Below are 288358 nucleotides of genomic sequence, written 5' to 3'. Positions count from 1 at the left end.
CGGCAGGCCCGGATGGGCTCCATCCGAGGGTGCTGAAGGCACTGGCCGACATCATTGCAGAGCCACTGGTGGGAATATTCGAATGCTCGTGGCACACGGGCCAAGTCCCGGAGGACTGGAAAAGGGCTAACGTGGTCCCCATTTTCAAAAAGGGGAGGAAGGAGGACCCGGGCAACTATAGGCCAGTCAGTCTCACCTCCATCCTTGGCAAAGTCTTTGAAAAAATTATCAAGGCTCACATTTGTGAGAGCCCGGCAGGGCAAATTATGCTGAGGGGAAACCAGCACGGGTTTGTGGCGGGCAGATCGTGCCTGACCAACCTGGTCTCTTTCTATGACCAGGTTACGAAACGCCTGGACACAGGAGGAGGGGTGGATGTCGTATACTTAGACTTCAGGAAGGCCTTCGATATGGTATCCCACCCCATACTGGTGAACAAGTTAAGAGGCTGTGATGTGGATGACTGCACGGTCCGGTGGGTGGCAAATTGGCTAGAGGGTCGCACCCAAAGAGTCGTGGTAGATGGGTCGGTCTCGACCTGGAAGGGTGTGGGCAGTGGGGTCCCGCAGGGTTCGGTCCTTGGACCGATACTCTTTAATGTCTTCATCAGCGACTTGGACGTGGGAGTGAAATGTACTCTGTCCAAGTTTGCAGATGACACAAAGCTATGGGGAGAAGTGGACACGCCGGAGGGCAGGGAACAGCTGCAGGCAGACCTGGATAGGTTGGACAAGTGGGCAGAAAACAACAGGATGCAGTTCAACAAGGAGAAATGCAAAGTGCTGCACCTAGGGAGGAAAAATGTCCAGCACACCTACAGCCTAGGGAATGACCTGCTGGGTGGCACAGAGGTGGAAAGGGATCTTGGAGTCCTAGTGGACTCCAAGATGAACATGAGCCGGCAGTGTGACGAAGCCATCAGAAAAGCCAATGGCACTTTATCGTGCATCAGCAGATGCATGACAAATAGGTCCAGAGAGGTGATACTTCCCCTCTATAGGGCGTTGGTCAGACCGCAGTTGGAGTACTGCGTGCAATTCTGGGCGCCACACTTCAAGAAGGATGCGGATAACCTGGAGAGGGTACAGCGAAGGGCAACTCGTATGGTCAAGGGCCTGCAGACCAAGCCCTACGAGGAGAGACTAGAGAAACTGGACCTTTTCAGCCTCCGCAAGAGAAGGTTGAGAGGCGACCTTGTAGCTGCCTATAAGTTCATCACGGGGGCACAGAAGGGAATTGGTGAGTATTTATTCACCAAGGCGCCCCCAGGGGTTACAAGAAACAATGGCCACAAGCTAGCAGAGAGCAGATTTAGACTGGACATTAGGAAGAACTTCTTCACAGTTCGAGTGGCCAGGGTCTGGAACGGGCTCCCAAGGGAGGTGATGCTCTCCCCTACCCTGGGGGTCTTCAAGAGGAGGTTAGACGAGTATCTAGCTGGGGTCATCTAGACCCAGCACTCTTTCCTGCTTATGCAGGGGGTCGGACTTGATGATCTATTGAGGTCCCTTCCGACCCTAACATCTATGAATCTATGAATCTATAAGTTGGCAGAATCAAGACCTTTTGTTTTCTATACCGAATGGTGTCTGGAGACAGATATTAAAGCAAATTTAGTCAATTGAAATAGGGGCCAAGGTTTGTTATGTGTTGGACTTTAATAAAGATTTCTATGCCCTAATCACTTCCTTGCAGAATGTAGTCTCTGACTTGAATTATTTGAAACAGCTGATCTTTCATCTACATCTAGTGACTTGCCTGGTTATATTTATACTACTGAATCCACTTTGTAGAACTTCCTTTGGTGCCACCCAGTCTCAAACCTGATTCCCAATAGAGGCAAATAATTAAATAAAAAATAAAAGCACATTTGACAGTCCACAACAAAGGGAAGTTTCAGTGGCTTCTGCATGTGTTTGCATACTGAATTGGTTTCCCATCCCCATGGTGCTGAGTGATGGATCACCAGAATGATAAAAATCATAATAATACTTTGCAACATGTTGTATTTCTTGTCAGGAATCTCAAAGAACGTTATATTCATTAAATATAATGCATATATATATATATATATATATATATATATATATAAATGAAATATATTTAATGAATACTATATTCATTAAATATAATGAACATCAAGTCACCTGCTCTTGACAGCTTGAACCCCAGTGTACTTAAGGACCTGTCAGGTGTCATAGCCCAGCCACTGGCAAGGATATATGAGAACTCATGGCACTCAGGTGAAGTACCCAGAGATAAAAAGAAGGCCAATGTGGTGCCTATCTTGAAGAAAGGGGGGAAAGTAGATCTGGGGAACTACAGGCCAATCAGCTTGACCTCAATCCCTGGAAAGATTTTGGAAAAAATTATCAAAGAGACCATTCTACACAAGCTAGCTGATGGCAACATCCTGAGGGACAACCAGCACAGGTTTGTTGTGGGTAGGTCTTACCTGACCAATATAATTTCCTTCTATGACAAGGTGACGTATCACCTGGACAAGGGAGAAGAGATTGACATCATATATCTGGACTTTAAAAAAAGCCATTGATCTGGTGTCCCATGATCTCTTAATGGAAAAACTGGCCAACTGTGGCCTCGGCTACATCACAGTCAGATGGCTGGGGAATTGACTCCGAGGTTGGACCCAGAGAGTAGTAGTCAATGGAAGTGAATCATTGTGATGCTCCATGACCCGTAGTGTCCCCCAATACTCTGTCCTTGGACCTGTACTCTTTAATGTCTTTATTAACAATGTGGACACTGGTGTCAGAAGCAGACAGGCCAAGTTTGCCAATGACACCAAACTTTGGGGAAGAGCGTCCACACCCAAGGATAGGCTGGTGATCCAGGCTGACCTTGATAGGCGCCAAAAGAGACTTTGGGGTCATAATTGACCACAAGATGAACATGAGCCACCAATGCAGTCACAGCTAGTAAAGCAAACAAAACTCTGGCTTGCATCCATAGATGCTTCTTAAGCAAATCTCAGGTTTTCATCCTTCCACTGTACTTGTCCTTGGTGAGGCCGCAGCTGGAGTACTGCATCCAGTTCTGGGCTCCACAATTCAAGAAGGATGTGGAGAAGCTTGAGAGAGTCCAGAGGAGAGCATCACACATGATCAAAGGGTAAGAGAACAGGCCTTATGAAGAGAGGCTGAGAGCCATGGGACTCTTCAGCTTGGAAAAGCGCAGGCTCAGGGGTGACCTGGTGAAAACCTGTAAGTATATATGGGGTGTACATCAGGATCTGGGGGAATGCCTGTTCACCAGAGCACCCCAAAGAGATGACAAGGTCCAATGGTTGTAAACTTCTCCAAGACTGTTTTAGGCTGGACATTAGGAAAAACTTTGTTACTGTCTGAGCTCCCAAGGCCTGGAATAGACTCCCTCCAGAAGTAGTACAAACATTTACTCTGGACTCTTTTAAGAATTGTTTGGACGCTTATCTTGCTGGGATCCTTTGACTCTAGCTGACTTCCTGCCCCTGGGCAGAGGGCTGGACTTGATGATCCTCCAAGGTCCCTTCCAGCCCTAATGTCTGTGAAATCTATGAAATAATTCTTTCAGTATTCCTGTATGTAACTGTTAGCCCTGTTTTAACAGGTAGGTAAATTAATGGATAAAAAGGTGGTGACTTGCCTTCTGGGAATATTATACTGTTTGTAGAGTCCGATGCTTAGGTGTTCTAGGCCTTTTCTAGAAGAACTATTGTAGAAAATAATTAGGCAATAGATAATTGCCCTTTATTTAGAATAAATTATGCCCATATCCTCTCTATTCATATTTGAAATATGAGTGAATATTTTATTGTATTGAGATCAGTAGCAAGACTCTTATTGAGTTCAGTGTATCTGAGACTTGATGAGTACAAGCCCAAACCAATGGTGGAAGGGAGAAGATTACTGCGTATTTATGTAAGGGAAGGTTATAACCACCAGTATTAATTACAAACATTTTCTTGGATAAATTACAAGTGTCCAGACTACCAGAAATCCTTTTCTATATGAAAATAACATCCTTCCAGAGTTAAAGGCAGGTGATAACCATCTGTAAATGACATAATAAGTGCTACGACTCCTGTTACATACTAGTGGAAATTGCAAACTGTTACCAGGTTTACAGACTTTTCCACACCAATAGACTTTCCAACTAATCAGTAGATAATGGCCATGCCACATACTGTACTTTCTGCCCAAAGTCTGAAAGCTTCAGTAAGTAACGCACCTGATTTCAAAAACCATATCCCAGCAGTTTTCTGTTCAGTCACAAGTGTACAGGGAAAAGCCAGAACCAATAAAGCTGTATCCCCTTAATCAAACAAATTAGTAAGGTAGATAAAGGAGGTTTTATTTCCTTTGAGTGCCAAAATACTGAGGACGTTGGCACTTCCCTTCTCCTTCTGTTGCCTTTTTGGCTCATTTTCTTCTGCCCAGTGTTGTTTGAAGGCAGATGCCAATTTGAGCTAACAGCTTCCTGGACAGGGTTGAGGATATATTAACACAAGGAAGTTAGGAGAAGGGGAGCTGCTTGCATGTTATTGTGTTGCCCTCCATCCTCCAGGGAGTGGCTCTCATTTTATTGTGGACCTGAGTTGCTGCCTTTTCACTCAGTTGATTTAATTTAATTAGCATCATTGAGGCAGAGCCTTAATTTTGGTAGCTCACAAGAATCCAATTGACAAAAAAGTAAGGTACAAAAAGAAAAGTTACTTGAAAAAAGAATCACTTGTGGACCAGCATAAAATGCATGAAAAAAATAAAAAAAGCCTCAGAAATTGGGTAAAAAAATATGAGGCTTCAAAAACAGAAGAATTTGGCTTCGTTCTGAAGAGCGATAGCAGGGCCATAATAAAGAACTTTTGTAAGAGTTTCAGTAAGTATAACTGATATTCAACAAAATACCATATATTATGCTAAAGCAAAATAGAAATTCTCCTTGGCTTTTTGTCCAAATGTTTATTCCCAATTATCTTTTGTTTCTTCTTCTGATGATGAATTTTCAGTTATGGAATGTTTACAGTGTTTGTGCTCCTTCCATTGTGGAAATTGTTGTATCTAATGGTATTCCCCATTACCCTTTAATGATTTCCTGTTGGCTCTTCTGCTTCTGATGTTACTTGCCTGAATCTTGCTTCTGTTAGCAGTAGAAATGCTGCCTTACCTTTTGGCACACTCATCTTCTTGGCATCTTCTAAAGTTTGCAATGGACATTCAGCATCAACTAAGAAGTCATCTTCCTCATCACCTCTTCCACATCTTTAGTATATATCAAATACTGGCGTTGTCTACTATCTTTACCTTCCCCCTAGACACTCTTTCTACAGCATTGTCTATAATTTTAGGATTCCTACAATCTCAGTCATCCCCTACCTACATAACTTCAACAGGGATAAAGGGCTATCTGCCAGCCTCCTCGATTGATCATCCTTTGGTACTTCCTGTTACCTCACAACCTGTATTCCATGGATTTGTTAGTAAATAAATAAATGCATTTGTCAATGTATTTCAGCACTTATCTTGTTCGGACTAATTTCAATTTAAGCTGTGCTCTTTATATGAAATTTTAAACAGAATCAAAGAGAAAAAAACCTCTCAGGGCCAGATGTCAAGTGCATTTAAGCATCTAACCCTGTTCAGGACCCTAACTTTCACTGATTTCAAGGGCCAAAGGTATATAGGTGACCAAATACCATTCTTAGGATCTGGAGGGCAGAAAAGTGACACCAGAGCCCATTTACTTCTCTGATGTACATGCAGAACTCTGGTGTGAAGAACCCCCAAAAGATCTTGTCCCAAGACCCTGACGTGTCTAAGTAAAGCGTATCTTCATAGGATCTCACCATTATCTACAAACATTTTTATAATGTAAACTTCACGAAAAGGAAAAGTATTAAGAGATGCCTGGAAAAGCACCTTACCATTCTATAATCACTTTCAAATTTTCAAAAAAAACCCCGAATTCCCAAATTAGGATAAAAGTTAATAAAAACCCTTAAAATTTTGTGGAACTGAAATTCTCCCATATTTCATTTTAGAAGCATTTTGCTTTCAACAAATTAACATCTTCTGATGGAAAAAAGCTCCACTTCAATATTTCCAATCAGCACTAGTGTTATTTATTCTCATTTTAAAGCATGACTAAGTAGGACACTTAACAATTCAATTAACTTCCTTGGGCTAACAAGTAGCCTTAGCCAGTAGCCTTACTGAAGAGCTATCAGGATTCATAGAAACCGTCCTCAAACTGCTTGTCGTTCAAAGGGTAAGCTTTCCACAAGACCCAACACACTTCTTCAACAAGATCTGGAACATTAACCACCTCCCTTTCAATCATGGTGTCACTTGCCTATACGTTAGCAATCCTGCACCATAAATGCATTACTGCCTGCCTGAAATTGCTGCAAGAACCTGGGCTACACTTGGATTTACAACTTTAACATACTGCCCAACTAATCAATTTCAATAAAATATATTACCAAATAAATCCTGCTTCTCACATATCCACTGAGCCATCATGACTAGAAGAGCACTATGACTCTACTGGGCTAACCTGTTAGTCCATACCAGAGGTGGGAAGAAAGCCAAGAGCCTCAAATTAATAAGAAGCCTATTTCCTTCCATATAGCATGAGTTATGCCTTTTGATTTGCTTGTGTTACAAATTTATTTATCTATCTCTCCATAAACATTCTTATATCACACTATCCCTGTGGAATTGAGTACACTCTGCTCTCCTCTGACAATGGATATAGAAGTGACCGTTAAAGGGTAGCAGATTAGGACAATATAGCAAATCTGTCTATCCCTGATCTTCTATAAGACTCAGTTGCTCAGCTATCCTCTTCTCACATTTGTCCCATTTGTACTGACTTACTTCATGGTCATCTGTACTCTATACAACTCATTTTGTGACAGTGATAAATGACTGTTTTAGAGTGACTTCATTTAGTAGACATTCCCACATGTGCAGAATTGTACTTACCAGGGTCTGTGCCTGGGGTAGCAGTGGCAGTGGCCAGGCCACCTGCAGCAGCAGCAGTGATTCAAACAGCATGGGTGGCACCTGCCATTCTTGGTCTCCTTAAAGGAGCACGACTAAGGCTGGTGCGCAGGTTGCTCACTTCTTGTTATGCTACTGCTTATGTGCTCCCTGCACCTTGCTGCCCCTCATTTCTCCATATAAGATCTTGGATTGTATTTCTTCATATGTGTGTGATCAAAATTATGTTTTTATTCCATCCCAAACTTTTTTATTCAATTCTCCCCACCCCCTTTTCCCTGTGGCTACTTGGAAACTCTACAATTCATTTCTTTCTTTCTGTTTCACCAGTAGCAACTGACTGCTGGAGATATTTTCTATAATTCTGGTTGCATTTTAAGTTTGTGTTTCCTTTCTGCTGACACATGCTCCTTTCTCTCTCTCTCTCTCTTTCCCCCTCCCCACTAGACCTCTTTTTGGCTTTTTGATTTTTTCTAAGTCTGAAACTAATATTACAACCACCTCAGCCCACTGCCTGCCAGCTTCTCTCAGTCATTATTCATATATACAGATTGGGAAAATTCAGTCACTTAGGCTAAGTGCATACAGTCAAAAAGCCTGAGGCTGAATCAATTCAATCTTTGCAGGTTAGTCTAAACTGCGTAAATTGAACCGATTAGCAAGTGAATGTAAACTTTTGATTCTGGAAATGCAGCCATGTGCCTGCCATGGCTCAGGCCAGAAGCTGGAGGATGCTAGAGCACATCTCCCTGCTGGGCTGGAGCAGACAGCTTGGGCAAAGGCTAGTCTGCCCACCCTGTGAGGGGAGGTTTCTGGGGGAGATGCAATGCATCCTGGGATGTCAGGGGACTGTGAGTTAACTTGAATCTGTAGAGATTTTGGACAGGAGTTCAATAAACTGGTTTAACCTAAATCAGTTAAGTCTGATACTACATCCATCCAAGTTTATCTTAAACCAGTTTTGGCCATTTTAAAAGCAGTTTATGTGCAGCGAACTTCTGTTATGTTGCAGATTTGAATCAGTTTCCAGTCACTTATACCAATTTATGTGTAATTTCTGTCCCTAGCCTTAAACACTGAGAAGAATAGCCATTACATCTTTGCGTCTCTCCATTCTCTATGCATTTTGAGCTAAATTCTCAGTTGGTGTAAGCTGACATCATTTCACTGAAGACAGTGGAGCTTTACAAATTTATGTCACCTGAGGATCTGATCTGGTGCTGTTTTTTTCAACTATTGCCACACTAAGTTTGTCCAATAATTTTTCTAACGGTACCTTTGAATTCCATCTCAGCACTACTCTTACATTACAATGAGTTAGAGCAGGGGTCGGCAACCCCCAGCACACGTGCCATTACTGACACGCAGAGACATTTTTCCTGGCATGCCAGGAGGCATGTAAAGAAATTGTGGGGTTTTTTTTTTTAAGTTGCTGTTCCATGCTGTGCAGCCACAAGTCCCAGTGCCATGGCAGGCACCAGGGCGGAGCCAGGAGAACACAGGCAGGGAGACTGTCTGTGCGCTACTGCCCCTGCCCCTTGCTCCCAGGCTGCACCCTCCAGCCCAGCTGGCCCCTGGAGGGAGCTGCCCAGGCAGGCAAACACCCTGTCTCACCTGGGGCAGCACTGAGATGCCGAGTGCTGGGGCTGGACGGTCAGGACAGGGTCTGCGAGGCATGGAGGGAGATGTCGCAGGCAAGCCAGCCCAGTTGGGCCCTTAGGAAGGGGGGGGGGCTGGGCAGGAAGTGGGGGCTGCCCTGGGGCTCTACAGGCTCAAGCTGTGGTGGGCAGGCAGGCAGGGGTGCCCAGCAGCACCTGTGGTGGGGCCTGGCTCAACCTGCACAGCTCCTCAGGGATGGTCTGCAGTCACCGTGCACGTGTGGGGATGTTGCCTGGCTGGGGCAGGATGCCGGGATCGCGGGGCTTCCCTCTCCATGATTGACCTCCCTACACTCTGGGCACAGTGCAGGCAGGGCAGAGTCATCCCCGGTGCAGGAGCCTGGCTGCAGAAGCCCGGCTGCAGGAGCCCCCTGGAGCCTGGGAACAGCCACTGTGGCTGCCTCAGCCTGCCCGGGTCCTGGCTTTGCCCACCCACAGCTCCTCTCAAGGGGCCAGGGCTGGGGCAGGCACTGCACAGAGCCACTGTACTGCAGGCTCCTGGCTGGCTCGGCCCTGAGCACCAGCTGTGGCGGCTGTTCCCAGAGCCCAGGGAACAACTTGTGGCTGCAGCTCCCACTCCCACTGTACTCAGCTGGCACAGAGACCAAGCAGGGAGCTCCCTGGGCCCAGGCAGGCAGCATTCCTTTGTGGGCAGGGTGGCTGCGCCCCATCCCCGTGGAGCTGTTCAGGCCGGCCTGGCCCCACATTCGGTGCTGCTGGGCCTCCACTGTGGCCCGAGTAGCAAAGCCCTGGGGCAGCCCCTGCTCCCCGCCTGACACCACCTCTCTATTTACTGTCTAAAAAAAACCCAACAACATTAATGATTATTAATTGTATTAAATATACAGTGCATCCTTCCATGTACCCTCTACACCCCAGTTTTGTTTCTGTGGCATGCCGGCACCTTAGTAGGTAGACATTGTGGGTTTTTTGACACTTCGGCCAAAAAACATTGCCTACCCCTGGATTAGAGCCTACCCAGCGCAGAATTTATTGTCTTGCTGGTAGATGATAACTGTGCACTTCTGCTCCTAATAACTTGTGGATAAAGTAATGTATATAGCCAATTTGATGAGGTGCTTTCCCACATAATATTCATGCTATATTTAAAAAAAAGTATTTTTATGCTTGTTGAAAGGCAGCCATCTCTGTTGTGAAATACATGTAACAACACTACAAAGTATTTTAAGATGCAAACTGGTATCCAATTGAAACTACAAGAGATATTTAATGTAGGAAGAATATAATTACCCAAGCTGGATTTAAGCCAGGGCCCAGGGAACACCCTAGTTCTTGGAAAAAGTGCCAGTGGGAGATGGAGATGTTACTACAGGCATATATGCCCTTCTTTGATCAAGTCCGTCCAAGTGGATAACTTGTTGTCTTTAATTCTTCTTTAATGGTTATCTTTTTTTATCTGCTGCTCTTTCTGTAGCTTTATCATGTGTCATGTTCTGATTTTTCTCTTCTTACATTTATTCTCCTATATTTCACAAAGCTCAAAATTTTCCTCCCCTCCTAGCGAAAACACTCTTAGTGAAAAGCATATCACCTGTGGCAATCGTGCTGAATAATAAACTTCATGTATAGAGTTACACCTGTACTTTACATATACAGTATACCCATACATAATTAGCAGGATCTAAAATTTGTCATTTTTTTTCTGAAATATATGCAAGTATTCCCTACCCCCTCCTGCCCTGGGACCAAAATCATATGTTCCTAGAACGACAGCTGATGCTGAGGTGCTGAGTGCACTGAGGTGAATTTCCCCCCCAAATGAATGCTAACAATCATAAAAATGACACTAGCAATTGCTGTATATATTGTATCATAGATCAACTCTTCCCTCAGCTACTTTTTCAGAGGCAGATCTGTTCTGCTAAGGATTAGCATAGCGCAGGGGAACTCTCCATTGATGCATAACTGGTCCAAGTGGCAATCTCATTCTCCCATGGTACATTCTGGTCTGTTAGAGGACCACAAGATACTTATTACAGTATGTTCTCAATTTATTCACTTGGACTACAGTTTTTTAGGGACCATATCCATTCAGCAGAATTTGGAGCAGCCTCTAGACTTTTCTAAACTGGGGCTCAGGGTGCTACAAATCTTCCCAGAGAATTACTAATTGGTTCTCTGAGAATACTCTAGTGGCCTCTTTTGCCTGGATCAGAAGCTTACCCAGAGACTTGTGGTCCCATCTCTTCAATCTTTAACTGCTGCACATGGGAAACCGTCTGAGCACAATATGTTGTCTGGTCCTTATCTTTCCCTTTCTCTACTATAATGCACTATTCCATTTTATTTGGCAAAATTAAATGGCAAAGTTCACAGAACTGCACCAGGTGAAAAATGATTTTTTTCCCACCTGGTTGCAACATTGTCTCACTTATGTTATGTGTGAAATGTTCTACTCAGCTTTACTCCATAATCAAAGGCTGATGAAATATCAAGGCTCAATTAATTATTACAGTGCCTCGCAGCACTGCTAATGTTAGTGGGTGGAGAAACTCATTGCTTTTAATTTTGCATTGAGTTTTATCCTGACACACAAGTTCTCAGTTCAGAAGCTGAGTATATATTTTGTGCACACTTTCATTCAAACTCACTGCAGTGGGAAACGTATATTTACATTTTAGATACAGTGCTAAAATTAATGTTTACTTGTTTTTATTTCTAATACCATCATTTTTTTCTGACCTGCGCACCTTGAATCTGTTTGAAGTTTTAGTATCATTCACAAATAGTGACACTGTCCCCTTCATTTCACTGATTTTATTTATGTCATATGGTTTTCAATATTCATGATGTGTTCCTAGTAAACTGTCAATTAAATATGCAAATTTGAGTTTAAGTATGCTAGCATGGAATGGATTAATGTAATTCCAAATTTCCTTCCTTCCTTCCTTTTAACTTTCTTCTTTCTTTCCTTCTTTCTCATGCACATTATTGAAATATCTGAGCTCTCTTTAAGGCTTGACTTTTTACATATGTTCACTGTTGTGTGTTTAACACTTTTGGCTACATTGATACCCAGATGAAAATGTGCTACAGGAGACTGAAAATATTAATACAAAAAATAGAAATGGAGTCTAACAATAATTTACACATAGTCAGTATAAGCAGTATTAATGGAAAGGTGCCAGCCTTATTTTCATGGATAACATATTGGAAATAATAATCAAATTATCATTATTACTACTATTATTATTGTCTCAGATTGACAGCACATGTTGGTGCATATATACAACAGTGAGTTGTGAACAGCCTGACCATACTTGCTTGCTAACAAATAGAGATTCTTTTGGATAATCTTTGTCATCCATAAGAATACAGTTGAATGAGGGCTCAAGAACCAGAACATCACTGTGTTCAGCACTGAACAAACACAGAACAAAAAATAAAGTCTTTCCCCCACAAAAACTTGAGGAATGAATATGTTATACAGTTTTCAGAGAAAAAGCCATTTTTCAGTAGCTTCAATGACAGCTTCATATTCCTCTAAAAATACTAAATATTATATATTAGTAAATGATCTGTATATTATATACTATATTAAATATAGTACAAATTAGTAAATGACAGATATAGTATAGATATAGAGCATGGTTTTGCAAACCATGGGCCTCTTCTAAAGCATTGAACTCAATAGAAAGGCATGCTTATGATTGTTTAGCTGCTCTCACATGGAATCACATTCATTCATATGCTAATTGTAAGTGTAAATGTATATATTTCATACAGCATCGAAACACAGCTACGTCTGGTGCAGAATAAATCAGACATTGCACAAGCAAAGTTCACACTAACAAATTATATTAATTGCTAATGAGGACATTTTACTGACAGGAAATAAAGAATAATTTATTTTATTGAAACTCTGAGACTGTATCTGTCCTAATGCAATTATTACTTTCATTAGAATTTGCCAAAGATATTGGCATGATATCTCCACTCATTCAAAGAGCTCTCTGTTGACCATAAGTGTTCAAGGCTTTCATTTTGTCTGATTTAAGAGATTGCAACTCAAGCACTGCAGTGTCCCTAAGCACCATGCTGGGACATTGGCTCAGCACTGACTCGGAGGGAGCATTCCTATCTGACTGACTCACTTGCACGCAAATATACTGCCAGCAATCCAGATATTGAATGGATGCTCCATCAGCACACAGAAAAAAATGATGAGTTCTCAGAAACAAAACACATGGCACTGAGTATAGGAATTGTACTATTTCAACTTATGTAGTAGACAAAACAAAACACCTTGAAATGCCCAAGTTAAGTTAGAAAAGTAACTTCTGCACAAGCTTCTGTTTTTCAGAATTTTTTATTGTACATTGTATCCAGACAAATTCACATTTATGACCATACAATTTGAAAATGAATCTAGTAATTTCATTTCTTCCCCAGTCCATAACTATCAATCTCATTAACCTGTGTGGGAAGGTCCAATTGTGGAAATTAGAGGGATTACCTTGCTGTCCACCACAGGAAAGATCATTGCAAGCCTGGAAAAGCACAGGCTCAGAGGCCATCTGGTGGCCACCTACAAGTTTATCAGGGGTTCACCAGGATCTGGGGGAACGTCTGTTCACCAGAGCACCCCAAGGGATGACAAGATCGAACGGTCACAAACTCCACCGCGACCAATTGAGGCTGGACATAAGGAAGAACTTCTTTATTGTCCGAGCCCCCAAGGTTTGGAATAGACTGCTGCCGGAGATGGTTCAAGCACCCACTTTGAAAGCCTTCAAGACACATTTGGATGTTTATCTTGCTGGGATCCTATTATCCCTGCTGACTTTCTGCCCCTGGGGGAGGGGGCTGGACTCAATGATCCTTCGGGGTCCCTTCCAGCCCGAATGTCTATGAAATCTATGAAGAACTCTCCTGAACCACCTCCTTCCACTTGCTGAAGAGCTCCTCCTGGAATCTCAGTGTGAGTTTAGGTCATCATGAGGCACAACTGATATGATCTTCACTGTTCATCACAGAAAGTAATGCCAGGAACAACATAAACCTCTCTGCACAGCCTTCTTTGACCTCATGAAATCCTTCAGCTCTGTCAAAGAATAAGCAATGTGGAGGATCCTCCTGAAGTATGGATACCCACTGAAATTTATCACCATTCTTTGCCTGCTCCATGACAGTATGCGAGCGGTGGTTCTCAGTAACAGGTCTATCACAGATCCCTTTGAGGTTAAGATGGAAGTTAAGCAAGAGTGCATCATTGCTCTAACACTTTTCTTGATATTCCTTACACTGATGCTACATGTGACCACGAACACGCTTCCAGCAGGAGTGGAGCTAAACTACTAAATAGATGGTAAACTGTTTAATCTCAGCCAACTCCAAGCCAAAACCAAGACTACCCAGACCTCAAGCATTGAGCTCTAGTATGCTGATGATGCTGTAGTATGTGCTCACTTGGAAGAAGATCTTCAGGCAATTGTCAACATCTTTACCAAGGCAAACAAGAAAATGGGACTGATGCTTAACATTCAGAAGGCTAGGATCCTCTATCAAAAAGCTCTTAATGAACAGTCCCCAGTTCCGGTAATTCAGATTAATGGTGAGACTCTGGAGAATATTATTCCCTATACCTTGGAAGCTAAATCTCACAGTAGGCTGACATTGATGAGGAAATCCAATATCACCTGAAAAGTGCAAGCACAGCCTTTGGATACCTGAGGAAACAGATGTTTGAAGCTCACAACATCAGATCTAAAACCAAGATGATGGTATCAGGCAGTCATGATTCCCACCTTACTTTATGGAGCTGAGATAGACAAATATGGGCCTCAAGTCTCTGGAGAAGTACTAACAATGCTGCTTGTGGAAGATTCTTTGAATCCAATGGGAAGACAGATGCACCAACATTAGCATCCTCTCATAAGCAAACACCACAAGCATTGAAGCAATGATCATCTGCAATCAGCCTTGTGGGGCCATCCACATCATCAGGCTATCTGACTCCAGACTCCTGAAGTAAGTTTTATTTTCCCACCTCAAACAAGGCATACTGTCAGGAGGAGGGCAGAGAAAGTACTTCATGGTTGTCTTCAGGGCCAATTTGAAAAAAAATTAGCATTGACATAAACTCATGGAAAACTATTGCCCAGGACTGCCCCAAATGGAGGAAGAGTCTCTGGCAAGGATGTCAGTATTTTGAAATCTTACAACAACGACAAGAGACGGAAAAGTGGAAGTGGCAGAAACAGCATGTTGCAGAACAAAACAAGAATCCAGAGCTACCCACCCTTCATGGAAACACACAACCGAGGTGCAACAGAATCTGTCAATCCAAGATTATCCTTGTCAGCCATTTTCAGATCCACAGATAAAGCAATTATGAAAGACAATCATGCTTGACTTCAAGGGATTCCCAACAGTGGGCATGGAGTTACAATGATGATATAATATTTTTGCGTTAAGTACAGATAGTCAAAAAGCCTGAGGCTGAATCAATTCAATTTTTGCAGGTTAATTTTAGCTGCATAACTTGAACTGATAATCAAATGCGCAGACATTTTCTTTTGATTTTGGAAATGCAGCAACATGCCTGCAGTGGCTTAGGCCAGAAGTTGAGGGGTGCTAGAGCATCCCTTTCTGCTTGTCTGGAGCAGACAGCTTGGGCCATGGCTAGCCTGTCAACCCTGTGAGGTGGGGGGAGGGGTTCTAGGGGAGATGCAAAGCATCCTGGGATGCTGCGGGACTATGAGTTAACTTGAATCTGTCAGGGATCTGGGGCAGAAGTTCAATAAACTGATTTAACCTAAATCATTTAAGTCTGGTACTACATCCATCCAGGTTTATCTTAAACCAATTTCAGCCATTTTGAAAGCAGTTTATGTGCTGCTTCTGTTGTGTTACAGATTTGAACCAGTTTCTGATCACTTTTTCCAGTTTATGTGTTATTTCTGTCCCTAGCCTTGATAGTTTTTAAAAATAATATTAAAATAGACTTATTTAAGTATAAAGCCAGTAAATAGCCTAATTGCACTAAACATACTTTTTTGCAAAATGGGAAAACTATTTCCCTCCTGTCTGCTTTCATAATTTTTCTCATGCCAAGTCAGGACTGGAAGTCAATAACTTAAATATTTTCCTGAATAAAAAATGTGAACAAATTGGTGATGGTCAATCCAAACATTTCATTTTTAAAATTACAAACTGTTTCATTTCATATTCAGACATACACATTTTTAGAAATGTTTTTAATAGACATGCTTACATTTCAAAACATTTTTTTTTCCATTTGAAAATATCATAGCTACCAGATTTAAACATTAAAAACCTTTCCCCCTCAAGTGTTTTGAGTTGAAAACTTTGTCAGAACTGGTCATTTTATTAAAGCTTGCTTTTGACAATTCTGTATTTTTTTGTGGGAAAAATATTTCACTGAGAAATTCTCAACCACTTATAATATAACACAGAGCTGTTAAAGGACCCACTTTTAGATGAGGTTTTGAACCAGGTGTGTGTTTCTTCATTTGCAGAATTCTGGCAACTGGAATATTACATTAGTGCTTGTCAAGAAGAATTTGAAGTATTGTTATGATTAACTATTTGTCTTATGGCAGCAGTTGGAAGACCTCAGTTCTATTGTGTTTGGTACTCCACAAGCAAATAATGCTGAAATGGTTCATGACCTGTAGAGTTTGCATTCTAAGCTATTCCTTTTTTGGTTGTATTTCAACAGATAGGAGGATGTGGTTGGATGTTATTCTGAAATAAACCTGATTAGCTGTCTTCTAGGATAAGGAGACCTTATATAGCTACTGTGGGATCCTCATTTGGTGTTTAGAACCAAGTATTTTTTGAGGATCTGAGCCTGAATGTTCTGCTGTCCTCTAGTGGATGGTCTGTCCTATTTGTATGTTTGTGAGTATAGCGCAACCCCCCCAAGTATGTACAGCAAAAACATCACTATCAATGATAGTTTGTATAAATTATCCTTTCGGTAAAGAGGAAAAGAATTATTGTGGCAGGGCCACCTGTAAGGGGCTTGAGCAGGTGAGGAGCAGCCAGCGGGTGCAGTTAGGCCCAATCAGATGGTTCACATGACTGCAAGGGTGGTCACCGGATTGGAGGAGGGCTGGGCAGCCTCAGTATAAGCCCAGGCTCTAGGAGCAGATCTGGCACTTACATCTAGGGAGCCAGTGGAGCAATATTGCACAGCCTGAGGAGAGCAGCTCCTGGAACACCTGGAGGTCAGGGTAGGAACTATGGGGATGGAGGAGGTTCCCGGTGCTGCATAAGACCTGAAACTGCACCCTGCTGGGGTTGGATGGTGTGCTGGGGCTGCCTGGGGCAGGGCAGTCTCCAGGAAATGCCACACGTGCCTCCCCAGTGAAAGGCAAGGATGGGGCACCATAAAGCCTTAACCCCCACTGCCTTGTGGGTAACCTGTGGAGGGGAAAGGCTAGGGGAGCATACACTGATAAAAAGCACAGGGCCAGGCCCATAGATTGGGGCCTGAGGCCCAAGGGGCATAAGACCCAGTGGCCCCAGTGAGGGGGCAGAGAGGCCAAGGTATGTTGACAGCCTGATCCCCATGCGCAAATTTGCTCATCGCTGAAGCTCAAGCAGGGTCCCAAGGATGGCTGGCTCTGGAGCTCCTCTCCCCTCGCTGTCCCTCATCGTCTCTCCCCAGCATGCTGAGCACACTCCCCTTTTACACTCTTCAGGGGCTCCACCCCCAAAATTCTCCGGACCTGTCTGGCTCAGTTCTGATTCAGGTCCACCTGCTTCTTGCCCCTCCCTTCGGAAAGGGGTGGGGCATTGCTTCCCTTGTGCTGCCTCCAGATTGGTGGGTAGTTTCCACCAATCAAACAGCAGACCCTCGAGCCTGGGACTCAACCCAAGTCCCGAAAAGGTAAGCCTGCTACACCCCTAATCAAGGCAGGAGAATCTGTATTTAATCCACCCCAGGCAATGTTAAGGCCTTGTTGCATGATCATTTTAGGCAGCTCCTAGAGCTCTTAACCTCTGGATTATCTAGATATTAACACATGCGAGTAGTTTTAAGCACCCTTTAGGTGGCTGAAAACCAATCAGGCCACCATCCCCTGCCACCTGACCAACCTTCCCTGCCCCTGCCATCCCCGATTGGACCCATTATCCCCTGCCCATGTCCCTCACCAACCCAAATCAGACCACTCCCCACCCTCACCACCTCTAACCCACTGGATTGGGCCTGACAACCCTTGCTCCCCCCAGCACAGAGTTTAGCATCTCATCAAGAAAACAAAAGCCTCTCTTATTAGTTTAAGCTCCTCTTAAACAACTATTTTCCAGGAAGGAATGGAGGGACATTACCAGCTGGCTTGCTGACTAGCTCCAAAAAGTCCTAAGTGGATACTGTCCTGTCTGCCTTTGTCCTGTCTGCCTGACACAGACAGCTTTCAGCATTAGTTAGGATACCACATGCTGGCTACAGTCTGTGATGTGTGTGTGGGGGGGATCCCTGAGCAGCAAGTTGTGGGGGTGAAGGCAGTGGGAGGCAGTGGGAAGCCAGGCAGACACTGCTGTGCCTGCAGTCACTGCTGGAGCTCCAGCAAGGGAATAGAGGAGTGGGGCTGGCCCTGCTCTCGAGTAGAGAGCCCAGTCCAGGGCTGCAAAGCATCTGGGATACTGGGGGACTCTAGTTTAATTTAAACCAGGAAGGAGTCTGGACATACATTGTATAAACCAGTTTGACCAAAATCAGTTAAGTCTGATACTACATTTAACCAGGTTTACCTCAAACTGGTTTCAGCCATTTTCAAACTGGTTTATGTGCACTGAACATCTGTTCTGTTACAGGTTTAAATCAGTTTCTGATCACTTAAACTAGTGTATTTGTAATGTCTGTCCCTAGCTCTAATGGGTATCTGATTCACTGCAGGAAAAGTTTAATGAAGTAGCTGAGTGCAACAAAATTAGAAACAAAATAATTCCAGGATGTATAAGTGGATGACAGCAGCCAGAGAAGATCATTTGAACTGAACTATTCCTGCCTCTGCTCAAAAAACATCCATGCTAGATTGTGCATTAAAGCATATGTATTTTGATTGGAAAAGTAGCTCAGTCTTTTAACAACAGACCATAAGCAGCTGTGGATTTTGTGCTAAATATTATTACTAGAATAAATGGTTTAACCTTTACTTGGGGGGAGAGAGGGAAATGGCATTGAAAAATGAAGAAAATGTTTGAGTTATTAATACCTGAGTGTACATTGGAATACAATTCTTCCTTCTGTAATAACACATGAATTGCAGTGCACTAGATTGTAATGAATACTCTTCAAAAAAACCCAAACAATTTTCCTGTGTTTTATTGGCTGAGTTAACACAACAAATACTATAAACTCAGTAATTACTAATTGCCTCCTCCATTATAATGTAAGAAATGAATCATAAACCTTTTATTACTTTAACGGTGGACTACAGGAAGGATTAATCTTCCAGTGAAGCATTATTCTTATTTACCTGGTTCCTTCTGTTAGACTGTACTAATTTTTCTCTTCCCAGACACCCTGTTTAATGCTCTTTAGTAGCCCCTACTGGGAAAGGCATGCCTGGAACTTACCAGCGGATTTTGCAACTGGTGATAAATATATTTAGCTGTTGGTGGTTTGACAAGTAACTTCCTGGTGGGAAAAGGAAAGAAAATAGGTGGCAACTCTATGCAACCTTTTACCATAGAGCTGTATACCCTTCTGTAGTTGTGGGCTTACTTGAGGTTTCAGGTTACATGATAACATGTACAAATGTGAGTTGGCCAAAAGGATAATAATGTTGAAAAAAAATGGAATTTTTATGGTATTAGGAGAAACATACAATCATCAGATATATAATCAAATTACACAATTTCCACATGCCCACCAACTGACATTTGATACAAATGATTTAATAGATTTCATAGACATTAGAGGCTGGAAGGGTCCTTGTGAGATCATCGAGTCCAGTCCTTCTGCCGTAGGCAGGAAGTCAGCTGGGATCACATGATCCCAGCAAGAAAAATATCCATATGTTTTTTGAAAGAGTCCAGAGTAGGTGCTTGCACCACCTCTGGGGGGAGTGTGTTCTAGACCCTAGGCACATGCACAGTAAAAAACATTTTTCTTATGTCTAGTCTAAATCAGCCTTCCTGGAGTTTATGGCTGTTAGACCTTGTTATCCCTTGGGGAGCTCTGGTGAACAGCTCTTCTCCCAGGTCCTGATGTACCCCTCTTATATAACTGTAGGCTGCCAACAAGTCCCCCCTGAGCCTTCTTTTTTTCAGACTGAAGAGTCCCAGATCCTTCAGCCTCTCCTTGTACGGCCTGAATCATATGAGTGGCTCTCCTCTGGACTCTCCCAAGCTTTTCCACATCCCTCCTGAAGTGGAGGGCCCAAAATTGGATGCAGTACTCCAGTTGCGTCCTCACCAAGGTTGAGTAAAGTGGGAGAATAACATCCCTGGTTTTGCTTGAGATGCATCGATAGATGTGCGCCAGAGCTTGGTTTGCTTTGCCAGCCACAGCATTGCTTTGGTGATTCTTATCCATCTTGTGGTCAATCAGGACCCCCAAGTCTCTTTCAGTCATGGTGCTAGCGAGCATAGCACTGCCAAGCTTGTAAGTATGTTGAGGGTTCTTTCTACCGAGATGCATCACCCTACACTTCCCTACATTGAAGTCCATCCAGTTTTGGTCAGCCTACCTTGAAAGCATGTCCAAGTTTGCCTTCATCTCCAGCCTGTCCTCTGGTGTGACTGCCCTCCCCCATAATTTGGTGTCATCTGCAAACTTTGCCAGTTCACATCTGACTCCTGACTCCTGATTGTTAATGAAGATGTTAAAGAATACTGGTCCAAGTACTGAGACCTGAGGGATTCCACTGGTCACGCTCTGTCACGTTGATTTGCTTCCATCAACAAGTACTGTTGGGTCCAACCCCATAGCCAGATACCTAGCTATCGGACCATAAGATGACCAAGGCCACGGTTCCCTAGCTTAGCCATGAGGACATCATGGGGAACTAGGTCAAAGGCTTTCTTGAAATCCAGATATATGACATACACATCATCTCCCTTGTCCAGGGCACGTGTCACCTGGTCATAGAAGGAGATGAGTTTGGTCAGGTAAGACCTACCAGTCACATAGCCATGTTGGCTGGCCTTCAGAAGCTTGCCTTCCGTTAGTCAGGTGTTGATGGAGTCCTTGACAATTTTCTCCAGGATTTTTCCAGGGACGGACATCAGACTGATTGGTCTATAATTCCCCAGGTCATCTCTCCTCCCTTTCTTGAAGATAGGGACCATGTTGGCTCTTTTCCAGTCTTCTGGGACCTCATTTGAGCACCATGAATTTTCAAATATCTTTGCCAAGGGAGGTGCATTGATGTCTGCCAGCTTCTTCAAGACTCTCAGGCCTGTGAACTTTTGAATGTCCAGTTTCTCAAGGTGTTCCCACACCTGATCCACATCAGTTTTGGGCCCATCACCCACTCCCAGGATGGTTTGCATCCTTTCTGACAGTGTGATCCCCTTGGGAGGATGAAAAACCAATGTGAAAAAGTCATTTAGGAGATTGGCCTTTTCTTGGGAGTAGGTCAGCTGCCCAGTTTGATTTCGTAGGGGCCCAATGCTACCTTTGTTCTTTTTTTGACTTCCCAAATATTTGAAAGACTTTTTGTTGTCCTTGATGCCCATAGCTAGCCTGAGTTTAATTTTTGCTTTGGCTTTTCTGGACCACTCCCTACAGGTGCAGGCGAGTGCTGAGTAGTCCTTTTTGGTGATGCTTTCCATTTTCCAACTGGTGTAGGCTTCTCTTTTGAGTTTAATGAGGTCCAACACTTCCTTGTTCAGCCAAGGGGGCTTCTTTGCCCATTGATCACATTTCTTGTGGGATGGAATGGCTTTCCCCTGTGCCTCAAGGATTATGTTTTTGAGAGATGACCATTCCTCATGTACTCCCTTATCTAGGGGGGTATAGCCTCTAATTGCCTGACATACCAAGTCTCTGAGTTTGAGTCAGACTTCCCAAAGTTAAGGATTTCTGTTTTACTGAGGAATTTGCCTGCTCTTTGTCGGGGCCAAGGAGCTGTGGCCAGCAGCCCGGGCACGTGGGCCGGGGAAAAGGTCGGCACGGTGAACTAGAATTAGGCATTGACGCGTAGAGGTTGATTAAAGATTGTTTTACTTACACCGTCGTGGTGCAGGCAGGAACAACTTTCTTGAGTTACAGTTACAAAAAGACACGTGGAGTTTGCTAGGCTCCACAAAACAAACACGAACAGAGCTCTGGATACACACTCACGGAGTTTGCTAGGCTCCGTGGAACGACCGAAATGAGAGTCCGAAAGGTGACTCTCGATGAGCGCGCAGGGTAGGGTACGTCGAGGGATCATGTGGCAATGGGGAGAGAGTCTTGGTAGCTGATCAAACCACTGGTCGGCTCCGAGACACGCGCAGAGTTTGTTAGGCTCTACCACGTGGCTTAGAGTTCTCCATGAGATGGATGCAGAGTACCCCTAAATGAGGTCCACCCCGGAGATCTCCGACTTGGGTGGAAACTGCTCAAGCCTCTTATATGGCTAGCGAGCCAATTGCTAGCCGCCACGTAGGAATAATTTAGAAACAGCCAATAGTAGGGTACGAATTTGCATGCAAGCAGCAGGAACTCCTTTGCACCGGGGTTTTTCTCTCTGCAGCTGAGAATTGCACCGTGCAAAGAAAGCTCCTTGTGGCGGGAAATAATTCTTCAGTGCCGAAGCACACACAAAAGCATTGGGTCATGACACTCTTCAGTGAACTGAGAAGGTGAAGCTGTCACCAAGCTTCCTCAGATTAGTCACCAGGTCCTCCCCTTTAGCCAGAACCAGTTTTAAATGAGTTATTTTTCTTTTCTTAAAATATTACTTATCAAATCAGAAGCTTTTATTGAACCTAAGCTGCTTCCAAAAGGGTAGAGAATGGCTTTTTCCTTTGTCATTTACTCTCTGCTGATGATTCTTTATTATTTTGCATTACAATAGTACCTTAGAGACCCCAGATCATATCAGAGATACGTTGTGCTAAGGAGCATACAGGCATATTAAGAGACAGTTCCTTCCCTTAAATATTACAAAAAGTAGGAAGATGGAATGAAAGAAGAGGTGAAGTCATTTGCCAGGTGTTTCACATTAAGTCAGTAGCTAAGCCACACATAACCTGGGTCTTCTGAGTCCCAGTTGAGATCACACTGCTTTCAAGCTTACCTTTCCATTTAAGATATTCTGCAAATTGACATCAAAAGCACAAAGGGTGATACTGAGCAGATGCTGTGGTAGTATGGGTACCAGTGTTCAGTATAGCATGACTGGGAATTTGTAAAGAAACCTTCAAGGGAGGAGCGACTGCTCCAACAATATGATAGAACAGTTGCTTAACCTACCTCAAGACTATAAGTTTCTTTAGATGTGTAGTTATGACAATCTAAGTGCCTGTAATGAGAAACAAAGTCTTGAGACCTTTAACTTTCTTGCCCAGATAACCATGTTTTAGAAGGACTTTAATACAATCATTGGATCCAACCTGAAGCAAAGTGTAAAAAGTAAAAGGTGATTTGCGGAAGAAGAACACATCGTTCACTCTTTGGGACCTGATTATCACTCACAGGAAGAGCTGCTTTTTCTTTGTCTCTTAGTATAAAGTGTCCTTAAGATGAGTATATATTATACCACAATCCATTAGGCCTGTGTGAAGCGGCTAATATTTATTTTGGATTTGGATTCAGCCGATACGGGGGACAGTGATTTGAATCAATGATTCAAATCACTGTCCCAAATTGATTCGGCCACCACCAGATATGTTGAATCTCTGAATTGGCCCCATCCCCCACCTGCTCTCAATGGCTGCCCCACCTGCTCTCCCAGCTCCTGGCTCTTAAAAAAAGCTCGCACTCACCGGCTGCTGCCTGGCGGGGGTGGGGGGGGCAGTGATCCCCACTGCCCCCTGCTGCCCCATGCCATGTGGGGGGCTCTGCCATGAGTCCCACAACTCCCGCCCACTTTCCCAGGCCCCCATGGCTGCCCTACCCACCCCCAGGTCCTGGCCCTTTAAAAAAAAAAAAAAGTCCAGTCTAATTGGCTCCTGCCTGGTTGGGGGCAGGGGTGATCCCTGCTGCCCCATGTTGCATAGGGTGCTCTGCCAGAAGCTCTGAGGCTACTGTAGCATCCAGTGAGTTGGAGCTTTTTTTTTTTTAAGGGCTGGGAGCTGGGGCAGGCAGGGCAGCCATGTGGGGGCTGGGAGAGCAGGCAGGGATCAGGGGGCTCATGACAGAGCCCTGCATGCAGCGTGGGCCAGTGGGAGGCAGCAGGGATTGCACCCCCCCCGCCTCCAGCAGCCAGTAACTGGGGCCTTTTTTTAAAGAGCCAGAAGCTGGGGCAGGTGGGGCAGCGATGGCGGAGCTGGGACAGCAGGTGCCCTTTCAGCTCCCCCTCCCCCGCCCCCTACTTACTGGTATGGAGTCTGGGTCCTGCTCCCTGCTGCAGTGAGGACTGCCCTAATCACTGAAGCTCTCCTAATCTTTTCTGAATTGATTCAGAGAGCTTTGAATCACTTTGTACCTTTTAATTGGCCTCCTGACCTGATTTGGATTCAGAGATTTGGCCGCTGAATCTGACTGAATCTCCTCTGAATTGAATCAGCACTCGAAGCTTTGCACAGCAGTAGTATCCACCATATGGTTTCTTTATACAGTCAATGTGATGTTAATGGACATAATGTAACTGACACTCAGTTACTTTACCTGCAGACTGGGCCCATCTAGATGTGCACTTTAATGTGCAGTAGGTTATTTAACTGTGCATTGAAGTGTCATGTAAAAGAAGTGCAATTAAACTAATGAACAGTAAAGTAGGTGACTGCACATTAAGCATCACTTAAAAATTGTGCACCTTCATTACTGCACATTAGGGCAACCTAATGCACTTTTCCTTAGTACCTCACTTTGGAGGTACTAAATTTAATGTGCATTAGAAAAAAATGCCTTAATGCCTGTGTAAATGCACCCATTGGGCTTGTCTACATGTGCATTTATGCCAGTTTAAATTTACTGCACAGTAAGTTACTGTGCAGTAAGCAGAAATAGGCCAGCATCTATACATGCAGCAAGGGGCACAAATCTGCACCACCACCCTCTCTGCTGCCAGGTGGGCAGTGGATGCCTCACCAGGCAGCATGGGGCTTGCAGTGGCAAGGAGTTTCCCTGTCCAGCCCCACTTTTCCCTGCTGTGCCAGGTCCTTCCCACTGGGCCCCAGAGGCCCCAGGGGGAGGGCAGCAGGGTGGGAAGCCCAAGCCCGTGATGGGCAGTACCCCCCAGCCCATGCACAATTCAGGGGGGCACTCTGGGAGTGCATGCAGCAACAGGGAGTCAGTTCCATTCCCTACTCCCCCCCCCCCAAGACCTGGCCATGGCTCCATCCCACTCCCTGCTTAGGCCCTGTGGCTGTGCATGGCCCCAGGCCACAAGCCCTATGCTGGGCAGTAGCCCCAGCCCTGCCTAATTCCCTCTCTCTTTCACTCCCTATGGGGGCATCCACCCTCCCCACCCCTGGCCAGACTTACCTGTGGGAGCTTCTCTCCAGGCTGCCTAGGGGCCATGTACATGTACATGTACATGTACATGCTTATGGCACCTCCTGCCTGCCTGCCCTCCTCCCATTCCCCCCATCCTTTTTCAGACAGAAACTCTGCCAGCCTGCAGGGAGCTCTTTGTAAAAGTGGAAAATCTATGTGCTTCTCTGTTAAAAAGAGAAATCAATGTTTTTCTCAGGTAAAAGGGAAAATCCATGGTTTTTTTTCCATTTTTTTGTGAGAAACGGAAAAAACCCAGATCCCTGGTGATACAGTTGTGATGGGCCCTGCAGAATTATAAGACAAGGATATAACCTATGCAGTCCCTAATTCCTGCAGACATTTATTCATGTTTTACTTGAATCATGTGAATAGGCCCACTGAAATCAGAGGATTTACCCACATGTTTAAGGGTAAGTATATATGCGAAAATTTTGCAGCTTTGAAGCCCTGGAGTAAGATAGGACACAGTGGCTGGAAAGAGCAGTGATACTGGGTGTGTCTACACATTTGGTCTGGCCTAAATTTACTCTGGTATAAGCTACTCTTGTGTAAGTGCTTTCAGGCAGATGTCCATACATGTGGGGATTAGCAGATTTGCTGCTCTTTGCACCAAGTTTCCTGCAATGGGCCATTGCTGCCACCGGGGGACCTGTAGGCTAAAGCTGCCAGCACCTGCATCCCTCTTTAAAAGCCAGCCCTGCTTGTTGCTCTCTGGTGAGCCTCTTCCTTGCTCAGGACCAGCATGCCAAGTGAAGGGACAGCATGTGGCAGCTCTCTCCTTGGCCACTCTGACTTCCTGTACTATGGCTGCTCCAGCCCCTGACCCTGGCAGCAATGACCTGCACCCCAGGCTCCTGTTAGCCTCTGTGCTGACCCTGCTGGCCCACCACACCAGCCGCTGCCTGGCCCATGACCAGTGGCGATGTGTAGGGAGTGCACAGGGGTGCATGTGCACCCCCTGAAAGTGCTGGTTCACCCCCCAACAGTGGCATTCCCTGCTTAGGCTAGAGGCAGGGGGGGCAGGTGAGAGCACTGGTGCCCCCCTCCCTCCAAGAATGCTGGCTGGGAAGTGGGGGCACCAGGAGAAGCAGTCCCTGAGGTCCCCCCAGAATTGCCAACATTGGTGTGATTGGCTTTAGAGGGACCCCCACCCACCCCTAGTCTCTGACTGGCCATTGAGGGGGAAAGCACCCCCCCAACTCAGAAGGCACCAGTTGCCTATGTCCATGGCCATCTCATCCCTCCCAGCTCCCCCCAGCTGCTTGGCCACAGCACATTGTCCCCGGGCTGCTGCTGCCAGGCAGCTGCCATCAGCAGGAACACTGGTGGCGGACTCCAGGATGCTACAGCTGGGGCTGCTGTTGCCCTCCTGGGCCTCCAGTCCAGGAGGGCAATGGCCTCTGGGTCCACAGTGCCAGCCAGGACTGGTGGCAGGAGACCTGGGACAACAAGCAGTGGCTGGATGCCATCCTTCTGACCTGGCACCACTCCTCCAGCAGCTCTGGCCCCACTTGGAACAGCAGGACACCGACATGCACCCAGTCTTCCTCATGGACATCTAGCTGACCCTTGCCCTTCTCAAATTGGCCATGACAGTTTGACAGATTGGCTGATCTCCTCCAAAGGGCTTTAAATTACGTTCATTAGGGGACCCACTGGGGAGCTTAAATGTCTCTACGTTAATGCTAGGAGCATGGGGAACAAGCAGGACGAACTTGCACTCCTGCTTACAAGCAACAACTTAGACCTGGTTGGACTAACTGAACCCTGGTGGGACCCTACTCACAATTGGGTGGTAAGCATTGAAGGTTATAGGTTATACAGATAGGCTAGAGTAGGGAAAAGGTGAGGGAAGGGGTGTTGCTTTCTATGTTAAGGAGTAATATACATCTTCTATAATCAAGATGGGATCAGAGGAGGGCCAAACTGTTAGGATAAAAGGGGGGCGGGGGGAAAAGGAATTGGCAGTGTGGGTTTACTATAGGCCACCACACCAGGAGAATGAGCAAGACCTGGACTTCTCCAGGCAGCTCTCAGAGGCCATACGGTCAAGAGATATGGTTGTCATAGGTGACTTAAATTACCCTGACACCAGCAGGGAGGATCAGTCAGCCAGAACTAACTGCTCACATAGGTTCTTAATCTGTACACAAGACCTCCACCTAATGCAGGACATATACAGTCCCACTAAGGGGAACACCTTGCTGGACTTGCTGTTGGCTATGGGGGATGACATAGATTCATAGATTCATAGATGTTAGGGTCGGAAGGGACCTCAATAGATCATCGAGTCCGACCCCTTGCATAAGCAGGAAAGAGTGCTGGGTCTAGATGACCCCAGCTAGATGCCTATTTAACCTCCTCTTGAAGACCCCCAGGGTAGGGGAGAGCACCACCTCCCTTGGGAGCCCGTTCCAGACCTTGGCCACTCGAACGGTGAAGAAGTTCTTCCTAATGTCCAGTCTAAATCTGCTCTCTGCTAGCTTGTGGCCATTGTTTCTTGTAACCCCCGGGGACGCCTTGGTGAATAAATACTCACCAATTCCCTTCTGTGCCCCCGTGATGAACTTATAGGCAGCCACAAGGTCGCCTCTCAACCTTCTCTTGCGGAGGCTGAAAAGGTCCAGTTTCTCTAGTCTCTCCTCGTAGGGCTTGGTCTGCAGGCCCTTGACCATACGAGTTGCCCTTCTCTGGACCCTCTCCAGGTTATCTGCATCCTTTTTGAAGTGTGGCGCCCAGAATTGCACGCAGTACTCCAACTGCGGTCTGACCAACGCCCTATAGAGGGGAAGTATCACCTCTCTGGACCTATTTGTCATGCATCTGCTGATGCACGATAAAGTGCCATTGGCTTTTCTGATGGCTTCGTCACACTGCCGGCTCATGTTCATCTTGGAGTCCACTAGGACTCCAAGATCCCTTTCCACCTCTGTGCCACCCAGCAGGTCATTCCCTAGGCTGTAGGTGTGCTGGACATTTTTCCTCCCTAGGTGCAGCACTTTGCATTTCTCCTTGTTGAACTGCATCCTGTTGTTATCTGCCCACTTGTGCAACCTATCCAGGTCTGCCTGCAGCTGTTCCCTGCCCTCCGGCATGTCCACTTCTCCCCATAGCTTTGTGTCATCTGCAAACTTGGACAGAGTACATTTCACTCCCTCGTCCAAGTCGCTGATGAAGACATTAAAGAGTATCGGTCCAAGGACTGAGCCCTGCGGGACCCCACTGCCCACACCCTTCCAGGTCGAGACCGACCCATCTACCACGACTCTTTGGGTGTGACCCTCTAGCCAATTCGCCACCCACCGGACTGTGTAGTCATCCACGTCACAGCCTCTTAACTTGTTCACCAGTATGGGGTGGGATACCGTATCGAAGGCCTTCCTGAAGTCTAAGTATACGACATCCACCCCTCCTCCTGTGTCCAGCCGTTTCGTAACCTGGTCATAGAAAGAGACTAGGTTGGTCAGGCACGATCTGCCCGCCACAAACCCGTGCTGGTTTCCCCTCAGCATAATTTGCCCTGCCAGGCTCTCACAAATGTGAGCCTGGATAATTTTTTCAAAGACTTTACCAAGGATGGAGGTGAGACTGACTGGCCTATAGTTGCCCTGGTCCTCCTTCCTCCCCTTTTTGAAAATGGGGACCACGTTAACCCTTTTCCAGTCCTCTGGGACTTGGCCCGTGCGCCATGAGCATTCAAATTTTCCTGCCAGTGGCTCTGCAATGATGTCGGCCAGTGCCTTCAGCACCCTCGGATGGAGCCCATCCGGGCCTGCCGATTTAAAGGCATCCAGTTCTTCCAAATGACTCTGCACCACCTCAGGATCTACGTATGGAAGTCTGGCGCCTTGCTGCTGCCTCTCTACAACCCCAGTGAGTGACTTGTCGTGCCCCTCACTTGGGAACATTAAGGCAAAGAACTCGTTGAGGAGTTCAGCCTTGTCCCCCCTATCTGCCACCAATTGTTTCTGCCCATTTAGCAGTGGTCCTATTCCTCCCTGGTGGAGGACATGGTGGTAGATCTGCAGGTACAAGGTAACCTAAGGGATAACGACCATCAATTGATTGAATTCAGTATTCGGTGAAGGGTGGGAAAAATAACCAACAGGGCAGAAGTGCTAGACTTCAGAAAGGCTCACTTCAGGGTGCTTAGGAGCTTAGTTAGTGGGGCATTAAAGCTGAAGAGGATTGACAAAATGGGGGTCCAGGAAGAGTGGTCATTCCTCAAGGAAGCAGGTGTAGAAGGAGACAATCCCACTGCATAGAAAAAGGGGCAAAGGGGCCAAGAAGCCCTCTTGGCTAAACAGGAAAATCCAGGAAAACCTAAGGGCAAAAAAGGGGCATACAGGCTGTGGGAGGAGGAGGTAGCTACCGAGGAGGAGTATACCTCCTTGGCTCACACTTGGAGGGAATCAGTTAGGAAGGCCAAAACAGCATTAGAACTTAAGCTGGCGACAAAAATTAAGGACAACAAAAAGTCCTTCAGGTACATAGGGAGCAAAAAGAAGGTGCAGGGCAGCATAGGACCCCTGCAAGATAGACTAGGGCAGTTGGTGACAGATAGGAGGGACAAAGCAGAGCTCTTCAATGAGTTTTTTGCCTCTGCATTCTTGAGCATGGATCTAGACAAATCTCTCAAATACACAACAGGTAAAAGCAGGAGGAACAACAGCCCACCTACTGTCAGCACTGACCTGGTAAAGAGACACTTGGAGCGGCTGGACGTGTTTAAGTCAGTGGGACTGGATGAGCTCCATCCAAGGGTGCTGAAAGAATTAGCCAGTGTCATAGCAGAGCCACTGGCACAGCTGTTTGAGCACTCATGGTGCTCAGAGGACTGGAAAAGAGCCAATGTGTGGTCCCTATTTTCAAGAAGGGGAGGAAGGAGGATCTGGGCATCTATAGACTGGTTAGTCTCACCTCTATCCTTAGGAAAACCCTTGAAAAAATTATCAAAGAACACATTTGTAGGAGTCCAGTGGATAATATAATGCTGAAGGGCAACCAGCATGGGTTCACAGCAGGTAGATCCTGCCTGACTAACATTGTTTCTTTCTATGACCAAGTCACTAAATGCTTAGATGCAGGAGTCGAGGTAGATGTCATCTATTTGGACATTAAGAAGGCCTTTGACATGGTATCCCATCCTATTCTCATAAACAAACTAACGGCTGTGCCATAGACGATTACACAGTGATGTGGGTGGCAAATTGGCTTAAGGGTTGTAACCAGAGAGTGATGATGAACAGGTTGGTATTGACATGGAAAGATGTGGGCAGTGGGGTTCCCCAAAGCTTGGTCCTTGGGCCGGTGCTGTTCAATATCTTCATCAGCGACCTGAATGAGGGTGTGGAAAGCATTCTGTCCAAATTCGCTGACAACACAAAACTCTGGGGTGAAGCAAACACACTGCTGGGAAGAAACTGAATCCAGGTGGATCTGGACAGGTTAGAGAAGTGGGCAGGGATGTAGTTCAACAGGGACAAATGCAAGGTGCTGCATCTAGGGAGAGGGAATCACCAGCACACCTGTAGGCTGTGGGATGACCTTCTTAGCAGCACAGCGGTGGAAAGAGATCTCAGAGTTGTTGTCAAAGATGAATATGAGTTGTCAATGTGATGAAGCAATTAGCAGAGCTAGCTGCACTTTGTCATGCATCAGTAGGTACATCACAAACAGGTCCAGGGAAGTGATGTTTCCCCTCTATGTGACAGTGGTCAGGCTGCAGCCGGAGTACTGCATTCAGTTCTGGGCACCAGAATTCAAGAGGGATGTGGACAACATTGAGGGGGTCCAGAGGAGGGCCACTCATTTGGTTAGAGGCCTGCAGGGAAGACCCTCTGAAGAAAGACTGAGGGACCTGGACCTTTTCAGCCTCCACAAGAGAAGGCTGAGGGGGGATCTTGTGGCAGTATACAAACTCACCAGGTGGGGGCAGCTGGGAATAGGAGATGTTCTGTTTACCAGGGCACCCCTTAGAATAACCAGGAACAACGGCCACAAGCTGATAGAGAGTAGATTTAGGTTGGACATCAGAAAGAACTTCTTCACCGGTAGGGTTGCCAGAATCTGGAACAGGCTTCCAAGGGAGGTGTTGCTCTCCCCTACCTTGGGGGTCTTCAAGAGGAGACTGGAGAAGCCCCTGGCTTGGGTCACATGACCCCAGCACTTTTGTCTGCCATGGGCAGGGTGTCAGACTCAATGATTCATTGAGGTCCCTTCTGACCCTAGCATCTATGAATCTATTCCTGCCATCCTTTGGTATGTTGAACACCTGTTCATTGTGGCAAGACGACTGATGGGTAGGCCATCCTGGAGGTGCGCAGTGCCCTCCATGACATGCTGAGGGATACCGCACTCTGTGTCCACAACCCTCTGGTGGTGGTGGTAGGGTTCTGTGCCCTGGGATTCCTTCAGTCCATCGGGGCCCTGGATGGGACCCACATTCCTGTCACCTGTCTGCCCCATGGAGACCACCCCTACTACAGCCACAGAGGATTTAACTCCATGTTTCTGCAGCTGTTGTGGACATCCATGGCACTGGATGGGCAGTGCCCATGATGCCCATGTGTTTTGGAACTCTGGCCTGGTGGAGAGTGGCCCACTTTAGCCAATGCCCGAGCTGAACCCGTGCCCTTGTGGAGGGTGCCTTCAGCTGCCTCAAGGGCAACTGGTACCCTCTCACTGATGGCCTAAGTTTCACTGAGGACAATCTTCCCTGGGGTTATCATCACAGCCTGCCTGCTACATAACGTCTGCAAGGCCTGGGGGAACTTTTCCGCAAGGCTTGGATGGAGGAGGTGTGATGGGATTTCAAAGATTTCATAGATTTCATAGACATTAGGGCTGGAAGGGACCTTGTGAGATCATCAGGTCCAGCCCCCTGCCCCAGGGGCAGGAAGTCAGCTGGGGTCAGATCATCCCAGCAAGATAGGATGCCTGGCTGGGATGAGGATGCCTGGCAGTGGGAACACCACCTGTGGCGGGAGTGACAGTGGTGGGCTCCCCCTACTGAGATAGGAGAGCCACGCACATGCCACTGGGGGTCAGGGCACCAGGTGCAGGAGGCTCTAACCAACCACCTCCTCCAACACTCCCCACTCTAGCCCACTTGCACTGCCACCCAGGGACCCCCCTCAACCCCCAGTACCATGCAAAATACAGATACATGTCAGAAGAACAAGTCTTTATTTCCCTCACATGAAACAGAGCCCCCTTTCTCCCTCCCTCCCCAACACACAGAGCCTTTCTCGCCCCTCCTTCCCCAACAAACAGATCCGCTCCACCACCCACCCCACCCACCATCTATAAAAAATCCTCTTCCTTGTGCAAACTATGTACAAAGTTCTTTTTGTGGTATTCCAGAGTGGGGTGGGGTGGGGTTGTCTAGGGGGCAGAGCCCAGGGACAGGTGGTCAGGACTGCGGCCTCTGGCTGTTACCCTGCAGGTCCAGATGCCATGATGAGTGCAGTGGGCAGAGGGCTCGCCCGGGGGTGGTGGTGGCCAGTGCTCTTCTGGCAATGGTGGCTCCCCCTCTGGCAGGTGGAGTCCAGGCCCAGTAGGGCTGGTGTGTGGTCCTGGCACCACTCCAGGCAGCTCTAGCTCTGTGCCCACATGGAGCTGAGGTGAGTGGTGGGCTGGGTCCAGGTGGGGGGCTGGGTGGTGGGGCAGCTGGGGTGGGGGCTGGACACATCTACATGTTTGTTACTAATTGCTTAAATTTGCTAATCACTTAATCTCTTAAACTAATCATTTAAATTTGCTACTTGCATTTGCTGGTAGCAAATTTAAGCGGGATTAAGGGTTTTTACTACGCAGTAGGTGCAGTAAACTATGCTAATGCTGAGTAATGTGTCTTGTGTGGATGTGCCCACTGAGTGTAGGCAGGCAGGGAGGATATGAGATAATGTTGAACAGAAAAATGGAAATCTCCTTGCTATTCCCCCTTGTTGCACAGCACTAGTGTTCAGAGTTGTACAGATGTATACGGCAAATATCTTGATCCCTGTTGACCTTTTTAGTCTACAGAAACATTACCCTTTTCCAAATTACATTCCAATTCCAGCTTGTTCTCTCTTTGGATAGCTTGGTATTTCTGATTACCTGAGCCGAACGATTATAGAACTAGAACAGCAGCACTGTATGCATTAACGAGGGGCTGATTTTTCACCTGCATGATGCTGTTTTGACTTAAAGTCAACCCCTATTCCCTTTTGTATTTCAGCAGCTGAGCTTCAGTGGACAGCTTAATTTATCTTGATCCTTATTTATATCTAAGTTAAACAATGGAATATGTATCAGTGGGGGTATTCTTCATCATCTAACAGCTACAGTATGCTAGAATAATATATTCCCGATATGTCATTTATTTCTAAACTTTACCGTATCCATTTGAAAATGATTAATGCTTTGCAATTCTATATAACTTTTCACCTGAGGAGCTGAAAATATGCTACAGACCAATTTATCAAGCTTCTGAACAGCTTCATAATATCTACCTGAAAAATTACTGTGCCCATTTTACAGAGGGTTAAATGTTTGGCCAAGTCTGAAAGTGGAAGTGTATGATTCCTACTGCTGCTCTCTTTCTATTCCACTTCATGCTGCCCTCTGCCCTGGGGGTGTGTCTCACTTCTTGTGCAGCCAATATTCTATCACCATTTCTCCCAATGCTGCTGTGCAATACATTTATTCCATGAATCCCACCTACTAGCAGTTTCTTCATAACAGCCTCACCAAGCCCTGGCTCCTTAGAATCTTGCCCTGTGTTTTACCTGGTCTGCGTTACACAGTCTTGCCAACCCTAAGCACACAAAATCATGAATCAGGCTGTGCAGAAATCACAAGAGTGGATTAAAATCATGAGATTTTTAGAAGCAATAACCCCGGGTTCATTATATTATGCTTATGGTCACTGAGCTTTTTGGGGTGTCACCTTTACAATTTTTTTCTGAATGATTGTAAGGGTTAAAAACATTCATTTAAAAACACATAAATAAATAAAAGCTGAGCATCTCCCATGACTCCAGAAACTGGAGGTTTAAGGAAAAACACCAAATAGTGTGACTCGCAATAAAATCTTTACAGCTAGTAGTACTGGAAATGTTATTCAGGGCACTGAGTGGAATGAAAGGCTAAATTCTCTTTTGGTTTAGCTCAGCTGAACTGAATGGCTTTACTCCAGAAGGCAATCTAACCTTCACTTTGTTTTGTAAAGTACAGTGTTATCTACAATTACAGCTCTATAAGGAAGCTTTGTGTAATGATCACTCCCAGTCCTGCCACTCAACACACTATAACTGTCTTTAATAGCCAGACTGACCATTTATTACACAGACTTCAATTTCTTGGGCAAATACATGGGTGATACATGGGAGTCTCAGGAAATGTGGGCAAAACAAAACAAACTGCTTGCAAGCAGCACTGGGTGGAAATTTTATGCATGTCTATCTAAGATTTTAATGACAGCTCCAGTGCTGTTGTGAGGTTAAGGTTCATGAACAAAACAGTTATAAAGGACTATCAACTGTCACAGCTTTAAAAAAAAAGTTTTTGTTAATTAAAAAGATTTTGCCTTAGAATCAAAGAGGCTATGGATGAAGAAATCTGCAGAAATTATCTAAGGCCGCTTCAACCTTAGCATTTATTATTCAACACCTCACTCATTGCCCTGATTATAAATATTTAATCACTCAACAACTGTAAGTGCTTGTGTCTTCCTAGAGGACCTGCAAGCATTAGGAAATAAAGGGATGGGAGGGAGGGGGGTGGAAAGGCAGAGAGCCTAAAAGATGTGTCGAGATTATGCAGGGACAAGTGAAAAGGTGTGAAGGACGCCACTGAATTGGGCTTTTGTAATCAGGTTGCACAAACACCTGAACGCTAATTCATTTTGTTTCTATTCACTGGACTTCAAAGCCATAGTTTTTTTATTGCGTGGCAGTCTCTGACAGAGGGTGCCCTTGGAGAACAGGCAGAAAATGTTCTTAATGAAAGCAGAGCCCCGAGCAGTGAGAGGTGCCATCCGTGTACCCTCCTTTGTCTGTCACAAAAAAAGCAGGCTAGCTTGGCAGGCTTTTGGGCCTATCAATAATGCATGAGAAGAATTACATCCACCCTGATGCCAGGAGAAGGGAATAGCAGAGAAGAGGGTTGAGTTACACTACCCTGAACACAAATTCCCTTCCAACAAATTGTGTATATATAGGAAATGAATGTAATTTTTAGTTGTTCTGAAGGTGCAGGCACTGGTTGTGTGGTTTACATAGTGTGTGAGAGGACTGTGTTACTTTCTGTATTTCAGAGGATATTTTGTTTTCAGTTCAAGACAGTCGGACATTCAGCATATACTGCTTCTGGTTGAAACTCTATAGGTTTGGTTATAGGAGTTTATTTTTGTGTTTTAATATTTTTAAAAGGCTTTAAAAATAATGAGGGGAAAAACTTTGCTTTTTAATATATGCCTTTGTTTGGAACGTCCTCAATGCTAGTGTGGATTTGAATGTATTTCTTGTCTTTTTTCATTTTTTTTTATTCCCCCACCTTGAGCTCTTCAGAAAGAAAAATAAATATCTAAAGAAGAGTATGGTTTGAATATATTTTCCTATCAGAGAATGAAACTTCTAAAACTTCAAATTATTCAAAGGTATAGCATAAAATTAAAAGTTTATTCTACAACCTACCATTCTTATTTAGCTTTTCTTTTGTAACAAGAGCTGCATCCTAGAGAGTTTATTTTTTCCAGGCAATATTGGGCACTTTTTATGATTTCCCGTATAAACATGTCCTACATAACCACAGGTACTAGTGATTTGGTAAAGTACTCAGAGGCCTGTATTTTCTCCTGGTGGGCTTCAGAATACAATATGGGTGCTCTACTTGAGTGGGATTCTCATTTTCAGTCTGTTCAAATTTTCTAAAGGTTTTCCCCAAGCATAGTTGAGAGGCAAGTACCTATTCACCTTTAAGTCCAAGTCAGACAAAATATTACAAAACTGGAAACATGCAGAAGACTTTGGGAAGATTTCACCATTTGGTACTCAACTCAAGCTCTTATATGCCCTGGACCCCAAAGTGATTTAAATTAGGGATGTGCAAAATTTTGCCGGCTTTTTTGTTTTGACGGTGTTTCAACATGTTTTGAGCTTGAAACAGCAAAATCAAAATGAAACGAAGGGCAGTTGAAATGTTTTGAAAGTTTCAAAATGCTTTGAGTTTCAAAGCTGAAGCTGGGCTTGCCTGAAGGGAAACAGAAAGTAAGGAGAGGGAGGGGGAGGAGGGGGGAAGGACTGCTCTGATATTGACTGTGTAGCTGGCCAGTGACTGTGATCCTTCCCTGAGGTCCCTTCCAATCCCAGTGCTCTGGGGGAGGGATGGAAAAACAGCATAAAAAGCAGCATTATTTGAACTGGCCTGCTTTCTGCCTTGGGGACTGACAGTTACTGAGCTGTGTCTTCCAGCAGCTCAGGAGCGTTACACAATGAAGGCTACTACTAGCATTGATTTGAATGATTTCCTACTTGCTAGCCTAACCTAGCAAGAGGGATTCCAGAATACCCTTTTCTTTCTTCTAGACATTTAAATTTTATTATTATTATATTTATTGATTTATTCTTTTCAATTTTATAATTACATTGGATATTACACTATAGAATGTAATATATATAGGAAGGGAGATACAATTATATTTTATTTCTATACATTTATACCTTGTGGCATAGAAGACTACACACTTTAGAGAATTTATATAGGAACGTGGATACATTTATACCTTGTGGCATATACTACACACCTTACAAAATTCATTTAGGAATGCAGATACATTTATATATTTGTATAAAACCACTTTTCACAGCTGGGCCTATGAACTTCACTTCATTAGCCTCCTAGGTAGTAGGTACAGAAACTCATGGACTCAATATAGACATTGGAATTCTGACACACTACAACCTGACAGACATCTGACTCCCCAGGTACATCTCCACTTTTACTTGCGCTGCTACATCCCCCTTTCTTTCCCCCCTCCCCACCCAGCCTGTCCCTCACCCCCTGATGCCTCTATTTCCATTTTCACTGACTGGCTTTCTTGCTTGCATTGCATGCCTCCCTCTGGCTTCTTTACTATTCCTTGCATCCAGGAACAGCACACATACCAACTGCTGGTGCTTCCTCAGCCTGACAAAGGGTTTTTCAACCCGAAAGCTTGCTAAGATATAATTCTGTAACTATTTAATTTGTCTGCTAAAACATGCCAGATTAGATTGACCCAAAGGAGAGGACCTTGTCTGCCAGTGCCATGTCCTTAGACCAACACACCTAGCATCTGACTAGAAGGATGCAGGGCCCTGAGCACATCTAAGCTCCAGGATTGGAAGGGAGAGTTATCTGGCAGTTGCTGGAGAAGCAGCTCCTGCAGGAAAGGAAAGAAAGGCTCTAGTCTGTGACAGTTTGGCTGCCTGAGATGTTGCTGGTGCTACTGTGCTGCTCACTAAGTTATTACTTATTGTCATTTAAAGTGGTGGACTGGGATGAGGCTGTAGGGGAGGAGAACACCTCATTGGGGCACACTACCATGTCGTGTAGCGACCCCAGCGCCAGTGAGAGTGAACTTTAACACACACAGTGTCACACATGTCATGAGTTTTGCTTGTCAGCAGCATGAGATATAGTTTCCCAGAAATCCCTGCACCTATCTCCTTGAAAGCTGGCAGGCTCCATGGCCTCAGCAGGTGCTACCATTCCTGCAAGTTTCATCCAAATCAGGCAAGACATGACAAAGTTAGAGGCAGTTTTGTGCTTTCCCATTATAGCCTATGGATGAAACGTCGAAAGAGCATTGAAACAGCAAAACAGTTTCGACAAAATGAAACAGAACAGTGATTTTGAAATTAAATGAAACTTGAAATGAAACACTGTCCCACTGAAACTTCAAAACGGAAGCTGAAATGGAGCGGTGCTGTTTCACATAGCCCTAGTTTAAATGTCTAGATATCTTGTAGTCCTCTTCCTTTTCCCTGCTTATAGAATGGCTCCCCTGAGCGAATGAACTGACCTAGCATGTTTGCAACTTTGGACCAAGGGATGGATTTGGAAACATAATTCTACATGGCTTTTCTGGGCAGGCAGGAGTGTATAGACTAGAGCACGTCATTCATAAGGACGCTGGCTTACTTCCAACCACTTCAATTCCTCTTGTATCATCCATACTGCACAACACCAGGAACTTGTGGTTGTGTTAGATTCTGCCACATTTGTCATAATGGCACCTGATGACCAGGCAAAAGCCTCAGGGGAAGAAAACACATCTGAGGTATCCAAATGCAAATATTCACCACTCTTCATTTTAGTGCAGATGGATGCTGGCCAGAATTTCCAGAAGCTGCGAGTGGCCTTATGATCGCTAACAATGTCCTCAGGAAAAGAGAGATGCCAGGGCAGTAAAAAACTGACTTTCTTTACCGAGTGAAATACATTCTGTTGGCATGGTGTGCAACATTATGACTTTTCTCTGAGGGACCGTGAAGGTTTAGAATGGCAGACAGGAGCCATGATTTTAAGGCATTAATAAAGTCTCCAGCAAATATAAAAATATTTTTGTTAGAGAAGTAGCATCCAAATGGTGCAATGTTGTAAAAGCACCCAGGTACTTAGCTAGTAGCTATCCAATGAAGTTTTTTAATGTGCAGGCCAATTCCTGATCACCTTAAAATGGAAGAATCGCAGCAAGCCCCTGCCTGGTCTGTCACTGTATCTGTGATGTGGAGTTTAGGGTGAAAGACTACCTGCATGATGATATAGAATGGAATCTCTTCCTGTTCCCCTAGAGTGCCTCAGCCTTTCAGAAGGTTTTCCTTTGTAACTGAAAGGAGTAAAAGATCCAGAATATATGGGAAATGTGTTCTCTCTATGAAACTCCCTCCTGATTAGGTGCTGCTTGGAGTAGAGGTGGATTGTGACTAACCCTTTCACAAGAGCATTGTCTTGCATTTCTCAATGAAGCAGAAAGAGGCAGAATGGCTGCAATCCCTGGGTGCCCCTACCTGGTTCTGTGACAAGTGCCTGCTGCCAGACTCAAATCACCCTTGGGTATGACATGGGTCATACACACGTAACTCTCCAGATTCTCCTACAGCTCCTCACAGGTCTGGGCAAGTTTTGTGTGTCTCTCCTCTGTCTTTGCAGGAGGGGTTACCTACTAAGACAGCTGAACGTTAACCTGCCCTCTGCAAACACTTTTGCCGTGATGTGTCTCTGCTGCATTTGTAGGCTGCCTTTTTCTGCTTTTTTCCTGTTCTCTGTCCCTGAGGCTGGCCACAGTTTGAACTAGGAGTATGCTTCTGCTCTATGCCAAGCAGCCACAAGCTTCTGCCAAGCAACTGCCTGTTTTGTCTCTGGCTGCTGCATGTAATAGCAGATCTAATCAGACAGTGCAAAGCAGCTGGTTTTAGCTGTACCTCTGGCACAAGCATTTATGGACACAATTTCAGGTAGGAGCTATTTGTATCACAAGGTCCTTTTCACCCAGGTGAAATCTGTTGAAAATTTCTGAGCATGAGGGCCATGGCTCCAAAATATCCTCTTTGTCAAACTCCACTATTTTCACTTGCATTCCTTTTGCATCATTTGCACCACCCTTTATAAATGCACCAGAGGTGCAGACACTACATGCACCTTTTACTAACAAGACAATTGCTTAATATAGGGGTACCAACCCTCTGAAAAGGCAAGCAGATACTACAGTGATGATGACCTAAAGAGAGAGTAGTAGGCATAATATATATTATTGACTGTCAAGTCAGGGGTCAACTCTCACTTGTTCTTTGTGCGGTCCACCTTGCAGAATGTCCACTATTCCCAAAACGTCATAAGTCATAAACATTCTGATGGCAGATTGTTCTTCTGGCTCACGTGCGAGGATCAAATTAACTCTAAAAGGTCTATTCTTCCACGGTTGCATGTGGGTGAGTAACACTAATGGGACTTACAGATATGCACATCAAGGGAAAGCTTATTTTGACTGAAATTAATCCATATCAAACATATTTTTTACATGAATATTTTTGGCTGCACAAAAGTGTTCTGTGCCCTGAACTGAACCGGAAAAATGTTGTAATTGGTATCATTGTTATTGCTATTCTTACCTGCCTTTCTTTTTTTTTTTCACAAAACAAAAAGGACTTGTGCAATGCAATTTTGATAAAGTAAAGATTAAATAACAACAAAAAACCCCTCTACATATACTGTACTTTTCTTAGTAAGATCAGTACAGAGTGTGTCATCTTCCTTTCTCCTCCTTGGAGAGATAAAAAGTGACTCATTACCTTGCTTCACTTTAATATTTTAGATATATGAAGAGACACAGACAGTAACAAGAGACTCAGTGAACAGGAATATGAATGTTGGAGGTGGAGGAAAGGTTTGGTGTGATACATAAAGAGAAGCTGAAGTGAAATACAATTCTGGAGGATAAGTATATTTTCTTTTGATGGGGGAGATGGGGACAAGTGCACTTCTGTTTACTTAATTAGCATGTGTAATACTTGGGAATAAGTTATATGCATTTTGATCCTGTATGAGTTATTATAATAGCTTGCCAACATAAAAACATTTGGAAATGCCAAACAGTGTAGTGAATATTTAAAAGAGGCTGTTTGTAATCAATGGCTGTTTTATGTTCCTATTAGAGGATGGAATGATATACGGTGCTACCATATGATATACTGCACCCCAGTTTATAGACTTTATCAGGCAAACAAACCCGACCATAATGACTCACAAGCACTAGGGGTTACAAAGAACTACGAAGGCTTCCCAATAGGTTAGCTATTCCTTCATAGCTCTGTGTATGCTGAAACATGCTATCAGCTTTTTACTCCCTAGTTCTAAGTCATTACATAAGGACCCTTTTAACATACATTATTGAAAAATCTCTATTACAGTCCATCATCTTACTGAATTTGATTAAATCTCCATGACAGAAAATAAGGTATTATAACACATTCACTTGTATTGCAAAGGTCCTGTTGTAGCCGCAGCTTGGATGCCTTATTACGTTCAAACGAACTATCCTGAGAAAATAATTTAGTGAGAAATGAACTTAGAAGAAGTAAGAGCATTTAGATCTGAACAAATTACTGAGCAAAATTGCTTTGCCATGAAATCTTAGACTCATTGTCAAAGATGTTTAGTCTATTCTGAATGTTTGATCTATAAGGGCTCTATTCAGAGCAAATTTCATTTTCCATGGTTTTGGCCACAGAGACTCCATGAGGCTTCTACAACTTGGCTCTTATGGATCCTAATCTTGATTTTGGAGCCAAAACTTTCTGGGCACTCCTCCTGAGCAGCTTTGGCAAAATCCACTAAATATAGCTGAGGAAAAAAAATGTTACACCTACTTACACCCGTTATATGGAGGGGAGAATAGATTGATGACATTAGATCTACTTGTGTCAGTATTCCCAGGGTCAATGCTGGTGTTTAAAAATACAAAGCAATCTCAGAGGCAGGCTGACAACACCACTAATGCATACACAAATTACTTCCTTATGCTTTCCTGTGTCCTGTTAGAAACATTGAAGGGGCTCTGGCACACATGACTATCACAACTTGCTGTTGATCTACTTATATCTACAAATTGACTGGCAAACTAACAGATGGCCTGTCTTCTGTGCATTTATCTTGCTTGAATACTTTAGTATCACTGATGCTGAATGGCTGGTAGCTTCTGCACCAGAGGTGACTACGTTTCAGTAGCTTCTGACACTAAGAGCCTGATTGTATTTGACCTCTTTAATGTGGCACAATGCCTTCTTCCAAAAGGTTTGGGCCAACCCAATATCTAGTTTCCAGGGGACCATCTCTGACTCAAGAATTCACTACCATCACAGATACAAACCAAGCACTTTTGCTGCTTGGCCTGGTCATTCTACCCAGAGACTCGCAGAATAAAACAAAGAACACACAGCGTGTCTCAGAAAACTAAAGATTTGCTCATGCACAAAGGAAAAAAATAACTTGGAAGACTGTGCATAACACTATCGCTTCACCCCCTTGTGACATGTTTCATCATAATAAACTTTCCTACTGAAGTTCATAGTGCCAGGACCTACTAGTAATTTTAGCCGGCAGTACTGGCATCAGGCATGTGAAATTTCACATTGGGCCTATTTTGTGTGTGTGTGTGTGTGACAGTAGCCACATATCCCCTTGGTTCCAGAAGTCTAATGCACCATGTCTCTCAGGGCATGGTGCATGTCTGCTCCAGTGGAGGCACTATGACTGCTTTAGCTCCATCCTGCTGGCTCTGTCTATGGGCCACAGTATGTTTTACAACACATTTTTAAAGGCTTCTTGTTAGCCATTTAAAAGGGCTACCCACACTTCAAAAAATGTTATTTTATGCATGTAATGCTAGTGATAGACAGCCTACTTAGTGCAGGTACATTTCCTGTGCGTATTTTATGAGTACCTTGTTACTTGATGCCTGATTGCTACAGTAATACTAGACCTACACACCTACACACACATTAACACTCCAAATGGTATTCAAAGGCTTTGCAGATGCTCTTTGCATTATAAAATTGTATAAGATTTATCAAAGGTATAAATAACACTACCAAGATCTAGCCTCAGTCCTTCCCCTGAAAGGTGATGCTGATAGAAAAGGGAAAAGACTTGCATCTGCTATTATTTTCCCTTTGGTTTTCCCAGCATCTATAAATGTTTTTGCAGTAATTCCAAACAGATGTACTAGTTTATAGGGGTATGCAAAGTGGGCCCTATTTGATTTGGATTCAGATTCAGCCTGAAACCAGGGGCAGTGATTCAATTTGTTGATTTGGATCACTGTCCCTGATTCGAGTCACCCAAATCCGAATCTGAAGATTCAATGCTGATTCAGAGAATCAGTGATTTGGACGTAGACACAGCTTTAAAATGTTTTTCTACATACGTTGAAATAGCAGTGTGGCTTGTGAATGCTGCGATACTGGGGCAGATGGAGCATCTCACAGGAGTGCGGGGGGGGACCTCCACGTGCTCGGTGGTGAATCCGCAAGTGGACCAGAAGTACTTCTGGTCCACTTCTGGGTCTGCTGGGGAGCACACAGGGGGCCACCCCTGCTCCCCCCTGGCTCGGTGATTAGCCGCAGGGGGACCCTGGGTGCCCTCCCAGACCCAGGAGGCTCCAGTTGCCAAGCCAGGGGGCACAGGGGAGGCCCCCTGCATGCTCCTGGGAGGACCCGGAAGTGCTGGTTCAGTTCTGGGTCTGCTGCCGAGCTCACTGGGGAGCCCCCCATGTTCCTGTGACACACTCCATGCACCCCAGCATTGCAGCATTCATGAGCTGCCTGCTATCTACAGGTATGTAGAAAAAACATCTAAAGCGTGTCTATGTCCAAATTGCTGAATCTTTGTGAATCTCTCCGAATTGATTCGGAGGGTTCCAATTCGATTTGGAGAGCTTTGCACAGCGCTACTTACTCAGCTACATCCAATCTCTGTAGAGATTCAAAATTGTTAGAGCTCATTGAAAACACTGGAGTTATGCCAAGTTGTACAGACTATAAGGGTTTTGAGCCCTCAGTGGCTTAGACCAATCTAAGACATGGAGATGCCATCACTTCCTCAAAAAAACTTCTCCATAGTTCAGTTTACTTGACCTCAACATTCAGAATATTTCCCTTCATTTTCAGCCTCATCTCTCCTTATTTATTTCTGTTTTTTGCTTTCACTTACATCCTTCCGTGCCCCTCCCCAAAACATGTATTTCTCTCTGTTAATTTCCACTTTCAAATATTTGTCAAGTTATCATGACCAGAGGTGTAACTTGCCTGGACTGCAACCAGGGCAGTCCTACCTCCCCACTCTCCGTTCTCTCTTTGTGGAGGCTCTGGCAGAGGGCTGGAGCAGCAGCCAGTGTTCACTGCTCCTGAAGGGAGATGACACTCCATTTTTTGCCTTTGAAAACAGGTGCTTTTTGGCCACTTTATATATATATCTATATGCACAGGAAGAAAATGAAGTGACATCTCCCCCCAGAAGTAATAAACTCCATTGCTGCTCCAGACTATATTTCCTAGAATGCCCTTCATTCACCCACTCATGACTCATGACCTTGCACCTCTGCTGCTCTCCTGCCAGAAATGAAGCCTGAAGGTTGCAGGATGAGGTGGAGCAGAGGGTTGGAGGGTGAGGTGGCCACCACTCCATTCTGATACCCTCACCCAGGCTTGGCTTTTGCCCTGCTCACCTACCTGTCTTTGCACTACTGATCCTGACACTTTCCTTAGTTCTTAATAATCTACTGTTACATTTTCTTCATTCATTAAACCTTTATTGCAAGTATATTTAGAGCACAGTCTTTTCCCATACCTTCTTTTCAGTTCCTTCATCTTTTCTTTTTGTGTGTTGCTCCAAGCTCTGTGTGTTGCTTCTGATAATCAGCCGCATAGAACTGAATACAATATTCCACATGTGCTGAAGATCAAAGCCATGCAGTGACAGATTATAACCTCATTACTCCATGACATGATATGTCTACATATTCCAACCAAATTGCTTTGGCCTTTGTTTGCCACCATATTACATGCAAAGATCATATCTATTTGCTGTTGTCCATGGTTACTCGTAGACCTTTGTCAAGATCACTGCTAAATTTTCACTTCCTGTTGAATATCTGCATTGTATTTCTTAGCAGTAGTTGCCTACATTTTTACAAGTGGAAATTCATTCTGTTATTTTGCTCATACTTTATAATCCAATCATGCTATTGCTCAAACTTATTTTTTACATTTTCTCTCAGTTTAACATCATCTTCTAATTTTGTTAGTATGTTGCTTACCCCTTGTTCCAAATTACTAATGAAGATTTTAAATAAGACACTGATTCCTCTTGTGCCCCCATGCACACCACTCCTGAATCATTACTTTGTGGTTTATCATTGCCCTTTCTTTGCAGTCTTGTTTACCCATTAATGTTTGTTTTCAATCTGCATAACACTGTTTCTATCCAAGACAACTTCAATTAAGATTCAAGTAAGATTTTGTCAGACACTGTATCAAATGTTTTTCTAAAAGCCAAATATATTACATGCACCACTTTCCCTTCATCCATTATTTTTTTCTGTTTTGTCCAAGTATGCAATCAAGCTTGTCTAGCTGTTGAAGGGGAGTATTTTTAAAGGACTCAAGCCCATGTTGATTGTTTGTTTGTGCAAACTTCAGATATTAAAGTTTTACCAATATTTTTGCACCCACATGCAAGGAAAGATCCAGAGTTACTTCTCTACCACCTGATTTGCAGTAGGTCTGTATACTTACACAACAAACACCCAGATTTCTATTTGTTAATGTACTGCACGTGCAAACATTTTGCAGGTGTAAATTGCAGTCAAAATCCGAATATTTATACTTACAAACTAGCTGGTTTGGAATGGTATGTTGAGGTGTAGTTTTATTCCTCCAGCTGACTTGCAGTGCAAAAATGCTGGCATAAATGGAGTTTATAAAAAGGGAAGCTATTGAGAATGTACCCATTATTGTTAATAAACCTCTGCTGTTTAATGATCATGGTCTTGCATTGGCTAGATTGTTAGACTTTTTGTTTTCTTTTGTTTTAATGATTGTTCCATCATTTTAGAAGAAAAGGAAATTAGAGGTTTTGAATGATAATTACCAAGACTAGTCACCTTCTTTTTTTAAATAGTATTCTTTATACTTGTTTTTCCAGTTTGTGTGACCTCTCCACTCTTCCATGATACTTTAAAATAAATTGCAAGAAAGACATGTTTGTTTGATAGCTAACCAAACCCATCATTTCCTTTACCCTGGGGTCCTAACAGTATAGGTATGAGAGAAGCTCTATTTCTGTAGACACCTTTTTGCCTTCCAGAACAGGGGAGAAGTTGCTGAATACCCTGAGTAATGTGACCCATGTAAGACCAAATGCGCTATTGATGCTACCAGTAGGTGGTGTTCCTTTTAGCTTCTTAAAGAAGGTATCCAGATATTGGCACTTGACTAACTCAAAATTAGGAGTTTTATCAAGAGAAAGCTTCCCCTCAGTCTGTCTACCATCTATGAGTTCCTATGGAACTAAGTTTCAGCTCTTTGAAGGGTCTGAGTTTCTTGCTTTCCCACTGTGGCACTATATATGATTAGGGCTAAGAAAACATGCAGTGCTAATGTGAAAGTGCAGACCCAGAGGAAAACTTCTCAGATGAGCTGTCACTTACCATTTTGTCCAGATTTCTCATCTCAACTTATTGAGCTAAATGTATTCTTCTGATAACTCTTTGTCTTGCTGCTGTTTGGCTCAGCATGCTTCCCATCCACAGCAGAGGGAGAGCTCCTGTCAATTTGTAAACTGTCAGAATAGCATCCCCACCCACCCCCCATTTTTTTTGTATAGCAGATTTGGGAACTTGCATCGACTGTAAGAAAAGCCCCTCATCCAAGGAGACCCATTCAGAGCCTATTCACTTGTTAAGGTTAGAGAATTAACCTCTGCAAGAGCTCTCAAAGAGCAAAGGTGCCATACAAAATTAATCTGGGTAAACCGTCAGATTACAGCTGGAGAGTAATACTTTTGAGGTATCTGCAGTGACTGGTAAGGCAATTGGGATGCATAGCATTAAGAACAAAGCTGAATGAGTTGATTTTTTTAGTATAGAACAGGGTCAAAATTTTGTTATGCTCCTTTTTTAAATTCATCCCATTTTTTTTGCCCAGGTCCAATTTAGAGACTGCAGAAGATTAATCTCAATAAGAACATCAAATATAAATGAACATCCAGTCTATTTTAAGAATGAGTTCCATAATCACATAAAAATATTTGCAAATTATAACAAAAGAAGAAAAATATCACAACCAAGTAATTCAGTAACCTGACAAAAGAACCACGTCTATTTTCCCAGAGTGTCTTATATGATGATAAATAAGCTATGTTGTAGGAGGGTCCAAAATAAAACAGTAAAAAATGATGGGTTGCCATCTGCTTGGAAAAAGTTCTGGATGGTGCCTCTATAACATGGTCCTGATCAAGAAGAAAGTAAAAAACTCTTAGAGGAGTAACTACAATGAAGAAAGCCATATAAATACATGGACAGGTAGATGAAAGGACATTAGCATTTTCAATCTTTTTTTAATTCAGTCTTGAAAATCGCAACCTAATTATAATCAGAACCTTAGTACTATCTTGTCTCATAACATTAACATTAACAATAAAACAGTAATAATTAATATTATTGCAATTAAATTATAATAATTATTATGGGAACACAATGAGGAGTCTCTTCCTTCATAAAGGAAGACTTCAGGATTTCATAGAGCTGAGCTACAAAACACTTTAATCAAACTCATAATGAAGTTCTCAGAATTGTCTGATATTTAGAAGACAGTGTTGCCATTGTTAATGACATGGAGGTTTTCCTTAGTCTACAGAGTAGAGTTGGCTGAAGCAGTATTCTTCATTAAAGATCTTTTTGTGAGTAAAACACAGGACAGAACAACAAGAGAATTCAACAGATCTGTGTTATCTGCATTATCTTTCAAGTCCAAATTTTCAAATCATTGTCATGAACATCAAAATAAATGCACAATCTCCAACAATTTGCTGTAACACAAGACCTTAAGCCCCAGAAATGTAGCCAATAAATTTAAGCCCTTTAGCCCAAAGAATGTAACAGGCCAGTCACAAAACTAAAATCTAATGGCCCCTCCTTAAAATATAGGGCTATCACTTTTTGGTCCCCCCGTCTGCCATCAAAATGGGAATCATATATCCAATGGATATATTTTTAGGTGTAGTTAGTAAGTGATGATAAAGTATAGTGAAGCCTTTGGATATAGTAAACATTGCATTAAACTGTAAGAGGCAAAGACCATCTTTCTGTTCTCTGTTAACACACAGGGGCTTGGTGTCCTAAGAGCTTAAGAGCAACTACAAGACAAATAAATAATACTAATAATTAAAAGTATTGTTAACTGTTAACAAAATACAGCTTTGCTCTGAAACAGTAACCCAGTACAGTTTTGCCAAAGCCATTTTGTAACATGATTGCTGCTAGCATGTGGCTTTGTACCACATGGACAGGCACTTTTTTTTCCTCAACATATGCACTCCTATAATTGCAACACCATTGGCAACTACTGTGAGTGAGGATCCAAACTGTGAGATCTGGAGAAGCATACATTCACATCTGAAAGCAGTTTCAAACAGAATTGTAAGTCATAGACTGGACTAGGCCATACAGATTTGTACAAAATATAAATTGAAAGATAACACAGGTGAACAAGAGGACACATGTTTTCCATGCCGAGAGTATGTGATTTGATTTATGTAGATCATGCTATGGTTTAATTAATGACTTTGACTGTTCAGTACTCAGGATCTGTTTTTAAAACCAGCTTAGGCATTCAGCGATCATTGATTATCTCCCAAGCTGATGGTGGTAATTATCAACATTAGCACACCTGCCAGTCCTTATTTAAACTCTCTCAAGACTGAATTAAAAGCATGGACACTAAATTATCTTGTCCCCTCCTTTTAGATCCTATTAAGATACAGTTCATTCAAGTTGCAAGCAAGTCCACAGTGTGCATATCCAGAAATGAAGAGATGGAGCACTCAATGCTAAATTGCATTCCAGAGGGCTGCACAACAATGCCATAAGCAATATCAAATTTGGGCCAAATGTTCAAGAAACTGGTATGTTCAAACAACTGGAGAAAGGCATCTACAGATGCATCCACTGGAGTGAGAACCTCCTTTGTGAAGAATGCTTAAGTGAGGCCTACATAGTACACAGGACTAGTGCTGCTGACAGTAGGGTAACAATTTGTAGGGTAACAGTAGGGCAAGTAAGGCATGAGCCTAAGTCGGGGCTCCAGAATGGAGCTGAGGTGTTGCCCTAGCCTCAATTCCCCTGTCTCCACCCCCAACCCCCTGCACTTTCCCTGCAGCAATTCCAGCTCTGGAAGTAGGAAGAACATAACAGCGGGGGACGGGCATAGTGCAGAAGCAGCTGCTGGAAGTGGGGGAAGATGTCACCACCTTTTTTGCTGCCAAAACTCAGTGTTTAAATGGATGTTCACAAATCAAGGAGGTGACGTACCCCTGCAGAAGTGAACATTCAGTGGCTTCCCTTATAACACATGCTGCCACCTCCTAGATGCAGTACTGGCCAGTAGGCCTGTGTGAAGTGGCTAGTATTTGCTTCAGATTAGGATTCGGCTGATTTGGGGGACAGTGATTTGATTTGGTGATTTGAATCACTGTCCTGAATTGATTCAGCTGAATCTGATTCAGAGATTCAGCTGCCGCCAAATCGGCCGAATCTCTGAATCAAACAAGCCCCCTCCCCCGCCCGCTCTCCCAGCCCCATCAATGGCTGCCCTGCCCGGCCCCAGTATCCCAGCACTTTAAAAAAAAAAGAAGAAAGCCCTGCACTCACCAGCTCCTGCCAGGTGTGGGGGTGGGGGGTGGGGGGGAGAAATACCCACTGCACCTCATTGCCCTGTGCTGTATGGTGGGGCTCTTCCACGAGCCCCCAGAGCCCCTGATGGCCACTGCAGCAGCCAGTGAGTACAGGGCTTTTTTTGTTTGTTTTTTAAAGAGCCAGGACGCTGGGGCCGAGTGGAGCAGCTATTGATGGGGCTGGGAAAGCCATTGATGGGGCTGGGGTTGGGGGGTGCTCAGCGGGGCTGGGGGAGCAGGCAGGGGATGGGGCCTGGTGGGTGTCCCCCCATGGCCCCCTCCCCCCTCTTTCATCCCCCCCTCCCCCCCGCCCCCTACTTACCATCAGGGAGTCTGGGTCCAGCTCCCTGCAGTGGTGAGCAGGGACTGCCCAAATCGCTAAATCTCCAAATCTTCTCCATATCTTTTTCTGAATTGAGACAGAGGCTTCAAATCGATTCAGACTTTTTTAATGGTCTCCTGATTTGATTTGGATTCAGAGATTTGGCCGCCTAATTGGGCTGAATCTCCTCCTAATTGAATCATCGCCTGAAGCTTTGCACAGCCCTACTGGCCAGTTATACCTTGAGCTGTCATGTTTCAGAAGGATAATCTTCACCCACTTGACAGCACAGTTGTACATTCAAATGGGTCTTTAGGTGTGTAAACAACTGGTTGTATTGATTCAAGTGTACAGAGGTCAGGTTCTTAACCTGATGTCATGCAGAAGCTAGAGTGGGTTGGTATCTGAGGGCTCCTATATACATGATGGATCTCTGCTCCAATGCATGCTAATTAGCATGTTCCAGCAGCCTGTGCATCACATGTATTCAGTGCCTTGCATTTCAAAATGGTGTTGGAGGCCCCACTGCCATTTGGAAGCGCAGGGCACTGAATACAGGTAACACTGTAGGAGCTGTAATTAGAACAGCTCTGACAGCATGCCTATAGATGCTCTGAGAGACTAACTGGTTCAGAGAGGCATGAGCCTTTATAAGAAACAACTTATTTGGACAAATGCTAGGAATGGTCTAGCTCTAGCATCTGCCGAAGTAAGTTGTTGACTACAAAACCTAATGCCACTCTAAACAGTTAGTCTCTAAGGGCATCTTTACACATGCTCCGGGGTGGCGGAGGGAGCTTTAATTATAATGGTCCTTGGGAGTTTTATGTAAAGCTCATTCCACAAACTTTAAAGTGCACCCACCACCATTTTAAAGCACAGAGATGCTGAATACATGAGATCCTGAGGCTGCTGGAGCATGCTAATTACCATGCTTCATCGAGTCTACTCTGACGCGCTGTAACTACAGCAGGTCAGAGTAGGCGTCCCCCACATCTACAGGCATGCTAAAGTGTCACCCTGCCCTATCTTCTGCCTGATTCCTGTGAACAACGGCAGATGCACCTTTCAGGACACAACTTTTACCCACACCCCTCCACCTGACATTTCTGAAGATCTGTTAATATGTCAAAGGGGAGCTGTTCAAGGACATATATGGGAGTTCAGGCACCCAAATCCCACTGGCTCTTGGTGGAACTTGGGTACCTCACTCTCCTTACGTGCCTTTGACAATCTCATCCTAAAAGGAACACTGCACTATATGGCCACTTTACACAAGAACCCATTGACCCAGGCTCATCTTGAGCCAGCTTTCTCAAAATGAAATCCTTTGCTTTATCCCTTTGTTACAAACTGGATGGAAAAATATCGCCAAAGACACAGAAGAGGCCAGACCAAAAATATCAGGGTTGGTGTTGCTCTGAAGAGCTCTGTTTCTTTTTATTTTACATTTGCTTTCTTTCATCAGGGTTTTGCATGTATGCACTTGACTGGGGATTAATAGGATTGTTCAAATGAGCCAGGATGGAGAACTAGAGAGAGAGAGAAAACAGCCCGCAGACAACTTGAAGATGTGAATTTTCTTGGCTCAAGCTTTGAAGATAAAGCAGTGCCCTAGGGACTGTGGTAAAAAATAAGCTCTCGATTAGGCATCAGGCACAAACTGACCAGCATCCAATCAGATTTGTTCTCAGTTTCATTGGAACTGTAATGTGCTAACATCTTTGTCATTTTAAAGTTATACTGCTTTATTTGATATTCCAGTTCTGGCAAAAGCATACGTGGGATAAGGCATTTTAGCCCAAATGATCATGTTTGGACAGATTACATTTGTTTTGCATTTTATTATTTTAAAGTGTATATAGTAATGGTCTAACTAAAAGTTTTTTGTCATAAAACCTCTCTGAAATGTCTCACAAAACTGGAGTTATACCTTATGCTAATTTATCTTCTATCTTAGGCTGATATGGCTTCTACTATGTGCCCTTTCTTTCCTGAGTTTAATACACCATTTTCCATTTGACAATCAAACTGTTCCTTTCTGAAGAGGAGTTTTACCTTGTGTCAGTGATGCATAGCCTTTGCTTCTGGAACAAGAAGCAACTCCTCTGGCTCTACATCAAATCTTTGAAGAGTCCAAGGGTTTGTTCCAGCTAATACATGAGGGAGCAGCAAGTCAATGAACTGGAGGTGCTGTAATCTTTTCCAGTCTTTCCAAGTTTGGGGGGATGAGAGGGAATATATGTGCCTACCTTTAAACAGCCAGGAATGTGAGGACAACTTGACATACATCTCTTTGTTTCCTCAGTAGCTGTAAAGGGGTGGCACAACCACTTCTGGGCTACATCCAGAAATGTACTGGATTTTTATAATGTCTAATTAAAATCAACAAAGTGCTGGGTAAAGGCATTGATACCACTTTGTCTTTCATGGGTAAATTTACGGACAAAAGCTAAACAGATGTAATCAGTTCTAAACCAAGGTACGGAAATTCATACACAAAAGTTGCACTGGCTTAACAAACTACATTGATTTAAGTTAAGCCTATACAACTACAATGCATAAATAATACTTGAAAATAATAAAACAAGTGCAGGAAGTAACTGTTCCATGATAGATATTAGTTTCACTGCATGGTATCACTAACTGACTGCAGTTTCTTTGCATTGCTTCAATAATACACTGAAGTTGCTTTCATTTGCTTCAGAGGCTGAATTTGCTTCCAGCTGGCACCAGCATTGGAAGGCTATAAAGCCTGGCATAAAACTGACTCTGCCATGATCCTTTAGGTCCTGTATTGATCAGGTCTTGGCCAGACCCAAGGATTCAGGCCTCAGTTCTTAGCACCAAGCATCTTAATTATGGCAGTGGCATGAGTGGTACTGTATGAACTGGATAATTCCTGATGGGGTCTTTCTGGTCACTGCAATAAGACTTTTTACTACCATAATTAGCATTCATGTAAATAGACTATGGAACTTTGGCAAGGTCTTATTTAAATATAACAATAATAAAAGCAACCCCATTTGTTTTTCCTTTCATCATACAGTTGTGAGGAAGTGTTAGCCTCATTGTATATATGGGGAGCTGAGCCACAGAGAGGTTAAGTGACTCCCCGAAGTCCACAAAGAAGTTGGTAGTTGCAAAGACCCACATTTCCCAAATCCCAGCTTCACACCTAAGCCGTCAGACCCTCCCTGCTATTTCTGCTTGCATTCTGAGAGTGTTAGTTTAATGCTGTTTCATCCTGCTCTTGTGGGTTATAGCAGGCTACTGAGCTTGAGGGAGATATTTGCTTAAAATTCTGTTACAGTGTTTTAGAAAAAAGGTGGGGGGGAAGACCTTACCATGGGAATTCATCTAACAAAAGCATCAAGGCATAATTGTTTTCTGACTTAAAAAAATAACAGGCAAACTGTGAACTTTAAAAATCGTAATTGTTTTACACAACCAAAAGAGATAATATTCAGGAGGAAAATGGCTTTAAAGATACATGAAAAGGACTTGCTTTTCTGAGACAAACAGCATATGTTCAACCAAATAAAGATAAATACAGATACAAGACTTTAAAAGTTGTGATGAAAGTTTTGAAGGTTCTTTTAAGAAAATAAAATAAAATAAAAGTACAGTAAAAGGTTTCCTTCTTTCTAATTTCATGCCCATGCCAACATTGGCTGGTGACATGCTATTTTTGTCTACACCATCACAATCCATGGTAGTGCAGTGCAGTGCAGTGTCAGAGATTCAGGAAAATAAAGGTCTCTTTATATGAAGTGAAATAATAAAAGCAAAACCAAATAAAAGAGAAGCAGTCTGAATGAGACTAAGAAGCAAAATTGTTACATGTGTTATGTTCAGGAAATGCTGTACCCAGCAAATGATGTCTCTCATCCATACTTTCTCCCAATCATCTTCTTCCACCTCCAGCACAATCCCAGCACCTAGATGCTCTCTCTGACATCTAAGCCCTAATGTGCAAAGCACTGTGCAAATACTTAACAAGATACAGTCCCTTCCCTGAGGAGGTCACAGATTAAATAGACAAATTGCTCAAAACAATTTGATACACAAAGAAAATGAATGGGTACAAGGCACAGACATTCGGTGACTTGAGTCAGAACTGGCAACTGAGGCAGCATCTCTCGAACCCCAGTTCAGGAGCTAAGTTTACAAGACCATACTTCCTTCCTGAGCTGACTCTGCCAAATGGGTCTGATATTCCTCTCACTTTGACTAGTTTTAAACTTGTGTAACTCTGTTGATCTCATCTGAACTTCTCCTGATTTAAGTGAGGGGAAAATAAAGTCCAATGTGCCATGATCCTGCTCTGTTGACTCAGGCACAATTCATATTGGTTTGAATCACCTCCTGAGTAATGATGTTTACATAATTATGCATACTTCACTCATTTCCACCACTAACCTCTTTAACTGTTGCTACAGAGAAATTCCTCACAGTTCTTTGGGTGGCATTTGTGACTGTGATAAAAATACCTCACATTTTTAGAGTGCTTTACATTTTCAAAGCTCTGTACAAACAGAATGACGATGGCCCATTTTAAACTGCAAGGAAATAGGTCAAACAGCGGGAGCAGTTATTTTATTGCAAGCTAGTGTGGTGTTTTGCATGTTGCATTTCTCAATCCACCTCCTTTATTAGAACTTTTCATTCTGCTCATTAAAAATCAGTGCATTGCTTCCACATAAGTTCAGCTTCATTGAACCACAAGAAATCCCCTTTTCTACAACAGAGCACCAGTATTATCTATGTCCAAACCCAGTAGTGAAATTGGGGGTGGAGGTGGGGGGAAGGAGCAGAACACCCACCCCAGGCTCTGAGAGGGGGTTGCCAAAATGCCCCCCTCCAGGAGTCTTTGCTAAAGCAGGCACAGCCCTGGCACATAGAGGTGAGGCAACCCTGCATCTAGTAGAAAATGTGAGGAAAGACTTGAGCAATCCTCTCCATCCCCAGAACTTTTGTCATGGAGGTGCAGCGCCTTGCCCAGTAGTGTATGTGGTGGGGGGAGCAAACAAGGCACCTGGGGCAACCTACACTGTGGGGCTGTTGCCTCTGAATGCGGTACACTGGATGCAGCAGCCCTGTGGCATGGGTGCCACAGGAACTGCTCCTGGTACCTTGTTCTCCTTCTCCCCCATCATCCCCCCAGAGTCCCCTCCACCATATACTACTGGATGAGGAGCAAAAATCCTGGGAGGATTGTCATTCTGCTTGACCCCCTCCCCCATATAATATTGAGCACAGGGTGGCCTGGCTTCAATGGCTGGGCTACACCTGCAGTAGCAGACTCCTGGAGGAGGGGGTATTCTGATGCCCCCTAAACCAGCTGGTGCGTGCTGAGCTTGCTCCTCAGCTCTAGCAGTGGCTGTTGATGGGCTGTGGAGAGAGCTGTGGGAGGTAAGATGTTTCCATCCCCCCCTTCCCTGGTATCCAGTGGTCCAGACCTCTGCTCAGGCCGTTGCAGAAGCCTCTGTCCAAATCAGTTAAAGTGTGAAATAAATGCAGAATATTTCTTCTTACGTTCAGATTATTTTGAGGACGTCTCATTAGATTGTCCTACCCACCCTCCAGCTACATCTTTAGGACCTTAGGTCACCTATCCTCAATGGCTATGGTCCAGATATCTCAAAAAAATGTAAAGAACTACAAGACAAGACCAAAGGGGATCATTTATCACAAGTGGCCAGCTCTGGGAGTAAGTAGTACATTGTCATAGAAGCTGAGTTGCCATTAGAACAGATGGACAAATGAACTAAAAAATGTGAGGGTCACATCCTTTTCAAAATCTGGTCCTGACTGTGGTGCTAAGCCCTTATTAGTGTGCCCCTGAGCTCTTGAGAAAATCTGGCTCAAATTCAAGATTGGTCCCAAAACATCAGATATTGCAACCACCAAAACAAAGCTATCTACCCAAGATGGCAAACATTGAGTGAGATTCTGTAGCTCTTCACATGGGAAACTCCATTTAAAAGTTCATAAAGCAGCTCAGAAAAAAACAAACTGTACACAGAATGATGATAGATAAGCATTAAAGGAAGTTGTAGGTACACAAAGGGATATGGGTTGTGTGACTCATAGTGATGTAGCTAAGCCACAAGAATAGCAAACCCATCAGGAGATGAGGCAGCAGAGAAAGTGTTTCTAGAGAAGAAAGAGGATGAGTGTTCTCACCCCAAGGAAATCACAAAGGATATTTTTTTCTACAGAAAGGAAGACATTTTCTTGTGTAAAGCAGAACTATTAATACACATTCACAACGGCACATGCAGTTACCTGGGCGTAAGTGAACATATGCACTAAAGGCATCATTTTGTTCATACTACCCCAACTGTTAACTTAAGCTTCTTTTTCCTCTCCTCTTGTTCAAGTGCTCTGGGGAAGAGTTATAAGAAAGGCTGCTGGAGACACAATAGAAGAAAAATGCTTAGGGGGAGATGGAGGGTGAGGGGGGCAGGAAGATTGTTAGGTTGGCTGGCTTCCATGCATACTAGTGCTGAGGGCTGGGCAGGCCACAAGGCTAAGGGAGTCTTTGCCACTCTTTGTGTATACTCCCATATTTTGATTTGTGGTTCTAAAGTTTCTCTCCTGCTGTGCAGGCCTGAATGCCTATTGCTGTGTTTTCTTTCTATTTAGCTGTGCCATCAGCATGCAGTGCATGAGAGGGACTCCTTTAAAATAAAAATTGGTCAATAATGCCTATGGCAGGGATGTGTCAAAAAAATTCTGGGAAAAAGAAGGATGGAATAAAAACCAAGAAAAGAGCAAAGCCATGGCAAATAACAAGTAACTAGCAACCAAGATGACTCTAATTATTTAACCACAGCATCCACAATGCGTAGCCAACAATATTAATTTAGCATACACAAAGTAGCTATAATCCAACAAAAGACAAAACATGTGAGGAATGAAATATATGTCTCTTTTTCCTTGCTTATTGCTGGATGAGACCTGAATGCCCAACTCTGATTGTTAACTCTGATTGTTAACTTTCTTGTTAAGAGTGCCCTGATCCAACAAATCACTCAAGTGTGCAGGTGTAACTTTTATGTTTGTGAGAAACATTGTTGGGGGATATCTCACAGGTTTAAAGTTAGGTACACACTTAAATACTTTTCTAGGTCAGGATGTTTGGAAGCAGCAAATGTTGGATAAACTGGGCACATCTACATGTGCCACTATGGTGCCATTGTTACTGTGCCATCATTTAGTACTTCCTTTTGGATATACTAAATGACGGCACAGTAACAGCCTGTACTGTGCTGTGCTGGCAGCACAGTTATTTTTAGCCACTACATCACCATTGCAATGCGCTATGGTGAGGGAGCGCATTGCTACAGTGCCGCAGTATCTCATGCAGACGTGCCCATTAACACCAGTTGATCCCATCTTTCTCCTGTTCGAGTCCCCTTTAGTTTCTTCTTAACAATTGCAAAGTGTTCCCCATTGTCTAAGATCTAGGTTTGTATACTGAGAAATGAAGTGGGAAGAATTGCTTACCGCTCTATGACATCAATCTAAAAATATTAGATGGAAGCCAGCCTTCATCTATCTTAGGTGCTAACATGGTTTCTATTATTGTAGTACCTGAGGCCCTCTGTAGTACGTATATTAGATTGTCAGGGGAGTAGGGGAGGAAGGGACCTTATGAGGTCATCAAGTGAAGTATCCCACTCAAGATAGGGCCATCCCTGACTGAAACCATCCCAGCCAAGTGTTTGTCTAGACTTCTGTGGAGGCGGAGATTCTAGGTGGCCCGTTCTAATGCTCGACAGTCCTAATAGTCAGGAAGTTCTTCGTAACTCCAAAATAAATTTCCTTTGCTGCAGCTTGAGGCCAGTGTTCCTAGTCCTAGGAGTCCTAGTCCTAAGCCATTGCTCCTAGTCCCTTACGGCCACAGAGAAAAGCTGATCTTCATCCTCTCTATAATCACCCTTCAGGCATTTGAATATTATTATCAAATTCCTCCCCCGGCCTTCTCTTCTCCAGACTAAATAATGTTTCAGCATTTCCTCATAAGTCATGCTTCCTAGGCCTCTAATCTTTTTATTGCTTCACACTGGACTCTTTCCAAACTGTCTACATCCTTTTTGAAATGTGGGGCCCAAAACTGAATATAGTACTATCTGTGAGTACTACAGTTAATTTTATTATAGATGCAGCCAAACTAGATTCTTCATGTCAAGGATTGAGGTAGCAAATTTCCCTAATCCATCTAAGCATAATAAGAAAAAAGAATTGTCTACTCTTACCTAATACTCCATTTCCTCTGATCGCCATCTATATCTTTTATGCTTTGAAGCAGGGACAAAGATCCTTGGTTCTGTGAAAAATAGTGCATGTTACCATAAATAACAACAATAGGTCCAAAAACAAGTGGCATTCATATTCGTTGCCTTTTAACATAAGATAGGGCAAGAATTAAAAGAACATTTATTAAATCAATCCCATTGTGTTATGAAGGGGGAATTCACAGTATTTTATTTTTCTTATAACATTGTGGATGAGAACGCAACGTATCTGTATGAAGGTTGACCAACATATTTCCTTTTAGAACTTTCTTGGATCTGTTTTAAAATTAGTCTTTACAAATCATCCACAGACTGGCATCCTTCTCTTGGTTATATGTTAGTTTCTTCAGTATTGTTATTTATTTACTCATCCTGTTTTCAATATCTATTTTATCTCTGAACTCCATTGACCTATGGCATAGAACCACATGTGTGAGACAATGGCAAACCTCAAAAACAGGTCAAAATTAAGTTCAGTTTGAACAAGTAGTTGAGGGTTTGGGTGTTAAATGCATATGCTTTACCAGCTTTTGTCTTCCTTATACATATTGTAGTGTAGATAATCTTGGTGGGGCACACCGGATGTCTGAGGAGGGGTAGAACCTTTGTTTCTCAATGGTAACACCTTGTTAAGGTGGTTTGGGATCACTGGTCCTCACTTGCATCCACCTCTTACTAAAGGCTCTGTGTGCTGCACCTTGGGCAACTGTTTTTGCCAGCAGGCTGAACTTAGTAAGGAGGGACAGTTATTATTAGAACTGTCCATTGGTCATCACAGCAGCAGCTCCAGTAGAAGAGGACATTTCCCAACAGTAAAACTGGCAGAAGATCATAGTAACTACTACCACTGACTGACTTGTGGACTGCCTCAGGAGACATGAAGACTAAGGGAGTAAACCCTGAAAGAAAATCTGGAGTGGAGACTCTAAGACTGTTAGGTGATTCTTCAATCTTCTTTCCAGCAGGTCCTACAACTTTCCTGGCCACACATTGTATTGGTTCTACCTTTCCAGTGGACAAATCAGCAAAGTCAAAAGGGTGATTCTGATGCTTGAGCAACTCTTGATCATCTAGCAAATGCCCAGACTTTTGTGCCCTGGAGAGGCCATTCCAGCTTTGCCAATGCGTTCAAACAAATAGAAGTCAACAGTTACCAGTTTTAAGTCATGGATTGATTGGCATAGATCCATGCACGTGGGGTCATATTCAATGGTGGAAGAGGTCATCATACCTCACTGGAAACTTACCGCCTGCCTCAAGCTGGGCAGTCCCCCAGCCAATAAGGTGTTTTCCTACCACAATCTGCTGATTCAATGCTTGGAGCTTAGAGATTCAACTTGAAAGCAGTCTGCTATCACATATCACCAGCTCGCAAGCTCAGAAAAGTTTATCACAAGCTCAACTGAGTTCATATGTGCAACTTGCTGGAGGGTCTGCTTGTCGCACTTTGGACTCCTCAGCCACTCAGGAAGCTGTGGTGGTACCCAATAACCAACCAAAGGTGTCATCTCCATTGTCTCCCAAGACCAATGGCTGCCAAAGGAGAAGGTAATCTTGGTGAATCTCTACAGTCTGAAAAAGCTGGAATATCTATCAAGAACTGATGTGATTTCTAACATTTTTTTTTTTTTTTTGCTTTACAGAATAATTTCTCTCACAATATTTTTACTTGAGACCTTAGTTTTTGAAATGCCAAACTGGGAGTGAGACAACTAAAGGTACTCAGCACTTTTTAGGATTCAGTCTTTGTTCTTTGCCAAATACAGAAAGAACAGAAGGGTAAGGAAATTAAAATGAAAATAAAAACTTCCTTTCCTGATACTGGGTAGGTGTGTAGTAAACTGAGACTTCTGCTTTGGTGCGAAACAACTCACTGTGTTACGGTTATTTCATTTCTCCAAACCCATTATCTCCATGTATCTGTTTCTTTCACCTTTTGCATCCTGCTTGCCATCATGATTAGGAAATTTAGTAGGGCAAGGATTAATTTACTTTGTTCCTGGTTTGTACAGGACCTTCTTCAATGGAGCCATATTTTTTTTTTTAGCTAAATATAAATATACAACCCAGGTAAAGGTTAAAATTTTAAGATTAGATAATATAAATAAACTCCAAACTTTGGAGGTGTTCTCAGATGCAGTAGGCATTATACAGGGACCATAAAAGTTATGCAAATATTTTAATTTAAATAGTGTCTTTAAAAATAATGGAAATGAAGTAGTTGGGCAGATTATGACCCACTTTCCACACAACTGCCAGGAAGTAAGGAGAAGCAAATCACCCCTGGCTCACTTGCATAGAGAAAGCTCTTTGCATTGAGAATGTGCAGGCAGGAGAGCAGTCCCTAGTCAGTAGTTTTCTCTTCTCCCACAAAGAAGTGCCCACGGTGGAAAGGAAGTGGATGTAGTCTTGATACCATTCTTTCCAAGGGACAAATCAAGACAGCTTCTTTGGAGCAAAGGCCAAATAAACCTTGGCAAGTATAGGCCCTGTAGGCAACTGTCAACCCTCTGGATTACGGTGTACACATAAGAGATCTAGTCAGATGCCCGATGAATCCGTTTGTGGCTGACAAACACAATTTGAGAGCGATGCAGCTTGTTACAAGTTTCACAGATCCATATGTTGTCTAAGTTGGAGTACAAATTTACAGCACGCTGCTTTCTTCTTTTTGCTTTGCTTCCATCCTCTGGATCAAAGATGCTTCGTGTTGAGCTGCTCCCAGTGCCAGATGTTCCCTCCAGATTGGACAGGATTCTGTGTGCTCCTCCCAGCTTTCTATGCTAATGTTGAATGACTTTGCATCATTTTTGTACACATCATGGTACCATCATATAGGGTGACTCCACTTTTTATTGCTGTCTTAAATCTCACTATACAAAATATTCTTGATGATATAGTCTTCTCCTGACATGGCTGATCCACCACAAACTTTCCATCCAGATAGTGATTTCTAAGTGTGTCAGTCCTGCATGCTCCAGTACCTCTGTGTTAGGTATGCTGTCTTTCCACTTTATTTTCAAGATCTTACACAGACTTCTCATGTGGAAGTTTTTCAGTCTCTTGATGTGCCTAGCATATGTAGCCCACGTTTCTGAACCATAAAGCAGGGATGACAGCACACAAGTCTTGTTGTTTCGTATCTTCACCTTAGCTGATAGCTTGCAGTTATTCCATACACATTTCTGTAATAGCCCGAAATTCTAAGTTGCTTTTCCTATTGTTAGTCATCTCAAAATGAAGGTCAAGATTCCTGCATGATGCCAGGTATTGGTTCTTTCACCCTTTGGTACATGATCATTGTCTTCTTGATACTAATTGCCATTTTGTATGATTCAGAAAATCTGCCCAAGTGAGTTTGCAGGGAAGATTCACTGTGTGCAACCAAGGCCACATACAAATAGCCCCTGTACATAAGAACATAAGGACATAAGAAGTGTCATATGGGGTCAGGACATTTCCTTTATGAAGCAGAGGCAAACTTTGAAACAACTTATAATTTAGGGTCACAACATGCTTTTTCTGAGGCTGTGCAGCAGTTCAATATCACTTGCTTGGGGCTTATGTTTGAATCACAATTGATTCATAAGCTAAGAAAATCCATTTCTGAAGTAACTGCACAGTCTATAGCAGAGGGCTCTCCATGTAGAAACTATGATTCCAGTGGTGGCCTGTGCTCATTATATAGTGTGAGATCACAAATAGAAGTTTTCACACTTGCCCATCTGCCACCAACTGACTCTAAAGAGCTGGTGAATCATACACTTAAAAGAGGGTGATTTTTTTTTCGTTGCCATTGAAATGTGGCTTGAAATTAAATATGCACAGTACAAAAGCTGAATAACAAGGTTGTGCTGATAGCACTAGACACTGTATATAATGCTACAGACATAAAGGGTCAAGGGTCTGGGTCAGAGACCACAGTCCTTAGTCACTGCATCAATGAAAACTGATTCCTCCCTCCCTTTGGTGTCACTTTTAGTGTCCAAAGAGAATATTCAGAGAATGATTTCTTTGAAGGAAAAGGGTTAAACAATATAAATACAGTGAAATATTTCAGTACTTACACATGGTACATTTTTCCCTCTGTATCTAAATGCATACATTTTCCATTTGCTATTTGTAATTATGGCTTTGGCTTTACAATATATTCATCAGTGACACTGCGATCCTTTTGTTCTCTTGCATATTAAAATGGTTCAGAGGACAGATTCAAAAGGTCTCAGGTTCCCAAGACAGAACATAATAGGGGTAATGCATAGTAAGAACAGTTTCTGCTTTCTGCAAAACAGGCATAAATAAGGGAGCTATTGCATTACACTTTGTGTACAGTAATGTGCTCTGTGTCAAAGTGTTAAGACTTCCATGATCTTTATCCATTGCAAACACTAGTTCTTCACTCAGTTTGTTTTGAAACCAGTTTTGAAAAGTTCCCTGTACTTAAGATATAAAATAGTCAGTACTTAGAGTCACGCTTTGAGCACATTCTTTTTTGTGGAGGGCTGTGTCAGTACAATCAACTTGGTCATTCAGGGAAATAAACACTTGTGGTTTCTTTTTCTTTCTTTTTTTTTTTTTTTCATTCTTACTTTAAGAGAATATTTTACCATAGCCATGGGACCAATAAAATTCAGCTACACCTGTACTCAGAGCCCTGACAAGGGCTGTGAAATGTTTGACAGCTGTTTGACTCTGTCAGTGTAGTCCCATGGAGAAGAGACAGGACTACAATACAAGGACCATAAAGGCATTCTTAATCCAGGTTTCTGGGCAAAGAACTTATGGCTCTTCCTCATTCTCTAAATGTGAGATTGAGACCTGATCTGTACCACATACATTTTCTGGCAGAACTTGAGTTAAGAACTTGATTCCTGCCAGGAAAATTGTGAGCAGTGTCCCATCTACATCTCCTGTTCGTTGAGCCCAGCAGAATACCACCAACTTTCTGACAAAGTACATATAGATACACCCAGCTACTGCAGCCCCTCTAACAGCTGTGCCTCCCCAGGGTGCACTTTGCACCCTGCTAGCATAGATGCTGAAGAGGAACCATGCAGTTCTGTCAGATGTCACAGTGAACCAGCCAAAGCCATATGGGTGGGCACACAATCTGGTGGCTTCCCTGTGGTGGCTGCTGTCTGCCTCAAGGACTTTTGGTGGTGCAAGCAGCATAGTGTAAGCAAGGTCTGCTGCCAGGTATCTATACAAAGGGTCACACTAACCCCTGCCTTGAAATGCACAGCGAGCTTCTGAATACAAACTTTAGCTATCCCAAGACTTGTGCATAGGGTTTGATGTACAACTTTGCACATGAGAAAACTGATAATGATACCCACAACCAGTCTCATTTCACTAATGAAATGATGTTCCAATGATCACCTGGGATTTGGAAGACCAAGGTTTCATTTCTGTCTCCTCCAAAAAACTTCCACCCTGTGCATCAGTTCTCCACTGGTAAAATGGGGATAATGGCAGTGCCTAGCTTCAGGGATCTTCTGAAGATAAATAAACCTGATGAACTGTAAACATGGGCTTCGTATTAGTTATTACTTGCTCAGATTCCATCCTCTAAAACTTTACAATATCAAATCAAGAGATCGGTAGTGTATTTTCTGTGCTCAACAAGTTTAGAGGTATTTGTTTATAACAACATCTGAGCTCCGCATTTCTGTGTAACAGTAGATTATGAGCCCATCACACGTTTATTTGTTTTCATGACATCCACCATCAAACTGCCGGCATTTATGTTGACTTTTTTTAGAACCTAACCAGAAGCCTAGATTTAAACAATCACTAAGATGCATGGTGTTTGAATTCAAAATTGTGAGTCCAGAAAATGTTATTTGATCTCATGGCTAGTTTTCAGTAAGCAGGAAAGTTAAAATGGTCACTTTTATTTAATTAGGCTCTATAGATTGTGATGAATATAAAGATAATTAACAAATATTTTTGGAGAAAGAGAAAACATCTTTCTTCCTCTCTCTCTCTCTTTCTCACTCTTTCATTCTAAAAGCTCTGGCCCAGAGCCAATTATTATAAACTGGCTGTGCTGGCATGAAGCCAAGATGTTGATAATTTAGCATGAAGCCAAAATGGATGGCTTTTCTTTCCTTTCCCCCTCTCCGTTATAGCTGTATGATAAATTTTTCTACTGCCCAAATTTTCAAAAAATACTCATGGATCAAATTTGTTTTGGGGTGGAGAGGCAAGGGCTGATATTGAAGGATATCTACCATATATTGTATGTTTACAAAAGGATATGCTAGCCTGTTTATAACTGACACGAGTTCGTCTGATGCCTCTTTTCATTTAGTGCACCAGATCACAAACTCAGATGTCCATGTCTCTTCCTGTGTTTATTTTTTTCTCCAGTGCCTAAATAGACACAGGTGGAAGAGCATGCGTTTGACCCTAGGGATGCACAATATGTATGCCCTGGAAGCACACTGGAGGTAATAGGAATGCTCCTGTGAACATGGGGCCTTAAACTCTTCCAGAAAAAAATGGGACTTGTGTGTGCGTTGCTTGGCTCATTTGAGCAGAGTTTGATCTTCTTGTCTCTGAATCGAGTTGCTCCGAACAAATATTAATAAATACAAAATAATATTTCAATTGTATGCCCTTCAGGAGAGCGATTTCTTTTAACACTGTGGTACAGAGGGATGCTAAAATAATTAGAAACAACCATTCAGCCTGGTTCTTTAAGCTGAGCATTGTTTTCTGGCTAGCAGAAGGCAGATGGATAGAAAGATGGAAGTCCCTGCCCCCACCAACATGATTAAGTAGCTGGTCTTGATGAGGAGAAAGTGCAATCAGCTTAAAAGAAGGGGGCAGGGTCACAGCTGCTGTTGTGTGATTGGAGGTCTTCTTGGTAATGAGCAGTCACCTGGTTCCTGAGGTGGCTATAAGAGGATAGATGTCCTGATTCTGTTTGGGGAACTTGATGGAGCCTTTCATCCCTCTCCTGTGGATTTTATTGCAACAAAGTCTGACGTGACCCTCAGTTGCTATGTCCACAAAAATAAATGGGTTTTAAGAGGACTAGATTCAGGGTGCTGCCACAGGTTCACTTGCACCAGTTGCAAATCATTGGAAAGTGGTGACCTAGTAAAGTTTGTACATGTTTAAGAGATAGCCCTTGCCTGAAACGGAGCAATTTAGCAACACCATGAGGACACATATTACATGCTAAACTGCTTGAACGTGAACCTGCTTGGATTTTAACTGTGCTTTGTAAGTGTTCAGTTGAATGTGTGGCACCATTAGAGTCATCCTGTGCTTGAACAAGGGAGATGCAAAGCTGGGAAATGGAGGTTTTCCTCGCAGAATTCCTAGTATGGAATAGGCTGCACATTGACCTTCCACACAGTAGAGGGCTGTAATATCTGTGGTCATCCAGATGAGAACATATAACTTCAGTCCTTCTTAATCCACTCTCTCCTCAAAAATACTGACCAAGAAACCATGGAGAATGGAGTTGATTTGGAGTTAACAGAATGGCGTTATCTTTAGCTTTGGGGAAAGCTGAGGGAACCTGCTGTACTGATTCTTCTCCCTACCCACCTTTAATTAGAAGCTTTTTCATGCCTTTCCATTGGTGCTCAGAGCAAAAAGAAGCCGAGTTCTTTAGTGAGCCCTTGGAGGCATACGTTTCCAGTTTACCAAAGAACTGCAACTGAACGCACTGTTTCCAAATGCTTTCAAATTGAAATGGGTTAACAGGGATCTGGCAGAACAGGACCTCAGGGTGCAACTAGGAAGGTAATTAACTGGAAGATCTTTAATATAGACAAGTCTTATGTGATGCATTGCCTTATAGGTCAACATTGCAATTTTATATGTGATACGAGATTTAATTGGCAACCACAGTAAGGCCATGAACGGTGGAATAATATGTTGAACAAATATAATGTTAGTATAGTAAAGACTGTACATTAACAATGCACACCCTTTTGCATTAATTGAAATTGGTCTCAGGTCCAGTGTAAGGGACTGTATAATACAGACTTTGTATGCTTTTACCATTGTACTTGCACGCAGATGGAAAAGGTCAAATTTGTTCTTTAGACTACTCTGGCCTCTTTAATGTGAAGCATATTATGGGCAGTACCCATGAGGTAATTGAGATTCAGAAGGATTACAAACTAGTGCAACATGAATGTACAGGTGACCTGATCACAGGCAAGTCATCATGCATGTGGTTATCAAATAGCCTGGCCCTGCCACAATGCATACATTATGCATAGGAGCCAGCTGGCCATTTATCTGAGCAGATATAAAGAGAACTTCAGATGGCTCTTGAGTAAATATACAGAAGTGGGGAAACAGAGACTGAACTCTTTTGCACTAGGTTTCCCCCAACATTTTCTGAACCACTGCATTTTTTTTCAAAGCCAGTGATGGATATTCATCAGAGACGTAACTAATAAAAGGACCCTATTAATCTGTGCTACATAATGGAAGTATCATCTAGATGAGACATTATAGGCTACTCAGCAACTATTTAATATTGGCTCTTATGTTAGTTCTTATTAGAATGAAGTGGAAAAGAACTAGTGCAAAGCCAAAAAGGAGTTCTGAAAACATCTAGATTTTTGGCCCGGGTGGTTAAGCTTTGTAAATCTATCAGTGTATAGTTTGTTTAAGTAAAGGGATTGCAGCACCTATTTCAGAGTGGTGGAGTTCATCAGAAAATGAGGGGGAGAAACTTTCAAACTCAAGTGTGCAATGGAAGCTTAACTGGTAAACAACAGGTCTATCTACTATTATATTAATCCATCTGCAAACCAGGGAAATTCATCTGACTTCAGTGGAGTTCCTCTGACATAGAAATGGAGTAATTTATTAACAAATCTGAAGATCTCTTTAGCTTTGTCCACATGGCTAACTGATTGTTCCAGGCAACGGTGCCCTCAATCATGCTCTGTGGCTTTGCGAGAGCTGCCTGCTCAATCACAAGCAGTGTAGAAACCTGGGGCTGCGCTAATTAGCACTGCTGAGGGAGAAAGTCCAGTGAAATGCACAATGCACAACTCCCCCATGCTAATTAGCCTGCCCAAACAGGCTTACACAGTTCCTGGCTCAGGAAGCCACCTGCATGGAGACATGATGGCATATCTGAGGATGCCACACCCAGCACAGACATTTACTGTGTGGACATGGCACCTTGATTCTATTTCTAGGGGGAAAGAGGTTTATTTTATAAAAGCCAAACCCAGCAATTCAACTATTTGAGTACGAAATTGAAACTATTTGAAATTCCTATTTGAGTACGATGGCCATAATGCCTGAGGAGTTTGGCTTCTGGTATCTAAGCCCTGAACCAGTGAGCTGCTTAAAGTCCTACTTAACATTAAGCAACAAGAAGCCTCAATAACTTCAAACAGGATCTCGTGAGTTTAATGGTTGAAGCATGGATGTGGGAATCTAAGTGTTCATCCCAATTTTAGCGGTCTCTGTGATCTTTCCCATTTACAGGATGAAAATAACAATTTCCAACTCACAGAGCAGATGTGAGAAATAATTAAATGATGTTTGTAGTGTTCTGAACAAGACAAGTGCTATAGAGTAAGTGTTAGTTTTATTATAGAGTCACACGGTTCACTTCCATTTCTCAGTCTACCCAAGTGTTATTCTGACCCCATAATACTCTGCCTTTTTCACCTGCAGTGTTTCCAGACCCCACAGAGGTGTTGGATCCTGATCCCAAACAACCTTTCGGCAACCTTTTGTGCTGCCTCTGCTTGCCTCAGTTTTTCTTAACCAGGCTGCTGCCCCACATTCCTGCCTGCATTAGAGTTTACTGATAAACCTAAAGCAGACAGGAGCAGAGGAATAACTGATAGATTTGTGTTGTGGGAAAAACTCCCCTGTGCCTCTGGATGTCCCCGCACCACAGTGCAAACAGCTGCTCCAGCTCAGCATGACTCCTTTGACTGAGCGGTGTAAAAGGCTACTGCAACCCAATGTGACCCCTCCAGACATGCAATGGAAAGGGCTAAGACCAGAGCATAGACTCTTGCTGCAGCTCTTCCCAGTCTGATCCCACATGCTCCTCCAAGAAGCAAAGGGGTGTGGGGCAGCCCTACCTGTGGAGGCACTTGCGGGGTTAGACTGAGAATGACTGCAGGAAGAGCATGGACTCCAGCTGCAGCTGCCCTTCCACTTGCTTCCTCTTGATGTACATAGTTTCATAGTTGGAAGGGTCGGAAGGGACCTGAGCAGATCATCAAGTCCGACCCCCTGCCATGGCAGGAAAAAGTACTGTGGTCAAACGACCCCAGAGAGGTGTTCGTCTAACCTCCTCTTTAAGACCCCCAGGGTAGGAGCCAGCACCACTTCTCTTGGAAGTTGGTTTCAGATCCTAGCCGCCCTGACAGTGAAGTAGTGCCTCCTGATGTCTAGCCTGAATCTACCTTCTACCAACTTGTGACTGTTATTTCTAGTCACTCCTGGTAGTGCTCGGGGGAACAGGGACTCCCCCAATGCCTGCTGGTCCTCTTTGACTAGTTTGTAACAGGCCACTAGTTCCCCCCTCAGCCTTCTCTTGTGAAGGCTGAACAGGTTCAGGTCCCTTAGCCTCTCCTCATAGGGTCTGCCCTGCTGCCCCCTCATCATGTGGATGGCCCTCCTCTGGACCCTCTCGATGTTGGCCATATCCCTCCTGAAGTGCGGCACCCAGAACTAGATGCACTACTCCAACTGTAGCCTGACCAGTGTCACATAGAGGGGAAGGATCACCTCCTTGGACCTGTTTGAGATGCACCTGTGGATTCATGACAAGGTGCCATTAGCCTTCCTGACCGCATCCCCACACTGTCGGACTATGTTCATTTTGGCATCAATAATGACTCCAAGATCCTTTTCTGCCTCTTCACTGATGAGAAGGGAGTTCCCCAGCCTGTAGGTATGCTGCTGGTTCTTCCTCCCCAGCTGCAGTACCTTGCACTTGTCAGTGTTGAAACCCATCCTGTTCTCATCCGCCCACCCCTGTAACCTGCCTATGTCCAATTGCAGCCTATTCCTCCCTTCTAGCGTACTCACATCCCCCCACATCTTAGTGTCATCAGCAAATTTGAATAGGGTGCTTTTTACCCCCTCGTCCAAGTCACTGATGAAGATGTTGAACAGTGCGGGTCCAAGGACTGAGCCCTGGGGGACCCCACTGCCCACATCCCTCTAGGTCGAAAATGACCCATCCACCCCCATAAGGCATTTTATCACCCACATTGCCCCCCACCCTGGAAGGGGTTTACGACACTCCAGAGTGCTCAGGCACCCTGGGAGGAGAATGACAGCTCTAAGCAGTGGACTACAGGCTCTTCTGAGCTAAGAGAATGTCACCCCATCCTGTTGAAGCTCTTCCTTTTTGCATGACTTAAAGATTCACTGAGACAGAGAAAGCATCTGGATAGCATAGGGCCTACTGACTGGTTTACTCTTTTATATGTGGCATTCAGTGGAACAGGATATTGGAACAGAGGATTTTCCTTCTCCAGATAAGTGTCAAACCAGTAGATTAGAACATGTTGCTCACTCTTGTTCAACGAGGCTTGAATTATGCAGCTTGGAACATCTTCAGCGAGAGGGATTGCAGGTGCTCACCAGCCTTTCTCATTCCAGAATAGCTTGTAGCCAGCTGGTTGGGGCATTTTCTTGGAAAGCAGCAGAGGAGGAGGTTGACGCCCCTCAATCAAAGGAGGAATTTAATCTGATCTCCTGGCATCACTTCTTCATCTGTCATGCTATATGTATGGTTTTTTAGTGTGTTATGAGCAATGTGCTAGATTGGACACCTCAGGGGGACATATGGAAGAATACCTCATTTGAGGATTCTGATGAGACTTGGGCATGAGCTAGATCCTGAGTTACTTAGAAGTGACAAGACTGAAGGGCTACTGAATATGCCCAATTTAGGTGAAAACTTAAGCAACTATAGAGTTCAGGTGCTTGAATTCAAACAGGAATGAGGATATACTTCAGGCACCTGAGTCTTTGTGTGGATTGGAAAGGGACCCACATAAATAGCTAAAAGAGTTGGGTCTCATCTGCATGGTGCCCAGCAACAACACCCTAAAGCGTGCTGTTGTTCCAGGCAATTGGGCTCCTAAACCGGAAGCAGTGGAGCTGCATCTGCATTATGTTGTTACCAGATTAATTGGCACAGGGTGGGTTAATTGGCACAGTCACTCAGTGGTGCTAATTAGCTCATCTGAAGTGCTGTACGGATACAGCTCCACTGCTTTCAGTTTAGAAGGCAGCATTCAGAGAATGGTGTGGCATGATGGAGAGTACCACCATGGGGGTGTAGCGAGTTAATTGTGTAGGCATGAACATAGAGGTTCAAAACAGAGAGAAATGTCTAGTTTTCCAAGATAATAGGGGTGTATGTAGCCATTAGCATGGACTGGCTTCATGCATTTTATGCTGTCAACATGAGTTATTGCATTGGTGTTTCTTTACAATTCAATTATGCACTGGTATAGTTTTAGACTCTGATCCTGCAAAGAACTTCAAGCAGCAGACCCCTGTATCTAAGCACAGTTTAGGGTAGGATCTGGACCTGTGTTTGTTCTACTGCCAGGCCCCAGGGAAAATGAAGCATACCATACCAAATGCAGGATGACATTTTGCATGTTAGGAGATGCCATGATCACAATCTATAAAATAAAATCTATACTTATTAGAGACTGAAACTTGAAATCTTAATGCATACTGGTAATTATGGGATTAAAACACTGGCATTTTCACATATTGATATTGAGGTATTGATGATGATCCATTACAAGAAATTGATCCTGGTTCACACTCATTAATTGTTATGGTTTGGATGGTTTTCTCTTTCTTTCATATTATTTGATTTCTCTTCCTCGCTGCACTATATGCAGTAGCAAAAAAATTTAATATGCAGATTTCTCATTTATAAAACCCATTTTTTTCAAGTGACATTGTTGGTTAATTAAGTTTACTAAATGTAATTGATTTTCTCATTAGGGTCACAAGATAAAAATAAAATTGGGAAAAGTGCAAAAAAAGTTTTGAGCTGCTGTAAAATAACTATTTATTGTTCACATGAAGAATGTGAGATATTCCTCTCCTGTTTTTATTTGGAAAGCATCTTGACTTTGGGGAACAAAGACCTGGCTTTGGATATCATTCAGAGCAACTCCTATATATATATTGTGCGGCAATAGTTGGGTTTGTATCCTACAAAGAACATTTGTGTTCTGTTTGCTTTTGAAACCTGAGTATAGATCCCCTAGGCATTCTCTGTGCTGGCAATCCCATGTGAGACAGTAGCAGCGAGGGACAAAATGAAGCAGAGAGGATTGAATCTGACAGAGCCCTTTAAAAAAAGTTGTTCAATTGCCTGGGCTAGTGGGCAACCTGCCTATGGCTCCTAATCCAGAAAAGCCTGTATCACTTTGCTGGATGCTCTTATATGTGAGTTTTTCCATAGTTTCTTCCTGCAAAGCAACTTTGATTTTACAGGGGATAGTGGAAGATAAGTGCACAAAACACAGAACATCTGTCTCATATCTAGCGAAAGGCTTTAGAAACATATGTGTTTGTACAAAGTGGATTGCAAAACCCTCATGATCTTGAGCCTATACATGGCGCTGATTTTTGTGCAGACAAGCATAAAACTGGAACTTGAGCATTTTCCTTTAATACTGATCAGCTGGAGTGGTAGCATCAGATGGTCAAAGAAAATTTTCCCTTAGAGGTTTAAATATAATTTTACCTCTGACCATGCTCAGTTGAGTCTCTGAAAGCTTCTTAAAGTGAATATGTGTGTATGTAATCTGGGAATGCTCAGGGGAGACTTTCTCAACCAAAAGGATGCAGACCTACTTTTTCTGCGTGCATAAGAACTTGGAAGAAAAATGACAGGAGGTGGGGCTAGAGAGAGAGGGAGGCTGATCAATGCGATTGGCTGTAATTTTCAAACTGCACATAAGTATTATGGCCATACAGCATATTTATCTTCATTTACATGCTATCTTTAAAATACAGTTTCATTTACTATTTATATTCCCCAGAGCTTTACAAATTTGAAGTCTCTTTAAGTTAAAGTGTGATAGTTTAGCTTGAATCCAACATCAGTGTGCACTCCTGCATCTGCCAGTCAATACTGGTTCAGAACTCAACACTGCTGATGTTAAGACTTTAAACAAGTTGCCAGTAATGTAGCATAGCAACATTTTAAAACTATTTAACTGTATTTCAGCCTATTTCTTGAATATCCCAAAGTCTCATGCTCTTCAGTGGGCTATAGGCTCACACCACCTCTGGGGGAAGGGCTGTATTATTCTGTCATTTTAGAGATGGGAAGGCAAGGTGCAGGTACATTCAGTGACCTTACACAAAGTCTACAGATAAATTGAAGATTGAACCCAGGGCTTTTTGAATCCCAGTGTAGTGCCTTTGCTGCTAAACCATGTTTACTAATCAAGATGTCTATAACTGGCAAATGCTGATATCCTTGCATGCTATAATGTCAGCGTAACTCCATTGATTTAAACTATTAGTGTTGAATGTGCCCCAGAGTCTCAGATTCTGTATGTTTCTAAGACTATTTCCAAAGAGTATTTAAACATTACCTGGAAACTTGAATTTTTGAGATGGGGACAATAATCTCTCTTTTCTCTCTTTATTTGCATTAGTGTGGCATTATATTTCAAAATTCATATGTGTATTTACAGAGAATAAAACAAAACAAAACTGTACTGCATGAACTTTTCCCTGTGTTTCCCTAACAGCGCACAAATGATGTCATGAATCTGGCAAAGCATCCCACGCTGACGTAACAGTGATGGAAGGAAAATGACAGTTCAGTGATATCACGCAAAATGATGAAAAACATGTTTTGCATTTAAGATTGGAGTGGTGTTTAAGAATTCAAACGGCTGGTTTTGGCAGACGTCTAATTGTAATACTGTAGCATCGCTGCAGGCAATTTTCTTTGATTTAATTAGATGAACTGTGGTATTTTTTTCTTTTTGCAAAAAGGCTTTATTATGTAGAAATGAAATATGTATAAATTTAATTTTTAATCTTGTCACTACAGAGTAGGATGGAATAAGCTGATTCTTTTAATTTACCCTCTTTGTTTAAGAAAAAAAATTAAATTAATCTTATCACAAGTGTTTATGAGTAATTGATTTGAGTTTTGCACTCCAGTCAGAAGTGATAGAGTTAAGATCACTCTGCTTTTCTCCTTGATAGAATCCACAGCGTCCGTCTTGCAGAATATAAACACCAACAGTTAGAGGCCTCAATTATGTTATTTGTTTCCCTAGACTATGATAGCATTAACATTTAAATCATATTGTGGATTAGGAAATAAAAGCATACAAAAGATTTACTCAGGTGTTTTTTGTTTGGTACTTTGCTAGTGAACTATTATGCTTAAATCTGAAAAGTAATTGGTCACTGAAGCCTGGTGTATCTAGCAGTTTAATTAATACTTATTTCACTTTTTCCGTTGGCCCAAACTTAAGAGGCTAATTTCGGTCATATTGGAAGCAGTTACAATTTTGGGTAACCAGTACTGCTCAGAAGCTCCTAGCTAGAAATGCTTCAAAGGTTACTAATCTAGGTTTGCTAATCTTTCAAACATGTTTCTGTGTGAATCATTTTACTTACAGAAGTCAGCTCATTCAATTCAGTGGAATTACTGTTGTTTGTAGGAACTGGTCCTGAATTCCCAGTCTTCTGGAAATCTATGAGAGTTTTCCCCTGACGTCCATAAGGGCCTCATTTCACCCTCAAGATAGTGTAATCCCAAATCTCTTGAAATCAATGGTAGAGCTCCCACTCACCACAATGGGCCAGTCTGAAGCTTTATCTTGTACCTGAAATTACATTTTCACAGACCTGGGGAAAAAACGTTAATTGGATTATCACTTACTATTGAACTGTTGAAAAAGAAAATGAGATTGTTTGCATCTTTTTCTTTCCTGTCATTGTAAAGCATCAATGCATTTGAAATTCATTTCTCATCTGTTTTCAGTTTTAATAGCTGCAGAGTTTATAGTGAGTAATGCACCACAGCCATTGTGCTGTAGGTCTGACTTGCCCAGTTATCCAATCCACTGTTTCCTTTCAGTTGGCATGTCTAGATGTGGCCGTACAGTGCCTTGTTACAGTGCCGTTGTTTAGTACTTCCTTTTGGATGTACTAAAAGACAGTGCAGTAACAGCCTGTACTGTGCTGTGCTGGCTCTGCATGGTTATTTTGGGCTGCTACGTTGCCATAGCAATGCGCTATAATGAGGGAGCGCATTGCTATGACGACATAGTGTTGGTGTCACAATTTTTGCCAACAAACACTATGGTGCCGTAGAGCATTGCTACAGCACTGTAGTGTCTTGTGTTGATGCACCCAGTGACTCTTCTCTTTAATAAGAAAAGGAAAAAGTACAGTATTTTTCTTTGATTCTGCATATACTTGAATATCATATTTAAAATGATAGAATCAGTTCAGAGCTAGAAGTAGGCAAAAGGATCCACAAAAAAGGGAAAAAAAGCAAAAGTTAAAATATTTAATTTCACCATAAAAATAAAATATTTTGATCTTTTATATTGAAGCAATACTTCTTTGTGAAATTTGCTTCTATCTAAATTTAAATAACTAAAGAGTATTTCATTTTGAGTTAAACAAAATGTTTCTGTTTGCCCTATTATTGTTGTTTATTTACAGTTTTTGTTTCTTGGAGAAAACTTTAATAAGGAAAAAACAAACAAACCAGTTTTGGCTTCATTTGAAAAAAAATACCCCTTAGTTTTTTGTTGCAACTGGGGAACCCCTTCCAAAAAAATTAGGTATTTGCACAGCTCTGATGAACGAGTTTTTGGGCACTTACAGAAGTTATATTTTTCATGTGATGAGGCCTCCGAAAGTGCTCTACAGCTGTAACCTAACAAATGTTCATGGCTGCAGAGGACTTTTAAGATGGCCAGTTGCACAAGAAATGAGCCCTTGGTAAGTATGCTATTAGATGAAGGTGCTCTTGGGCAGAGTGCCTTAGCAAACTTGTGTACCTGTTCACTGTAGAGTTAACTTTGTGGTGATTCCACCTGAATCCCATACATCGCTGTGCAGGGCTGTGCTCTCCTCCCTCCCGCCATCTGAGAAGGGTGGACGGCTCCACAGACAGCCTGTACAGTTGTGCTACGGGGGAGTGGGAAGGGAGTGCCTAGTCCTTGCCTGGCTTATTTGCTGGTTCCCACCAGCAGAGCGATCCCTCTCCCTGGGCTTCCCCCAGGTGGGGAGGGCTCTCTGTGGGGAGGGAGCCTGGGACCCAGCTGGTAGAGTTGTCTGGGAGCTGGAGAAGTCACATTGTGAGTGGGGGGAGGTGGGGGTGCGCTGGCCAGCTTCCCCAGCAGGACACAATGAAAAATGTGGGTTCTCCAGCACTGCTGACCCAGGGGTGGGATTATGGCTAACCCCTTCTTGGCAATCTCCCATAGCCTGGGAAGCCTGTGGAGCATGCTGTGACGCGTGTGACAACGCCCTCTGGCTCCTGGCCTCGGCCAGTGCATGGAGGCTCTGAGCCCCCACCATCAAATGCCACACGTCTGTTAAATCTGATCACACTTTAAGCACTTTGTGCAAAGCACAAAGTAACAGCGCGTTTGGAAGTGCCTTCCAATCATTTGTGTAAGCACCCTTTATCTACTTTCGCAGTTTTGTCTCTATTTTTCTGTAGATTAATAAAAAGCATTCTTCCTGATAAGCATTTTTTTCACCCTCAGGTAATTTCAAATTAGGTTTATTTAATGCAATTAATTTAATTAGGTTTATTTAATTACTTTTTGTCTTAGTTTGGCGAAAGGATATATCCCGACATTAACATTTAAAATGCCAAATTTTAACCCCAGTAATATCATTGCTAACTTAAAGAGCAGGAGCAACAGGCTAGATTGTCTCATGTGGGGAACATTTTAGTATGCTTAAGAGCAGCAGGTTGCCTGGCTTCTGCCACATGCCAGTCCCTTAATCCTGAATATATCTAATGCCTAATTCATCCCCTGGTATAAAATGGAATAGCCTTGTGGATTCTCTAATTTGTCCCTGACAGCACCAACTCTTGGTAGGCCCAGAATTGTTAGATTGTCTTTATGACCTACTGTTTCCTTCCCTCAATACAAACTATAACAGTATGGTGCCAGGGAGGTTGCCTAGAAGTAGCTACATCAACTTTTGAGCTTTCCTTAGGGTAGGGAATGCTCAAACCCCTCTATAAACTGTTACCTTTACATTACAGAAAGCATGAAGGGGAGTAAGACTCAGGATTCAGACCAGTATTTCTAACAATAAATGTAAGGGACAAGGGATTAGGATTCTTGGATTTTGTTCTTGGGAACTGATAAGCCATCTGGTTTTGGTTCACATCCGTATAAATATTGAATTATTTTTTAGGTAACGGAAACACTGTAAGCAGATATCGGTATATGGCCCGTTAGTAAAATGTGTTGTGATATAATATCATCTACCACACTGAGGTGTTGTAAGGCATAATTATTGTTTGCACAGTTTTTTTAGTTCCTCAGAAGAAAGATGCTATAAAAGTGCAAAATACTATTATTATTATAAACTTCGAAGTGCCAGAAACTAGACAGTGATACTAGAAGTGCTAAAGCAACTTTAACAATAGTGGTGTGAATGCATTAAACTGTAATAAAGCTAGAGTCAAGCAAATCAATCACCTAGGCTTCCCTAACCCCTTGTTAGGACAAAATTGCAGCTCTTCTAAAATAAATACAAGATCAGCCCCCAGATGGTGCAAACCAGCAGAGCTCTCCTGGAGTCAGAGAAGTTTATTTAAAATGCTATTTGTGCAGGGTTTTTTTTTCCTTCTAGCAGTTTTCATGTGTGTCTGTTGGTGTGCTTGTGTGTGCATGCATGTACTGTGCACGCATGAATGCTGTAAAAAGTTCAGTACTTGGACAAAAGGGAATATACAGTATTATAAACCAGTTCATATTTTTAATTGGCTGCTGGTATATATTAGGGCTGTGCGAAGCTTCGGGAGGCGATTTGATTCAGACGAGATTCGGCCAGATATGGTGGCTAAACCTCTGAATTCAGATCAAATTAGGGGACCAATTGAAAGGTCTGAATCAATTCAAAGCTCTCCGAATCTTCTGAAAAGATGCAGAGAGCTTTGATGATTTGGGCAGTTCCCGGGGGCTACAGCAGGGAACTGCGGACTCGGAGCAGGTAAGTACTAGGGGCAGGGGAGGGGAAGCTGGGGGAGCGGGGAAGGGACCACGGGGGGACCCCTGCCAGGCCCCATCCCTTGCCTACTCCCCCAGCCCACCCAACCCCCACCTGCTCCCCCAGCGCCCCATGGCTGCCTCACCTGCCCCAGATCCCAGCCCTTTAAGGAAAAGCCCCAGTACTTACCAGGTGCTGCTGGGTGGAGGGGAGATCCCTGCTGCCCCCACTGCTCCATGCTGCATGGGGGGCTCTGCCATGAGCCCCCCAACCCCTCCCCTGCTTCCCTAACCCCCTCCCCCATAACTGCCCTGCTCGCCACGGCTCCAGCCCCTGAAGAAAAAAAAATGGAGAAAACCCCTGGGACTCACCACTCCTGCAGTGGCCTTGGGGCTTCGGGGGCTCGTGCAGAGCCCCCCATGTGGTGTGGTGCAGTGTGGGGCAGCGGGGATTGCCCCCCTGCTGGCAGGAATGGTGAGTTCGGGGGTTTTCTCAGTTTTTTTTCTTAAAGGGTGGAACTGCAGCGTGGGTCAGCATGGGGCAGTGGGGGGCAGCAGGGATCACCCCCCACCCGGCAGCACACAGTGAGTTGGGGCTTTTTCTCCCCAAGTGCTGGGAGCTGGGGTGGGCAGGGCAGACATTGCCAGGCTGGGAGAGCGGGCAGGGGATGGGCCTGGCTGATTTGGAGATTCAGCAGCAGCCAAATCTCCAAATCAGATTTGGCCAAATAGATCTGGAACAGTGATTTGAATCACCTAATCAAATCACTGTCCTCCAAATCGGCCGAATCTGAATCTGAAGCGAACACTAGCTGCTTCTCATGGGCCTAGTATATATGGCAAGAACATATTTACACAGTTGATGCATCTGTACAGTGGTTACCTTGCATTTATTTAGTACTTATATAAACAAGTACCAAATAAGTGAGCAGTAAGCTGGAGTTTCTGAGCAGTAATGCTGGTGAACCCCTTTTAATTTAATATTCCTGCTCAGTAGCTTCTTGGCATGGTTTCTGCCATGTGGTGCTACTGCGCAGTAGTATCAGGCTACTGCTCATTCAATGTCTCATGTAGACGTGTCCAGTGTAATGGACTGTGTGTGGGACTGTAAGTTACTAACTCATAAATCCCTTTTCACCACGGACTTTCTCCACTGGCACTTTCTATCCCAAGATCCACTTTTGGAAAATGGGGATTATAACATCTATGTAGAGGGAATACCTTTTTAAATGTAAGCAAGTTGCTTTTAAATCTGTATAACTTCTAGAGTAGCACCACGTCCATATGCACCTGAAGTAAATATAGGTTGTAGGGGAAGTGGGAGGAGATAGGGAGGACTGGATTTTGAATGAATTTGCCCACTGGACTACAGTGATCAGAATCAAAACCCTGAATCCAAACAGACATTCATTATGAACGTTTCTGTTTAGATCTAAATGTCTTGTTGTTGTTGGTGCCGTTATTGTTATTTTTTTTGTTAGGGATAATGATCAATTCTGTTGTGCTACTTAAATAATCATCCTACTTGCATTATTTAATAATTAGCTCTTCCACACATAGATAAGGTAGTTAAGACTCTTTGGAAAAAATGACTATACATAGAGAAGAACAAACGATGTACAACAAGTTCCACAGTTTTACAAATTGTATTACTTTTTTGGCATTAGAATATCACTTACTCTAGCTTCTTGGTATTCTGATAATGTCTTAAATAATGCTTTCCTCTGTTTTTTTAAGCATACTTTATACACCACTTGTTTGTTTCTTGTCTATTTTGCCTTTTTGGATTGCAGTCTCTTTGTCTCTGTGACTGTCTGTTTGTACAGTGCTCAGCACAATAGTGCCCTCCTTCTGATCTGGTCTGTCTGGGTGATTGTGTTTAAAAAAATAATAATATCATCAGATTTCTGGTACAAATGTTCTGGGAAAAAAAAGGTTTAAAAAATCCATTGAGTAAGTATTTGAGCATACATCTTGAAAATTAATTCACTTATGCATGCAGTCTTGTTAGTTAATCTGATAGATATTCCCAGAACGCAAAAGAGGCACAACCATGGCCAAAGTAAATTTATATTTAATTCATATGAACATTTGCGGAAAACTGCTTGCACTATTTGCCTAGACCTAATTATTTATTGGCATTTATTAAGTGAGCTGTATAGTTATTTGTGGATATTTTCCCTCTCCAAGTGAAAATACTCACACACTAAAAAAGCAGCAGATTTAGAGGATTACAGTGATATATATACACTTGTTATTTATGTTCTTTCCAACCATCAGGCACATGCTTAAAATTATGCACCTAACTAGTGCAATAAAATCAGTTGGACTTCTTATGTACTTCAAGTTAAGCACGTGCCCAAATATTGCAGGACTGGGGAGAAAGAAAAGAAAAGAAAAGAAAAGAAAAGAAAAGAAAAGAAAAGAAAAGTTAGGACCCAGATTTTCAAAGTGACTTAATGCTCTTTTTAGTGTCTATCTTCCATTGATTTCAATACCTGTGTGGATCTGGGCCTCTACTAAGAGTGTAAATTCAGTAACTAGGTAGCTTTTAGTAGTGAGAAAGGGCTATTTGTAGTTCGAGCATTGAAGAAAAAAAGACACAGTAGCATTTCAAGAAAGTCCTGCTTCTGAAAAAGTTTGGACAAACACTAGCTTACTATATAATTAACAGTGTCCATTCCCATTTTTATAAGTAGTATTCCAGCCATTAGAAGCCCTTTCATTAAGTTAACTGTGCTCTCAGCTTGAGATTTTCTGGGTGTGTTTTTACTCAGGAGAGAGGGATAACGCGCTACTGTATTCTTTCTTTTTTCTGTAGCCTCTCTTTCAGATAATTCCCACTCCCTATTAAGTTAATGTTCCCCTTTAAGGATTTTAGTGTGATTTTTTTTTAATAGCTTGTGTCACCACTGCTACCATCAGGAATCCTCCTTCAGTAAGATGCTGATTGGATGAATATGGCTTCCAGTAACTCAGCCTTTGTTTTGTAAAAACATTATTACAACATTGTATAACACTTTAGAAATGTTTCAAATTTAGGCTGGCGTGGTGACTTAGCAGACTAGGGGGCTAACATATGGAGTCTGCTACACACAAGAGACTGTGGTTTTATTGCTGGCACCACCAGTCAAATCGGGATTAGCAACCATGGTATTTGCAGCAAGATCTAAGATCACAAGGCACCAGGTGTGGTTACCTAACCCTTGCCAGAAGTAGAAGGAACACTGAAGGGTGAAAATAAAGATTGATTGGTAACTAATATGAGGGACACTTAACTTATAAGGCTCTTGATTACAAAGCACACTTTTCTTCTGAATTAAAGCACATCCTTTGTCTTTCCCTTAAAAATGAAAAAAAACTGCTCAATATTCCAAATGGATGCCAAATACCCCTTGTTGGGTACACACCAATCAGGTATGACAGTGACCCATGACCATGATTGCTTTGGCAGCCTTGTCTGTCCTCTGTTGCAGCTGTGAGTGTGCCAGGATTTGGAAATTAAAAAAAAAAAAAAAAAAAAAAGAGAGAGAGAAGGAGGAATAAACCAAAAATAAGGATTCCTTTTTACATGAACTCACAATGTGGGCAGGATCCCAAACAAGATGTCTTACATCACAGCCTTGTCTCTCCCATTAAATAGTAAAAGAAATAGGAAGAAGTTTCTTGGAAAAGACAATCTGACTGAAGGAGAAATTATATGATTTAAGTGTTGATTATAGGGTAATAGCTAGAGGTAAGCTTTTATTAGAAAGTCGAATAGTACACCTTTAAGGGACACCAGTTTTATTTGAGAGCTGCCCTGTGGATTCCTTTTGTTTAATAGTAGCAGTACAAATTACCAATATCAGAACAAAAAAATAAGATAAAGGAGTTGGGGGGACAGATTCTCAATCTTAAAAAAAAATAGTGGCAGTTAAAGCCAATAAAGTCCTTTATTTGAATGCCATTAGTGGGTTTGGCAGCCATCCGCGCCATCTACTTCAGAGGAGCACTGCACAGATTAAGAGAGGCTGGATGCTAATTTGCACATATGGAAATGCTTTTTCTCGCCGTTCCGATGGCTCTGTTGTGGACAGATGGAATTAGTGAGCACTCCAAAGCCGTGAAGGCAAACACATTAAAAAAAAGCACCCCCCCCCTTCCTTCTTTCTTTCTCTTTTTCTTTCTTTCGTGAGAAACTTCAGGCTTGAAATAAAATAAATAACATTAGCAGACCACTGTCCCTGGCATTGGCAAGCCATTTTATCATATTTCAATTGCAAATAATTTTTAACAGGGAATTATAGTCTTCTTAGCTAGAACCAAGTGTGCCAAGAAGGATTGGCAAATTAAGGACAATCTTCAGACAAATTTGGCCTTATTTGCTGTATATAGATCCCTCTGTGCTTCAGACTGTGTGCTTTGCAATGCTGCCTTCCCTGACAGTGTTCGTTAACTATGAATCACATTTTCTCTTTCCTGTCCTCACATGTGTTGTACCACTGACACTTTCACTTCACTTAGGACCAGATTGTGCCTTGCTGCCCTGCTGGGATGTGTGTGGGGCACAGAATAGCATCAGATATAACTTCATTGATAGGACACAAATTCAGTCCTTTCACTCCTTGAGGTACGGGAACTACTTCCTCATAGAATCATACGGCTGGAAGAGGCCTCCAGAAGTCATCTAATCTAACCCCTTGCCTGGGGCAGGATCATTCCTATCCAAACCATCCTATACAAAACTATTTTCTAACCTATTAGCAAAGCTACACAACCAACTGTGGCAAAACTACAAGACATAACACTCTAAACTGACACAGGAGAAGCAGGGCCTAACTTCTTGCTGCTGTAAGGTTGTTAATATATGCTTATAACATCCAAGGAATATGGCCCCACTCCCCTCCCCAACCACAGAAAGCAACCTCCCCCCCAGTTTGTACCAATCTGACCATGAGGTGAAATTCCTTCCTGGCCCCAAGTATGGCAATCACTCTGCCCCTGAGCAGATGGGCAAGACCCTTTAGCCAGGAACTTCCAGGTTTCTCTCTGAGCAAAAGCACTGGCATGGCCCAGTCACAATTCCTAGGCTTGGTTCTAGCCAACACCCAATGGTTTTGAGGAAGGCTTCAAAACCAAACGAAACAAGAAATCCTCCTGACATGTAGCAGCAGGAAGAGGAAAAACTCTCTCTTAGCCATATGATGCAACCAGCAATCTTTTATGTGCCCTCCAAATACTGGACACCCCCAAGGGAACAGGTGAAACTGAACTAGCAATGCTGGCCAAACTGCAGAAACAGGAATGTCTGCAGCCCATAATGGTTTTATGCCCCTGTGTTTTAGGCAGCATGGAGAGGAATTCCTTCTGGGGCTTCTCCTTGGGCTGCATGGTTTCCAACTGATCTAAAACAGGGCTGAACTTTAAATAGATACAGTAGAGCCATTAAAAAAGGATTTTCCCTCTTCCTTGGTTCCTTTGAGGAGCAAAAGTGATCAATCCAATTATTCCATTAAACAGAAGGGAAGCTCCTGGTGAATCTTCCTAGCTGGCAAACAAGCCAGAAGGATCATTCTTTAGTAGATCTGAATATTGAGTTCTTCACTGCCAAAGGAACATCTGATTGTTTTCATCATCTCTCTGAAATGAAACGTAGACCTTAACTGAAATTCTGAACCCAAGGCCCCCACAAAGTTTGGGTGAGAGGAATGTTGGAAGCCAAATCTGGATCCAAATTTAGCAGAAGGCATTTCTCTATGGGTGTGTCTACATGTGTGCATTTAATGCACATTAGCCCAATTTAAGGCGCATTAAGGGCAAACGTCCACATGTGTGCACCCTTAACGCACCTTAAAAATGGTGATTTTAAAGCTATTTGAGCATAAATTTGATACCTGCATAAATCAGGTATCAAATTTATGTGTAAATAACTAAGTTGCATTAGCAAACATGTAGATGCACTAATGAGCATGCACCATGCATGTACCATGGTGTGTGTCAATGGATAGACACCATGTTAATGTGTAGTAGTGCATATGCATGCGCACTAATGTGACTTAGTTATTCGCACCTAAATGTAATGTGTCTTAATCCACATTAGCACATTCATGTGTAAACACGTGCCTAAATCACCTTAAGCAAAGGCACATTAAGTTTATGCATGTGTAAATACACATGTAGACATGCCTTGTAAGATATGTTGGTGGGTCACTGCCACTGTTCACAGTTGAGACCTGTCTGGGAATGATTCTGATCTCCTTTCCACCTTCATAGAACCAGTGACTTTGAGGTATACAGAAGTCAAACCCAGAGCAGAACTGGCCCTTTTGTATCCAATACCTAGGCTAATAACAAGATTTAATTTCTTCACTGCAGCCTTCAGGAACTGTAAGTAGAGAGTATAGTAGCCCTAAACATAATTTCAGTCTGGCCTTTTTCCATTTCTTCACCCAACTTTTAATTGTGCCTCAGTGATTGTAACTGAATTGACAGGGACAATGATGAAAAGTACCATTTACCTGCTTCTTGCTGAAGAATCAATTTTGAAAATGCCTTCTGCTGCCAAGTGATTTTTTAGGCAGTATTCTGAATGTGTTTCTTTGGTAGCAGCATCATGGCTATCAAGTGAATTGAAAACATGTGCATTTTAGGCAGAGGAATGAAACTGTTGTTTGTGATCAGCTCCAATTGGTTATTAGCTTTACTGAAAAGAGAAGTACAGTTCCTATAAATGATGATACCAAAATTTAGATGTAATGAGCCGCCACCAATAATGGTGATTTTCTCCCCCTTTCTTCTTCTTCCCCCCACCGCCCCCTACCTCCTCCTCCTTTTCCAAGTGCTTTGATGCCAGAGGCTAGAAGAATTTTGCTTCCAAAGAGCAGCATGTGGCTCTGGAGTGACAGATTCCTGACTGCTGCTCCAAGGCATTGTTCGCCGCAAACAGGGAGACTCTGACCTCTCTGATCAGACAGCTGAGAGAGGAGGAGAGCATGCTACTGTTAGAGCTCTCCTTTCTTTACACAGAGTGCATCTGGTAGGTGCACACATTATGCTGAAATCTTCTTTTAAACCACGAGGCCCAGCCTTAATCTGAATTCTTAGGCTAAATTCTCACTAGTCTGTTGAAGAAAATGTTGTCCTTGCGGCTGATTTCCTCAACTCCTCAGCAAGCAGAAGGGCCCCATCAAATGCGATGCTTTCTACCCCCTCACTTCCTTGCCAGTGAGGAGCAGGCAGTGCTATGGCCCTCACCCTCTCTTCAACGCCACTGGGGATGTCATGCAGGGAGTGAAATTATTCCCCTCTGTTGTGTGGGGGGGCTATAAAAGGACTTGAAGACACCTTTTCATGTGCAGAGGCAAAACAACAGGTTGCAAATCTGGCATTTAAATACTCTGTTAGGTATCATTGTCAACTTCACCCAAGAATTAAATAGTGAGTTAATCTAGCTCTGTAAGGAACTTCTGGTGGATCCTGGACCCAAAGAAGTCAATGACAAAACTCCCATTGCCTTAAGCAAAAATTAAATTTCACCATAGATCTTTATCACCTTGACAGTGAAAAAATCCCATATTTTTAGCATGTCCTGACTGAATTTAATGGATCTGAAGCCTAAACTCACCAAAGCAGTTCTTAAATGAAAGCAAATTGGAGCTCTAAAAAATGAATAATATTTTAAAACAAAAAGGACATTATGATCATGTATTATGGGTATCTAGAGGCTGGGAATTCCTATTAGGTATCTATAAAAAATAAAGGCATTTGGAAAACATTGGTGGAGACTCTGAAAAATACTTTTATGTATCACAGAGATTCCCTTGGTAGAACTTAAGGATGTAGGGCAGATACCAATTCTTATCTTCTTTGCTTCCTTGCAGCTTTTTATACTATTACTGACCATAGCATATAGTGGTCACATCTGAGAGAGGTGAATGAGGTCCAGAATATTATGCCAAAATGAAATGAGCCATTGGAGGGATGCATAGAGCAAGTCATGATGCAAAAATGCACTTTCAACACCAGACCATTCATTTGCAAATGTATCAAACCTGTAGACTTCATTCTAAACCAACTTCCCATAGAATAGCAAAGCCAAGCCCTCAGGCATGCCAAACCTTGGGCCCAGGGAATTGAGAAGACTAACTCAAACTTCAGGATGAAGAATGCAGTTGACAGTTATGCTTCTCTGACAAACTGGAACTCTCCAAAATATAGCTGATGCATGTGGGTGGAAAACAAAACTTTCTCAAAGGACAGTCAATGGCTGTGGAAAGAACTCCCTCAGGAGCTAAGGAACATCATCTTCTGCTCCACGTGCAAGTGTATTTCTTTATCTCTAACATAAATATATAACAACTAGGGCTATTTGAAGTTTTGGGTGCTGATTCAGTTCATAGGAGATTCAGCCCGATTCAGCGGTCGAATCTCTGAAACTGAATAGAAAAAGGAGACCGATAAAAAGGTCTGAATCAATTTGAAGCTCTCCAAATAGATTCAGAAAAGATTCAGAGAGCTTCAGAGATTTGGACAGTCCCCGCTCATTCGAATCAGCCGAATCTGAATCTGAAAACAAATACTAGTCACTTCACATAGGCCAAATAACAACCTCTGTATTTAGAAAGCAAAAACAAAAAAACAGGTGACCCACACAAGAAATCCTACCACAGCTGCGCTCCCGGCAGGAGAAAGATTGAGATATCAAATGCTATGTGATAGACACTGGACACATCACTGTAAGAAACTGGAAGGTGCTCAGGTATTACAATTGTCAAGAGATCCATCAACACTTGTCTAAAGGAAGGCAAGCATCTGAATGCCAGCCAACATGGCTTTGTGACTGGCAGGTCTTGTCTGACCAAACTCATCTAAATTTCAATCATCTAAATTCCAGATTTAGATTGGACATTAGGAAGAACTTCTTCACAGTTCGAGTGGCCAAGGTCTGGAACGGGCTCCCAAGGGAGGTGGTGCTCTCCCCTACCTTGGGGGTTTTCAAGAGGAGGTTAGATGAGTATCTAGCTGGGGTCATCTAGACCCAGCACTCTTTCCTGCTTATGCAGGGGGTCGGACTCGATGATCTATTGAGGTCCCTTCCGACCCTAACATCTATGAATCTATGAATCTCTTCCTATGACCAGGTATGCCTTGGACAAGGGAGGTTATGTGGATGTCATATATCTGGATTTCAAGAAAACCTTTGATCTAGCTCCCCATGATGTCCTCATGGTTAAGCTGGGGAACTGTGGCCTTGATCATCTTATGGTCCGATGGGTAGGTAACTGGCTATGGGGTTGGACCTAAAGAGTAGTTGATGGAAACAAATCAACGTGGCACAGAGTGAACAGTGGAGTCCCTCAGGGCACAGTTTTTGGGCTGGTACTCTTTAACAACTTCATTAATGATCTGGAGTCGGGAGTCAGATGCGAACTGGCACAGTTTGCGGATGATACCAAATTATGGGGGAAGGCAGTCACACTGCAAGACAGGCTGGGGATACAGGCCGACTTGGACATGCTCTCAAGGTGGGCTGAGCAAAATTTGATGGCCTTCAATGTAGAGAAGAATAAGGTGCTGCACCTTGGTAGGAAGAACCTTTAACATACTTACAGAAGCAGCAGTGCTACGCCTGTTAGCACCATGATCAGAAAGGGACTTGGGGGGCTTGACTGACTACAAGATGAATATGAGCCACCAATGCAATGTTGTGGCTGGCAAAGCAAACCAAACTCTGGCATGCATCTACCAATGCATCTCAAGCAAAACCAATGAAGTCATCCTCCCGCTTTACTCAGCGTTGGTGAGACCACAGCTGAAGTACTGAATCCAGTATTGGGAGTCCCCACTTCAAGAGGGATGTGGAGACTCTTGAAAGAGCCTAGAGGAGAGCCACTTGTATGATCCAAGGCCTGGAGGGCAGGCCGTATGAGGAGAGGCTGAGGGACTTGGGACTCTTCAGTCTGGAAAAAAGAAAGCTCAGGGAGGACTTGTTGGCAGCCTACAATTATATAAAAGGAGTACATCAGGACCTGGGAGAACAGCTGTTCACCAGACCTTCCCAAGGGATAACAAGGTCTAATGACCGTAAACTCCAGGAAGACTGATTTAGACTAAGAAAAAATTTCTTTACGGTGCAAGTGTCCAGGGTCTGGAACAAACTCCCCTGAGAAGTGGTGCAAGCACCTACTTTGGACTCTTTCAAAAAACATGAGGATGTATTTCTTGCTGGGGTCACTTGATACCAGCTGACTTCCTACCTATGGCAGGTGGGGAGGTGGGTGGGGGGGGGAGCTGGATTTGATGATCTCACAAGGTCCCTTCCAGCCCCTAATGTCTATGAAATCTGTGAAATTAGAAGAATAGTTTAAAAATATTAATAGAACAGAATAGCTCCCTTGACCAGATCCCTTGATCAGAGTATCAAACCAGTAGTAAATACAGGCTGATGGTAAATGGTGTGGTAGCTCCCTAGCTCTGTTTTCCTGTTTCTGATGATTAGTATAAAGAAAGGGAACTGGGGTCGTGACTCTTTCCATGCGTGACCTTTTATAAGGAAGGGTTCTAAGATTCAGAGTACAGGAACTGAAATTATGTCTAGGACCTTGCATGTGATGGACATTGTATATGTTCTGTGAAGTTCGCTTCTTGTGATCTTCTCCCTTGTACCCACATATGGCCCCAAAACAGTCTAGCCCTTTTTCGGAATATGATTATATCTTCTGTTAATAATTTAAACCAGGTCTCCATAAAAGAGCAGTGTCACTTTTAAAGATGAGATATGGTCACCATTTGGCATTCTTTGTATCCACAGAAAACAAATATTTAAAATGTTTAAAAGGAAGCCTAATTAGAAAACTACATAAAAGTAATAGTGGAAGCATAAGTTAAAGGACCATGTATTACTGTAACAGTGAAAGATTCTTGGAACTGTACTGAATCTAAGCTACTGTAAGCTGCAGTTTCAATACACAGTTTTAAGTAAATTCCCTTTTCAACTTCACTTGTCCCACATAAAAGGAATGGTGACTTTAACACAGCAGACTAGAGTTCTTAAAGTGAAACATGAGGAATTCTTACTTTAAGTGGAACATCATGGGGCTCGTCACAGTATTTAATGGTATTTTCCCTTCAGCTGTTTTTATTTATCCTTTAACTTCCAATAAAAGTTATGTTTTATTTCAAGAAGCAATCCATAATAAACTTTTCAACTGATGGTAGTGGTTAGTGCCTGAGCCACCAACTGTGTTGATTAGTTCCTTAAAAAGAAACCACCATACATTTTAAAACACTAAGTACAATGGGTTCCTGATCCTGTTTGGAGCCCTGAGGCCCTACCACAATCAAATTAATAAATTAGAAATAATAACAAGACTTGAGTGCTGGTTTGGGAACTTTATATTGGGTCAATGTCTCATGGGAAGGCATGTTAGTGACACAACCTCAGACTACTTTCTGTTACTACTATTATTAATGGTGTTGTTGTTACTGTTGTTGTTACTACTTCTATTATTTTTAGTAATATAGTAGTAGTAGTAGCAATATGCCCTGGCTTTGTGGAATATGCTGATCTAAGTACACAAGATGTGGGCCACAAAAAACAAAGTGCATAAAATGTGTGCCTACTTGCTCACAGAGGGAGAACTTTCTGGGTGATCCCTGAGGTCTATTAAGTGAATTTTTTTTTTTAATGATGAGGTAGGTTGCTCCATTTCCAGCAGTCTGGTCAGTTGTGTGGCATGGTCTGACCTATAAGGGTTGTCATCTCAATAAATGTTGGCTTTGTCATCTTCTACCACTGATGCCATCATCTACCACTGTTATACAATCTGTCCTGAATGTATAACAGGATGATGTCATTGATCTCCTTTTTTTGTTTGTCCTGAAGCCTATTTCTGAAGCACCAACTTAGCCATGATTTATACTCTTTGGTGTACTTTTGACGAATTCAGTCCAGGCACCAACTGACAGTATGCTGGATCCTTTCACTGGTGAGGTAGCATAGTCTGCTGACATCAGACACATCTTTTTTTTAGGATAAATTTATTGTAATTATTATCACCATTGTGTGATCTGGGATGCTGCACACAAAGCCTTCTCTTTCACAAAGGATCCCCTCACATCCCAACCAAGCAGTCAAGGGTTGCCAATCAGTTAGGCCCACAGAAAGTAGGAAGACCAACCTATCACATAGATGGCAGCACAATCTGCTATTCCTTTCCCATGTCACTTCTGACACTTTTCTTCTCAGTGCTAAAGGAACAAAATCTTGATCATTTCTAACAAAGCCACAGTATAATACTGAATCTTTACTTAAACATATTTCCTCCAACCTTTTTACTGATCTTTGCAAAGCTGATTAAGACATAACAGGTCTTTTTCTTCCCATTCTTCCCATGTAGCCTCTCAGTGAAGCTGCTTGGATGATGATTGCAATACCTTGCAAAGGATGTTCACACCTCTCTGTCTACAGCTTCCAAACTTGTCTTGGACCCTTTGACTATTCTGAAGGTGTAAGACAGCATGGTTATAACTCAGTTCCTTCTTGCCAGATGCTTAACTGAGACTTTTGGTGTCAATCAGCCTTTGCTGGTTCTGAAAGTGTTTCCAATTCTGTTTCAGTTCTTCTCCCTTGTCAATGCCTCACTGAAAATTAGTTTTCAGATTCAGCACATAGCACCAGAAGTGAAATGGTCTAAAGCAAGATCAAACATGGTGAAATACAGAGATGGCCCTGGAACAGTCTCTTAAATATACACATATAAGGTCATATGCACGACATAATTTCCTCCGATGTTTGGGTTTGGGGCAAATAGGAAGCTACCATATATATAAAATTGCATGCAATTTTTAGGGGCCTAACTTCAGTAGGAAATATGGTTTATTGACCTGCTTTGAGTGTTCTTATGGGTCAAGAATTGAGAGATCAAATGCCTTCATTTAGTCTACCGAGGCAACAAGGGACATTCCTCTGCTTTTCGAGATTATACTACAATAAAGACCAGTTCCTTAACTCTTCTTGAACCTTGCTTGCAGTCACTTTGTTTTAGTGTTCAGACATAGTTGATGATCAGATACTGATTCATCTTTTTGGCTAAAACAGTGGTGAACATTTCACTGGCAGTCAGTAAGCATGGTTTGAGTCTGAAACCTTTTTGATTGTTTATTGCTTCTACCTTATGGTTTTGGCTTTAAAAATGTGATATATGTGTCTTTTTTCTGTGCTCTGTGTGAGAACAGCACATTTGTCCAGCAGCCCGTTCCCTTAAATCTGAATGTAGTCCTTATTAACCTTGATATAATGGCTGAGCTCATATGAGAAGTCTTTGCAAAACCTGCCTGGTTGGTAATGGTGTGCCACTACTCCTGGTCAGCCTTGTCATGACAATCCATCCATCCATGACAATGGTACCAAGTACCTTCCATACCATAAGATGCTTAGTAGTTTGACTTATTGTTTGTTATTCTTATCTATAACACCATGTCCTGGACTGATGTCACTGTTTAGGAGTTATTTATTTCTTTTTCTTTATAATAATGATAATACTGCATTTAGAAAAGGACAGGTTTGATAATGCTGTGGTATCCTGTGTCATGGAGGAAACTGAGGCTGAGTCTCTGTCATATGCAGAATACAGTATGAATCTACAATACTACACAACCATTGTTCCCATGGGAACACTCTGATGTACAGGATTGCTATAAGGTGTTCAACAGTGATTACTTTAGGACATAGACAGCAGTATTTACTGCTGTGATAGCGCAACAGTTCCAGATGATAAATAACACAAAATTTTGCATACCTGGTTATCATGTCCATACACTAGCATGCAGATGTGGTGCATGGGAATTGTTAATTTTTAATTTAAGTCCCCTTATGTACTCCAGTTTCCATGGAAAAGTTGTATAGCCAAAATGCCATTTACTTGCATAACTCGTTTGTTCAAAGGAATTGGTCTCCAGGAGTGCATTTTGCTCTATTAATGCCTGGGTTTAGTATTAGCCTGAGTGCTCAAATGAATTTGCTGATCACAGCTCTGACTCACAAAGACTTTATTCAACATCAGTTACACACAAAGTTTGGCACCTGTAGTGGTGCTTGCTTACAGGAAACCTAACTTTAAAGGAGCACATAGAAAGATTTCCCTTACTCCTTCTAGGAGAAATTAGTTTCTACTGTGGGGTTAGTTTTAAGGTAAATATACTTTGAGCAGGAGGGAAAAGACAAACTTTACCTTCCCCTCCTCTGCCTGGCTCAGGAACAAAGAATTTAAGTCTCCAGGATTTAAACTTTATACATTCTTTATGAAAACAGCTTTAAAGCAATGTCCTTTTTGTACAACATAATTCAAAAGAAACCCCATATACAACCTGTCTAAATGGAATATTAAAGATCAAGATGTTTCCCACTCAGTTGTTTGGAGGCCAGTTCTACCATACTTTCCTGTTTTGGGACTACTCCTAAAATAAAGCACTTCTCAGAATGAGGAAGGGGTTGCACATCCTCAATTAATAATATAAAACTCTAAACTAGTTAAAAAGACTGTATGGCTCTGATATGTCATAACTGGTTAATTTAGTTTGTCTAGAAGGTGCAAATCTTCCCTGCCTTCTGCTCTACTTCAAACTAACACTGAGAGCTCTTATGGACAGAGGTTGCAAAGCTTGGATTCAGAGCCCTGGTTCAGGGGTCTAGTCACTGTTCCAACTTAATACATGCTATATTCATAATATCTGTCATAGATCAAAAAAAAAGAGAAGCTTGTCTTTCACTGAAGGGAAAAGTATTTGCTGTGTAATAGCATCATCCTACATAACATTACGTACCAATCACAGCCCAGAATGTTCAAGGCCAAAATTTGAGACTGAGATGACTAAATTTAGGGTACTAAATAAAAATGGCTGGGCCTTCAAATGCAGTACAGCTACTATGGGTTTCAATGAGATTTGTGGCTACCTGTCACTACTGAAATATCTGGCCAATTTTGTTTAAGAACCTGAATATAAATTTTGGTGCACTTAGATTTGAACATTTTTTGTCTAAACACCCCATTGCATAAATGAAAGACACTCATTCCACTGACGCTGGGATTTTACCTGATACAGCATATCCACATCATTTTATTCCCACCTACAGAATCTCTCCATTATATTAAAATAAACAAAATATTTAGAACTATGCCATGAATAAGATGCCATTGCAGAACACAACAAGTTCCCCAATGCAGGCAGAAAATATATGTGGCTGTATTATCTACTGACATAAATGAGTGAACCTCTAATGACATCAATAGAGTTTTGTTTATTTACACCAGAGAGAATTTGGAATAATCTCTATTGCTTTGTCACATGCATGCTAAACAAGTTTGAAGATTGTTTAAAGACCCCATTTTAGCTTTGTTGATTACTCAATCTCCGCAGTCATTTATTGCTCCAATACTACAAAGTAAGAGAGATTATCCTTAATTAGGTGATTTTTATCCTTGTAACATCTTCTGCTGCATTACATCTTCATTAAGTTATTTTTTTTCTAAACTTTCTTGACTCAGCTTTCATGTTTCTTTACCAAGTCTTATTCTTTTCCCAAGTGAGCTGTTGATCCAGGGACCAATAAAATTAGTAATACATCTAGTTATGGCTTAATCATCCTGAATATTTTTAAATGTACCTCAGAAAATTATTTCTGGCGGTACACTCAAAAACTTTGAAATGCAAAAGTAAAAAAATTAATTAATATTTGGTCAGTTCATCTGGGGACTGAGCCAATGCCCATGAGTATCAACATTATTCCTTTTAACTTGCACACAACACTCAATATTATTGCAGTGAAATGTCATGATTTTGTGAACTAATGACCTTTTAGCTATCTAGTCAGATATCTGTACATGCAGTGTGAACAAAAATTTGGAAAATCTTTGTATCAGGTTTTAGTAAAAATAAGAATGTTAACAGTTCTATTTCTGTGTTGTCAAAGACATGATATCAAGCTTATCCAAAATTTTTATAGTGAACAGGAAATAAAATTTTCAGCCAATTTTTTAATGATTAAAAAAGTCATGTATGATTTTTAGTAATTTCACTTTAGAACAAAGTGTGTTGATTTTTACTGGAATATATCATCCCTCAAAGAATATATTTCCTCACATATAATCCATGCCTTTCCCCCCCAAAACCAGCTGGGAAAAATTGGGGTGTACATTATATGTGAGGAAAAGAGATCCCCAGGGAATCTGGAAATTTTGGGGTGGAGCAGTGGCAGCATTAGTTCCTATGGCTCTGAGACCCATGGCAATCAACACTGCCACCTCACCCCCATCCCCACCCATCACCAAATTTCTGGACCCATTGGGAGCCCCCTTCCCCATCCACACACTAGGTCAAGTCGGTACATGGGGTTGCTCTGCAGCCAGATCCAGCACACTGAGTCTGATCTAGCACATAGTCCTGGACCTGGCATGGCAGCTCCGACCTTGTGCACTGGCTGTAGAGCCACGTACCAGCTTGGACCCAGGACACCAAGTCTAGGACTGCACACTAGCTCCAGGGCCATGTGCTGGGTTGGCCTGATTCATCACATTCAGAATAGCACACTGCACTAGTGGTCAGCCCTGGACCTGGCATGGAGTCCAAGACTCAGCGTGCTCTTGAGCTGTATGGTTTCAGACCCACTGCATAGGAACAGGCCTGCCATGAGGCCCCAAACCTGCATACCAGATTGGGCATCCTGCATAGCCTCAGACCCTGCATGCTGGATCAGCCCAAGGGCAAGTGGGGCTGGCAAAAGGCCCAAGATCAGGTTCATCTCCCTAGCTGGTACTACTCAGGTACTTAGTAAGAACTTTTCTATTCATAAGTCTTTTAGAAAAACAGGGTGCATATTATATCAAGGGGTGAGTGTTATGCAAGAAAGTGCAGTAATAATTATACATAAGCCTACCTATTAGTAATTGGAAAATAACAAGTAAGTAGGTTGACAATTGATTATAACATGCAAAATGTATGCCCTTTTATGGCAAATAATCAAATATGGGTTTTATCTATTGGAGATCATTTTATAGTTAAGAAATAGTGGGCACGTCTACGTGTACCCCTGACTGCACATTTAGTACTGTACAGTCATTTAGTAGTTGCTTTAGCATTTAGCAAGTACTTAATTACTGTGCAGTACCCACCAGTACCATGCAGTCCTGGTAGCGCATGGTTATTTTTAGATGCTACGTCACTATAGTGACAAGTTAATGTAGCATCTCAAGTAGCGTCTCATGTAGACAAGCTCCATAGCGACAAGCTCATTTGGCATCTCATGTAGACATACCCAGTATCAATTATAGGCCCATTAAAACCAAAAGATTTAAAGATTTGTATGGAAAAAATCCCAAATCATTCGTTCATGAATATTATTGCTTTTTTGTCTTTTAGGCATATGACTTAATTCATTATCATTTCCTAATGCCAAATTCATGACCAATTTGAAAGATATCATATGCCTTTATGATACAGATAATAGGTTATTTTTAGCCTGAGAATATTTCGTTCCTGGTTGAAGATATGCTGGTCTTGTTGATGAAACACTTATGTTCTAAGGGCCACATTTTCTAAACCTCTAGATCCAGTCCTGGATTTGGGGCAAAATCTGAAGCTGACTTGGCACTAAGAATGCATGCAGCTGTGTACAGCTGGCTTTTAACTGTCTGATTTTGTATTTACAAGTCAGGTAGCTAGATCATTTTTTTTTTTAATGGGGATGCAAAGGAAATAGGCCACAGACACTGTAAATCTTCCTTCTCAGTGGGTTAGTGCTTGAACTAGAGCCAGTGCTTTTGTCCCTCCACACTTCTTGAAAATGTTATTGCTCATTCAGTCTTCTCATTAAGGAGAAAAAGAAGTTGTTTCAATAAAGGGTGAATTGATTCTTTTTGATCTAGGTCTTGCAATTCTTTTAAAAGGGTGGGACAAGGTGAGCAGCTCTGACTGGGAAGGAATTATTCATTGATGTCATTTCTGGTTCCTTCATCTATTAACCATTAAAATATTGAGGGGAATGAATCTCAGGTAAGCTTGTAGGTGAATGTGTGTCAATGTTAGAGCTGATCAAAACTCAGAATTTATGTTTTGTGGGAAATTTGGGCATTTTAAAATTTGCTTTCATACTTAATCAGGAAATGCAGTCTCCTTTTCTTTAATTTGTCACAGAATTAAAAATCTGGGGAAAAATGTTCTTGGAAATGTTTCTGAACATTTTGAAACTTTGGTTAGCATTTTACTTTACATTATTTTTCTATATTGATATATTATTTCATGGTATATCAGTGACAGAAGTAGATTATATGCATTGCTACTACTGACAAGTAGAATGACAGGATACATGATTCTACTATTTGGTTATTGTAGTAGAAATAGGGACACACAGGGAACCACCTTGATCTAGAATAGAAAATAAGATGTTTCAATCAGTACACAGTAGCATGTACCCTTATTTAAAAAAATGTAAATTTAAAAAATTGTCTTTTTCACAGAAAATGCCATCAAATCTATATAACTTTGCCATTAAAATGGCTTTTTTTTTCCAACAAAAATATTATGATGCACATATTCTAGCCATCAACATGGTTCCATGGCTACTCAGCAAAAATGATAAATACATTCAAGCGTGCCTGAAGAGAGATGCCAGTCAAGTAATACCAAGCAACTGGCTGTTTATTAAGCAGTAAATCCAGTCCCCTTATTTGGGGCCTGCACTTAAAACAGAGATTCCAGTGCCCTGTCAAGCTACTTCATACTGTAAAATCATTGAGTTTTAGTAATTCGTCTATTGAAATGAGCAGGAGTCTTTCCATTGACTTGGATTAGGATCTTCATAAAGAAGAATAGTAATATTTGCTTACTCAAGTCGTTTGATTTTATTGAAGGTACACAGTAGCATATTGGATGGCTGGACTATAATAGGCATGTAGATCATTAGCACATGTGTCTGGTATTATTACATGTGGAGTATTACATAGGAAGATTAGTAGAAGTAACTGATGAATCGTAATAAGCCCTAAAGCTATTGCCTAGACACCATGTTTTGGATGGCATTGTACAAACCACTATTTTCAGAAAGCCCACAAACCACCACTTTTATGTCCACAAAACCAGCAACCATTCCAGACACACCAAGAAATCTGTAATTTATAGCCAGTCCCTTAGATACTACTTCATCTGCTCTGAGGAGAAGACTCATGATACCTGCATCACCAACCCAAAAACTGCCTTGCCCAGCAACGACACTCCAGCAGAGAAATAGATCATATTTCTGAATGAGCCACCCAAATACCCTGAGTGCATGTACTTTGTTGTTACATCCCTTCCCATACTGGAACTTATAAGGACTATCAAATAATTACAGTGTACAGTTGCAAAAGATCAGACCTTGAGGGACATAGTCTCATCTCTTGCACTCCTGGCTTTCCAACAGTCCTCACCACTGGCCCAAATCATCATCAGAAACAAGCTCCCCTTGAATCAACAGATACCAAATGGGACACAACCCTGCCTTATCAATAAATGCAAAATATGTCAGCATATCTCTGTTGTTACCACAATCAACATCACCCACAGCAGAACCATCAGAATCCCTGGACCCGGCACGTATATATTTCATCCACTGCATGGGATGCATGACTAACTGTGTGTTGAATGCACATTCTCGATTGCATCAGCATATGCCAGCTCTGCACTAGGCTGCTACTGTGGGCACGGTTCTATATTCTCTTCCACCCCTACAACACCATGTAAGTAACTATGCTTTATAACGTTCTCTAATAATGCCCTCATGGAAACTGTGCAGGTGAAACTAGGCAGAAACTCTGTGCCAGAATTAATTCTTACAGAAAAAAGATATAAACAACAGAGATGCACAGGAACACCAGTAGACTTTTCACAGAACAACCACTCCCTTTCTGACTGTACAATCCTCCTGCTCAAAGAGAAGCTACAAAACACCTTCAGAAGATGGGCCTGGAAAGAGAAATTCATAACTTTACTGGATATTAAAAAATCTGGTCTTAACACTAACAGCAGTTTTATGGCTTATTACAATCTAATAATTACTACTAATCTCCCTTCACTCTGCAGGTAATAACAGACTCTTCCTTCTTGAATGGTCTTCCTCTTCCAGTACCTAGATTCTCCATTCTATCCCACTTCTTTTGTCTTATAACTTCTTTCCTAACTGTAATGTGTCTTCACTCATATAGCCCTCCTCCAATCCTTCAAGCAAAGTGCATTTACATAGACTTAAGCACAAATCTTTTTTTCCACTGTTATTTAGCTTAACTTGTGTCTGCTTCTTTCTTAAACCCTATGATGAGCACAGCCATGTGGCATGTGGCACCGTAAATATATCTGCGGCGCCACATACCGCACATTCAGATGTTCTCCAGTGGTTAAAAAAACCCACAGAAAAAAAAAGCAGAGCAACACATGCACGGGCAGCATTCACTGTTCAAAACTGGAGCTGTTTCGCCTGGAGCCATGCTGCGGCTGCTGGCCGGGCTCCATGCAGCAGAATTGAGGCTGCTGCATCCCTGAGTCTGCTGCTGCTGCTCCAGAATCGCCACTGCTGCAGGACCCCAGGTAAAGCTGCTGGGGCCAGCCCGGTGCTGGCCCCAGTGTCCTGTACCCCACCCCGGGTAATGGTACAGGTATTCCCCAGGAACAAGTACTGGCAGCACAAGGTGTGTTGCTGCTACTTCTTCCTGGGGAACCAAATATCCATGCCCATGTGGACATAGCCTATGAAGGGCAATTTAGGTCCAAAAGTTTGTTCAAGATTTCTTCCAGCTATGCAGTTGGTCCAATAAAATATATCACAAAAAGCCTTTGCTTCTCTGACTCCTTTACACAGTTGCTTAAGAAATAACACTACACAAAATCTGTGTGTGTGTGTGTGTGTGTGTGTGTGTGTGCGCAGAAAGATGTAATGTAAAACTGAAAAACATTATTAATAAAATGCTGGAACATGTATGCACTACTTCATAGTAGCATGAACACAATATAGCAAACAAAATAAAAATCAGGAATGTAACATAAATTTGACAATTTGTCTCCAAATAATTTAATTTGCAGTTTTAAGCCTTTAGAGTTAGAATCTATTTTTAACTGGAGCCACAGTCTGCATGTATTTTAAATGCAAAGAGAGGTTCCAACAGTCAAGTTATTATATTACTCGAGAGTTTAATTAATAACACACTAATTGTAGAAGCCAACATCAAGAGTCACACCATATTGTTTCCATTACATTTTGAAACTGTTTGAAGTGATTTGGTAATTAAAAAAATGAACTTCTGAGTGAAGTGTTATTTTCTTATGAAGATGGAGTTTTCTCTATACAGTCTCTTACTTTTCAAGCTGTAGGGCTCCTATACAGATCCTGTAGAAAAACTTGCTCTATCCACATTGTATAGTCCCAGACCTATCAAATAATCTTTGTTAATTCTCAGTCAAGCCCCCTGTAACATAAAAAATTACTAGCACACTGTAGTCAAAGCAGGAATTTATAACTGTTAAAAATTCCCATGAAAGATTGTTTATAAGCATGATTGTTATTTAATGTATAGATACTTTCTAAACGTAACTATAAAACTTCCTTTTGGCTATATATACTGAAACCACATCCCATCAGCAATAATGAAGCAAGCGAAAGTTTAAGACATTGTCAAAATCACATGTCATCAGCAAAGGGATTTTAGCTGCCTTTTTGACTAGTGGACTGCAACCACAAGTTAGCAACATATGTAGGAAGGGCTATGGGTCATGCACAACCTATTTTATTGCCTACAGGCACATGCATGCAAGTTGCAATGTGAGACATATCGTAGTAGTTAACTTGCATGCAATAAGGTGCATCCTATTATCTTCCTTTGCTGACTGCCCTGAGCCAGTCTGTTCCACACAAGTAGACAAGTTCTAGTGCTATAGCAGGGCCAGGACCCATCTGCTCCCCCCTCCTATACAACCATACTGCAAAACACCAGGCTTTTGCCATAAGCTGTTGTGCTGGCTGCAGACTTGCCACTCATAAATTCCTTGTAAACTGATAAAAGATTTGTCCTCTCTGCATCTTAGAATAAGCACCATAATAGCTGAGTGAGATATTAGCAGCAGTGAAAATTAATAAATACAATGGCAATATGATAGTGGCGTAAAATCAATAATAAAATATAATGTATAATCTTACTACTGACTTTAGTAAAGTGGGAACAGGGATTAAAGTTTTAAAATTGTAAATATCATTCAAACACTGAAACCCTAATAATTTATGTCTTATTAGCAAACAACAAATTCAGTAGAGCTGCATATGCACACCCATGAATAATATTCAAAATCTGGTAATGTAATATTGTGAAAGAGCTGCAAATCTGATATGTCAGTAATATAAGAAAATTAGCTGTAAGTGTGCTACAGTAAATGTTAATATTTTACAGTACCCTTTAAACCATGCTTAAATAGTGTAACTTTTAAACCTCCCAAGTGCACTTGGAATGTAGCATTTAACATTTACAGAGTGCTTCACATACACAAAACCCTTTAAGAAACTACCTCACCCTTCTAACATCTCACCAAACAAGTGACTCACTGCCTCATGACAAGAGAATCTGAAAGACTGAGATATTGAGATAGAGGTTTTGAAAAGGGCTGTGATTTTAGGTTCTTTCCTAGTAGGGAACCCAGTTAAACTGTTTTTGAACTTTTTTTGTTCCATATATGCCAGCTAAAATGAGTGAATGTTCACCACATCTGAAAATTGGACCCAGTGGGTGCATCTACATGTGTAATTAATGCACCACAATAAACTCTGGAGCAGTTTGCACCTAGGACAGTAGCAATTTGAGCCAGGATGGAGTAGACCCCCAGCTGGCTGGACTGACTAGGCACAATTTACACCCCCAGTCACCATATACATGTATGTGCATTTCAGTGCAGTAAAGTACTCCTCTGTGATACAGTACTATCCCTGAGTTATTTTACCCTAATACTGTGATGTTTTACTGTGGAGCTAATTAGTCTATTCCACAGTAAAACACACATGTAGATGTGTCCAGTGTGTCTTAAATCTCTAGCTGGTCACCCAAGTTAGTGAAAGTATTGGCCAGTGGGATTTATTAATGCAGATTAAGTGGTTGATGTAGGGATACCTGTGCCCCTCTTTTGGACCCAATTATGCCATATGATTTCTTTGTATTACTCTGTTTCTCCATACCAGTATGTGGTCTGTTGTCTTAGACTTAAACTATTATCTGTCTGGGGCAGGAACACATATTGTTCTATGTTTCTACAGCACTTAGCATAATGAGGTCCTGCTATCACGGGATTTTAGGCAGTTTCTCTACCCACATTACTGCAAACAATATAATAAAAATAATAAATATGTATTTCTTTTCTTTTTATACACTATCAAAAATACTAATAATTTCATATCTATCAACCAATTAGTTAAAAACTACATATAGTTTAATCAGTTCATCCTGCTACTCAAGTGGTAGCTCATCATTAAATGTAAACATACCATTTCAGATTTAAATCCTGCTACTGTTCCTAAAAGATGAGGTAAAATGTATGTTCTCCATGCACTGAGGGGGTTGGTTTTGCCAGCAGCAGGAATAAAGGACTTATCTCCCTGCCATCTCCATGACAGGTCAGGGAGGTGGCTGCAAAGGTTAGAAGTTTAGGGCCAGATTGATACAAGTTTCAGGCATCCAGTGCAGATATTCTGGTTAACTAATAAAGTCAATTTGGAGTTGGACTTGAGGGAAAATCTTTAAATAAACTAGTAAAAGGACTACCCCTAATATCTGGTACATAAGGGAGACAACCTCCCCCTTCATTAATACCCCTGAACCTCAGAAAAGGAAAGGGTGGTACAACCCCAACTAAAGGCTGGGACCTGGTCAGAAGGGTCAGGGCTACTGTCAGTGCTCCCAAATAGATAGGAACAAAAAATGATCTGTATAGTAGGACTTATAGTTAGGAGGTGTTCTCAGATGAATTAACAAAGTTTCAACCTAATTAAAGCACACCATTTGTACCTTGTTTTTTATTCCTGCATAAGCAGGGCAGATGGGGCTGGCAGCATAGCATAAAAATAAGGAAATCTGAGTGTTGCTTTACATCTTGGTCCAGGGATTGTATAAGAGGTAAAGATTCTATATGGCATATTCTATTGGAACAATTGCATAGTTGAGAGAGCTGTTACACAAGACTTTGGGCATGGAGGTTGGGTAAAGTTTTGCTTATTGTGCAGTAGGCACACAGACAGAGCTCTACAGCTGTCACTGAACAGGTCAGGGTACGTAGAGTGCTGCAAAAATGGCACATCCTACTCTAACATAACCTTGGGTGGATGTGGTATCAGACTTAGTGCTGTAGGTTAGACTGCTGTAATGAACATCTGTACTATATCCCATCATGACTCATGGTAGGTTGCATTCTGCCAGCAACCCATGGGGCTCTGCAGCACCCCAGTCAGCCCCCATCCCAGTGCGGCACTCCAGCCTGGCCAGAGCTCTTGTGGTCTGTCTGAACACTGGGCCAGCCCCACCCCTGGGCTGTCACTGACAAGACAGCAAACCCTCTGTCCCCAGGCCTGCCTGTGTCCTCCCTCTGGGTAATATAGATCCATCCACACACAGAAAACTGATTATTACTGAATTTCTCTTGTTTCATATTGTCATGGGTACAGGTGAGCAAGTGTTGAATGTGGGTCTTCTGCTTTTTTGCCCATTCACAGTTAAACTGTCTTAAGGATTGATTCAACTCTGCCGATTATTCAACTGCACTGATTTCTGGCAATGGGCAAGCTCCCTAATGGAAGTAAAAAGTGTACTTGAACATGCCCAAAATCTACATCAGCACACATCTACTATGCATACTAATATGCAGCATCACTAATTTCCAACTTGTCTGGGGAAACTGAATGCATGTGTAAAATGTAAATTATAAGAAGTACTTACACTACCTGTGTTGAATACAGGATGCAGAACTAGAAACCCATGAGTCCAGCTTACAGACCTGAAGTCCCAGAAACCTTAGACAGACAAGGTTCCTTGGGTGAATTTGATATCTTTTATTAGACCAACCCAAATAGTTGGAGAAAAGTTATTAAGCAAGCTTTCAGGTTCAAAACCCTTTGTCAGGCTAAGGAAGAGCACACACCAACTGCTGAAACTTCCTTAGCCTGACGAAGGGTTTTTGAACCCCAAAACTTGCTTAATAACTTTTCTCCAACTATTTGGTGTTACATCTCAGCTGTGTGTTCTTGGGCAACCCTGGCACAGGATGCAGTCTGTCTGACTCACAAGGACTCACCCCCCCTCCCTCCCCTCCTCTACCTAAATGAAACTGATTAAGATGCAGTGAGAGACACACCTAAGACCCTCCAGATAAGGGTGACAAGAGTGAAACAACTGCCCTAGGTCTCATTTGCATCCAAGATGGAACCAGATGACCATTCATTTACATGAGAGATGGAGAACAGAAAGCCTGAAGCAGAGACTGCAGTGAATTCTGGGACCAGAGAAGCAAGGGAGCACTGCATGATGGGGAATCTGTGCTCCAAATGTTAATCAACCCATGTTCACACACACCCAGCTCAACATTTATCAGACCAATTCTAATCTGGATTTACTAAGGACTTTTCCACCCCCAGACACACAAACACCTCTAAGTTTAATAGGCATCTCGGGCTGTACATTCCCTGGTCCCACTATGGGAGGCCTATTTAAACTTGATTGACTAAAACTCGGTTGCCGGGTTAGGGAATGCTGAAGCAAGAGACCGAGTCAGAGGGGGTATGGGCAACATTTGAACAATGGTTAAGGGTTCATCACAGCGTCCAGCCCGTTGGAGCCCTAATCACAGTTGTTGTCATACTTTTCCTGAGACGACTGGTAGGAGTCCTCTCCACAAAAGGTTATGAGCACCCCAATAATTGTCTTAAGTCTGTTAAAAGACTATAGTAAGATCTGGAAAAGTCATGCTAAGCTGAGGCTTGTGCACAACAAGTAAAAATCCAAAATCCTGATGCTGCAAGCTATCTAATGTTTCTGAAGAAACCATGAGATATCCCATCAGTATATCTGCTATCCATAGGAATTTCAAGCTGGCTCCCAAGTATTTGGTTACTCCCTAACCTTATGTGTTTCCTGATTATCAATCAGTTTCTTGAGATGTTCCAAACCAGATAACCCCTTGTCAATAGAAAAGACAATGATTTACACAATTAAGGATGCTTCGAAGCAGCTGAACTGAGGGTATAAAAATCTGTAAAAAGTGTGTGTGCTTCAAGAAAGAAGAAGAAAGAAGAGAGAAAGAAAGAAGAAAAACTCCTGTGCTGACACCATCCCCTGTTGTTCTTGGGACGCTGGAAGAACAGATCATCTCCCTTCAAGGACTGTGCCTGTCAGCTTTGCAGTCCAAGTACCTTGGACTGGTGAGATCCCAGCGCTCTCTCTCTCTCTCTTTTCACTCTAGGCATAAACTTCTGAACCTGAACTGTATTAGTTAAGCTTGAGCTAAGTTTCCCCAAATACTTAGTGAAACCAGGGTAGTATTGTCATTGTTTGTATTTGTTTTTCTTTTGCATATCTATTACTACTAGTACCATTATATATTTCATATGCTTAGCAATAAATAACTTTTATAGTCAAACTCCATATAAAATCACAAGCAGCACATTGGCAGAATTACCAAGACCCTAGAAACTATCCCTAGTAAATGAGCACACCCCAAAGTAATGGGCAAATCTGGTAACATCGGGTTGGTCTAATAAAAGATATCAAATTCACCCAAGGAACCTTGTCTGCCTACGTCCTTAGACCAACACGACTACAACCTAAACTCCTGCAGAAACCTTAGATATATTCAATGGCCCAGAAAGAAGCAGAAAGTATTTCTCTGTTCCCACAGTTTAAAGTCAGTTTCTAGTAATTCTGGTCACTTAAGCAATGGTTTGGAATCGTGTACATATGTACATGATAGAAACCTGGTTGTTGCATTTCCTGGCTAAATGAATAGTAATATCCAATGATCTTGATCACCTTAATGTAGTGTTCCCTTCTTAGAGCAACACCCATTAAAAAAAAACCCCATCTATGATGTTCCTCTAGGAAACACCTCACATTCTTCAATGGGAGGATAGGAAACTCTTTCCCTGCCTACCCAATCTGCTGTCTGTAAAAGAAGCACTGCTTTTTGACTCCAGTATATTCCCTAAAATCTATATAGAATATTGGAAGCCAAGAAACAAACAGGGTCACCCTCCTGAAGCTGAAGTAAGTGGAGGCAGTCAGGTTGTCCCATTTGCTGCCTCATGCCCCAGAAAGGGCATTGGGTATTTGGTACTGTGTTAATGGTCCAGCAGTTCTTTTATAATTGCCTAATTAGCTGGTGTCCTAACATTACTACCTAATCAGGGGCATTATGTGTTTGCAAGACAGGCAGTGGAGTCACAACCCACAGGGCCAGGACAATACACTGTTTACCAAGAAATTGTTCAAATGTTTTAAAAGACATTGTTTGTTTGCACTCCGGGCAATAACACTCCCATTCTCTGTTTTCTGAAGACGTCTAATGGATAGCAGTGAACTTGGGGGGAGGGCAGGGAGGATTGGGGTTGTTTTAAGTTTATCATGCAAACTTTCAGTCACAAGCGAGTTGTTGAAATGTAGTAACAAAAATCTGAAATTTGGGTAATTTCCCCTTAATTTCAAATGGGGAAGGTTTGGGTCTATGTACTATACTGTTTATTCTACAAGGTACATCTTTAGCCTGCCCTTGTTTTGGCTCCTTGCAATGAATTAAAGAAATTGCCTGAGCTGGGGAAAATCAGTTCTCCAGCTTGGTAATCATTAAGAGTGGTTCAAATATGCAAAAACTCTACAGTTAGGGGGAAGGAGGAGAGAGAAGACAGCACATTCAGGGGTGAATGAAGCCAAGTAAGGCTTATCAGATTAAGCTGCTGAGTTCTGTACACCTGGAAAGAAAATAGGAATAAGAGCCAGTTATATGTGTAGGTGTAAATTAGGAAGCAAAATCTTGCCTGAAATATATTAATAGCATTCCCCTTCCTTCATCTACAGCTTTTATGGGGAAAAAATAACCAAAAAGTAAACTGTATTTCTTGTTTTCAGTACCTAGATCAATAACATCATCTCCCATCTTGCTTTCTGCAAAGTGATTTCAGATGCATTTGATGCAATAAGTGGCTGCTTATACTCAGAAGTATTGTGTACTGCAAACAGTGTTTTGTTCAAATCAAGTCTGGGTTTGCCTGAGACTTAGGTTCATTCTCAACTCTGAACCAAAATCTCTCTGGGCTTGCCTAGTTCATTCAAAAATCACCTTCACATAAAGAAGGGATAAAGCCTTAAATATGACATTTCAATTTAGGTGTATAGGGGAGTGTGTGCATTGGAGTCTTGGATTTGAACTGGCATATGGTTTTAGTTCCAAGAGTAGAGTAGTTCTGGTTATGTCTGTTCTTGAAGGGTTATAGCTCTGGATGATGGAAAGTAATGAGAAGAGATGATGTCTCCTTATCTCTGTCTCAAACACCCTTTTGTTATCTCCTTTCTTTTCAAAACGAATTTGTAATAATGCAGAATAACCACTTGACAGTGTGTTGCCTTGTGCCTCCTCACTTGTGACATCTATATTTATATTGAAATCTTCTCAAAACAGGGACTTTATACAGTGCCAGTTAAGGGATGGGGAAAGAAGAGGTAAAAGTGAAATTTAATAACACTTGGCAAGTACTATTTGGGGTTTCATAACATCCTACTAATAGACTCCATGACACTAAAGTCCTCCATTTTATAAAGGTGTAAACTAAGGGTGACTGAGTTGAGCTCTAAATATTTGCTATCCCCACCTTTTTTCTTCCAGAGGGAAGGCTCCTGCTATGTCCTTCATTTTAATTTAGTGCAGATGGACTCTCCCTCTTCTTGCTCACTGATCAGATAGCTAGTAGATGATCAAGTAGATAGTTTGGTGTGTGGGGGGATGTGATTGGAGGGGAGGGGCATTTAACCTCCAGGTTGAGGTGAGCAGAGAGACCCTGTGATCCTAAGACACCATATGGGCTGTGGACCCTTAACATTTACAGCCCAGCTGGGGTGTGAGGCATTGCCAGAGCCTCGGGGAATCAGCTGCAAGCCCCTGGACAATTCAAGATTCTGGAGGTGACCTGAGCAGCTGAGCCCAGGTGAAGTGGAGGCAGGGGCTCAAAGACTCTGAAGTGAGAGCAAGAACAATGCACTTGGAACTGCACTCTCATACATCCGCCACTGCTTCCATTTATCCCCCTAATAATAGTCTTCTAGTCTTCCACCCACCCCCTAATCAGCCAGACCCTCACACACCCCATGGATACTGTCACAGACCATGGATTAACCCGATCCATCTGCTCCAACAGCCAAGTGTGAGGACAAAAGTGGCAATTTGGGGACGGGGCAGCAGGGGGAGACAAGGCCACCACACGCCATCCCCCATGGTCATGGCCCTCAGGCCATTATGGCCAAGAAGCCCACCAAGAAGTTCAGAGGTGGGGGAGGAGGGGGCAAAAATACTGGGGCATAGCAGGAAAATTAATTACCCACTTCCCCCTCCCTCCCAGCTGACACACGAAGCCCAGCTAAGACATCAGTTCCCTGCCCCCCACTCCTGGGTACGTAAGAGAGCATGTACCATTTTGTGGGATTATAAATATGTGTAATTGAAACATCCTTGTCATTTCTGTCAGGGCCATGCTGTGGTCCATGGAAGATTTGAGCCAAAGCACAAATACCTCAAGCGCTTGCATGTAAACAGCTCCCCCTCCCCCAGAGCACTCACAGAATGGCATCAATAACATTTATTGAGCTCATCTCAGCAGGCAAAAAGGTAAACAGCAGTTTTTGCAAAGAACATCCCCAGGTCAGGGACAGGAGATACGGTGCAGCTATCTCTGACAACTGCTGCAATTGCAGTACAGCAGGAGTGAGCAAAAATGTCCCCTTTCCCAAAAACACCAGACCTCTTTCTCTCTTTATCTCCCTCCCTCCTTTCCCTCCTCTCACTTTGGAAAGGGACACATGTGATGGAAGGATTTCCATATGGGAACCATTATCTCAGCTTCTCGGCTCTCATTGCCAGGGTGACTTCCAGGTTCTATACCTGGACAGGCTGGAAAGCAGCCCAAGAGCACTTTCCACCCCCTCCCTCACCCTCCCCTCCCCCCGGATCTGATCCATGGGTGAAGTCCAATGGGCACTGACTGATTCCAATTCTCACATCCCAGGCACTCACTGTATCAACTCCTCAGGGCAACCCCCAACCCCTCTGCTATGATTGTGGGCCCATCCCAACCCTGGACCTGCCCCCTGCAACTCCTGCAAGCTAGTCACTCCTTCCTCTTTTCCTGTAGACTCCATATCTGTGCACAGAAGGCCATGGGGGCTGGCATGAGGAGTCCAAGACAGGTGGCCAAACTCCAGTAAGGTGAATGAAAGATATGCATACAAGGCACTGGTGAAAGAGATGTTACAAGCTCTGATTGCAGCCTCTGAGCTCAGGCCATGCACCATGGACTCCTTTTGCCAGGGGCTGCCAGACAGGTGGGGGCAGCAGGGGGGAGGGGGACAGGGAAATCAGGATGTGTATGGGGAAATCGACAGTCTAGGGGGTGCTTATACCTGGGCTGCTGAGTAACATGTCCAGGGGCTCCAGATGGCCACCTGCTGTTTGGAGGAGACACCTTGCAGTGCAGCAAAACTGAGAAAGTCATAGCAGCAGGATAAGAAGTTAATGCACATGGTCCTGGAACACTGGCAGTTGCCCCATAGGCGGAAGCTCTGCAAGCAGGTCCAGGCCAGTCCTGAACGGGCGCAGAAGCACTCATAAGAGGCAGGAGAGTGCAAGCCACCAGGCTCCTGAGCCAGGTGGCCACTGGGAGAGCTTCTGGCAGCAGAGTCTGGCAGCCCCAGCTCATCTACCCCACCACCAGGAGTCCCAGGGGGGAGCTCTTCTACTCCTTGTGGCCCCACTCATGGTCTGTGTCCCACTGTGGAGGAGTGGCACAGCTTTGGCAAGAAAAGGCAGCCCCCCAACTCAGGCCAGCTTCTACACGAGCCCCAGGCATCAGTGAGGGCTGCAGGTCTGTGGTCCTTGAAGAGAGAGACAAGGCCTTGGGGGATGAGGGGCCGGGGGTCCCATGTGGGATGGTCAGCAATCTTTGGTGCCCATTGCAGTGATGTATCCCAGCCCACAGCTCTCTAAGAGAGACATTGGGTCTGGGATCATGCAGCTATCCTGCTTCTATGTGGAGAAGTCTCTGATCTTGATCCTGGGCCCCTGAAAGTAGATTGCCAGGTCAAAAGCCACCTACCCTGTGCCTCCCCTGCAAAGTTTCATGTTTGTTGAGTTAGGGCTCTGCAGCATTCCCCCTGACCTGAAACCCCCACTGCCAAAGTTTTACTGTTTTTTGTTAATTGGGAAGAGGGACCAGACTGAGGCACAGGCAATGTTCAACAGTTTTCTTTATTACACACAGGAAAAGTTTGGCAACCACAACAGTTTAAACTGGGACATGTCTTTTCCTCGCACCCATTCCCCTGCACCCCAGTGTGTGCCCCCAAGGAGGTGTTCAGGGAGGGGGACAATGCTTAGGAAGCCTGGGTTGTTGATAGTGGTAGGGCCAGAGAAGCCCATGGCCCAGTGCCAGGGTATAGGCACTCAACTCTTCTCATCCAGGCACAGCTCCTGGGCCACGCAGGTGAGGAAGAAGTCAGCTAAGCAATCGGGACAGATGTGGAGAGCCTGCCACAGTGTGGGACTGGGGCCACCTACATCAGAAGGGGGCACACCCTCACCCCCATTCCTGTGCTGTGTGCTCTTACAGTGCCAGGCCTGGTTTGTACTTGAAGCGCTCCAAACACACACACACTTGGTGGGTGCAAGGTATGCTGGGTGGGCATACATGGGATGGCCAGCTGATGGCTTGTGACCTTATGAGTTGCATCCAGATGGGTGGCGGTGATGTCCCTGTCAGCCAATCAGGGGTGGCTCAGCCATTTGGCTCCACTCCAGAGCCCGTGGGGCATACTGGAGGCCTACCAGAGGCCTCAAACCCCCAAGAGCTAACATGTGCTCTACTTCCTTCCAACTTAAATGGAGGTGCTTAGAGTAAAGCTTGAAAGTTAGAGCACTTCCACCATGGGCTTCTTAAATGCCTGTGCTTACCCCAAGTGCCTTCCCTCTGTAAATCTTAATGGACTGGCTGACGCCAACATCCTGAGGGACAGCCAGCATGGGTTTGTTGCAGGTAGGTCTTGCTTGACCAATCTCATTTCCTTTTACGATCAGGTGACCTATCACCTGCACAAGGGAGAAGAGATCGATGTCATATATCTTGACTTCAAAAAAGCCTTCAATCTGGTATCCCATGATCACCTCTTGGTGAAACTGGCCAATTGCGGCCTTGGGCCCACCATGATCCACTGGCTGGAAAATTGGCTCTGTGGTCAGACCCAGAGGGTGGTAATTGATGGAAGTCAATCGTCATGGTGCCCTATGACCAGTAGGGTCCCCCAAGATTCTGTCCTTGGACCTATATTGTTCAACATCTTCATTAACGATGTGGACATTGGAGTCAGAAGTGGACTGGCCAAGTTTGCTGATGACACCAAACTTTGGGGCAAAGCATTCACACCTGAGGACAGGAGGGTGATCCAGGCTGACCTGGACAGGCTCAGCAAGTGGGCAGACAAGAACCTGATGGTGTTTAATACTGAAAAATGCAAGGTTCTCCACCTTGGGAGGAAAAACCTGCAGCATCCTTATAGGCTCGGCAGTGCTACGCTGGCCAGTACTATGGAAGAAAGAGACTTGGGGGTCATCACTGACCACAAGATGAATATGAGCCTTCGATGCAATGCTGCAGCAAGTAAAGCAACCAAAACGCTGGCTTGCATCCACAGATGCTTCTCAAGCAAATCCCGGGACGTCATTCTCCCCTTGTACTCGGCCTTGGTGAGGCCGCAGCTGGAGTACTGTGTCCAGTTTTGGGCCCCACAATTCAAAAAGGATGTGGAGAAGCTTGAGAGAGACCAGAGAAGAGCCACGCGCATGATCAGAGTTCAGGAAAACAGACATTACGATGACAGGCTGAGAGCCATGGGGCTCTTTAGCCTGGAAAAGCGCAGGCTCAGAGGTGATCTGATGCCCACCTATAAGTTTATTAGGGGTGACCACCAGTATCTGGGGGAATGTTTGTTCACCAGAGTGCCCCAAGGGATGACAAGGTTGAATGGTTATAAACTACTACAAGACCGTTTCAGGCTGGACATAAGGAAGAATTTCTTTACTGTCCGAGCCCCCAAGGTCTGGAACAGCCTGCCACCGGAGGTGGTTCAAGCACCTACATTGAACACCTTCAAGAGTAAATTGGATGCTTATCTTGCTGAGATCCTATGACCCCAGCTGACTTCCTGCGCTTCGGGCGGGAGGCTGGACTAGATGATCTTCTGAGGTCCCTTCCAGCCCTAATGTTTATGAAATCTGTGAAATCTATGACATCTGAGTTATTTCAGAATGGAGCAGGAAGACTCTCCAGGACCTTTATTGGAGCCCTTAATACGAACCATATTATAAACTTTGAAGGCAGATATCCTTTTGCTACCTAATCTGCTTCATTTTTCTTACCTATCTGGCTCCTATCATTACAGTCTCTGAGTGCCTAATTTTAGATGTATTTAGATCTAGAGCTTTGGTCTGTAATCATTTCCATATTAAAAGATCAGTTAATTTCTTCAGCCTCTGGTAATTTAAGTGCCTAGTTACTTGCTTTTTCTCACTTCCTCATTTGTGTGAAAAGAATCATTAAGTATATTCAGTCCATATTTTTAAAATCAGAACTGACCTGATTTTGCTTTCCTCATTTAGAATGTAATAATAAAATTAGAATTGAGTTTACTACATCACCTCCAGTCCCAAGTCCTCTGTCTTGGAATAGCTAGAGCAATAGCTCATTTGAACTCCTTGTTAAAAAGCAGCTTTTAGAAAAACCGCCTCAAAGTTTTATCATTAACTTGGTTTCCAGGTAACCAATATTCTCTTCCTTCCCCACTCCCACATAAATAAAACAAATTTATAAAATAATCCTAGTCCAGGCACTATAACCCAAACATGCCTTTTGAAAGCTAGCAGTAATTAAAACTATAGCAAATGATACCATTCACCCAACGATTCTGCAGTTAATTGTCCACCATTAAGCAAAAACCGTGAAGCAATGAGTTTGCAGAGCAAGTTTATCTTCTGCTCCCAAACGAAATTCATTTGAAGGGTTCTCTCCTCTCAATTACTAGCTGGCAAAATCACAGTTCATGCAGTAGCTTGGCATAATTTTATGTCTTCATTTGAAAGAGGCCCAGGATTAATGGGCTAAAATAAGCCCCTGTCATGTAGTAAGTTGTCAAAGTCCTGTAGTGAGCCTTTTCCCCTTCATATTAGTACTGAAGCTGTGGGCAGACCAGAACAGAGAAGAGTGATGTATGTATTCATACCAGCAGTAGAGTATCTGTAACTGAAGTGAATGTGAATCGTGCCAATTCCCTGAGAATCCACTTAAACATGCTAATAAATGCAGACACTTTTTTATGGATGTTTTCATTTAATATATCATTTATTTATGTTTTGGTGAATTTTGCTTTCAGGCAGCAGGTTCTTTAGGGCTTCGGCTGTATCTTCCCCTCCTTGTGTTTATTTTGCATCGAGCGCTATTATAATGAGAATACCAAATAAATAAAAATAAGAAATGTAGGTATCTAACTAACTGACTAAAACGGTGCCAGCATTTCATGTGCATCCAAGTCGTGTTACAGAGGAATGAGACCAGTGAAAAGCAGCGCTTGAATTTTGCAGCACAACGGCCCTGGTTGTTTGTCTTTTATTCAGATATCTGTTTCTGGTACTACTCAATCACTTCTACTGGTTCTTGTGGAAAAATCCGATAGAAGTGAACAGAGAATGATAACTTGTCTATAGGATTTTTAAACCAACCCATAAGAATCCATAGCAGAGATAAAATGTTCTATTAAAAATTCAATAAGTTGTTTTAAAAATGTTGTAAGAAGCTGATCATTCTAAATTATATAGGCTTTGGAGTAATTTCTGTGAAACTATATTACATTTCTATATACTCCTACTCACTTCATCCCTATTCAATTCTACAGGATTTTGCCATACAGGTGACATTTTCACTTCCGTTTTTACCGCAAAATTGGTGAATGTCTTTCTTCTAAATTCAATCTGATGGTGCTATTTAGCAAGCCATTAAAAGGCACACACATGCAGCAAAATCGCCAGCTTTCCCCCTTCCACCTCCTTCCAAAGACAGTGTATGCGACCTCTGTGATGCACCCTGCTTCTCTAGCTCGGGGGTAGGAACCTGAGTCCACTGCCAACCCAGTCTCTCAGCTGCTGTGCTTTTGCGGCTAATGCTGCTTCACTGGGCAGCATGCTTCAGCATGGAGCAAGGCTCCTGAACTGGGTTTTTCTTACACTCATTTAATTTCTTCCATGTCTGATCAAGTCTGTAAGGAAAGCATTGTAAATATTTAACTTACCTGCATAGAACCAAAGGCTCTTTAGCTAGTAAGGTTTTAGTTTTGTGGAAAGCCTAAGCCCATTCATTTTGGTTGGGTGTTTCAAATGCTTCTTCATTCAGTGGCACTTTATCTTTCAGCAGCAAACTCTACAGATCTCAGGAGCATATTCATCCATTTAAAGTGGATTAATTTATTTTGATTATTGTAGTTATATATACATGCTTATAAAATCTCTTCTTTAAGAGCATGTGAATGAAATTCAATGGAATAAGCATCATTTTCTTGGTTATCTACCAGGGAAAAGGTGTTAAAATGGGTTATTCCCTCCCCCCCCCCCCCAAGAAAAATGCTAGTCTCTTCAAAATTGAAACATTTAAACAATATGTTTTGGCAAAATTCCATTTCTAGTTAAAATAAACAGGCTTTGGGATTTTTCATTTTGTTTTGTTTCAGAATTTTGCAATGAAATTTAAGGATTTCAAAAATTTTCTGAATAACTATTTCACCTGATATTTACAATCTAAAATAACCTTCAAAATGGAAACCAGACATATTGACAAACTCTATTAAGTACATAAATTGCTGTTAAATCAATATTTGCCAAGTCTACACTGTAGTTCATTCCACACTTTGAAAAATCTTGATTCTTCTTCAAATTCCCTGTCATATTTTTTTCCTCAGGACTTTGTGGAGGGCAGGGGGAATCTCCCCTATATCCACGATGCTTCAAGTCAGAGTTTAAGTGCTTTGGAAAATTGTGTGAAATCTGTGCAAATTCTTTCCATTTTTCCACTTGAAGCAGATCCCTCAGAGGTCACTGGAAATACTCTCATTAATGGACTTCAGACCATGCTTAAACCTAGCTGCTTCAACTGACTTATTGTTCTCCTTATCACTTAATTCACCAAACCTGTTAAAATGTCTTAACATGTCTACTTCTACAAACTCCTGCCAAAATATTCTGAAGTGACTATGAATTTTGGGTGCTTTGTTTTGACACTTTATAGAAGCCCAATACCATCCTTTTGAAACAAAACCCCTTTGGGGAATTTCAGGTTGAGTATCCAAAATGACTAGACATTTTTTGGTACTGTTGAAGTGATAACACCCTAGTCTCTGTTCTATCTATGGGTGAATATGTATGTACCTCCTTCCCTGCTGTCAGCACTTTAGTGTTGGAAGGCTCTATTGCAACAAAATAGATCTTTTCACTTTCGGTCTCGTTCTCCTTCACCAGCTGGAAGTATTTCTGGGCTGTCATGGAGCCTTGTGTTTCTTAATAACATATATCTATCAATAGAGACTGAAACTAAGGGTGATATTGCATAAACAGAACATATAGTGGGTTGTTTCTTACTGCATCATTTCTTTCCACTTGTTATAGATGACCTTTCATAGCTCACTTGTGGCATGGCTTAGCTATGCCACTTATGAATTATGAGGTCATCAATAACTTGTGGAAGTAAATGATACATAGTATCCAACATCACCCCAATTTATGAGCTCTGTTTATATTTCATGCTTGCTGTATTTATGTTTCCTATTGCACTTAAGTAAATATGTTATTTAGTATGCTAGAAAAGTAGCATGTTCTCATCTACTTTGGAATAATAAAAAATCCAGCATGGCTTTGCAAAATGGGGTTAAGAAATGCAGGTAACATTTTTATAGGAGAAAATAGTGGCAAACATGGACTTAATACACTGTTCACTAGGACAAGATCTTTCAGTTACTAGCAACTCATAAAAGGGGACAGTACACAGCTGCTACATCCCAGGAGAAAATTTGTCAATGTCCCAGGAGAAGATTAAGCAAACTATTGCATGGTCTCAATTCAGCTGTTTACTTCCATGTTGTTTCAGATGAGCTTCTAAGTGGACCAGGACTCTGTCCTCCTCCATATCAGCTCAGTGATGCTAGCCAGTGCCTTGGTCCACCCATTCCTCCCATCATTCCAGTCCCCTCTCCACATGCGCTTTATACCCATCACACATTGTCCACTCAAGGGAGTACAGAGACAGTTTACAACCCCTTTCTCTCTTGTATGAGTGCATATGGTAGACTACAATTTTGCACCTTATTTAGCAGTGGATAAACTTCTATTGTTGAAGGAACTATTGGTTGAAATTCTGTTTATGCAAAAAGTCACATGAAGCCATCATAGCATTCTTTTCTATCCTTACAATAAGATTTCTAAATCCGTGTGAACCGGAAACCACTCACTATTCTCAAATTAAAATAGCAATTACTTCTCTCTGCAAAGTTTTGGGGACACATTATAATCTTCATTTGATATTCTGGCATTGAACAAGACTCACAATCAAGTTTTCCAATTATGCTTCATTTCTCCAAAGGAATCAGAACTCGTGGTAGGGGTAATATCTTTTATTAGACCAACTAAATTTTTAGAAAAAAAAATCATTAATTGCAAGCTTTCAGGCACAAACACCCTTCTTCAGGCATAGGAGAGAAGATTATACAAGTTATCCTGGGTAGAAAGTTCATCTTTCAAAGGAGAGTTGAAGATGTGATAAAATCTCTTGTTTAGAACAGTTCATTTTATACGCAGATTAAGCTCAGAGAAAAGTTGGAATAGTCTGTTTACCTCAAAGTTGTTTGGCGATAAGCAGGATGTAGTCATATTTCCTTCTGGTTATGGTGTTTCGTATTTCACAGAGGAGTAAAAAGATGGAATGCTTTTCTGGGTAGGCATTTCTTATCTGGTGAGGTGTCTCTGAGCTGCCATGAGGCTCTCTGATGATGCGAATGACCTCGAACAAAGGTAGGAGGAGGGTCTCAGGTTTCAGGTGGTCAAACTTGTTTCCTCCTTGTAAAACTGTGAAGATTTTATTTTGAAAATTGGCTAAAATTTGATGTCTTCCATGTGTCAGGTATCAAAATGAACTGTTCCAAACAGGAGATTTTTATCACACCTTCAACTCTCCCATGAAATATGGATTTTCATTTCTACCCAGGAAAACTTTTGCAATCTTGTCTCCTATGCCTGAAGAAGGGTGTTTGTACCTGAAAGCTTGCAATTATTTTTTTTTTTTCAAAAATCTAGTTATCCTAATAAAAGATATCATCTGTACCGCGAGTTCTGATTCCTTTTGCCTCTAGACCAATATGGCTACAACCTAGATACCTGACTGATTTCTCCAAGTCATTTAAAATGTATTGGTCTGTATTTCTCAGGAACTGAAGAAATATGAACTCTTTTGCACTCTTCCTTTTTCTCACAGACACATGTGGAGACACACACACGCACATTCTATAATGGATGTGTATTTACACTACGGGATTCTTTGTCCCAGTTACCACAGTTTGAGTTGTCCATAAGCTATTCCTATTCCCTTGCAACAGAAGTTAGTTTTTTAGTATGTACAATGGCAACTAATATATATTATACTTTGAACTATGACATTTCAACCCACAGCAGAAATGTGGGGTGTAAAATTAACCTAAATTACTTAGTGACACAATCTTTACTTTTTCTTCACTTTAGGAAGCAGTGTTTGCTTCAGAAAGAACAGAGTTTCCCTGTTACACCGGTTCTCATAAAGCCAAGTTTCCCAGTGGATGCGTTAATCATGTGCTTTACATCTTGTCATATCATATAACATTTTGAATTTGACTTAACCTGGTGTGATATGTCACAATCCTACAGTATGTGTGCCCCAGGGAACTTTACATCAGTTTGCTGAAAAACACAATTAAAAAATCCACAATGGGGTGGGTTTTCATTTAAGCTTTTATATATATATATATATATATATATATATATATATATATTCTCACATTACCTGAGAAAATATTTAGATCACTCACGCAATACTTTGGAGTTAGTAAGATTACTCACTAGCACTTTGCAGTTTCTTCTACGGTCCCTGGGATATTTTAGTGTGAATTTAAAACATCCACCTAAAAGCATTGGTACAGGAATCTGCAAATATACTTAGAATGCTATCCAGTTTGATTGGGTTTGAGTTTGGGTTATATGAGGGACGACTGTGGAATAGGGGCTAAAGAACAGGACTGTAAAATAGTGAGCTCTGAGTGTAGCTGAGTTCATCATTTGTAACAAACAACTTAACCTTTCTTTCTGCTCACAGATAACCCAAGAATCTTGCCTTTGCAACCATTTTTAATCTGTTCTACAAATGTTTTATAGAACTGCTCAAATCTCTTCTACAATTATTTTGTATAAACAGATCGGATCTTACAAGACTGAGAAAACTGAATATTTACACTGTATAATTTGTAATTTGTCACAAGACATTGGTTCTGCTTCTTGATTGGATGATCTAATGCATTAGGAGCTACATCAGCCTCTGCCCAGAATAAATGTGTTTTCAGAATTAAATGAATCTTAACTATAGGACTGGAGCTGTTTTGTCTGTGAACAAAATGGACAACACTAGGTGAGAATGGCCATGCATTGAAACAGGTAGGATGGTTTATAATGAAATGATCCATCCTTGAGTGAGGGACTGGGATAAATGACCTCCTTAGGTCCTTCCAGTCCTGTTTTTCTATGATTCCACAAAGAAAATTAAATTCCATGTAGAAACTGCTGAATGCGCTAAATAATTTTCCATCCTATTCATTCAGCTGAGTACAGATGCTAGCTCTGTCTCCACTGACTGCCTAGCAAAATTCATTTCACTTGTAATTTCTTTCTACAGCTGTAAAACAGAGATGGTATTAAATACTTCATTGAGATATCAGAAGAATGAACTAAACAGAAGATGTCTGAGAATTCCACTGTCCATGGAAAGCTCTGTATAAGTCCAAGGTGCTATTGTGAATAATGAAAAACAAACTTATGTGGTCTACATTTACTTTACTATAGGTCTGATTTTTTTCTTTATACAGCTAGATGTACAATCATGTGCACGAGCAAATAAAAAAAAAAGACTAACAAGACAACATACTGTATAAGCATGTGGCCAGGTTTAACAGTACACATTTTGACACACATGTAAATATGGGCAAAGGAAAACAAACATGTCTTTTTCACTGTATATGATAGATAGACAAATTCTAAGGGGAAATGACACATTTTGTTATTCATTAACATCCAATGATCCTTTCACGCAACACCCTGGAGGCTGAATACAGTGACAGCACAAAAAGGTATACACCCACCAGTACTTGGCATCAGGCATCAAACAGTTTGCTGGAAAAGAGCTGGCGTATATTCCTCAATAGTATGTCTCATAGGTTTGTTGGATGGCAGTGCATAGAGGCGTCTGACCACTAAACAACACACCAAAATGTTGACATTTAACCATGTGTGCCTGCTGCCAATCATTAACGTTTTCTGCACTTTCACTATTCATCCTGCTTTGGGTGGTTTAAGTCCTCACTGGCATTTTGCATTAAGTGAACAGTAGATAAATATCCTTCACATTATCTCCTGAGATAGAAATGCTGGTTAGCAATGCAAAGTTGGATCAGAATAGCACTTTATGTTACGGACTGGCTTAAACCTTATTGAAATCAAGATATAGAACAGTTTCCCTTCAGTTTCCCTTCATTTGGATTAAATGAAAAAAAACAATTAAGCCCTCTTTTAAGGAACCTGATTACTGAAACAACAGCAGTCTTCAGTCAAAACACCTCACCACCCAAACCAAAGGCACGTGCAAGGCCCATGCAGATGGAGAGATTCTGAAGGTACTGTTTTGTGTGACTAAAGAAGAGGCAAAAAAAAAAAAAAAGCTTGATAAGAACTTTTTTCCAAATACTCAGTTGGTCTAATAAAAGATATCACATCTACTCAAAGAACCTTGCCTGCTTAAAAAAGAGTCACAACAATGAAGACTGCAGAAAGCGCTAGATACATCACCAGGAGCACTGATAACATAACCATAGGAAAAACCTAAGATTGAGGTAGATGGGGTCAAGTACAAGTTAGAAAGGGGCTTAGAGTTGTTCAGAGAAACAGGATTTTATATATACTTTGTAAGTAAACAGAGTTGTATCAAAGATACCATGCACTACCAGTCCTTACAGTATTAAAGACATTAGCCAAAGTAACCCACAGAGAACTCCAAATGTTGGCAAATCTTTTATGTCAAAAAAATATAACAGTATTATGAAGTTGAGTAAAATGCTAACTTCTATTCAGAGGGAGTTCGCAATAATACTAGAAATAGAATGGCTCATAAAATAATGCTACTTTCTCACTTTGCTATACTCTACACTCTGACCTCACAATAGTATAAATAGGGAGTAATACCACTGGAAATAATCAGGTTATACAAATTACACCCTTCAAGATCAATCAATTCTCCACTGACTAATAGAAGTTGCACCAGGACTGAAATTTCCAAGAACAAAAATTAAAAATGTTGACTAAGGTTGTTCCACCTAGGGGACAAAGATCCCCCATAAATGTTCTCATTAAAATAACTGGGTTATGCAGAGGAGAAGAATGGAAAGAAGATGCTGTATAGAATGCTGAACAGCTGAGCTAAGGTAAGATGAGTAGTACTTATCTACTCATTTCCCAGAATTCAGTGTTTGCATAAGTATTTATAGATGTGCCTAAGCATTTCCAGAATGAATAATCATAGCAAAACGGACAGCGACAAAATCAACAGTAGGAGAACACTTTTCAAGAACTTCCGCTCCCTTTCTGATCTCACATCCTAGTGCTCAAGTGAACTTTACAAAACACTTTCAGAAGATGGTCCTGAGAAGAGAAATTCATAACCTTAGTGGACGCTAAAAACGAGGGGCTAAAAACAGACGTTGACATTATGGCTCACTACAATCTACATGCAATCTCCACTAATGTCTATACTCCACAGGTCATAAGGACCCTCTATCCGCTTGCTCTTCCTCTAATCGAGTTATCCTTTCTACTGCATTTCTTCTATCTTTTAATTACTCCCAATAACATCTTTGCTCCTATTGGATAGTCCTCCACATAGGCACTGACTTTGGCTTTTGCTGGTGGGTGCTTGCAGCTGTAACCCTCCCTCCCCCCTCCCCCCTCTCCACACCCTAAACGACGCTTTATTTAAACTCAGTGCCTGAGCCCCATCCATGCACGCACAGAAGAGGCAGTGCATTACTTTAACTCAGCTCTGCAGCATCTGTAAAGATTGGACACTTTAGTGGGGTTTTTTTGGTGCTTTTATCTGCTAGCTGATTGAATCAGCTTTAGCTAAAAGCACCAAAAAGCCCCGCTGAAGTGCCCAGTCTATATAGACGTTGCAGAGCTGCATTAAAGTAACAAGCTGCTTCTTTTGGTAAAGCAGGGTGTTTTTTTTAAACGTCGGCAAGCAGCTGGCCTTGGCTTGTGGGTGCTGATTACCCACTATTTTTTTTTTCGGCGGGTGCTTGAACCCTGGGGCACCCACAGAGCCGGTGCCTATGGTCCTCTCCCATTCTTTAAAGCAGAATGTTTTTATTGACATATGGAATTATACACAGGCCATTGTTCTATCTGCTACTTAGCTCAAGCTGTGTCTGCTTCTTTCTGTCTGCTACCTGAATAAGGGTATCTTATGCCTGAAAGCTTGTCTAAAATCTCTCTAATGATACACTTGTTCCAATGAAAGATATCACCCCAAAAATTCCTTGCCTCTTACTTAAGTATTTTAGCAGCCACACGTGCAATGTGGATCAAAGAAAATTCTTCTTAAACCAAAGGATAATTCTTATCTTGGAATCAGTACTGTAGAATGATATTAATACATATAACATAATGAAAAAAGGCAAGGAAGTAGGCAGAGTTGGCAGAGTACAGTATCTGCATGGGAGAATACTGGGATAGCAATGATGTGATGTAGGCAGGGGCGGAGATATGGAGAACTTTGAAAGTGAACATAAGGAGTATGTGGCAGAGACTCACAAAGGGGCAGAAGGAAACAGTTGAGTCTGCTGAATTACCAGATCATGAGACTTAATATGATTAAGAAACTACTATTGGCATAAGTCATCAGTACTTCATACAAAAAAGCCCAGTACATATTCATCAGGGAACTGTACAAAAAGCCTTTACTTTTTTTTTAGTGAAAATAATGGATATATTCCTAACATCCAATTTCTGGAAAAAATAAAACTACATTTTCTATATTGTTGTCAAGATGGTCTCAGAGTCTTAAATAGTGTAACACTCATGTGTGGCAAGTACCCCACATGATGGAGTCAAATTTTCAGCCCCTCAGACATTTAGGTTTTCAAAGTTAAATTCCTGAAAGTACAGTGAATTACAAATTTATCACTGGATGCATATAATTTTTTAGACCTATTTGCATGCACAAATGCTATAGTTTGCTATCCAAATATCCTGTCTGCACATGCAAAAGAAATGTTAGAAATGTTAGAGAATTATTGGAGGAGCAACCAGTTATAGGTACAAACTCCAATTTCTTAAATTGAAAGCTGGCTCTGAAAACGCAGTCTTAAGAAATCTCCATGAACGTGCTATTTACAGGCAAGCTTCTCTGGTTTCTTAAATAAAGCATATGCATGGTTACCCCCGAGGAAACCGATTTTTTTGCTAGACAATTCGATGTTTACACAAACTGGTATGCTCTCTTAGAGGCAAGCTCTCTTTAAGTGGAATTTGCATTTGCTTACATGTTACATGAGAAAAAAATATTGAAAGGGATTGATGAGCCCTGACCATTGTCAATCACGAATGACATCATTTGTGTGTAATATTTAGAAAATTAGTAACATCTGCTTTTTTAAATATGGTTAGTAGCAGCCCCTGCAGCCTACTTCCACCATATGGGATGCTCTGTATGCACAGCTATGCACTGTGTGCAGCAAAAGCTATGGTTAAAGAAGAAAAGACTTTATCAAATAACAGAATAAAAAATTGTACTACAGAAAACTTTACCCTCTTCCTAACTTGGTCAAAAGAGCAAACTCAAAACCACACAGTTGAATGAAGATTGTTGTTAAAGGACACCATTGAATTATTATTTTTACTGAATCATTGCTGTATGGAAAAATCCTTGTTAGATGACAAGGGCAGCTAGGCTAAGTTAACACAAAGAAAGCATTTTCGTTTTATGTGCAGCATCCTCATGTTTGTTTCTTGGTGATCAGTAAAAAGATTCTCATAATAGTGAATAAAGAGCTTGAATAAATGCTTAGCAAATACAGAGAACCCACTCTATACAAATCCCAAGCTCCAGGTTCTTCTCGCCTTTCCAGTGGTGCAAACCCAGAGTAACTCTGACCTCGGTCACCTGAATCTGATATTACTTCATTGGGAAGTGAAGGGCAGAATCTAGCCTCAGTGCTTTAAAATGTTAATGGAAATGAGCACTTGTATTTTGAATGCATCTGAGGTTTTTATTTTTTTTTAAGGTTAGAAAAATTGGCAGGCTGCCCTCATCCCTTTAAGCAGGTTTCAAAAAGGGAGGAAAAAAATAGAATAGAAAAGAAAATGGAATGTTCACATTTTATAAATGTTTCCCCCCAATGACAATACTGAATCAGGCAATTTGAAAAGAAATTAATAAAAGGATATGAATGTAGGTTCCTTGTGCCTGCTGAATATGGAGACACAAGTCCAATGCAGATATATATTATTTTTCAATAAGACGCAGAAGTTGTGACTTCTGAGTTGTTTTCACTTTAGCTTTGGCGTTCTTTTCAGGTGTCTCATCCCCTTTCTTTAGTCTTGTCTCTACAGAGGTTCCTGAACAATTTTGGCATAATGGAATGAAATATGAATATTTTTTTCCAAGTTCATGCCTAAATCACTCAGATCATATCTCTTACAAAGAGAAATATATCTTAGGAACGGTCTTAAACTGATATTAAATATAGTTGTATGCATGCAAATACAGGCTACACTGCATAGCCCTAATTTTTCTCATATTTTATTGCTACATTGTAACCAAAGAGTCTGCTTTGTTAATACCTATTACACTTTTGATAAATTAACAGCAATTATATCTGCTAAAAATGGGCATGTTTCCAAAACATCTGGTCAGAGCAGGTCAGGACTGGCCTCTTCCTCTTCTCTGAGGAACAGTTGGGGCTGATGCAGTTCTAAGCATTAGAGTTCCCAGGGGAATGTTACTTTACCTAATGTACTGGCTGAATGGCACGCTTCACTTCCACAACACCTGCTTACAGAATCCTAGCTGCCACTCAAACCCAAGCCAGTGGAGCATGGGAAATTGGGAACAGTGGGAAAAACACACAAAAATAACTTGGGAGGAGATGACATGGTGAATGGGAATAAGGGACACTGAAAAACATCGGCGACTAGTCAGGAAGGAAAGAGGGAAGTGTCCACCATTTAAGAAGCAAATGTTGTTTGCATAAAAAAATGTAATTGTCATCTTCCTAGAAAGGCCATATGCCCTATGATTTTTTCTCATCCGCAGAATTACCAGTGCACCACATCCTTCAGACTGCATGAATTATTTCCCCCATCCTCAAGGAGTTAATTGCACATTGCTTATGGCTATTTTCCTAGAATATATTGCATTGTATTTAATGAGCATTAACAAGATTGAGAAGGTACTGGAAGGGCACCAGTTCAGAAGAAGGATTTTGGTATGAAGGGGCTGTAGTAATGCAGTGACCACATACCTGACACATTACATTTGCCTTAGATTTCTGTATGAGGTTACGCTGGTATTACAGAAACTGTCCTCAGACCTTGCCGCATTTGGTGGTCTGCTGCTCAAAGCACTGGCTCTTTGTTTCCAGATAGTTTTACTGCACCAAAGCATAGACAGAAGTACATGGAAAGTAAGATTTCCAAAAATGTTCTGCCTCCTCCTAACTCTGCTTCCAGCCAAATCCACCTCAACCTTTTACCATGGATCTCGACAGCAAAATTAGACTGTGATTTGGCACATTTGAAAACACTAAGTATGTTTCTAATTTAGTTTTCACTTGATCATTTGCTCTGGGCTTTGGTGGAGATGGAAATAATGGAGATAGGTTAAGAATGGCCAGGGAAAGCTGAGATATTGGATTGTATACTTGTTTGTTCACTGTTAATCTCTGTTCCATGGGCTGCAGGAGCATTCGCCATTACTTTCCCCCCTTCCCAGTCTGAAGAAGATAGCTTCCAGAATTAAGCTGAAAGGGTAGTCCTGGTGTTTCCAGCAAGCAGCGTACAAGGACCAGTTATTGGCTGTCATTGGCTTGGCAGAAGAAAAATGATTTAGTTTGCTTCCCAGGAAGGATAACAATTACAGCTGTGTTTCAGCCCCTCATTTCAGCAAAATTATGGATCTCCTATTAAGACAGGAGTTGGACTAATCACCAGTTTTGTGGGCTGAAGGGAATTTTTACCACATGCTGTAGTTGGCAAACAAATGTGTGAGTCTTTTCACCTTTGCCTCAGTGCTGGTTTTGAAAGAAGAATTACAACTGCTGTAACTCTGAAGGCTGGAGCATGATTAGTGGGTTCAGAAGAGTCGATTTGATGCCCATAAAGCTCTGTGGGCTGTTAAGGCATTGTTCTAGGGTCTTGACAATAGAATAGACACTTGTTACAGAATGTACTATCTTGCATTTCCTGTTTCCTACCTAATAGCATGGGAAGGATGTTCAAATTTTTATTCAAAGTCACAGTTCCTGAGGAGTCCTGAGGAAGTAAGAGATCAAGGTCTTTATGCTCACCATTAGGTTGATAGAACATCTGGGACTGATGAGATCCATTGTAATATAACTGCGCTAGGTCATTTGGGGTGGCATTCCCAATTTTAGTATAATAAAGTTTTGGTTTCTTCATTAAACTACATCATGGTGCCTCATAGGCATGGTTTTTGTGCCCACAGTAGTATAGAAATTGCTACAGGGCTGTTAGATGATGTTAGAAGAGAAGAGAAACAGGAAAGAGCAACAATGCCACATCTGAATCTGCATTTCCTAAAGTTTGAAGGAGTTTAGAAATATGCCTTTAGATTGGACCCATACGAATGCTAAACTGCAGCAGAGATAGGCCAGATGCAATACATCATGTGTTATTACAGCTGAACAAAAAGGAACCCATCCATAAAGCACGTTATATAAAAATTCCAGTAGGACCGTTAAATACATGTTACTTTTGGCTTCAGCCATATTCAATTCAGGTATTATTAATACAATGCGTGAATGAACCTAGTCATTAGTAATTCAGATCCCCCTTCATCCTTCTTAAGGAAAGTAAGAGTTCTCTGTTATTAGTACCAAAGCCAATGCTTCTTACTTAAGCTTAGGTTTGAGAAATACACCCCATTACTGGAGACCATCTTGATTGCACTGTTAGTTGCTCTATAAACCTATTGGCTATAGAATTAAAGCAATTCCATAAAAGCCATAATAAGGATATAAATTAAATGTAAGGGGTATGACTTTGAGGCAGCTATCTATGCTGAGCAGCTTTTGTTCCGTTTGCTTTTTGTTGCCTAACTTTGCCAGCACCTTCTGGTGGCAGTTTGATTTACTGCTTTTGAAGTCTCCAGTACCAGCTTTATAGTATATCATTTAGGGCTTGTAAGTTGTTAGGCCCAGAATGATTGGGTAGTTTATTTTCCATATACCCCAGATGTGTCAGCTATGTGCATCAACCTGATTTATATACTAGCACCCATGGAGTAATAAGAGTGTCAAATCTCGCCTTTTGCCTAGCTTATGAATGTTATAGCCAAAATGTCCATGTGAAAAATATATGCGGGGTGATTCTCGCATACCTACACCAACTCTGTCCTGCAGCGCTGTTTGTATAAATATAATTGTCAATATAGCTGATCCTAGATCTCATGTGTGTTGGGGTTCTGCTTTTAGCAAAGGCTCTTTTAAAAATATATTTACTCCTTATAAAAAAAACACTTAGGAAATTTTAAATGTAGGGGATACGGCTCAGACAACAGTTTTCCCCATTCAGAATTGTATGATTTAATTTAATTATGTCTTCCTCTATAATTAGAGAGCAGTTAGCAGATGATAAGTACTGTGGCCATATAGATAGGCAATGATAACACTAAAAAGAACAGAAGAAAGAAAAATTTCCCTTTGAATTTTAGTGCAGCGACTCTGAAATGTATTACTTCACCAAAATCTCTCCACATGTACTTCAGGATAACAGAAAGGCCAGAAAACTCCCGGGAAGTCAGAATAGTAGGTGACCTTTGATCCTAGTTTGATTCCTGTCACCTAAATGACCAGCTTGCAATCTGTTATCCATATGATCTACATGCCTTTGACAGATATCTAGTGACAGCAGCAGATGAATATGAAACCATTTCCATACCATGGAAAAAAGGACATAGAAAAGGGTGATAGGGTTTAAATAAGCCAGACAAAGAAGGAAATCAAAATAGATCTAGCACAAGTAGCCTATTAAAAATTTAACAGCCCCTGTACATTTTCAGCTCTGTCCCCTTTTAGGTGTCTTTCCAGTCTAAAATCAATCATTTTCCGTATTTTTGACTCCCTTACCTCATTCATCTTGTCTCACTGGCCTCTCCTCTAAGATGGGCCTAACCCAGAGGCTATTATCTGAATATCTCCTGATTTTTATCTTCAAGGCAGATCCCAAAAATGGAAAGGCATTTTGTTTTTTTCAAAAGTCCTGATGCAGAATGTTGTGACATCTCATGAAAACGTTTATTCTCTGTATGGTTTCAGGCTGAGATGGTATATATCGGGGAAACACTCAGGTCAAAAGATACCTTCAAACAAGGTAAAAATCCCACAAAATTTACCTTTCTTATGACATTGCCTCCATCTTGGGCCAAGAACATACAAAAAATCTTTCAAGACTTTGGCACTATTAAATGCAAATTTGAATTCTAACCCTATTACTGCCTCAGAGCCATGCTAGGAAATATCCTTTTCAATTAATACAAATCTAAATCCATTCACTCCCTGACTATCCCTTTCTAACTGTCACGTGCTGTTTTATTGTTGCATTTAACTAATCTTCGTGAAGTAATGAACACATTTTTTTTCCTGAACAGAAGTACAGTTGGTACTTCTCTCTTTAAGTCTCAGAAAGCCATTTCATTTATTCAGGGCTGCCCAAATTACAGGCTGGGGCCGTGTGCCCTGCAAGCTGCAACAGTGGAGTCCACATGCTGCGGGGACCACAGCAGCACAGGCAATGGGCCTTTGGGTGCTCCCTCACTATACTGAGCATGTGGGCTGCCTATTTCAGCAGGAAAGTGGGTGCTTCCAACCCCACTGTAGCAAGCACTCAGGCATGTCTCCACTGTACCAAGCACCTGGGTGCTTCCCAATGGCCCTGGCACATGTGGGCACTTCAACTCCCCTCCCGCCCTTTCTCTTCCAATGCACCACACACACGGGTGCAGGTGCCTTAGCCCTACTTTCAGCTCTGCTGTACTGCACTGAATCAGCCCTCCATGGCACTGCAGGCTGTCATGCTGCTCTGCCCCAACCTGTGGGGCAGGAAGCAGAGGCCAAAGGGAGGGGGAGCTCAGAGCGTCCAGCTGCCGCTGCTGGTGGCTCAGTGATGGGGGAAGCTGTGGCTAGGTGGGAAACCAGAGGCCAAAAAACTAGCGCCTAGTGAACTGCATGCAGCCCACGTGTCAGCAGTTGGACTGCCCTGAGATATACCAGCCCCTCCCTGAGATATATGAGCCCTGAGATATATTAATATCCTCTCCAATCAGATTTTAATCTTGTTCCTAAATCCAACCAACACTATATTCTCTGACCATGTCATTGAATAAACACTTCAACGTTTAGATTTCTTTAAAAAAAAAAACAACAACAACAAATTTGAAGTGCTTTAGATACTCATTTCACAGTAATGGCAGTCATTGGAAAGCTAGATTGGCTTAAAAGCTTTGTGCAAAATGCTGATTTGCAAATTAACAAGCCTTGGCAACCAATAGAGATGTCAATTTAAAAATAAGTAATAGTGTATCACTTCCCTTATAGGGCATGGTTTGTTGAAATGTGATACAAACATTCTCATGGTAAGATTTGATATTTGGATTCAATTCTGTTATATTACTGACCATGTAATAATTCTATAAAACACAGTTATCCTGAGGACCAAAATGGGAAAAATCATCACAGCTCACTTCCTAGTCATACATTAGAAGATAAACTTGATATCAGTGTAATTCCTGGCGAAAAATTATTTGGCAGGTGCCAACTGCCTTGCCAGAAGTATGCTGCTACTTATGGAAGGTGCGATTACTAGTCATTTGTCAACTAAATGATAAAATGTAACAAGAGAATACAAAACTCATACCTTTATACACAACTAAAGAACCCATAAAAAATCTACATATACAACAGTGTCTGTCAAACTCTATAAAAAAGCCTGCTGGAAGCATGATCTATGTACTATTCCTTATGCAGCCACATATGTAAGATTAGGATTAGTGATATATGAACTATTCTACCAAAGATGTGAACTTCCTCATATTAAGCACCTTCATATAAACTGTATTAAATCTAATCCTCATGAGCTTGACTTGGATGGAGGTAAACATGTAGGCTAAGTACAGTCAAAAAGCCTGAGGCTGAATCTGTTCAGTCTTTGCAGGTTCATCTAAACTGCAAAGATTAAACTGAGAAACAATTGGACACACATTTATGTTTGATTCAGGAAATGCAGCCACATGCCTGCAGTGGCTCAGGCCAGAAGCCAGGGGGCAGTAGAGCACCGCTCTCTGGCACTTCCTCTTCCTGCTGCCCCTGAGGTCTCTGGGATTTGCAGTTTAGCATCACAACAGCAGAACTCTGCAGGGTTGCTCATCACTTTCTCTTCCTGCTTCCAGGTGCCTCTGGGATTTGTAGTTCATAATCACAGCCAGAAGTAACTTTCAGTAAGTTTAGCAGCAGGGCACTGTACTTGGGGGAAGGGGGCTGTCCCCGGCCCCACCCCCAGCCAGGGTTTGCCTGAACCACCATTCCTTATTTTTGTATTTTACCTTGTAACCACTACATATCATGCTTCTGCTTCCTCAGTCAAAGCCCTTATAAGAGTCTGTAAGTAGTCTACCTGTTTCTCTTTCTGTTTGGCTATAAATGCAGGCAGTAAAGAAAAGAAATAGTATCCAGAACACCCAAAAGTCAGGAATAAGGAATTAGGAGATGGTTGCTGGCAAACTTCCTGCCTCTCCCCGCTCCCCACCCCTTCTCAGCTGGAGCAGACAGCACAGCACAGCACAGCACAGCACAGCATAGTGCAGGGCTGGCTGAAAAGCATTCTGGGATGCTGGGGGACCCTGATGTAACGTGAACCAGGAAGGGGTCTGGGATAGAAGTTTTAGAAGCTGGTTTGACCCAAATTAGTTAATTCTGATACTACATTCACTCAGGTTTATCTTAAACCAGTTTTAGCCATTTTGAAACTGGTTTATGTGCACTGAGCTTCTGTTCTGTTACAGGTTTAAACCAGTTTCTGATCACTTAAACCAGTTTATGTGTAACTCCTGTCCCTCATTGTAGTGTTCTCAGTTACTGGCAGAAGGAAATATTGGCATAATGGCATTACTTCCTTGTGATGCTACAACAGAGAAAATAGGTGCTCAAGGGGTCCAATGCCAAGAGTGGGAAGTGTAAGAGGAAGGCAGGTAGCAGTAGTTTATCAAGTGCTTTTCTCCATGTAACCAGCTTCCTTTCTACTGCTTGTTGAGAATATGCAGTCTAATTTGCAAGCACTGGGCTCTACTGGGATCAGAAGCTGCAGAAAAGAAATGAAATCCTGAACAGAAGAGCTTTCCCTATAAGGTTAATCATGTAGCATCTACATAGTTTCCCAGCCTATTTTCTCGAGAGTGGTATCCATGTCTCCAAAGTTACGCTCCAAAGGGGATGCAAGCGGGTGGCAACTCAGATAAATGAATTTGTAAAAATATTTAAATATAATGATGTGGGAAATCTTTTCCCTACTAGCCCAACTCCAGTTTCTCAGAACAAGAACAGGATGAAAAGCAGTATCTGTGAAAAAAAAGAAATGTAGATCTTGTTTTCATTCCAAAAGATTCAAAATAAACCCAATTTTTTCTTAGCTCATTTGGTAAAAAAATCATGATTTAAATATTTAAACATTTTAATAGATTTTTCCTGAAAGCATCTTTGACTTAACAGTTTTTTAAAAATCATTTATCAAAAGGAGTTATTCTGTAAATAAAAGGTCTAGTAACCAATTTGATGAAAAAAAATTCAACATTGAATTTAAAAATCACAAAATTGCAAAGAATAAAAATTTGAAAAATGTTACAGTTTCCTTGCCTAATATTGCAGGAAAACATTACCCATTGCTTTAGGAAAAAGAAGTGAAAAATTCTATATTCTAATGAAAAGCTGCTGGGGTGGCTGGGTGGGTGGGGAATTTTTTGGAGGCTGACTGTAACACCTTGCCTACCACACAGACAGTTCCACACAGACAGTTCATATTTCAGTATGAATTCACTTTAGCCATGTGGATAACCCTTAATGCTTACTTGCACCAAAAATTCAGGGATCAAAATCATTGATATCTACTATGACTTCTAAAAAATTATTGTTTTTCTTGTTAAAAAGATACCTTCATCCACTGGCACTACTGATCATGGCACTAACTGCTACTAACGCTTTTACTTTTTCTTACATTTATGCATGTGTATCATCATGATAAAATCAATAAGCAGGCTCTCACTGTGTAAAGTTATGTGTATATATAAGTGCTTCTTTACTTATGAAACAGCATACTCACATCTACAGCAAATACTAAATGTGTGCCACAATAACAGAGGTATATCTGTATATCTATAGGTTCCTACAGGAATGTAAAATTGATACTGACCACTTAATATTTTTCTATGTGAGCATGCATACACAGACAGACATATACAATTCTATTAAATGAGCAGATTTTAAAGCTAGTTTCATCAGTATTATAAAATGAATTATATGACATTCTTTTTTCCTTGTTTTCCAAGCAGTATGCTATGAAAATACCTGTTGCAGGGAGTTGTGATTAACATTGTGTGGGCCTTATGGCATTTTTTTAAAAAGAAAATCCCTAATCCCTGCTTAATTTTATGAACTGTCAAAATGATTCTAAATATCTCTCCAGTTTGCATTTTCACCTCAGGACAGGAGTCCAGAGGTACAGATTTGTTGTACAACAGTGGACTTTAGGCAATTTTCATCTTTTAATGCCTGCAGCGTCCGAGGTTGAATTTGTAATAATCACCAGATTATCTCTAAAGGATCTTTCTGTTCTACTTGCAAATGGTTCTGCAGGAAAATGCAAAAGATATGGAAGGAAAATAATTGATTAGATGCAGGAGATCATTTTGTCACATAATCCCAGATGTAATAGAAAACAAATGGTGATTTCTTTTTTTAATGACAGTTGAAAGATACAGTAGGAACAACAAGTTCTTGAGATAGTTGCTATTCTGCAAAAAGCAGATGCTGGTCTCAGGCTTCTGGTTAGATGTTAGAGTATATTTAAAGAAATGTCCGAGAAAAATAAAGCTGTAGCTAAAACCCTAATGTAGGCCTCAAAGCTGATGTAGTCAGTAGCGCTGTAGATGAAGTCAAGAGCACTGCACTGATTTACATAATTCATCTGGCCTTGCATTCTTAAAAAACAATATATATGAATTTTAATTTTAGGTCAGATATTAATCTCCTTCCACTAACTAGCAATTTACTCAATCCTTAGTTTTATTCTTTGTTGGCAATACAAAATGGAGTGAGTAGCTACTCAGAGTGACTGAGGGGAACAGAATCTGCTTGTTTCTCTATGAATTTCTTGACATTCTTATAAAGTAGAGGCTTGCAAAATGATCCATTTGAGTCCATGTAAGTCAGTTTTGCATCAGTATAAGCAAAGTTAGCTGCCATTTTACACTGGTATAACTCAAATCAGGTTCAGGCCAGATAGGTCTGTTTATTGTAGTTTACTCAGGTTTTTATTTCAGAAGTTTAAATGAACCTTGTTTCATTTGGACAGCTAGAGCTTCATCCTCATTTGTGAATAAACTCAGACACATTTCACTAAACCGGAGGAGATACTCTGGATTCCCATCAGTGTAACTGACTCGAATATGGATTCACTGGAGTGCTGCACAGCATTATTTAATAATTAAGATTTTCATCCATCTCTCCTGTCTTCCTATTGCCAGAGGTGTACCAATGCAGCAGGGTGCCTGTGACAGCTGCAACACCAGGACAGTGGCAACTTCCAGCTGCTGCTGTGCCGCTGGCACAATCGTGCAGCCATGGCAGGCACCTAGGAAAACTGCCCTGGTTGCCCTGTTACACTGCTGCCTATGGCTGAGGAAATCCATGTCTATTTTGGAACTGAAAAAAACTCAGAAGAGGCAGAACGGACTCTGGATTTCTGGGGTGAGGAAGGCGTTCCTTGGGAAGTAGGCCATGCAGGCAAACAGGCTACATGCACACTTATGGATGGGGTTAATTTAATGGCTGACCTCCATACCTGTTATATTTGGGGGACAAAGCAAGGAAAGCATTATGAGTTTGTCAGGAAGGAGAAGAATTTAAGGACTTCCTGCATTGTACATTCAGCTGCTTCAGGATCAGCTCAAGGATTTTTGCTTCCCTAGGCAAATGAAATTTTGCCGCCTTCCCTTGTAATGTACCTGGGACCTGGCAAGGGTGAGTCCCAGAGCGAGCCCCAGAATGGCAGCTTAAAAGTGCCAGAGCTGCCCTGCTCACTTCTGCACATGCCCAGACTCCTGAGGCAGCCCCCAATGAGCATGTGTGAGGTATGTGCACACCATTTTTGCTGCCTTTTCAATTTGCTGCCCGATCAGTTATAGCAGCCATGAGCAATATGGGTATGTGTCAGCAGATAATGGAGAAAGCAAATGTATACACTTGTCACAGAAGACTAGGGAGAACCAAGAACCAAGCTCTTGCAAAATGGAAGATTAGGCTGGATTAGCAAGAAAGAATAGCAACAGGTGCATGCAATCAGGGTTCCTTAATCACTTGGATCCTCTGTAGGCAGACATATATACAGTTTGCATTAAGGAAGAAAAGCTCAATTTAGATAATACTCAGACCCAAATAGATTACCAGGAGTCAGCCACTGAAATCCAGAAGGATAAAGGTTTCCTGTGCAAGGAAGACTATTTTATTGATTCAGATCTATATGGTTAGCCTCCAGAGCCATGTTGCTGGTTAACTAGGAGCACTGCAAACTTTTATCTTCTATAGTTTGTTTCTGTATTTCAAATTATATGCTGTCCCAAGTTTACTCCTCTTCTGCACTGACACAGGAAAGAAAATAACAGTGCAAGCATTCTACAAATGCTCCACCCTAAGTAGAAAGCATAAGACCAATACCTCCGAAACCAACTGATTGTTAAAATGGTCAAAGGGGCCGAGGAATGGAGTACTAACACTGCACAAATATCTACTCCCTTTTTACTACAAAGTACATCATAAAGTGGAAGCTCTGGCCCTTTACACATTGTTTTTGAATATAGAGGTATTGCCTTCCCATTTAAGTAGTTAATTGAAAGTCAAAAATTAAAATGAAAGTCAAAAAAGGAAACATGGGTATTGAATTTGTGGCTGCAGGTTTTGTTTGTTTGTTTCGAGAAAAAGGGTGGCAAACAGGGAATATAGGCATTGCATCATTGCTTGATCAAAATATATATCTATAGCCAGATATATAGAAAAATTAAGTAGTCATCAAATATTGATGGTGCATTGAAAATAAGACTGAGGTAGAGTATTGCATTTGTTTGTTTTGTTTGGCCAATGTGTTAAGCAGAATAACTTATGAGAAGCGTTAGCATTCATCCCTTATCCTCCTTTTGTTAACAGGTTAGCACTCGACCAATTCACATATCCAAGGCCTTATGTATTATTAATCAAAAGAGTTAAAAAGTCAATCCAATCTGGTTATATACAGTAGTTCTTGTGGTTTTCAAACCTTTAAATAATTAATGGTGTCATCACTTCCCCAGTGGATGTCAGGCTGCTAGAATGTCTGGAATCAGAATCCCACTGGGGAAAAAAAGCAACATAGTCAAAAAAGTAGTAATTTTTTTTTTTAATAATAGCAACTCCAACCTATTGTATCATCACCAGCAGTCTCTAGAGAGATCATTTCACAATCTGAAAGAGAAGTTTCTCATATAAAAGTCCTTATGGGATCAAACAATGCCTGACAAATCTATATCTATATAATGCTCAGTGTGTGTGTGTTTATCTATATTTAATAAATTTATCACTAGATCTTTATGCATTTATCTCTATGCAATATCCTATATTATATATCACATTCAAAAATGTTATAAGCCCCAAAGATTCTTTAACTCATCATAAATAATTATGTTTTATTCAAACCATTATGATTTTACAGTAGTTAGATGGATACTTGAGATGGAATTTAATTCAGGCCCCCCCATTTTTCAGCAACAATTTGTTTTCCATTTCTTTGGGGCCATAATTTCCCATTGCTAATCATCTCATCCTTAAACAGATTTTTTAAAATGTGAACAAAATCCAGTCACCTATTTTTGATTTGGTGACTATTTGGGGAGGGAACGCCTTTCTTTTTTCTTTCTTTTTTTCCCCACTTTTTTATCTTTTATGAATTCCAGGACCTCATAAAACAGATGATTAAAAAAATATTTCCATGAAGAGATGTTGCTTTAAATTTAAAAGTAAGTTAAGAAATAATGAAGTTATTTTATGTGACAGGATATCATATACTGACTTTGCAAGTGAAGGACATGATTTTTCTTACTGCTGCCATATATTTAGCACCTAGGTCATTTTCAGAAATAAAACCTTCCTCTCAGCACACACAACCATTTTTTTCTTTCCATGTATTACCAGAATGTCATTGTAGGGGCCAGTAGGTCTGGCATGCTTTTTCAGCTGGTCCCTGAATGCCTACATTTTCAATTTTCTTTAAGCTACATTGCATTGTACCCTAGAATCCTTTGCAGTCCATGTGGAGTTATTTCTTATCCCCTAAAACCTATCTTACCATACCCAAAGCTGCTCCATATTCTCTTGAGAAATTTATGATTCTTCTTTCAACAACCAAATCATCACTATTCCAGCTTCCCTCCACATACTAATATACCTCAGGCCAGTCTATGACACTCTTATGTACACCTTTAAATCCTCTTACGTTCCACTTATTACAAACCCACCTTCAAAAACTCTCACCCGTAAGCCAATGGATACCTTTACCTACTCAACATTGAAGCAAACCCTTGTGTTTCAGTATGCAGTCTGAATGTCAACTTGCTAACTATGCTGTCTGAGTTTCAGTATTAAGCTTTTTTGTGTGTGTTAGAGCACTTGGCTTTACATGTAGGTGAGAGAAGGAAGTTTTCTGTATGTCTGAAGAGATGCTTATCATACCATTAAGGGTTGACATTTTTGGATAACTTGCCGGGTGGACTTTTCACTTGTGGTGTTTGGGCATGGACACATTTTCCCTTTAAAAACAACGTGTAGTATAAACCATACTTTATGCAAGGAAAAATGTAAAGTAATTTAAGTGTACCAAAGTGAAGAACTAAGTGCTTGCACCTACTGCACAGATTAATTTATAATCCGCATGCAACTACATTGCTGTAAAAACCAAAGCTCTGTAACTCTTGGCAATTTGGTGTAATCACACTTCATTGACACTTGGTCCTGTTTGACCCATAAACTACCCATTTTTTAAACCATGCATTTTTCACTCTAAACATTCACTGAAAAACAATGCAATACAGCATGCAAAACATCAAATGAACGTGGAATGCTTTGACTGAGGTTCTGGCATTCTCTAGTGTGAATGTGCAATAACATGTTTTATTGGCATTTAACAGATTTACGTAATACTTACGTGATTTTTTCCTCCAGAAAAAATTGTAACCTTTCTATATATTAGAAGGAAGGTATATAAAAATAAGATCAGCTATAAAAAGGTACAAGTCATTAAATTGAACTTCACTGGCACTGGTGACTGACACAGAACCTGTAAGGCTTTCAGAAGACATATTTCCATCTATTTTTTTTTGTCCAGGCGAAGTTCTACTTCCTAAGCGCTAGACTCAGCCAGAAGCACAATACACCCAGTGGCTTCCATAGAAACTAGTAGGGTGGACCCACGTGGAACTGGACATGCCTATGGCACACCTGCTAGAAGAATGTAGCAAGAACCATCCCCCACTTGTGCTCCCACTGATGTTGTGTCTCTTCCAGGAAAATTAGCTCCTGATGTTGCAGTTAAAAATGAAGGGCCAGATTTTGGTACTCTGGGCTTTGACTGTTACCAGAAATGTTCCTTGGGATTGTGGTCAGTCAGGCTGAAGCATTCTGCTTTCAGCTCTTCTATGTAGAAGACTGGTCCCTGGACAACCCTGAATGGCAAGTCCCAAAAGTGATATAAATCCACCTTTCCATAGTTTCTGTGCCAAGCCCAAATTGTCTTCATGTGCCCCGACTGCATATTTGGTACTGCGCAGTCATTTACTATTTGCAAAACTGCGCAGACCTGGCGGTGCATAATTATTTTTAGATGCTACACAGCCATAGCAACGAGCTATGGTGATGTAGCACTGGCATCCTGCTTTGTGCCCGCTGATGCTACATTGCTGTAGTGATGAGCTCCACCTCTGTTGCTTGTCGCTAAGGCGACATAGCATCTCGTATAGATGCGCCCAGAATGTAATGCCAATTTTTTTGGTCAACGATGGCATATATTGGTGTAGCTCTTGAATGCTTGGAACCATTCAACCTGTTGTTGTGGGGTTTTTTAATCAAAGTATTTTAACTAGCTGTAGGTTCTGAACCATATTACAACAGCACTTCACATTTCCAAAGCTTCTTCAGTCTGAGAATCTCAAGTGTTCCTGACCTGTGTCATTTCACCAATCACTGTTGGTTTTTGAGGGACAGCTATATTGCAAAAGGAGCAAAAGTAACAATTGTCTTTTAAATCTCTATTAATAATAAATGACAACAGAGATGCATTTTATTTATAAAATAAACACAGGAAAAAAGGAAAGTTAACAGAAAAGCAATAAAGTTTTGGACAGTTCAGAAGGTTTATCAGCCTGCAGGCCAAACATTAAGCAATTTGTGGAGGAAGAGACAATAAAGACATTCTTCCTAGCTGGCCGGCTGGCATGGTGAGCTGCCCATTGTTCTGCTGACTGGAAGACCTGGGATTAGAGAGTAACTCAGGTTCCCAGGCTTGGCACCAATGGACGCTTTGAACAGAAGAAGAGGTCACAGTTCAGTACCATTTGAGAGCTGATCTACTGAACAGTGCTAGTGCTGGCTCCAGAGGATGGATGTTCGTCTGCCCAACTGGTCAAAGGTGAAGTGCCCTAATAATGCCTCCAGCAAGGTAGGAAAGATAAAAAAAAAAAAAAACTTGCAAAGCAAAGCAGAGGTGGGGGAAGCACACGTTTTCAAGAGATGCTATAAAATGCAGTGAAAAGATAAAGTACAGTCATAATGAAATGCTGCTTCCGGAAAGTAGCACAAAAGGCTAGGATGCAGCAATGCAAAATACCCCAAACTACAAAAAGAAAAGCCTGTCTCATTTGTATTAATGTCTTCATATATCATCATATTAATCTACTCCTTTGATTTGAACCAGAAACACAAAAGGAGAGGAGGAGGTGGGAGAGACAGAACCCCCTTTTTTCACAGTTCCAAACCTTTCACCAAACTGAGTTAATGTACACTATTCCAGTAAAAGAAGTAGGATCAAAGTCTTACAAAAGACAATGTGTTACATAGACATCAGTCAAAAGATTACCCAAGACTACTGGCTCAATAGAATAATAGATCCTTTGAATTACCATATTACCACTTGAAATGTGGTGGAATGACCAGAAGCTGTTACAGTCTGATGGTCATTTTGTGGTTTATCTGAAATGAAGTGGCAGTCTTTGTTGATTGATGGCCTCTGTAGCCACATTCCCATTGGAAAGGAACTCATAACAAGTGAGAATGATTATAGTGACTAGAGCTTATCAACATTTTTCTCACAAAAATGTTTCAAATAATTTTGTGAAAATGTTTCTCCACTTTTCTCAAACTCTAATGGGGGTCACCTTTTGTAGCACTTCCAGAACAGTGGGTAAATATCTCACTGGACATGAAGGATGAATTATTCTGGTGATCCTTGCAGAGATGATTCTTGCAGGTTAGTGATTTATTAAGAGGGCAGTATCCCTTCTCATAGCTCCATAGATACCTTAGTACTTTAACTCAGGGCTGGGTGAACATTGCTAAAATTATGACATAAATATTCATTCATATTTAAAATGAAATTGTTGCTGTCAAGTTTGCGTGTAAACTCTAGATATTTTTTTTATGTTCTCTTTCTGCAGTATTCATAAGATTGAGTCTTCTCAACATAAATACTGTTGGAAGGGTATTTCTAAGTATGCATGTGTGATTGTGAAATTTAAAAGCAGCAGCCTAAAAGGTACACACAAGAAACCAGAACATGATGTGACCAAACATTGCTCACGCTTATCTTTTAGAATAAAAGTGCCATAATTAAAATTCACAAGAAACCCTCATTGCATCATTCCCAATATCAAATCACTCTTGAGCTAACTGCAGTCTGCTCGTGAATGTTGCATGGGCAGCAGAAGAATAGGTTCATCACCTCTGTGAGGCATAAGGTGAGTCAGGGTAGCAGAGTGTTGCCTCAAATGAATTGCTTGTTGCAGACATTCAGCCTTACTCTGCCTGCTTGGTGGATACATAAAGACTCTCAGTCCTTAGGGCTGTTGATTAGGCACCTTTCACAAGCAATAGGTATATTTAAAGGTAAAGAAGCCAACAGCACAAATTTGCACAAGGCCTCTAGATGTACACAGGATTTTGATTTGACTTTAAGCTCTGTAGTTTGGGGAATTTTCTTCCAGTCAGACAAAAGTAATATTTATACAGAAAATGAGACCACAGAGTACTCATGCTAGGGAGTTTATTATAACATATGTTATGAAAACTCATGCCTATTGGTTTGTGATCCCAGCTCAAGGTGGCCTGAGAGCTTTGGTTATTCACTTCTCTCCTTTTTTTTGCTTTAAGTCAGACCCCCAAGACCACCCAGAAAAGGAAGTAAACACATCAGAAAGGTGTAATCAGACCAGTAGGCTTTCCCTGAGCAGACAACAATGATAGTACATGGCAGGACTGTTTTGGTAGCAAGAGGTGTGGTCCCAAAATTTTGTAAGGAGATGAACCTCATATTTTGAGATAACCCAGATAATTTCTCATGACTAGATAAACTGAAAAGAGCATTTTTTCCCTTATGATTTTAAAGTATTTGGGGAAGCTACCATGTCTCCTCTGTATTGGTAAAGAACCTAGCACAATGGGGGACAGATGGGTCTTTTTTTTATGGGTCCTCTTGGCATTGCTGTAATGAAAGTATTAAACAATAAGGTCTAAATAAGCATGAATCTGAACTATTGACTGCACATCATATATCCTTCCACAAGTAAAAGGAGCATTGGGAATAAATCTAAAAGTGGGGTTGAAAGTCCAAAAAGCTGTTCAAACCTGTGAGCATAGCAAAATAAATAGTCTGCATATGATGAGTTTTTAATGTCAAACTGATTTAACTGTAACTATTTTCAAGGTTCAGAGAGGGTTTTTCTCCCTCTTCCTTTTTGGCCTTATTGCACCTTTCATCTTTGCTATAATGCTGATTCCCTCAAGTGTCAGCTCTCACACATCTCTTCTAGCTTTGCATTTAGAAGTGTCTGTCCTGTGACTTCTGTCACCTGTGTGTGCTTGGCACATGCTTCACTCCCTGCCCCTCCCTCTCTCTCTTTCTGTCTCTCTCTCATTCTCAGACCACAGGGGCCGCAAGCCTGGTCTCCGATCACCACTTTCTCAGTGTGGTACTTCCTTCTGCACATTGCTCTCGCATGTTGTTTATCTCTCGGAAGGATTGTAACTATAGATAGCATCAGTGGAACTGTATCTGTCTAGGAGCAGATGTCTACCTCTGCCGCATCATCTTAATTGCCCTGCTGTGGCTCACCTACCAGAAGTCTTTTTTTTTTTTCAATTTTGCAGATGATTAGTTGAAAAACAGCAGGACTGAGCTTGTAGGCATAGGCTCATCTGGGAACATTTAAACTTGCAAGGAAAGAGATTCCTTTCAGTCCCTAACCAACTGGACGGTACAGTCTTAAGTCTTTGAGATTTGGTCTCAGATCTGTATTTTGTAACAAATTAGAACACTGCTGGAAGAGAATGCTAGAGAGATAGAATATGATCATGAAAGTATCAGCCAAAAACTAGATGGTACAAACTGGAATACAGGGATAAATAAACCCAGTAAATGGTATTATTTATGCCAGTAGCACAGTCCTACCACATACAGTACTTGGGAGCCACAACAGTCCTCTCTTCTAAGATGTTTATAATTTAGCTGTGATAATTTTTTTAACCAGCAAACTTGAGATATACAGTCTCTTCAGTGTGAGGTTTTTCCTCAAGAGATAAAATGCGAAAAAAAATTAGTTGGGCTGTTTTAAAAATAAGGAGGTAATTCTCCCTTACAGCTACTTTGGACTTACATCAATCAATAGAAAACTGAATTTTGCACCAGTTTGAGAGCCGTGTTTAGCTCATAATTAAAAAAAAAGAAAACAATATAATCTATATTTATGAATTATCTATATCTTGTTGAATGGTCTATATGTTTTCAAGAATTACTTTGGGCATTTTGCAGAAAGGCAAATACTATATATTTTTACAGGAAGCTGTACTTTATGTAACTTACTGCTAACCATGGAAGGAAAGTAGATTTGAAGTGTATCCCGACTCTAGTACCAAGGCAGCCTTTTAACTTTGTGGCAAACACTGAAATGTATTTCACTTGGTTTCTGCATGTTGCATTATGAAAACAGTAGATAGATATCATTTTAAGCAATCAAAATTAACATTTACCTAAGAGATATTTAGGCCTTTCTATTAAGTTATTCAAGTTTTTAATATATGTGCACACACACATATAGATTCCACTATTAATAATGTAAGCCTGTGGCCTGGAGCCCTCATGGGTCAATGTGATTCCATACAGTTCAAGTTTAAAGAAAAGAGAGATGTGGAAAATACAGGAATGTTTTGTAATAGTCCTATGATTATTGTGCATACCTCCATTTCCCTACCTTGCTATACACTATTATACACTCTGGTTGAATGGGTTAATTTCCACTTGGCCTGGGGGAGAGGAGGTAAAGGAATTAAATGAGACTTTGCACCTCAAAAGATTCAAAACCAGAGAAGTGGTAGGAGCAACAACCTGTGATGGTAGGGGCTCAGTCAGGGCCTTCTTCCACTTACAAAAGAATGGAATAAAATGGTGCAGGGTCGTCTCCCTGTAGGGGCAAAGACTTAGCTAGTGTCCTGAATGCCATGGATTCTCCTTCAAACAGTGATAAGGCAACACGGGATGCTTTGAGGCAGAGATGACAAGAACCCAGGAACAAAAAAGGTGGTGGTCAAGATGCAGACATGGGAGCAGCAGTATTAACTTAATAACATCATTGATAAGCATGGTTGGAGCTGAAGCCAGTGACCAGAGTAGTAGTCCAAATGCTAGATACTAGTGATGGTCTCTCTTCCGAGCAGCAGATGTTTCAGTTGAGATAAGTAGTAAAGACCACAACAACTGTGCATGATGCAGGTGAAAGAGATCAGCCTACATAAAATATGGACCACTCTAAGACAATTGAATTCAATTAGAATGTATCCTGGAACAGGGAAGAATCAGGCCAGAAGGTTGTGAACTCAGTGACTTCCACTAAATCAGGATGATTTGTAAGCTACTGAAAGCTTGCGGGAGGTCTTTTTAGTCTCTTGTTTCTCCCAATAGTTGACATGTGGCAGGATATTACGTTTTTATCCTGTGATGAATGCAGTGTTCTTATAATATCAGAAGATTCTTATGCTGTCCTGGTTGGATTTGGGGGGACCCTTAAAATTCTCTAGGTAAGCATAGTAAAAAACTAACTTTGAAAAATGATGTGTCTGTACTCAATTGACCCATTCCCAGTGTGGAATCGCTGATGAATTTTAAAAATCTGCAAATCCAATACAGGCTTGGGATATTGAACTGTGGTCTTTTCTGGTACAGTATCAGAATTGTTAACTAAATTCTATTTATTACAGGTCATGACGTATAAACCAAAAAGAATATCAGATTAGAAGGGGAAAATCACCTGATCACTGTTGTTAATATTTCATTCCATTGTGACAATCTTCATTTGATCTTAGAAGCCCTTTGTCATTGATAAAATATCAAAAAAGGCATTACATTTTTTGTGAATCCCTGTTATCATCAGTGTTATTCTTGAAAAACAAATACAAATATATTTTATCTAATTTACTGCTACCCATGAAAGGAAGGTAGATTTGTAATGTGTCGAAACTTCAATACCCACACAGCGTTTTAGATTTATGGCAAATGCTGAATTGCATTTCACTTGGTTTCATGTCACATTATGAAAACTGTATGTAGATATACCCATTAATAGTTTAAAAATCAGGATGTGAATTCACAAAAAATATGAACTTTCTGAAAGATTCCATCCTTTAAAATAACCCTTTAAAATAGATTAATTCTACTCCATCTGGAAGGTCTGAAAAGTGTTTTCTTTGACCACTGATCAACATAAGAAATTGGACAAAAATGTTTAGCGTGGTGTAGACCAGTAAAGAGAACTCCTACTGCATTAGGAGTTAAAAGATCTGCATTCTGTTCTCAGCTATGCCTCTGATCTGCCGTGTGTAAGTGAACAAGGCATTTGACTTCTCTGTTCCTCTTTCCTTCCTGTAGAATGAAGATAATGCTGCCTTTCTTTTAGCCTTGGTTTGCTTTGTGTATTGAAATTTTAAGTTTTTTTGAGGCAGGAGCTATCTCTTGCTATATATGAGTGTGTGATACACACACATACCCACACACAGGGCACATATACATAAGATGCTTTACTATACCTTAGAACAGGGGTAGACAATTATTTCAGATGGAGGGCCACCTAATGAGTTTTGGTGACCTGTTGAGGGCCACAAGGGTACCTCTGCCCTTTGACAGGTGCCCCATCTCCTGGTCTCAATCTTGGGACCAGAAATCCCATTCCTAACCTCTGACCTTTGCCACCAGAAGTCCCACCCTTTGCCCTCAGAAGTACTTCTTTTGGGAGAGGAGAGTTACCATCTTGGAACCAGAAAAGCCCCAAATCATATACTAAAAATCAAATACCTACTGTAACATATTTTAATTTTATTACAAAAGACATTTTTGTCATGATTTGTGTTTGAGTAGTGTATATAGAGATGATTGCATAATAACTCAAAGATAAAGTCTTATCTTGTCTATTGTGTGTGAGGGGTGTGTATGGTGGAGTGTGGGAGCTGCATATGTGTGTGGGGGTTTGTGAAGGAGTGTGACTGTGTGTGGGGGGCATAGGGTGTGTTGGGGGGTTGTGGGTGCAGAATGTGGGGTTTATGGGGTGTGCGGGAAGGTGGGGGATGCGGGGACTCCTGCATACTCTCCCCCATGGCATGCAGTTCCTGCTACCAGTGGCAGCAGCAGCAGCAGGCTTTTGGGGGGCCAATTGGCAGGGAATTGGCAGCACTTTGGGGGGCCCTGTGGAGTCAGGCGGAGCAGTCGCGGCAACTCCATGCTGCTGCCAGCTTCATGTCCGGCTGCTCAGCACCCCTCCCCCCCCGCCACCAAATCTACTGCCTCCAGTCGCTTGGCACCCCCTGCCTCCTACCACTGCCAAATCCACCGCTGGCTTCCTTGCATCCAGGGGCAGGGCCCCACACAAGCTGATTTGCCCCGGGCCCCACACCCTGCTCGAGTCGCCTCTGACTCCACCTGAAGTGGAGGGGAGCCCCACCTCCCCTGCATCTCAGAGGAGTCCTAGGACCTGATGGCAGCTGGCTCCATTGTGGTTGCCTTCCCCCAGTGGTGTGCAAGTTTTGGGAGCCTCACATGATAGAGGTGGGCCGACCTGGCTATGTGTGCTCCTTGCCACCATGTGCAGCACTGGCTGGAGATGCGCATTGCCGGGCAGCACATCTGCGTGGGTCACAAGCAGCCCACACACTTATCAACTGCTGCTGCTGCCACCAGTGGGGGCTGTGCACTGTGGTGGGGCAGAGTTTTTAGGGGATCTCCACACACCCCCACCATCCCTCACACCCACACCCTGCCCACCTGAGCTCCACATTCCTGCTGCCCCCCTGAGCACAGGGTCCATGCTGCTGACAGCCCCAGCACCATGCTCTGCAATCCTGCCCAGCTACAGCTCCCTTTCCTCCTGCCTCCACTGCTTCCCTACCTACCCAGAGCCAGCACTGCAGCAGGGAGATGAGGAGCAGCTGCTGGAGGCTGGGGAAGCTGAGCAGATCCCTTGGTGGCTGCAGCAATGGCAGCAGCAGCCCTGCCCAGAAGCTGCATGCTGGCTGGACCAGGCCTTTCTGCACATGAGGGTAAGAACAAGGCGTGCAGGCTGGGTGGGGTACAATTAGTTCGTGGGCACCCATGGACTGTATGAAATTGCCTGGCAGGCTGGATGTGGCCCATGGGCTATATTTTGCCTTCCCCTGAATTAGACTAATATAAAGTGCAGTAAAGAGTCACTGTGTACATGCGGGGCTTACTGTGCACTAAATTACTCTAATGTGCCATTTGCTAGTACCAACACATGCAAGTACTAGATAAATAATGTATTAGGTAATGAACCATAGCGCACATGTAGATAGTGACCTGGAGAAATTAGCAGGAAATTTGCTTCCTGTCACCTAAAAGGGCTGCAATATATAGATGCTAAACATTAAATGTAGACATTAAATGGGCCAGCCATTGGGCCTGAACCAGGCAGCAATGGGCTCCCTGCTGCCTGGGCTGACCAGGAGCAATTTGCCCACTACTCCCTGGCTAAGCCCTAATATGGAGGGAGCTGTGCCAGCTGCAGGGGCAGCTATCTCCCTACCACATGGGGATCATATGGCACAACTCTCCTGGCCATATGGGAATCAGGACCCATCTCGATCCCCATGTGGTGGGGAGATAGCTGCCCCTGCAGCTGGCACAGCCTCCCGACCACATGGGGATAAGGACAGGTCATGATCCCTATGTGGCTGGAAAGACAGCTGCCCCTGCAGCTGGCACAGCTCTCCTTACCTGTTGGAGATTGGCACTGGCCCCCGTGCTCCCTGCCAGCCCCCAGGTCTGACACCTAGGGAAACCTGGAGCTCCCCCTTGCTGCTGCAGGGGGAAGAGCAGAGCCAGAGTAGCCCTGGACTGGGCTGCTCCTATCAGGTGCAATTTGTTCCCAATGAGGGCATATGTGTAGACAGGTGCCCAGGAACACAGTAATGAGCCTGAATTTTCTGTGCAGAAAATTCAAGCATGTTAATTGCACTTGCAGACGTGCCCAAAGAGCACAACTGGGCCCTGTACTTGGTTTGGATCTCTAGCCACTTTGTGGTGTAAATAACAACTATGAGGGGGAAAATGAATGGGGGGAGAGGGTTGAATATTGGGCCAATTTTAAGTCCAGAATGAATTCAAAACTGCTTGGCTGGCCATAGTCCTGTGATCCAGCATGATTTGGGTTTTTTTAAACAAATAAAGTGTCTGGGCAGTTCAGAGCTGAATGACTGAATTTTACTCTCTGTTAAACTGTGTAACTCCATGGATTTAAATGGAAAATCCTTTCTTCATTTACTTAAGTAAAAATCAAGATTAACTACAATGAGTTTATTAGAACCACTTCAAATTGCAATGGCAAAAATAGGATTTGCATTTGGACATAAGGCCTCTTTATAGCCCTTTAATCTACTTCTCTAAACTTCTTATTCTTCTTATTCTCTTCATTGTGTGACAATGAGTTAGGGCTAGGACCAGTGTCAACTGAGCCAACAGCATACAGTATTATTATATTAGATAAATTATCTGGAAGCTTTGTTGTTATGTACATGCTAGGCCCATCTACACCAGACGCTACTGCACAGTGGTTCCTGCTCATTTATTTTGTACTTGTATAAGCAAGTACTAAATAAATGCTCAGAAACCAGAGTTACTGCACAGTAGCATCGGCGAATGCCTTTTAAATGATGCTAATGTCCAGTAGCCTAATATTACTGTGTAGTAGTATCTCAGCATGGTTTTCACCATGCCACACTACTCAGCGGTAATATCAGGGTAAGTTTATCATGTAGATGCTCCCATTGCATCAATGAACCTAACATTCTCATATATCTGACATTCATAGTTGTGTAGAAAAGGAAAAAAACCCAAGAAGATTCATGCTATGTGTTAGCCCCACACTGGGGCACCGTTGTGCCCCTGCTAGTCCCTCTGCAGCATATTGAGCTGGGTCAGAGAAGACCTGGGCTGGTAGGCTAGCCCACCAGGCCCCCGGCCAGCCAGGGCTGCTCCAACCCATCTCAATGTGCTGTGGTCCCTGGAGCATGTAGAAACATGGTGCCCAGGAGTAATAAACTCTGGTGCAATATGCATATTGCACCAGAGTTTATTGCTCCCTGCTAATAACATGTGTAGATGTGCCCACAGTGGAAGAATTTTATTTTTATTTTTCCCTTTAATCTAGTTGCTTTCTTTTCTGTAAATAACCTTGGGGGTATCCAACTAACATATACAACACAATCATATTTTATTCTGGATGATAGCTGCTATGCAAGTTACTATGGAGCACTTAAACTGGAATTAGAAATGTCCTAAGCTAGGTTGTCGATGGTCTACTAGGACTGATGAGTAAACTACTTGCTTACCTGGACTCAAGCCAGTTACCGTGTTCAACAAGGAGGAGACTGATTTCACTGTTACCTATTGATAATGTGTTTTGTGGAAGGGGATTTTTACATAGATAAGGAGGTATGATTGTGTTTTGGCAGGATCTCCTGTGGAGCATGACCTAACCCATTTACATAGTGCTGATGTCATATTTCTGCAGACTCAGTGACTCCCTGCGGTGCATCCAGGATTTTGTAAAGCGGGGTGCAGGAACATCAACCAGGCTGTAAGCATGGCTCCCTGCCTCCTCCCCAGCTGGAGCAGGAAGACTACCCCATTCCAGCAGCAGCCAGGGCCTTTCTTTTCAAGTTCATCAATCAGGTAACAGTCTTCCATCTCCCTCCCTTCTCCTCATACAAGTCATAGAGAAATAGGGCTGGAAGGGACCTCCCAAGGTCATCTAGTCCAACCCCTGCCTAAGGCAGGATCATCCCCATCCAAACCAACCTATACAACCATAATCTAAACTTTATATGAGATGACCCTCAACCTGACACAACATAGACCTAACACCCTAATCTACCACAGGAAGCGAAAGCAGAGGAACCACGGCAGCCAATGTCCTGCTTCTATATAATGTTGTCCTCCATGCACAGAAGCATGTCTAGCATGTCTCCCCCACATCTCCAAATCAAAATTCGTTGTTTTTCCCATTAACTAAAATGTTTCCCATTTTTGGTCTCAGTTCTGGGGAAAAATAGCAGAATTTTGTACAGGATGGAATTGTAATTTTATGACTTTCATTATGAGCTGATTTGGCTTCTCCTGTAGTTTCCAAAGCAAACAAATAGAAGGTCCCAGGCCCTATTACTGTTGTGCTGTGTCTCCTTTGTCCTTTAAAATCCCTCTTTCATTGGAGATACATTACACCATCCAATCATATATATAGATAGGCAAATCATACATATAGATAGGATAATGGTGCTCTCCTGTTTAATTTTACATGCTGTATCCTAAGCCTGTCAGAGATCTAGAGATAAATAGCCCATTGGAGTGGGAATCAATCTCCATGAATGTTCTTCACACAATAAGGGCAGGACTTTTACAGTACTGCCCCCACATGGTAGCACTGATCTCTTAGATTGGAGTCTGTAGCAGGATTGTGAAATGCCCATGCAGTGGAGGCACTGGTCTCAGCATTATATAGAAACATTTGCTACTAGATCCAATAGTAGCGACTTGACTTTAGGAAGTAATTTGCTTGGCCTGCCATTAGCAAGGAAATAGCAATGGCAGCAGGGGGGAGGGGGAAAGAAACTAAACTGAAAGAATGGTGAAAGGATAAAATCTAATTAATGTCATCTGCAGATTGGAGAGCCTAGACAGTGGCTCATTTAGAGCTGAATATCTAATACAAGCCTAGGCAATCCCTTATAGCACTGACTTCTAGAAACTGTAAAAAAGAGATCATGCTTTAGTTCTGCTATTACTTTACCTTGATGATAGGAGGTTAGAATATGAATGCAGTTTGAAAGATAGTACCATTTCTTTGATATATCAAAAAGCACTCTGCAGTAGACTACTACTTTAGTAGGACACTTATAGTCAAAGCTAGTATTTGACTATCCTCCTAATGTCATATTACAATGACAGAAGCTCAAGATATATCAATTTAATCTTAGTTCAAAAATCTTTTAGTTCTGCTTTAGCAAAGTCAAATGGACTTTTATAGTTTTTCAGCTTGAAATTGGACAACGAACAACTTTTATAGTAAAAATGAAATGCAGAATATGGTTGAAAGGGTAATCATATTCAGAGTTAAAAAATAAAGGACTTGCTAGTTATTTGGCACTAAAGCTTCATAATAGGAAACTATGCTAACAAAAATGAGATTACACAATTAAAAAATAACTCCTTCGAAAAGTCACAGATACCGGCTCTGAATCTATTCTCACACTAGTTTTATAATCTGTTTAAGATTGACATCAGTGGAGTTACTCCCAATTTAAACTGATGAAAATGAGATCTGGGACCCACTTTGTGGATAAATAATGCAATTGTTTAGGTATGGAGCACCTTATATTGTGCAAATGAATGACTTTTAAGTCATCTTTAGGTTTTTAACTTTTTATGCATTTCAACAAATGTGTTCACCTGTAGGGTTATCACATGTAACACAGATCTAACTAAGAAGAGTTGTTCCCAGCTACTGGTTTCACATGATTATAAAACTAATATAGAGAGTGAGTCAGTCTCTTGAATCATGAAAGTTGGCAGGCCAGAACATTACACTCAAAGAGCTAAGGAAATGGCATATACAAATCTCATCACCAATAAAATGGTTAACAGGTTTGCCTGACTTGTAAAAGTTCCCATCCATAGACATAATCTAAATCAGAATTAAGTTATGTGATTTAAATTACCAACTCCAATATCTAAATTATCTGCCCAAGATATTGAATGTTAGGTGGTTACATTTCTTTACGTGTATGTAATCTTTTCTAGGTAATGGTGTAACTACATATAAAGAAACAAGGGTCCAACTGTCCTAAGGACAGAGCACAACACATTCGTTTTCAGTGAATGTCATAATTTTAGAACTCCATTATTGCTATATTTGTTGTGATTGGGTGGGAGCCCTCAATCCAGTTAACAAACTGCCTTCCCAGTTTCCTTTTCATTGACTCTATTGTGTTCACATAGTTGTGGCAGTAATGACCAAAAGGCAAAAATGCAATTCAAGAATCTGTATAACTTCTCAGTTTTCCTTTCTTGTCACGGCTGCAGTAATGAAATTCTGTAGAGTATTGTGGAAGTAAACTATCCATCTCTTTGGTTTCCTTAAGAGGTAGTTTGTGGTCAGGTACCAAGCAGATGTGTCAAATTACCTGCCCTTAATTTCAAATAATTGGTGAACAGAATTGCCCTAGAGCTCAGGGGAATCATAAACAATGCAACTCATGGTACTTTCCCCCTCTGGATAAAATCAAGTAAAATTGCTGCTAGTGGGTATAGCTTCCCATGACAATAAGGGATGGTAGATACTTCTATATAATGCAGTCCACCTGACCTTAGATCTTTGAAAATGTGGGGGGGGAACTGAAGTTCTCGCTATAATTTTTTGTCACCATTGTCCTACTCTACTATTTCTGTGATAAGTGTTGAAGACTCAGTAGCCACGTAAGCTTATTACCTCTGAATAAGTTTGATATAAACACATTATCCTGATTAAAATAATGATCTACTATTTGACCTCAGAATGTTACCTTTTGTCCATGCAAGCCTATGATTTGCAATAACCATGTTAATGAAGGGTCTAGTATTCCTTATATGAATTTTACTGGAAAAAATAAATACAAGTATATTAATATGTTTGTATATAAATGTATGCACATGGAATGTGAAATTATTTGTAGAATTTGAGATTTGTAGAATGAGAAGGGACAGCCCAGGTGAACTTTTGTTTTACTACCAAATACATAGACCTAATTGCTTATACTAGTGCTGCTTTTACCTATGATTTCCCCAGGAAATACATCAAATTTTATATAAAGTGCCTTTTCTCATGCAATTTCCTGCACAAGTATTCAAAACCAAGAAATCTGAATAATCCATACTAGGTTGGGGTAAGGTTTTCTGAGCTTACAGACTGTGTATAACTGGCTTAAAATCCAGGGTATTTCTCTACATTTTTTATACTAATAACTGGCTAGATAATGCTAATAAAGTTTGTATCACTATTATGCTTCATTTAATAGCATTGCTCCATTCCCTCTGTTACTGTGACCACTGCTGAAGCCAACTGGATTCAGTTGCACATAAAACAAACTGAACATCCGGTAGGCCACCTGGCATGTCAAACACCTTAAGGGACTTCATGAAACAGTTTGGTGACCACAGAATTAACCACCAGTTACTCAGAGTCAAAGTCAGGCACACGTGTGAAAGCAGCAACGGAGAGCGGATAATCAAGATGGGTGGGAGAGATGGGGAGGAGGAATGATGACCTTGCACATTTAAAAGTCATCCGTGCAGAAAGGTGAGCTAACTCTATCAGTTTGGTTTTTACATTTAACCACCAAACATACTATCTCTAAACCATCAAACTGAAAACTTGAAAAACATTATGCAAAAGGCAAAATGAACTCTGTTGACCATCAGGAGCCAGTTGGAATTGTAGTCACTGGGCCACTCAAACCAAGACAGTATTATATGCTGAAATCTGTATTTTCCATGAGGTGGCCTTCAGTGCTAAAGATATGAGCAGATGCAGCAGCATACTCCAAATAATATGAATTAAGAATAGCCCTCCAGTATTCAGTAAGTTATTGGTGAGGGACATCAGTTGGTCAAAATTGGAGGTATCTAATTTCAAGGAACTTTTAAATACAACTATTCTCCAAATGAATGTCACGTAAGGGAAGAGCTTAGTGTTAAAGATACTTTTTTTTTTTTTTTTTTTTTTACCATTGCTGCATATTTTAGAAAGTGATTTGGTATTGTTTGTAAGATGAAACAAACTACTAGGGGAAAAAAGATGAGGGTTTTTTTTTCTGTTCTCCATCTCCTTTTAAAACTATTGTTAACAGATGGAGGCAACCAAGAATCATACTGTGAGGTATTGTGCGGTTGTGCAGTAAAATAAAAATTGAATTTGAATTATTATAATACAAGAGATGAAAGGCATTACAGTGTTGATTTCTACATCATCTCCTGTAGTAATGAACAGTGGCAGGCCTGGCCCACTCAACAAACAAAGAGGGTTTAGCATGATGAAGTGAATCTTTCAAGAGAGTTTTTTAACTTTTTAGTGCCATGGGGCATTGGTTTCTTACCAGTTCTTCAGGTTTTCTTTAGGATGGCTTGAAAGGGCCTATGTTCTGCCTTCATTGTCTTTGGGATCTGATGTATAATTTAATTTCCCTGGTGATTTTTGTATTGTATTTAGATAATCTGTGTGTCATTAAGAGTAGCAGTCCATCAAAGGATTGCTGAATGATAATTGTCATTGGGCTTTTTGGAGGCGTTTTCCTCAAATACTAAACAATTGGGAAATTTGGACCAGTTCTATTAGCAGCAATTTAAAACTTGGCTCTGCTGCAAACATTCCTCAGGCCACCTCATTTCTGCAGCAAACAGAGGAAGGGATGTTTCAAGTACTTTGGAATGGAAGATCCGAATGGTAATGAAGCAATGTGCAGTACTCTCCCAGTATATTACTGTGGATTGAAAGGAGCCATCCACTCTCACAGCTTTATATTGCAATCACATAGGGTGCCTTTCCTTAAGGATGGTAACACACTTGCAACTGCATGGAAGTGTTCTCCTGCAGAGAGCCAAATATGTCATAAGGTCAATTTTTATGTGTATCAGAGCACTTATGAAGTACCAGGGGTCAAATCTTCAGGTTGTTTGAAATGTCATAGCTTAGCAGACATTAATAGAGCTGTGCTGCTTTACAGAAGATGAGGATTGAGCCTTTTCATGTCTACTGTTTGCCTTTTCTGGCCCCAATGTTTTAAGCTTGTTAGCTCTAACTGTGAGAAACTGATGGAGTAGCTAAGTCCTGCCCTTGAAAGGTTTCATTTTTTAATATCTCTTCTTGCCATTTCTGCCTTACTCCCGCTTTCTGCTTTTAGTCTATATCAACAGCACCCATCCACCATCAATGGTACTGTTTCTTTTGCACTATAGAAACACATAGCTGAAGTTTTATGGCAGAGTTTGAGGTGAAGCACTTTATTTAAACAAAGTTTATTTCTGAGCTACTGCAGCATCCCTTTTGAGCTTTTATTTACTTAATTATATATCTGCTTTACTGTTTGCCTTTGTGCAACTAGAGAAGATGAATCTCAAGAAGATGCGGGCTGGAGTATCTTTGGACCAAAGTGTTTTCTTTGTATTCTGTAAAGGGTTTATCTTATTTTACTTTTTAATATTTGAGTCTAAACTATATTGTGCTATGAATAATTATAAAAAGCACATTTCTTCAGTTTAAACACTGATTTGGTTTTAGAACCTAAATGGAAGATTTTTACTCTATCATTTTTTCCTTCAGCTTTGGGTGTCCTGAGTTCTTATCAGGGAAGGGGATCCAGCTAACAAGAGGGTTTGGGTTTTTTTGGTCATATCCCCAGTACAGACAAAAGCAAGTACTGAAATCACTCATAAGCATGTAAATGGGATTTCAGTATTTAAGTCCCAAAATCTTGAGAATGGCTTGAAAAAGAGATTTCTTAAAAACAAAGTGTAGATTATTTTTTATTTGCATGCTGGGTTTGGGGCTTTTAAGGTTGATTCGGGTCTTAACACCTTGAATTTGCAATTAGAGGGGTAGACCTCAGAAATGGAGGTAATCGCTTGACTCCAGGAGCTGGGGCTTTAGGACAAATAAATGATATATGAAAACACAGTAGTCATCAGCATGTGTTAATGGGAGGTATTCCCAGTATTAATAGATTTTTTAAAATCTGCTATTAAGGCTCATTAATAAAGCAAGCAGGTATATAACCTGCATGCAGCATGACCCTTTGTTCATTAGACAATAAAGAGTTTCATTGTATCCCAGCTGTACTTTAATTCCCAGGTCCCAGGGGAGCAGTATTGGAATTATGGTAAATCCCACTGCAACTAAGCCTCTTAGTTTATGAAGGGGCTTTAACATCAGGTTGTTTTGCTAGTGCCCCCCGGCCTGGACGTTTTGATCTGCTATGCTATTCCTGTAACGTTCTGTGTTTCAGTCTTGGTAAAGATTATAGTGCTGTTTTTTCAGGAAAGAATACTCCTCCTCTCCTTGCAACTGGTGGGAACAATGGTGAAGCCCTCATCTAAATCAGGTGCTGATGGCTGCTAGCATTTTAACCACAGTGTCATCTAAAACTGCCCTGAGTAAGTCTAGAAAATATATTGTAAGAACCCAATAATGTATCTACATATGTATTTCCACCTGGTACCAGGTGAACCTGAAGCAATAGTAGTGTAACCATGAACATATCCCCCACAAAGCTAGTGTACACACTATGACACTATCTTCATGGATGGAAAATAGTTAAAACTTCATGAAGTAGCAACAACAAGTTTAAACAAATCTCTTTTTTCTGTGTGCTCACAACCTTCTGTAATAATCAGAAGGTCACACACAAATGACTTTTTTTCACAAAACACCCCAAAGGAAATCCAAAGAGAACTTCAATGATCAAAAATCACCTAGGGACCATGAAAAACATAATCACGTAGGGACAATGCTTTTCAAACTGTGCTGCCCAGGAAGGGCAAGAACAAAGAAAACAGGCAGAAATATTGAGACTCACGTGACACCAAATTAAGAGTCATTCTCCTCTCCCAGTTCAACCAACGCCCCAAGATCAATATCCTGACTCCCTGGGGGAGAAGCCAGCATTAGGTACAGGCAGAGCTCAGCCCCCCTGAAATACACAGTGGTGGAAGCGAGTTTGAATAGGCAGGTGGAGGGTTCAGTAAATCAGCCGCAGAAATTCAAGGGAAAGAATCAAAAATAACATCCAGGAAGAAGAGAAAAATCTACACAGCACTTGAAGATGAGAAACATTTTCAACAATATGGCAATTTCTTAGTGCACATGGAACCTCACCTTCAACGTATCTTTATAGTGTATATAATGTATATTATTTACATCTGATCGTTTAGTCTAGTAAAACAAAAAAGCACCATCTGCCCAACCGCACTTTCCTTCCAGGAAATTGAAATGAGAACGGATGTTGTCTTTTACTGCTTATTTTCATTCTTTTTCATGTTTAACTCTTAGTACAGTAAGTTTATGCACAAAACGAAATGTAAACCAGTTAGCTGTTATCCACCATTTCTTAAAGTACTCATGAATAAAAATGTACCTGAAATAGCCAGGCATACAATGCTTTCTAAAAGGGGTTCAGAAGCCTGAAGTTTTAGATATGAGATAATTGACTAAGATACAAATGTAGAATAATGTAGTCACTTATGGCAAGATGCTGTCACTCACAGAATTCGATTCCTACTCCAGTTTCTATATATATGAAGTGATAGAAGTACATTACCAATCTCTCTCTTCACCTGTGCCAAGTATGTCAGGGCCTTCCTTTATGTCTAAGGTGGAAAGTCCTCCAAAGCCTAACATCCCAGAAGGTTAAGATATGTCAATTTTTGTGGCTAATGGCATATTAGGTTATGAAGTGACTAGCATCATGTCTTTAAGTCCCTAGCCTGAATGAGCAGCTGCTTATTTATAACTGGGTTAGCTGGGCCACCAGTGGTCAGCACAAGTGAGTGGGCACATCTACACAAGACACTATGTTGGCATAGCGACGAGCTACAGAGATGTAACTCATTGCTACACTACTGTAGAACTGGCGACCACAAGCTGTGATGCCAATGCTATGCCACCACAGCTCATCACTACAGCAATGTAGCATCTAAAAATAACCAGGTGCTGCCAGGACTGAGCGGTTCCAGTGCCAAATGACTGTGCAGTACCAAATGCGCAGTCAGGGGCACATGTAGATGTACCCAGTGAGGCTCAAACACTAGAGCTATATCTGCCTTTATATACTAGAGCATAAATTTAAAAAATTGGAAAAAAGCATTTTGCATTTTCATTTTGCATTTTGACTGACTAATCACAACCTGGGTTGTTGCTAAACTATAGGGGTGGGTGGAATCTTTATTCTAGACTCCAAATAACATTTTGCAACATGTGTCTGTCCATTATTTGAAATACCCATATTCCTTGCATAGGTAAAATAAGAGACATATGCTTTAAACTGCAATGTTACCATCACACTATGTGGGGAATACTCATACTCATTCTGATGCTCAGTTCAAATAATGTGCAACTGAATCTTTACAATTACCTGACTGATCTCATAGCACCAAATAAGTAATGAGGCTAAGGAGAGACTGCTTTGGATCCTAGCCTTCATTTGGACAACCTTATGGCTGCTCTAATTTACACGGGCTAGTACAATTAACACCATGCAAGCTCTTCCACTGGCTGAGTGTCCAGTGTTTCCTTCCCCTTGGGTATGACATACTCATTTTTTTTTCTCTTGAGTAACGAGGTGAGTGATACTTTTAACATCAAGGTCAACATATATGTTCTTGTCTTGGTTGGAATGTGATGCTGGAAGCAGCTGGGAAAGCTGTGTCAAGAGGATAGGGTTAAAAATTGACTGAAATGAAATGATGTGTTGGATGAAAACTCTTGGCACTTTAGCTCATCCATATGTCTTATCATCATTCTTACCATTATAGACTGAGTAACCAGTAATGTATTGAGTCTCGGTTATAATTACACCATTTTTATGGTTTATTTTCTATCTTTAGGAATAACAGCAATTCCAAGTTTTTTTTAGAATTTTAGTTAGAACCAAAACTTCCTTGGACCAGGACCCTAGGCCAGAAGGTAGTTTTAAAGAGATGATCCGATGGTTAGAGAATTGTCCTGGGCTCTGGAAGACTTATGTTCTGCTCCTTGTTTGCCACAAACATCTTGTGTGACCCCTGGCCAAGTCATTTCATCTCTTTGGTTCAGAACTACAAAAGTTTTTAAGACACTTAATTCCCCTTGATTTCATTGGGAATTAAAGCACCTTTGAGGATCTGGGCCTTTGTGACGTAGTTTCCTATTTGCAAAAGTGGGGTAGCAGTTTTGTTCTACCTAACATGTAACAATAAATAGATCACAGATTGTGAGTGTTTAAACACTGTACACAGATAATTTGCAGGATCTGTAACAGGATCCCTGCTACAGAGGCTGCTTCAGAGACTTAACAAATCACCATGTCAGTATTTTCCTTCACATCTGCAGTGGATCCCACGATTATTGCCTATTCCCTGATCAGCACCTCTAACTGTTAGGGCCTTGTTACACCTTACATGGAAAGCTGAACAAATGTTAATCATTTTAGTGTTGATTGGCTTAGTGGAGCAGTCACACCGTATGTGAAAAACCATCTCAGACTGCCTTTCACCTGCACAGCTGTGATTTGCCACTAGAGGCTTGGTGAGCAGAGGCAGGATTAGGAGCTAGGGGCATGACCAGCTCTGTTCCTGCTGGACAACCTGATCCAGTCTGACCTGCGGCAGGGGGCAGTGCCTCCTGCTATTGCTTGGACCAGCCCTGCTCCCGCTGGGCAGAGCAAGCTGGTCCAAGCAGTGGTGGGAGGCACTTTGCCCACCGGGCACTCTGGGGCTGCAGTGCTTACTCTGCCCAATGTGCCCGGGAGGGCAAGGTGCTATGCCTGGTGCCTGCTGCACCCCAGCATCCTCACTCACCCCAACTCAGAAAGGACCATTGCATCCTGGGATGCTGGAGGACTTCAACTTGAGTGGAATAGCTGTAGATAGTGGCTACACCTTAATGGAACAGGAGCAAAATTAGGTGGAATAGAGATAATCCTGCCCTGGAGTGGTGTAACTTTAAACCAATAACAAATGCTTTAAACCATTTAAAAGGTGTTAATGTGCAGGCAATCCAAGGCTTAAGAGCTCCAGACACCACCTAAAATTACCATGTAACAAGGCCCTTACTGTTAGCTGAAAACCCCAAGTAGAATGTGGTAGCTGTAGTCTTACATGGTGGCATCCCCTCCCTCGCTGACTTTCTACCTTCCTAGGAAACCAGTGAATTAAGTCCCTTTTTTCTGTATCATCAATTAATAGGCTTTAAAATGCCCTTTTTGAAAGTTTAGCCATTTTATTTTTAATTAGAAGAGTGCAAAACAAAAAAGCCTCCAAAGCTGTTTAGTCCTAGGCTGCTCTTTAGCTCTGATAATAAACAACCCTAGTATTTAAATCAATTTTGTGCTAAAAAAACAATGAGAGGTTTGCCTGCAAAGTATCTTCCCAAAGATGAGTGTGGAAGAGCAGGGTAAATATGATCTTTTAACTAACTAGGATAAACCACTGCACTTAGAATTGCTCAAGTATCTGGTATAGACCCTAATGCACCCCTAATGGCTTTTCTGCTTTAGTTACAAGACTGTAATTTTGGAGCAAGATGATCACAATTCCATCTGCACTGTTGCTGTGATGTGTTGAGTGGGAGTTGTGTACAGGACAGTGACAACTGTGAAGTTCAAAAGTGTCCATGGATTTTTGTAAGAAGAAAACAGAAACAAAAAACCCTGTTTTTAAAGCCAATCCTGAACAGAGATTTATTTTTATTTTTATTTTTTAAGGGTTTTCAGGGTTTATTAGTGCTTTGAACAATGATTTTCTACTTTCACCTTCCTTTTTACTTCTATTTACCAAACAGGAGTAACCAAAATGCCATAAAGAAAGGCTCTTTGTGGTACTTCTGGCCAAAAGTGGAAGACTAAATCTCAGGAAGACTAATCATGAGCTTTTTACCCCAGTTTCCCAGACTCATTTGCTTCATTTATTTATCCAAGCGAATCCTATATACTTGCCTTTTTGAAGTTCAACCACCACAAATCCCAAGACAAATACACATCTGAAACAAAACTCCAAACACCACTGATCAAACAGGAACTCTGTGAATCCTTATGTGAACTTCTAGTGTGTCAGACCAAAATCCTAGACCCAAACACACTGCACTCTGGGGAAGTTCAGACATGGAACCAGGTACTAATATCAACTTCAAGTTAGGTCCATCTTTAGATGAAACAGCCAGATTAAAAAGCCCCTCAAAAATGAAGTCTTCTAAGGGAAACACAGACAAGCTCTTTCACTTTGCTAGCACTGTTGGGTGCTGCTTTAAAGGAACTCCAGTCGCACAGTGAAGGAAGAGCAGTGCAGGGTGATTGCGATATCACTGTCATATGAATGAGCTGTCCCAGTACTGCAGTGTCTGCTCTTTGCTGTACGCAGAGACACATCAATACTGAATATAGTGTGTTAGCAAAACAGAATGGAAATCTTTTAGGTGAAGAATGGTTTCATTGATTGCTTTGCTCTACCGGAATGGGGTGTGTTTTCAGGCATTCTGATAAATGTGTGCTATTTTTCAGCCATTCAGTGTGAAGTGCTGTAGGTTTCATATAAACTTTTATTGCTCACCACAGGCATGGAAGGATTGATTACATTGTTTGGGGGATTTCCTAACTTCTGAAGCTCTGGCTCTCTAGCCAGCCTCATTAAAGCATGTTGGGGAAAAAAGGTGCATTGTTTTTGACAATACATTATTGTAGTGCCCATAGCTAGCTTTTTACCTCTATATTTTAAAGATCAGACCATCTGGTTGAAAATACTGTAGCCAATATCCTGCCTCACCAAGTTAATGTCTATATATCTCAAGAAGCGTGTGAAAAAATTCCAGAGGATGTGTGTGTTAAAGAAGTGATGCATATTATGGTCCCCCACTCTAGCTCACTGGAAAAAGGTCTTCCAGCTATGGACAGAGTTTAAAGAATATTTTATATTATTGTTTTGCTGTGATGACTACTTTTGAAGAATGGGTGGAAGTTACAGCTAGTGTCAAATGCATCCTTGGGAGTGGTTTGAAAAGGAGCCTGGTGACTTCTGAAAGGTGCATTTGGAAACCTGACATATAAAGGAGATCGGTTACAGCAGCAGACCAAAAGGATCTATTGAGAACACTCTGTCCTCCTTGAGGACTCTCTGTGGGTAGGGCAGATCTGTTCTGGGCCTTGATGGATTATTCATTTCCCAGTGTAATTCAAACAGATGGTTCAAATCTTTGAAAGACTTAATGACTTTACACCACTTATTAGAACTATGTTTCAATTTAGACTCACCAAAATATTTCGACTGTCTCTTGGCTTTTCTCAGCTCACAAGTTCATCAGAGCTCAGTTTTGGCATAATTCAAGAGGCAGTTCAGGCTGGGTGTTTTCTTTCCTTTATTAATTTGGGGTTAGGAATAGGTGGGGAGCTCCTTGCCTATAAAGGAAGAACTTTTTATTTGGCTGATGGATTATTACCAGTGGGCCTAAATGACAAAATTTAAGATTGTATTATGATCCAAATTCCTCATAGTTGAATTCTAAGATTGTTTAATTCCATCAAAGTACTAGGAGATAGCCATACAATTAGTTCCTGGATCAGAACTATCTCCAAGTTTGATATTTTTGTTTGCATTAAACTCATCTCTAGTTCCCAATTTGGTTATTGTTTGTTACCAATATTTGTTACACATGGCATCTGCCTCTATTCTTATTTACAGTTTTGTAAATCAGGATATCTACTTTAAATCACTGAAGTTACATAATATAAAATTAGTGAAAGTGAGGATACTGTTGCCCACAAAGCCATGATACAGCATGAGTCCATAAGAAAGAATTCATTCAATTAAAACAAATGCTTGACCTGAGTTAATGTAGTTTTCAGTTCTCTGTATCAGCTTTCTTGTCAGGTATTTACAGGAAGCAATCTTAAAAGAGAGATTCCAGTCCCCTACATAGGACAATTCTGTGTGAAAACAAACATTGTAACACAGTGTTTTTCTCCTGACAGCAAAAGTGGTATAAAGATTAAAGACTTACTCTCCAACAGGATAATGGAAAAGAAGCTTGCAGCATTCTTGCTACATGGTAGGGGAGAAGGTTTGGAGAAGAGAAGCAGCTATATATGATGTTTCCTCATTCTTGTGTAGGGATGCTGTTTCAACCCCAAGATCTCCAGTTTCAGCTGTACAAAAACAGGGGAAGTGGACAGAGGAAGGGAAGGAGCGGGGCAGTACCGCCGGTATTGTCTGAGCACAGCAGGCCTATGTTCTGGGAAAAGAGCCGGATTCATGAATATTGTTAATAGCAGCCTTAAATACCCCCTATGCTCGCTGACTTCAGTTGAAGAAGTCACTTAGGACAGCCCAATACACAGTAGCATCATACTATGCCACCTGGCCATGCAAACAGGCTAGAAAGCCTGAATGATATATTTATACACAGTTCTTCTTTGTATTTGCCCAAGAAACCAGGGTGAGACCAAGATTTCTCTATACATTCGTAACATGCACATTTCCATCAAGGCAAGCGATCTGCTGCCGTCCAGTCACATAAAAGAAAAACAGAGGGAGATTATGACTTAAGGGACTCATTTCGAAACCTCTCAGGGAGGTTTACTGAGCCCCTCTCTCCCCCTTCCCCCCCGCATCGTATTTCTATGCATGTGGTTGGGAAGGTAGGGTAACCACCCACCCTAATTGGGTGGAACAGTCCTGAACTAAGAACAGCAAGTACCGGTCCTGGGCTGCGTGACTCTAGGACAGCATTTGTCCTGGATTCACAGTATCCTGCAGGGTTCCAGGCTTTCTGTTCACTGTGAAAAATGTGGGAAATGGCAGGTGTCCTCTTGCAGGCTGGCAGAGATCCAGGCTGCTTAGGGCTGGGGGGAGCAGGATGCAGGGGATGCCCTGTGCATGCCCACGCATGCATATATCTGGAAATACAGCCAGGCAGCAGTGGAGAGCAGCTCCCTGCAGGTAAGTCTATAGTGGGGGAGGCATAGGAGGGATATGGGGAGGGCAGATAAAGACCCCCACACTGAAGGAGGGAGTGGGCCAGGGGCTGGGCCTGGGGACACTGCCCAGCCAGGGCAGTGCATGGGGCCTGGAGCTAGGGCAGGGAGCAGCACTGAGCCACAGGTGGCTCATCCAGGGTGGTGGGGGAATCGTGGCTTCCTGCCACTGCACACACTTCTGGGGATGGGGCATGGGTGGGGCACGTGCATGGGCAGGGGGCAGACACAGGCTGCCCGCTGCAGGCCCAGGGCTCCCCACCCTGCTGCCCTCCCTCTGGGAACCCCGCACCAGCCATGCCTCCATGGTGAGGCACTCCCTGCCCACCTAGCAGCAGCAGGGGCAGTGGCAGTGGTGCAGAGTTGTGCCCCTTGCTGCTGCTGAGCAGGCAGGGGGTGCCTCACCATGGTGACGTGGCTTGTGTGGGGCCCCTGGGGGGGGAGGGCAGCAGGACGGGGAACCCTGAGCCCGCAGTAGGCAGCCTGCATCCACCCCTGGCCTCCACAGGCTCCACTCAGCTCTACTCCAGCTGTGCCAGTGGGGGCGGGGGGAAGAGAGACGGACATGTGTCTTGCCTTTCCATTTTGAAAAGGTCACCTGGGATGGGGTAACAAGCAGTTGAGAGGTGAAAAATTTTAAGTGAAATTTGGTCTGTTGCTCATACTGTCTGCTGCAGTCATCAGAGGTCAAAACAGAGCCTTGAATATTATCAAACAGCTGGATAAATATGAACAGGATAGCTCATTGATGTGTCAGTTTTTGCTATAAACCAAGTACTGAGCCTGAGGCAGTGAACAAATTAAACCACTTTAAAAAGCAGTATCATTTGGAAGAGTGGGTCAACTGATCCTTTGTAAGTGTTTTGTTTGTCCATATCTATTGCATAATAAGTGAAGCTAAACCAAGGCAGCTTACACTGGAAAGAAATGGCTGCTCAGTTACTACAGTTTAGCTTCCACTTCATGTGGAATAGAGCAGACACACAATAGTTATATGGGATAAGCTTGAAATACAGCAAATCCCCCTTTTTTCTTTTGGTAGAATTGTTTCATCTGTCCATACCCTAAAGATGTCATTTTTTTTCGCAGAAAAGCTTTGCTGAATGATCCGACCTTTCTACCTCCTTTTCACAGACTCTGAGGAGAGATTTATGGTCTCATTTGAAACCAGTAGTCAACTCAAAGTGAAAGTCACATGATAAAAACTAGAAATGAGCCGATGCCTCAAAATTCAGGTCTGGATCCAGCTTTCAAACGGTGAGAGCATAGTGTGGGTTTAAGTCTGTCTGTAATTAAAACCAACATCAGTCAAGGGCTCCCACAAATTTCTTTGAACCCCATACAAATGTCAGTGAAAATGACCATTGCTGCATTTTATTTTTCATGCCAGACAAGATTAACCTTGGCCAAACACTGTTATGAATAAATTATCATTAATCATTTCACTTTCTGTAAGTTGGGTGCATGATCGTCACTGTAAAGAAAGCCTGTATAAGACTTATAAAGGAAATAGCTATAGCATAACATGTAACACAACCACAGCCTGTGTTTCTTGCCATAAAAAAAGTGTTGCCAAAGTACTTTGTCATTTACATAGATGATTTAACGATGATTGTATGATATTTAAAATTACTGCCACCCACTAGAGATGCACAAAAGCATTTATCAATATGTCTCTTTTACTATTTAACTGTAAAATGCAAAGATTATTGGGAGAAAAAAAGCTTTGTGTCAGCCACCAAAAAAACAACTCTGTGACCTTTCTAGATTTAAAAAAAAATCCTTCTAGTACTAACATGATTTAAATTTTCATGAACAAATAAGCTATTTCACACAATGGAAACAAGTAATAAACTAGGACGAGAACTGTGACCAGCCTGGGACCTCTAAAAGACCCCTCTGGACTTGGCAGGAGCCTGCTCTTTCCATCTCAGGGAGAGCCCCTTACACTGGTCTAATTACCTTTTTAAATTCATATCTAGAACCACAGGCTGCCTCATGGGATTAAGCACAGTATGCTTTGCAAATTGAAAATAAGATAGCTGTTAGGAATATATACTTGCCACTATGATTACAGCAACAAACAATGGCAAAACATTAATTTACATCTATTATAATAGAGAAACAAAGCCTGGGATTTTCTTCATATTATAGGCACGAGATGAATTTGCAAAAGGTGATGTTTTAAAAGAGGTAGATTCAGAATGAGGGAGATTCTCTGCAGGGTACATACTCTGTAACAATGACATCAGCTAAAAGTTATCGGGATTCAGGAAATCATTACATTTATTTACCATAAGATTGAGATTTTTTCAGAGCAAAACTATTCAACAATGAGGCAAAGTTTATATGGAAAGAGAAGGGGGAAGGGAGCAGTGTGGAGTGGTTACAACAGCAATCTAGCCATGCCCAGGTCTAGGATTTTTAAAGGTGTTTTATCTGGTAGAAATGAATACAGCATTTACAAATTGGAAATAACTCTGTAAACTCAGATAAGATTGTCTTGGTAATATTTTACCAAGGAAGCAGCTCACCACTGCTTACTTTCAATTAGCCATCTAAATCATAGCCTATACAAAAAGCAATCCCTGCTGCCTTGTAATAAAAAAAAAGAAAGTTAGACTAGTTCCTAAGAGTTTTGATTCATGTTGCTGAATATGGAAGATCTGTAATCTTCTCCTTGGAGTCTATAGTCTAATGTAACTGCTTGAAAGTACTTTCCTTCTGCAGCTGGCAAAGATATGTTTTCTGAAATGAATGGTGATTCATTATAGATAACCCTTCTTGATTAATTTTGTTTTGACTTTAACTTTGGAATAAGAATGTAAGCAGTAAAGCACCTTCCCCCAGATAGATACCGTGACACTATTTTTAGACTGGTTTTTTTACTTTGTATAGAGGGAAGCCTAAATTTAGGGAAGGTGGTAGGGAATTAACTAGTTGATTGTCATTGAAAGTTTTGGCTGTCAGATAAAAACTGTATATTTTTTTTTTGTTACTTCCCATAACTTGGCAGCTACCTCTCCCAGTCAACCAGTCTTGATGTAAAGATCAAACTTATCCTTTGAAAAGCTGCTTTGCTGTGTCTTTGCTGACTGAGACCTGCAGATGGAAACTAAGATCCTGGTTTACAATGCAGTGGTTATCTCCACTCTTCTACGGGTGTGAGACGTTGGTGACATATTGAAACCATCTTAAGCACCTGGAATGGTTCCATCAGCGTTGCCTCAGGAAGATCCTTTGAATTAGATGGGAAGACCACTGCACCAATGCCAGCTTCCTCTCTGCAGCTAACATAACCAGCACTGAGGCAAAGATTATAAAACATCCACTCTGCTGGGCTGGACACTGTGTGTGGATGGCTGACACTCATCTCCCAAAGCAAGTCCTTTTCTCTCAACTCACCCATAGTAATAGGACCCGCAGAGGACAGTGGAAGTGCTACTAGGACAACCTGAAAGCACACCTTAAGAAGGGTGGCATCAACCTTACAAACTGGGAAGTGCTGGCTAGGAACAGGTCTCAATGGTACTGCACCCTTCATCAAGCTACAGCCCACTTCGAAGAGAACTGTCTTGCTCAGGAAGCTGAGAAGTGGCAGAGGAAGAAGGAAAGCGCTCAACATCCTGGTCAACAGTCATGCCCCAACAAGATACCACCTGTCATATCTGTGGAAAAACATGCAGCATGGACTGGACTCTGCAACCACCATAAAACTCACCAGTAATCTCCCCTGGCAGACATCATCCTTGTATCGAGGGATAGCTGATATATATATAGATATACTTTTTAATTATTATTTGTGGGTGATGAATAATAATCAACTTTTTTGGAATCTATATTCAACTCTCTAGCTTTTTTTTTACATGATCCTTCAGTTAAAGCACTGAGGAACTGGAGGACAGTCAAAAGAGAACCAATTACTTTGTAATAATTCATTACCAGTTATGACATAGCTAGACAACAGCTATTACTGTTTTTCATATGCCAATGGTATTGTGCTGGCAAATTTCTGTACTTTAAATGTTAAGACACATGGTCTCAGTATCATTGGGCATCTATACATGTGCCTGACACCAGCTCATGCATTGGAGCATACTCAGTTAATTATACTTGTGCTAATTGTCATACTCATGTTATACTTGGGCATACTTTATAACATACTCATACTAATTAGAATGCTCCAGCAGCCTCCACATCATATGTATTCATCATCCCCGTGCTTCAAAATGGTGGAGGGGGCACTTTAACTAAAGCTCGTCAAACAAGTTGTGCTTAAAGCAGCCCTGCCACCATTTCAAAGTATAGGACACTGAATACATGACACATTGCAGATGCTTTAATTACAGTGGCTCTGGAGAGTCGATCTAATTAAAGTGCTTCCCCTCACCCCAGAGCATGTGTAAAGATGCCTTATGTAACAGATGCTTTGTAAGGGTCTGATCCTGAGTCAGCTGGCTTGAGGTTCAGTAATAATCCAAGCATATCAAGTGTTAAACACAGAGAAATGGAAAACGTTGGTTATTTCTATCAGTTAAGAACTGCTTAGTGTCTGAATGCAAGGCTACTCCTTAGTTGAAATAAAGCAGGACGCAGAGCAATGTTGCTTTTGTAGGAGCTAAGAATCTAATCTGTGATGTTATTTTGAAATAAATGGCGTTTCCCTTCCCTCCTCCCCACATCTTCCCTCACCAGGTTTTCTTTTCCAAAGTTCTTATACTTAAGGTATGTTGTATATCATTTCAGTTGCAAAGCAGTTAGCTGGCTGTATTGGCTGAATATTTTGAGAAATAACAAAGACATTTTTGGACTGAAGCAGTGTCCAAAGAGCTCCACTATCACTATGCGGAGGGAGAGGGGAGGATCATTTTTCCTTAAATTACCAACAAAATATTTCTTTATAACATCTAGAGAGCCATTAAAGAAGAAGAGACTGAAGCCATGAAGCAAAACTTGCATGAATGGATTTTACTAGCATTTGCATGTTAATCCACACATACCTAGGTGTGAGCAGTTATCAACAAGCACAAGAAGGAGATTTGCAATATGCATCGTCCTTGGCTGTTTAAAGCTGTGATTCAGCAGGTTACTTAAGTATATACCTAACTTATAAACCAGTGAGCAATCTCACTAAAGTCAACCAAAGTCAATGAAACTACTCGTGTGCTTAAACAAAAGCACTTCAATAAATAGAGACCTAGAAATTAGAAAATTGTGTTAAAATAGTGAATTTGAGCAGAGGTGTGAATAGCCTCATCTTCATCATATTAAAAAGTAAACCTTTCATCTTAAACATTGCTTAGCACATAGGATGGTTTTAGTCTTTCCCAAAAAGATTTAATCTAAATCAAAGAAATTGCGGGGGGGAGGGGGGGGGGCAGAAGGGGGTGGATTACATTTTTTCTCTGTCACTTAAAAAACTGCTTTGCCTCAAATCTGGGCTTATTAAAATTCTAAACTGCCTAAAGCTTTCTGCTAGATGCTTTCACTGAAGCTTCCTCTTTACCAGGGAATAGAACCATTACTCAGAACACACATCTGCAACTCCTCTTGCTGAGCACATGCTGGACATTGTTTAAACATGAACGTGAATGCTACAAGTGCAAAATGTAATAGTGAAAAAAGGATTTTATCCAGGTAAGGGCTGAACTATTTTTGGCAGCATCCCCTGATTAAAACTAGGGTATGCAATGGTTCAAATTATGAATAAAAAAGAGGTTACAGTGTGCTCCTACTAAGGAACTAGAGCTGCTCACCTACTAGATGTGGTTCCTATTGAATTGATTATGTATGATGAATGCAAACACTTGATATCACAAGGAAGAGAGAGCACCCATAAGTGTAAAAACTGTTTTTTATGACAATTATATAAATTGTATAAAGACTTTTTTGTAGGTGTCATGACACCCTGGCAGCCAATCAGCTGTTGTAACTGTTGCACTGCAGTTCTAAAGCTTGTTCAGATATGCTATTTATACACTTTTAAAGTAATTTAAAAAAAATCTAATTTAAAAAAGCACACCAGGTTTACTGATTTAACCTATAGGAGTTGCAAACTTGGTCCATTCCTTTAGCAGAAGTTGTTTTTGGAGTTCTCATTTTTGTCTAAAAGTTTTCTAAACAACAGTTAACAGCATTGCACCAGAAGTTTGTCTGTTATTGTATAAAACACTTTTTCACTGTATACAATTCTCTGGACTTTATCATATGCAACCAGCTGTGATCCTTTATGTAGCTGAGTAATGTCTTCAACAATAATCCCATATATATATATTTAGACAGATTTGTACCAACACTGCATTGTTACACTTCACTTACTCTTTTTTTTAATTATGTAAAAAAAAATCACATTAAGCTGAATCTAATTACTGCAATGTATATTAGAAGCAGGGCACCATCAAAATTTTATTTAAATTAATCAGGTTTTGATTTAAGATATTAAATTCAAATTAATCATGTAAAAATGGAAATGATCCTTGACGTGCTTCCAGCTGTGACTTCAGTCTGTTTTCTCGTGTGAGTCACTTTCGGGATGTCTTGGGGGGAACATTACAAAAATTCACGCCGGTGCTATTTCAATTAGAGTTATTTAGCAGGACAGATGTAAAGAATACGGTATAATTAAGAAGGAGCTGATGACACGGCTACAGATTTTCAGGATCAAAAAAAAAAAAAAAAAAGAAGAACCGTTAGTGAAAATTGACTACTGGTCATGTCATCCAAGTTCAAATACACTGGGGTTAAGCACTCATTAATGAAGGAATGAGGTCTTTAGATCAACCATTGGACTCTTTCTCTGGAGCAATTTGTAAAATTTTGCCCTGGAAATAACTTTGAAGTTTCATTAACAAGCAGATGATACCTGATAATATAATTTTAAACATACTTAAATACTTTTTAAGTATACTCCTCATCCTTTTTTGACTACCTCCCTTCGAAGGCCTTTAAAAAACCCAGAAGTATCCTGTGTGGAATAATATATATAATAAAGCATTGTTAAATCCATTTCAAATACAATGGATCAGAAGTACTCTAACTTGTTCTATCGCTGTTGGAACAAAAGTAGATCCTGTATTACCCCTGATGCCTGACTGAAACCAAGAGGAAAGAGCATGGGGTTTTCCCACATATGAGTGTGACTTGGCATATATTTATAACACTATACTGTCAGTATGACAATTCAAAGTGTCCCACACATTATTTCATCATCACAACTCTTACAGACACACAACTGTACACATTTTTTTCAAGCATAGATGCAATTTTGGAAATTCTTTCTCTAGAATGCAGAATTCAAAACAGAAGACTGAATATCTCAGGATATTTTGATAAAGGCAAATTTGAGCAAGGATTGAAGAGACAAACATTGTTTGCCTCGTTATCATCAATATTTGTTGTATTTTGACATGCTTCCCACTGCTGGCCTCAAGTCCTGACTCTGACTCTCTCTACCTAATCACATGAAAGATAAAAATAATTTATAAGTAATATTTATAGGAAAATCATGCATTAGTAAGCATAGGCAACAATGCTTTCCATAACCAGCTTTCCTAGTCTGTTAAATGTAACCTATTGCAGTGAATTAATCACAGCAGCCATCTCTATACTAGTAATGTTTTTATGATTTTCCCTTTGATTGTAAGCTCCTTGAGTTAGAGACCTTTGAACAAGAGACCGCAGAAACAATTGGTGACAGATAGGGGGGACAAGGCTGAACTCCTCAACAAGTTCTTTGCCTCAGTGTTCCTAAGTGAGGGGCACGACAAGTCTCTCACTGGGGTTGTAGAGAGGCAGCAGCAAGGCACCAGACTTCCATGCGTAGATCCTGAGGTGGTGCAGAGTCATTTGGAAGAACTGGATGCCTTTAAATCGGCAGGCCCGGATGGGCTCCATCCGAGGGTGCTGAAGGCACTGGCTGACATCATTGCAGAGCCACTGGCGGGAATATTCGAACACTCGTGGTGCACGGGCCAAGTCCCGGAGGACTGGAAAAGGGCTAACGTGGTCCCCATTTTCAAGAAGGGGAGGAAGGAGGACCCAGGCAACTATAGGCCAGTCAGTCTCACCTCCATCCTTGGTAAAGTCTTTGAAAAAATTATCAAGGCTCACATTTGTGAGAGCCCGGCAGGGCAAATTATGCTGAGGGGAAACCAGCACGGGTTTGTGGCGGGCAGATCGTGCCTGATCAATCTAGTCTCTTTCTACAACCAGGTTACGAAATGCCTGGACACAGGAGGAGGGGTGGATGTCGTATACTTAGACTTCAGGAAGGCCTTCGATACGGTATCCCACCCCATACTGGTGAACAAGCTAAGAGGCTGTGATGTGGATGACTACACAGTCCAGTGGGTGGCGAATTGGCTGGAGGGTCGCACCCAGAGAGTCGTGGTAGATGGGTCGGTCTCGACCTGGAAGGGTGTGGGCAGTGGGGTCCCGCAGGGCTCGGTCCTTGGACCGATACTCTTTAATGTCTTCATCAGCGACTTGGACGAGGGAGTCAAATGTACTCTGTCCAAGTTTGCAGATGACACAAAGCTATGGGGAGAAGTGGACACGCCGGAGGGCAGGGAACAGCTGCAGGCAGACCTGGATAGGTTGGACAAGTGGGTAGAAAACAACAGGATGCAGTTCAACAAGGAGAAATGCAAAGTGCTGCACCTAGGGAGGAAAAATGTCCGGCACACCTACAGCCTAGGGAATGACCTGCTGGGTGGCACAGAGGTGGAAAGGGATCTTGGAGTCCTAGTGGACTCCAAGATGAACATGAGCTGGCAGTGTGACGAAGCCATCAGAAAAGCCAATGGCATTTTATCGTGCATCAGCAGATGCATGACGAATAGGTCCAGGGAGGTGATACTTCCCCTCTATCGGGCGCTGGTCAGACCGCAGTTGGAGTACTGCGTGCAATTCTGGGCGCCACACTTCAAGAAGGATGCGGATAACCTGGAGAGGGTCCAGAGAAGGGCAACTCGTATGGTCAAGGGCCTGCAGACCAAGCCCTACGAGGAAAGACTAGAGAAACTGGACCATTTCAGCCTCCGCAAGAGAAGGTTGAGAGGCGACCTTGTGGCTGCCTGTAAGTTCATCACGGGGGCACAGAAGGGAATTGGTGAGTATTTATTCACCAAGGCGCCCCCGGGGGTTACAAGAAATAATGGCCACAAGCTAGCAGAGAGCAGATTTAGATTGGACATTAGGAAGAACTTCTTCACAGTTCGAGTGGCCAAGGTCTGGAACGGGCTCCCAAGGGAGGTGGTGCTCTCCCCTTCCCTGGGGGTCTTCAAGAGGAGGTTAGATGAGTATCTAGCTGGGGTCATCTAGACCCAGCACTCTTTCCTGCTTATGCAGGGGGTCGGACTCGATGATCTATTGAGGTCCCTTCCGACTCTAACATCTATGAATCTATGAATCTATGAACCTTCTTATCTGCCTGTGAAATGATAACTGGATAGCTGATGAGTGGTGGAGTAATTAGCCGAAATAAGAATATATTTTGCATGGCTATCCATAATGAATGAAAATTAAAAAAGCATATTACACTTACCACCACTTCCATGTTATGCAGATTGCACTAGAGTTTCTGTTTTAGCAGATACACAGTCTAAACTTTTTGTTATTAGACTAGTTGCTCATGTTGTTGCTACAGTTGTAGGAATAATATGATTCATTGATGGTTTCTACTTCCCACACATACCATATAAACTTACAGAATGATTGTTCTTTATAGTATTTAAAGATATTTTTAAAACAAACCATGTGGGAGTTTAACATAATAATGGTTTCAGTTTTACAGGAAATGCTTTTTTTGTATGACTGTTTAAGTAATAAAACTGATGCCTCATAAATAACACAAATGTAATAAGCCTAATTTGTTTAAAAGGATGTGATAAAAATCTTTTCAATTTATTTATTTGTCCATTATTTGAATGCCTCATATAACAGCTGGAAAGGACAATTTCTTTCCTTGGGCTAGACTATCATCTGAATTATAGAACTAAATACTTCCATCTAATATACCCACATTTCAGTTCCCATCTGGGTTTCTTTTCTCTCTGTGTGTGTCTCTCTCTCTTTTACATGAGCTGGGAATTTTGAGTAGAATGATAACCTTAATTCCTGTATCATTGACATTATTTTAGGTCCACACACACACTATTGTTGTTACCCATCATTATACTCTTGGGAGTCTTAACCAATATGGTTGATCCCTTATTCCCACAATTGCAGGTTCAGGACTCAGCTATATGAGAGAAGACTTCTCTGGACAAAGGAGAAGAAATGGTTCCTTTCCAGTCCTTGACCAAGATGATGGCTGTGACAGTGTGTGCAAAATTGTGGTGGGATAAATATTGGAGAAAATGTTAAGATGGGGTGTAGTATGGAATTTTTAAAATATATGCACACATATACACACACCAACCATTATATCATTTCTTACTGATCTTGTCCTTGTCCATCTGGTAAATGCAACTGTCTCATAAATACCCCTTCATTAGCAAAAGCATCAGGTATCAGAAGGTTTGTTAGTGAAGTGATGATGCATCAAGGAGAAGATTTTTTCATAATAATAAAAAAAGGAAGGGTGCTCCTTTGGTTTGAAGACCAGAGTAGGATTAAGTATGTCTCCATTTGGGTCCTAACTTCACAAATGTCTTGTGTGATTGCAGGAGATCATTACTTTTGCCTCAGTTCCCATACGTAAAATTGGGACAGTGTTCTCTTTCATCCTTTCTCTCTCCATTGTAACACTGTAAGCCCTTTGATGTGAAGAGCTGTCTCTTAGATTGTGTATTTCAGTTCCTACCACAATGTGACTCTGATCTCAGGACACTGAGACACTGTCAGAAGTAAATAATTTCAATAATAAAGTATTCATTTCCAAGGCTCCCAAACTATTTTACAGACATAATCCCTGCCAACATTTTACATGTGGGGAACCCATGTTATAGGGTGGTTTTGTGCCTTCCCCAACACTGCACCATTAGTCTGCAGGAGACCTGAGAGCAGAACCTCTCATTCCTGGTGTTAGTACACTGAAACAATCATTGCTATGTTGTTCTTTGACTGCAGCATGACATTACTTTTTTCACTACTTGCCAGGTATGCCTTTCCAAATAATGACAATCAGATGGTGAACAAAATACATTTAAGCCTTAAAAATATTCTGTGACTTTTTAGGTGTTTATATGAATTCTGCTGTGGTTAACTGGTCATTGCACTAGAAAATATTTTAAAAAATGTTTAGGGCTCTGACATAGCTTTTACAACTAGGGCCAACATGAAATGGATGTATTGCAGAATTTTCCTTAGAGGTTGTTGCCTGAGGTATTTGTGCTGATTCAGTTAGGATATTTCTGGGACCCTTGGGAGAATGCACATGAGAGCAGTGTGCTGTTCAAAGGGTAACGCTGACATACTGCTTTACACCACCTTTGATCCAATGGACAGCATAGAACAGGGAGAAAGCTTGTGACACTGATACTACATCACCCGTGCCCCACTCACCCTCTTTGACAGATTTAGTGTTAGAGAAGATGGAGATGGGCTTTTCTCTGTGGCTGTAGAGGACAGGACTAGGAGTAATGGCCTCAAGCTGCAGAGGAAGTTTAGGTTGGAGATTGGAAGGAACTTTCTGACTATGAGGCTGGTCAAGCATTGAAAAGGCTAGCTAGAGACATTGTGAAATTTCTATCCCTGGAAATTTTCAAGAGAAATACTACACAACCTTATGTTCATTTTATAAGTGATTCTCTGGGTAGGCATATCAACTTAGCTGACTACACAGCTCCTCATCAAGAGCTGCATGTTTGTTGCTAACTTTGGAAATCTCTTTCATAGTCCATTGGAAACTGCGCAGAGAATACTGCATTGAATGTGACCTATATTGTAACCATCACTTGAATTAGGACTGATCACAGGCATTACAGCAGAGATTAACTGTCTCCCCTCAACCCTGCTTGGCAGTCGGGCAAGTACCTTATATACAGTACAGATGCCAGAAAATGGCATAGTTGGATTGTTAGCAAGAAGAAGATATTATATTTTTTATGTTGAAATAAATGAACTGCACATAGTACACCATGGCTGGGTGCATGTAAATATTTGAAACAGCACATGACCTAAAAAAATCAAAAATAGTGACCCCTAAACATTAATCATATATTGATTTTCTCCTCTCAGAGCACTACTTAGTAATAGCACTATATCCTGAACAGCCATGAAACTTAGACACTGAAGTTGAGTGCAAGATGCAGAATTGAGGGACTTGGACTGAGAATATTTATCTTCTGTCACAAGACATACAGAGCTGTCAAGTCTCCTGGATTCATCCAGAGTTCTCCAGTCTTTGGCAGATAAGGCTCTTTGGGTAAATGTGATATCTTTTATTAGACCAACTAAATTGTTGGAAAAATTGTTCTTTGCAAGCTTTTGGGCACAAACATCTCTCTTCAGGCCTAGCTCCCTGCCCAAAGGGCAAGAAATCAGCTGGGATCAGATCATCCCAGGAAGATAAACATCCAAGCATTTCTTAAAGGTATCCAGAGTAGGTGCTTGCACAACATCTAGGAGGAGTCTATTCCAAACTCTAGAGACTCAGACAGTAAAGAAGTTTTTCCTTATGTCCAGTCTAAAATGGTCTTCTAGCAGTTTGTGGCCATTTGACCTTGTCTTCCCTTGGGGTGCCCTGGTGAACAGACATTCTCCCAGTTACTGAAATACAACCCTTATATACATATAGGCTGCCACCAAGTCTCCCCTGAGCCTTCACTTCTCCTGGCTGAAGAGTCCCATGCCTCTCAGCCTCTCCTCATAAGGCCTGTTCTCTTGACCTCTAAACATGTGCATGGCTGGGCTCTCTCAAGCTACTCTCTGGACTCTCTCAAGCTACTCCACATCCTTTCTAAAGTGTGGAGCCCAGAACTGGATGCAGTACTCCAGCTGTGACCTCACCAACGCTGAGTAAAGTGGGAGGATGACTTCTTGGGTCTTGTTTGAGGTGCATCGGTAGATGCAAGCCAGAGTTTTATTTGCTTTGCTGGCTGCAGCATCACATTGGTAGTTTATGTTCATCATGTGGTCAATCATGACTCCCAAGTTTCTTTCGGTCATGGTGCTAGTGAGTGTAGTCGTGGTACTAGTGAGACTATAAGTATGATGTGAGTTCTTTCTCCCGAGGTGAATCATCTTGCATTTCTCTGTGTTGAATGTCATCAGGTTTTTATCTGCCCACCTTGCAAGCCTGTCCAGGTCAGCCTGAATTGTCAGCCTATCCTTTAGAGTGACTGGACTTCCCCATAATTTGGTGTTGTCCATGAATTTAGCCAATCCACTTCTGACACCCGAATCCTGATAATTTATGAATATATTAAAGAGTACTGCTCCGAGTACCGAGCCCTATGGGACACCACTGGTCACCATGCTCCATGTTGACTTGGTTCCATCAACTTTCACTCTCTGGGTCCGGCCATAGAGTCAGTTCCCCAACCACCAGACCATAAGGTTGTCGAGGCCTCAGTTCCCCAATTTTACCATGAGGACATCGTGGGGGACCAAGTCAAAGGCTTTTTTGAAATCTAAATATATGACATCAACCTCTTCTCCTTTGTCCAGGTGATGCATCACCTGGTCATAGAAGGAACTGGGGTTGGTCAGGCAAGACCTATGCACTACAAAGCCATGTTGGCTATCTCTCAGAACATTGCCTGTTGTTCATGGTTTCTTTGATGATTTTTTCCAAGATCTTTCCATGGATTGAGGTCAAACTAATTGGCCTGTAGTTCCATGGATCTTCCTTCCTACCTTTCCTGAAGATAGGCACCACATTGGCCCTCTTCCAAGCTTCAAGAACCTCTCTTAAGTGCCAGGAGTTCTCAGATATACTTGCCATTAGTCATGCTATGATGTCAGCCAACTCTTTTAGCACTCTTGGGTACATTCCATACAGGCCAGCTGACTTGTGGATGTTCAGCCTCTCACACTGTTCCCTCACAAGATCGTCACCAATTATAGGCACACGATCGCCCTTACCCTGGTAGTCCTGTGTCCTGTCAGGCAGGGTGATCCCCTTAGGGTGGTGGAAAACTGATGCAAAGTAATCGTTGAGGAGAATAGCTTTTTCCTGGGTGTTGGTTGTCAGTTGCCCCATTTGGTTCAGCAAAGGTCTGATGTTGACTTTAGTTTTTTTACGACTTCCCATGTACTTGAAGAAAAACTTTTTATTGCCCTTGATTCCCATAGCCAGTTTGAGTTTGGTTTCAGCCTTGGTTTTTCTGGTCCACTCCATACAGGTGTGGGCCAGTGCTGCATAATCCTCCTTAGCGGTAGTTCCCGACTTCCATCCCTTATAAGCTTCTCTTTTCAAATTCAGGAGGACCATGAGTTCCCTGTTGTACCAAGAGGGTCTCCCAGCCCTTTTACTACCTTCCCTACAGGCCAAAATAGACTTCCCTTGTGTTTTTAGGATTATATCCTTAAGGAGCGGCCACTCATCATGGATTCCCCTCCCTGTCGGATCATGGTCTCTCAGGGCCTCAACAACTAAACTCCTGAGCTTGTGAAAGTCAGCTTTCCTAAAGTCAAGGATTTCTGCATTGCTGACTGATTTGCCAGCTTTTGTGATGGATAGAGAAAGTGATCAACTTGTGATCACTGTCATCAAGCTTCCCTTCAATCCTCAGGTCACTGACTAAATCATCCCCTTTGGCCAGTACCAGATCCAGCAGCGCCTTATGTCTTGTCAGCCTGTAGACTTCTTAAGTCAAATAGAGCTCATCAATGCAAGTGAGGAAGCTTTGCAACTGATCAGATTTGGCTGAATGCTCCTCCCATGAGATGTCAGGGTGGTTGAAGTCACCCATGATGACCATACACCAAGAGCATGCAACCTCTGCCGGCTTCCTAGCAAATTTATGGTCGAGCACTTCCTCCTCATTAGGAGGTCTGTAACAGACTCCTATAGTAATAACCCTTTCACCACATTCTCCTTGTATTCTAACCCAGAGGGTTTTGACTCACCCTCCTTGGGTGCCTATCTCTGCTTATAGGGAAGTGTACTACTCTTTCACATAGAGAGCTACACACCTGCCCTTCCTTGCAACATGATCACTCCTGTACAAGGTACATCAATACCTGAGGTCTAGTCATAGGTGGAGTCCCACCAGGTCTCCGTTATCCCTGTGAGATTGTATTCATTTTTGCTTAGCAGAAGAGCCAGTTCCTCCTGTTTGTTCCTCATGCTCCTAGCATTTGTGCAAAATCAGCTAAGCCTGCCATTGGAAGCCCTGGGCTTCCCTGTCTTCTTGGAGTCCCATCCTTGGGCTGGGGTAGGAGTGAGTTCCCTTGTGTTACCTGACCTGCTGATTCTGTGGTTGTCACTTCCAGGGCTTGCACTGGTGATTGTCCACCTGTCCCCTGGCAATCTTAGTTTAAAGCCCTGCCAAGCAGGTCAGCCATTTTGGCCAAGAAGAGCTTCTTTCCTATTGGAATGAGGTGGACGCCATCCCTTCCCAACGAATCGATGCCTGCCTCTCAGAATGTAGCTGGTAAAATGTAAAGAGGTTACCTGGGTTTATCTGGTGGCAGGCAGGTTGTAATGTGCCATATATTTAGTCCATGATTTTTTGTATTCAATAGATTTATGAAGTGAAGTTCATAGGCTCATCTACAAAAAGCTGTTTTGTAAATTCCCTTTGAGGATTAGAACTGAGAGAACGAAGAGAGTGATTATCTTGTAAGAAGTGTGCACCCACAGGTAATTGGCTATTATTGTCTTCAATAGATTTTCAGTGTCCATTCATTCAGATATGCAGTTGTTGTTTGGTTTCTCCTACATATTTTTCAGCAGGGCATTTAATGCCCTGGATTAGATATATTTCATTTCTGGAGGTACAGGTATAAGATCCAGGAATGGGCCTGAAAAAGGGTGTTTGTACCTGAAAGTTTGCAAAGCACAATTTTTCCAACTATTTATTTGGTTTAATAAAAGATATGACACTCACCCAAAGAACCTTGTCTGCCTTTGTCCTTAGACCAACATGGCTATAACCAACAGCTCCTATCTTTGGTGTTTTTAATGTCTCAGGTCCTGGAGTCATAATTTGAGGGAAGTGCAGGTTGATAGTGGTCTTTGAATATTTGGAATTAGTAGTACTGGATATGGCATATAAATTAGATCTACACAGGTTGGGGGTTAATGGGAAAAATGGATGCTATATATTTAGATGCCACTTTCCAAGGAACCAAAAGGAGATCTCACTGTGATGGTGCACATGTGCACATCTACATATACTGTAGAATATCAGAGAGAATCTACTTCAAACCAGAGATCTTGAAGAACCTATAGACACTCAATGACAGAAAAAGAAAAAAGCATGCTCTTTCTAACAGCCACCTCTATATGTGCTCTTCACAAACATATTCAAAGTGCAACAGAATGGTAGAGAATTTTGTTCTCACCTGGACCTTTTCATACTCAAAGTTTCCTCCAGGTTGCTCTAGGCCAGTTTAGCACTGATAATAATTCAGGATATTTTTAACAGGTCAGCACCTTCAGTTTTGACACCATTTCTGATTTTTGCCCCTGCTGCAGGGAGATTATGCAAATTCTTCTGCTTTCAGTCTGCAGATCAGGGATATATTGCCTTTCTGAGCCCATATTCAGATGCAGAGGGATTTTAGGTAATAAATTAATTGGGAGTTGTGAAACATAAACAGCCCTGGTGGAGGATGCTCTGTAAACTGGAAAGCACTGGCATGAAAATCTGCAAGTTGTCCACTACAGGGGGTACTGTGGCCATATAGGGCCTGAATCTGCAAACAGGTCCATGAGTCTGTCCAGGACTCTTCAGATTAGCTTGTGGAAACAGGGCTTTAGTTCATGGGGACACCCTCCACATTAGAAATCTAGGTTGTTATGAAATCTTTTGATCACTCAGAAATGTTGAAGGATATTGTGAGAATTATTTTAACTACTGGATACACAGGGCTGTATCTTCAGTGTATTTACATCATAATGGCCCAGCTGAACAAGGACTATCAACCCCAGCTAAGGAACTGGCTTCCATTCTCTTTCACAGGTGATTATTCTTCACTAGCTCCACACAACAAGGAGTAAAGCCTTACAGTTTCCTTGAATCTATGATATACCCTGGGACACAATATCTTTGTGGGGGGACACAAAAGCAGCCACCGCCACAGTGGCATGTGACAGCGGATGCCATGGGCAGGACCTGCCCTGCTACAATGCTGCTTTGGGAAAATGTCTGGATCCTCCCTTCCTTCTGCTGCTGATCAGTTAACCTAAGGATCTTTCCTGTACTTTATATTTTCCAGTTTAGTAACATTACAGTGCTGTGAATTGTTTAACAAGTGACTAGAACTTTACAGTAGCTTAACCTTAGGCACTAACTTCATTTTAATTACAAACTAAGTATAAGAGGCAGCCTACTTGGAGTGATTTTATTGCCCTGTTTGCATCAGACTTGGCCCCTCATTAGACTTCTTGTAATTTCGGGCATTGAGAATTTAACAATTGGTAGCAAGCAGGAGATGGCTGCTTTCTGCTCACAAAAGTCTTGGGGTATATTTAGACATTTAGCCTTCAAAGTTAAGTTGTTTTGCTTATACTATTGTAAGATGCATCATTTCTCAGTAAGGCCCACATGTTTGCTTTAATCTGATAGGGTTCTTCTTGTTGTTTGTAACCTACTTCCTCTCTGAGAGAGGTAAGGGAACTTTAGCAGCAGACTTAGGAGAAAATGAGGTGGGAGGAAACAAAGAACAAAAAAAAAAAAAGGCTGGGATTCATAAAATGAATGTAAAAATATGTGCTTATATAAGTACGTACAGTAGATGCCAGTTAACAGAACAGGCAGTGGCATCACAGTTAATTTAGCACACTCAATACTTTACACTTTTCTGATCTGAAGGCAGTTTTGAAGCAGTTGGAAGCCAAGTAGATAATCAGTGGGTTACAGGTTGAATGAAAATTCCCAAACACCACAAGCTGAAGTTGGGAAGAGAAAGGCTGTAGTAGAGGGAGGGGGTGATATCTGAATACCAAAGTACTAGGAATTAACTGATTTTTTTTAACTGCAGTGAAGTCCAAATAATGCATCTAAAAAGGATGTAAAACAGTGCTGGAATAAATCCATAAAAAATGGATTTAAGCAAAGACTATTAATTGTGAATTAATTCAGTGACAAGGTCAGAGCACAGGTAACTCCATTGGAAAGCCTAATAGCTCCTAGTAGGAGAAATTGTACCTTTTAAAAAATTATATGTTTTACCATCAACAGATTGAAACAAAGCAGAAAGGAGATGTGTATAGTTAAATGATTTTTCTCCTGCTCGGTAAGGGCAGAGTGCAACAGCTGTGACCACCCTCTCCCCAAGCCTCCTGTTTTGCAAAGAGCTTAAGCCAGTAGGGTTGCTGCACTGGGAGCCCACTTGGCCACAGGTGAGGAACCTAGCCATCTTCAATACTCAGTAGGCCAATCAAGCTGGCCCTGCGTGAGGTAAGATGGATAGTCTCCCTGTGTGCCCTGAGCTCCCTCTGAAATTTCAGCAGATCAATGTCACTGTGGCTTTTAATTACCCCTCTGCTTCATCATTATTTCATGGGCTTTAATATGCCCTGCAGGACACAGCATCACAGAATACAGATAAACAACCACCAAGCGCCATTCCCTCTTGAGGTGTTACAATCACCATCTGAAGGGAACCATAACAATATAGGGCTCATTTCCCTTTGCAAACTGACCTCAGGATTTCATGTTGCTTTCATGTACACAGTCTTAATTGATACGCAGGTGTATTACCTCTACCATTTCATTCTGGGCTAAATGCTCTTCTGCTTCAAAGTGAAACTTGTTGCTAACAAAGCAGCTAGGTCAGAATGGCCAGCAGTGCTCTTGAATTTGTCTTAGAACTTGTTTTCAGAAGAGGAAACCAATCTACCTTTGCAGATCCTGTATGATAACCTATAGCAATTTAACTTAAGTGTAAAGCAAAGTCTAGCAGTAGAAGAGGATGATCACATCCTGTGAGGGGCTGAATAGCCTCACGCTGAATTAGTTTCAGATACAGTGCTCAACATGTTGCTGAAAAGAGTGTACAGTGAAGGATGCACACACCACAGTCTCTTACTAGAGCTGAGAATTTATAGACATGAAACAGTTGGGCCGGATTCTCAGCTGTACCCTGGGAGTACTGGATTCAGCTGAAGTGAGGAGCTCAATGCAGCAATTTGCACTGCTCCTCCAACAATCCTTGGGTATATTCCTTAGTGGCCAAAGCACAAATCACAAGCTGTGCACAGCTCCCGGGCAGCTTACACGAGGCTCTCAAAGAACAAGCTAAATGCAAACAAGCTTTTTCTTTGTATTTATTATTTTCTAGATTTGATTTTCTTAAATCCTTGCTTATTATTTATTCTAAGAAATAATTTAGAAGCAAGTCCTTATTTGAGCTGGCTGTGTTCTGACCATGGACTCTGGCCTATGCTCATCTCCATAATTTTGAATCCAGCAGCTCTCAGATATGTCAAGGTTTTAGTTTGCGATTTGAAAGGCTAGGAAGTTTAGCTGCCCCAGCATATACTATATCAGGCCATTTTACTATACATATTGAAACAGATTCAGGTTTCTCTAAACTAGATCAGCTGCTAATGGTTCCAAGAGACAGTTCCAGGAGAAAGCAATCACTTGGTTAAAAAGGGTAAATACAGGTGTTCAAGAAGCACTCTAACTTTCAAGCTTTACTCTAAGCATCCCTGGTTAGGTCGGGAAGAAGCAGAAGACACAACAGCACTTTGGTCCTTGTGTCACCAGTGCCATCTACACACACGTCTCTGGTGATCTGCAGGTGTCCAGCTGACCATCCTGGATCCAGCATCTTGGACTACATTACCAGGCCTCCCGCACACAGATGCAGAGTTTGCAGACAAGGGAGGTACAACAAGGGACCTCTAGTAAGCCTCCTGTTTGGACCCTTACCCCCACCCCGAGCTGGAAGCCATGCAGCTGCTCACAACCCAGAACTGACCATCCAATGAAATGCCTGCGTTCTGCCTCCAAGCCGGGAAAAATCCAGACCCTTAGCTTTCATCTACCTCCTGTGGGAACCTGGATAGCTGAGAAACCCAAAGCATCAGGACCTGGAGGCATGAGCCTCCCCTCTCCTCCCAGAGAACCAGAGAGGGAGGAGGGGGCGGGGGGGAGTTTTCTAGGGAGAATTCGTATTTCCCACTGCACCTTATCTGCAGCGGTGCTGACTTGTAGTTGCTCTGCCAAACAGCGCCAGGAGGATTGCCAGTGAAGATGCACAGATTCACCTGCTGGTTACACCTTGGCTGTGGGGCTTGAAATAAGCTTTCAGTATATATTGGGGTCTGTTTGGGTTAGGGTTTGTGTCAGGTGGATCCAGGTACACATGCTGGCCTCTCTCAGGAAAGCAACATGGCCTTGAGGGATGGGGTGCTCTGTTTACAGTTACCCAGTTTTATGGTCCTACTTAAGGTAACACAGATTGATAACCCCCCAACAACAGGAGGGGAGACCAAGCCTGGCACCTCAGCTTCGTTCCAGGCCAGTGGCACAGGGGTTTGGTGGGAGGTGTTTAAGAGGCACACAGTCAGTGGGGAGCATCAATAAATTATTATCATCAGTCTTCCACGTGCACAATCATTGAGCCAAGACTATGCTGAATATCAGAGTAGGCAACTGTATCCTTCCCTATGAGCTTACCCCAGCTTAACAAGGTGTTATATTAGACCATTCTCTCACCTGTAAACATCACATTCAGAAGGTCAGCAGTAAAGTCTCTGCATGGGTAGCTGCCTTAAGATGTTTAGCCAAAATAACACAGGATGCCAGTTTCAATGTGTATAGCACCACTGCACTTACAATGGTATATGCCCCACCAGATTACAGTGCTCTTAAATGGTCCATAAGTTGTTGCACTAAAAAACCTGAGACTGTATTAACAGTGCAGAGACTCATAACAGGCTGCAAACTTGCACATACACAGATATACTTCTTGCACTCTAGGGTATTAGACCAAGTGACATAAGAAGACAGACCCTAACCATTCCCTGCTGCAGGTTTCTTGGCCTGTGGAGAGCCCAGCAGGCCAAGTAGTGTGGCCTTGTGTATTACACCAAATTTAGATAAGTGGTGGAGTGAATGGAAATGAAATGATTGCTTAGAGTAATTTGGTCTGAAATCTATTCCTACAGCATTTTATACCAACACCAAATGAGTCCCCCATTGGGCACAACATTGACAGAGAAACGTGGGTCAAGCTGAACAGACTGCGATCTGGATACGGATGCTTCAAAACAATACTGTATAAGATGAACATCTTGGTCAGCCCCCTGAGTGAATGAAGCATCCATAATCAGTACAGCACTTAACCAAATGCTGCAATCTTTACAAATATCCAGATGGGGTAGAAGGAATCTGCACGCTGAGTGGTAATACCAGTTAGTGACTCATAGCGGGCTAGGGGGGAACTGGAGGGGGTGGAGGGTTGGAAACAGGGGCTTCACTGACTGTTGTTAGTGACAGCCCAGAGGGAGGGCTGATCTGGCTCTGGGGCAGAAGTCAAGCACTGGCCAAAGCTAGACCTCCAACCCATGAGGTTGGGGAGCAGGATTCCACAATGATCCATGGGATGTCGGAAGAAGGCAAAATAACGTGAGTCGTGATGGGATATGGTACAGATGTTTGTTAAGGTGCTCTAACTTACAGCACTGAAGTTTGATGCCACATCCATCCAGAGTTATTCTAGAGTGGGGTCTGCTATTTTTACAGAGCTCTATGGGCCCTGACCATCTATTTGGTTATTGTGCAATAAGTATAACTTCTGTACCTGGTCAAAGACTCTCTGCTGTACTCCTTTTTTCCCCAGTAGAAAAGGCCAAATTATTTTAAAAATCCATTTTTTTGCTATTTTTCCCATAACATTCTTTATTGAAATCACCATCAATATTTTTCATTCTCCAAAAAAAAAAATACTAGGTTTTTATAAACTCCTCCCACTAGGCCTCCGAAGTCAGCTCCCATTCAAACTCTGCAAGATGGTTTTGAAATGTCATTATGCAGTATCTTCCCCATTTGTCAGCCAGCTATTATCTATGGAGTGAAGTTTTCTGCACCAGTATAACGTAATCACAAGGAGTAGAAAGTGTGCCCTGGTCCCATAAACAGCTCTGAGTGAGAAAAGGAGTGAGGCAAGTACAACATTAAACAGAAAGGAAAAATATCCCAGAACATTTTAAAAAGGGAACAGTACATGGAAGAAACTGTCTGCAGCTCCTTAGTACTATTCTGAAACAAAATCTGTGATGAGGGACAGGAAAACGCAGAGTAAGACGAAGTGCATTGCCCAAGGTCTGCGGGAGAACAAAGGCTTAAGTTTAGGTCTCACTGATCCTAGCTTAATGGCTTAACCGTTTTTTCTGTCTACCAGTGTGTTGGAGTTCCACCAGGCAGGAAACATCCCATTGTATGTTTTGAACAAGGAGAGGCTGTCAATCAGGGAGTGCTGGAGCCAGCACATTTTTATAAGGGTGAAGAAGGAGGTAGCAGATTGGGCTCCTCCATTTTCCAGAGAGGGGAGGAAAAACCAGACCAGCTCCTGAGCTGCTGGGCTCTTCTGTAGGGAATGCTATCCCTCCTTTTCTGAAAAGTGCACTGGCCCATCCCACTGTGTCCTAGATAACATCTGTTCATGAGTGGCCAGAAACTCCTGCATAGCCTCGCAGAGAGATAGGACAGAGTGCAAACAATCTGTATGAGGTTGGGTCAAATTATTTACCTATCAGAACAGGGATGGGAAAGGTGTTAGTTGTATTGGGTTGGAAGGAGGCAAATTAGTTTTATTGGAAGAATATGGATGGAAAGGGGGGTGACTCACATGCTTGAAGTAGTGAGATTGCTATATTAGTGGGGTGAGATAATGGGAGGTTAACATTATTGTGTGAGGACATCTTTGACAAATTTTACTGGGACTGTGGAAGAAAATTCATTGTATTGGGAGTCAGCCTGGTTCCTTGACTCAAGCATTGTGCATGTGATAAATTAAACTGGTCTGTGAAAGACTGGTACAGTCCTGCTAGCATTCATTGGCTGCATATCCTCCCAAGTCTGGAAGGGCTAGAAATGACTACAGTAGTATATCAAATGAGAACCATTGGCATTTAAACAGATATCACCATAATCTATGTCACTATCACCCAAACTATAAACCCAGGTCCCCTGTGGCTAGCACCTCAGCCCCCCACAATGGAGAGAGGTTATGCATATTTGAAATTTGAAACTGAGCTGTTTCAGTGTAGGGCATATGTTCTTTTTCCCTTGGAAAACAGCATTGTTTTATGGGTCAGCTAATTAAAACTAGTAAGTGATCAGTCCAGTGAAGGTTGAGAGATGGGTTTTGAACCTCTCTGCACACTCCACACACTCCCTGTGGAGTTCCTGTTTATCTAAGGACAGAAGCCAAGATTTTTTTTTTTAATTACTCAATTTTTAGGTCTCTTGCCTGAGGGTAGTTACGTGGTTTTTTTTCTGAAAACTAGGCCTCCTTGTAGGTGTCTCCACTTGAGCACACAGACTCACTACTTACTTTTGAAAATTTTGGCTAGATGCCATTAGCAAACTTTAATCTAGATCCTGGTATGTAATTTGGACACACCCTAAGTTATAAATCAGTCAGACACATCAGGGCAATCACTGTAAGCCAAGCAGCAGCAGTTGACAGCATTTTAAATTCTGAATTCTACATGCTGGGGGTTTTAATGAGTAGTTGGCCAACAGAAAGCAACCCCAGTTCTAGAGGGAAAGTTTGAAATTTGGACTTGTAAAGAAGAGCTGTACAGATAGTTAGAATTAATATGCAAATTCAAGAGTGGTTCAGGTTTCAGGTTCCCTGATGGTTGTACGTGGGCAAGCTCATTGGTGTAGTATTTGCTTCCTACAAAGAATAAGTACCCAAAAGTAACAAGAGCAGGCGTTCCTATCTTGGCATCTGCAGAAGAACTGGTTTCAGGTGGGTATTCAAGTTTTGTAGAACTGCCTACTGTTGAGGGCTAATACAATGCGTCAGCCTAACATTTAATGTCTCCCCAATTAGGGTACATGAAGGAGCTGCAGACACACATGCCAAATTGCAAAAGGCAGGTTGGCACGGACAACTAAGATAGAAGCAAATGTTTGAGGCTCTGGGAGAAACAACAGAATTGACGCTTATTGTTATTTATTATTTACACTTCCGTAGCACCAAGAAGCCCCAGTCGTGGCCCAGGTTCCACATTGTGCTAGGTGCTGTAGACCGAGAAAAAGTATAGTTCTTGCACTAATGAGCTTACAACTTGGGGATATAGCAGGAAGGTCCTACTCCTGCTGTTCCACCTGTGAAGATGAGATAGTGCTCGCTGGTGTGGGTGGAACTGCTGTTTAGTCATGCAGCATTTTTCCACGAAGTGGTCAAAAAATTCACTATACTTATTTGTCTTGGTGCTTTTACCAGGAAGTAAAGGGTGGAGAATGGAAAGGACAGAGTGATAGAAGTTAATTAACACCTGGGAGTTTCACAGATATCCTTGAGGCATTGATAAGTGAGTTAAATATTACTGTGGTCTTTGGGACAACTTGTTTGCTCCTGTTCAAGCTGCCAAATTCGGTTTTCACTAGAATTTTGTTTCTCCATTTTAATCTTTGGTTATTCTTGGATATGTTACCCCTAGGTTGATGGTCATTGCTTCTATCCCATCAAAGATCAGACATATCTTTGTCACCTGCTGGACAGAGCTGCAAGTAGCCAGTCCCTTTATTCAGCATGGGATGTGCTTTATGGCCCCAGTGCTTTACATCTATATGATCTGCTGAAGCATTTTCTACTAAACAGCTGGATGGGGTTCTGAGCAGTAGGATATGATAATGTTGCCTTTTACCCCCATGGACCTTGCAGTCAGTCAGTGCATTTTTTCCCACACATGAAAATTAGAAAGTAACTGTTATTACTTAGTGCGACAGAAATATGGGCCTAATTCTCCATTCAGTTACACCAGAATTACTCTTAGAGATACTCCTTGTATTACTGAACTTATTTAGGACCTATCAGCTTATTCCAGAGGTTTCCAGCCTGAAGGCTGAAGGTTTATTTTGCACATATTGATTTAGTGTAACAACCTCCTCCAGTGCTTTTATTTTTATGCATGGATGTTCTCATTTATACCAAGCTCTGACCCTTTCTATTCCACCAGCAAGAAGGGACAGGGTACATGGCAGCTAATGTTATTGTCAGTTTTGTATAGTTTTGCCAGATGGACAGTGTTTCAAAAATCATAATTCTATCCCTCTAACTTCCATGTGTGTTAACAGTGAATATTCATGGTAAGGCATGTTTTGTGAGAACACAGAAAAAAAACAAGGGAAATACAGTCCTGTACCCTATCTGACCTTGCAAGTGTTCCAGTAACAGCAAAGGCAAAAGGAAGAAGGAAAGCATTTCCCTCCCCAGCATTGATGTGCCTCAGTCTCATCCTCCTGATAAGCATTAAATAATGTAAATTTGAAGGGGGGGAGTAAAAAAACCTTTTCTGACTTTTCTTTTTCCCCCTGAACACTGATGCCATTGCATAATTATCTGGGTTGGCTTGAAAGAATGAAACCTGGTTCAAAATGTATGAGTTCATTTTTATGTTCTACTGAGAAAATTTATTCAGTGTGACTGCTCAGTAGCGAGAGCAGTAAAACACCTTAATCCCTGGTTGAAGAAAGGTAATACCTTGACAGATGTGTGCCTCCTACTTTCCTTGCGGCCATGTTTCAACAACAAACCTTTATTTCTGCTTCTCGGCTGTAGCAGAAAAAAAAAAAAATGAGAGGAGCAATAAAGCAGTCAGACAAATCTCAGGAGCCAGGCGGCAATGCAATAGTAATGACAGATTTTTAATGTGGCGGGAGAGATTGACAGGAAAATGTCTTCAGAGCAAACGCACGCCAGATGGAATGAAAACGGTTTATTGGAGTATGGAGGTGCTGCTGAACCGAATAGAGGGCGGGTTTAAGGTGGGTGTTTTATCTGCTTCAAGTAAACAACAACAACCAAAAAAAATGCCTCTCACCAGGCATTGCCTTACACCAGTCCTTGCACTAAGAGGATCTTATTTTTTCTTTGCAGAGCTGCACCAGCAAAAAACTTTCAAGTCAAAGGTTCAGTCAGAATGTGCACTGTGCAATGGGATAAGGAAAACTTGTTTAGTCTGAATCTTTTGTTGCATGGCTGTTTGTCCGCCTGAATTCAACACTCACAATGAACCAGCAGAAAAAAGTGTAAAAGTTTAATGTGATTTTTGAGAAACAAAAATGAACTATCACAAAAAATAGAAGGGGTAACCACACACACACACACACACACACACACACCCACCCCCTGGCTGAAAGGCTATCAAATCTAGGACAGATGAACAAGTCTGCACTAAAAATATAATAAAAGCCAAAACAGCTCTTTCAGTATCAGGAAGAGCTACATCACTGCATTTCCTTTAAATCAAATGAACGTAAACTTGGGTGCCCTAACTAATGACAATAAAGTCAAATTTTGTCCTACATCTCCCAGGAATATGTAGCTCTATAGGATTTCATACCCATCATACAGAATGAAGACAGAAAAAATAGTTGTAAATGGGAGAAAATGACACAAAGGGAAGAAAATAAAAATCTAAACTGTTTAGATTGTGTACCTCTGACACCTTTTCGATATCAATCTAACCAATGGAGGATGGCACAGAAGAGAGGACAGGAGTCACATTATTGAAACATGCCGTTGTTTGCTTTTTGAAGATGTGCTTGTGTAGTATCAGTGGGTAGTTCTTTATCTCACTATTTTTTACTTTACTGGGTCTCTGTAATAGCATTCTGTGTGCTTTGGTTTGCATGGAAACAGAAGCAAATCAGGGCTTGGTGGAAGTGATACATGTGTATTATGTACATTTAGGGGTGTAGGTTGTAGCTGTCTTGGTCTAAGGATATAGGTACCTTTATACTTTCTTTACCCAGTTAATCATGATATTTTTGGCTCATGTAAATGTATCAGAAGGGAACCACTGATGTAGTGTATTTTCCTTAAAAAACAAAAACATTCGTTGATGAGGTTTTCCTCTGTCTTGATTAAGAGCATTTACTTACAGAGCAAAAGGATGTTAAACTAATGGCTCCTTCCCCACTACTTGTATATGTCGTTGTATATGCTCCAGTGGAATTTGCAGAAAAGGAAAAAAATGCCCTGGAAAAGTAGGCAGAATTTTGCCATGTCATTTCATCTGATAACTACAGTACTATGATAACAAAGCTTTAGGCAAAATGGTTAATGCTGACAGGAAAAGTAATTGGCAAAGCCTTGTAACGATCAGTTTATAGTTTCCATTTTATAGATTTACTGATTGTTTTTAAAAATATAAGTTTCAGAATTTTTATCATGTTCATCCTATACACAGCCTTTATTACAAACTTCCATTTACATCTCCTATTGTATTAGGCTTGGCAGGGCTATCTGGAAAAATCACTTGTACAACACTGATATCAAACCCCATATTCTTTCAGATTACTCTCCTACTATTTTACCTAGGATATCCAGCCAAATCCTGGCATCAAACTCTTCCTTCAGATACAAAATCTTATTTTACTTTTAAATACTGAATACACCTTTTTTTCAGTAAATGAACAAATATAAAATCAGTAAAAAAAAACTATATAAAGTGTGTTGGTGATATTATATGTTCTTCTGAATATGTCTCATTCCCATGCTCAGAAATCCAAATTCAGCTCTAGCATAGGTGATCTCAGCTTCCTCAGCACGCTGATGAGGAATAGAAATGTTTTAGGAAATAGGTACTGAAAGACAGTTTCAGTGGGACATGGTTTTCTAAAGAAAATATGAATTTAAGATTTTTTCTTTTTGCTAGTCCAAAATACTTCAGAAAATTAAATACACAAACTGCATTAAAATAATAATGTTAAATGTCTTGCTTAGCACAAAAAATTCCCTATGATGGATGTCATTCTGTCCTTAATTCACCTTTTAGCAGCACACATGATATAGAATATTAATCGCTGTTCTGAGACCTTTGCAATATTTAGAGACACGTTGGCATGTTGAGGGCAGAATGGCAGGCTTAACTTCAAACATCTTTGCTTCATTCTGCGCCAGAACCCTAACATTATTTTAACATAAATTGCACCTTGTCATACACTGCATTCTGGCCTCACTAGTAAACTGCACAATGTATGAAAAACTACAATGCCTAATGCACATGGACAGACACCAAACTTAACATCAATAGTAGAATAGCATGAGTTTTCTTTTCAGAAGGGAGTAAATACTCACTTTCAACCTCAAATACTATTCATTAATAGCTTGCAATTTTTTATTTATTCCTAAAATCATACCAAGTATATCAGCATGCTTGCATGCACCCCCGCATTGTGGAATTTTGATAATGTATGTCCTAACCGCTTAATTGATTGATTAGCTTACTGCAGCTTTCTGAGGCACCAAATTTATCTTTAATAGCCGGAGTCAGGCACGGCAGGCAATCGAGGGGGGGGTCCCTTGGCGTCGATTTGCTCTTAACTGGAAAGTCATTACCACTTAATACATGTAGATTGTGTTGAAAGAAAATTATGTGTAATGAAATGAGGGAAAAATTAGTGGAGTGTTATGGGCGAAAGCAGATGTTACGGAGGAATTATGCTAGCAGAGATAATCACCTTCGCTAGCATTGTGTGTGCTGGGGTGTTAACTCAGGGAGAGAGTTGGTGAGAGAGCTAAATAAATGCATTGATTTATACAGATTTACTCTTTCCAACTACAGTACATGACTGGCACACACAGACGCACACCCAGAGTTCAACTTTTGTGTTTCTGATGCTTGCACCTCTCTCTGCATTATTTTTTCAGTTTCTCATGTTACATTCGGCTGCCCTAGCTGGAAGCGTAAGGAAAGGAGTTGTCAATTTGCATAGCATTCTGAAGACGCGAAGTAATATCCAAGGGCAGAAGTCCTAGTTATTGCATTGAAGCAGGACTTTGTGTGTTTCAAACTCTGGATTGTTACTGAGGAATACAAGAACTGCCTGTGGGGAGCAACATGGCATGTTTTTGGGAGCTGTACAAATAAAATAAATATTGGGCATTGTGGCAAAAATATAGTTTAAGGGTTTTTTTCCATACCTAGATTTTCAATGAATGGATTAAAAGAAAATGAGAAGAAATTTCTACTGTTTATTCTATATTAAGCAAGTACTAGAAGGTGGGCATATCTATGCAGTCATGCTGTGGTTAAAGCATTTAAAATCATGCCAGAAGAAGAAAGACCAGAGATTTTATTATAAATACATTTTTGGAGCTCTTTATTCTTTTCACTTGTCAGCATTCCCGCTCTCCTTTCCTATCCTGACTGCATTATGTGATTTACACTATTTCTCATATTCAGGAATACTAGGTCACTATTAATTTTTAGTCTGGGGTTTATAAATTTCATATAACATGTGTTTGCATTTAGAATTATCCCTGCCTTATCACCCATTTCCTAATAAAAATGAGGCCTTAGGAAGAGATTACTTTGCAAATTTTACTACCAAAGCCATTGATAATTAGGGTTTCCTAATATATTGTTGTGTACCTTTGCCATTAAATGAGGCTTTTTGCCACTAGTTATTGCTGGTGGTAATAAAAATAATAATAAATTAAAAGAAGAAAGATTCCAGGTCTTCTATACCTAGTATTACTGTTCAGATGCAGGAGGTTAGCAAGAGCACTGTCAATTTACTTGTCACTATATTAATGAGTCAAAGAAATGCAGCCAGCCACTCATGAATCAGTTGGAAAACTATGATGAATGTTTCAATAATTAAGAGAATAATTAAATTGCTGAATGTAGGATGGCACTAAATGAAATAGCTTTTGTAGCAGCAGCATATTGCTGTTTACAAATACAAAGAGCTACATTTAAATAACGCTGTGGGTCTGACTTAAATTTATCTGTCTAGTTTATCTCTCTGCTGACTGTGGGTCCAATCCTGCAAAGGCCTATCCATGTATTTAATCGTCTGTATGATGTGACTGCTCACCTGTTTAAAGTTAAGCACCTGTATATATCTTTTGCTAGAATAGAGTGTATGTGTCTCCTTACATATCCAGGCAGAAGGCAGGATAGATATGCACTTTATGGACTAACTAAATAGTAACTAGTCTATAAGGTACATCTCTACCCTGCCTTTTCCCTGACTTCACTAACACAGATATCTCTCCCTACATATCCATTTACCTTTGCTTTTTAACATGGCCACCATTATGGTATCTGAGTGATAAGCCACAGCCAGTAAATTCACAGTTAAACTTGATGCGCCAATGATGTCTGCAGAATTTAAAAAATGGTGCTTGCTAAAAGTGAACCGTAATCCTGAAATGAAAATTATGAAATGTGTCAGCAATATCCCCTTAATATCCTCACTAACCAGGCAGGTTTTGGTGTAGCTTTCAGAATGCCTTTTTCTTTTGTGAATTTTTCTGTCAATTCCTACTTTAATAAAGAAGTCCCTAAGCGCATCACCGTATGACATCATAAATACCAAAATCTCTGATCTTACAAATAAAGCATTTTTGTGACATGTCCTGTCACACCAAGATATTGCAAAAATTTCAGAGGGCATAGAAAGAAAGGGCTTTAAGGTAGATTAAAAGAAGATTGGCTTGATGTGATTTAAACACCATACTTTTTCATCTATTTTGGGGTGTTTTTGAAAGAAGTGACTACCATTCCAGTTCAATATTTAGACTGTAGTGTGAGCCTCAGAGCTGGCTGCATGGATGGGGCCTGCACACATCCTTTCCTAGGTGACCCCTACTGGGGGAGCTGTTATTCTCCCTATCATTGTCACTTACTATTATCCCGACTCCCCTCTCATTATCTGCTCAGCCTCCCTTTCCTTCCCATTCCCCTGAATGCCCAGTCTCTTTCCCAGTCCCCTGCCCTACTCTGCTTCTATGATCTTATATCTGCCAACCATGTTCACCCAATCTCCACATAGTCTATCACTTTCACTTTCTGTGTTTCTTTTTTATTCCATATCCTCTGTCAGCTTCAGGATCACTCCTGTAATTCACCTTACCTGACACCCCATACTTTGCAGCATCCCCATCTACCTCTTCCACCAGAGTCTCTTGCATGTGAGTGACGCCCCGGATTCCACCTTTTCTCTCTCTCTTCCTCTGCACACATAATTCCCTCCTGCTCTTCTACAGTCCCAGAACTTCCCAATAATATTTCAGTCTTCCTGTTGCACCTCATATTCCACTTACCAACCTCATCACACAAATACGTATGTTCCAGTACCCTTACCACTAACCTCACCACTATATACTTAGGAAACCAATGATTTGAGGTAGGCCAGAAAAAATATCCCTTTTTTTTTATTGGTAAATTAATTAGCTGAGGATTGGCAATGAAGTACAAAGCCTTTTTTTTACAGCTACAGAGAGATCCATTATAAAGGGAACAATTCCATTGTGAGATGAAATCCAATATATGTTATTATCATATAGTTTGCCAATATCAAGGCAAACTAAACACCAATATGTGGTATCTTTTGGTAACAGTATTGTGACCACTGTGTTTCTCTTGTTGGAAACTAGGCCTTAGTGGTAGTGACCAAAACCCATTACCTAGAGAAAGATGTTGCATGCCATACATTATATAAAGTGAGCAGGTTCTGGCTTTTGGTATAAAAGGGCAATAGGGCAAAATATGCCAATGGAAAGGTTCTAACTGGCCACCTTTCTTGTAAACCTGAGTAGAAAATCCAATCATTTAATTATCATGTGTATAGATCTTCACTGTCACCAGTAGGTTAGGAATGGCTGATATTGGCCAATGTGGGGAAATTAGCTCTGACAGTTCCTGTATTACACATATATGAGTTAATCAGAATACTTAACTTCCAAGAGCTGTCAATTAGGCTTGTGCGAAGCAGCTAGTATTAGCTTTTGATTCGGATTCAGCCAATTTGGGGGATGGTGATTCGATTCAGTGACTCGAGTCACTGTCCCAAACTGATTTGGCCAAATCTGATTCGGAGATTCAGCTGCTGCCGAATCAGCTGAATTGGGGTTGGGGGTGCTAGGGGGGCTGGGGGAGCAGGCAGGGGTCCCCCTATGGTCCCCTTCCGCTTCCTCCAGCCTCCCCTCACCTGCCCCCTACTTACCATATCTGAGTCCAGGTCCAGCTCCCTGCTGCAGCAGGTGGGGACTGCCTGAATCTCTGAAGCTCTCTGAATCTTTTCCAAATTGATTCAGACTGCTTCAAATTGATCTGCACCTTTTAACTGGTCCTCTGATTCAATTTCAATTCAGAGACTCAGCCACCGAATCGGGCCAAATCTCCTCCGAATCGAATCAGCACCTGCAACTTCACACAGCCCTGCTGTTAATCCTACACCTTTCTTTAGCATGAAGTTTAATTACAATTTTATAATGCAGGTAATAACACATGTACTTAATGTTGCCTGATATATTCTATATTAGAGTCTATTTTCAGTGGTGATAGTTTTGCCAAACCTTAATCAGTGAGGAAGAAATTTTCCATGCTTCAGGCTGATTTTTTTCAGGTAAATGGTTCAGCCACTTCTGAGAATGTGGTTAGTGCAAAATACATTGTTTGATTATATTAAAAATTATTTTGTTTACAAGATGAATGGCCTCCATATCTTGGAGCAGGAACTTGGAATTTGTCACAAGTGTTGCCTGAGATGTGCCTGTTGCCATCTCCTTGGAACTTGATTAACTTGGCCAAGTTAGAAGGCTCTGAAAAAAGCAGTTCACTCATGCTCATTGGGTGGGGGTACAGTCCTCCTGCTCCCCTATGCAAATTGGATTTCATGTACACCTCCCCCTGAGAGTGACTGAGCATGCACTATGCTACAGGTGAGCAGGACTCCTTCCACCTGCTGGTGGCCTCTGTGATGGAAGGTGTCAGAACTAACAGTAGGGACACTGTCCATATTGTGCTCTCAGCACTCCCTGTCCTAGAGGCCAGTGAGTGTGGAAGTAAAGGAAACAGTCTGATTTGAATGCATCAGGATAGAAAATGAGGGTGGGGTAAAAAGATACATAGTAAGGGATGTTAGGAGTAGAAGAGTTTGGAGTAAAGGCAGGAAAAGATAAGAGCAGAAGACCAGGGATGGAGATGGAGAAGGTAGGATTAATGGGAAGTCAGGAGCCAGGGCAGTTGAGGCCAGTCAGAGGCAAAAGACTTGAGGAGAAAGACTAAACTAGAGGAGGAAGGGCCTGAAATCAATAGACAGGAAGCATACCAGAAAGAGAAGAGAAAGGAGTTGTGGAGGTAGGAATTGGAGGAGGAGACCAACATTGGAGGAGGAGACCAAACTAGCATTTGGGAGACCAAGTCACAGTGTAACATCCACTAAAGCACATTCTCGTTTGACCTGGAAATAAACCCATTATTCCTAAGTCTTCATTTATAGCTGTGAAACTCACTGATAAAAATTATTTCATCCCACCTCTATGATAGGTCTACACAGAAGATAGCAGCTTTCCACTGCTTCCGGTTACTCGATTAGCTGAAGAGGCAAAGGACAATGCAATTTCTATACTGATTCTAACTGCTGGTGAACTATGTGGATGACAATATAGGTTCATACTATTAAATTTTTGTCTTTCCAATTAGGTTTTAAGGTTTTTTAAAATACTAGGGAATTACATGCAAAGAGCTATGTTAAAACAGTGAATTTTCAGTCAAGTACACAACAGTTAGGAAATGCCAAATTTAAGATTGGCTATGCAACCTTGACATGGATCCCCTGCATGTATGTATTATGATATAATCCTCAATTACATTTTCATATATTATTTTTTCTCAAAACACCATTATTCATTCAGTGCACAAGACAGACTGTCCTGTAAAAATGAATCACGGCTGTGCTCTGAAGGAGGCTATTATCTGAAGTTTTCTGAACCCTACTTCACTTTTTGAGGCAGTTGAGAAGTGTGTGTTGAATGAGGCAGGGAACTGGAAGAAGGGAAATATGCTCTCATCATTGAAACACTTGACAGTTCCTTTGAAGAAATGGATTTTACTCCTGCCTCTATCACAGTCTTCAGTGTTGTAGGGCAAGTCACTTAAACCAAAATTTTTACAGGTGGCCACCATGTGCTCTCATGGACTTTTCTGTGGTGTGTCTCGGTGCTTAGGAAGAACCATACATTGATCTTCACAACACTCTTGTGTTCTCCATTTTAGATATGAAGAACTGAGGTACAGAAGATTAATGCCAAAATCGTCAAATCTTAACCATTGATATTTTTGGATGCCTAGCCTACAGCCTCATTTTCTAGCTACCCAACCTGAGGCACCTTTTCTCTGACTTGCACATGTCTAGAGCACTCCAAACTGCAACCAGGTGAAAGAGATCTGTGTTCACAACAGAAAATAATGCTGTAATAGTCCACAGATTATAAATTAGGTACCCCAAATTAGTTAAGATCTGACAAAGAAAAGTCCACGAGGATATTTATATTTCTGTGTTCGGTGCAATATTTTGATTATGCTCAGTAATCATTGCTATTCTAAGTAATACACAGTTTCCATTCCTTTCCAAAAATACCAAGACAAAATAGTAAACAGCCTTGTATGGCTGCTTGTATACACCATGGGGGTTTACTTCGTTTTAATTCTGCCTAAATTGAAGCGGTGGGTTTTTAAAAACACCACTTCAATTTAGGGAGAATTAAACTGAAGTAAACCCCCGTGGCATGTACACAAGGGTCAGGCCTGATCCTTAACTGCCTCTCCGGCAGCAGGAGGAGAGGGGTGAGCTCCTGGGGGGCTGAGCAGTCTCTGAGCTGCAGGGGGGCCAGTGCTTCCCCCCGCAGTGGCGGCAGCAGCCCCCAGGTGGCACCCTCCCACAGGCACCTGGCCCGGGTGGTCCCAGGGGCACCACAGTCATGGAGGGAAGCACTGGCTTCTTTTCAGCCATGGAGGGAAGCACCAGCCCCCCGCACAGCTCAGGCAGGCAGGCTCCAGGAAGGGGAAAAAAAAAGATCGGGCTCACTGCTTTTTTTTTTTTTCTTTCTCTTCAGTGGAGCCTGCCTGAGCTGCACAGGGCCCAGTGCTTTCCTCCACAGCTGTTGCACTTTGTTAGGTAGTACACCTTGGACATGTTTTATTTTGCTATGTCCCAAAGTCATTTAAAGTGCAATACATTGCTGACAATGTAAACAGCAATGCCATTAAAGCGGTGCAAAAGAGCATTTAAGTCGCTTCAAAGGCCAATTTTGTGGCATGTACAAGGGCCCTATATGCCCATTGCCTGCTGGAAAATCCAAATACCAGTTTCTAAGAGCTTGGTTCTGTATTCCTTGTTCTGTTATAAATCCCACTGACTTTAGCAGGAATAAAATTACAGTGAGAAATGCTGAATTGGGTCCTGAAAGCAAAAATCATCTCACATAAAACAAAAAGAAGCAGATTCAGTCTTCAGTATAGATAATGTATACATAGACTAACGTAAGGGGCCAGCATTGATTAGGCGACCACTAAATGGTTGCAGAGGTGCAAACAGTCATCAATCTATCATCCATTAAGGTGCTTGTGGGCAACTAACAAAGCTGCAAAAAGTGTGCTGTGTAAGGAGGCTAAGGAATGGCTTGACCAACATAGTGGCTTGATTTGCTAATGCAATGCTAATGCAGTAGACATCCATGGATGTAGCATCATATGCCTACAGCGCAAACTAAAGTTTCCTTCTCTGATCTAAGCTCCAAAGGAAGATAACATGGCACATACACTTTGTTCTTTGTGGAGATGGCTGAAGTGTGTGGGGAATTATGGGACTGGTGGGAGTCAAGCTGGGTTAGTTACACCCGGAAATTTTACAATACTCTTGTAATTGATAGCAGAATTGTCCAAATGACAATTTTGTCTGCAATCTGGAGCTGATGGTCACAACATAAAAGATTTTCTGGCTCCAAATGATCTTTTCTTTTACTTGATTGAATACAAAGACTAGGCACTTAACTACTTGAGTCCCCTAGGTGCAAGTACATCATACTTGCTGAAAATGGAAAACTGACTAGTTAGTACTCAAAAAAAAAAGTATTTGAAATCTGTTTCTTGTCTAAATATAAGTATTGCTTCATTCCCACTGCTACATCATGAACAGAAAGAAAACACAGGAGGAGATGAAAGGCAAGTGGTGAGAAGGCAATATTATTCCTGTAATCTATTAGTATCTACTGGAGCTGGGTAAACATAGAAGCTTCTTTGTACTGGAATTTTGAAATGGGCTCACATCAACCACACTGCTGTTTTTGTTCTCTGTAGATAATTGTGTGATGAAATTAATGTCATGACTATTCACAGAGAATTTTAGAGCAGCCTGTATAGGTACTGGAGGAAATCAGATTTTTGATTCACTCACACACATGTATTTACCCCAAATGTTCTTGTATGTGTCACCATTACCACACAACACAGCAGTCACAACTAACAAACAAAGGTCAAGTAATGATTGGTGAATATTCCAGGAAAAGGTTTCCTGAGCAATCCATAAAATTACAAACATTTGCCAAAAAGAAAGAAGAAGAAAAAACACACCAGAAACATAAAGTGGTGGTTGAATACTTTTATATAACAAATAAACTCAAGGAAATCTCAATCTGCTCGTGGAGGTCCCATGAGCAGAAAAAGGGCTAAATTCACTGACTAAAACTATTCATTGTGAATTATTCCCTTAGCTCTAATGTCTGCACTGCATGGAAGCTTGGTGCCAGTTTTGCTACACACTGTAATCTTACTCTTCTAGGAATAATGTGGGAAGATACTGCTGGGCATGTTTAAACAGTCTGCAGAGGACATTATATATATTTAACATGTCATTTTGCTTATGTTGCTTGTGCTGACAGTCTAGGGCTACCACCTTTCACAAATAAATATCAGCCAGAGACAGTGAAATAAGATGATGCCATTTCCCTATTTTAAATCAGCATTTGATGCAGAGAATGCAGCTCCTGAATGCATGCTCCTAGCTTCCATTGAAGCTCCATAACATCCAATGGTCCACTTGTTTTTATACCACACCAGAAATTTCTGGACCACAAAATGTTATACCATACCAACCATCAGGGTGTATTTGGGGTGGGGGGATGCAGTGGAGAAGTTGCACCCACTTTCTGCAGTGAAGGTCATCTGTCTGTGGCTCCATTTCCACATGGCCCCAAATGCCTAGGTCCCCTGCTATGTCCAAGATATGGGTAGAGCCCTGGGTTGGAGTAGGACACCTGGGGGGACCAAAAGAGGAGTAGGTGAGGAAAGAGAGGCCTGCCTGCTGCTGTCCCAAGGGAGCAGGAAGCCCCAGGACTGTTCCTGCCCCATTGAGGATTATGGGCAGTGGATGCACAGGGTGCTGGGCCCCTGTTCCCTCCGTGTCCACCAACTTTCCCTTGTGGGTCTCAGGGCTGTGGCTGCAGAGATCACCTGTGTGGAGGGCTGTGCAGGGCTGAAGGTGGAGACCCTCAGTAGGCAATGTCCCCATCCCAGCACCTGATCTTGGACTTCAGGGGACAGGGAGGAGGAGCATCTGGAGGCAGGGGAGCACCCACTGATGCCTGGCCCTCTGTGCAATTGCTCCCCACAGCTGGATCCATCAGGACAGAAGGGGAAATGTGGTGGAGAGGGAGGGAGCAGGGACCCAGTACCTGTGGAGCCACTCCCTTCAGGCTCCAGCTGGAAAGGGACACAAATGGTCCTGGGCACCCCCTCCTACCACAAAGTCTGATGGAAACAGCAGTGGCAATGGGCTCCCAGATGCTCCTGCTTCCTACCCAGCCCCCAGGCATCCCCTGTGGTCTGGGAGCAGGTACTGGAAGGGGGGCCCACCCACTGCTGCCACTTTCCCCCTCCAAGCCTGATGCCCCAGGCTGCTGCTTACTGATGTTTCCAGCTGGAGCAGGACAGGAACAGCCCTGGGGCTCCCCTGCCCCTGGGGTAATCACGGACAGTGGGGGCAGGAGGCAAGTCTACCCTTCTTGCATCCACAGGCAACCCTTAGGCAACCCCTATAGAAGAGTATCAGAGAGGAGGGGAGTGCCTGTAATGGAGGGGAGAGGGTGCTGAATAGCGGTGGGAGAAGTCTACCTGTTTTAGGGACTCCAGAAAATCCACGGCAGCTGTTTACTATGGTACAGTCTGCCCATGGGGGTGGGAGGAGGAGGAGGAAGAGGAAAGGGGACAATGGTGACATCTCCTGCACCCCCATTTTTTAGTTCCTAGATCTGCCCATGCCAATCATGTATTACTGTTGCTGACTGTAGTGGCAAGGTAGTCTATCTGTCTATTCTGCCCAATAAATGGCTTACTCTGTTCCCTATTAATGTATGATTCTTGCCTAAAATTTTAACTGTCCGAGAAGGGTCCTGTAAGGGGTGTGTCCTTACAGATCTCACCATTCAGAAGTTTTTCCTGGTATCAAGTCAAGTCAAGTCAGTCCTGAGGCTGCTACAACAGTTGGGGCAACTTAGATGCTGCAACAACCCTAGGTTAGCTGAGTTGCTATGCACCATTGGTGAGTCTTCGGGCAGAGTGACCTGGTGACATCTATCTCTTCTCCAGGTATGCATGGCCACTGGATCTCAGGGAGCTTATCCACCCTTTGACAGGTCTTATTTTTAGTCCACACACCCTCCTTACCCAGGCTAGCCCAGATGGGGGCAATGGTTTAGTCACTGAAAACTCAACCATGGAACAGACTACACTGGTTTACATAGTAACAGATAGCACACCAAAAGAGGCCTGGCCTGACAGCATTTCCTAGTATACAACATAATTATGCATGATGAGGTATGGTATCTTCTCCACCAATGGTCTCTCCTTCCAAACTAAAGGTGACCTAAAAGAGAGTTGTGATCAGTAGCAGGGATACGCTTTCTCTCTCTCACTTCCTCAGTTTCCATAGGGTGCGTATAATATTGCCATCTCCAGTAAGCCTGTTTACTATTGTGGACAAACATGTAGTGAGTTATAGAGGCAGAATTAAAAAAGCTTGAAGGGAGAATCTGAAGTAATGTAATAGGAGCCAGAGTACAAATGCAGAGACAAGAGGTTTTAGTGAGTCTTTACTGGGGGACAGAAAGGAAGGGATGGATTGGGTAGAAGTTATAAGAGTGGGTTGACATGCGAAGGCCTCTATATCAGTAATAAAGGATAAAGAAATAGGAGTTGGGGGTGGTGCTTATGTACTATTATAACAATGGAAAAATCATTTCTTACCATGATGGGAAATGAGAGTTCGAGAGGGAAAATGAAGGGTTTTGCTTTGTTGAATTTGCACCCAGACACCCGGAAAGAGGTGAGAGAGATTTCATAGATTTCATAGACATTAGGGCTGGAAGGGACCTCGGAAGATCATTGAGTCCAGCCCCCTGCCTAAAGGGCAGGAAGTCAGCTGGGGTCATAGGATCCCAACAAGATAAGCATCCAGTTTCATCTTGAAGGTGTTCAATGAAGGCGCTTGAAGCACCTCCGGTGGCAGGCTGTTCCAGACCTTGGGGGCTCGGACAGTAAAGAAATTCTTTCTTATGTCCAGCCTGAAACGGTCTTGTAGTAGTTTGTGACCATTTGACCTCGTCATCCCTTGGGGCACTCTGGTGAACAAACATTCCCCCAGATACTGGTGGTCACCCCTGATAAACTTGTAGGTGGCCATCAGATCACCCCTGAGCCTGCGCTTTTCCAGGCTAAAGAGCCCCAGGGCTCTCAGCCTGTCATCGTAGGGTCTGCTTCCCTGACCTCTGATCATGCGCATGGCTCTTCTCTGGACTCTCTCAAGCTTCTCCACATCCTTTTTGATTTGTGGAGCCCAAAACTGGACACACTACTCCAGCTGCCACTAAGGCCGAGTACAGGGGGAGAATGACATCCCGGGATTTGCTTGAGAAGCATCTATGGATGCAAACCAGTGTTTTGGTCGCTTTACTAGCCGCCGCATTGCATTGCAGGCTCATGTTCATCTTGTGGTCAATGATGACCCCCAAGTCTCTTTCTTCCATAGTGCTAGCCAACATAGCACTGCCGAGCCTATAAGGATGCTGTGGGTTTTTTTTCCCAAGGTGGAGAACCTTGCATTTATCGGCATTGAACACCATCAGTTTCTCGTCCGCCCACTTGCTGAACCTGTCCAGGTCAGCCTGGATCACCCGCCTGTTTTCTGGTGTGGATGCTTTGCCCCAAAGTTTGGTGTCATAGGCGAACTTGGCCAGTCCGCTTCTGACTCCAGTGTCCACATCTGGTTCAGCAGGGGTCCAACGTTGCCCCTGCTTTTCCTCCGGCTCCCCACATATCTGAAAAAAGACTTTTTATTGTCCTTGATGCTCAAAGCTAGCTGGAGTTCAGTTGCAGCCTTGGCTTTCCTGGTCTGCTCCCTACAGGACTGGACCAGTGCAGAATAATCCTCCTTGGAGGTGACTCCCATCCTCCATCCTTTGTAGGCCTTTCTTTTTAGCCTCAGGAGGTCTGCTAGGTCCCTGGAGAGCCAGGGGGGCTGCTGTGCCCTCTTGCTGCCTTTCCTCTGAGATGGAATAGACTTAGTTTGTGCATTGAGGATCGCTCCCTTGAGTAGCAACCACTCTTCTTGAACTCCCCTACTCTTCTTGAACTCCCCTGGACATGACAGATCAGACAAACAGAAATGGCTGAAGGTAAAGAGACAAATTAGGAACTTATCCACTTCATGATGGTTATTCAGCATGGATTAAATCAGAGGGGTAACATGCTACTGAAGGAAAAGTAGGAGCCTAAGAAGCTTTGTAGGGACAGAAAGTGTGTGCATGTGCACACGTGTGTGTGTGTGTGTGTGTGGCAAGAGAGATAGCAGATAAATGGTTGGAAAGTTAATTAGAGAAACAAATCAAGAAGAGAATTATGGATACCTAAGGTGGAAAAACAAGAAGTTGAGGAAGCTGACATGACAGATAGTGACGGTTTTCTCTTGCTCCAGACCTTTTAAAGCAAAAGTAGCAAGGTGTTCGCTCCTATAAATGTTGATATCTCTGCATAAATTCAAGGACAAAGCAGCAGGAGCTTATTAAACTTAACTGAAACAGAACTGCAATGTAGGGAGATAACTAAAGGCAATTATTGCGTGGACAAAATATGCAAGATATCTGCTGTAAGTAGATAGACAGAGATAGATCTATTGAAACCTAACACAGAAGCAGTCCCAAGAGGAAGGCCTGCAGCGGGTGTGCAAAGGGTGTGCGCAAAGTATGGTCTTTTTTGCTCCTTTATACTTTCATGCAAGTGCTATCCACAACTCATCCCTAATTTTTTAGGAGGGGTGGGAACAGAGTGAAGAATAAATGAAATATAGACCTTCCCATGGCAGTATGCACTATGATTGTGCTCACCATTTATGATATTGAGAATGACATCCTTGCCCACGCTTCTTAACAGCCTTACCAGTATAACCATCAGGGCTTTAGTAGTTACAGGGTAAAACTAGCATCACCCTGGGTAGCATCAGAAAAGACTGCTATCAGGAGGACCACCAATATTATTACTAGCTGCAATAAAAAAGCACTTCTTAAAATGTTTTTTCTACCTAATTGTCAAAACTGAATAATATTATCAGCTTTTTTATCCTTTGAGTATTTTTCTAATAAGAAAGCACAGAGATGCACTGCAAATAAAAGCAGAAGATTTGAGGATGCAAAGCAATCATGCAAAATGACTTTCATATCAGTTTGATAAGCAGCTGAAATTTAATAACTACATCTCTCCTATGGTGCTGGATGAAAGTTTAATACTTTATGCTTTTGCTTCTTTCTTCTGCACGATGCTTATTCAGAATCATAACTTTTCCTTTTATAGTCACAGAAATGTGAGGTGCAGTGGATTAATCAAAGCCCTAGGAGGCTCCAGCCCAGCCCAGACTAAAATGACTTATAATCAAACCTTAGGAGAAGACTGTCAGTGGTCATAAGGGAAATGAGTGGAGATCCAAATGTGCAAGTAATATTTCCTGCTAGTGCCCTGGGGATAGGTAGAAGGCAGCCAGTGTCTTAAAGTCAAATTCTGAAAGAGGCTGGGTGCCATGGGGATTAAGAGGCTTAGCACCAGTCAGGATTTGGCCCATGGTGTTTTGTCGAGAGTTAAGGGCTAGCCTATAAGATAGAAGCTTCCAGAAGATGACACCATGCGTATATAAAAATCAGCCATAATAATCAGATTATTGCCATTTGATAATGGCAAAGAATCCAGCACTCATTCTCTGTAATTTGCAAATCTGCTTTCTGAAGCCTTTTAAGCACAGAAGTTTAGCCATGCGGTGACAATACCCACAGCTGAATGGCAACTGCAGTGGCTTTGAGATCACTAGATGGTCAAGATAACTGTATCAGGCAGCTCCAAGCTGTGCCTGATAAGTATTTTCAATATAAGCCTTGTGATGAGGGCAACATGAGTGTCCAGACTTGGCAGCAACCTAGAGACAAGAGGGGACCTCTGCATTTTGAAGATGATTGGTTTGGCCTGGGTTGAGGAGGGAGGGAGAGTGAGCTGGCTGCACTGCTCTTACAGTGCCCCCTACTGCTAATTCACAAAGAAGCAGTAGTACATATTCAGGTTGGCTGCGTCTTTCTCATCCCTCTGGATAGCAAGGTGGCTATAGAAATTAGAAGGGAAATGTTGAGCATGAATAGAGATTACAAAAGAATTTAAAATAAAAAAAAGAAAAAGTCAACCGTAGTTGAAATGCAGATGCTAGAAAGGCTATGGATTGGTTGGTGGATGCACGGGTAGATTCGATTTTCAATGTATGAACTGCAAAAACAGATAGTAAAAAAGAATACAAATGAAAGAACATCTGATCGAGTCATCAGATCTAACTACAGCACTTTAATAGGAATTGCAACTCCAGATGTTGTCTTAAGAAAATGAATCAATTAGGCAAATGAGGAATCCCTTCATAAATCATAGCATGAGAAGATAAAGTCCAGTAGCTGCAGCTTGGTGTTTAAATGTTCTCAAGACGTTGCTTATCCTTGTAAACCTGCAAGCTTTACTACATATCTCCTGATCTTTTAAGTTGTCGTTTACTTTACTGAATGCTGGTTTGATTGGGAAAAGTGTTCTAAATGTTCAAAACCTTTTACCCTGAAAATAATAATACATCAGCCTTTAGGAGTTGAACCCAGCAGAAACTGGTGTCACTATTCATAAAATAATTGAGTTTACACAAAAAGTGATTTCTGTAATAGCCCCCTTTTACAAGTATGTACATTTTATTTAAAATTACTGACTCAAAAGGCAAGGTAGAAAAAAAAAATCACCTCCAACAACTTCCTGTAATTGCGAATTATTGTGAGGGAAACAGAAGGAAAAGATTTTGAAATTATGAGCCATTATGCTTGAGAGAGAGAGAGAGAGAGAGAGGGAGAGGGAGAGGGGGAGAGAGAGAGAGAGAGGCAGTGGGAAAAAAAGACATCTCGGCTTCATGAAACACAGCTGACAAGCTCGACTAAATTACCCCCGGACCATTACAAAAATCACTTAATTGCCAACCATTTTGTTAGGTCAATTGACTCTAATTGAAAAAATAACAAAAAGCTTATTATGCTGCAAATGCGGCCGTGGAAAATGAGTCTTCTGTTAGGAGGAAACAATAATTCTAAATTTCAGCTGCTGCTAACACTACAAAGTTCAGTGTTGTCTTCTGATAGAATCTACTGTGAGGGAGAAAGTGAATATGCTTCAATTGATTGATATTTCTTTTAATGCTGCGTTTCCCCCCTTCTCCCCTCCTATTCTCATCCCCTTCAACACACCCACCCACCCTACTCTGTTTTATTTCCCCTTCGTAGTGTTGTGTGGCTCTTTCCTGTTTTGTGGTGGGGCTGATGTCAGTTCTGCTCCTAGGAACTATGGTTTGGTGTGTCAGGGTGGTGTTACTGTTTTCTCCTCCTCCACGACTCAGTTTCTGTCCTCCAAATTTTTCTGAACCAAGCCCAGGTAGGGGATTAAGGAGGGGCAACTTGCTAAAGACATCCCGGTTCATTTTATTTCTCTCCTCACATGGTAATTTCCCAGAGAAGCAGATAAAAGAACATTGCTTACACATTTTCACCAACTAAATATCTCAGAAGCGGTACCCAGAATGTGCATAAAAAAGCCCATTCAATGGTTGGCACATAGGACTGTAATTAAAAATTCTGACTCTGTATGTAGGTGAATGTTTATTCATAATGATACAATTTTTAGGATGGCTTGCATGAGTTTGTACGTTTCGAAAAAGATAAAATGGTTGGAGCTTTCCTATTATCCCAATTACAGATTTGAATAGTGGAGGTTCATAATGGGATTGATTCTGCTCTGTGAAAAGTAATTATTTGTCCATAAAACCAGGAGGCTGCAGAAATGAACTCAGATGGCAACAGCCTTTTGTTCAGTTCCTTGCTATGGAGAGGTAGGGAAATTGAAGAAAGTTCTCAGTATCCACAGTGCATGATTAAATATTACCACATAACTATATCTCTACATTTACCTCGTGCACTGTGCTCGGAAAAAAAAAATCCTTTTCTGGTTTCATCTTTTCATGGAAACACTGGCTAACTGGGCATACTTTTATAAGGCCCAACACGGAGATTTGTGAACTGACTACATTGAAACCATGAACAAAAACAATGCATACAGCAGGATGCTACATTACAATACTTTAGAAAGAATAAAATAGAATTCTGTGTGTGTGGCTTCTTTTTTTACCATGTCTTTCATACCCAAGGTATCTTATAGTGCTTTACAAAGCAGTGAGTTAAATACTGGTGGCATGGTGCCTGTGTAGGCAAACGACACAGCCATTATGTGCTCAGCATACGTTTTTTATTGTTTCTTTATATAGAACCCAATATCACTTACACAGAGGGGGATATAGCAAATATATCAGACCATGAAGCACACATATGTGGTGTTTCTTTTTGGGCATCCACAGCTGTATATAATCAATGGAAAATTCCTCTGGAGTGCACCATAGGTCAGCAAGAATCTTGACACACAGCTGAATTTATGAGTAATCACATTGTTTTAAATATGCATCATTTGGATTTCTACAGGTGTTTAAAGATTTGCCCCATAATAATTTTCTGAGAAGAATATGTGCATGGAAAGCAGAGATTGTGTAATTAGGATTTTCCATTGGACATTAAAAAATGACATTGTTGAGAATATTATACAATAAACAACAAAAATTTTTGCTATTATAAAAACCTATTGCTTCTAGCTGGGGACCAAAAAAGGGCCTAAAAATGTTCCAAGCCTTTTTTGGATGCATGGGACTTTGCAGAGTGCTTTTAAATACCATTAAAATCTATCTTAAATACTCTTCTCTATATAAAGAAAAATATGTCTTGAATTATGCCTAAAAATGACAAAAAATCAGAAAAATAAACACCACAATCCCCAAACCCTATTTGCCATGGAGAAACATGACTTTAGAAAAACATAATTATTTTCTTCCCTTAGAATCCAAAAAGATATAAAATTAAATAGATAAAATCTCAAGCAAATCCAATGTACATGTATTCAGAAAAGAAAATGAGGCTTCACATACCGGATAGAACCAATTCCTTTCAAATAAGTGGGAAAACCCTACAGAGAGAAATAAAAGTGAGGAATGGTGAATTCTGTAACACTTGCCAGACCAATGAGCTTCATCAATTAATCACAGCAAAATAATCACCACCTACATTAAAGAATAATACATGAAAAGGACAGGGCATAGCTTTAACTTATTCAGAAAGGGCTGACTCCCTAATCCCTCTGAGTCTTGACATGTTAACTGGGTAGCGACTAATTAGATGTCAAAAATTCATAAGCACTCTTTAATATTGCATATATCTGCGGCAGACATTTCAATATGAGAGTTGTATACACAGAAGTCACTATAGCATTAAAACACAGCAGGGTGGGAGAAATAAAAGGAAAACAATAAAAACAATGGCCCTTAAAAACCCAGGAGAATGCCTCCTTTGGAAGTGTGTACTTTCTTATTCAGAAAAGGTATCACCTTAATAAGAATTATAGGCAAAGAGGTTTCACTGTTCCATGCTGTGTGGACGAAAAGAGGGAGAAAAGACTGACTTATCAAAGGCACTGGCAGGTAAATAGTAATTTACTATGCATGCACAATGAACATTACACAGTGCCTTGACACAGGGCGATAATGAAAGACATGCTATTGTGGCATCCATCGAGGGAATTTTTTTCTTCATTCTTCCTTCCCCTGTCTCTCTTGAGCAAAGAAGCAGTGATGTTTCCTGGCAGCTGCCTCCTGTTTCAAGCCATTTCACATAATATAGGAAGAACCTGAAGTTTAGTGTATTAAGTAAGTGAGTTAGTTTGCTGGTTTTGTGATATATACATTGCTTGTGTGTGAACTTATATTTCAAATGCAGGGGACTGTATTTTTATGAAACAAGCCTTTTCCTGTCTGAAGAATTATATGAATGTGATATATAATGCAAGGCAGTGAGATTAAAAACAATGCATCACATAATACACTGGTTTATGACTTGCATCCTTTAATTGTAGCTCTCAAGAATAAAGAGAGAGGACTATGTTCTTGTTTATAATACAGAATTAGCATTCTTTCTTTTGACTAACAGTGTTTACTGGGGGGAGGGGGGACGGGGGGCTAGTGCTCTGTAGAGATTCTTCCATTTTCCCCTTTAAAACCTGCAAAGTTCAAGCTTTCTTTTGGAATTCCTCTAACAACTTCCCATCCAATCAGCCCTAGTATTTAACCTACAATATGGGAGGCCTTGACTTTAATCCTTGTATTACTAGTGATGTTTAAATGTGGTACTATTGTAACTGGAAATGTTTTAATTATTTTAAAAGTGTTAACTCTTGTAACATGATGATATAATGAAAGCAACCTCCTGCAGGGAAAAATTATTAGATTTGTACTTCTCAGTAGAGTACCATCTAAAAAGACAATGCGTCTCTCATTGTTAGTTGCAGTACGTGTAATAATGATGTTTGCATGTATCAGCTGATTAGTACCTTCATATGCAGACATCTCTCACTGTGATGTCAACTCAAGCAATGATGTAGCACAAGAATAAGAATGAGCCGTGATTTAATGATTTCCGACCATATTAGATCCAATGGTCAATCTTTATCTGGTTATACAGGGCCTTTGATTTGAAATTCACCACATTAATTCTGCTTCAAAAAAGCCTTTTATGATCAATATTGAAATTGTAATTAACTGCATAAATTTGCCATTATTGCACTTCTTACACTCCTTTCTTGTGGCTCTAAATCTGTTTCCTAGCTTTTTATGCTATTTCCCTCATTTTCCCCATCTCAAGTGTCCAATCAGGTTCTTTGGGCACAAGCTTTGTGGCTTTAGAGAAGGTTCACCAGCTATCAAAACACTCGATTAATGATTCCACTCAGATGCTGATTATCTGAAAAGTTTTTACCTCTTTTTCCTACCCCTTCCTGTGTGCTTTTGACTGTCACATAGTAATGCCCAAGGTTAATGTAATATTGCTGTACAGTGTGGGTTCCTTTGCCAACTAAATAGCTTCTATGCAGCTTGTACATTCTGTCTGCACAAGGGCAGAATCAGGTGATGTTGATGAGAAGTGCCTGATCGTGTCAAGTCCCTCCAAAAATGTACCCATACTATTTATGGGATCAGTTATTTCTGTTTGCATATTCAGGTGCAGAATGCATCCATACAATGCAGCCATTTCACACATGCAAAATGTCTGTTTTGTGTACAAAAATAGTGAATCTTTGGGAGCTTTTTTTAAAAGCTCTTTTCAAATTCGGCCTTCTTGGTTTTGTAATTTGTAATGAGTGCCATACTCACATCACAGAACAGCTCATAGATTTTCCTTAATTATCAGCATTTATAAAGTAAAAGCTGTGGTTTCTACCCGGGGGGGGGGGGGGGGGGAGCTCCTTTTAATGACACACATACTCTGTAGACTAGAAGTGAAAATATGTACTTTCTGATATCAATGGCAAAACTCTCATGCACTTCAGAAAGGACAGATTGTCATCCTTGGATGCAAATCACATTGATGGACACTTACACACACAGGAAAGACCTACTGACCTCTATGAGGACACTGTATGCAAAGTGAGTGCTCACTTCTGTGAGTGCTGCTTACATGGAGGCATTTAATTAACCAAATGTCTTCATAAGCCTTGATTGTCCTGAAAAATCTCATTTTCAGAAAGTTAAACTTGATGAAATAACATTAAATCCACACAAGCCACAAAGGTTCTGACTACCAAACACTGCAAATCTAATTCAGTTCACTAAGGGAGGGACTGGGAAGGATTTTGTCACTCAAAATGGGGCAAAATAATTATAACTCTAAGCAGCCTAGCGTGCTTCTTGGTCCAACTTGCTTCAGCTGCCCAGTGCACTAAACCCAAGTCCTTCATTTACCTATCACATGGGAGACTGACATGCACCCCTTCTCTGAAAGCTCATACCTATGATATGAGAAGACCTAATGAAGTTGGACTGAGTAAAAAATACAGGCTGGTGTAGTAATTGTTTCCCACCCCAGAGCAGTCATAAGCTGGCCCTACAATTTTAAATCTCATTCAGCTTGCTGTGAAAGTATTTTTCAGGGACCTGATTGAGAAAAAGAGAGATTCTGTCTTAATGAACAATAGCTGAGCCTTGCTTTAGTCATATTATTTTGCTGCATACAGACAACATGTGATCTGTTAAATTTAGAAGTCTGAGTATGAAATGTTCCAAACCTGAAAAAAGAAGTGTAGTGAAATAAAAGTCAGATTCAGAAAATGCATGGAAAGAAGAAAGCTATCATAGCTGGGAAGAATGAATGGGTGGAGTAATGATGAATATACCTGGAACAGGTGCCATATCAGACAGAACTCCAAAGAGGGGCACTGAATGTGTGCACTGAATTAAAAAAAGGCAAAGTAGCAATGATTAAACTCAATCAAAGCCCTATGAAGAGCATTTTCTAGTATTATGTCCTTTTCATGATCCTATATGGCTTACTAGAATCCAAGAAAATGGAATCTCCATCCAAGCAGGCGAAGAGAATTCAAAGAGAAAAGCCTCTGCTACAACACATTTCATGGACATATGGAGTGAATTACCAGAAATGACCACTGCAACAAGAAGAATCATCCAGTTCCCAAATAAAATAGAAGAAACAGTGGGAGGAAAAGTACATAAGACTTGGGGTCATTTTCCTGGCCTTAGAATTCCTTACAGCATGTCCTCCTGAGCTGAGAGACGCATTCGAATGACCCAAGAAAAGTTTTGCAGCTAAAATTGCTGGAAAAAATCAGGAGGAACAAATGGAAATCGGCAGAACGCATCACCAAAAGGACAAATAACAGATGGACAAGCATAATTCAAAAGCAAATGCCAAGTACTAGAAGGAACAACAGAGTTGGGTAACATACTGGCAGAGAGGCAAAATAGTTAGATTCAGAGGACCAGCACAAATGCAGAAAGGGCTTCAACAGAGGAGAATAGGTGAAATATGGGGAAAGCTTTTGACAAGGAATGATAGAAGCCACTGCTTATTCTAAGAATGCATAAAGAAAGCCATATTTCATAGTGAATGCTTCCCTAACACCAAGGGTTTTCAGGGCAGTTTAAACGTGTGATCTGTGCAGTAAAGCTGAGCAAGGACATTTAGCATGTAGGATGAGGATTACACAGGGATGGCCAGGTTACATTTTAATCAAGTAGTTCACGTAAGTCAGGGCTGTCCAACTGGTGCCCTGCAAGCTGCATGTATCCCCTGAAGGGGTAATGCGCAGTCCCCAGGCTCCTAGTTCAGGCACAGCTTCCCCATTTGCTCTGTGGCCAGAGTTCCCCGGCTCGTACTTCCTCCTCAGTTTTTTGCTGCTTACTCTTATCCTAGGGGGTAGGGTAGCCTGGCCCACAGAGAGCCCATAGCCAGTGGGTTCAGGGACCTAGCACAGCATCCATCTGTGCAAGGAGAAGGGCATGCAATGTGTTTCAGTGCATTTGCACGGCAAGGGTAAGGGGCTATGTGGTGCATCTATGGGGGTAGAAGAGGGGGGAGAAGGCTTATGGATTCAGGCAGTCATGTAGTGCATCAGCAGATCAGCAGCCTCTGTGGTGTGGCAGTGCGGGGGGGGGTCCCTGGTGTGGTGCGCGGGCCACGTAGCACTGGATTGTGTGTGGCCCGTGTGGTGTGTGGCTGCAGGGTCCTATAACCCCCAGTCACTCAGCGATTAGATAGCCCTGACCTAAATGCCAAAAATAGTGCATTAATCCACTATGGTCCACTGGACCTTAGCCAGGAATAGCCTATAGACTAAATAGGTATTACATTCTGCCATACACCTACCTTTGAGGCTCATTCTTCCATTATATTGCTGTTCATATACTTTGGCAAGAGTTACTCCCTGTAAGTTGCTCTTGTTCAAAATGAATTCAGTGCTCTGATTAGTTGTATCCTAAGTCACTAAATGTGGGACCATACATTACCTTCTGTCAGCTTTGTGCCACTATAAAGTGCTTATGGTAGCATGAAGTCCAAGTAAACAGATGTCCATTCTCCTTGTTTCACCAGAAATGCCCAAAATTTGTGGCCAGGTCACCACTGTATGCAAAGAAATGTGGAGTTTCCCACTTGCAAAGATATACCCCTGGGATCTCTGGCTCATCTCTCTGTGCGCAGGGAAGGTTGGGGTTTCCCTGCTTACAGAGACATGGCCTTGGGCAGTAGAGGCCTTAGGGGAGGGCAAACCAAGTGACCACCCAGGGCCCCACACTTTAGGGAGCCCCAAAATTTTGCACCTAAAATGAACCTAGAATATAGCTTAATGTTAAAAAAACCCCTCTTTCTCTGTATTAGAAGATTCTTTCAGATGCTTTCATTGCAGTTTCATGGATAGGGCAAAATGAAACTGAAATAGAAAATGCCTGATTTGCTTATAGGCCATCTAAATTAAGCCTCTAAGAGGCCCCAAATGACTCTTGCCCAAGGCCCCAACAACCCGAAGGCCACCACTGCCCTGGGAATCTCTCGGGCACCTGTTCATAAGCAAGGTATTTCCCCCCTTACAGAAATGTACCCCAGAGATTCCCAGGGACATGTCTCTGTAAACGGGGAGACCCCAATTTCCCTGCTTACAGTGATGACCCTGGAAAGCCCAGAGGTGCATGGTGCTTCACTGTGGCAGGTGCTTCCAGGGTTTGAGGGACCTAATCCTGTGTGATAATTTCCCGGAAGCACAGGTCTGGGCCCCTCAAACCCAAAGAGAACATGTTGTCCATTGTTCTGCAACATCAGTGTGAAGGACTTGAGTTAAATGTTTTGAACAATGAAGGGACACATCCTGGCACAGCTGATCCACTTCATTTGCCAATGTCTACTTCTAACCTAATACAGTGGTAATAGTTAAACTCAAGAAAACTATTTCATATATTGGTCTACCTTGTTGCTTCCAGTTATTTCAGAAAATTAGGGTTCATCTATAAGATCACCACTGACCACAACACAAACTATTTGTGACTCTGGACCTTGTTCTCCCCACATGTTGCGTTCAAGTGTATTCTAACATGGTGAAAAGCAGAACGAATACCTACTGTTATGACCCTTTAATCGAAGCTCATCAGATCATATGGTGTTTCAGTTTCTGAACACATTCTGGCAGACATTCTCACTTCAGCAAATAGGAACGTGAAAAACTGGACTTCCTTCCCCCTCTCCTTCACCCCACATACATGCACCCCGTCTTGCTTTCGAAGATTCCTGCATGTCATTAGGGAAGAGAAACGCACACACTAACCAAGTAATATGCAGGACCTATGAGATCATCTTATTTTTGTTTAAAAATGTGGTAGATTTCTTCATGACCCTGTCAACAAGTATAAGAAGCTAATTTGCTAGCTCAATGACTCATCATCAGTTCAGTTTACATGGAGCTGACAAAGGTCAACCATGTAAAAAAGTATTTAGTTGCAATAGTTAATTCAAGGAGGTGCAATATTTCTGTTTCTTTGATTGATTTAATGTAAATTCACCTAATTGCAGAACTACCAACTGAATAGTTATAGATGCCCCTGTCACTCACTTTAAATTACATTGTGGAATCATTAGATAGGTTACATGAAAGAGTCTGACCCATGGTGGCTGTGTGTAGTATATAAACACAACTTTGGACAAGTGATTCTGCAGTTACAGGTCACATGTTTCCATTTGGATTCTGCTGGTAGGGGTCAGAAGATGCTCTTTCTGACTAATTCAGCACAGTTTCAGGCCTCAGCTGTGCTGCCGGGGGTCACTGTTCTTGGTCAGGTTGCCATGGGGAAGGAATAAGGGAAAACTGGACTTTGTTCTTCCTTCCGTTTCACTGCACAGCTTGCTGTTTAACACAGGGCAGCTTGACAGGAAGTGGCTGTGAGGAAGCCCACACTTGTTCCAGTTCATCTATCATAATAAGAGTTATTCTGGAGTGAATGAATACAACCTAAGGGATGCAGAAATTTAAAAAGATCAAACTGAGCACACACATGATCACAGAGGGAAAACTTCCATGCTATGCACATAGTAGAACAAGGAACAGATTTGCATTTGGCTGTTTTTTGTTGTTTTAGTTTTAGTTTTTCTTCCTCTTTCATAGATTTTTGTATATCTTTAGTTATCTCAACATACATGAGCAAATATTCACTGGGCAGGCAGCTAAGAGCAAGGCTGGTGATGATATTTTGTTCCAGAATCTTTACTTCTTTGCATCTCCTGCAATCATTTACACCTGTGCAAAATGAGTATACCTTGCAATGCAACGAAAATGGTAACACGTAATATCCACTTTGCACTTGCCTTGTGGAATAACTACACATGCTGCAGGCCTCCAGTTGAGAATATAATCCCATATGTAAAAATACTGACCTGCTGTAATGAAAAATGAAGTACCTATGAGGCGCACACATACATGGCTTCCACTGCATATATAAAAGGTCAGATTTCAGATCGTGCAAATTGGTATATTGCCATTATTCACACTATGCCCAAGCTTTTGAAATAGTCCCCCTACCCTTGTAATTCCACTATATGTTATTCTAAAGGCCTACTTGTCTTACTGTATACATCTCCTGCCTTGCCCCCATGTCAGCAGTCATTTTCAGGATGCCCCAGGGACGCCATTTTACAACAGTGAAGCATCTGGCTCTAAATAGATTCTCTCCCAAGGCTTGTAGGAGGAATATCCAACCTAGTTAGATATTATGCTGATGACAGCTTTATAAATACAATAGGAAAGGAGTAAGTGCAAATAATTATTGCCTTCCCTAAGTTATGTTTGAATTTGTGTTTTTGGAAAATTATGGTGCTGAAGACCAATTGCTGAAGACCAATATGTGCCAGGCAGGGATATATGTTTGCTGAAATATGTTGGAAGTAATTTATCTTAGTGTCTGTCATGTTTTAGATGCTCCTTTGGGTCAGGTAATTAGATTTAATGGGTTTTGGCCAAGCAGGGTATATAGGCCATACTTAAGCCATACTTAAAGTTAGTTTGGCTGTCATGTTGTAGCCTATGTGTATGACTTAGTTTTCTGACTACGGAACTGTACATAGGATTCTCTTCTACTTGAAGGGCAAAAACATTCATCATGTGCTGTCTGCCTAGAACGCCGGCATTGGTATCAATAAGAGGATGGCAATAGTTGCCATTACAAAGTAATTGTACTCATAGGTGACTGTTCATAGTTAGGAGGGGGGAGGGGGGACATAATTTAAAGGTTCTGGTGGTATGTAGTGGGGTTCAGAGCAGGTACTTAAGAGACTAAGGAGTTTTGATTTCTATTCTAGAGCTACTTTTAATGCCATGTTTTATGCTACTATGTAATAGCAGATGGAGACTAGGGCTGTGCAAAGCTTCGGTCCCTGATTCGATTCAGTGGAGATTTGGCCCAATTCAGTAGCCGAATCTCTGAATCTAAATCAAATCAGAGGACCCTTTAATCTCTCTGAATCGAATTGGAACCCTCCAAATCAATTCGGAGAGATTCGGAAAGATTCAGCAATTCGGACATGGACACAGTTTTATATGTTTTTTCTACATACCTCTAGGTAGCAGGGGCTCATGAATGCTGCGATGCTGGGGCGCATGGAGTGTCCCACAGAAGTGTGGGGGGCTCCCCAGTGCACTCAGCAGCAGACCCGGACATGGGCCAGAAGCACTTCCAGTCCACTTCCAGGTCCACTGAGGAGCATGCAGCCCTCCCCCCCCCCAACCTGCACCCCCCTCAGCTAAGTGACTGGTGCCTCCTGTGCCTGGGGGGGGGCACTCAGGGTCCCCCCACATCTGATTGCTGAGCCAGGGGAGTGGGGGGGGCTGGGCCATGCACTCCCCAGTGGACCCGGAAGCGGACCATAAATACTTCTTGTCCACTTCCGGGTTTGCTGCCAAACGTGTGGAGGGCCTCCCTGCGGAGGGCCTCCCTAAACTCCTGTGGGACTCTCCATGTGCCTCAGCATTACAGAGCATTGCAGCAGTGCCACGAACTCTCAGCAATGGAACAGCAAATGTAGGTATTCCAGCTTTACACCAATAAAATAAACAGGATCCCTGGGTTTGCTTGGTTTTATAATATTTTTGACAATTACTCTTAGGCAAATATTGATTTTTTAAAAGCTGTTTCTATTGACTACAGTGAAACTTCTATCACAGTTTGTAAGCAGAAGATTTAAGGGCTCTTTGAACCTTGCTTTTGAATACTTCTCAGCATTTAAAAAAAGACAAAATACTTAATTTGGGATTAGATAGCATTTTTATGAGGGGGTGATACTGCTTTAACCAAGAATCTGGAAACTATACATGAATTCCTACGCAATTGGATGAAAAATCAGAGTTACTGGCCTGCATGGGAATAAGAATTTGGGAGCTGACATCCAGCCCCTGCCTTGGACCAAGGGTTCCTGCCTTACTCATTTGCTACCACTACTTCAATTACTCTAAGTTCAGGTACTATCTGAACTCTCCCAGTGCTACTATATTATGCAACCAAAGAACCTTCAGCTCATCCTTGGCTACTTTCTCCTTTCATAAATGGGTACCTATTTAGTCTCTGCTGGCATTCTTCTTTAGTTTGGTCCTAACATGGCATTTAAATATTGCATAGTATCCTACATAGGCCAATTTATATCATGACACATTTCATAGGCAGCATTTTCCTTTCCAGAGCTTGCACTTGAAATATGTGCTTTACCACACAGTAAATTTGAATACATAGACAAGTACCAGCAAAGGCATTTGTGTAACGCAAGGAATAATGCTTTATAATTCGACACAAGGAGCATATATTGCATTGCATGTACTTATTGAGATTATTCCATAAGAATTCATTACAAGCATCTTATTGACAAAATTAGTTATTTCTTTTCCAGTCCAAGATAACATGTAAAATTTTGTTTGTACACCAAACAATTAAGATGGAGTTTATTTCCTGCCACTAATGAATGTTCTCCCTTAGAACCTCTGCAAATTCTATGGACTTCTAGCCTGTCATTTTCTTCTGTTTGCTTCATTGTATTTTGCAACAAAGAAAATTGTACCCGGCTGTGCATAGAAAAAGAAAACCCTTTTCCAGACAAAAGAAGCAAGGATCTTTTGTTAAAAAAAAAAATAGTACAACTTCAGAAAAGATATTTCCTAATAGAGATCACTCATGTATTTGACTATTTTAGCACAGAAAGGGTTAAACCCAGTTGTGAATGCCAGACATACCTGTATTCATTCCATTTTGAATAAAGTGACAAATTCCTATTCTTGGTCACTGGAGCACAAAATTAGCCTTGTGCTTGAGTGAAAGGTCAACATGGGAAGAAATAAACAAGAGGTTAGAGGTCACGACCTGTGTATGGAATAGTAAAAATGGCTGAATAAAAAAGAGTTAAGTCTACTGTATATTGTACTTTCCATATAGTCAGGTCCCACTGGGAAATATAGAGCATTCTTAGAAAGCTGCATTAGATAATACAAGGAAGAAATGTACTTATATTTAGTTATATTGGTATTTTTCCACAAGCCAAGTCAGTTTTGTTTGATATCTCCAGAACACAAATATTTCCTTATGGGATCCATGACATAATAGATGACGGAGAGGTAGCAGTTGCTTTATGAATATGTTGTGCATATATATATATCTATATGTAATGTTTGGTGGAACCTGTGTTGGAGCCTGTGACCATAAATGCATGGGATCTCAAACTACATAGTCCTCAGTTTGTCTAGCACTTAAATGGGAGACCACCAAACAACCATAGTTAAATACTTGGTGAGTATTGGACCACAGAAACTAAATGACTTTATCATCACTGCTGAGCTGGTGGATGGGAATCAGTGGCACCTCCAGTGTGTTAGGTGCTGTGCACACATACAGGAAGACACATCCTCCCCGTGAAGGGTTTGTAAGGAGGGAAGCACTGGAGTTATCAGCATTCTGGCATTCATTCAGCTCTATTTCATATCAAGCCATAGCTGCAGGGCTAGGAATAGTGTCAGTGTCCACTTGCTTCAGCAGGATTTAGAAGCAAATACTGTTGTGCTGTTTGTAGAGGAGACAGCTAGGGTCTTTATTGTGGTACAGAAGTGGTTTGGGCTATGAAAGCTGATGACGTATTGGAGGATAAAGGTAATGTGAAATAAATTAATCTGCTTGAGACCACACATATACACAAGTGATTCTAGCATCACATCTAAGAATGGGAGTTCATGAGGACTAAAAATAACGTGCAACAGAAAAAGAGTCTGCTTCTGTATGTGCATATTGTTGACAGAAGGGCCAGCTAGGAAAGAACAAGCATGCCAGAAATAGTTGTCTTTTAAAAGAAGCAACACAAAATCAAGGTGTTAAACTGAAGAACATCTCCCTGGACAATGCAGTATTGATTTGTATGGTATTTGGCCTTATAAAAAGAAAACAGTCAAGAAAATGAAAAAGCCATTGTTCAGTCTGCTGTGCTAAGGGAAGTATCCCTTCTCCTCCAGCTCTTCCCATTTGTTAGAAGTAGTAATTAGAGCTGGTCAGATATTTTTTGATGACGTGTCTTTCCATCAGAAAGTGCTGAGTCATTGAAGCTGAAGCTTTCATCTGGAAAGGGTAAGAGAAAAGTCTTGACATTGTTGCAAAATCTTGGATTTTTTAAATGAAAAGTTCCTTTTTTGTTTTAGATTTACTTTAAAATGTACCATTAAAAGGAAGGTAGGAAGAAATCGTCAAAATGAATTACTGTATTTACTAGTATATAATGCACCCTGGAATAAAATAAGGCACCTTATGTTTAAAAGATAGAATGAAGAAAAAAAAATCTTTCTTTGTATTAAGTAACTGAATAGCAACAGCTAGGAAACCAAGCCTTCACATTATTCTGTTCCCTTTGAATTGTGTGCAGTCTTTACTGTTGCTTCAGCCCAGTAGGTGGCAGAAACTGCTCTTACCATATATCCTTGCATATAGTGCACACTCCAATTTTCGGTATCTGATTTTTGGGAAAAGGTGTGTGTTGTATGCAAGAAAATCATTTCCTGCACATATCCAGTGCCAGTAGTGACAATTTTCTTTTCAAATTCATCTGAAAGAAGGTAATTTCACACAAGTAATCATAAGTGTATGCATAAATGCCCGATCTTTCTCTATATAGCATCACATCCATTTTGCTGGGGGTTAACCCAACAAGAATATGACTAAGTTTAAGAAAATGCTGTGAAGAAGCAAATTGTATATCTTTTGTCTCTGAGATTTAGGCTTTAGGTTTTGTTTTGAGAAGAAGGACATTTTTCAGTGCTTACACGTTGGAGGGACGTGAAAGTTTGGTACCAAATTGCCTTGAGGAAAAACATTTTTCTTGTGATTTACCATTTAATTGATGGATTGATAAGGCATTGTCCTTACAGATGAACTGCAGTGGATGAAGCAGAAGGAAGAAATGCTATTAGTGCAGCATTGTCTCATGACTCCTGAGCTTTTGAGGTGTTATGCTGTGGCTAGGTAAGAAGCAAATAAATTATTTTTTATTTTCACACTAATATTTGAAGAATCTTGAATACTTGAGCAGTTTCATAGTGATGAATAGATTTGGCAATCCAGGCTGCCTATGTCAGCTAAGAGTTACATTTTTCTTATTATTAGAACTTTTCATGCTCATAAATTTTCAGGAGACCCTGATAGCAATGACAATGCAGTATCCTTCTGGTGTGAGTAGAAAGGCTTGCTCTTGATTGACTGATTTCCTTTATTATGGTCTCAGAAGATAGGTATATACCAAGAACTCATGAGGCATATCACAGAGGCCCATCTCTGGATACAATGTGTATGTAAGATTGCTAGTCGATAAATGCTGATGATGCCCAGCTCTATGTCTCCATCCAGTGGAATGAATGTCTGCATAAAACTGAAGATGAGAATGAGTGGATTAAGGATCAATCCTCGTAAGGCTAAAATAAAGGCAATAGACTAAATGAAGCCACAAGAATTGGTGAAGTGGTGTGGCTTATATTAATGTCTCTGATTTAAATAGCTTGGCCCTTTTGCATCACCAGTTGCAGTCCAGGGTCCATTTTAGACCTATTGATGCTTCTGGATGCTGAAATAGAAGCTAGGATAAATTGCTGTCATCTTTGTCTGGACTTATTAATGTGACTGATTCTCTCAGATGCAGACCCTGCAATTGTTACCTCTTTCATGTTTGCCTTTGGAGTAGAATACTGCAGTGTACTCTACATCAGCTTCACCTTGAGACTGGATGGAAACTGAAGCAAGTGCAGCTCCTTGTTCATTAAGTGGAGTTTTATGCCAAGAGTTTGTAATACTACTTGAGACCTTTCCAGGTGCAGAAAGGGTCATACAGGCTCAGTTCTAGGCACTTCATTGAAATACAGCAGTGCTGACCCAGCAAAAAGTCAATACTCAGTGTCTGAGGAGAGATATGTAGGTGGTATAATGGTCATGCTTCTGTTATATGTAGGGTTGTTATACATGTATTAACATACAGCCATGTAACAAGGAATTAGTGTGCTTTGCCCATCAGGACAAATTCTGTGGCCTTTACTCAAGCAGACCTGCCCACTAATTTTGGTGCAAATATTTGCTTGGCTAAGTAAACACACAAATGTTTCCCAATTGTTCTTGAGGGTGTTACAGTGGTTCTAGCACAAAATAGAGAGGGTTTTTTTCACATTGTGGGGTTATAATCCTTGACCTGTGAGTTATAAGTAACAGCTACTTTTCAGACTTTATTGATTCAGAGTAATAGGCACTCCACAACTCATAGTTTAGGGACTCTAGCTTGTATCCCTATTGGACAAAAAGCCACCCCACATATTGGGAAAATGCATGCATCTAAGTAAACTCCATTGTACATTTCCAGGCTTCTTTGTTGGAATTAAGCGCACTTCCCATTTCAAATAGGATGCTTTTCACACCAAAGGATTTCCCTGCTGGAAGGGAAAACATAGTATATTATTTATGGGCCAAATCCTGAAATTCTTACTCAGTTGTTACATTGTTCATACTCAAAAAGAATGGGACTGTAGCATACGAGTGGTGTTGTAACCATGAAATTGAATGGGAATGTATTGGATTAGGATTATGTTAAGTAAGCACAACTGAATTCTTTGTCTTTCCTAGGTTGGTGTGCTACTGATTTCATTCAGCTGGGAAAGGAGGCTGAGGTGGGAGCATGCCGAAGTAATATGATTGCTGTATTATTCTATATACAGAAGTTCCAGGGCAATTTGCCAGTGTGTTCTGTTAGATAGTCACATTGGGCTAACACTATCAGGCCCCTTGATCATATAGTCATAAACCTCTTATTGCTTTAAAGACATCATCAGTTTCATTTAATAAACCAGATTTTCTCCCATTTTTTTCAATTAAGCAGTTGTTTGAAGAACTAAAAAGAACTGTGTTTTACTGATCAATTTGAGCTTTACTAAAGTTAATTAGGGGGAAAAAATGAAGCTTATTGTACTGCTGTGAACTGACATGTTGTTTTGTGCCATCTTAGTAGACTCATGTTCCATGCCTACTGGTGTTTAATTGTCTGAAATTTTATTATATAGGTTTAATAGTTATTTATTGCAAAACTGACTGGTTATAGTGAGGGAAAAGACCATTATTATTGCCTTTACCATAAAATACAGGCAATAATAAATGAAATGTAAAACTCATCTCACTAGAGTGTTTTTATTATTAATTTTATGCATTATTTACACTAATAATAAAACATATTGATTGTAGCAAACTGAAAGTGTTGGTATACTAGTAACTCCATTTAACAAAGATAAAGGTATTAATTATCAATTAGCAGAAATTGCTGTTAATAAGGCAGGGGGTGGGGTAGAGATAGACTGATCAGAAATAGTTGACACTTTTACAGTGTTCTGTAAATTACCAGTACTTTTTTTTAAATATCTGCTTGGGATGATATGAAAAAGGTGTCAGGAACATAATTACTAAATACATCTAAGATACAGCCCCTTTTTGTTGTTCTTTTAATCATTTGAGGAAAGAATATTAATTCCTTGGAAGAGTTTTGCCCTTTTCTACAGATAATAAGTAAAATTAACTAACAGCTCAATTATTCTGTTAATGAGGTAGCTCCCTTTCCCACTGGCATGAATTCAGCTTAAATGTTTTTTTTTCCTCTTTCTCTTCAAATGTCTTCTGTTTTACTATCAATCAAATATCTTTTCACTGCATAATCAGGAAATACTAGTAGAAGGAAAAACAGATTGGAGCTGATGTCAACTACATTGGCGTACTGATAACCACTGCCTGTCATGCAGACGGCCTTACCAATGATTGCAGGTTGACTGAGGAAATGGGGAGGTAAGTACTTTGCCAGAAAAGAATGCAATACTTGAACCAAGCTGAGCATTTTTATTGATAATTTCATTATATGTGGTTAATAGATCATATTTTAAAGTAAAATGAAAATATGTAGCTATATGACTTTGTGCCAGCAGGTGTCTTCAATTATTACGTTCTTGTAACTTTATTTTAAAAGAAAGATTTTTCAAAATAGGTATCTAACATTCAGCTTCACAGTTTACATTTAAGTGGTTAAATGGCATCACTTTGGGAAATGTTCTTATCTAGGGACTTCCAAGAAATAAAAAAATGTACTGTGACTTAAGTGACCATTCATGTATCACCCACAACAACTAGGAAACAAGTTAGGTGAACTGTTTATAAAAACTGTTTTATTTTAAAATTTTAATTTTACTTTTATATTTAAGCTGGATGGCTCTTTAACTGTACAACTGTTCAGATGGTACTTATTTGAAAATATTCCCTGATTATTTTCAAATAAGTATTTGTACTTATACAAATAAGGAATACAGCAATAGAAAAGTGATCAGTTCACAAATGGTCTACGAATTCTATACTAAAGAGTAAAGAGTCTATAGTAGTCATCTATACTAAAGGGTAAATTTGCTATAGATACTACTGATGATAGATCTTTAGTCTGTACAGTACCAATGCCAGCACCTGATATTAACCTTGAGAACGAAATCTCTTTTGCAGAGAGATTCCTAATGGGTTCAAAACTACATTGGCAATTTCATTCTGTGATGGCTATGATTCAAAGAAATGTGCAAATGAAATTCTATCTTTTGGTAACATACGCATGATGCAGGCATGGTCCACACCCAGGATAAATGGTTTCAACCTCCTGAATGGAAATAAAATAAAAAGCACTGGCTGCTGCTTCTATTTGGACATCAAGTGGTAGTTGAAGACATACAGGGAACCCTACAACCTGCAAAAGTCAGGAAACCACAATTAAAGGGAAAGCTTTTTATCATTTTATACCCAACTGACTGGCATTGTTTCTGTCTTACTAGGTTTGAGCTTTAGTAAGATCATGCTTGTTCAAATCTCTATTTCAAACAGACTCTAGGAAAGCAGGGTAGGGAAACTTTGTGAACGGAATAGGGCCAATGAAAGAGAATCATCGGGTGCATCTACACGTATTAATTTAAGGTGCACTAGCCATTTTTAAGGTGCATTAAGGGAACAGGTCTACATGTGCATGCCCTTAATGCACCTTAAAAATGGTAGTTTTAGGCTATTTGTGCCTAAATTCGATACAAAAGTAGGTATCAAATTTAGGTATGAATACCTAAAGCTCCTTGATGCACATGTAGACGTGCTAAGGTGCATTAATGCTGTGTATGTTGACTGACTTGGGACTAACTTTAATCCTAAATTGGTCTGCGTACCACATTAATGCACCTTAGCTCATGCATGGGTAGACACAGGCCTGAATTGCCTTAATGCGCATTAGGCAAATGCACATTAAGTTTAGACGTGCGTAAAAGCACGTGTAGACACACCCATTGAGTGGTATGTTAGCTGCCTAAATATGCAACTGCAACATAGTGCTTTGAAGACTAGCTGTAACAGAACAAACTCCTGCAACACTGCAGGACCTTTAGCCATGTTGCAAAAACTTCATAGGCCCACGTGTTGCAGGATGCCACTGATGAGAGCATGCTGATATTCTTCAACCAGCATATATGATTTAAAAAAATCAGTTTCTTCAAAACCCAGCCTTTTAGTAAATAATTTATCTTTTTTAAAACAGTTTTTTTAGAAAAAAATGTGAAAAAACAAAAGAAAAATGTAATTTATCATTCTGAAAAGTGTTCCAATTCAGTTGTCTAAATTAAATAATAATTGTATTTCCCCTGCCTTTTTTCTCCCCTTGTCAGTTCTTCTAATCTTTGCTCTGTTGGAAAGGGAAATGATGAATGAATAAGTAGGAAAGTTATGGAAAATGAAAAAGAAAAACCCAAATTTCTTGTTATTCCAAGTTCTGCTTCACTCTCTTGTTTGCTTTTATGATTCTGCCATGGAAATTGTAAAATAGTAAAACTTAAAAAAACAAAGATGGAGCAAAGAACCAAATTCATGGGCTTGGGGGGCGGAGGGGAAGGGGGGGAGGTTGTTTTGTTTTCTTTTTCATTTTCAAGCCCCTCTTCACAAAATGTTCAAATTTAATCCAACCTTTTTTTTTATTTTATTCTAAAAATGTTTCCATCAGAGACAGAATTTTCTATGAAAATTGTTCAAATTGAAATGTTTTATAGAAATGAAATTGTATTTTCACATCAGTGATAATGCTGATACTCTTAGTAGGAAGGATTAGCACAGTCCTGCAATATTTATCCTTCATAAGAGATCCTCTTATGGTAAAACAATTGTTATGTCCATGGTCTTCCTAGGATTAAAATTAAAATGAAAGGGGTAAATCAGGGCCTTGTTACACCTTGCACTTTGAAGTGCCCAAATGTTTATTTGTGTTAGTGGTAGCTCGAGTTTAGAGCAGTCACACCTTAAGGCTAAAACCCCTCTCTTACCAGGAGAGGGCTGGTGAGTAGGGCCCTGACTAGGAGCTACAGCGATGAGTATGCCTCTACCGGGCTGGTGAGTCAGGACAGGCTTCTATCCTTGCTCTAGGTGGAAGGAAGGAAGGAAGGTCTCATCCTTTAATAAATTAGGATTTGGGATTAGTGTGTAGAAGGTGCTGGTCAGGGGTGGCTGGGAGGTGGGAGCAGTAAGGGAAGGCATTTTTAGGGGAGCTACTGTCCCTGCCTCAGGAAGGAAGTCCCAGCTCATGGAAACCTGATCCAGCTCCCTATCTTGTTCCCTGCCACCCCCGACTCCCTCCAGGCCCCAGTTCTGGACCTGTCCATGCAGACTGTTTGTATGGGGTTGCACCCTTGGGGGTGGGAAGGTCACATGCCCAGGGATGGGAGGTGGAGTTGACTTGGTGCCAGAACCGCCCTCTGGCCAGTTGAGTTCAGAGGGTTGAAATTCGTCCAAGCAGAACAGGAGGGTGGGGGAAGGGACTGTATCCTGGGATGTGGGAGAACTGCAACTTGGGTGGCTCATCTGTGGGGAGAGGCTGCACATCAATGAAACATGAGCTGGGTAACACGGATCAGAAACAAACTTGCCCTAGAGTAATGTAACCTTAAGCCACCTAAAGTGTGCTTAAAACTAGTTTCAGGTGTTACTATGTGGATAATTCAGGGGTTTAGAGCTCCAGGATCTAGCTAAAATTAATGTGTAACAAGGCCTTTAAATGTGAGGATTCACAACATTTCCAGGCTTTTTTTTACTACAAACTTATCAAGAATCTTAACCTAGAAATTCCAAATTGTGCAATGTTTGATGCACTGTCCATCTCAATATATTTTTTACTTGAGGGTGGACCAAAAGTCAACAACATGAGGAATCCTGGAAATGTGGCCTCCCACAGTACACATCTACATGAAACACTACTGTGCAGTCATTTTTGTGCATTTATTTTGTACTTGTACTACCCAGTACTAAATAAATGTGCAGTAAATAGAGTTACTGCACAGTAGCACTGGTGAACATCTTTTAGATGATGCTACTGCACGGTAGCCTAATAATGCTGAACAGTAGCACATTAGCACTGTCTGTAAAGTATTTTTCAGCTACTGTGTGGTCAGCACCTTATGCAGATGCGCCCACTGGGAGGAAAAGTTTTGCCAAAAAAATCCTCCTAATCCATTAACTAGTATCTCTCTAGTACATTTTACCAAACATGATGGATATGGGTTTGTATCATAAAGCTGGATTGTATTATGAAACTGTCTGAGCATGTCCAGTATTGGAATTGGAGGACCACGCTGCTAGTATCTGAGTAATCTAAACTGGTTGGCTGTAGGTCACATTGCCTTTATCAATGCTGATATAGATTTGCCTCTACAGTGAACTTTAGTGACAAAGATGTGTTGAATTGATAGTCTCTGGACAATGAATTAGCTTCATTTTTCCCTCACAAAATAGGCATACCATGGGCAGCAATGGGTAAAGCATGGTCAGTAATCATAGATCACCAATCTGCCTGAAAGCTGACCTGAAAAGAAGACTTGAGAAAATACTTCACTCTCTATGATCCAGTCATATTTTTATCTCTTAAATGGAATAGCAAGAAAGGGTCCAGAATGGTGAGCTTGTATTCATTTGAATACATATCTAATAGTAACTGGACAAAACAAATTTCATATGAAATAAGAAATTGCCTACTTGTAAGTGTGAATGTCTTCAGGAAAGAAAGCTGCATTTTATGGTAGCATACTGGAAAGGCAAAGTTCACAGGAAGAATAATGTCTCTGGAGACCTGAATTGTATGTACATTCCCTTGACATCAACCTAAGTCAGTACAAAATTGAATTAATATGATGAAAAAATAATATGGATTATTTATGTATCACACACTGACCCAATTCTCCTTTGCTAAGAGACACATGAACAATTACAAACCTAGTTACAGTAGCAAACTCTTTATAACAAAGACCATTTTCACTATCTTTATATGTACTATAACAGGATTTATGCAAGGGCTGTCCAACTTCGTAGAGGCCATAGGCCGCAAACTCTGCACACTATACCTGTGGAGGCAGCTTGTTGCAGGGGCCACATCAGCATGTGGATACTGCCTGCCACGCCAGGCACCTGGGTGCTTCCAACCTTGGCTATACCAAGCATGCCGGCATTCCCCTGTTGTATCAAGCATGCTGAATGGGGGGAGGGGGGGGGACTGAATGGGGCATACAAGTGCTTCACCACCCTTGCCCACCCAATGCACCATGCATACAGGCACATGAGTGCAAGTGCCCGAGCCCTACCTTTGGCTCTGTAAATGCAGGCTCCTGTGCTGCAGTGCAGTGCACTGGTGCCCCAGGCTGTAGGTTTCCCCAGCACCATGGGCTGTGTTATGTACCTGTGGGTACAGGGGTGGGGCAGAAAGCAGAAGCCAGAAGAAAGGGAAGCCCTGAACCTCCAGATGCCGCTGCTGCAGCCAAAACAATGAGAGAAGCAGCAGCTTGGTGAGAACCTAGGGACCTCAGACTAACCACTCTTGGCCCCATAGGCCAGCAGTTGGACAGCCCTGGTTTTTGCAATTCAGTGGTAAAGCCATTGTGGAAAACAATGATAAAAATAGCAAAAATGGGGGTTTTTTGGTGTACATTTCAGTACCTAGAAATAAACCATTATTACTAGAGAAATTAATCAGCTAATCTCTGGTCACAAACTTCAAGAGTTGCATCAGCCGGTAAAATCTACCCTAACATGAACAAAGATACATGATGGTAGAAAGTCTTCTAACATGAAGGTAGAAGACTTTTCCCCGTAATGAAAACACTGTGCAAAGAAAATTTCAAGGCCTCTTGCTGTGGGATTTGCTTTCTGATGAGACTAGAAACTGAACTTTTAAACTTCTCTAGAAAAACCAGAAGATGAAACTATAAGTTTTTATCCTGTTTCTGGGAATTTGCGGGAAGTTATTAAAAAAACTCATACCCATATTATACATTCATTGTAGCCAGCTGTACATACTCAGCAGATTGAAGGCAAAAATAAAAAACATACACCAGGAAATCTCAAATTGATACTCTCTTGTTAGAGGCATTTCGCAGATTTGTATGAATTCTTATGTCAAAAGTCTTGACAAAAACATTGGTTGGGATGTGGGTACCTTGCTAGGGTGCCCAGTGAATAAGCAATTGTTGTCTAATTTTGAAATCATTGGAACATAGTGATTCAGTTTATGGCCAGAAGAAAGAATTATGCCAATTGATGAGAAGGATTACTTAATACTGACCTGTTGTAACTATTTTATGCGTCTACTCTATCCTGCAATAAATGGAAGTTATGCTATGGTAATTTAGCAGTTGTTTCATTCCTGTATGTTGTTCTTGTTTTACTTTACTGGCTTCAGGAGACTGGACACACGTAAGTTACAACATGTCAGCTGATACATGCTCCCAAGCACTAAGTTTTCCTCTGCTTTACAGCCACAAAGTTGTTTACTATGTCCTATCCTCTCCATTTTATCCAGTCTCTATTTATTTTAATAGGATTCATGATAGTTGAGCATAGCGCTCTGATTCTCAAGACAAATCCGAGGCTCTAATCTTGGAAGAGGCATGTGAAGGAAATGTGAAAACTTTTTAATAAACATAACCCGAGTTTCAGGTTTGTGATGAAAAGACCAAGCAAGACAAATTTTGCCTTGCTTCAGGTTTTGTTGGATAATGTTATGTTTTCTTGCTAGTTTTACACAGCTGTACCAATGACCTGTAAATAACATTTTGATTAAAGTGTAGATGTTGTTTGACAACAAGTGTACATTTTACTTTTGCCTTCACTCATCTGGGTGTGTAGCTGGCTAAAATAATAATAATATCCATTCATTCATAGTAGATATACATTGCCCTTCCTTGTGACCTTAACACGATATCATATTGGGAAGTGGCAGCAGAAATAAGGGGGTGGAGGGAATACTTTCAGGTAACTACTGTAACTGCTAAAAGTAGCAGCCCAAATTCTTGCTGGGAGTAAAATAATGTATTTCTGTTGACTTCAATTGAGGTGTCCCAGTTTACACCAGAAGAGAATTTGGCTTAATTCATATAAAGTATTCTAATCACCAGTTATATTGCAATATTGTTATATTGCATCCAAACAAAGAAAAAATATTCTTTCTTCTACTTGTGAAAGAAAAATCAGCTCCATGGTTTTATCTTTCTCCTCGTTCTTTTCCCTGTGAAAAATTGTGGAAAGAGGAAAGACTTCTTCACATAAACAAGAAATAAGGTAAGGTTAGGTGCAGATAGGCAGGGATAGAATGTTAATAATGTGGAGCTGTGGACTCCGGAGAATAGTCATTCCTCTTTTGATTGAAGATGAGGTGCCAGAGGTGGTTTGTTATGGTGCTCTCTCATAGCTGTAATGAAAGAGAGAGATAAAAATATATATACATTAGTAGGAGCAACGACCGGAATACATTAATGAAGAAGAGGTGATTGACCTAAGAGGTATAATAGATAGTCTCTGTTTTCTCTAAAAGAGGCCAGATTTTGATAGCTTAGTAAAATGTTGTCTAGGTAAAATTTTATGCAAAACCTGTGTGCCCTTAAGTGCTAGATTAATGCATTCACAGGGCTTGTGAAAGCAAAAGGGGCTAGAAGGATGCCAAAAATTAGGCATCTATGACCCGACAGAGCATTTCCATACCAGAAGGGCTTCAAAACTATGAAACTGTAGGCGTACTTCACGTAAAACCATTTTGTGTTGTTACAAAAACAGCCTCACCTTTTTTGAACAATAGACCAAACATACTGCTAAATAACAAGCAATGTCAAACAGTTGTGAGTTGTGAAGGAGCACACATCAATCAAACACAGAAGGGTTTTCTTCCATATTTGGAAGGAAAGGGGGCAGTTATTGTTGTTCCTTTGGGTATTAGTTTCTGTCTTGCTTTCTAACTGATTTTCATCAAGTATTATTTTCTAGATTTTAGGGCGTCTATACATGAGTGGGGAGGCTGCTCTGATGCGCTGTAATTCTAGCATGTCAGAGCAGACTTGATTAATTGAGTCTGTTGGAGCATGGCAATTACCACACTCCAGCAGCTTCCCACGTCTTGTGTATCAGCATCCCTGTACTTCAAAATGGTGGCTGATGCATTTTATCTAAAGGTTGTTTGACAAGCTTTAGTTCAAGTACCCCCACCACCATTTTGAAGTATGGGGATGCTGATACACAAGATGCTCTCGGTACCCACTCCCATGTATAAACTCCTTTAGTGTCTCAGTGAATTGCAATATGGTAGACTTGAGATTTGTCAAGGCCCATAAACTCCTTGAGGATATGTTTGGCCCACAAAATAGCATGTTTATTAACTGCATAGTTATTATCTGCAAGACAAAGACACTAGGTTGGGAGTCAGGAGATATGGCTTTTCTGTACTTCAGCTTTCCATTTGTAAAATAAACATGGATGATAATGCTGCCTCTCTCCCACCCTTTTCCAGAATTATATATTCAGACTATAACCTTTTTGCAGCAGGGACTATGTCATATTATGTCAATGTCCAAGTTTGGTTGAGGGTTCTAGATGCCATTAAAATACTATGACTACAATGACTACTGTAACAATAATGACAACTGCTGCTATTACTACTAATACTGTTACTGTTAAATAGATGCTTTTAGTGCTGCTGTAGTGCTATAAGGATAAAGATTTCACATGCAGTTGATTATAGTTTAGGTTGCAAAAATTATGAGACTAAACAGTCCAATTCGTAGACTACCACCTCTTTGGAATAGTGTAGGGTTATTTAAAAAATGTGCATAGAACTCCAGATAGAACTGGGTCCTCTTTAGAAACTTCTAGGAAAGGCAAGTTTATATAGTCTATAGTTAATGATGAATAAACCCTTTCTGAGTGGAGCATGGAAAATAGAAAGGAAAATTGAGAGGTTATTCTCCTGGACTAGAAATCAGCAAGCAAGCAAAGAAGGCACAGACAAAAGAGCAGCTCCCCACTGTAACTCATAGCACTTCATAAGAAGCGCTATGAGTTACAATGATCCCCCAGACACAAGAAAAGTTCACTGTTGGGTCTGGACGGTTGGGGAATCCAGCTGCTAGCTGAAAGCCTGCAGCCAGTCTCGCCTAGCAATGCCCCTCCTCCTCCCTCCCAGTCCCGAAGCTATTTTTAGAAAAGGAAGGGAGGAAAAGAGTGTAGGGAGCTTTTTCTAGAGGTTCCCCAGCCAGCGTTGGAGGGTGGGGTGGGTAGCTTGGGGCCCCCTCCCGAGTTGTGTGGGCTCCATCAGTGCTGGCTGAAAAAACCCCAGACCAAACTCTCTGTGTTCCCTTTCCCCACTCCCGTTCTGAAGAAAATGCCGAAACAGAACTGAGCTGCAGTCAGGTGAGCCCTGTACGCAACCAGAAGTTACTGAAGGCACTGCATTTTGGAACATCTTCATCTAAACCCTCATACAATGAGGGTTCAGATTTTAGCAGAATTGGGCCCTTTTAAAGTGCTCTGCAGCCGTGCACTTCTGTTTAGTCACAGCTGTAGGGTGCTTTCAGGGGCCAGATGAGGTGAAAAGTGTCACTTCTGCCTATGCCTTGAGGTTCAGTTATTCAGGATGGACATAACAGTGAAACCATAAAGAAATTGTTCATTTTGAGTTTGACTTCGAGCCCTTCAGACCAGGCTGTTTGTACTTACAGTGCAAAGGAGAGTGCAGTAACTGAACTTCCCAGAATATGTACAGAAATGAAGGGGCGAGATGCACTTATGGACTTCCTTTTGTCGATAAGTGTCACATCAGAACTACTTACAATATGGAAGTACCACTCAGGTTGCCCTTTGTAAATGTTGTTGAATGAATGCAAAAGTAGCAGATTTGAGTTGGCTTACATGTGATACATTATAGTCCTGATTCTTGTTGCTTACACTTGTATTATTCTCATTAATACTACTACATTCCACATTGGTCCACATTCAGACCTATGTGAAGTTGAGCTGAACTAAGCACCCTTATTCTAGAAGCTGTCCCATGGACCAGGCAATCTTACAGCAGTAGTTGTGGTACTTCAGATGGAAAAAAATGTGTTTTGCTATTACAGGCTATGAACATGAATAAGTATAACTATGGGAGCCATCACTTGTGCTGCAGTATTATTATTTATTTGTACTATTATGCAACAGTTTTACCCTTACGGAACCATTTAGAAGTGGGCCAGACATTTCTTATGATAACTGCAAAGCCATAGGCACAAAATGGCAGAGTTGACTATTTTAATGTCTTCTTAACATTATTTTAGCACATTCAGATCCCAAGCATTATTTTATAATCAAATACAACACCACAGAGCACTAGAGTGTTTGCACTTTAACTTCTGTCTTCCAGCACAGACTGAGAACATTCAAGTCCTGTTTTCAAATAGTGGCCTTTTGGTGGGAAAGGGAGTTAGTTGTCCTGTGAATCTATCAAAAACTGATGAAGTATTTGTTGGGGTCATTCACTAAGCTGACATGCCCTGGCTCCCAGTGCATTAAATATACCTAATTATGACACTTTAATAAAATACGTTAAAGGCATTTATTTGAGGCCACAGTCTGGAAGCAATACAGAACGTGTTCCAACAATACTGCTTGTACACCTGGATATTAACCTCTTCAATGCCCTATGGACATATGGCACCAGTCCAGACTAGCAGCACCTGTAGTTTTCTGTGGATGTCTGCCATACATTTTCACCTTGCAGGGAAGTTTGATCTGACATGTCAAGCAAAGTGGGAAATACTGTGACTACAAGGGTGCACAGCTCACTAATACTGAGGAAGTTAGTGGGCCAATAGGACCAGTTAGTGCAAAAATTGTTCAATCAGTGTTCGCCTGACTTAAAAACTGGGTTTGGACTCAGTCTGTTCATATCCTTTATTTTTTACTGTTCCCAAATACTCGTGTGAGCAAAGCTATGTTCCTACAAACATTCACAAACAGCAGATTTGGGCCATAGCCAAGATGAATATAATCAGAAAACAAAATCTGTTTTCTGGTAACATGACATTCATTTTGGGAGAGAGCTGTAGTTTATAAAGAATAGGTCATCCAATCCAGGAACAAAAATAATAACATGTGACCAATCACAAAGCTCAAACAGCAAACCATAATTAACGAATACTCACTGAATGCTCATAAGACTGCTTAGGACTGTCCAAGTTGAAAATTAGCAATTTGCAAATCAAGATGAAGAGCCAAATTCTGCACTTGTCTATGCCAGTGTAAATACAGAGAAACTCCACTAAGGACTGCAGAATTATTCCAGGGTTTTACGAGTGTCCCCCTGAAAGCCACATAGGGAGAGAATTCTTTCTAAGTGGCAATTAATTTAAGAGATTTTGTTTCATTTACTTATACTTCACCCCACCTGACAGAACAATAGCTTTAAGTGTTCAAGAGTATCAGGAGACTTGGGGATAACAGATTTGTGGGTGGCTGTGGCAAGGAACAGTTTCTGTCCAGTTCATTTGAAAATGCATACTGGAGGATACCATGAAACTTAGAAGATAACATGAAAAGTAATAAACAGGATGAATGAATGGAGTGTTATTACTCTTCTTTTTTCATGCTCAAGTCACAAAGTAATTACAGAAATGATTAGTTAATTCCACTGCCCTGCTGCTTTGTGTCACAATTTACCATAGCAGTTTAATTTTTTTCCTCTCTTTTGCTCCATTTGTGAATAAAAATCAATACAAGTGTGGCTATTTTTTCAGTCTTCTATGGTTTAATGTTTCATTTTCCTTCTGTTTTTGTATGGACATTATTATTCCTTTAAGTACTATATATGTAGTGTGTGTATGTGTCTGTGTGTGTGTGTGCGCTCCAAAAAATGCAAAACCTTGTTTGCAATCAATGCATATTCCCCTTTTGTGTAAGAATAACAGATGTTGATAGAAATAGCCATTGGGTTTGTAAAGAACCCATTTCATGTGTCAGAATAGTTGTGCCTCTTCTAGATGAAATGTCAAAAGCAGGCAGATATCTCAATGTGAAATGACCTTAAGAAAAACCCGACCTCGCCAAAGATGACCTTTTTCCAGCAAGAAACATTAAAATTACAACCATATTCATGCTTCAGCTTCAAAAACAATTTGTATTTCTTTTTTTTGTATTTTTCTGTCTTGGCATCCTACGTATTTTAAATAAAGATGTACAGTAGTTCTCTATATTCTGTGTTCTATGGAGCTGATTTATATCCGTGTGTGGATATAAATGTATACTTACATGGGAAGGTATGAATATATTTCTATAAATATAGAACCTGCATATATATGCACATGCACACATACACAAATATAATTATGTACAGTCATAGAGGACCAAACAAAATTGTCCTCATTTCTCAAGGGGCCCAACATTTTTTGACCATATTATATTAATATAATGTATTACTTACTGTAACAGAATTTCATCTTTCACAGTGTCTTCCTTTTCTGAATTTTTAACAAATCCCCATGGCCTTACTTTTTTCAAGTAAAAATGTATGTCTTGTCAATGTGTTAATGAAATTGAAGTGTCCAAGGTTCTTATAAAACAGCATTAGAGGAACACTCACATATAGTAGTGTATGTGTGTGCATGTGCTATGATCTATTAGTGCCATATAGTGTTTCCTTTGCACTAGAGGGAAACCCCCCCACTAATTGTACACACTGAAAAGGTAGATTTTTTAAAATTATTATTATTAGTAATACTGCACCTCATTTCCACCTTTTCTCCTAAGTAAAGTTCACAGCAATTTGAAATTAAAAGCTGAAGCTTCTATACACTGGAGACTTTCAGGAAGACACCAGATGTTCTGAAAGTTCTCTTTTATGTGAATGGTGTCTAATGAAGTAAGCAGGAGTTTTTAAGGTCAACAATGTCAGGTGCTTAGCCAAAGGATATCCATATTAGTTAAACCTTTTTGAGCTCCCCATTCCTTGCACTCAGCAGATCTTAGCTCTCTCTTTCCTCATACAGATCCTCTATTCCCTATCCTTCAATAAGCTTGCTTCCACATTTCTTTAAATGTGTTTCTGCGGTTTCAGGTCCTCTTTTGGACAAACGGATGGAGAGTACTTAGCTCCCCTCCCCAGTAGTTGTACTGTGAAATGACAGTCCAGAAATCACAGTCTTAGCATATCTCCTGTAAGGAGGGTTGGACAAAATCCTTTCCTTGCCATTGTTCTACCTCCTGGCACAGATTCTCCTTTCTTGGGACAAGACAGGTTGAAAACATTTAGCTGCCATTCTTTAAACTTATTTTTTCACATTTGGACATGTTTCCGACTTCCTGGTTTTAACTAGGACCAGAAACAAAACAAATTCTAAAATACTATTGAGACACACACTTCAGCAATCACCAGGCTCTGCTAGTTCACAAAGTATCAAATATCTGATGCTTCTGCGAGATCTTTCCAACACAGTCTTGCAGGACCCAGGGTTTCTTATAGGTTGGGTAAAACCCTGAATTTGGAGTTAACCCTCTGAACTATCACTAGGGGCATATCTTTACTATCTCCTTGCCAACTGTGGAACTATTGCTCAGGAAAAAATGCATTACTGACTTGGTGTCATTCCTCCTAGTCCTGATAGTTGGGTGGAGTTAGGTGTCAATTCAGAGTCAGCCTGAACTAGTGCAAGTGGGTGTCCACTTGCACCATTCTCAGGGTCACCACAGGGAAGTGGTGTAGAGAAGGATAAGGACTCGTTCAAATTAAACTTTATCAAGGGATTGGCTCTGTAGCAGGTACTACAGCACAAACAATTCCATAGGTTGAATCTGAATCTCCAGGCTAGGGACAGACATTATACATAAACTGGTTTAAATGATCTCAAACTGGTTTAACCCTATAACAGAACATAAGTTCAGTATACATAAACCAGTTTCAAAATGGCTGAAACTGGTATAAGATAAACCTGGTTGACTGTAGCATCAGACTTGACTGATTTGGGTCAAACTGGTTTATGTAATGTCTGTCCCAGACCCCTTCCTGGTTGAAGTTAAACCAGAGTCCCCCAGCATCCCAAATGCTTTGCAGCCCTGGACTGGGTTTTTTGCTCCAGAGAACAAGGTTGGGCCCATCCCTCTGCTCCCTAGCCAGAGCTCTGGCAGGGACTGTGCACAGCAGGGTCTGCCTGGCTTCCCCCGGCCCACCCCCCCTCGCTGCTCACTACTCAAGCAGGGATCCTCCCTCTCTCCCTCCCATCTCCCACAGCACGGACCCCAGCCCCATGGACCCTAGGTATGTGGTATGCTAGCTAATGCTGAAAGGTGTGTGTGTGTGTGTGTGTGTGCACGTGCAATTTCCCTGGGACAAGCAGATGGAATGGTGTTGACTCAGGGCTTTTTGGAGCTAATCAACTGGGCAGTTGGTAATGTTCCTCCATTCCTTCCTTAGAAAAAGCTGTTCAAGAAGAGCTTGAACTAAAGAGAGAGGCTTTGAATTGTTGATGGGCTGCTAAATGCTATGTTATCAGCAGGGATCCTGGTTTTCTTTTATAAAAAATTGCAAATTCTCTGATAAAAACCCCACAATCTGTTATTAAAATTAAAAGCCCCTTGGAACCGCCCCCCAAGCCCTGCTGGTGCCCCTCACTTGCCCCCAAAGCCATCCCAACCCTGCTAGTGCCCCTCACTGCCCCCCATAACAGCCCCCATCCTACTCGTACCTCTTACTCCCACACACAGCCCCTGCCCCCACATGTCTGCTGGTGCCCACCAGCTGTGAAATGCAACCTTACAGCCCTGCCAGAGGGGCCCCCAGCCCCTGAATGCTCCACTTACCTCCCAAGAGAAGAGTGAAGTTGAGCTGAGCCCGGGATTGTGGCTGACTGAGAGCCTCAGGCTTCGCCCTTCCCCCTCCCCGTCTGCCCCCGAGCAGGGCTGGGGGTTTTCTGCCCTGTTTGCAAACAGCTCTTGCAGGCTGGAGCACAACTAACCTGGAGAGCTGTTTGCTAAAGCAGGGAATCCATGGGTTTCTCTGCTAAAAGGAGAAATCCATATTTTCTCTGATACTCTGTTTTTTCCATAGGAAACGGAAAACAAGGATCCCTGATTATCAGCTCCCTGCTGGCTTCCTCGTCTGTCATGTTTGAAAAAGCTCCCTCACCTGTCAGTATGAAAAAGAAGGGATAGGGAGATTGAAAAGCTCAGTATCATCAACAGGTGCATGCACTGCAGACCCCCCAACCCCACCTTTGCCTCAGAATGCTAGCTGGGGGCTGGGGGCTAGCAACAGTCCTGCCCATTGAGCAGCAAGTGGGGAAAAGCCTGGGACTGTGCAGGCAGGGTGAGGGTTTAAACCCATCCCTAATCAGAGCATTCTGCTAAGGCCTGACTGTCCCCTATCCCCCCTCAGCTCAGCACTATGGAAGGGAAGGGAGGGTTGCTCTAGTGTCCCCTGGCTTTTAGCCTGAGCCTTTGCAGGCATGTGCCTGTATTTCCTCAGTCCAGAGGGAATGTATGTGCAGTTGCAAACTGATTCAATCTAGGCAGGTTAGACTAACCTGCTAAGATTGACTCAATTAAGGCTCAGGGTTTTTGAATGTTTGCCCCTAGCCCCTGACTTTTGTCACTAATCAATATTTCTGTTACTGTACATTGAGAAAAAAGGAAGCAAGGCACTGTCGGTTTAGTCCCCAACTAGGCTGGAGTGGGAGCTACTACAACTGAGGATGTGATTGGGAAAGAAAGGTAGGCCTAAGCTACTCCTGTGCATCTCACATTCCAGAGGCCAGCAGGATGCCCAGTTATGGCCTACCACAAATTGAAAGAGTCTAAGGGCTGATTTTAACTCCACCAGTTTTAAGTAGCAGTCATTTTAGCAGTAAAATGTCTTAAGAACATAGGATAATTGTGCCCCTGTAGGAACCCAAAACATGTCCTTCTGACACCATTCTGCATTGTCCAGGTTGAATGGGAGTGTATCATATAACCAGTCTGCTATGCCAGGATAATCAGCAGCAACTTCTGAGGGGAAGCTTTAAGTGCACTTGGTGTCATATACTGCCATTAACAAATGACAGGATCTGTCCCAGTGTTTTCAGCAATTCACTGTTTGATACATAATCTTGTGTGATTGTTCACCTAAGTCACATGCTATTGTGTTTTCACCTCAGTTGGATAAGAGAGGGAAATCAGAATGATTTGAAGATGGTGACTAGACATTTCCTGTGCAGGCTTCATGTGTTTTATCACATGGTAAAGAAACTGGACTCTCTGTAGTATTTGTATTTACCAAGCTCTAATTATCTTATCACCTGGCCACCTCCTTTTTTACCTTTTTCATTAAAAGAATCAGCTTTATCAAATATAAATTATGATCTGATCTATTTATGCACTCAGGCAAAAATTCTGTTTCTAAAGAGTGCCTTTTTTAGCCTTAAAAAAGTCTTATACTTCCATGCTTAACCATAGTTTTATTCTCACCATTTTACTTTGTTTTTTTCCTCATTGATACACAAACCATCTGTGCCTCTAACACAATGTTCTTGAATAGCCTCCAGGCTGATTCTGTGGTTTTAAAGTTTTTTACTTTGCCCTTCAGCCTGCTGTTAACCATTTTCCTCATAGTTTTAAAATCTGCCCTTTTAAAGTTTGTCACTTTGTTACCCCTGGGGGGAGTTGCCCTCTATTATGATATGAAACCTTATTGTGCAATGATCACTTTGACCCAGTGGAGCTCAATTTTGTAGAGCTTGAACTTGAAATAAATTAAAGCTGTACTTGTGGCCTGATCCTGTTATGTGCACAGCACCCCTTAATTCTCAACAGTTTCAGGTGTTCTTATGGGTATTTGACAGGTCATAGAAAATGCTAACCACCTCACAGCCAGAGGCCTCTACCTCTCACAGCACTTGTATATTCTCAGTATAGGTCAGTTGGAGTCAGAAAGAAAGGTTGGTCAAGTGATTAGAGCACCATCCTGGGTCTTGGGAGATCTGGGTTGTGCTTTTTGCTCTGACTTAGATTCTTTGTATTACCCTGGGCAAGTCACTCAAGCCCTTTGTGTCTCAGTAGTCTATCAACAAAATAATAGTATTTCCCTATCTCACTGGGAGGTTGTAAGGACAGAACACTAAAAACTGTGAGGTGCTTACTATGCTCCTGGGAGTCCTGTAAGTACCTAGAAAGACAGCTGTCTCCTGACTTGTAGCTATAGAATCATAGGGAAGTAAGACTTGAAGGAATCAAATTTAGTTCCCTATTCAAGGTAGGATCATCCCTGGCTAGACCGTCCTAGTCAAGTGTGGATCTAACCTGTTCTAAGCTATTCTTCATGAACAACCTCAAACTTTATGTATAAACAAACTTCTGAAATTGCTTACTCAGACACTCAGTGGGTGAAAATCAGTACACATCCCATGTAGTCAGTAGTCCCTGCTTTCTTCCCTTTCTAATCATTATCAGTTAGAGAGAGAGGAAATTGGCTAATCTGCCTCAGTTTTCCTCTGCAAGTTCTTTACATGAAATCCTTGGTGGAGGGAAAGTAGAAAACAGATGAAACAGACACAAAAGAAAGAGAAGGAATCTGTTGGGAGGGATACCTAAGGGAAGAGTAAGCAAAAAGAGAAATGCAAAAAAAAAGGAGGGGGGATCTGCAGGCAATAGTATGTACAACCCCCACCCCCCTCCACACACACACAGACACACACACCACCACCACTACACCAGGGGTGGGCAAAATATGGCCATGGGCTGGATATAGCCTACCAGGCCATTCTATCCAGCCTGTGGGGCTCGTAAAAAAAATTAAAAATAAATATTTATCTCCCCCTTGCTGCCTATCAAAGATGACAGGAGCCAGCAGCAGCAGGACCCAGGGGAAGCTGGCAGCAGAACCCAGAAACAGCAGTAGCAAGGCCCACCATTCCCAGCTCACCCCCAGCCCCATCACCTCCAGCCCATAGCCAGAAGCTTCTGGCTTAACAGAAGCTTCTGGCCTGGGACCCTGGGGCTCTTCCCCGCCTTCCTCTACTCGAGAGGGAAATTCAGATAAGAATGGGTGCAGGGCAGGGAGGCTTTCTGGTGCAGCAAGAGCCAGCCAGGTCCCGTTGGCACCATGTGGTTCCCAGCTGGCAGCCATGTGGTGCTCCTGCTGCATTGTGTGGTCCCAGCCCTGAAGCCAGAACCATGTGGTGCCAGCGCTGTGGGTGGGGAGTGGCAGGCCAGGGGGGAGTGGTGGAGGTGGGCGGGGAAGGAAGGAAAGTGGCGGGGGCAAGGCAGTGGGGGCACGCATGGGAAGTAAGTGGCGGTGCATGGAAGTGCGGGGCCCCAGGGGTTAAGGCCGGCAGCAGCAGGAGAGAGCTGGAACCCCAGGGATGGGCTGTCTCCTGCTGCATTCTGTGGTTCCAGCATTGCAGCCAGGAACAGTGCACTGCTGGAAGGTGCCTGGTCTTGCTGCGCCATGCTGCTTGGTTCCCGCCTACAATGCTGGGATCACAGAATGCAGCAGGAGCCAGCCCAGTCCCCGTGGTTCCCATCTTGCTCCTCTATGCTACCTCTACCATGGCGTGCCTGCAGCTCCTGCACTTGCAGCAGAGAAAGCCCCACGCTGGAACCCAATGCCTTCCCCACCCCATGCTGTGCAGGTCTCCAGACTTTCCCTGTTGTGGAGGGAGCCCTGTCCCCTGCTTCCCTGCAGAGTCCAGTGTGGGACTTCTCCATGTGAGGGAAGGAGCTGCAGGCATATGGCATGGAGCTCCCATGATAGAGGTGGCTAGGAAAGCTGCACTCCTCGCCCCTGTGTGCAGCACTGCCTGGAGGCACATCCCACCAGGCATCGCTGCCTGCACTGGGCACAAGCTCTCTGAGCCCCCTCCACCCCCCTCTACCTGCTGCTGCTGCCAGCAGCAGGGGCTGTCTGCCATGTGGGGAGTGAGGAAGGGGGTGGTCCCTGCATCCAACAAACCTCACACACCCACACCCTGCCCCCACAAGCCCCACCAACATATACACATACCAAACATATCCTATGTCCACCCACACACCCCACGATACACACAGCCCACATCCTCCACACAATATAAGTGAGACTTTATTTTTTAGTTATTATGCAGTCCCTACTATATACAATACACAAAAACAAATCCTGACAAATGTTTTTGTAATTAAATTAAAATATATTATAGTAGGTGTTTGACTTCTAGTGTATGATTTTTTTTTCTGGTTTTAAGATGGCAATGCCCCTCCCAAAAAGAGTATTTCAGGGGGGCAAGGGGAGGGACTTCTGGTGGCAAAGGTATGGGGTTAGGGGATGGAACTTCTGGTCCCAATATGGTGACTAGGGGGTGGGACAACTGTCAAGGGGTATGGCTACCTATGCGGCCCCTGATAGCTTGCCAAAACTTGTTAAGCGGCCCTTCACCCAAAATAACTGCCCAGTCCTGACCTACACATAGCTCTAAGCATACGGTGGCTTCTGTGGGATTATTGATGAGGAAAGGGCTATGGCCAGAGGAAGTTGTTTAAAGTGGTAATTTTGGTAATTCCTTGTTGAAAGACTGCATACAAATGACAGACAAGGGACTCAGTGGGTTACGAGGCCTCTTCTAGTGTTCTCCAGTGTTCTCCTGTGTTCCCCAGTGATACATCTCTATCTGAGCTGGTCCTAAGGATCTGAGCTTAAGCCGAAAGGGAAAGGGATATTGTGTTTGAGAGGTGAGAGCAGGGGGAAGATGGATGTACGTGAGTCTATGGGAGTAGTTTATGTGAAAGGAAAAATGGCGTAGGAACAGTGGGTATGGCATGTGGGAAGGTACAGACAGCAGGCTTACTTTTCTTTTTTCAAAGGAGACAGACATTAATGTAAATACTTTTTAAAGCTGTGCACTTACCACTAATCAGACAGCAGGTAGAAGAATACCTAGGATTTAAACATCTCATGCATGTCAAATGATGTATTTAATAAGCTGTAAATCACAAGCCCCTGCTGAATGAACCTATCTATGACGAACCTTTTCCAGTGCAATACTTCAGATATAAATACTTCTGTTATGGCATGTATTGCCAGGTGGCATTGTTACTTTTTTGTAGGTCTTGCCAATTTTAGCAAATGTTTATTCTTGGCAAATCAGGCCACATGTTATAGTTAGCTTTGTATAGTTATATAGAGGGATCAGTGTAAGTAGTGGTAGAGTCTTGTTATCTGTCTTGCTCCCAGTTAGGGGCAGACATTATGGGAGGGGGAAAGGGAGGAGGGTTTCTTGAAAGAAAGCATTGCTTTGTGTGCTGTTTGTGACTGCATCTGTTCCAGGGCTGGGGTGTACGTGCATGTGGGTTTGTGTGTGTAAATGAAACACTTAGGCTACATACAGACATTACACTTTTACCAGTATAAACAATTAGAAACTGGTCTATACCCATAACAGAACAGAAGTTTGGCACAGATAGACTGGTTTAAAATGGTAGAACCGGCGTATTTGCCTTCCCCCATCCCCTCCCCTGCAAGGGGTAAATGTTTGTTCTGTTTGCTACCAATCTGAACTATGCTGTTTACAGAAAACCACTTAACTTAGATCAATTCTGCCTTGGGCTTTTTGAATTTCTGTGCTCTGACTGCATGGCATTGATTTCTTTTCTACTAAGAAGCCAATGAAGATATCTAAGGGGCTAGCGTTTCCTTGGCAGAGGGTATCAGAATGAAACTGGTCTTAAAAGAAGGGGCAATGATATTGTAATGTTCGATATATAAGAAATGTGGGAAGAACTGACAACATGGGTGCAGAATGCTTGGACTCTGGATGTGACAAATATGACTGAAGCCATGGTAGTACTACCACCATATTACCTTTACCACTTCTAGTCTTTCTTTTACAGTTATATTAATATTTCCAGTGCCTGACACTTTTATTCTGTTATACTCCACTGCACAGTTATCTCCATCCTGAAATGAATTCCTGATAGTATCTGTGGTCTCCTTTATGTGCAGTGCAGTCCTCCTGTTCCTTAAGACATAGCTTAACCTTCCTGTATGGCTAGTAGTAGGCATCATTTCTTCAGGCTGTTTTATATTTTTTCCCATGTCTCCGTGAGCCAAGTTATTTCAGCCCTCTTTGACCAAGCTCTCTCATTTTTAGTTTTAAGATTCTGGTATTATCACAGAGACATTTAGATATTTATTTTATTTTACAGCCAGGAGTGCAGACATTATTATTAGCTCCATTTAGTCGAAACTCTGAAGGCCTTTGTTCCCATTCTGTCACTCAACTGTTGTGTGTGACCTTAAGTTATTTAGCCTCTCTGGACTAAACTCTGATCTTGCTTATGCCAGAGTAAGTCATGAGAAATTATATGAGACTCAATGCCATTTTCCAGTGAAAACTAGTAAGAGACTAAAGTAGGTCCATTGGTACCTCAGTTTTTCTTACCTAAATGGGCCTTATAACAGTTACTTCTGGGCATGTCTACAAGTGCCCCTATAACGCCATTGTTACTGTGCTGTAATAGCCTACAGCCCAGTCATAGCCTATGGTGACATAGCATAATGTGTAGATGCACACTCTAAATTCAGTGATGTCTTTATAACCCTGACATTACATGGAAGGTACTACATTAATATGCATTATTTTCTGACTTGCTGTTTGTGAAGAGTAACCTTTCCTCCTTCTATAGTCTTCTAAGCAACACTGCCTTGGAGAACAGGCACAATTAATTGGGTAGCTTGATACCACCCTCCTCTCTGCTCCATGGGACTACCTTTGAGGAGAATCAAAAGTTTCTGTAAAGAGCAAGGATAACAGCAGTGCATGAGGGAAATTCCTTCATTGCATTTTAATTCTTTTACACTATGTTTGCATGTTGTTGCAGTTGGCCCAAGATCATATGAGGAACTGCATAGGGCAGGCTAGATTCATCTTGTTATATATCTTTGTTGACCAGTAGTGGCCAACAACTAATTCCTATGAGAAAATCAGCAATAGGCTTCACACCCAACTAATTGCACAATCCAATATTATGGGAGGAAGTTATCTTTGTGGATTCATTAAGTGATTAGTCTATATCACTGGTGCTCAACCCCCAGCCTACAGGCCAGATCTGGCCTGTGGACCCATGCCATCTGGCCCACAGGGGTCCTCACAGGTCCAAAAATTTGGTGGCAGGGGAGCAGTGGCAGCAGGTGTCGACCCTCTGGTGCCAAATGCTTGGACCTGTGGGAAGCCCCATGGGCAAGATAGCATGCTAAATCTGTGGCCAAAGGTGGCCAGGGCTCAAGCTAGGAATATAGGGGCTAGCTGGAGGTGGTACAGGGCTTAATTATGCAGTGTGGGGCTGAGCGGAGGCAGCAGGGGACTGCAGGAAGCAGCATTTAGCTTCAGTACAGTGGTGTGAGGCCTTGGGAGGTGGTGTGGAGCCCCCGTCTAGCAGCATGACATTGGAGAAGGTGGCACGGGGCCCCAGTCAAGCAATGCAGGTCCAGGGAGACAATGTAGGGCTCCATTGGAGGCGTGGGAGGGAGGGAGGAGGTAAAAGGCCTGAACCCTGGAACGCAGGATACAATCCAGTCCCACACCAGTCATCAAGCCTGTGGCACCAAAAGGTTGGGCACCACTGATTTACACCATAAAACCAGAGCATTAAGCCCGTGCTGGCTGGACTTTGGTCATATGAGGTCAGAAGAAAACATTTTAGAACATTTATTTTTTGCTCATTCATGAGCAAACACATTTTCATTTCTATTTTTCCAGAATAACCATGACAGCTAACACGCAGAAACCTGGGGAGTGGGGAAACAGTCCATTAGTGAGTAGTGGGGAGAACTAATCCCTTTTGTGATGGTGGGGCAACAAGGTGGGTGGTGAGCTGGTCACAACCAGCCACAAAGATGAATGAAGTTGGCTTTATGGCAATTGAAACTTCTGTTTCCTTTTCAGGAGGGGGAGTTGATCTTTCAATTATTCCAAACTAAGAAATGATAAGCAGAGGTAGGAGGCTTGGCAGTTTTAATTTAATAGCTCAAATGAAGCCACAAAAAGACCCTTTGGCTCTAAAATCATAAAGAGCATATTTGGGAGTCAGGGTTTATATATTTTTTCTAAAGATGCCTAAATTATATCCAAGGAAAGCCAAGCTACATTTTTAAAAATCCGAACAGCAGCTTTCAAATTTATTCAGACTAATGAGCTAGTCTAAATTTTGAGAATGCTAATTCACAGAAGTCGGTTCTGTGGTGGGAGAAACACAACAAGGTTGTCACAGCCTGTGAACAAAGTGAATTGGTTATATGACTGACAGTAAAGATTTCTTTTAACATCAGTAAAAGGAGGCTGAAGTGACAGGTAAGAGGACAGATGCAGAATTCTGCAGCACTCTGAGAGTTTGTGTACTATCACTAAGGGACAAGTTGACTTGATACCAACTTAATAGGCTCAGCAGGGGCTAACCGCGAAGGCATGGAGAATGTAAATGGGTGTAATAGGGCACCTATACAGTATCAACATAAGCATGAAAACTATCTAACTGGTTTTGGTTGAGGAAATTAATCACATTACCTTTAAAGTCAAGCTTGTCTTTTAATCTAGGATCTTCTCAGTCTACAATATTTCACAGGAAACATGCACATAATTTTAGTCACTTTTACTCGTCTCAGAAATGAATTTAGCATCATCATAAGGCAGCTTAAATTCAGCATCATCTCTGAGGAAATGAAATACTATAAATGGGAATCTTTAAAACCAAAGAGATATAAGCCAGTGTACAGCACTTAACATTCTGTGTAATCTGCACGCAAAGATGTTTGCATAAGAAAAGATGAAGCTTCCACGCTTTCCTTCTGCACGGCAGGTCCAATCTGTAACGAGTTGGCTAAGACAGTGTTGGCTACTGCATTCAGCATAAGATGAATTAAGGTGCGAGATGTCTTGCTATCAGAAATAATTCTACAGGAGGAAAAAAAATCCTGCTGTGCTGAAAGTTGACCTCTTGGACAAACACGCTGTAATAAAAAGTGCTATTTGCTATGAGTGCATTGGGAGTTTTAAATCATCAAACTAAAGTACCCCAGGCTCTGACAGTGAAATTTTCATTCAAAGAAGGGCTCAGCTTCACAACATAATAAATTATATATGACTAGGACATATAAAACATTTAAAGATATACAGAAATTCACTGTATTTGTGTTCAGTAGGCGAGTTCAGCCCTTGAAGTACTTTTTTATGTCAATCTTGCCTATTCAGATGAAGGCTGGGGGGAGCCTTTTTCTCTAAACAAGGAGAGGCAAAAACAAACTGCCATATTCCCTCCCCCCCACCCCCAACTCCAGCCCTCATGTAAGCCTTAGATATTGTTTTAGCATTATGCATTTATAGGAGTAGATGTCAAAGACAGTCATACCAAGGGCCTTGAACTGAAGAGCTTTCACTAAATCATCTTATTTAAATAAAGACTCCCAATTAAAAAAACAGATGGCAATAAAACACGGAGGCTGCATTGTTGTTGTGTGTATTATATGGTAGGGAACAAGCTTTCATTGGCTGCTTGATGGAGGGCCTAATAGCATTTTTCTGCCTCCAATTCCTCCAGTTTTGCAATTGGCAGAAAATAGCAGAGCAGAAAAGGTTCAAAGCTGAGAAGGGTGGGAATGAAAAGGAAAAATAAAGCAAAATGAAAGAGAAAAGGCTGGTCACTTGAGGCTGAGTGCTGCAGCCCTCACTCAGGCAAATCTCTCATTGACTTCAGTTGGAGTTTTGTTTGAGTTAAAGATGCAATTAAGCCCATTATTTCTTCAAGGGAGAAGATGAGCTCATATTTTGATTACAAAATCACTGTCTCAGTCCCCGCTGCTATGAATTTATGCCTAACACATATGAAGTGGGGGGAAGGGGAGGCAGGCTAGCTTTAAGCCACCCTTCTGTCTTCCCTTATCCTGGGCTGGCAAGAGACCTAATTAGTCTCCTAATGCAAGATTGGTCTGACTCATGCCAGCTCCCACATTGGTACAAGAACCATTCCACCCGCCAGGGAATGCATTTAGGAAAATGCATGATGTTTCAGTCCTGTCCTTTTTCATTTCCCCTGAATGCAAGGGAATGCAGGGTAAAACCAGTGCACCATCATCCAAAGATCCCTCCACAATTTAGGACATGGTCAGGAATTTTTATAGTCTCTTTGTGTTTCTCCCATGGTACCAAGGACTGAGGCTTAAATCCCAAGGATCTAAACGTTAATACCATATGGAATATATAAGATGGTAGGTACCTAGTTTTAGAAAGGAAAATGTTCAAGGGGAGGTATATTTAGACTCTAATTTTCATAACAAAGTGATGTTTTCATTTGTGATTGTGCAGTTTCCTGGATTCCTGAATTCTTTTACACTAGTCTCAGATTATTTATGGACAGGTTTTCCAGAGGGATCTTAGGGTTTGAAGGTTGGTCTACATGGAGAAATTGGGCAGTTTAGCTATAGCAGAATAATTTTAGTATAGGTTTGCTAGTCAGTGTCTCCATGTAGCTAAGCACACTTCTATTTAAATCAATGGAACTTCATCCAGTTTACACCAGTGGAGGATCTGGCCTGACTGTGAAGGAATCAGTTGATTGGCATGACAACCAAGTAGAGTGCAAACTGAACATACGCCCTTGGTACTAAACTGGACCTTTGAAAAAGCTTCTATCCAGCTGTCTATATACTATATTTTCACATATAATCCCCACCTTTCCCCCAAGACAAGTAAATTAGTGTATGCATTATATGCAAGAAAAATAGATCCCCACAGGTCCAGAAATTTGGAGACATGAAAGTGATAGCAGTGTTACTTGCCATAGCTCTGGGAGCAGCAGCAAATAATACTGCCACCATTCCCCTGCTGCCAAAGTTACAGACCTGTGGGGAGCCCTCTCGCCAGATGATATGGCCCTGATTGCTGGATCAGGTCAGTGCATGGAGTCGGTCTAGGTCTGGACCTGGAGCATGGCCCCAGAGCCAGCATGCAGAGTCAGACCCAGCACATGGCCCCAGAGCCAGTGTGCAAGGTCTAACTTGGCAATGATCCCACAGCCAGTGCACAGCCCCAGAACCAGCAGACTTGGCACATTTGGTCTGAGCTGGCACCTGACTCTGAAGCCAGCCCATGGGGTTGGATTTGGCACAGGGCCCTGGACACCTAGTCAGTCTATGGGCCCGATCTGGCACGTGGAGCTGGCAGCAGGCTTAGCTCCCTAGCTGCTGCTATTCAGTTACCACAAAGAAAGATCGCTTTTTCCTTTAGGCTGCCTTTCAGAAACAAGGTGCCTACTATATAAGCATGCCGTATGCAAGAAAATATGGTATTTGTCACATGTTTCTAGGATAGCTCTCACTTCTGTTATACTCTGTGTTGAGGGCCTTCACATAAAAACAAAGAAAAGTATTCTATTCAATAATTCCTAAAACAGCACATATGTATATGAGGAATAAGTTTAACTGCAGCATCTAAGTGTGCAGACAGATTCATTTATGTGCATTAACCTCTTGCCAAACCAACATTCCAGAACGAGTATTCAGTTAATCACAGTTTGCACAGGAACTTCATCCAACCCCTCAGGTAGCTTCTTCATGTTTTATTCTGTTATTTGCTATAATTCATTATCCTCCACCTGTGGTATTCTTAAACTAACATGATCAAACTAGGAGACGTGATAAGCTGGCCAACCATGTCTTTACCCTTTGCTTTTTTTATCCTCACACCTATTGTACCCACTTCATGTAAAACACAATCTATCTTTTGTTGGTGTCATAAATGATTTCTTCTATTTATAGTTTTTTACTCACTTTGAGATACTCTCAAGTGACTTTCTACCCCTAGCCATCTACATTAAAGCAGTATGACAAAAATGTTAATAGTTAACAATATTCCAGTTAAGTTCTTGACCTGTGTGTTCTGGATAAACACAAATAATGTTTCTGAAGGCAAAGTAGATGATAAGTAAGGACAATGGTAAATACAGAACTCACAGAGAAATAAAGTATAAGGATGCATAATGAATGACTGGTCAAGGAAAGAGAGTGTTTTGGAGAGAATACTTTACTCCCCTACCTCCTGAAAAAGGACTAAATTTGAAACCCACTATGTTGGACACAATAAAAGCAAAGTACAGAACAGCTGGGGGAGGAAATCCAATCCTAACTACTAGGTTCAGGTAATTGTGTAACTCCTATGCAATTGCCGTTCCATCCTATGAGGTAGAATATCATCCTACCATCCCCACATCTCTGTTGTGTACGGTATTGAAATCATAGAAATGATAAAACAAAAGGATTAGCAACCTGTTCAACTGGCACATGCCACTGTTGCTTATCAAAGTACTAATGCAGAAACCCCTCTTCTGAAGGTGTGCAGGCAAGCCTGAATAGCTGGTCCCCTTGCAAGTCTTATATAGGATAGATACCGTTGGACTAGCCCAGGATTGAATTTTGCCCTAAATATATTTAGAGTAGAGAAAATCAAAAAGAATTAAAAGTTACTACTTAATAATCAGTTGGGGTTCTATCTGTTTGAAAGCAGGTCGTTTATAAAATGTAATGAGCTATTTATCCAGTTTTGCAGTTGAATTTTGAAGTGACATTGAAAACATGACTTGAATCTCTTTTTAGAAGATCATTCTCTCCAGCATGCATGTTTCAGACTGATGGGTAAGTACAGCGATATTGTATACATAGATTTAGATGCACATGTCTCCATACACACACATTGCATTGCTTACATAATGTATTTCTCAACTGAAACTGTTAAAGTCCTGATACAATACAATAATACATTATATTCATCATTTTAAACACAATTTCCAATAAGTACTTAAACATGCCTTAATTTTATTCCTGAAAGTCTTAAAAGCATTTAGAAAGCTGTTACTCTCTCTTAAGAAAAGAGACCATAATATGAATATGAATACTAGATTAACTATTAAGGCTAATGTAACATGTTAATAATATAGTAGGTTCACAATGCTCGTGGCTTTTAATAACACAGCAATACATTGAAAGTCATGCTACCTGGCAGAAATTGTGTCCACATTCTCATGTAATCACATTTAGAAACTGCTTTCAGATTTTATTGACTCAATTGGAATTTTAGAAAAAAACCCTAATAATAATGATTTACCCTTACACAGTACTTTGCATCTGACGATCTTAAAGTACTTTAATTTTAAATAGCACAACACAATGCAATCTTTTTTTTTCATATTTTCACTCCTTCCCAATATTTGAATTTGTTTTTGTCTTTTGTCTCCCTTCATTCTTACACATTACGTATATACAATTATTCTTGACTATTATATCTGTATAGATTGATTCCTTTTGATAGGCATGCAGGTGATCCTGTGTCACTGGCATGTTGCTGGCATGATAAAATACAAATGTCACTGGCATGATAAAATATAAAAATACAAATTCTAGAATAAAAAATTAATTATTTCAAATAGATTAAATATATTCATAGGTTAAAATATCAAAACTTTTCCTAGGATAATAGCTAAGATTTTTTTTACAATGGTCTGGAAGCTTTCTAGTCACTTTGGTAAGGAAAAAAGAACCACTACTATAAGACACTCCCCCCCCTCCCCCCCCAAGCCTCCCATTAAGGCTTATCCTTTATCTCCCAGGAATATATTAAATAGCAAACTCACTCACAACCAGTTACATCTATTTCAGTATGCTGCCTCCAAAAACTGATTTCAATAGAAAAAATCTTGCCTGAAGGAGCTAACAATCAGAGGTTAACTTTCTCCGTCCAATTTTGCATCCTGTCCAAAGATACTTCTTAGAGCAGCAGTAATTTTGAATACTCTTCTTATCCATGAAATGTCTAATACTTTTTAGAATCCAGCTATACTCTTGTGCAATGTTTTCTTGTGGCAATGAGTTCCACTGTCTAATTAAATACCATGTGAAAAATTATTTCCTTCTATCAGTTTTGATTTGGTCACCCTTCAATAGTACTGCATGTTTCTCTGTTCTTCTATTATGAAAGAAGCTATTCATTATTTCTCATTATTTTATGTCCTTAATTATGCAGCTTCTTTCTGAGACATGTATGTACAATATCTAGCACACTGGCTGGAGCTTCTAAACAGTAATCCAAGTCAAATAATAGCTAATAGTAAATGTATTTAATTTGCTTGTATTTAGCATTTAAACACTATATAGTGTAGTTAAACACAGGCATAATATTAGCTACCATAAAACATTGTTTTGACATGGATTATCTCAGTCAAAAATATTTGTGCCAGCCTAAGAAAGATCACAGGAACAAAATATTACTGAATATCTGTGGGAAGAAGAACTTCAAACCTTAACTTCAAATTGAAACCCTATTCAAATGTTAACCTGGGGGAGAGGGGCCAAGCCCAAAAAACAAGTGATTTCATAAGAGCTCTAATATTCAATATGACAGAAACTTCACAAGTAAGCTTGCCTCACAGTCAACTTATCATGCAAAAGATGTAGTGCTATTAAAATGAACCTGAATTTAAGGCTGAGTTAAACTACATACTAGCCTAATCTGAATCTGGATCAGACTGTGGTCTCTTCAAGCCTGTTCTAGTGCCTATTAATAATAATCCAATAAACATAGCTGATGAAAACATCCAATGAGAGAATACAGGAAAAGAAAAAAACAGGTTAATTATAGATCTGCTGGTACATTTACATTTCTCAGTTACGTTTACCATCACACTACATTACATCCTTGGGGATCCCAATCCCTGTACTGTGGTGAGAAACCTGGAAATATCAGAAGTACCAGTATTAAGAAGACAGTTGGTATGTACAGCTACACGACTGATGTTGAACACCATCTTGACTATTTTCCTGCCTTCAACTGTATGGGCACCAAAACCCATATTAGCTAATATATGTCTCTTTAGATCAGACCCGATGTTATGTTCACAATTATGTACTGATTCAGTTTATATCATGCAAATATTTAAGTATACAATTGCACTGAGAAATAAAGTGCTTGCTATCTAATTGACATCAATTACAGCCACAATTATGTCGCCAAAACTTTAAAAAAGGTACAGAGAAAGACAGATATCAAGCCAGACATTTAAAACCATGTACCAAGGGCCACAACTTCAGTGGGTGTAAATCAGCCTAGTCCCATTGCTGTCAGTGCTGATTTACACCAAGTCTGAGTCCGTCCTTATATATTTATTATACATAGCCATGTTCTATCATTATCTAAAAATAACACATTATGATTAAGGGATGCTGTCAGTTCTGGAACAGGCTTTTTTCTGTAACATTTTGAATTTTTTGCTCAAATGAGAAAATAGAACATAGAATACTTTTTGCCAGATTCTTAAGTTATGAGTAGGGAGAAAATCTTAGAAGAAAACAGTATATCAAGCTCACGAGCACAAGACAGATATTTATTACATGATTCGCTTCAGCCTTGTAGAATGAAAGTGGGAGTAATAAAATGTGTGCAGAAGAGTGTGCAAACTGTTGCATCCTCTGAATTCATTGAATATGACGTGAAAAAGTTGTTTGGATGCTTTATTATGTGTGGATACCCTATAAAAAATGCTGGAGTGCAGCGTGGAAGTAAAAGCGGTCAGAGATAAAGATAAGCATGATGGGGTTGACACTGCAATTAAACTTGAGAACCTTTTTTATGTTATGCATTAAAAATCATGTTCAAACCAATAAACAGAATGAATAAACATAGTATCATTGTATGTGTATTATGTTTCTATAAAAGTAGAACACACAACTCTCCTCATACTGTACTAGTTCAGCTGTGTTTGGTTTATTTACTTTATTATGAGAGGTATATGACTTTATAACAGGAAAGCTTTGGGACAAGATCACCTCTAGGTTAACATATGACTTTAAAAAGTCACTCAAGTCCCTAATGTTGTCACCTCAGACCTATTAGGAGTCCTTCAGTCACTTAAATGTATTTTAAAAGAAAATAAAAAATGGGACCAGGAAAGGTCAAGCAAGGTCAAACAAATCTTCCAAAAATGGAAGAAAAAATGCATTTAGGACTCTATGGCTGGTACCTCTTTGTCTCTTGTGTTCCATGCAGAGCTGTAGTGTCACTGAAGTGCTCATGACATGTTCCTTCTGGGGTGTGAATGATGGCAATGGGGAAGCTTTGCAACAAGAGGCCAGGAGGGTAACATGCCAAAGGTCTTGGCTTACTCAGTTCTAAGGCCTCAATGAATGCCTGTTCAGTAATTATATGGCTGTGACAGCAGTATAAACTCTCTTCTTCAATTTAATTCAGCTCAGACAAACAGAGTTTGTCCTAGGGATACCAATTCCCCCTGCCCCCTTGTACATGTCAGATAAGGGCTGGGAAGCACCATGGCCCAAGGGAAGAGTCCTGAGGGCGAGTCTGGCTGCCAGGACTGATCATCCATCTCCACACTCACTGCCCTATTGTGCAGCCACTCCCTCCTCCAGTGGTGTAAGAATATAGACTGCTCCCCACAGATTACTGACCTCGTACGGCAATCTCCAGCCAACACAGATGGTGCCATGGATTGTCACATGCAAATGTAAATCAGCGTTACAGCGCTGCATATTGGTAGGGTAGAACAACATTTCTAAGCTATATTATGTCTCCCCTGAGCACAGTCACTGTCCTAATATATTTATATACTAGGTGCCTTTGAAGAAGGGAATTAAATATGATCAGCTAGGGTGTCTCTGTGTTACATGGTGATTCTCCTATAGTCCCTACGATCCACCAAAATAAGAATATGCAAGTATATATACACTATCTTGGATTGGTAGAAAATCTATCAAGTTAGCCATGTAAGAATGACTATGTAAATAAGATGATTTTTGCATACAGCTGATGCATTCATGCATGCAGTTTTTGCACGCAGCCCTCACTTAGATGGTCAGAAAATATTGTTATCCCCTAGGACAGAAATTACTGAAAATGATGAAAAAGATAATTTTTGTTTAAATTCCCCTTTGAAATTGTTCATCTTACAAATGCAACAGAAACCAACCATTTTCAACAAAAGGGACATTTTTTCCATTAAAATTTCCATTCTTTCAAAGAGCCATTACTTGTGGGGGAAAAACTTAAGTGGGACATTTTCTCCAGTTCTAGTCCTCATCTATTATATTTTTAATAATAAATAATTGGCTCTGATAGTTTTAAACATGTCATCATATCCTAAAATGGCACTAAAAAGGAAGATTTAATAAAGAATAGCCCAGTGAAAATCAATGCAAGATAGCAGCATGTAGTGGGAAAGACAGTAGGAAGAGGTAATATTGGGAACCTCTCACTGAATGCTAAAGTCAAACTGAGTGTTGTGTGACACAACTGCATTGTGTTGCATGCAGATTTTTCTCCATATACAATGGTTATAAAAATATTGTGTTTTAGCTCCCCCCCAGTGAAAAATTCCACACAATGTAAGGCACATTAATTGAAGCAAATGCAAGTGAAATGCAACCCTTGGATTTTATTATGTGAATTTAATTCAGGAAAAGGGGAGGGGTGGGCAAAGAAAAGAGACAGCTCAACAAATTGTCGTGGATTTATTTTCTTCATTTATATTAGGTTACCTAGAATGAAATGCTGCCCAATGGATGTTAGATATAATAGCTAGAGAGTTTAATATGATTTCTGCTGCAAGAAAAACTGGACCAGATAAAAAATCCATATCTTAATGATAGGTAAATAATCCTTTAGTATCTCAGATGTACATGGTACAGGCAGGAACTCTCTATTCATGAAACCTCTTTTATTCTTGTATGCCATTACTGCAGAGATATTGCTATATTGGTAGATATATTCCTAGACTGATAAATAGACTGCATAAACAATATGCCCCCCCCCATAAGCAAGATAATGCTAGTACATTCTAGCAATAATAGCTCCCCTGCAGGAGGCTAGATTTTTCCCTTTTTCTAAATGCTAACAAGAACTGCTCTAAGGTTATCCACGTAATGAAAAACGGGTAAAATAAGAGTAGTGCATAGAACTCTCTCACCTCTTCTATCTCAGGTGATAATGTTGAAGATTTCTTTATCCTTATGTACCAGTATGGCACATGTGTGCGTATGTGTGTGTGTGTGTGTGTGTGTGTGCACATACACAAGTGCACACCATGTTATTTATTTTATATATATATGCGTGTGTGTGTATGTGTGTATATATATATATATATATATATATATATATATAGTGTGAAATTCTCAGACGTCAATTATGTTTTAGCTGCCTGTGAGATCCCTGCATATATTGGATTGGATAGCTACTTCATTTCAAAGGCTCTGATGAAGTCCATAATCCAAGAGAATGTAGCACAAGTCCCTGCATGATGTACTGTGGGGTAAGCTGCTAAGAATCACTTGCAGCTCTGCGTGGAGCCATATAGTTCTCTTTGATAAGTTGCCCGACCTGAGAATGCTGAAAATATGTCCATTATTTTGATGGCTGTTGAAAGGATACTGGATTATTAGTGTAGATAGTGACAAGATCTGGGAGACTGATTTAGTTCACAGTCATCAGTGACCAACTTGTTAAAAGGAAGAATCTTAATTTCTTTTTTTTAATTAATAGAAAAATTCTCTTACATAAATTGGTTTTTTGTTGCCTTATTTTATTTTTTCCCCCTCATAGCACATTTTGTAGCATAGGTACTTGTATCTGTTGTCAGAGGAACAGCCTGATTCTGAGAGGTGTTGACCATAGCAACAGCACCCTCGCACAAAATCATGTCCATCTATAAATATACTGTGTCCCAGAATGCACTGGTCTTTGCCCTTAGAGGCTACTCTTCCTTTTGTCCTCCTGTGCAATCACAGCTGTGACTACTAGGTTACCTGAATTCCCAACCCAATCCATTTTAAGAGACATAATTCCCCCATGTTCCTCTGTATTAAATTTTTGCTAATACTAGTTTTCCCCCTTTATAATACACTTAGGGTTGGATGTAGGGTGGAAGTTCTGTATAATGAAGGAGTTAGCAATTCCAAATTTTGACTTTGCTCTAAAGTGGAGCAAACCTCCAAACAGTTGAAAAGCCCTGAAAATTAAAAATAAATTTTAATTTTAGGAAAGTCAAACCATTTGTTTTCAACTTCTTTGAATTTTTTAATTCAATTACATCTATTATTACATATATATTCTCCTCTTTCTTATTCCTGTCCATCAGCTCAGAAGCCCTGACAGGGCCAAATGAAGTCTTTCCACACATTCAGTTTCTATGATCTAATATTTGCCAAGTGTTTGACCACAACTGCTTGGCTTGTATCTATGGCGCCTGGGAATCCAAAGCAGTTTCCCATCCAAGTGCTAGCCAGACCCATGGCTGCTTAATTTCCAAGATTAGCACATTAATGAAGCATGGCCACTTACTCGTATCGTTATGATTATATATAATTAAAAAATAATAAAATTAAAATGAAAGTGAAAAATCTAAAGCTTTTTCATTCTGAAAATGACAAAGGGGGATGTTTTGACATGGTTGGAACTTGCTTTGTCTCTCTTTTCTAAATTAAATGTTGGCAAAATCAACTAGTTTCACAAAGATTTTTAATGTTGACAGAACTTCATTTTCCAGAGGAATCTGATTCTGTTGAAGCTTCTCCAACCAGCTCTAAAAAAATGTTCTCTCCAAATTATTAATCTTGCCTGGGTGTCTTATTAAAGTAAATAAAATATAGTTGGCTCTTACTTGCTTCCTCCTGTGATTTTCTCCTCACTTGTCAGTTCCTCCTGGCAGCAGAAACCCTGAAAGATACCTCTTGTTGTAGGGGGGTTGCAGGCTGCAGTTGAATTGGCTGGCTGCTTCTCATTCCTTTGGGTGGTTTGCCAATACACTGATACTGTGTTGATGGGAAAGCAGACCAAGGTGTAGTTCAGTTAAGATACTTAGGTAATATGTTTTCTCTTCTTCCATTTTTATGAATAGTTAACTATCCACTTTCTGAAATCCTTCATTGGTGACATCACTGAAACTCTGCCCATAATAAAATGGAGTACGAGAAACTGAGAAATGATAAATCCTAATAATGTTACAAAGTGGCTTTGTATTTAAAATGTGCTGTTGTCCGCTTCCTCCTAGGCATAGTGTTCACTGGCAAAGAACATCTAATGGATCTAGTCATACCTGGTAAATATCTGAGTTGAATTGTTATGTCTCCATCTGGCGACTGAATGAATTGAGAAGCAAAATTGAAATAAGGCATAACTCCCTCAAGGCTGGAATAAGCAGGAACAATAAAGAGACTGCCTCTGGGTGCATCTATATGTGCACTTAATTGCACAGTAGACCAATTTGCTGCAGTGTAAAGTGTTGCAGTCTATCTGTACAATGCTTTTAGACCACAGCAAACTAATTTTCACTGCTATAAGATAGTATTCAGGGACAGTACAGTTTAACAGCAGCAAAATTAATTGTTTAAATGCATGTGTAAATGGTGACCAGGGCATACATTGCACCCAGTCAGCTCAGGCAGCAGAAGGCCAAATCCCTGCCTGCCACCCAGTCACAGGGCTCTACATGCTGGGGCACTTTTGCCCTAGCCAGTCCCTTCACCGCTAATCACCCACTGCCCGTCACTGCCTCCCAGAGCTTGGTACTGACCTCTTCCGCAGATTCCCACTAGACTGGGGCTGTGTCACCCTGGACCAAACTGTGGCAGTCCCAGATACAGTGCCTGCATGTGCGCCTTGGACTGTAGTAGTTTGAGCATCTGCACATGCCGTTAAGGTGCCATAATAAATTTCGGCACAAACTGTGCCAGAGTTTATCACATCTTCTTAATGGCATGTGCAGATATACCCTGAAAGAAATACATCACTGTCCTCGACGCTCACTCAGAATTGTTCTTACAAAATTCTTTCATTCTTTTTTCTTTCTTTCTCTTTTATTTTTCACAGAATATTGTGCGTTAGCAGTACCAGGTTTGTGTTCTTTAGGCTTATAGGGCTCCTATACACATGCAGGGAGGCTGCTCCAATGTACTATAATTACTGTGCTCCAGAAGAGTCCAGCATCATATGTATCAGTGTCCCCATGATGAAAAATGGTGGTGGGGTGCTTTAAACTGAAACTGGTTCAATAAGTTCAATTAGTTCAAAGCACCCTGTCACCATTTTTCAGCATGGGGACACCAATACACATGATGCTCCAGGCATAGGCAGAGGAGAAAAAATTATTTGGGGGACTAAGCACATACGTGTGTGTGCATATGAACCCCCCACCCACCCAGCAGGTAAGTCTGTGGGGGAAGGGACAGGGAGAGAGGGAAAGAGTGTGTGTGGGGGGGGCAGATCGAGGCCCCTGTGCTGAGGAAGGGAGTGAGGCAGGGGCAGAGGCAGGGGCTGGGGTGAATGGGGCCCCAGCTGGGCTGTGTCATGGGATGCTTGGAACCTGGGTGGCCCATCCAGAGGTGCAGGGCAGCTCCCGCCACTACACACACCTTGGGGGAGGCCCAGGGGATATGTGCCTCTCCTGATTTGTGCATGGGGTTGGGGCAGGCTGCCACTGCCTTCAGAGGCATGTGATGCCATGTGCATCCTGCAGCTAGGTGGGCTGGGGACACAGCACAGCTCTGGGGCTCTGGAGGAAGTGGCATGCAGCTCTGGAGACAGTAACAGAAACTGCGGTGTGCAAAGCCCAGTGCACAGTGGCAGCACACCTCCAACCCATGCACAGATTGGGAGGGGAGCATGTACCCCTTCTGGGCCTGCCCCAGGGTGCACACAGCAGTGGGAGATCCCCCGCTCCTGATCCCCTCTCCCCACATCCCTGGACAAGCCATCTGGGCCCTGAGCATCCCAGGACCCAGCCCGGCCAGGGACCCATTCACTCCAGCTCTTGCCCCTGCCCTTGCCCCACTCACTCACTCAATGTGAGGACCTCAATCTGTGCCCCCGCTCAAGCCCCTTCCCCTTCACAGAGTAGACTGATACTTGCCTGCCAGTGCTGGGCAGTGATCCACATGCAGGACTGTGATCCTGGCTGCATGCATGCCCCTCTCCACCCCTGCTTCAGCCACTCAGGCAGCCCTCCCCACTGCCCCACATTTGCCCCATTAGCCCCAGTCTTCTTTTAATTAGCAAGGCGGGCTCTCAGAACTGCACTACTTAAAGTGCCCCCCTCCTGCCCCAGCCTCCTGAAGCACACATATAAGTGACTGTGGCAGGGCACTGTGTGTGCCTGCCACTTTAAGGGCCTGGAGCTGGCAGCCACCAGGTGCCTGACAAGGGCAGCCACTTTGGAGGCAAGGGCTGCCTATATAAACAGGGCAGTTTGGCTGCTGGAGGAGGCAGCAACATTGCCTGGCTGGAGGGCTGCTGAGAACAATCTGGAGGTCAGGGAGGAGCTGCAAGGGGATGGTAAGGAGGCTCCTGTTCCTGGGCATGACCTAAAACTGCACCCTGCTGGGAGTGGGTCACCTGGTGGGGCTCTCAGTGGTGCGGGAGCCCCCAGGAAATGCCAGGCCAGTTATCACCCCGGTGAAAGGCAGGTCGGGGCGCCTTGCCCCCACCACTGGGTGCGTAACCCTGTTTGTTTGAGGGCCCAGAGGGTGGACCCTGGGAAAGAGTGAGGGGCTAGAGACCCGACCCGACGAGAGAGTACCCTCGACTGGCCCATGCTGGGGCCAGGACCAGGAGGGTCAAAAGGACCAGGGGCCCACCACGAGGGATGCCCAAGAGCCAGGGGCCTGGGGTCCTGACTGGCCTGAAGGTGGGCCAGGGCTAGCAGCCGAAGGTCCCGGAGGGAGCACACCCGAGAGGGGAAAATGGCTTCAGGGGGGCTAGGTAGCCCGGATGAAGGTGGAGAGGTCGCCTGATTGGAGGGATCATAGAGGGGTCCTGGTTGGATGATTCTGGGTCCCAGCGTGGGGCCGGTGAGGATATGAACAGCAAGATGCCATCTGCGAGGCTTGGGCTGCGGTATTGGGGAGGATAGGAGCCGCAGAGAGCGCCCCCTGGCATCGGGGCACTAAAATGGGCAGCCTCCCGCTTGAGTGACATCTGTAAATGAATCAATTAAAACCAAGGCGTGGCGGGAAAGAAGGCGGGTGGTTGGCCCAAGAACAGGTGGGTGGGCCACGGAGATCGGCCCCGAGGTGGCCCCCCCTGTTACAGTGACCATAATGGCATGGGGATTCAGTATCTATAAAACTGCATAAACTGGAAAGAGGAAATAAGGAGTGTGAGATGGGGATGACAAAGACAGTGAGATGTGTTCACTGTATAGTTTTTGAAGAGGTACAATGTATGAAATAATTTTGTCATGATAAAATTCTGTTTCGTAGGAATAAGAGTGGAAAATGTCACTACGGATTTTAAATAGATTTATAAACATTTAATGATTGTACTTTACAAACACTCCTTTCAGGTAGGTGAGTAATACTATTATACAGGCAGTCCTTGACTTACAACGTTTCACACTTACAATGCTTATAAATTGACACCTTGTTTCAACTTTGACATCAGTTTCAACTTTACAACACTTAATCCGATGCTACGCCACGCCATGCCAGCGAGCAAGTTTGCTGAGTCGCTCATCTCCCTGGAGAACATCTTCCAAATTTTCTTGGACATTTTCTTTAAGAAAGCAGACAAGACCCCAGAAAAACCTGCAGCCAAGACTTCTGAGAAGATTCCAGCCAAGAACCCTTCACGAAGTCCAACCAAGAGCCTTTCAAAAAGTCCAGCAAAGTCACCTCAAAGAAGTCCTTCCAAATCAATGTGATTGCTATTTACAATATAAATACATTATTGTAGCTATATTACTCATCTATAATTGATTTGGGGTATCTGTAGTGAAAATAGGGTGTCAGGCCTTAGTTCAGGAACCAATCCCCATTTATAACATTGTTTCTTATGAGAAAATTGGTTCCAAGTTACAACATTTCGACTTAAGACGCGGTTTTCCAGGAACTAATTGTCGTAGGTCCGAGGATTCCTATTTTACAGGAGGGTAATCAAGGCTTACAAAAGTGTAGCCACTTGCCAAAAGATAACACAGCAAGTAGCCAGTAAGGATTCACGAAGGTATAGAACAGTATCCATAAGCTCCCTTTTCCTGTCCTCGTGCTCTAACCATTAAGAAATGCCACAGAGAGAATGCTACTTACCAGATCCATACAATGATAAAAACTGGTATTATTCCTGGTCCTAATCTGCCACCAGAATGAGAATATCATGAATATAAGTCATGCCTTTGAGATTTTGGCCCAAGTCAGAAAAAATCTGAAGATGGCACACTAGAAATGTCCCAGCAGCAGCTAAGTGTCAGAAATCTTGCAAAAGCAGCTCAGCTGATCTCAGCTTTTTGTTACTGTTGCCCAAAATCATATGCAAAAGTTTGATTGTAGGACCAGAGTCTCTGCCCTGAGATAACCTCAGACCTAAACCAGAAACTTATCCTCCTTCACTAGATCTGCATATCACTTGCTCGGCCCATCATTACTGAAAAGAAAGGCTTCTAATAACTGAATTCCAGTTACCCACTGCCTACAGTGTGCATCACCTATGCTACAAATCTCGACAGCAAACCAATATATTTTTGGAATGTGGAAGAAGATGATTCATCAGTTAATAAAGGCAAAGGAAAAATTGTTTAATTTAGGTCATTAGGTTACCCATAATACATTACAATACTCACAAAAAGAACCTACCACCCTCGCAGTTCTGTGAATTGCTGTGTATTCCTGATACATTCTTGTTAGCATTTGAACACTCTTGGGCTCTTGTACCTGCTGCCCTCAATTACTTCAACAGGGAACAGCTCTTTCTTGGCTCTGTTGCTGTTTCTACCTGCTGGGATAGAGGAAAAAAATGTCACTATACAGGTAAATGTGAGCCCGGAGATGTTTTCACATATTGTGGGTTGGAATACATCTGAAATCTTTACCTCTTGAAAACACTACAACACAGCTCTTGAAATCCTTCTCCAAAAAGCGGCTATTGTATCAGACTTGGAGAGATTTAAACCCCAGAGAGAAAAAAAAAAGTCTGAGACAGCATAGTCCAGTCCAGTAACCACAAGGCTGGAAATCAGGAATTGCTGGGTTCTCCTCACATCTCTGTCACTAATTCATTACTTGGTTTTGACAAGTCATTCAGTAAGGTTGAAGCAAGCCTGTAAACCAGGCCAGTATGCTAAAAATGTACTTGCCAAGGATAACACACAAGGCTCTTGTGGGATTCTTTGGTTCATGTTTGTAAAGTACTTTGTGAGTGTTAAATATTATAACACTATGTTCAGTTCAAGAACTTCAAGGTGGATCCAAGGAGACATGCTGGAACTGAAGAGGAATTGGAACAAGTGAGCTGCGGTGACTGGAGTGTGTGTTTGTGTGTGTGTGGCCGGGCAGAGGTTGGGATGGGGGAAAAAACTCATTTAGAGTAAGCCAGTCAGCACCCTTTTCATGAGAAGAGCTAGGAAGGTTTAAGAATATGTGCTGCCAATCCTAGTCAGGAGTTAGGAGAAACACATCATCACAAGATTCTGGGAATTGGGGCTTTAAGAAAAATATCAACTATCACAAAGCTTGTGATCAAATGGGGCAAGTTGGCAGCAATAGTTCTCTTTGTGGAGAAAACAGGCTGAATTTGGATGGTCTAAAAGAACTACCGGGTGGGAGGCCTCAAAGAAACCTCCCCTTCATATATAGTTCATGTGAGTCATGTCTCCTGAATCATGAAAGAGATTACACTTGCCGTTGGCAGTCTGCAAGCCTATTTGAAAATGGAAACCCCACAGCACCTCCTCTAGCTGGAAGACATAGAGGTGGGATAGAAAAAAGACAACGTACCCCAACCTGCCCCATACACTTCCCTTGTCACCTCTTAGTGGTGCTCCAGCCAAGGCTAACTGATTTGTCAAGTGATACCTTTGGTGCACTGATACCTTTGTGGAGGAGGAAAAGGTGGAATTTTTTTTAAGAGGGGAGATAACTATTTTTTACTTAAAATAAGGAGAAAAATACAGAACGGAAATGTGTGCCAGTCTGAGCAGTGTTTTTCTAGTGGTGGTCTGCTGTTTATTTTGGGGGGATGCCCTACAATTAAATATTGGCTAAAATCGTGTTGTTTATGGGGAGTGCCTTTTAGTAAAAAAATAAAACTGGGGGGAGGGGATTGTTAGGGTGAAATCTGTGATGACTTCAACAGGAATTCAGCCTCACTCAGAATTGGACCCAGACAACTGCAATCAGATAAGAATGAGTAGTATGTACGTTTAACATTGGACATTTCCCTTCATACATCACCTGAAGAAAGGATTAATTTTAAATTTGAGGTATACAAACCTCTCATCTGGAACTGCGAGGATAATGCTTAATATCTGAGGAGGAATTGGAAGCCTTGATGCTTTAAATAAAGAATTAGGAAATGTTGTAACAAATGTCTACTGGTTCCATAGAAGAAAATGTGATTCTTACATACAGAATAAAAGCAAAGGAAAACCAGATCAGGAATAAGAATTTGAGGTAAAGGAAAGAATAGACAATACTGAAACCCTGGATGGAATAGGATAGCCTCCAGATCAATCATTATGGCAATGAAAGTGTTGACAGCTATAGTTAAGGTTTCAAAATGCCTTATATTTTAATCCTATTTTCAGCTGGTCTGAATATTTCACTTTTCAGGTTGAATTTTTCCAGGTTTAATGTCTCTAGTCAAAAAATGCTGTTATGTTTGAATAAAAATTGGAATGGGAACAAGGAAATATAAACATATCTCCATTATTGTTGAGGATTAGAATTTGAAATATGACATGATCATTTTCATTTAAAAGCAGTGTATGGCCTAATTCTGAAGGAAACTGGCTTTGGCTTGACTCAGTTATGACCACGTAACAACTTTATATTGAAAAAGACATTACGCTCATTTTACGAAAAATGTGTTGAGCCTAAAATCAATTAAATAGTGTCCGCTAAACTCCTCAGGTTTTATTAGAGATGAAGTTGGATCATGCTGAAACCCTTGTCTTAAAAGATTTCTGTAAAAGCTGGTAGGAACCCACCACCATTTTAAACTTTAGATATGTAACCCAGTTTTCTTAGTCAACAGATTTATTCTGCAGCCACCAGCTAGCCAAATCATATATTCCCACTGTGTCTTGCCGTCTCCCTACAGCTTTCCTACCTTCCTAGTTCAATAGACCTCCTATGAATGTCCCTGTTTCATAGTGCACTTTAAAATATTTGCCACTGGGGAAGTTGACTACCCAGATCAAGAAAAAGTTTATTCCACTTGGTAATTTTAGATGTGACAAATCAAACTAGAAGATAATAGTGTGCTACACAGGCTTCTGTACAAAACTTGGAAGAGGAGCTGGATGTTTCTGGACAGATAGTCCTATTAGCAATTCTTATTTGGCAGATTTTGTATAATTTGGGAGAGAGGAGGAAGATATTATCAGGTTTTGATACTTATTCCATTTGCTGTGATTTTTATCTTTTGATAGCCTGTGTTGTTTTCTGTGTATAGTGACTTTAATTCTCAGGCTCATTGGATTTGTGATAATTGTTTCCAAGAGTTATAAGTGTCATTTTGAGGACAATGCTGGGTTCTTTTCATTTTGGTGGGGTTAATTTTAAGTTTTGCTTTTGTCTGTCTTCTCTATATAGAAAATTCCAATATCTTTGTATTTTCTTTCTTTCACTTTCTTGCTTTCATTTATTTTGTGCAGTATTCTGTAGCTCAGATGTGGCACTGAGGACTATACCAATGCCATAATCTCATCTGATTTTAGCTGCTAAGCAAAGACGGAACTTCTTGGGGCATGGCTGTTGTCTTTCACTCTGTTAGGTATTTTTTTTATTGGCTTTTTACTAGGGTATTTGAGCACTGTGGTATTAAGAATGCAATAGGTTTCAGAGAACAAGGATGATATGGAGGTTTATACATGAGACTGCGAGTCAGGTAACTTGAGTCCCACTACTTTTGCTGCATAGATATCATAGCTGAATTGCATAATTTATTGCATGTTTATTTGTGTGCCAATGCCTTCATTACAAAATAAGGGTAATATTTATTATTTGTCCCAAAACAGTGACTATAAATTCATAAATTCCTCCAAAATAACTTTGAGACCCTTAAAATGAAGTGTGAGGCTTTATAGATAGGTATATAGTTCATCTGAAATGTATTCTTGTTAGTTCCTTGAGGCAAGGGCTGCCAGTTATAATTTGTAAATAAAGCAATTAGGAAGATGAGGCACTGATAGTGCCAGGGCCTCTAATCACTAGGTGAAAACAAATACTATACAATAACAAATATACTTAACATCATGAGTGTTTTACAGTTAAATATTCTCAGCAACTTAAACCCCCCCCTCTCAGTCCACTATGCTATATCGGGTAGTTTTAATATTTTTTATAGCATAGAGGATAATTTAATAGCAAGACTGCCTTGTAGATGCTTGTCAAGCCATTCGCTAGTATGCCACTTACTTCACATTTACAATCGTATAACTGCCCTGTGGCAACCACAGCAATTGCTTACATGTAAAAATTATATTCGGGAAGTATTTAATGTATTTTTAGCCACCTTTAGCTAGCCCTAATTAAAGTAATTTGTAGAGTGTGTTAAATATTATTAAATTGGTTTCTGTTCTGATTTTTTATGTCTTTTGAAAGGAACCACTAACAAGAGAAAAACAGTACTAAATTAATTAACAACATCAATTCAAACTGAAGTTAATGGGAATACTTAGTTACTGCAACAAGCAGAATCTGGCCCGTAGAATGTTCTTTCCCCTGTGGCAGGGACCATATTTGTTGTGAAGCTCTGAATGAGATGTTACTCATCATATGCAGTGCTAAAACAACAGCAATTAATACTGTCCCAAATGTAGATGCCTTGGAATGTTCTACTGACTGACTGCATTCTCCTTATTACTACTGTTTGTATTATGGCAATGCCTCAGAGCCACAGTCATCTGCTAGACATTGTGCAAATACACAACAACATCGTCCTCTCCCACATAGTTTACTATTCCCACTTTTTTGCTATGGCAATATTCTTTTAACCTTACTTAATGCGCTAGGCATCACAGAGTAAACAGAGTAATTTTGCTATGTGACACAATAGGAAGTCATCTAAAATCCCAATATGATTAAGGGCTGCAAATCAAGATGACAATATGGGCCCTGGCACACTTATATGTAACGTGTGTGCAATTAATGTTAATTGCACCATAAATGGTAACATTTCTACACATGCACACAATTTAAAGCACCATAAAAAAGCAAACCAGACATAAAACTGTTCCACATTACATTACATGTGGAACAGTTTTGTAGCTGGTTTGTATGGTACCTTAAATTGAACATGCATTATGTCCACACACTAGGGCTATCTGAGGCCAATGCCCAACAATCAGGTGACTGTTATAGTTTCATAGTTTCATAGTAGGTAGGGTTGGAAGGGACCTGAGCAGATCATCAAGTCCGACCCCCTGCCATGGGCAGGAAAGAATGCTGGGGTCAAACGACCCCGACGAGGTGATTATCTAGCCTCCTTTTGAAGACCCCCAGGGTAGGAGCAAGCACCACTTCCCTTGGAAGTTGGTTCCAGATCCTAGCCATCCTGACTGTGAAGTAGTGCCTCCTGATATCTAGCCTAAATCTACTTTCAGTCAATTTATGGCCGTTATTCCTCGTTACTCCCCGTAGTGCTCAGGGGAACAGGGACTCTCCCGTAGCCTGCTGGTCCCCCTTGGCCAGTTTTTAGATGGCCACCAGATCCCCTCTCAGCTTTCTCTTGTGGAGGCTGAACAAGTTCGGGTCCCTTAGCCTCTCCTCGTAGGGCTGGCCTTTCTGCCCCCTGATCATGCGGGTGGCCCTCCTCTGGACTCTCTTGATGCTGGTCACATCCCTCCTGAAGTGCAGCGCCCAGAACTGGACACAGTATTCCAACTGCAGCCTGACCAGTGTCACACAGAGGGAGAGGATCACCTCCTTGGACCTGCTCATGTTAGAATCAGCCCTGGACAGCCCTGGGTTTCCAGGCCTTGTACACCAGTCTCCAAAGCAGCCCTGGATCTGCAGCTAGGACCAGAGCTGCCCCAGAGCTCCTGGCATGGAGCAGCAAGGTATATCCCCAACCCACCAAGGAGCTTAAAGCCCTGTGCCCAGCAGCATAGATGAGGTTGCCAGGCATAGGAAATCAGAGGCTCTGAGGTTTCCCTGCCTGGGAGCCTCTGACTCCTGCATCTGGCAACCTCAGGGAAATGTTAGGGATGAGGATAAAACTCCCCAGCAGAAGAAGCTTATAAACTAAAGAGCTTCATCTGCTGTCACTTTCCCTGCTGAGAGCCTCTGATCTACCATGCCCAGCAGTCATGGCAGGACTCCCAGAATTTTCATGATTGAGATCTGTCCCTGATCCTAATGATCTCATGTCTTGCTCTGAACGTATAGCATGGCACGATTTGCAATTTTGGGGATCAGATTACAGCAAGCAATTATTTCAATGTGTGCCAGCCATCTATATTTATCAATAGTGTGCACACGTACACGTGGACTTTACTGCACAGTAGTTTAATTTACTGCACATCTATACATGCACAGCAAATAGGCCAGTGTAGACTGATTTACTGCACTGGCATATAGTCCTGTCAGACACAAGTACTGTACAATGGCTCAGTAAATTACTGTGCTTAAACCATCTACATGTAGAAGGTAACAGAGCTGGCTGGGGCATGAGGGTGCTTCAGTGCAAGGCTAGCCAGCAGGCAGCCCCTGCTTTGAAGCACCGTCATCGTCCAACCAGCCCCTCTGTAGCACGTGCAGCCCAGTCAGGGCAGCCCTGGGCTGGCTTGCTGACCCCCTGGGTTCCCTTCCAGCCTGAGCTGCTCCCACCAGACTCCATATGCTCTGCATGAATAAACTCCAGAGCTACTTGTGCTTAAAGTGTGCCTGGGATCAAAAAACTCTGGAGCTATAAGCTGTAGAGTTGATTTGTGCACATTAACTGCACATGTAGATGCCCCTCAATATAAAAACTTTTTTCTACTGATCCTGTTCAGGACTAGGACTGTTTGAATGCCTGTTTTTTCAATGTCGTATCCAAACCAAAGCATGGCTTGGCTTGAAGTTAGCTTTATTTTTTGCCCAAGTAAGAAAATGAAAAGCTTTGTTATGTTTGACATGATCTGAAGTGAAATGTTTCATTTTAGTGACTTACAAGAAAAGCAAAAAGAAATAAAGGGTTAGAGTCATACAACTGGAAAAGAAAAAGACCCCATTTAGCCTATAACCCACAGGCTAAAGCAACATCCAGGATGCAGGAATCCCAGTGTTAAACTTTCTTTCCTCATTTCCAACCTCCAAAGAACATGCCTTGAAGATGTCAGACGATACCAGAAGACAGAACATTCTGGGAGGATGGGTACTCAGATTCATAGATTCATAGATTCATAGATGTTAGGGTCGGAAGGGACCTCAATAGATCATCGAGTCCAACCCCCTGCATAGGCAGGAAAGAGTGCTGGGTTCAGATGACCCCAGCTAGATGCTTATCTAGAAGTGAGATGTCTCCTGCTGAAGAGCATTTCACTTCTCCTGGTGCCCTAGGAGGGCGTGGGGAAAAAAAGTTGCCCCTGATACTCTTTCTGATTGAAAGAACAGAGACCTTTATGAGAAGCACTCTAAATCCCTGGCTAAAAATTGATAGCCCCATGGTGTCCCCTGAAAAAAAGATACAAAACCTCAGGAAGCTGTTCAAGGGAAGGAGAAGAAACTTAAAAGAGTCAAGCCAATGGACTCAAATATTTTATTGATCAAGGCTTATATTCAGGGCCATAGTAGAACTTTAAACCCAAGCTCTGCAGAGCTTTTATGCACCCCAGGTCTTGGTTTTCCCTTCCCAAAATTTGTTCAAAGCCAAAACCAAAATGAAGTTGATTTTCCTAAGTGTTTTTCTCTCTCTCAAGATATAAGACCCTCCGGCCTGCATTTCAGTAGGTTCATAAGCTTTCAGCTGTATTCTCAGCTGAATGTAAATCATTCAGCCAAAGATCCTGAGTGAGGAAAGCTTCAAAATGGGGCTTTGCAAATAAGGGCACTCATCAACTCAGTATTGCCCTTTGTCATTAGAAATATTGACTGGTCTCATTCATTATTCAGTTCAGCTTAACTGTAAATTGGAACAGCGTGTGAAGGGAGAAACAGAAAGAGGATTTCCTTACATCAGAGAATTTTAAAATCTATTTTCCACCTATAGCAAGAATTAATATTATTTTCATCATTCATATTCAATATCAATGCAGTGGGTTTTCCCTCCTCCTAAGCATCACAATGACTTCTTAATCCTGTAGTAAGCTGAAACCATTATGTGTATAATGCATTTTTGAAAAAGGAAACAACTGTACCTTCCAAAAAACAATATACATGTAGTTGCTTGCTATATCATGTAATGTTGGGAATGCTTATTTTTGCGCTCACAGCTAGCAACTGCAAGCAATTGTTCCTGAATGAAGTGCTGCACTTCTGTGACAGAATGCGTCTAAAGATCCTCTAAGTTACTTAGTAATATTAATTGAAAGGTATGTTCCAACAACCGGCATGAAATATTAGCAGTGTCATTCCCACTTTGCAGATGACTAAACTGAGGTGGACTTGTCCAACCTCAGAAAAATGGCAGTGATTGTGGCATAGTTGAGCACAGTACCCAATTCTATGAATTCATACTCCCTATTCTCCCTCCCTTGCCCTGGCAGTGTTAGAGCTTGTTCACTGTTAAGGTCTCACCAAAATAAATACATTGGGCATGTCTACATGATCTGCTAGCTGCACATTAGCTTAATAATTCTTCTCAGTTGCATGTCACAGTACAAAGAGTGCTAATAAGCTACTGTGAAGTATTATTACTATACTACTGCTCAGTAGCATCACTAAAAAGGCATGCGACGGTGCTATGATTTAGTGAGCATTGATTTAGTACTTGATTATACAAGTACTAAACTTAATGCATAGTAACTACAGCACATTAATGAATGTGTAGATGCTCCCACTGTGTATTAAAGGTGCTGGCTGAAACATAGGATTTCTTTCTTGTAGAAACATTTGATTTCTTTGCTTATATTTGGGTTCAGTCTGAATAAGACTGAAGTGAAATTTGTCAAGACCTGGAAATTCTGGGGAAAAATATGTTTGGATACACCAAAACATGACATTTCTGAAACTAAGTATACACCCTGAGACCCCACAACAGGTGTCAAAATGACTAGAATGACATTTCCCTACGAAACTGCTGGGGCTCCTCGAATCTACAACTCTGACAATATCTAGCTATGCAGATTGCTACAGGCTAAGGACCCCAAGGGCATCCTGCCTTTGATTTGCTGTATGTTACATTGAATGAAAGATGTTGGAGGGGATGATGGAGGGGGGCAGGGGGGATTTTGGTTTTTGTAAATCAGCATTGCTGGCAAAACTCTGTTTCACCACATAGTTTCAGTAAGTTCTATTTATAATTATTTATGGAGAGCAAAAAAGTATTTACATCATTAAAAACTAGCTTTTTCCCCATGCTTGAAATGACTGGTTTTAACTTGTTCCTCAACTGCATGTAACAACTGAAAAAATAAGGCAAATCTTTCAAAGAAGCAAGTCAGGACGATGTCTCACTCTTTCCACTTAGACATTTGGGGAAGGTGGAATACCACAGTCTACTTGTGCTCCTGTGTGTATAAGTCTGCGAGTTCTGTGGCTGCCGTAGGAGTGCCAGTTACCAGAAAATGCTAAATGTAGAAATGTTTGATAGGTGTCAACTGAAATCATAGTGCAAAAGGTATTGGAGCACCTTTCAGCTTAGATATGTATTGCAAGGTTTGGCTGCTTATACAAATTCTGTGAGACTTTTTTCATGTTTCCTCCAAGCTATTCAACTACCCTAACCAATGGCTCTTCTTACAATAATAATAATAAAAAATCATATGAACCATCTACCTGACTCCGCATAGAAGCTACTCTTCAAAAACCCATTGCACACCATACTCTATTTTTTTTTGTAGGCAATGCATAAGAGAAGGCTCCCTTATTTAGCATTTTAGTGAGAAATCTGGAAGACATGTTTTCTCAGATTCCCTTCTGAGGAAGTTGAAGCATTTATCTCATGACATTTTGAGACTGAATAATTCTGACCCTACAAGAAAGCATTTGTCCAAATGTTTCAGAACCACAGAAGAGGTTTTATTCAAGTCTGGCTGAAAAAGGTACAATGATTTAGGAGCTTCTGTCGTACCCATTCAAACCAAAGTTCTTATGTATTATCCAACTGGCATGGTCCTGAACTGGGAAACTGTATCTGAACCTCACAAAACTCAAGGGAGATGCCAACTCTATGCCTCCCACTTACTACTGGCACCTACGTAAAAGGAATACAGCCTGCTGCTCTACTTCTTTCAAGTTTTGACATCTCCAGTTTTACCTCCAGATGGTGGCCTAGGAATACGGTTCATTAGGAGAAGTAATGTTACATTTCTACTGTCTTCCACAAAGTAATCAAGAATATTGATGTGCTACCAACTTAGTAAAGTTTGCGCAAGATGCAGAGTTAAACTGGTTAACTCTTAGCCACTGCAGAGAGAGAGAGAGAGACTGTTACATTTTCCCGCTAATCTGATGAGAAGAGAGAGAGACAGACAGGGAGAGTTCACTTGGCTAATTTTCTAGCCAGCAGCTAAGCAGTGCTTCTATTAGGAGATATGAAAAGAGACAAAGAGATATAATAACTATAGATTGGCTTTGTTGGCCAGAAGTAGTTCTAACTAAGCTGGGGGGATAGAGAGGTATAGGCATGCTCCCGAGGGAAGTGTTTTGTTTTAATACAGTCATTTTGTGTATCTCTATCTGCACATTCAATTAACACTGTATGAAAATAAAGATTTTTAACATGTCACACTGCCTGCCCAGATAGCTCCAAGAAAAACTAGAAAAATACATTGACCTTCTTTTATTTTCCCCTGTGAGCACTTGTGAAGTTCAGAACATATTTTGCTGGCCTGATATTTTGGGGGAGGAAGCCCCTAGATGCATACATTTTTCTTCTTTTTCTCATTTTGTTTTATTTTTATTTATTTAGTTATTTTACAGCCAGAAAGTATAAGTATATGCCTTCTTTGCTTTTAGGCTGCCCGATCCACTAGCTTTAGGATTATGCTCAAACTTATTTGTCAAATACCTCAAATCTTCCACCTTGCACTAATTCACTCTAAACAGAAAGGAAGCATCACTCTTCTTCCTCTTTCTTTCTTCTGCTAAACCAGTATTACCTCCCACATGGCACATGCAGCTGAGAGCTATGTATTTTCACATTTTTCATTGCTGTTAATACCAAGATACCTCCCTCCACCTTCCCCCTACACAACCTCCCTTTACTGAGCCTGGATGAAAACAAAAATGCCTAAAGCAAAACCTTTCAGAACTGTGTACGTTGGGATAGGTAGACTGGAGCTCTTAACATGAGAGAACACATTTCTAGGAAAGGGCGTGTGTCTGAAAGAAGCCAGGCACTACTTGATATACCTTGCAAGATATATTGTTTTCATGAGTTGCCCAAGCTTGATTAAAGAATCAAGAAGATTTCCTTTATTTTGACAGACATCTTGATCTTCAGAGGGACAAGTTGACCAAAACTATTTGTAATTCACCTGTAACAAACAGTAATCTTTAAGAAATGTAACTGTCTTCTTGAGAGCTTTAAGTGTTGAGCACAAAGCTGCAAGTCAGAAGACTGGAGGGGGTGAGGGGTTAGTTCTAGCTTTTCTATGCACTTTATGGCAGGCTTGGACCAAACAGTAATTCTCTCTATGTCCAAAACAATTATAGTTATGCTAGTAATACCTACTACTTCAGTGCAGGATTGTGAGGCTTGATAATGAATCAGAGAGGAACAATGTACAACATCAAAGAACTTCATTGACTGTCTAATATTTTGCTACTGTACCACAGGTCTCAGATTGATCTAGCCCAGCTCCCATTCCTGCAAGAGATAGATTCACAAAGGGTTTTTGGGTACTGCTGCCCCATGTGTGGATGCTACCAAAATTCTCAGATGCTGCCTAACCTTCATTGTTAAGTGACTTGTATCCAATGGAACTGCCTCACCAGGAGAGACCGCAAAGCCATCTCAGATTGTCCAATAGCCTGTGTGGGTAAGGTCTCTTCTATGATGAGAAAGACCTAGATGTCAATCCATGTTCTCAGTCATGGTAATAGATCTCTTACCTTCTAGGTGAGGGCCCTAATTATTGGCAAATGGGATGTGTTATTCTTTTCCAGTGTAGTTTTTCCAGGGAAACAGCTGACCTGTGCCTCATTCCAGGAGAAGATTCACAACTGTGAAGCCTGAGCAGTTAGCTGCCTAATTATCTTGGATGGGTGGAACTTATGGCCTTCCTCTCCCATCAGTATTTCCTGCTGGTTAGGGCAGGCAGCTCCTCATTCCACTTGCTGGTTTCTGGGGTCCCATTTTTAAGATCTAAATCTCCAAGTATGGAGATTATGAGTAGCCCAGGCTGAGGATTTCAAGGTCTAAAAGTTAGTTGTTGCAATATCTTACTCCTTTTGTAGATCCCTCCCCAGTTTACTACAGTCAAACTAAGCTCATCCTCCTATATTTGGAGTCTGCTGCTAGCAATCTATGACATACAGTTGGGGTCATTCTAATTCCCTTTGATACAAGGTTGGGGATATATATACCAGGCCTAATTCATTATAGTATTATAACTGTGCCCTCTTCATACCTCAGTCACTCATTTCCATTAAAGGCTGGGAGACCAATTTTGAACTGAACCCTGAAACAAATTAGGACTGTTTGGAGAGTAGGTCAGTGAGGTAAAAACAGTTCTCATGGCTGTGGGAGCCACATGAATTCAGGCAATATTTTTTTCTTTAATTCTTTTCCCAGAAATCACTCTCAGTTTTTAGATAATTAGAACAATGGTGGCTTGCTTTCTAATTTTCAACAGATGCAGCTCACCTTTCTTCAGAATGAAATGTTCTCTGTTTTACACAGCTCCTGCCTGGTCTCTACATTACATATGAGGTAAGCAGCAGGGATCTGAAGTATGATTAGAAAAGCAAAGAGGTCTACATGGGTGTTAGGGTTTGCACCAATCCTTTGTACCATCTGTATACTCATGACTTCAAGGACTGTCCAGTGTCATCATTAAGCTTTTTTTTTTTTAAGTTCGGAAACAGTGGTCTATTTTTTAAAGTGTTCTGAAGGATATTGGCTGGAGGCTATAGAAGCAGAAAAGGCAGTCACACGGACCAGAAAAATATTAGAGGCAATGATATCTTCGTTGCTTGTTTACTGTGTGAGCAACTGTGGACTCTGTGTTGAGGAAATGTTGCAGGCTGCCTGTGGCAGTGACAGTCTTAATGGGGACATGCACCACTGACTGCTCCCTGTTGCTCCCAAAGTGGGGACTTTTCAGTCATACTTCTGGTTCTCAGGAGGAGGGAGATACCAGAGAAACAGTGCAGCAAATCCAAACATACGTTACTCATCTGCTTTGGTTCAGTTCAGGCTACACTGGATTTGAATTTGGTTTGATTTACATTTTTTTGTTTCTAAACTGTGCACCAAGAACAAAAACCAAGAAGTAAATCAAAATAATAACCCATACTCGGAGATGTTCAAGGCTATAGAACCAGAAGAGGATTTCCTGAGAAAAGGCAACAAGTTCTGAAAGACTGCCTCCCTCCTTACACTAGTTCAGCCTCTCTTCATCCATTACTCAGTATAAGTGAAGAGAAACAGAACTGATAAGGGATTTATGGATTAGGATGGCCTTCACTGCTGGACAGCTGTGCTATATAGTCACTGAGAGGAAACACAATGAGAAGACAAAGAGTTCATACAAGCATTACACTTAAATTGATAGAATGAGGTCTAGTACTATAGAAATACTAGGTGTGCAATCATTCGAATGCTTAATTGGATCTAAAAACAATGCACAACTTGGACACAGATGCCAAACCCAAAAACTGAAGATCTAGCTCCAATTACTCTGTGGCCCAGACCCTGGTATGGACCCACCCCCATCATGCAGGTGTTTCAAGTCTGGAGTGGGGTTGCAGGAGTCAGATGGATGAATAGGAATGGGCCAGTGGGGAGATCCAAATTTGGGACTTGACTAGGGTTTGGCTGAGCTGTGGGAGTTCAGGTATGAGTGGGTGTTTCCAGCATGGTTATTGCCAGCAGGTGGATGCCCCTGGAAAGTTCAGGGTTTAGGTGGTGTGGTCAGCTGAGCTGGGGCTAGCAGATCAATGTCCTTGGAAAGTCTGGGGCTTGGAGGGAGGGGTGAGAGGGGCATGCTGGGGTCACTCTGGAATGAGGGACACACCCAACTAGACCTAGACCCAGTCTGAGTGTAGGTGGAGGCACATAGGTGTGAGAGACCTGGACCCACACCTATGTGCCTCTACCTACACCCTCACAGTCAGATCCTCACCCACCTGCTAGCAACCAGACACACTCAAAGACACCTAGACCCCAGAGCTGCTAGCCAACATCATGGCAGACCCTGACCCATCTTCCTTCACTACCACTACTTGACAAAGAGGCTGCAACCAGGACTGGATCAGTGTAAGGCCAAAACAAAATCAGTAAGACCCAATTCAAATGGGTTTGTGATGCCAACCAAACCTTCATAGACATGCCATGTTCTTCTATGAAAATCGGTCCTCCTTTCTTTCAAGCAATAGGGCCCTGCACACCTATGCCACCAGGGAGGAGTTACAACCAGGGACAGAAGGGGTGGGGCCAAGAACTCATGACCCTAGCAGCTGATGGCAGGAGAGGTAACTGGACACATTATCTCTGGAGAGCAGAGGAGGGTGATGGCACGATTGGGATGGGGGTGCCCAGAACTCAAGGGCAGGCCCACCCAGTACAATGCAGTCCTCCCCAGTTAAACCACCCCCACCATCCCTGGCATTCCCTCATAAATGCAGGCTCCCCAGATGGTACTGGGACAGCCCTAGTGAGGTGCCAAACCTCTATGGTTGAGGGAACTACAGTCCACTGTCTTATTGCGCCAGACCAACACTGGGACTGGGTTTCAAGATGGAGCACAGAATATCCACTTCCACTCTCTGCCATGCTCAAGACCCATGGAGAAGCATGTCTGGGCACCAAGACCCTAGTCCTTTGCTAAGTAGAGCTGTAGCCACCACAGGGAGAGGCATATGCCACCTCCAGTCTTGGAGTGTGAGGCTCCTTCCAAGCCTGATTGAGGTTTTCATGAGGTCCCTGAAGAGGGAGTGGGTAATCCAGGGCCCATGGGCAAGGATGCCCTCATCCTTCAGAGTGAGGGACCCATGGCCCTGGCAGTGAATCTGGCTCCTGCACCATCCACACCTGCAACTTCATGGCCCTCTCAGGGAGAAAGTGGGTCAGGGAAGAGAAGCCAGTTTCTACCATGGTTAATATTCAATGGGTTTTATTAAAGAAACTTGGTTTTGACAACTGAGAGCAGGTAAACTGAGCCATGTCTCTTTCCAATACTGTATTCCCATGCCATGTCCAAGTGTTTTCCTCTTCTAATGCTGGTGTCCACCCAGCCAGGATTTTTCTCAACCATAGCCATCTCATGAAACCCCCAGGAAAAGAGTGTCTATGTGATCCCCAAGGATGTGGAAACTGAGGCAGGAACTGCACAGTGGACAGGTCTCCCTGCTCAAGGCTGGAGCTTTTCCATTCAGGGTTTCCATCATCCCCATGTCCTCTGGTCTTACTCCTAATTCACCCTAATCCACCAGGCATTCCCTGGCCAGGGGTTTCTGCCAGTTTGGCTATCCCAGGTGCACATGTTCTGGCATGAACATGTTGTAGTTTGCTTCTGAGTGTCATGCTTCCTCAGTATGGCATGCCTCATTTGCCCAGGCCTAATGGAAGACTTTCTCCTGGCCTTGAAGATGGGTGCTGTCGATAGTGCCCACACAGTTGGGGGAAGCCCATCTGGCAGATGTTGGCAATGGCCTCCTGTGGGTTGATGAAATGGATGAAGTGGTTTCTCAACATGTCCTATATGATCCTAAACATCTGCCAGACCACGGCTTCGGCTGTGGACTTGCCCATGCCAAACTGGTTGACAAGGGAGCAGTAGGTGTCAGGGGTGGTGACAATGGTGACTTGCCTCTCTAGAGTCAGGTGTTCTTATGTTGATATCCTTTTACTCGGCGTGAGGGGCCAGCTGGGTAACGATGTCTGTGAAGGTGGGCCAGCACATACGGAAGTTCTGCAGCCACTGCTCATTCTTCCAGGTGCTCAGGAGAATCTGCTCTCACTAGTTCCTGCTGGTCTTGTGGGCCCCAAACTACTGCTTGATAGTCTGGAGATGCTCCCATGGTAACCCAGAGTCAATGGTGATCAGAAGGGCCTCAGCTTCCTCACAAAAGTAGTAGTAGTCAGCCAATTCCAGGACACTTGGTGGTCATACGGTCTGGTAAGGGGGATGCCTAGGCAGGAAGATGCATGACAGTGCAAACATCTGCTGCATCTCCTACAGATGGACATTTTTAATGTCCCACAGCCTCCAATGAGAGTTTGACAGGGCATTTGCTCCTGCTCCAATGAGACAGGGCATTTGCTCCTGCCTCCAATGAGACAGGGCATTTGCTCCTGCCTCCAATGAGAGTTTGACAGGGATTTGCTCCTGCTCCTGGGACTGTAGGCTTGTGCACAAATAGTGTATCTACACGTGCCCCTAACTGCACAATACCCTGTGGTACTGCACAGTCCCGGCAGCACACAGGTTGTTTTCTACCCTACTACACAGTAGTAGTGGTATCACAGTTAGTGCCTGCCAACACTATGCCAATATAGCAATGAGCTACGTCACTGTAGCTCATCGCTACAGTGACATAATGTCTTGTGTAGATGTGCCCAAGGGGTACGAATTCATGTTGAGGTCTAGGAGAGAAACTGACATGCTTGCAATTAAAAAGTGAGGTGACTCGCTCCAGGTCTCTTCTGGAATCCTCTGGGAAGGGCAGGAGGGAGGGACCACTTTGAAGGGAAGTTCTCCAGGGTGGGGGGGGCATGGTCTTCTGTGGCAGCCAGACAGACAGGATTGTCTTATGAGCTTAGCTGTGCTTGGCAATCTCTAGCAGCCTTGAGAGTCCACAAGGCACGATGGGATATGTGCCAAAGGGCCCCTTATCTTCTAGCTGTTGCCAGCACAGGCTGCCAGCATGCTTCCTCCCCTGGTTACTAAATGCTTGCATGGTGTACTATCAATAAGGTTTAGGTTGCTTAAACTAAACCACACAACTGAGACCAGTTCATGTGAGTGCTTGCACACACCCAACATGACACGTCTTCTGGGAGAAACTTTTTAGAAACAAAAATCAAATTAAAACATTTTATTTTTGTAATTAACTATTTGTAGGAAAGCACATGCACAATCTCACTGATATTAAAACCAAAAGGGACTACTTCACAATCTAGCCTGACTGTAAAAATTGCACATGAAGACCGCACACTTCATTGCTGAAAGGCAGCTATTTGCACCTTGCAATGCCTAGCCTATTTAACAATGCACAGTAATGCCACATTATAGTTTATCATAGAAAGTGAAAAAGAATCTTCCCCTTGTGAAACTAAAAGCGGAACCCAGATAGACAAATAATAATATGGGTGAAGATTTACTGGCCTGATCCAGTGCCCAGTGAAATCAATAGCAGTCCTTCTACAGATTTCAGCTGCTGCTGGATTAAGCCCTGAGGTTAGTATCTCTATTTTTATGCCGTGTTAATTTTTATAACCATAAATGGACAAGACCTCAATTTTATGTCTGGTGGAAGCTGGTACAATACAGTGTCCTAACATCATGCTTGGGCATTAGTTCAGCACCATCTGTTATACAGAAGTGTTCCTTGAAAGCTTGCCATTTAAGTAGTGGACTAGTCCAACATTGCTTGTGAGCACTGAAAAGATTGCAACACAAATGGATATTATTATTATTATTATTATTATTGGATTAGCACCTGGAGATCCCAAACAAGATTAGAGACTCATTGTGCGGTAGTATTTACCTAACATCAAAAACAGCCCATGCCTCAAAGAACTTGCAATGGAAATAAGAATAAATTAGATAGGCATTAAAAGTACTCCATCTGGTGCCAACAGAAATGACTTGGTACAGTAATTGTTATCTACAGCCCTGTTTGCCATTATAAAGGCTACATTTGCCAACAATAATCTTGCTGTATATCCAACACAGTACTTCACTAATCTTCGCATGAGAAATATCTAGGTTTGCTCTAATTCTTTGGGGTCAATGACAGAAAAAAATTGTCCTGTCCCTCCTTTAGACTTTCACTTAGCATAAGGCTACAGAGCCACAAGGTTTAATGGGCCAGATGATAGAAATAATAAGGCTGGGTGCCAAATTCGGTTAAATTGGTGTAGCTCCATTGACTCAAATGGAACTTTGCTACTTTACCCAGGTTGAAGATCTGGACCAACAAGTAAACTCACACTTGGAAATCAAATTAAATTCCAAACAGTTCCCAACTGGTTCTGCAAGAAAGTATTCCTGCATCATGTGGTGATGCATGTCAGCAAGTCCAGCCAGCCACCAGCCCTTTAAAACAAAAGGAGTAAGAATGGCAAGTCACAACAAAAGCAAAAATGAGGCCCTCTTCTTGAGCATGATGTGATTCTTTGTTTAAAAAAAATCTTGCTTTCTCACACACACACACACACACACACACGCACACACACACACATACACGCGCTTCAGCATTTTAAAATCTGTTTTGCTGAAAGTAGGGACAGGAAAGGGAAACATATTTTTAATTACTATCCTATTGTTAGTAGAATTTATAAATTATGATATTGTTACCTGAGGGCTTGCTGACAGACTGCATCAGTTCTCCTCAGTCTGGCTCTAATCCCAGCCTCTTTTTTTTTCTTTTGAATACAGGAATGCAGACAAAAAACGGGTTTCCTTCAATAAAACAACTTGTCTGAACCCAGATTACTGTGCTGCATTAATCTCACTCAGATTTGAAACAACAGTATAAAATATCTTTGGTATTTACTAGTCCCTTCTCAAGGTAATGGAGACTACTTCATGCATTAACTCTTGCAAAAACAGAGCAGGGCTCAGACTGGGAATGAAACAAGTGACTTGCTTAGGTGTTGTATTCACCCACAGTTACCTCTAAAACAATGGTCACTTCTTAGAGAAGCCTTGTCTACCTTGCACAGCTAGCTGGAAATTTAAGGGCCCAGTGTTTATTGCCAGAGACATTTTTTATAAAATTTGCTAACAAGTAGTGTTTAGCAGTGCTAATGCACCAAAGAGAAAAACACAAACACATGAAGAAGAATAAAGGGGAGCAAGTAGGAGAACTGTGTTTTTAACCGAGGGAAGAGAAGTATTAACAAGAAGATGTTGTTGATGACACAGTCTGCAACCCTTTGATTTCGGGGCTTCCTGTGCAGTCTTCCCTCTACATCTGAAGTGAAAATTTAGCCTTCTATAATTCATTCTCAGTAGTACAGATGTCCTGCAGGAAGTAATCAGCTGACAAGATGAAACACTGTATGTGAAGTATGTGAGAGTTGTCCCAGGGTATGAGGAAGTTTGTGGGATTTTGTACAGCTTGACAGGAAATGCAACAGCCACATCAGTTTGGGGTGCGATAATGTCAAAATAAATGGAATTTGTTGAGTTGGGCTTGGCCAGTGTTTTAACTGGGGACCTCAAGGAAAGCCCAAGTGATGCACCATGGGGTTTGATTCCATGTCTGGGAGGCAAGGCGTATGGTTGGGGAAGCTCTTGGACAAGCTTTAGGGCAACAAGTGCCCTTCTTCACTGTCTGAGACCTGAAGATGGGCACTTGGTGTCTGAAGGCTTGTCCAACAGTTCTGCCAACTGCACTCTCCCAACTACTATATCATATATCCCTTTATTTGGACATCACAAAAAATCCTTGCCTCCCACACATTTCCTGGACCATCGCAGCTACAAAAACACTCCAACTGTATTAAAGCTAGTTTCATCCAACTGATACCTAATCCAGAAGTTGATTTAAATACATTAAAGATAACATTTTTTGGAAGAAAATCTTGTTACTTCCAATATTCAGGTGAAATTCCAGTTCGATTAACTATGCGCTCAACTGGAGAATGAACTGGGATTCACTGTGTAAAAATCAACAGGCATATTACAAGCAGAGTTGTGTGAAAAATTTTAGACAAAAATGTATTCACCAGCAATGCAGTTTGGAGGCAACACACACACAAAAAAAATCTGAGTTGAATTCAGCAAGTTATTTGGGGCAAAAAATAGGGGATGGGGGTGGAACAGAAAAATAAAAATATATCAGTTCCTCATTCCAAATGAGATGTTTTGACTTTTCCCTTCAAGCTTTCAGGCCAAATTTAACTAACCTTAATTTTTAAAATATTTTAAAAGTAAAAACAAAATAAAGGTTTAACTTTATTTTAAATTGTTTACTTCAGTCTAAAGAAAATATTGTTAGCTACTTGTTTAGGCAAAAACAGCAAAACTTTTTTGCTTTGAGTCAACCCAAAATTGCTTTTTTCCCCCTTGCAGGCCAAGTGACTGAGCTGAAAAATCAATTATTTGCACAGCTCTCCTTCCAAATACCTGCAGTAATCCTGGCATGTACTTAGGAGAGAAGATTCTGTGGCACCATACTCAATTGGTTTTTAATGGAACCAATTGTACATTGCAGTTTTAACGCTGTTAGCATTGCCCAGATTATTCTTGCATTATTGCTTTACTGTAGGTGTCTACTCTACTAAAAAAATTTAACCTGGAAAAATTAAAGCTTTTTTTCAAACAACTGAAAAACCAAATAGGGTTGAATTGAAACATAATTTGAACACTGCATTTACAGCAGTGTTTGAAAATCAATCTAGATCTCTAGCAAAATAGTAGAGAGGAAATTATTTATATCATCTCAGTGAATATAAGAATGAAAATGGACCAAATAGATAAGTTTTGGAAAAAGGTTCACCCCCCCCCCCAGCAAAAATGAGGATAACTGTCTCTTAACTGTGCAGAAAACAGTCCTGCCAGAATCAGTAGATAAAAAATGTTGAGCTTCTTTTCATAGTCTTTGCTGCTACACACAGAGTTGGGTAACTTGGAATTCCCTGGGCTCCCATGGAACTCAAATGTATCCATATCCTTGTAATGCAGTTTCTCTGTATAAATGTACTAACCTCCCACTAAGAAAATTAGCTCTTTAATCACATGAATCCAAATAAAGCATTGTTATATCCTAAAGGCACTGAAGTTATGCACTTCTAAAAGAGCGCCTGAACATTTCCCAAACACAGTTAGAGTGGGGGAAGCTCTTTGATTTAATTTTCTGTAATTAAAGAACAAGTCAGGTAGAAACCAAAGCAGTATTTGTGGTACTGTTCACTAAAAGCAGAGCGACCTGCCTTCAACCAGTCTTATGTTATTAAGGTGAATCAGGGTCTTTTTTTTTTAAACCCAACTTCAAAAAGCAAAAGAAAAGAGAACAAAAGCCTCAAAACTCCCCAGTGTTATCCCCACAAAGGAAACAGTCAACGTTAAGACAGCCAAAGATACCTCATGTTCTCCATCTGCAATGATTTATGGAACTTTAGGTTACAAGTTTAGCTTTTCAGATTTGCAGTGAATGCTTAGATTTTGCATGAATAACCTGAATCAAATGGCTGTCTCATTCATAGTTACGATGCACTGACCACAGCAATAAATTAGACATGCAAAAGGGAATTGTGAATGGAATATCTTTGAAAGTCCTTAAATGACCTCCTTCAACACCCTACAAGCCCATGAGACAGTACAATCAAATCTCCTTCATAACATGCCTGTTAAATAAGCATCCTGCTCATACAAACAATGCCCGGGAGTATCCATTGTCCTGATACATTGATATAAACTAATAATACAAGAAATGTCTATTTTGATGGGTCCCTCACAAGTTTGTCTGGTGACGGATTTTATCACAGTCTACTGCTTTCAGCAGTTTTTCCCATCACCAACTTGATGTGATTCCCCTGGAGTTATGCTCAAGGACTTTTCATTGTTCTTAAACAACAAGCCCTAGTCTTTCCATCCTGACACAGTCAAAGCTCCTTGTGCACTCAATGGGAGATAATGTCAGTGTCAGGACTTCAGGATCTTGCATTACATAAAGCATTTAGTCATTTATTGGATTTATGTAGTACACTACACTATGATATGAACTATTCAATTTACTATACTTAGAAAGTTTGTTGTGATTATGGTTTGGGATCAACACTTCAATAAGCCATAATTAATTTACCTAAAGATTAATTCATAGTATCTATTAGAAAATTCAGTCATTCCTCATTAAGGCCTCATGTCTGGAAAGTACTTAAGTAAGTATATACTTAACTTTTAGTATATAATGTTCTTGAAAAGTTGGGGCTACCCGCATACTTAAAGGTAAGCTTGTGCTTATGTTCTCTACTGAATGGAAATATCATTCTTTTCTTGACAAATAGGTTTTACTGCTCATTAACATATTTATAATATTGATGGTAAGCAATATGATTCAGATTATTTTTGTTTACAATGACAGTAGTATTTGTTTTCTTCTTTTTTCTACTCCCTTCTCCCAAATCATTAGCTTCATTTTATTATATTTTTCATTATTTGTTATTTGCATTGCTGTAGCACCGGCACCCTTATCACAGACCATCATGGATTCTATTCTGTAAGGTGCTGTACAAACAGGACAGACCCGGAGAATTTAGAATCTAAGGTAGATACAGACAGGGCACCAGAAGGAAACAATCTATATACTTTGTGTGCAAGATCATGTGTCATCCGAAAGAGTATTCATATTGTATACCCCAGGATGCTGTATTTCATCACAGTGCAGAGAAAAACTCATGTGCTTCACACATGTGGTCTACACTGTATGGTGATGAGAAGTGTAATCTGCAGATATGAAAGGTAGAGTAGTCTTGTGGTTAGGATGCTTGACTAAGACTAAAAAAGACTTGAGTTCACTTCCTGGATCTGCTACTAACTTAACACATGTCACTTCACTTCCCTGTTCTTCCATTTAGAATGTAAGTTATTTAGTAGCGGGTCTTACTGTGCAATTGGGTCATCATCTTCTCTGGGACTTCTACGTGCTACTATATTCCAAATAAAGATCATTAATAACAGAGAGATTGCCTCCTGAGACTACACTAGCTGCCAGAGGCTATATCTAGTCTAGCACCACTATATACCATAATACTTATTTGTGGATCTTGCCCAACCTTCCTATTTGTTTTCAGGAGAGCTTCTGCGGCATGGAAGAAGAAAGGAAATTTAGCACCAAGATCCCCATTTCAAATGTGCTGGCTCATGCTCCTCTTTGATAGCAGATAAAACGAAATATACAGCTTAGTGTTAGGAATATTTTGGTTGATATAAAGGGCTTGATACAAGACCCACTAAAGATAAGGGAAAAAACTGCCACTGAACCCTTTGAGAAGCCAGACTGAGACTTAAGAAGAAGCCTGGAGTCACTGCAAAGATCCTTCTGAAATATCACAAAATCAAATTTTGTTATGTCCTCACTGTATCCTCTGTATAGTAAAAAATATCATGCGTATTTAGTTTTTTGTATTCCCTCCCTTCTCAAGGGTTAGAAATACCTACTGGGTTTGTTGTTCTTTTTTCTTCTGCTGCTTTTTTTTTTAACTTCCAAAATCATAGCCCAATTTCTTAATCTGGGTTTAGTTAAACTTACTCTACTGCTTCTGGCACTTGTCGTCAAAAATAAAAGAGTCGAACAGAGGGGGTGGAAATGCTAATTAGCCCCTGTCACAATTCATGCTGCTGTTGTAAGAATTCACAGTATGCAAATCAGGTTAAAGCAACCCTAAGAGTGTCAGGCCCCTGCTACCACTGATATAAATTGACAATCCCAGGGTTAAAAGGTAAAAGAAGCATCCATATCTTCTTCACAAAACAGCCAGTTTCTTCTTGCTTAGTCCAACCTAAAAAGTACAGTTTCATAAAAGAAAATAGGACGGCAAAGAGCTTTAGTCTTAGAAACAAAATTAATAGCACACTCTTTGCTGCATGGCATTGCTGCTATATTCACATTAAAAAGAGATAAGTAGCTTTAAAAAAATCCCCCAAAACTCTGCCCTGGAACTCATTGTAAATGTCACAGCAGCAACCATAACACAAGTTAATTTCTAAGATAAATGACCTAGCATCTGAAACATACTATCAATGGACCTAACAAGCTATGGTTCATTTGAATCAAGATTAGTTAGGAAACAAAAGTAATCACATGAGTAGCTGGCCCCAAATTATACCCAGAATTCAGGTAGCAATAAACAGGGATTATGAATTGTGCTGGTCCCATTTAGCAAATAGGTTGGCATGTATTTTATGATGAGAGTAACCTTAATTCAGCACATTCTCACACCCCACATTCAAAAACTACTTAAAACTCTGTAACCACTCAATTTTAACTGTTTAGACTATTCGTTTGAATGCAGCAATGATAGCCTCAGTTTTGTTTCCACTTGTGCATGTCACAACAGAAGTTTATGAGCACGATTGCTGGATTCTTCATTGGGTAAGCAAAGAGCTGGACTGCTGGCTACAAAACAAACTGGTAGGTTGATGCTCAGTGCATGTGCTTAGTCAAGTTTTGCACGGCTTAAGAACAACACAGCAGGGACTGCATCTGTTGTTCCTGAATTCTTACCATTGACATCAGAGAGTTCTGGATTGGGTTTTAACATCAAGGACTTCTGCCACCTGAATGAAGGGATAACTCTATATGCTGACTGTAGTAGTAGAATGTTATCACTTCATTCGGAACAGCCACTAGAGGGAGACATAAAGCACAACTAAACCAGTTACAAGGACCTGAGATACAGTACTAAAGGCCCCTTGAATTAGATGCAGTTACTTACTCCTCAGACATAATTAATCTGTTACTCTGCTTAACTAAAGCAGAGCAATAGGTTTATTTTCATTAGAAGCTTAATGTGTCTGAATGAAGTTCCAGCACTAAGATGCTCAATTTAGGTAGTGTTGAGTTTGCAACTTCATCATCAACCCCATCCACAATTATTCCCCTTTGTTTAATTATACAACCTGAACTCTTACCATGATCCACCTGGCCAAATATTGCCCTATCGCTCCCTCTGGTGGATCATTATACAAGTTAAATTAGAGAACCAAACTACGCCCCCGCAAAGTACGTCTTGATCATTATTGTGTAAGGTATAAGAGCCGAAGTGTTCATAAAGAATCAAGATAGATGAATTTTCTTAATAAGAGGCTAAAACAGCCTCAGAGTTTCCGGAGCTATTTTGCTGCTCAAGGGTTTTCAATATGATGCTCTGATGATAGAAGAACCACTTCTATCAAATATTAAGCTACTGTAAATTTACTATAATTGAATAATTTGCCTCTTAGCTTTGGTTCACTAAAACTGTAGCAAGGTTCTCATCTCTAAGTGATCGTTCCACAGTCTGTTTCAATATATGTCATGTCAGACAAGGCTCATATATAGTACCATTTGAGATTTAGTAATTCCAAAGCCAAGGGACCTTGTAAAAGATCTGGATGATTGACCATAAAGTATGTACGTATTTAGTCATATTAAATTGTGATTAGAGTTTCAAGCTTCATATTTAAACACAAAATAGTTGGATAAATCTTTGCTACTTTACAGAAGTACCATCTCATGAATTCAAATGAATGAAAGAGAGCTTACAGTTATTACAAGCAAAAGGGGTGGGGGTGGGGATCTTTTTCATTTTTATAGGTATTTATATACAACAAATTTACTTAATTAAATGTCTCCCTTCTGTGGGAGAAACTTGGAGAAGGTTACAAGGGTAGAGTAACATTTTGAATTAACTCTCCCCACAGGCTTGATAATAGGTGAATTCACTGGAAGGGATCTTGACACTTCTTAGAGGTGCTCAATGCTCAGTTCAGGATTAAGACACACAATTTCCCCACATAGTTCCCTCATTATTATGGTCTTCCTTCACTGTTTGAGGAATGCAATAATACAATATCCTGGATTTCAGGAGACTACAAGAAGCCAGGGTTTGGTGTGGAGGCCCTATATTCTGAACTAGCCTCAGGTGCTCTGCTGGCCTCTCTGGTTTCAAACACAGCTGCAAGCCCAAGAATGACTCTACTTTCTGATGTCCCAAGAAGGGTAAAATCTCTGGTCAGTAAATTTGTGTTTCCTTTACCCCAAGAAGTACATCTCCCTACTTCTCCATCCCAAAAAGAAGGACACTGAACCCACAATAGGCCACCCTCAGATTCAGGCACAAAGGTAGGTACTGTGCTTTTAAGGCAGGTACCCATCACTACATTCTGTTTCATAGAATAATAGGAAATAAGGATTGGAAGGGACCTCAGGAGGTCATCTAGTCCAACACCCTGCTCAAAGCAAGACCATTCTTAACTAGATCATCCCAGCCACAGATTGTCTAGCCTGGTCTGAAAAACCTCTAAGGATGGAGAGTCCACCACCTCTCTGGGTAGCCTGTTCTATGTTTTACTACCCACCTAATGAGAAAATTCTTCCTAATATTTAATCTAAACTTCCCTTGCTGCAACTTGAGACAGTTGCTCCTGTTCTGTCATCTGCCACAACTGAGAACAGTCTACCTCCATCCTCTTTTGAACTCCGCTTCAGGTAGTTGAAGGCAGTTATTAAATCACCTCTCAGTCTTCTACTCTCCCAGTTCCCTCAGCCTCTCATAAGTCATGTACCCCACATCCTTTCTCTAGTCGGGGGAATCACCAGTGCTGAATAGAGGGGAATAATCACTTCCCTTGACCTGCTGGCAACACACCTACCAATGCAGCCCAATATGCCATTATTTGTCTTGGCAACAAGGGCACATGGTTGGCTCATATTCAGCTTATTGTCCAGTGTAACTCCTAGGTCCTTTTCTGCAAAGCTGCTGCCCGGCCAGTCAGCCCCCATCCTGTACCAGTGCATGGGATTGTTCTGTCCTAAGTGCAGGACTTTGCACTTGTCCTTATTGAACCTCATGAGATTTCTTTTGGCTCAATCTTCCAATTTGTCTAGGTCACTCTGAATGCTAGCCCTATCATATAGCATATCTACTACTCCCCCCAGCTTGGTGTCATCTGCAAACTTGCTGAGGGTGCACCCTGTGCCATCTTCCAAGTCATTGATGAAGACAATGAACAAAATCAGCCACAGGACTGACCCCTGGGGCACTCCACTTGATACTGGCTGCTAAGTAGATTACTGACACCGATTACTACTCTGTGAGCCCAGTGCTCCAGCCAGTTTTCTATCCATCTTATAGTCCATTCATCCGCCCCATACTTCCTTAGCTCACCTGGGAGAATGTTGTGGGAGACTGTATCAAAGCCTTTCTAAAATCAACATATACCACATCCACTGGTCTCCTCATATCCACAGAGCCAGTCATCTCATCATAGAAGGCAATCAGGTTGGTCATGAATGACTTGCCCTTGGTGAACTCATGCTGACTGTTCCTAATCACCTTCTTCTCCTCCAAGTGCTTAGAAATTGA

Source organism: Alligator mississippiensis, chromosome 2 (genome assembly GCF_030867095.1).
Source record: "Alligator mississippiensis isolate rAllMis1 chromosome 2, rAllMis1, whole genome shotgun sequence".
Classification (NCBI taxonomy): domain Eukaryota; kingdom Metazoa; phylum Chordata; order Crocodylia; family Alligatoridae; genus Alligator; species Alligator mississippiensis.
The sequence above is the reverse complement of the archived record's forward strand: the minus strand, read 5'-3'. Positions refer to the sequence as shown.